Raw genomic sequence first — 257,207 nt, 5'->3', positions numbered from 1 at the left:
AGTCTTCTGCCCATTTTTTAATTGGATTGTTTGTTTTGGGTGTTAACTCATATGAGTTCTTATATATTTTGTCAGATGTATCAGATGTATCCTTTATCAGATGTATCCTTGGCGATTATCTTCTCCCATTCAGTAGACTGTCTTTTCATTTTGTTAATGGCTTTCTTCGCTATGCAAAACTTTCAGTTTGATGTAGTTCCATTCATTTATTTTTTGTTGCCCTTGCCCAAGGAGAAAATTTCCAAAAACATGTTGCTAAGAATGATGTCAAAGTTTACTACCTGTGGTCTCTTCTAGAAGTTTTGTGATTTCAGCTCTTACATTTAAATCTTTAATTCATTTTGAGTTTATTTTTATATATGGTATAAGAAAGTGATTCAATTTCTTTTGTTCTTTTTTTTTTTTTTTTTTGCATATATCTGTCCAGTTTTCTAGCACCACTTGTTAAAGAGACTGTCTTTCCTCCATTATATATCTTTGCCTCATTTGTTGTAGATTAATCACCCATATAAGTATATATTTCTGGGCTCTCTGTTCTAGTCCATTGATCTATACATCTGTTTTTATGACAGTACCATACTATTTTGATTATTGTAGTTTTGTATAGGATAGTTTGATATCAGAGAATGTGATTTCTACCCCTCTACACTTTGTTCTTTCTCAGGATCTCTTAGGCTCTTCAGGGTCCTTTGTGGTTCCATATAAATTTTAGAATTTGTTGTTCCATTTTCATTTGTTTTGAAATAATCTCTGATTTCCTGTTTGAATTCCATTTGACCCATTGATTGTTTTGTAGAATGTTTATTTTCCATATATCTGTGGGTTTTCCAGTTTTTTCCCTGTAGTTGATTTTTAGTTTCATGCCATTGTGGTTGGAAGAGATGCTTAATATGATTTCAATCTACTTGAATTTATTGAGGCTTGTTTTGTGGCCTAATATGTGATCTATCTTGGAGAATGTTCCATGTGCACTTGTAAAAAATTATATTCTCCAGTTTTTGGACAAAATGTTCTAAAAATGTCTATTAAGTAAATCTGGTCTAATGTGACATTTAAGACCATAATTTCCTTTTTAAGTTTGTCTAGATGATCTATCCATTGATGTGAGTAGGGTATTAAAATTTTCTACTATTATTGTATCACTGTGGATTTCTCCTTTTATATAATTGCTTCTCCTTTTATATAATTACTTTAGGTGTTCCTATGTTAGATATATATGATTGTTATATCCTCTGCTTGTATAAACCTTTTATAATTATATAGTGTCCTTCTTTGTCTTTTTAACATTTTTTTGTTTTAAAGACTATTTTTTCACATATGTGTATTGCTATCCCAGCTTTCTTTTAATTTCTATTGGCATGGAATATTTTTTTCCATTCCTTACTTTCAGCCTAGATTGTCTTTTAATTTGAAATGAGTCACTTGTAAGCAGCATATAGATGGGTCATGTTTTCTGAATTTGTTAAATTTATTCAGCTACCTTATGTCTTTTTTTTTTGAAGCATTTAGTCCATGGACATTTAAATTATTGAAAAACAATTTTGTTAATTGTTTTTTGGTTGTTTTTATAGTTCTCTGTTCTTTTCTTCTATTGATGTCTTCTCTTGTGGTTTACTGGCTTTCTTTAATGTTTTGTTTGGGTTACTTTCTCTTTATTCTTTGGATATTTTTTGTAAGTTTTGTTTGTGGTTACTATGATGTTTATGTATATCATTCTATATCTATAGCAGTCTATTTTTAACTGATAGGTGTTTCAGTTTGAATGTTTTCTTTAAGAACTACATTTTTACCCTCCCCTCCATACTTTGTTATTGATGTCATGTTTTAGATTTTTTTGAGTTGTGTATCTCCTAACTACTTATTGTAGTTGAAATTGAGTTTCATACTTTTTTCTTTTGACCTTCATAGTAGCTTTTTAAATGTCTGATTTGCTATGTTGATTAAATATTTGTGTTTATCCGTGCGATTTTTTTCTTTTCTCATATTTTCTTACTTCTGGTTATGGTTTTTACTATTCTGCTTAAAGAAAATGCTTTTACATTTCTTGTAAAGTTAGTTTAAGAATGATGAACTCCTTTGATTTTTGCTTGTCCAGAAAACTATTTAACCTTTAAATCTGAATGATAACTTTGCTGGATAAATTACTCTAGAATGTAGGTTCCTTTTTTTTCAGCATTCCAAAGAAGTCCTACCATTATTCCCTTTTGGCCAAAATGTTGCTGAGAAATCAGCTGATAGCCTTATGAGGTTTCCTTTGTATGTAACCTCTTTGTATGTTTTTCTCTTGCTTCCTTCAAGGTTGCCTCTTTAAGTTTTGCCATTTTAATTACAATATGTCTTGCATCCTTATGACTGTTTCTTTGAATTCTTTATCAGGCAAATTACTTGTCTTTATTTCCTTAGGGTTTTACCCTGGGGATTTTTCTCATTCCTTCATTTAAGAGAGATATTCTATTGTCTTTCATTTTGTCTGATTTTCTATGTTTATATGAATTAGACAAAATACTATCTCTCTTAGTCTTGAAAATGTGGCCTTATGTAGAAGCAGCCTCTGTGTAGGCTGTGGTTTGGGCAGGCCAGTAGGAGCTGAGCAAGTGCCTAAGGCATCCACAGCACTGGCCTACCAAGCCAGAGTGGCTCCAGGTGGGGAGGCCAGGTGCATGTAATATAATGCTCTGTGATCACGCCTGCTTCCTTAGTTTGGATCTGAGATGGCTTTAGGTGACGTGTCCAGAATGTGCTGCAGTGACCTTACAGGTAGGCCAGAACACCGAGAGCCCTCATCACCCTATGGGGGTGTAAAGGGATGTAAACATGGTTTTTACCAGTATCTCTGACCCTGGAGAATATCCGCAGTCCTCAGAGAGCTCCTGCAGCCCTCTAGTCTTTTCTATACAGCCTCTCTCTTGTTTGTTGTAGAGAAATTGATTCCATGTAGAAGCAACCTCTGTTTAGGTTTTATGTGCTGGATAGGTTTGAGAAGCCATTTGGAGTTGAGCAGGCACTTACGGCACCTGGGGCCTGCAGGGCTGGAGCAGGCGGGACCAGGGGTGTGGTGACGCCTTGTTATTCCTCCTTGATCCCTTTGTTCGGAGGCAAAGGCTCCAAGGAATGTAGCTGGAAATACATGGCGATCTTGCAGGTAGGCCAAAGCACCCAAATAGAGGTCCCATCCATGCTACTGGAGTGGAAAGGGACATAATCAATTATGCTGACTGGCTCCTCCTGCCAGGAGACTTCCCGCAGCTCCTGGAGGGCTACCATAGCTTCTCAGCCTTCCCTAGTCCATCTCTTTCTCTTGTTTGTTGTTCAGAAGCTGTTCATTCAGCCCTCAATTGTCTCATAGGAATAACTGCTCTCTATATACAGGTATATTTGAGCGGGCAAGTTCAGTGTCCTTTTCTGTTGCCGCCATCTTGGGGCTCCTGCCTTCTTTATTCAGTGAGGCCACTGATAAGCTGAACTGCAAGGGAACTTTGAGAATGAACAATGATACTCCTGTAAAATAATGAGGGCAAGATTTAGGCATGTGACAGTGTTCTTATTTACATATGCACATAAACTACTACTTGCAACGCAAAAACGGTTTCTAAAAAATGCTGTTCTATCAAAAAAGTCAGTGAGTTTTTAAGAGAAAAACATTTTTCCAGTTGATATTCTTGCTTGGTACTTGCTCAAAAGCTAACTGCTTATGTATTCATGAACCATTTCTCATATGTTTTTGGAAGCAGAGGTACCCTGGGAAATCAATTCTACCCCTAGCCTACTCTCTCTCTAGTTGAACTACACTTTTGCTAGGTGTGAACCGTTGGGAAACTTCCTTGATTTTTCAAGCTCTGGGTTCTCATAAAATATGTATCAATAACCTACCTGTGGGCAACATCAATGTTTATAAAGCAAGGGACTTTAAAGTACAATCTAGTTAGAAGGTGGGGAGTTGGGGGTGGGGCGTGGAAGGTGGAGACTTGTCTTGAAACTGGGTTTTCAGAGCCTGTACAACTGAATATTATAGATAAAAATATAGTTTTCTCAAGATGCCTTTATTACTTCGACAAATATTTCAGAGCACTTGCTACCTGGCAGACATTCTTCCAGATGCTTGAAATACATAAGTGAACAGATAACAAACCCTGCCCTTGCGGAGCTTACATTCACGTTTCACATAAAGTTGAGAAAATGGCAAATGTCTATATCCAGGAAGAGAAGTATTTTGTATGGGATGATGGAAACTATGAGCATGTTGACACTCATTCATGTTACTTACCAGTCACTGTGCTAAAGGCTGGAAATAGAACACCTAGCAAAAACATGCTTGGCATGGCACCTGGCCTCAGGAAGTTTACAGAACAGGAGGGAGTTGCTCAGGAATGAATGGCCATCCACTTATAGAGATCAGGGCTTTGAAGGAAAGAAACCCAAGAGCCCTTGGCTAAAGGAAATGGAGCAAGGTTGGGCAGAGAAAGAGCCAGGGCTTCCAGAGGAAGTGATGACTCAGATGAGGGCTGAAGGACAAAGAGATAAAGGAGGTAACAGAGTGAAGGCAATGGAAGAGCTTTTGAGACACAGGGAACAGTATGGACTGTCCCGGGGGTCCAAAGAGAGCCAGGGAAGAATAAATGAGATGAGACTGGGGAAGAGGGCAGGGTTGCACACCTCTGACAACACTCAAACTGCAGTATTTACTAAAAAATAAATCCTTAGATCATCAAATCATGTGGTAAGACAGACTATGCTCTCTAATTAATTTAATACAATTTTACTGTAAATCTACACATAGAAAACAATTCTTTGTTTTTGGTTGGGGATTATAGTAAAGGAAATTTGGTTTGGGATTAGAATAAAGACGATTTCAACTCGACAAACAGTTCTCGAGCACCAACTATATGCCCAGCAAGTAGGTGAAAAGAGACATTAAGACCCAGTCACTTGATCCTCACAGTCTGTTCATACACACCGAGCTATACAAATTCGTCTAGAATATTCGGGACATGACCAAAGAGAGAGGTGCATCTGTGGGACAACCTTCTCCTGACCATTTGCATCTAGCTGAGCTGAGGACTTCAAATTGTGAATGTCTCCAAGGCAGGCGGTACTTTACTCATTGCTGAGTGCCTCACAGCATAAAGTAGCATTACAAATGTAGGATCTGGAGTCAAATAAAAGCAGATTCCAGTCCCTGCTTTGTCACCTTATTACCTATATAACTTTGGGCAAATTACTTAACTACTTTCTGCCTCAGTTTCTCCACCTGAAAAACAGGATTTATTAGTTTCCTACTATATGTAATGGTTGGAAAATTACCAAAAAAAAAAAAAAAAAAGTATAAAGTGCTTCACATAGTGTCTAATACATATTAAGCACTCAATAAATGTCCACTACCATTGTCAGTCCACCGTCTTAGGGAAGTAGGGGTTCAAAGTATCTGCCAAATTACCTGGCAGGAAGCCACTATAAAGATCAGGGTTTTATCCTTAGATCTGTTCTAAGCCTTCAGAAAATTTCAATTTTTCCCCCCAGGAAAGAATTTATTAATAGTAGTTTCCTATGAAGCCACAATAAAGGATAAATTTATTTGAAATGTATATATGAGAATAGAAATGGATGTAGAGCTAGCACCAAAAGAACAGATGTAATCCACAAAAAATGAGCAAAAAGTTTAGGATAATGCCTCACAGGGGAGAAAATTTCAATGGCTACTAAAATGAACCCTTCCACACACCTAGAACAGAGTTTACTGTCCAAGAGAAACCCTCTGACCCAAGATAAGGAATAACACATGCAGAATGCCTAATATTAACAAACTGCATTTGGTCTCCTCAAAGCTATGTAAACTGAAAAGTACTACACAGAAATGTTTATCACCATTGCTGTTAATAATTACTATTTCACCTTTTATTCATCACTTAAATGTGGCAGGATAACTCAGATCCCACAATTCATACAAGCACAGCAAGGTAGAGACAGAAGACCTGAACTGAATTCTCAGAACATGCTTCTAAACAAAGATATAGTCTCTGCCAAATAAATAAGATTCAAAGCTTAGGAACCAACAATACCATAAAAACAATTTCTTCATTGCAAGGGAAAACATCCTCTTATGGATTTGTTTTATAGTTTCAGAATTTTCAATTTGGAAGGAACCTTATAAGCCCCTGCCAGATCTACCTCCAACTTACAGAAGCACTATCCTAGTCATTGCAGTAAAAAGAGGAAAGGAAGGGAAGAGGGAAAGAGGCAGGAAAGAAGGGAGGGAGGAAGAAAAAGAGAAAAAGGGAATGTGAAGAATTAAAACAGTACAGGGATGAAATCAGAAACCAGCACTTACCTAATAAGTAGCTCAGCATTTACCTAATCCTGTGTCTCTCCTCCCAGTCCTCAACAATAATGCCACAGCACTACACTGAGGCCTTTGTGGGGAATTCAGACCCACCCTCAGGGCTCTGACCTATACAGCCTTCTTACCAGTGACCTGGATGAGTCCATATACTATGAAATGAACATCTTCGTAAAATTTTACTAGAGGGCCCGGTATGTAACCTACTTTGTTATAATGTTTAAAATTAGGATAAAGGCTATTCCAATGTGTGGCACTGAGGAAGGGTGTTAAGTGAAAAACTAGGTATTCGCTTCTGTAACTAGTTTCTATGCTGCTAAATTTCTCTAATGAGTTCTCCCTCGGAGTTTCCTTTCTTCCCTTTCTCACTCCTCCCTTCTACAGATTTCAGTTGATCTTTGAACAGTGCAGGGTTAGGGTCACTGACCTCTGGGATAAAACCACAGTTGGCCATCTGCATATGTGGATTCCCAACCCAGGAGTTGACTCTCAAACAACACAGGTTTGAACTCTGTGGGTCAATGGAATAAAAATCTCATATAAGTGGATTTGCACAGTTCAAACCTGTGTTGTTCAGGAGTCGACTATATAAAATATGTCTAATACTCTATAAGGATTCACAGGCTAAGGGGTGAAAGAAGACATTTATTCCTTCTGGGAGGTTTGAAATACCACAGCATTTCCAGTAGCACAAATAGTTTGGGAGACTGGAAGACTAGGTGGAGACCAGCCATATTGTACCCAGGTCACCGTAAAACACTTTAAATATTTTTATGAGTATTTCAATATATTTGGTTTCCTTGGTAATTCTGTATACATAATTTTATGCATGAAAAACATTCTGAGAAAGTGTCCATCAGCTTCACAGACTGCCAAATAAATTCCATTGAATGAAAACTGTTAAGAACCCTTAAAGTAGAAGGAGTCTGGACAACAAAAACTCAGAGCAAAGCCTAATAGATGAGAAAATACGGAGCAGGGCAAGTATTCCATTTTGACTGAAATGTGAGGAAACAATGAAGAGAAAAAAAGGCCGAACTTGATTAATAGAACTGAATGTTTTTCAGCAGATTCTGAGGAGCCACGTAATCAGGTTTTGTGAAAGGGGGGTAGGAACAGACCAAGAGAAACCCAATTAAATCAGGATTTTAAGATAATTTCCTGGTAAAGGTAAGAAGAATGGATTGGAATACAAAGAAACAGAAGAGGAAAACTAAATTTCTAATCCAGTCTTGACTAATAAACAAAGTGACAAGGACAATGAAAGAAAGAGTTGAATAGGAGATTGAACACTGAGTATGACAGAGAGAAAAATCAAAGATGACTGCGAAGTTTTAAGTGAGGGTCTCTGGAACAGGAGTCTTCCCAAGAAAACAACCGAGCAGCCGAGTAGAGCAAGGAAAGTGCTGAGCTGCCTACAGGACATCAAGGTGAAAACACTCAGTATTGATTTCTGGTGTGGTACTAACCTTCAAGAGTTACTACATCTCCTGAATAGCCTATTTGGACTTCAGCAAGATCTATTCTGCAACAGAGATTTTTATCCTGGAGGCACATGGACCCACAGCAGTTTCCATGAACCCTTGAAATTATGAAAGCAAATTTTGTTTGTGGTCATAAACATTTTTCTGGAAGTACGTACTTTCAATACAAACACAGAGGGTACGTGACCCTCTTTTTCCCTCCAAGGATGTTAAGGAGTACTCTCAATTCATCCTTCTAAACACTCCAGCAAGGTAACCCTTCTTTGTCTGATCATTTTGAGAGTGGGCATGAGTCTCAGAACAAACCAAAAAGTTCTCAGTAACAAAACAGCAGTCAGATTACAGTCATTTGTGAATGGTTCTGAGTCAGGAGAAGCTCACTGCACACTCACCAGATGAGGAAAGAGTTTGGAATTTCTTGGTCAAAATTCAGTGCAGATGACAGTAGTTTCTGACTCATCTCTTGAACCAAATCTTGCCTGAATACCTGTCTCTACAAGAGTAGTCATTAAAGCCCCAAATTTTCACTAAAAATGGTCATTTTTATAACTTCCGCACTGCTCAGCTTTACACTGTCCAGAGAAGTCTGCCAGGACAGAAATGAAGCCACAGCTCAGGAGCTATATTTGCTTTAGTATTGCCCTCTACTGGCAAATTTCAAATTACTCTCATTTCCAATCTTTTTACTGCCAAATGAAAGATTTTGCAATTATGCTGCTTTTGATAGAGCCTCTCTGGAGAGTTCAGGCCCCAAAGATATCCAAAAAAAATTTTAACAGAAACCTACCAGCTCCAAAAGCAAAATAAAACAATACTAAAGTCATTAGGAAACTATAGCATTGTCTAATGTAGTGCATTTTTGATGCTCACTAAATATTTAACTCTAGATAATTAAGACAAAGGACGCTTTCAATATGATGCATATGAAATGGTAACAAACAGAATAGGCAGAGGTATTAGAAAACTTAAAAGTTACCCCCGCAGAATGAAAGTGAAAAATAAAAGCTTGGAAAATAGGTTGTTTTCCCCATTAAAATTATTTTTATTAGGTAGTATATACAAAGTGATTTTTACAGTAAGCTAATAAACATATATCTATTTGTCAAATACACCTAAATAAAGCTAGAAAATAATAGAAGATTGATTACATTTAGCCTTCCTTTCCATTATCACCTTCCTACATAATCGGTATTTGGATGATCACCATCACCATCTGATGAGTCAGCAAGCCCTGATCAGATAGATATACAATTAAAGAAATCTTTGTTGATCATGAAAGGACATGGTATGGTTCCTCTCTTCGTGTAACTTAAGGAACAGAAAGAAGAAGAAAGAAAATATTGTTCACAATAACACATAACTTAGCTGTCAACTGTCTTTTTCCCCTTGTTTGAAGTTCTCCTCTTCCCTAACCCCTCACAAAACCTACTCAAGAAGTTACTAAAGGTTTCACAAGGAAGAGAGGAGAGGTTTCCACTGAAAGCTCTCAACTAATATCCTAAAAGACCTCTCCTTAGGCATTTTTCTCTTGCTTTGCCATAAAAACAAAGGTTTATTCAATTCTATTAAGCAAGGCACAGTCTCTTAGCTCCTCTATCAGTGGATCTCTTCTCTCCCTTCCCCCACCCACCCCAAGTCTTCCTCCAGAGAAGCAAAAGGAAAACCCTGTAAGTAACCAGACCAATTCTGTTCCAAGTATCTTCTCCAAAGTATTCCAAAGATTTAATGTGTTGCTCAAGGAGAATTTTATTATTGGCTGCTACATGGTTGACAATTTTTCAATATTGTTACAGTTCTCACTTGTAGGTAGGTAGTAGAAGTCTGACAAATCTATATAATTTTTTTGAAGCTAGGTATCTCTTTAGCTGCTTGCTATAGGCTCCAGTTCATTGGAAGTTACTTCCCTGAGAACACACAAGAAACTTCTCTTTCTTTCCTTAATATCTTCTCTCTCTTTAAAAAGTAAGCAAGACCGTAGAGGTTCAACCTTGATAAAATGAAACATTGCTGCTGGAAATGTGTGCTGCTTTAAAACTAAAAATAACATTTAAAAAATACCTAAAGAATCACCTCAAGGTTTCCAAGGACAACTGTCCTTGCTAAGCTAGATGGTTACAAATACATCTCTCAGGAACTGGCCTTGTTATTGAAAAGCAAAGTTGAAAAAATTATGCAAATAAGTCATCGTGTCTTCATTAATGACTTACTGTGGAATCATATGATTCCACATCAGGTTAGCCATATACAATTTGGTCAAAAAGTTTAGCTGGCATATTTATACCTTGCCAAGGGGAGTGTAAAATGAGGTCACATGTATTTATTAACATCCATTTTAAGAAAACTCCAACTCCCCCATCCTGCTGAATTTCAAGAATTCCAGGGTCTTGACAAATTCCTCTCCTCACTCTTTCTGGAAATCAGGATGTCACCCCAGTTGTCTGCTCTTCTCAGCAATCCATGCTCCCTATGCAGAGGCTGCCCACCTCTCTGCTGCAAACCGCCTCTTGCAATTCTTGGATTCAGTCTTCCTCCAGCTACTGCTGTTCTGCTTCTACCCAAGCAAAGGCAGAGACCCTTCTTTTAATTACCTGATGTCATTGTTCAGCCTGACTGCAACTGTTAGCAAGGACCTCTCTCAAAGTTCAAAAAAAGTGGAGGCATAAGACCAAGAAAACGCCAAAGCGTACTGGATGTGGCCACTTGCAACCCATATGCACCTCCAGGTCTCTTATAATAGTGATCTTCAGATTACGGTTCTAGTATCTGGGGTATGTTCATATTTCCCAGAGGTATGAGAATAGGGACCATTTTAATTGATTTTAGACCCTCAACTTCTGTATCAACTCTTTCCCAAAGATGAATCTCTGTGAAGGTGACTTTAGCAGGTTAAGCTACTTCTTTCTACCTTCTCCTTTCATATCTACTCTTCTGCCACATGAAAGCAAACTCACTTCTCACCTATAAGTTTACATGGTATGTTAGGAGACAATTTTCTAAGGGGTTCTCATGTTTCTTCAGGTCTTAAGAGCGAGGCACCGAATGACCTTAGTTCCAGACTGTTTTTCAAGGATGTTTGTATCCTCGTAAGCATCCTTGGAGCACAGTGTCTCCCTCTATCTGGAGCAAAGAGCAGACATGTTTACTGTTATGAGTTGATACATCTCCTCACCCACAAAAAGATGTTGAAGTCCTAATCCCCAGTACTGTGACTTTATTTGGAAATAGGGTTGTTGCACATTACTTAGTTAATATGACTGGTGTCCTTATAAGATAGCCATGTGAAGACAGACACAGAGAGAGAACACCATGTGATGACAAAGGCAGAGAGTGGAGTTATAAAGCTGTAAGCCAAAGAATGCCAAACATTCTCAGCAAACCACCAGAAACTAGGAAGATTCTCCTACATGTTTCAGAAAGAAAATGGCCCTGCCAACACTATGATTTCATACTTCTAGACTCCAGAACTGAGAGACAATAAATTTCTGTTGTTTTAAGTACTCAATTTGTGATACTTTGTTAGGGCAGCCCTAGGAAAGTTACTGTCCAGAATAATAATATCTCCCATGAGCAAACGGAAGGCATGCTTACTCACCATTATAAAACATTTGGGTTTTCCAAGATCAGAATTCCTCTCCTGGAATACAATCTATTGCATGGGCAGACAGTCATCTGCACCCATCCCATTGGCCTGCAGGGAATTGGGGCTCAGGAAACCAGTGCAAAAATGATGATATTCTGGCTACTGCTAGTGCCATGATAACTGTCTTGCGTTTTCTGATAGCATCCATCTAACTGTGGCAGACTAACTTTTACAATCTCAGACCCTTCACAGTTCTTAACATGAGGTATTACTGCTGAGCATTAAAATCTCTGCCCATCAAAGAAACATTTAGACAATCAGTTTCTTTAACCAAGTCATTGTAAACACTGCACCTATTCATTTCGTTAAAAAAGGTATTTCAAATAAGATGTTCAAGTAAAATTTCAAATATATATGCCATTTGGTCACTAAACTCTTAGAGCCCTATGGTACAGAAAGAACATATAGTGTGTGTGTGTGTGTGTGTGTGTGTATATATATATATATATATATATATATATACACTGCTGAGAAGTGTTTGATAGGGTGATCAATAAGACTTTTAAGCAAAACAAATAGCATTAGGATAAAATTCTGTGGGATAAGTAGAGCAAAAGTAGTGATAAAATATGTGTTAAAAAGCTCGTTATTTTTAAATATGGAAAATGGTGGCTATCAAGTCTGTATTGTACCTAGATTTCACTAGATACATTTAAAAGAACAATTATTTTAATTTTAAATGTTAACATTTTTAATACATGATAAAAGGTATCTTTTGAAACTATTTATATGTAATGGTGATGATTTCATATATATATTTTCAAAAAGTCCATCAAGCTATCATGAGTTTTCCAAAACTGGTAGGGAAGCATGCACATAAAACAAGTTTGTAGAGCATTCATTGCCTTTCTGCTTGTAGCTCTCCTAGCTCCTGGCCTGCCCAGGTGCTTGGAGCCAGCTCACCTCACTCACTACCAGCACCAACTAAGCAGGCCCTACCTACATTTTCTTTGTTGACTATTGTATCACCACCCTTAGGATAGCTGATGTTTAATTGTTAAATGAATGAATGTTGAATACAAGAAGGGGTCATTCATATACTCTATCTGATTCTGCTTTGGGGACTTCTCTAACACTGGCTACCCTGGAGTTACTGAGACTAGGCTCAAGGGGTTAAGGGGTGTCCTGCTACCATAGCTTATCAAACCAAAAATGAGTCTATGCCTAATGTAGAAGTTTGATCAGCTGAGTCATTAAAAATCTGAGATCGAATGAGGCATCAGATTCTCAAATACAGCTGTATTCTGAAATTACCCTACAGTTTCTAAGACTAGCAAAAGCAGAATTCACTCTGTAGGAACAAAGTTAGCCAAAGTCCCAATGATCATCTTCTTCTTGTAGATCAATGTCAAGTGCCAGCCTACATTTTCTGGAAATTGCCACTGCATGGCTAAGCGGTCCTCTTTCATAATTCACCCCAACAGAGCTGCCTCTCCTGACCCTCCCTGAGTTAAGCTATCACTCAGAACCCTATCCCCAGGTTAGGTAGGGGGCCATAGAAACGGGAACCCATTTGCATCTCTCCATGTTCTAGCATCAATATCTTACATGTATCATATGGTTTTAATTTCAAAGTATCCCAGACCAACATTATCATCAAAACCAGACTGAAAAAAATACACAGACAAATCAAAATACTTGCATTAATGAAACCTTATGGATTTACACAATATCAAGAGAAGTCTCTGAAGGCAGAAGTGTGCATCAAGCTATTCTGACTCATTCCCTCGGGGCTTTCTTGGAGAGTCACACCTGGCATGTTTTTCCTTTCTCACTTAGATGGGGAAAAATATGTATTTCGTTAAACTTTTACTTGAAGGAAAAACAAAATCGGAAGTTAGTGTAATATTTTTATACAGAGGAATTACAGCAAATAGACTAAGAATCATCTTTTACTTAGTAATAAAAAATTATAGTAAAAGTACAATTGGAAAGATCTTCGTTCTGAGTAGGTTTTCTTGCCAAATAATCTCCTAAAGACATATAGCACTGCTTGGCCGTAGCTGGCTAAATGTCTTGGGTGATCGTGAGGTGGCTGAGCTTAATTGTGGCCACCCCATTAATGTCAATACTGAACTTTTGCCTTTTGTGTATTCCTCTGTCACTGCCTGAAGAAGACTAACTTGTTGTAAAACCATCAAAACGAATACTTTCAGATGCTGCCTTCCAAAACTGGATCAGAGACCACTGGGGTATGTCCTGAATCCCTGAAGCATGGGAAAGTGACTGAAGTGAAATTGGTGGGGAAGATATTAGAAACTAAAGAAGGGAAGGAAGGAGAGGGGGAAGAAAGGGGGAACGGGAGGAAAAAAGTAGAGGAAAACAGTAATTGAGAGAAAGTTAACATTGAGTTAAGAAATAAGGGAAGGTCATAATATTTACACAAAAGTGTCTTGTGGCAAGATACCTGTGGCGAGGAGGTGGGGGATGGCTGCTTTATTTCAAATTTAGGGTTCAATCTAAGAGGCAGAAAGCCCCATAAATTCATACACTTAAAAAAAAAAAAAAAAAAAAACCCCAACAACTAACTCCTTGGTGTCTCTGGAAGATGCCATAAGAACTGATTATTTTAAGAATTAAAATAAGAATTAAGCATTATCCAGCCACTCCTATATGAACTGTTCTTCAAGGTAACCAAAGAGAGGTGAAGTTTCTCTGTTTTACTATTTCGATCCAGGTAATACCAAATTTAGCTGCCTCCTAATAAAATATACAGTACTACTACTACTACAAAATGAAACTAAATCTGATCAGACCTCTTGACATAACTCTGAATATGTAGGGGGAGATAAAAATAAATGTTTAATGATGGTTTGAGGATACCATCAGCAAAATCCTGACGAAAAAAAACTACAGGAGAAATAAACTAAACACTTCAATCAAAGGACAGAGATTGTCAGTTTGGAGAACAGAGTTTGTTATTGCTCTTTTTAATCAGTCTTCTCTCTTTAGTTCTTACTAGATACTTTAAAAATATAGAAATAGATGAAAAATGAGAGGATAGAAAAAAGACATACCATGCAAACAGTCAAGAATAAGCAAGCTGGAATGATCATAAAAATATCAGGCAAAATGGACTTCAAAGCAAGGATGGAGAAAAAGCAAGAAACTTCATGATATCAAATGGTTAATATACGATAAAGAAAAATTATAAATATATATCAGCCTAATGAAAGGGCTTTGAAATATGAAATGCAAAAAACTGACAGAAATTAACAAAAATCTACAATCACAGTTGGAGATTTTAAAATACCTCTCTCAGTAACTGATAGAGCAACCAGACTACTTACTCCCTGATGCACACACACACAGAGAAAAGTCAGTTTGAATATAGAACTGAAATGATGTTATCAACTAACCAGAACAATTTGGGAATGAAGAACCATGAAGATTCTACATTTATGAGTGGGTGGGTTGGTTAGGTATTGCCTGCCTTCTCTTCTAAACTAGTTCTTTAAGTACTGTTCATACTGAATGACTAAGCACAGGTTTGCCACAGACCTGAAGTGAAAGACAAGAATAGGAGAGGCATTGGGTTTAAGGAAAGAGTGGTCCATCTTTTATTTATATAGCTTTCAAACCCAAGTGAGTTTCAAAGCCTTCTTTCATGCACGATCTCATCTCATTCTTACATATTCTTTGAAAACGAGCCCACATTTCCTTAGCCCCATTATACAGATAAGGAAGTCAGGTTCATAGGCTGACTTGCCAAAGAAACAAAACTGCAATTTTGCGGCTAGATCAAAGGGTGGACATGTTTTAAAGATCACCTAAGTGACTCTACTGGGAGTGCAATGAAGTACCAACTATTTTCTTTCTTGAAAGTAAGTTTTCTCCAATATGTCCAAATGTACAAGTGATTATATAAAGGATATTGGCACCTCAGTTAAGTATAGTTAGGTACCAGGTTGGACCCAAGAGAGGACAAAGTGATAAACATTCACCCTGTGTCTAAATGACATCCTAACATGAAACACTCCTTGATGGACTCTTTGGCAAACTTGTAAGTGTTGATTACACTCCCAGTTACCCCCAAAATTGATCAAGTGTGGTATGGAAAGAAATTTCAAAATAAGCAGTCTGTGGAAAATATGCACATTTACTCTTCCAATTAGCAAAACATAGACTTTACAGATCATTACTGAATTTAGAGGACAATCTCAGAGTAAAATGACCTTGTTTCTTAACTTGAACCAAAATGTTTAAAAATAAATATACAATTCAAATATGTTCTAGGCAAGGACTGGTTATTTAAGTATTGTATATATGTTTTATTCACACTCTTCTCCGTATTACACCGAAGTATATTTTCTTTCAGGTACATAGAACATATTATTAAGGCTAATGGTGTTTTATTTAGGAAAAAAAAATACAAGCACACCAAGAAATATTTTTCAGCTGCTTAGCAAAACACAAAAGGGAGGAAAAGTAATTTGACTTTTTAGTTCCAATAGTTTTCAATTTTTTATGTAAGGTCAAAGTTGTACAATCTGTTCAGATTTTATAGAACCTGAGTGAATAAAATGCAGAGGTAAATGAGTACTTTCTATTTAAAACAAACTGGCTTTTTACAAATCATGACTTTTATTTAAAAAAAAAAAAGGAAAAAAAAGAAAAAAGAAAAACCTCACATGTTCTCCCCAGAAAATAGGCCTGTGGGTTCTTCCACCAAGTGGTCCCAACAGGTGGGCAGGCCTCCTCCTGGACTCAAAGGGGCGCCTCTTCTCTCTACCGATGCCACAGCCTTGTTTGCTTTGGTTGCTCGTTAAAACAATGTCTCTGTGCAATCATGAGAAATAGGGCTGAACTGATTATCACATTGCACACAAGCTTTGTAGGAACTATCAAACAGTAGCAACTCAATTACTCTTTGTGGCTTATTTTTATTCTGAATCAATAAGCAAGAAGTAAAGGTCTCCACAGCCCATTATGCCTTCTTCCCCATGAACACCTACTGAAGGAAAGTGTTAAGGCAGCATGTGTTAAGGTGTATCACTATTTCTAAAAATATTTGGAGGAGGCAGGCATGCACTCCAAGTTTAGATGCTTTTAAATACTGAGTTGATTACTCAACTATGAAGCTGTCTTTTGAATGCACAATTGATTTTTAGCAAGTATAGTGAGTCCATTTTGATTTTATAAAAGAAGGCTAAGTTGCATGAATGTCTAAGAGTGGCTGAAAAACCAAGACTGCATGCTTTTTCAGCCTAAAAATAACCAGGGAGTAGAGCCAAACATGAACATACATTTCAGCAAAAAGGTGATAAACAGAAAGCCAAGCAGATAATATGTTGAAGAGAAGAAATCTCACATCATGGTTATGCTGACTATAAAACAGAGTGAAAAAAATCAGACTTTGTAAGGGTCAAAACAAAGCTAGGTGCGTGGATTACCCCAAGAGAACTCATGACTAATAAAGCTGCCATAGAGTCTTTTGAACTGTTAAAACCTGATCTTATTATCCTACCACTCTGATTCACCTTCAGTTTCAATAACCGATAGAAATTTCTCACTAAAACTCTAATTTAGGCATCAAAAATATTATTTTTAGATTAGAATAATAAAACTAATAGCTCTATTTTAATTGGCTAATTTATGAGATAGAAAACATACAGTCCTTAATTCTAAAAAGACCATTTAATTTCTTATCCCAATTACTCATCCAGGTAGGAGGGGAAGGGAGAGGGTGTTTGGAATTGCATTAGAATACAACGTTTAGAGTAATATAAAACATCAAGAAAGAAACATCTGGAAAGAAACATCAAAGGCCAATAAATATTCAGTCTACATGAAATACAGGAAAACAGGAGAAAATACTGAGAGTACTTTGCTGTACTATGGAGAAACACAGTAGCCATGATCACTTCCTCGATTACTCTTTGGATACTTAATTCAATTGGCCTTAATTGCATATAAAGTGTGAGACACAATTAAGGAGGACTTGTCTTTAATTTAGCTCTGAAAGAAGCATGAATAGATCGAAACTGTAATCACAGACCACTGTGGATCATTAGAGCAATTAAGAACACAATCACCCATCTTGAAGACCTTTCACACAAATAACTTGCTAACCTTTGGATCCAGGTTTCAGACTTGCAAAAACTTTGGGGTTCTTAAGGGCATGTGAGAGCTCATTGAGGAAGGAAATAAAGTGGGAGTCTCTTTCAGATTTCTTTGATTCAAAAATGACGACAATGGTAAAGTGAGGTTCTGGGCGGGTTAAGAAATAGGTGCTCTGAACTTTGTCATCATAGAAGTGAACCACTTTCTCCAAGCTGTTAAGGTCAGAAGTGCGGTCCGTCATGATCATGATGACATTGGGCCAGTGCATTACAGGCCTGTCGCTGGGCAGAGACACCACGGCTGGATACTGGTCCACACCCTTAGGGGCCTCTCTGTAGGAATGAGGGTGGTGGTAGCCATGACCCTGGAAGCTCTCTGACCCTCGGTTGTCAAAGATTAAGGACACGTTGGCAGCATCATATTTCCTGATGAAGCTGGAAATCTTTCCAAAAAGGTCTGGGTTGGCTTTTGCAGTCAACGTTTTCATTTCTGAAGCAGTTGTTTGCCGGCTCAGTGCTTCGTGAAAGTAAAAGCTAAATTTGGCAAGAAGCATGTTTTTGAGTTTCATCAGCCAAAGGAAAAGGTGTGGGGGCTGTACGGCCTTCTGAGACTGCCCTCCAAACAGATGTTTCTTGGTCTCCCGCTGCTTTTCAAAGATCTGGCCCCAGGTCTGCAACTTGGTATGAGCATTGTGCAAATTAACCAGAGATGGGAGGAACTTCCACTCTGAGACCTGAGCCTGGGCCTTCAGAAGATGACTCAGGACATCGACTTCCAGCTGGAAACTGCTTTCCAAAGGACTGAGGATTGGGTGATGAAATCTGAAGGAGGAAGAGAAATTAACAGAAATAAGTGGAATTATTACTCCGTGTTGACATTTCTACCCTCAAAAAAAATCAAAAAACAAAAAACAATGTGGTCAAATAATATTACATTTAGGGGCAGTGGAAGGAAAAATGGAAAGATTCCATGTTGATTTATTTAAAAAGTCATTCTGATATAACTTCACCATTTCAGGATTATGTCAGCATCATATTCTCCTGTGGAAATAGTTGACGTTTAAAAAAAAAAAAATGAAAGTAGTGGCTACCTTCTTTTCAAATACAGAGAGATTAAATTAGCTACAATTCTTTCCTAACTTATTTTATTCTGGGAATTGTATGACTAACAGTATCATCAAAACAAGGCATCTTATTCTCAGGGTGTGGTCCTAAAGAGGCAGAGATTAAAAAAAAAAAAACTAACACTTCAATCACTTTCCATTTGTATTAGGATAGAATCCAAAATCCTTAAAAAGGTGTACAAGGCCTTGAATAATATGGTTCCGTCTTAGCTTGAGCCACATACCCATTCTTCTCACTTTCTCCAGACATTAAATAAGTAATTTGAAATGCAATGATATCACAAAGGTTAAGATAGTAGTGTGATTTCATTTCTACTTGTTCTAGACAAAATATTTACAAATTTTGTTATATTTTTTTAAATGTTTAAAAAATGTTTTTAAAAATCTAGTTAGAAGTATACTTTATATTGTGACTAAGTACACATATGTATATAAATAAAAGTTTCAACTTCTTATTTACCCTTACTATGTACAATATACTTGATAGTTAATAATATGTATTTTTTAATTGGATTACTATTCACTAAATTAATTTTGCGACTCAGGAATTGCTACCTGTTGTTTGTAAAACATATTCTACTTTACTTGTAATAGTAATATTGAGGGGTAAGGAGACAGGATGTGGGAGTATCCTCCCTTCCAGGCAAAGGGAGAAAAGGGTTAGTTGCAAAGACCCTGAGGCCAGTGAAAGCATGACCCTTGTCATCAACACTTCTTTCTGATGCTTTAAGTCTCCTCTTCAGAGTCACCTCCTTAGAAATGTCTTCTGTGTCCAGCCCCAGACCAGGTCAGGCCTTCTAAGTGTATCCTCTAGTTTCTTAATACCTGTCTTCCCCTTTTGTAACTTAATCATACTTTATCAGACAAACTGGAATATGCAGTTACCTTTACTTTGAGTGTCTTCCTGAGAGGAAGTAAAACCTGCCTTCTTCCTTCACTCCTTTATTTCTACAACACATGGCACATAGCAGGAATTCAGTAACGATGTTAAAATTCGGTGGTAACTATGTTAAGATTTGAATCCTAGTTTCTGTCTCATTGATTCTGCCTGTGGTTTATGATCTAAACGACTTTCTGTAACAGTGGAATAGAATGGCTAAGGAGCAGCCTCTCTGTATTGACCACTTAGAGCTTTCTTCCTCAGTCTTTTCTTCTGAGAAATGCCTAGGCAGTTTCAGTGTCTGCTGAGCCTCGTACATGCTCCTTTTCAAGGCCTATATTAAGCCGTTACACGGTTCCTAAAGATCCAAAGCATCTGCATAGGTTTCAGGAATTATCTTAGCAAATGACCCCATTTTAAAGATGTGGGCAAGATCTAGCATTTACTGAGCATATCTTATGCCCAGGGACCACAGGAGATGATTTACAGGCCTGAGCCCATGCAATTTAATTGCCTCACTGTCAATGAGACAGAAGCTTCTCACACAGGTCTGTTTTTACCACAGTTGAAGGTTAAAATACTGGTCATCAACTAAACAATGAGGGAAAAAATCATCACAAGTATAGCTAGAGGTTTGAAAAATGTAGTTAAACACTAATTAAAAGGATTATGATTAAGAGAGCCCATACTAGGTTGGACTTTATAAGATAGAAACTGATTATCATGTGATAAATAGGATGCAGTTATTTACAATACCATATTTTTTTCAATTATTTGCATTTTACCCTCAGACAACACCACATTTTTTCTATTTGCATTTTACTCTCAACATCCTTCAAGATAGGAAGTTACAACATGGGTGGAGCGTCTAGTCTAGTAATATACTCAAAGAATCAGAAAGATAAAACAAAGCTCACATTCTCTAACTCAAGTGCTTAATTAACTAACTTGAACTCTTCAAACACTACATGCTTTGGAATAAACATTAAAAAAGTTTAACACACACAATAGCATGTCTCAAAATCACTGAATTTTAAGAAATGTTCCTGCTTCCTTAGCCTAAAGGCTAAGGTCCCTTGACACTTAATGAGTATCAAGTATCACAAGATTATATAAGCATGGATATCATGAAATATACCAAAGGACTATAAACACAGTAAGATTGTTAATGACAGAAAATGGTGTGAGATTGGAGAAAATTCTACCACAAATAACAATAAGTTATTTTTCTGCTTCCAGTTGGAAATTATCATTGATATCCAACATTCTCCTTGAAAGACCGTGAATTCTCTGTACAAAACTTCAGAAAGAATTCTGAACAAGCTTGTCCATAAACATATATTAAAAGTATTTAAATGCTCAGAATTTATTAGGATGAATGTGAATGTCGAAGCTATTTTTCATTCTTAAAAGCTAAAAATATGTGTTAATATTATCCTGCCAAGACTTTGAGATTAGTATTATGATGTATCATTTCCCCATTTCCACTCTGCTGTGTGCCTCATACCTATTCACAATTCATATAGGGGATCTGTTAAATTGTTGTAATCCAAAAATATACACCTCAGCTATGGCAGCAAGCTTAAACAAGTCTGAATACGGAATAAATTGACAATTATTTGCAGAGAACATCTGCTCTTTAAAAAGCCAAAAAAAAAAAAAAAAAAGCCAGAAGAATAGAAAGAGCACGCATGTGCAAATGCACACCCTCCTTTACAAATCCATAGCGAGTTCTTTCCAAAAGAAGTATGCAGGTCTCATGCATGTGAGAAGTCAGAAGCCCCGTTAAAAATAAATCTGTAGCACAACACTGTGAATGTACTAAATGCCACAGAATGGTACGCTTAAAAATGGCTAAACTGTAAACTTTATATTATGTATATTTTACCACACTAAAAAGAAATTGTACTTTTCTCATTTAAAACAATTACTTTACTAGTTTTTAGATACAAATAGTTGAAAATACAAAATGAATTAGCCAGAAATTTGCCCTGCAGTACCGCCTATGTAAGAAGGAGGTGTTTATAATGGATATGAATAGAAAATAATACATCTCTAATGAGGAGTACAAATAAAATAACAGTTCAGAAGGAATAATTTCTTTTTGTTGAAAGATTGTGCAAGTCACACCGACAGGATCTGAATTGAGCCATAAAGCTTAAAGGGCAGGTAGGATCAATTTTTTTAAAAAGCAGCAAGTAGAATTCAGCCATGTGAAAATGAGGGCTTAAATTTTTGGTCCCGATTCATAACCATCCCTGATGCTACATCCCTTGCCATTTGATTCTGTAGCTTCCCCCACCCAAGGAGGAGTGTATTTTCTCACCCCTGGACTATAGACTAAGCCATGTGACTTGCATTGGCCATAGGGATGTTAACAAATCTGATGCAAGCAAAGGCTTAAAGTGAGCTTAGCTGAGCTTGTTCTTTTGCACTTTGGGTAGCTGCTTCCCCTCTAACTTTGGGCTCAGAATGAACACATATAGAGCAGACTAAGCCCAAAGCTCACAACAATAAGCCAAGCCCAGCAAGACCAACAGTGTCAAGCAGAGCTACCCAGCTAAGCTTAGCTCAGGTCAGTCAACTCCCTGCAAGACTATAAGTGTGAATTTGGGGGTGTTCTGTTATACAGAATGACTGTTGTAATAGGTAACTGATACATAATAGAACAATGTGATGTGGTTCAGAACATGCTGCTCCAAAATATGGTACATGCCAATGAGTTAATTCCAACTCCTGGTGACCCTATGAATGAGTAATGTCCACAATGTCCTGTCCTTCTCAGCTCCTATAGGCTCAGGCCTATGGCTTCTATTATGGAGTCAATCCACCTCACATTTGGGCTTCCTCTTTTCCTGCTGCCTTCTATTTTTCCCTGCATTATTGTCTTTTCCAAAGAACCCTGCCTTTTCATGATGTGCCTGAAATAGGACAGCTTCAGTTTTGTCATTTTTGCCTCCAGTGATGTTTCAGGCTTAATTTGCCCCAGGATCCATTTGTTTGTCTTCCTGGTGGTTCAGGTTATCCATAGAGCTCACCTCCGACACTGTATTTCAAATGAATCATTTTTTTTTCCTTCCAGCCTTCTTCACTGTCCATCTTTTACATCTGTGCATAGTAATTGGGAATATGAGGGTGTGGATGATCTTTGACTTAGACTTTAATAACCCATCTTTGCTCTTGATGATCTTTTTTGATTCTTCCATTGCTGCCCTTCCTTCTCTCTGCCTTCTCTTGATTTCTTGGCTACGATCCCCATTTGAATTGATGACTGAACCTAATTAAGCAAAATCTTTAACAATTTCAATACTAAATATTTTAAGCTGAAGGAAATTGAGAAACAACATCACCCTCCCTTGAATTAGGTCATAAAACCCTCAAGTGAGAGGAGCCCTCCCCATACCCCCAGGAAAAGAGCAGCATCCTTATCTCCAAAGACTAAGGGACACAGAGAAGAATCTGAACTAACAGGACTTGCTGTTTCCCTCAGTTTACTACACTTAACTTAAACCCTTTTCATTCTATGTTTTCCCACAACTCTCCATTCTTCATCAAATATAGCATAAAAGCACAGGTTATGACTTGTCACGTAAAATTATATTAAATATACTTGAATGCTTTTCTCTTGTTAATTTGTCTTTTGTTTAAAGGGACCCCAATTTTTGCCTCCAGTGGCTGCAATTTAAGACATTTGATAGATCTTTGATGAATTTGAAAAGGTAGGCTGGGGCAAGATCACAGAAGGCTTTAAATCTGAACTGTTAAGATCTAGGTATGTCAAGTGTCTAGAATAGAATGCATCCCACAGAAACTGCACTATTGTTGGTTTTGCTTATAAAATTCTCAGTGGGTATTTTTTAAAATAATTAACCTTGTTTAACTATACATACAACTGTTTCATTAAGTCTTATTATCATGAATCTTTTTTTAAAGGAAAAAAAGGACATAAAGCCTAAATAAATCATAGTTCTGTCTTTGGTGAGAATTCTGTCATTTTGAAGGATTTAGATAAAAAACAAACAAACTACGTTTCCTAAAATGCAGATAAATTTTATGTAACTAAAAAAAACATTATATAAATTCTGGCTAAAATGTATGATTAAAAAATAAAAGTCATTGAATGGTATTATTCCTATGCCAGAGAGATTTTAAAAAGCTGTCTAGAATGCATTAATAATTGCTAACTTCTTTAAAAGCATTACTTCTTAAAATTATATTCTTGATTCAGGAGAGTAAATATTGACTTGCATTATATCTATCTTCTAGTTTTATTTTAACCACAAAACAGAAAGATGAGCCAGAATTTTCTTTTATGTTCACTGTATAAAACAGTAAGGTAAATAAAGTCAAAACAAACTCTATAAAATAAAAAAAGGTTACATTGATGCTTCCTTGGAAAAAAAACCCAAGTTCTACCTCTCCTCAAGAGTATTCAAGGAGTAGCAGACACTGTGATCCTGTAGGATCTAAATTCATTTTTTCTTCTAATGGGCACATAATAAAAACTCATATCCACAATGTTAATTACTCAGTTTGAAATGCAGCATTATAAATGACTGTGATTCTTAAATAAGAATTTAAATTTGCTTAATGATGTAATAAGGTTACCAAAAGAGGAAACCTTTGACTTCGTCCTACTCTGAATACAACTGGCATCCAGAGAAAAAAACAAAATATGCTCTCTCTTCATCTCTGAAAGTAGACTGGACATTACAATGACACACAGGATCTGCCATCTCAAATCAGGGCCAGAGGTTTAGACTCCATGCTATATATCATGCTTGTTAATTTTTTAATATAAAAAGCATTTCATGGTTTGAAAGATGAAAGATTGACACAATTTTTTATAAGTGTTTTGACATGGATCATATATATTGAGACAAATAAGCATTCCTTGAAAGATAAATTGAGTCTTTTGGGAAGAAGATTAACTCAATACAAGAGAATATCGAAATATGAATTATTTCTCTAGAATACTGGAACCATGAAAGGATGTATTAGGTGTGTTATCCTGGCAAAAGGCAAATCACATTCATTTATACCTAAAATAATCCCACTTCCCAAAGAAAAATCAATATATCATACATAATTTCTATCTTAACTATCTCAAAAATTCTTAACGAAAGAATTTTTGTTGTTAAAATTAACCCATAGCCTAAATTTGATAATTTTCAGGCTAAGATGTACCTGTGATCAGTAATTCCCTATTAATAAGAGAAAGTTAGAATGGGTAGAAGATGGAAACTGTAGGTGAAAACTATTGACCATATGTGATGTTGCAACTCAGCTCCATCAGATTCCATCAGCATCCAATCAGAAGACTAATGGGTACAGCCAAGTACTGTCCTAAGAGTTTCAAGAATGAAATTGAGGCTTTGGCAGGAAATGGAGAAATTCTCAAGCCTCTAGGAAGTGGGATGTTTCAAAGAAGGTTCAAAGATGATAGATCACAAACCTAATAAAATAAAAATGAAATTAAATAGTAATAATTCCCAGGAGAGACATACACGTACATATACAAACACATGCACACACATCTGCAAGGTTCAACATTCGGTGTATTCTAATGTTGGCATCTTTTATTTATCCAAACAATTTTTTTCATGCAGACTATGTATCAGTAGCACAAGGAACTTTAAAACATACAAATTTGTGGGCACCCAATCCAGAACTACTAAATTTTACCTTATTGGGGGAAAAGAGGAGGAGCCCAGTATTTTCTTAAGCTTCCGAGATGGTTCAGCAAACCACTTCCACATTAGCATTTGGCAATCACCAAGATGCGATCTCTTCCTTTTGAGAATCATATCGCCAATTGTACTTTAGTTTTTGGTTTTCAAAAGATTACTTTATTAAAAAATATATACATAGTAATGAGATTTGAGAAAGAAAATAATATTTACAAACAGAAAATCTACGCATGTAAAATATGTTTAAAAAAACGTGAATACCCATATGCATTGACTCTCTTGGGAATGATAAGAAGAACTTGCTGACATTCGCTGCTTCTTAGGAAGGGAATTAAGCAGCTAAGACAGGGCAGCAGGCAGACTTTTCACTACGTATTCTTTTGTACTTTATAAATTTTGAGCCATGTAAACAATAAAAGAAAATTTAGATTATAAAAGAAGATCAAAAATACATGACAATAAAAAATAACTATAGAGGACGTTTTGGGGACAACTGAGGAAATCTGAATATGGACTATATATTAGATGATGGTGGAAAATCAGTGTTAAATTTCCTGTGTGTAAACTATGTTCTAGGTTTGCATGGTTCTTAGAAGACACGACCTGAATATTTCGGAGTGAAGTGTCATGATGTTTTGCACTTGAGTTCCAAACAACTCAGGGAAATAAAATTATATACAGAGAGAGAGAAAACAAGCATGGAAAAATTTTAATAGTGAATCTAGGTAAAAGATACCTGTGTGCTCATTGTACAGTTTTTTTTTTTAAGTAACAGTTCTACTGGTATTTAATTCACACATGTAACATACACACTTTTAATGTATACAATTTAACAGTTTAAATATATTCAGAATTGTATAACCATCACCACTATCTAATTTTAGGACAGTCCCATTACCCCCCAAAAGAAACCCTATACACATTAACAGTCACTCTCCATTCTCCCTCCCCACCCCACCAACCCTAAACTACCATTTTCTGTGTCTATGAATTTGTAATCTACTTTCTGTGTCCATGACTTTGCCTAGTCTGGACATTTCATATAAATGATTGGCTTATTACATGTAACATAATTTTATAAGGTTCATCTATGTTATAGCATGTATCAGTACTCCTTCCTTTTTATTGCTGAATAATCTCTTGTATGAATATATCATATTTATCTATTCATCCATCAGTCGATGGACATGTGGACTGTTTCCACCTCTTGGCAGTTATCAATAATGCTGCTATGAACATTCATGTAAAAGTTTTCATGTGTAAGACATATGTTTTCATTTTGTATTTTTCATTGGGTATTAGGAGTGAAATTACTGGTCATATTGTAACTCTATATTCATTATACTATTCTTGCAACTTTACTGTAGGAGTAAAAATTTCAAAATGAAAAATTAGGGGAAACCTTTATAAAGGAAGAATAAAAACATAATAATACATTTACCAAACTATCTTGTGCTCAGAGAGAATGTGCACATTACATGATTTTATATAGTACACAATTCTTATTCCTTGCAAGGGAATGCAGTAAGTGCTTACAATGTTTTTTGTCTTACTCTGACAGAAGACTATTTCATAGTCTTACTATGTCTTATTATTTATTCAATAAATAAGAATCAATCTTATTTATTGACTTGTAAAATAATCAACAGAGATAAATTATCTGGACTGGATGAAAAGCATCTCACTATTTGATACAAGCAATGATGCATACAAAATATGGACTCTGGAGTCATAGAGAAGTGGGTTCAAAGATAATTTGCATGACCCTGGGCATGCTTAACTTCCCTGAGACTCCATAAAAGTAGCACTAACTCACCTATACCTCAAATCAGATATATAAGAGGGTCTTGCATACTGCCTGGCACACAGTAGTTGCTCAGTATGTGCTAGTTTCCTTCAAAATAGCTATATATAAATATTCCCCCTTCTTTCCTGCAAGCTTAAAAATCAATTGTTGCTTTATTAAAGAAACAGGATATGTTTTGAAACCAAAAAACAAGATAAGTCTACTTCTCTATACAGATGACCTTTAATTATTTTCTCTGTTTCTGGCTTCATGTGAGCTCTGTACCCCCATTTCTAGCTGCCTACTGAACCTCTACTTGAAGATCTGTTAGCAACTCAAGCCCGAATTATTCCAAATTTTGCTCACTACTTTCTAAGCCAGCCCCTCTTAACTTCTCAATCCTGTAAATGACATTATCATTGAAAGTGCAAAACTTCTAAATCATCTTTGACAGAAATCTCTCATTACTCCCACAATCCTATTGCCAAAACTTGTAGACTTTCCTTGTCTTCATCTCTTTTCCCGCTGTCTTGCAACCAGGAAGCCCTACTATCACCAATCGGATTACCTTAAGAGCCTGCTAAACTGCCTTTCCTCATATAACCACTCCCTTCACCATTTCAACCACACACCAGGACCATGGTAATCAGTCTAAAACAAAGATGAAAACAGACACTCCCCTATTCAAAAGCCATTCATGGTTCTCCACTATTTAGCAACTATTCATTTATTCATTCAACAAATACCTATTGAACACCTACTATGCACTGGGCTCTGTTCAAGGTGATGAAGACACAGAAGCTGTCATGGAGCTCACATTCTAGTTGTGAGAGAAAAAAAAAACACCCTAAGCAAATAATAGTAATTTCAGATGGCAATAAGGAATTTGAAGAAAATAAATCAGGGGAGCAGGATAGTGCCTAAGGGAATGATAGTTTTGGTAGGATGAAGAGAGAAGGTCTCTGTGACATTTGAACAGAGACTTAAATCATGAGTAGACAAGTAGGACAAGAATGTTTCAGGAAGAGAGAACAGCAGGTACCAAAACTCTGAGGCCTTTTAGTATTCTGAAATTGCCTTTTTGTCTCAAAGCATCTGCTCTCTTCTTCCCAAGCTTTGCTTTCAAAACTTTATCTACCCTTAAAAGTAATCTTAGATTCTATATCCTCCATAATAATGTCTCTCTTAATCTCCTCATTTTGTCCCCTTTGCCTAGTCCATTAATCAGATGAATATTATCTTTCATTTGGGAATATAAGTTAACATATCTACCTTTCTCTTTTAAGCAAACATGTATGAACTCCCATATTCAAGGGAGTGGTATCCTTCAAGGTAATTACTTTCCATTTAGTCCATCATGAAATTACTGAGCACCTACTATGTGCAAGACACTATGTCAGGCTCCAGGGATGCAAAAATAAAACTGGGTCATTCCCATCATCAACCCAAAAAACCTTGAGTATGCCCTCCTCAGAAGCATAGACGCCTGCCTCCACTATGAGGAAATTTAAAACAAAACCAAAAGTGGGCCACAGGTGCCAAAAGCAATTATACAGGAGCTTCCAACACATGTAAGTACTGACTGCATTAGAGGAATAAGTGAATAGTGGTTTGTTAAAAAAGTCACATATCTTATACACAATTCTCTTATGGCTATATGAACTCCTTCATAAATACCAAAATCAGTTATAATACATCTGTTAAGGATTATTTCATTATTGGCCTTTTGCTATTGCTTAGGGAAGTAAGTATCCATCTAGTATGTTGTTAACTGAGCCCAAAGAAGGTGCCTAATGTATACCTGTTGGTTAATTAATATGTACAAAATGTAACACAGCTATTCTCTTGTGTTACTTCGTCATAAGAGTGTGGGGGAAAACTGAGGGTCTGTGTGGGATCAAGAAGCTGCTGTGTTTTATCCCTCCCTCCCTCCTCATCTACACTGACCTTGAGCTGTATTTCTTGAGAATGGTGTCCAAAAGGCCAACGAGCTCTTCAGCATTGATGAACTTCTGTGTGCTGAGAGTATACATCTTCTCATAGAAGTCTGCAATCTCCATCCGAGCCTGAACGAAGAAGCAGAGCTGCTCTGACAGGTGGGAAAGGAGTTCTTCCACATGAGGAGTGGCCCCGCCCAGGGCACCACGGCCAGTCACCACCTTCTTCAGCTCATTATGCAGGGAAGTATAGATGGTGCGGATGGAGTCCTTCCTGCTGAAGAAAGACTGGCCCCCTGGTAGGTAAATGACATAAGCACATGGCAAGCAGGTAAGGAAGAGAAACCAGAAGTACAAAACACCTCCCAGCATCCAAAAGGAAAGACTCTGAACTTGCTGAGCTCATCTACCATAATCTCTGACTCCTGTCACTGGGATGTAAATGTTTTGTGGTTGATAATTTCACTGAGGAATAGGTTAAATAAATGGCTGGTACGACTCATTAATGTAACAGCAGACCTGTGTTTCGTTTCCTTAGCCATGCACTAATTCTCCCCTATCCAACTTCAATGAGGATTAAGATTTATTTCAGAGAATAACTAACCAGGAACTAAAAAGCCCTCCTTCCACAAAAACGTATTTAAAATAAATGAGAACACCCAATTATGAAACACTGTTGTTATTCCTGGTAAATCAGAAAATTTTATTTCTGTGTTAGAGTTGCATTTTCCTTTGAATCTTATCTTTTAAGCCATCTTTTAATCTTATCTTTTAAACCAGAAAATAGACAACACACACATATTTCTCCCTTACACAAGAACACAGACTTCTGGGGTCTCTGGGAAAAAAAGGAAATCTTGGTACTCTTGACAAGGCTGACAATATAGGCTATAACATAATAAGCAGCACATTGTGAATTATTAAGAGCAACAAACAATTCTAAATAACTGCTGCTGTGATACAGGGGTTCCAAAATAAATCATCTTTTTCAATAGTCAAAAAGAATCAAATGGCATAGACATCATTTCTGTATTAATACATGATCAACTATATTTCTAATAATTATAGAGCCAGCTTTATAGATTTTTTTAAAGCATTTATGCACCCCACCAAAGGGTCAGAGGCAAGACATTAGGAGAGAGAAAAGAAACTGGACAGGTTTAAAACAGTAATTCTTAAGAATATATAAAAACCTCAAATATAGATAACAATTTTTCTATTAATATATACAGAATGATTTAATGAATGACTGTTCTAAACATATTAGGAATTAAAATCATTTATCAAAGCATTTGTAAAATATCCTCTTATAGAATGAAACATTTCATAACATCATTTTTAGTTCACTTCCCAGCTTATGTTTCAAGAAATGAATCTCGTATCTCTTACAACTATAATGACTACCTTGTCCTAGTTTACCCACGACTTTCCAGTTTTAGCACTGAAAACCTCACTTCTTGGGAAACTCTCCCTTAGTCCCATATCCTGGAAACCCTTTCAGCCCTGGGCAAACCTAAAAGGTTGGTTACTCTACTTATTACTGCTTCCACAGCCAAACTACTAATACTTGAGAATAGTTTTCTCCAGTATACTGCTTAAACAGATTGACTAGCACTTACATCATTTCTCCTACTAATAGCAGCAAAATCCATATGGTACAGGTAGACTGACCCTAACATAAACATCCTATATAGGAATGTACCTTGGGATTGCCTTCTTTCCATGCCCATATTCATTCTAGCTTTGCAGATTGTATAAAAAGACCTCTGCGCCCAGGTCTAGGACAAAATCTCTTAGGTTAGGAGGGTAGTCAGTGTAATATGTGAAACCTAAAAGCTCTGAAATTCTGCCAGACTTGGTTCCAAATCCCAGCTTTCGAATTCACAAACTGTGTGATGTGCAAATGACTTAGCCATTTTGAACCTTAGTTATTTTTAACACAAAACTAGTAATAGAGCTGCTAAGAAGACAAAAATGAAATAACATTTGGTGTGTAATGTATCTGGAGCAAAGCAAAGCACACGCTCGATAATGCTAATCCTCTTTCCCTTCCATTTATAACTGATATAAGAAAATACTCAGTGCTACATAACTGAGCTTCTGAAACTCTATGGTAAATTGAGAGCGTCAATTCCTGTAAAAATAGCAATCTATTTGACAGAACTAGGTGACCTCAACTATGTACTCACTTCCACTGTTTGAACAGGATGGCCTTGGTGAAAATTTTTAAATCTGGGTGAAAAATGGATACTTTCCTTCATCAGATTACCCTCATCTGGGGGAGTGGAAATACCACATAAATACAAAGAATACCTAAGTTTATCAATAAACATCAATCGTTATGATGTGAAACCAAGTAAAGTGACACTATGAGGAAGGGAGAGACAACCAATGCATTTCTTTATATGGGTCTCTTTTCTCAAAGCTCTCAGGAGTATAATCCTATTTGTTAACTACCCTAGTTTGGAATATCCAGTGGGGACTGGCCTTCCTTCATGCTGGGAAACAAGAAATCAGAGATGCAAGACTTCTTTCTCTTTTCAATTTCTTGAATTTACAAAATATGATTATTCTGAATTATTACCAGAGGGCTCTATTTATACATGTTCATTTCTCAATATTTCAACAGTCTATCTTACAAGACAAAATTTCAAGAAATAAGTATATTAAAGGATCATGCAAAACATCTAATTAGGAATTTTAAACTACAACTTCTTGCAAATAATTTTTAAACATTGGTTCTCAAGTTAAGTCATTTTCTACTATGCTAAATTCTAGCAACCAGATATTAAGGAAACTCTCCAGTAATGAAACAAAGGGGAGAAAAGTATGAGTTTCTGAAATCCTTCACAGGCATTGAGTTACTGATTCTTCCCCAAACAGGTATATTCTCCCCTCCAAAGAAAGAGAAGCCTCCAAGAAAAGGGCCCCACCCAAAGTTTTTCACAAGTGAGCCAAGACAGGAACAGAAGGCTCCCTGTCAGGTCTGTTCTCTGTCTAAAAGACAGCTATAGTCAGGATTCACTGCTAAGGTCTCCAATAAACACCAGTCAGAAGTGAGGTCAAAAAGACACTTTCTTGAACCAGGTTTTAAATGTTTAAAAATACATATAAACTTTTTGTATTGCTTTTTAAAGAAAACCATATAAATGTTCTAATTAGTAAAGTCGTTGAAGAACATGGGAATGTTTTAAATGGCGACACAAAAAATTTTTCCCAAGTTTTTAAGAAAATGAAGTCAACCCAGTGATCATAAAGTCACTAAGCACATGGATATCACAAATGTTCCAATACGAAAAAAAAAAAAATAAGAAATTTCAAAGTTAAAATTTTAAATCTGGAATCTACATTTACTATATATGTGAATAAGTTAAGAGGCATTAAAATGAAACATACCATTTTCAGAACATTTACTCAGAAGTGACAGGTCACCTGGGAGCCTGAACAGTGAGTACCTGTGTATGTTTCACAGTGTAAAATGTTCTGTGAGTCAATTTCAAGGTGAAGCTCTCAGGCTCACTGATGTAAGGCAGGGTTCATGGAGAACCAATCACTTTATATGAGGCCCGCTTCACAGAAACCAAGTTAGAGGCAATGATAGTCTTACATACGTTCTCATACATAGGGCAGCCAATTCTGTTTACCTAAAACCAGGTACATACAATTTAAATTAGATTTTTTTTTTTTTTTACTGGGGTCCACAAATAAGGCTTTAGGAAATCCAACTGAGTCCTCTGATTATATGCAAAAATGTATTGTATTACATATATATTTTTCTGGAGAGTAAGTCTACAGGTTTAATCAAATTCTCATAGATAAGCTAAAAAAATTAAGAATGATAGCACTGGGGTCAATTACCATTCTTCACAAGGTGGGGGAATCCAAAAATTAAAACTGCCAGAAAATTCCTCACCTTCAATTTTATAGTTGGACTCCTCCCCATTTACATATATATGTAAATTATAATACATGTACGAATTTTTAATAAATCATATGGATACAAACACAATCTGACAATTCAAAGGCAGGTATTCTGGTTTGGGGTCTGGCACTCAACAATACACAATTTGCCAATCTATAGAAAAGGGAAAAATATCACTGCAATAGCAATTGCAGATTTGTGAGAAGTGCCACTGTAAAAAGGACAGGAAAAAAACGCAAGGTGAAACTGACCATCTTTTGCCAGTAAGTTAACATGCTAAACAAGTTATTTGACTGAGGTAAAACTTAAGATCTCAAAAAGCCTTTCCCCTAGTGTTTACTGAAAGCAAGATGTACATACATGGTCACCTTAAGGCAATATCAAGAAACTGGGGATGGAGGAATCGAAATGGAATCTGCACTCAATTTTACATTTCTATTCTATATGTGTCCTTCATTCATACTAGACTGGGTGCCTCTGATAATTAAAGTTTCTAAAATAGGCCAAAGTACTAACACAACTCTAAAAGCTCTGGGATTTGTAATACTATTAGTAATTATAAGTAGTACTACTACCTTGTATGCATAGCCCTTGGCTTTCACAAGTATTTCCTTCTGATCTACTTATACTAATTGTTTCTACTAGTGAAAATCAGTTGACTCTGCCCTTGCCTCGAATTTTTAGAGACAAGATTTATCATGGGATAAGAGTGTTTACATTTTTCCCTTAAGCCCTCTTGCTAGTGTTAGGCAGGCATATTTCTTGCCTTTCCTGTCCAGTATTCATTTATTTCATTCACTAAATATTTATTGAGAGCCTACAAAAAGGGGTAGGACTCCATCTGTAACTCTCCAGGGCCTTAACCTTAAGAAGCCAGACAGTAGTGTACATTAACTCGAACTAGGTTGTATTGCCAAGTTTTGCTCTTCTGGCCGCAGTGTCACTGGTTATAAGAGCGAAGACATAGAGTTTGCTTAACTTGTCATTTATGGCACCAATCCATGCACTGGGCAAAATGGATACATCCATCCGTTTGGGGAACAGACCTGCAAAGAGCATCCACCCCATCTGCCAATCTATCTGCTGCTGAGGCCGGTGGGCGGGGTTTGTGGAAGCCTAGGGAAGGAAGGGAACGGTGGGAGGAGAGCTGGGAGTCCAATTGAGCCTGCATTAGGAGCGACAGAAACAGGGAACCCAAGCCACTGCCGACCGGGGAATATACCCCCTTTCCTTCCTCCTCAAGGGGCACGGGGGGGCGGGGCGGAGGTACCTAGTTTCTGCCCCAGGTAGGTGAGGCTGTGATAGACCTTCTCGGCCGCGGCCAGGTGGGCCAAGGCCGCCAGCAGCGACAGCCAGCTGCCCCCCGCGCTCTTGTTGGCCTCTCGTTCCTTCTCCACATTGTCCTTGGCCTTGTCGTAAGAGAAGATACCCAGATGAGAGAAGAACGTCTCCAGCACCGCCTGTTCCACCGGGACCGGGGCGGCAAGCGGGATAGACTCCCCCATGCGAGCTGCGCTCCAGCTCCACCCACGTGGCTCTCCTCTCCCTCGCACTTCCGGGTTCTCAGGGAACATACGCACAAGCGTGCGTGCGCGTGACCGCTACAAGCGGCGGGCTCGTGAGCGCGCTGCCGCCTGGGCCGGCTTAAGCCTTGCAGAGGACGCGAGTAAAAGCCAAGGGAAGAGGGAGGTGGCAGCTCCTCGGTTCCTGAGCAGCTTCGGCACTTCGGTTACCGTAGCTCTGACTATGCGGAGCCACAGGACAGAACGCGAGGCGGCCAACTCTCTGCTCCGTGGAGCTGACCGTGTTCTGAGGTGAGCTGAGAGGCCCCGCCCTGTCTGTCTGCGTCAGTGCTAGTGACATCATGTTTACATGACGTCAGTAGTTCTTGCTCTAACATTTGGCCTGGGCTCCCGGTGGAGCTGAGGCGGCAGGGCCACGTGGTGAGACTCCAGGCTGGAACTGTGCTCACTCTTGAAAACATGTCAGTCCTCGTAGTTTTTAAGCCAATTCGTATAAGTCGTTTATAGATTACAAGCCCTGACTTAAGTGGAGTTTTATAGTTTATCCTCATGTCTAATTTTCACCCAGTCACACGCTATGGGTTAATTCTCACCCGTGTCCTTTTCCAGTCATCTCAGGTTTGTGCTAATGAAGCAGCTTCCAAGCAGAGCTTCTCTTTAGCTTGCCAGTACTAGCCAAACTGTTAGGCTTCCTTTAAAAGATCTCAGAATGAAGGATAAATTAATGTAACTTTTGTTAAAGGATCTGAATTGATGCAAGTTGTCATTCAGATTAATTACAAATTCTTTTGACATTTGACAAACGCCGTAAACCCAGCTCATGGATACGTTCAATACTCTGGAACACTGTCCACTACTCTCTAAGTTAGTTTTTTCCTTTCTCCTTCCTTGTGCATGCTTATTGTGTGCCACCTAATCATACTATTTAGTCACATATTTTAAAAATTCAATTTATTGGGGTAACTAATTAATAATATAAAATTCAGGTGTACACTATTATAGTACATCATCTGTATATTGCATTGTGTGCTTACCACCCAGGTTCTGGTTTCCTTCTATCTCCGTATATTAGACACCCTTTACCCCTTTCATCCTTCCCCCCACCCTCTTCCCCTTTGGTAACCATCATATTGTTGTTTGCATCTATGAGTTTGTTTTATTTGTTCGTTTGTCACTTTATGTTTTATATCCCCCATATGAGTGAGATCATACAGTTCTTGCCCGTTTCCATATGACTTATTTCACTTAGCATGGTACTCTCAGGATTCATCCATATTGTCACAAATGGCAATATTGCATTATTGTTTATGGCCAAGTAGTATTCCATTGCGCATATGTATATATATCTTTTTTATCCAGTCATCAGTTGTAGGACACTTAAGTTGCTTCCATGTCTTGAATCATGTATATTTTTACATGTCTTTCCTCTACTGAGTGGTGAACTCCCTAAGGGAGAAACTAGGTTTCACTTACCTTTATAATCTTTTCATAATGAATAGCAAGTAATGTTTGTTGAATAAAGGAGGGAATTTCTATTTTTATTTTTTTTGTCAAACTAGAGCTATTCTGCCATTACTACCTTTCAATGCAAATCCCATAGTTTAATTTTAATAAATATAGAATACACTTGTTCCCTGCTCTCAAGAATATAAATGAATAAGAGGAACTCTTAACAATAATACAAGGCAGAATTTTATATGTTATAAAGGCAAAAAAGGAGGCAGCAATCTTTTTTTTTTTTTTTCTTTTGAAGAATCACAGAAGCTTCCTGGAAGGGAATGTGATCATTTGCCATGAATGAGTAGAAGCCAGTAATCAAAAATAAATAAATAAATAAAGTACTAGCACCAAAACTAACAGGCAATGGAAGAGGATTATAAAACAGTAAACGTACTTAAATAATATAAAAATTTCCTAGTAAAGGTGGCATTATAAATCAGCAAGTAAAAGAAAACGTTCAGTTAATAGTGAAGGAGACATGATTATTTTTATTTATTCATTTTAAATGCCTATAGCACCTGGTATTCCTAGGTGGTCTCCCATCCAAGTACTAACCAGGCCCGACCCTGCTTAGCTTCCGAGATCAGATGAGATCGAGCATGTTCAGGGTGGTATGGCCGTAAACGACATAATTTTTTTTTAAAAAAGAACTTTTTCCTATATCCAGCAACAAAACAATAACATGTGTAAAAAACCACAAAATGGAAAAAAATACAAGTGAAAATTTAATTGACTTAGAAATAGAGAACCTTCTAATAATACAAATTGGAAGAAATTACAAATGAAGAGATTGACTCAAATGTATAGAAACAATAAAATACTATATCCATCTGGGAAAAATATTTGTAATCTATGTCAGACAAAGGTTTAATGTGCTTCATATCAAGATCTAGTAATCCTAGAAATGCAGATCAAACGTCTGTTTTCGACCTATCAGATTTTTTTTAAAAACTTTTTTTTTAAGTGCTAGTAAACATACAGTGTGTTCTTATCCATGGCACATGGGAATGTAACTTGGTATGATCTTTCTAGAAATCTTGGAAATACAGTATATATTAAGATTAAATGAGAGTATGTGTACAGTGTCTAGTCTACAAGTGTTCAAAACAAAATATATGCTTAATAAATAATAATACCTATCATTATTGTTACTATTATTATCACTAGCATCATCATACCTTTTAATCAGCTGAGCACTTAGAATAATACTTTAAACTTAATAAATGTTCATTAAATATTTGGCCAATTCTTATGATTTGCACAAGAATTTTATAGGGAAAGATATAGAGTTAATGACATCCAAAGCTGTTAAAACATGAAAGTTAAAAAGCAAGGCGTTACCTTGAATGATCATATGGTTCAACCCAGAAACATGATATTTTATATTGTAGCAATAAATGTTTGTTATTGATAATATGTTAGCTGTCAATTGCTGCATATCAAATAAACCTAAAACTTAGCAACTTTAAAACAATATAAATCATGTATTATCTCACAATTTCTGTGAGTTAGGCATCCAAGAGTGGGTCATTTGGGCTTTTTTGTTTCAGTCTCCCATAATACTGCAGTCAAGTATTGGCTAGGGGTGTAGTCATCTGAAGACACTGTTGGATTGGAGAATGCCCTTCCAAGCTGACTCTCTCACATGTCTAGCAAGTTGGTCCAGACTATTGGCTACATGGGCCTCTACACAGGATGGCTTGAGTGTCCTCACAGCATGCCAACTGGCTTAACATAGATCAAGTGATGAATCTAAGAGACCCAAACAGGAGCCGCAATACCTTTTATGACATAGGCTTGGAAGTCACACATCACCTTGACCACATTCAGGGCCAACCTTGATTGAATTTGGGCAGGAGACTAGGGAAGGACATGAATGCTAGCAAGCAATGATCAATGGAAGCTGTCCTGAGGTCTAGCTAGCACAGTTGTTGATATTTCCAGCATGGAAGATATTTATGTGTCTTCTTAAAAATGTCTAAGGATAGAAGCCCTTAACTGCTTCTATAGTGATATTGCTTAAGAAGTTGTTTCTTAATTTAAGGCATAATCTCTCCTATTCAGTCTGGAAAAATAACTCTGCTCATGACCATTAATTTGATACTGCACTTTATAGGTTCTTTGAAAATATCTCTAGTAACAATGCCAGTGTCAAAACCGTTTTAGTAGTAACGACCTATTTGGGGGGCAAAAGGACATTAAGGACAGGGCAAAGTGTTCATTCAGCCATCAGTTCTTTCGTTTATTTGATAAACAGTGGACTAAATTTTATGTATGGTCGATATAAACATAAAGCAAAATATACCAAAAATAATTTTATAATTTAGCAATTATGCCAGTTAATTACGATCCAGATTTTATATTCGGGCTTACTTCCCCTTCGTTAGTCTATTTTCTTGATATAATACAATATAATAATAAAACTGCCATTGATTTAGCACTTACTGTGTTTTAGGTGCTTCACTAATCTTCCAACAAATCTTAAGGGTAGGTGAAGTTATCACCATTTGATTACGCATAAATTAAGTAATGTGTCCAAAGTACACACAGCCAGTAATTGAAAAGGGCTGAGATGCAAACCAAGATCTGTGTCTCTTTCCTCCACAAACATGGCTACTGTGAGTTATCCCCACACACATATTCCTCCCACCTCAGAGGTAAGAGACTTACACATTGCTATTCAGGCATTTTCAAATTGTTTCTGCGGTTATCTCCCTTATTATATTGACAGTATGGTTGAAATATATGATTTCAGTGAGTATTCTTTTTGGTTTACCAAAGGGAACTAGATATTTGATATGGAATAATCTCTTTCATTTTCTTTTCCGATTATTTACTAAGAAATATCAGACAATACCATACAATTAGCAACACATTATACAGCCCTTTAGTACTGAACTTGCAACTAAATTACTTTCTCTGTTGTATGTAAACAATTTTGACATCCCTCCCCCCAAACAAAACACATTTTTTTACATTTAATTCTCATTTGTTTTTCTATACATCTAAATACAAAGTGATTTTGAAATCAAGATTAGGGGATTATACCAGATAGCAAGTTGAGAAACTAATTCAAGCTTTAAGAGAGGAAGAATATTTCAGATCTATTCTCTCATTGTTGCCTAGTATTGGTATAGAGCTGCATTGTCCAATAGATAACACTAGCAAGATGTGGCTATTTACGTTTAAGTGCATTGAAGCCAAGTAAAATTTAAAATTTGGTTCTTCATTTGCACTAGGCACATTTCAAATGCTCAGTAACAACATGTGGCTAGTGGCTACTGTATTGGATGGTACAGGTACCAAAATTTCTGTCATTACAAAAAAATTATATTAGGCAATGCTGGGGGAAAAAAATCATAAAGAATTTTACAGATAAAATAAACCAAAATTGACAATAAGGTCTATTATTTTAATTGTTTCTTACTTTTTTCTTGACAATATCCACATGTATGTTTTATCTTTAAAATGTTTTGCATGCGTATACATATATCTAAAAACAAAATAATTATAGCTAAATTTATTGAGTATTTAATAAATTCCAGTAATTGTGCTAAGTGCTTTATATAAATTAACTCATTTAATCTTTAGGACAATGCCACGTTCAGTGTGGAAAATTTAGAAAGTATCTTTATTAAAAAAAGAGAGAAGACAAATCTTAATCCCTAAACCCAGAGATAATCACTGTTGACATTACTACTAGTGGACGCTATGGTTTGCTGCCCAGATCCCAACATACAACTGCCAGGAATGTTGGCTACTGATTGCTCATAATTAAATTCCTCTTCAAAATTGCCGTCTGTGAAGGACAGTGTCTCACCCTAGGTTATATCCTCTCCTTGGGGGCAGCCTAAATCCAATGACTGGCCAATCGTGGAGGTACAAAGACACAGTCCCTCAGTTGGGACAATCTGAGACATCCAGCTTTAGAACTTCCATGGGACTGGTTAAAACCTCTGTGGCAACTGCCCTGCAGTTCACCTTCTTCCTCTGCTCTTTCCTGCCTGCGTACACGTGCTGGTCCTGAGAGCACTCTCTAGTAGAATTTGCACCTGCATGCAAATTCCCGTCTCAGAGTCTTTTTCTTAAAAAACCCAAACTTTGTCAACATTTTCAGAGTGTAAGTTATAGATTCTTCTTTTTGAATATATCTTTAAATTTTAAAAATCTATTTAAACTTATTTCTCCTTAACAAATTTGATATTTTTTTATCGTTTTATGTATTAATTTTTTAGTTGACAACATTTTATGAATAATTTTGCATGGAATTAAGTATTTTTCTATGTCATAATTTTAACAGTCACCTAGGATTTCTTTAGCACATCATACTTAGTCTTCTATTCTTATCTATTTTGCTGTTTCTTGGATTTCACTGTGGCAGACCCTAAAACTCAGTAAACTAACTCCAGTTCCCAACTTCCCTCTCACTTGCCTGCCTCTATGATAGGAAACCAAATATTCCCAGGTATTTCATTTTTCAAACATACTTACAACTAGGGTTGGTGTAAATTCCAGCCATTGGATGGGAAACCAAATATTCCCATGTATTTCATTTTCCTAGCCTTACTTACAACCCCTAGTTGTAAATTCTAGCCATGGAAGTAAGCTAAAGATTTCTGAGGTTGAGGGGGAAGTTGCAGGAAATTTTGCCTTCCAAATAAAATGGGACAGGCCAAACTGGTATCATTTCTTACCTAGTCTCTTTGCTTCATAAGGAATGAGATGTCTAGAGCTATAGTAGCCATCTTTCATCCACGAGGGAAAAATTAAGAAAATTAAAGGCTTCTGGCCCTTAGATTGTTCAACATTTAAACCAATGCCAACAACCATCTATCTCTGGATTCCTTGTTATGATGAGAAAAAATAACTATTGTTTTAACCTATTTGTGTTTGAATTTTCTGTTATTTACAGCTAAAATCATTTATAAATGTCACTGTTCTGACATTCATGATTAGAAGTAATACAGTGATGAACATCATTGTGCATAAATATTTGAATAGCAACAACTTAACATCAAAGTCAGGGAGGAAGAGAATTAGGATCCTGCATTTCCAGTGTTTCTTCTCCTTGACCATATGCAGCCCTGTTTTTAACCTTCCCATTTTCTTTTTCTTGTGGGGACCAGAAAAGTAATGCACATAGGGTTTCCTAAATTTTCTAACAGGCAAGTAGTGGGAATAAGAAATAAATCTTTTATAATCAGAATCTTATCTCTTCACATAGGATATATTTAAAATGTTTTTCAATTACAGTTGACATACAACATTATATTAGTTTCAGGTGTACAACATAGTGATTAGACATTTGCATAACTTACGAAGGGATTACCTGATAAGTCTGGTACTCATCTGACACCTTATGTAGTTATTACAATATTATTATATTCCGTATGCTGTACTTTATATCCCTGTGACTGATTTTATGCTGGCAATTAGTACATCTCAAATAGGCTATTTTAGTTAAATATACCATGTGATGGTGTTCATGTCCACTAATATAGAATCAGCAAGGTTTCTTTTTGGAGCAAGTATTGTGTGAACAGGGTGGCATTTTAGACTATGTCATGAATTAACTCTACATATATTTGACTGGCAATCATTACGGTCTCTAGGGTTAAGATACATTATCACTTCAGAATAAACATGGTGAATCAAAGAAGTTGAACTGAACTACCATTTGTAGTTAAAAGGAGCATAGTTAAATTGAAAAATAGATATTGAAATTGTGTCTGATTTCAGCTTTCTAGTGGCTGGCATTAATAATGCAAAACCTGAATCTGATGAGTCTACCTCCATGACTCTCATTTACTCTCCAGTCTCTAATTCTGCAGCCCCAGAAACCTCACATTGGCCGCTTCTGGTTCAAAGTAAAGGCATAAGTGTGCTTTTCGATATCATAGGAAATCAGAGTCTCTAGGACTTGAAGTGTCCAAGATAAAGATTCTCTGGCTCATTTCTGCTAGTGTATTTAGGTAAGAAGATGGCTCCAGATTTGACCAGACTGCAGGCAAGTTGCTCCAAACTAGACTTTCATTCATGAGCACAAGACTAAACCTTGACTGGCGTAAGCAGCGTAGTAGAAAAGCAACCTAAGGAAATCATATCTGATAAGGGGTTAATATCCAGAATATATAAAGAACTCCTACAACTCAACAACAACAAAAATATAACCTGATTTAAAAATGAGCAAAGAAGGTCTATAAATGGCCAACAAACATATGAAAAGATGCTCAATATCACCAGTCGTTAGGGAGATGCACAAAATCAAAATCACCTCACATTCATTAGGATAATATTTTTTAAAAAAAAAAGTGTTGGTAAAGATGTGGAAAAACTGGAAACCTTGTGCACTGTTGATAGGAATGTAAAATGGTGCAGCTACTGTGGAAAACAGTGTGGTGGTTCCTCAAAAAATTCAAAATGGAATTACCATATGATTCAGCAATTCCACTTCTAAATATATATATATATATATATATATATATATATATCCAAAAGATTTGAAAACAGGATCTTGAAGAGGTATTTGTACACCCATGTTTATAACAGTATTATTTACAATAGCCCAGAGGTGGTAGCAACCCAAATGTCCATAAACAGATGAGTGGATAAAGAATATGTGCTGTATACATACAATGGAATATTATTCAGCCTCACAAGGGAAAGAAGGAAGGAAATCCTGTGACATGCTATACCATGGATGTTGAGGCCATTTTGCTAAGTGAAATAAGCCAGTTACAAATAGACAAGTACTGTATGATTCCACTTATGTGAGATATCTAGAGTAGTCAGATGTATAGATATATATTGGTTGTTGCCAGGGTCCCTGGGAGTGCCGGGAGAGGCAAAAGAGGAATTGTTATTTAAGGAATATAGAGTTTCAGTTTCACAAAATGAAATTGTGAGATTGTTGCACAACAATGTGAATATACTTAACACTGAAGGAAGAGATCAAGATCTTAAGTGGCCCACAACACTTAAAATATTTAATATCTTGACCCATTACAGAAAAGTTTACTGACTCCCTACAAACTATTATTTATGGCACATTTTGCCTTTTTTGCATTCTGGTGGTATATTAGATGTAAGAAGTAGGAATCACTCAAATCATCTTAAGTGAAAAGGGATTTAATGCAAGGCAGCAGGAGCTTATGAAATCATTGAAAAGGCTAAAGGAAGGGTCACATGGTAGGACCTCCAGGAATGAATGATTCCTAAGATAAAATTACTAGACTGGTCAACTGGGGGAGCTGCTCCCTCTGCAATAATCAGAAAGGTGGGGAGTCAGGGGTCTCCACTGGTAGTGCTGAGTTCAAAGACACCACTGTAGTTGCGATCCAAGGATCAGGAAGCCACTGCTACTCCTGCGACTACCTCATGACACCCATGGAGTTAGTACCCAGACACTGAAACAATGCTGCAGAAAAGCCCAATGTGTCCACTCTGAGTTTGCCAGCGGAAACAAAGCAGATAACCCCAGCCTGGGATCCATCTTCCAAGTGCTTCTAATTGGCAGAAGCAGAACCCCGACTTCAGGGAGATGGGGAAGATGTGGTTTTTGTTTCTTTAGCCTCTGCAGGTTAAGAAAGCACTCTAGAGATTTGGAATAGATGCTGGTTTGTGACTTTAGGCTCTTTCCAACTCCTCTCATCTTTGGCCAACTCCTTCCTCCTTATTCTTTTATTTGAGAGATATCTGCTACTCCCCTTGCTCCACACTTACTGGGTGGGATGCGCTTTTGTGAGCTTCCATAGCTCTTAGCTCTGCAATGTGTATATCGCTCCATGTTATAAGAAGCCTGGTTTCTTCCTCTATTAGACTGCAAACTCCTTGACAGCAGAAACTCAGTCTTATTTATCATTGTGTAGGAGGTAATTGGTATATATTTGTTGAGAATAATAAACAGTTCCTATATTATAACATCCCAGATAGCATTTCTTCTCCTATTTTCTTTGTTACATATTCTTGTGTGCTGATGTCTATATACAGTGAAAGCTCAGTAAATGTTAACTTTCTGGCTTTCCTTTTGACATGGCAAAGAGAAATTCCACCAATAAACCATATCTATGTGTGTTCTTGTTTGACACTCTATACCTATATAGGTTAATAGATACTATGCAACAGTTAATATATACATATATGCACACACACACTCAAATGAATGCGTATAAAATCCTCACAGCTATCCTATTAGGTAGACACTATTTTTGTTCACGTTTTATAGATGAAGAAACTGGAGCTAAGAAAAAATAAGTAACTTAACTACTGTTACACAGTAAGTGGCAGAACTGGGACTCACCTTAAATCTGGCTAATACCAAAATTTATACTCCAAACCATGATGATAATGATGATGATGATTGTGATAATGATGACAGCTGATAATTCCAGACATTGCACTAGGCATTTTACATGTGTTATCTCAAGCTGTATACATCCTCATATAGAACTTATGCTTCATAGTTGTTACATGTGGTAAGGTAGACAAAGCTCTGGATATCTGTGGCTCTTCCTGGCTCTGCTACTAATTTCACTGTATAACCTCAGGGAAACTACTTACCTTTCTGAGCTCGTTTTCCCTACAAACCAGTGAATGATCTTTAAATAGTTCTAGTTCTGAATAAATTCTGCTTTGTTTTTCACTCCATAATTCTATGTAATGTAACTTTTCTCACACTTTAAATTCTAAGTTCCTATAGAATCTCAGTTTTATTTTATTGTTTTCTCACATCTTCCATGGTATTAGCTTGGAACTCTGCTGTATAGGTTTATGAGAGGTGTATATGTAGATCGAGATGTGTCCAAGGAGAAATACCCATCTTTATAAGAAGCAGTACTTATCGTCACGTGTTACCTTCTTTTGGGGATGACATTCAGATGTAATTTAGGGCTGCCTAAGAGAAATCAGTAGTCAGCACCTTTGGAAATTTTTCTGTAGTGAGAGGTTAGTTTCTTATCCTTAAAGCAGAGCTGTGATCACTGCCCAAGTATCTACTCCTGTGACTGAATGCAGAAATGTTTCTTTTATGAAAATTGTGCTATGTGTCTGTAAAAGGTTCTTGGCCTGTAGATAATACCAGATACAGTAGGGAGTTTCTACAGGGAACTAGTATTTATTCTGTTCCCTATCTTTATAAAACAATCAGAAAATCACAAATCGTTTTATAGCTTTTCTGAGTCTTTGAGGAATCACTTTTTAGAAAATGAAGTTAAAAAAATGCTCACTTTGGAAGCACATATACAAAAATTGGAATAATGCAGAGAAGATTAGTGTGGCCCATGAGCAAGGATGACATACAAATTCATGAAGCGTTCCATAAAAAAAAAAAAAAAAAGAACTAGAATTTTCCCCAAACATGTGAATGACTTACATGCAAGGTAACTATTTCCAAAACTCTGACTTTATAGGTCAGTTTCAAGGAGAAAGCTACCTTAAATACAGCTCAAATGGAAGAATTAAGCCAAAAGGCATGGGGCTAGGGGAAGAAAATAACTTTTAAAAGTAGCTATTTTTAGCTGCTAGTTTATATTCTGGGAGAATGGCAAAATTTACTTCTGGGGTAAAAGGAACTTTTGTTTGAGGAAAAAAAAAGATGTGCCTTTGGAGTTGGGAGTTAGTTTATGTGTGGGAGGGTTTGACAACAAGTATTACATTGCTTGGAATAATAAAATTACAGAGATCTAGACCTGAAGAACTCAGAAAAGAGATGGAGAAGGAAATCTAAGCAAAATGGCAGCAGGCAGAGCCTGAGGAGAAAATACAGGGAGAAATTTCCTATGTTGAAAATGGCCAAAGAACTTTTGGATGCTTATATTTCCTGTCCTGTGCTATAGTATTATCCCCAGACTTTCGATATAATAGTCCATTGTAAACAACCTCTTGTATATATGGTACTAGGGGAACTAATGAGGAGAGCACAGTCATCACAAGTAGTAACCACAAGAGAGACAAAAGCAAGAATTTAGAGTAAGAGATGGTCAAGAATTCCTTCTTGACCTTGGGGAATCATACCTGCATATTAAAGAATCGGAAGCCTGGAAGTTGGAGGTTATTCCAGACCACACTTGGAGGGTTAAAGCCTGATCCCTGAGCAACGGGAAAAACCCTAAATTGTCCAGGGTCAGCATGGATCAGTCCACATGCTCGTGGTTCCATTTTTTTTAAGGACTTGGATATAGTGTATCCATACAGAAAATTGGAGATTAATATTAAGAATTATTCATCTGACTGGAGAAACTACATATTTAAAAACAAAACAGAACAGAACTGTGTGACCTGTTCATATATAGATCTGTGCATTTCTTAGTAACTGTCACCATGGTAGCAAGACAGTTAGATAGGGGTGCCTTCTTAGTACAGTACATATAAAGGAGAGAAATAACAGCTAATCGGGTACTGTCTTATACCTTTCTTTACTTAACGTGTTGATCCTATATTGCTATTAGCCTCAGACACTTTTCTCCCTAATAGCATCAAGCACAGTGTTAGGACTGTATTACTATATTAGGAACTCAAATATATATACTGATTGACTGAATTAAATAAATGATGTGTCTGCTATGTCTGCTTTCCAAGCTCTAGTCACCTGGCAGACATTTAATTTAAAAAATGGCTCCTACCTTTGTCTAGGAGATCAAAACTAGGCCATTTTCCTGATTGGGCTGGTCCAACGTGCTTTTCAGGTTGAAGGGTTGAAAGGACAGCAGTTAGGTACTCTGAGATGTTATATTATTAGAAGACTAACATGCGAGTGATAATAGAAAAATAAGTGAATTCATTTTCATCAGTGAGGCTATTCAAGGACAGGAAGCTTTGTGTAAGGACTTGTAATGCTGCTCTCTTGGTGCAAAGACAGGTTCAGCAGCAGTTTCTGAAGTGTTTGATGTCAAGCTGGAGTTAAAACCCTGTGAACAGGAAGTTCACAGATTCAGGCTTCAAAGTGAGATAGCTTTTTAAGCCCCTACCCCAACCTTATACACAATTAACACTCAGCTTGGGGAGGCTACTTAAAACTCCTCGAGTTAATGATAATCTTTTATTATAGCCTTTTTCCTAATACATTCTTACATTTCATTTTAATTGTCATCTATATAATTACTCTGCATGTCAGTTACTTCCACTTCTATTTTGTAATGTTTTATTATTTCATATTTCTTTTTCAAAGTGTTTAAATGTAGACACACCCTCTTTATTTTAATAGCCAGCATGCCCATATTTGCCACTTTAAAATATGGGTTCCTATAGTTTCAACAGATCCTCCAAGTGTGCTACCTCCAGCTGATAGATTAGTATTCTAATCATGTGCAATGCTGAAAACAGCTGCAAGAATTTGTCCTTGGAATTCTTTAGCAGTAGCTTCCAGTTGATAAAGCCCAAATTTGGCCAGTCTGATGTATCAGCCACTGGAACATGATTATCATCCTATCACTCTCACTGGGACAAACGGAGCAAGACCAGCCTCTTGTGGAACAAGCTGCAGAAGTCACTATTCCCAGAGGGAACAGGTTACATCTTTCAAAACCTAGTAAGGACTTTGACCTAGTTCCTTGAAACTAGAGTATAACTGGAAAGTATAATTGGTTGCAAATGTGTTTTTTCTTTCTCAACATTACTTTTGAACCCCTGTGAGACAGACCAGGCATCTCTCTTCACATGGATTCAGACCACCACCATTCATAAACTTGACTAATTCAATATGAAATTTGGGGAGCAGACAAATAATGTGACAATTTTATCAAAAGAATGTGTAGGTCTATGTCACAAAAGTCTATGAATACATAGATAATGTGGTTATAGCACTCAATTCTCCTCTGTATATTTTTGCCACTGTGTTTAGCACAATACCAGGTGCTCAGTGAATGTTTGTTGAATGAGTGAATGAATGTGAAAAGCTCCTCACAATTTGATTCCTACCTACTCCTCCAGTTGTATTTCTTACTGCTTCACTTTCAAAAACCTATAATTTCTACTCTGGCAAAAATAGCTACTCAGTTTTCTAAAAACCTCTCCTGCTTTCCCACTTCTATACCTTTGCTGTTGCCATACCAACTGCCTGGAACTCTTCTCTCATAACTATGAACATGCTACTATTTCCTCATCTCAAATGGTACTTCATGAAAGTTTTACTAATTATCTCAGTAGTATGTTAGCTTTTACCCCTTCTAACTCAAAAAATTTGAACATCTCATTTATTAACTACTTTATAATTATTTTTGTGGTTAACTTATTCTCCTTGTCATATAGCACACACACACACATGCATACATACACATATATAGTAAACTTCTTGAAGATAGGCACTGGGTCTTATTAATCTGTACAGTGACTAACACATAGTTGATGCTTGATAATTGCTGAAATAATTACAGTAATTGGTTTTGCTAATGCTATACTATGAACCCCAGCAAATTTTTATCATTTTTCTTAAAATCTAAAAGTTGTTCTCGTATATGAACATTATTCAAACTCCAGAACTAGACTGAAATTGTACTTTTGTCAACATTTTCTTTCTAATTAATTCTGCAGGAAATTAGAGCACTCATTAAGACTCTTCCTTTGTGTTTTAAGTGATCATGGACTTGTTTGGTTCTTTTAGTGACATGATTAGCATCATTATAATATATATCTTGTGCTCCTCAAAGAAAATCTTTTGAATATTTTTTCCTTAAGAATGTATGTATCATTAAATTCTTAATTCCTCTATTCATTGCTGCCATCTTGTCTGCATTTCTAAAAGGTGGCATTTCTATCCATTCATCTATTTACATATGAGGTAGAGGTCTTCATGGAGACCCTTGAGGCTGTGCTTCTGCATATTATTAAACATTTTTTTGTCTGCAAATGACCTCTTCTTGACACATAATGATAAAACCAAAGATCAAAGATTCTCTTCATTTTTTTTTTTTTTTTTTTAATTAACTGTCACCACTTGCTAGGCATAGAGATGAGATGGAGCACAAATTATCCCAGAATTGATCCTGGAAATGAGTTGGGAAACTTTCCTCTTGAAAGCAGAAACAATGCTATGTGCTTTAATACCTAAAATTTCTAGCCCTGCTGAGGAAGTTTGTAATATTTGGGAGATTCTAAGGATTTAAGACAAAAGATACAAAGAGGTGGACAAAATTTTCCTTTACAAAATTTGTGATAATTTTCATTCTGACCAGTGCATGGGCAGCAGTCGTGGATTACAACTTTCCAAGTTTCTGAAAAGCATGATTCCTAAAATAAATGCTCCTCTATTCAATCCCTCACCAGTTTTTATTTTAAAGTTCTCTCTTAATCATGCTCCTTCTCTTACAATGCAGCTGTGATTCTGCCTATTTTCTCTCTCTACCACTCTTTCCCTATCACCTTTTCTCTATTTCCAATCATATTTCAGTCCTTTTTTTATTCTCTTTATTCTAATTTATATCATAGTATTTATTCATAAAATACTTTTCTGTTTTCAAGGTAATTTCATAATCTTAATTGATCTTTTCAAAATACCTTTTTCTTATTGGTACATGCAAATTATCTAAAATTTGAATTTCAGTGTCTGTAAATAAAATTTTACTGGGATATAGCCATACCCATTCATCACATGTTATCTGTGGCCGCTTTTCTCACTATAGCACAGTCGAATAGTTGCAACAGAGACAGTATGGCCTACAAAGCCTAAAATATTACCCTATCTGGCTATTAACAGAAAACGTTTACCAACCCCTTGTCTATAAAATAGTTGAATGAGACCACAAAAGATCTGGGATAAGAAGAAGGGAATATTACTGCCCGGTGAAAAGGGATTTTTTAAAAAATAAAAACAGAATGCAACCAGGCAGAACAAGGTTGCAAATCAGTTTGTTAGGGAGCTTAGGTAGACCACCATATTCTCACCACAGTCATTATTATAAGATCCTCCAAATCTGAGCTCTCCCCATCTTGCAAATTTCTCCCAGAATTTTATTCCTGATCTATTGCTCAGATCATATATTGTTCATCAGAAACCTCCAGGGCTTTCCTATGCTTACAGACATCTTAGGACCACTTAGCCAGGGTCCTGAGTGATCTGACTGCATCTTAATTTTCTGGCCTTATTTTCCAAGACTCAACTTGGGTAGAACCAGACACCCAGCCTGAATTTCAGGTTTCTGTGCTTCTGCTCATACCTTTTCTTCTACTTGGAATGCTCTTCTCTTCTTCAAGTTGGGTGCATACTCACCACTAAGCTTTGTCAAGTCATTATTTTGCCATGTTCTTTAGTTTAAAATAATATTACAAAGTTAGATATTTTAAAAATCTCCTCAAATGCAAAATCTTCTGAGTAGGACTCCTTGGTGCACTCAACCAGAATTAAACTCTTCTTCCTATGATTTCCCATAACATTTTCTTTGTACCTCTGTGATCTGACATATTCTGCTCTTATAAAATATTCTGAGTATTTCTTACTATTTCATTCCCATAGAGTGGTGCAGAGGTTATTTTAGATAGTCCAAGGAAAAACAATAAAAACTTTCAATGGTATTTATTTGAAAATGTACATTAAAAATATGTGTACACAAGTATTTAAAAAACATATATATATATAAAATATCAACTCCATGATTTCTCAGATAATTCTTTAAGACATGGCTAATGTAGATAGAGATATTAGAAAATTGTTGAGTAAATAGTGATGTTAGAAAAGTATTGAGTAAATTAAAATACAGATGATATAGCAAAAATTTTGAAAGTTATACTGAAAATAGCTTAGAGAACTTAACCTATTAGAACAGGAATCCAACTTTATTTACATTTGCATACCCTAAGTATTCAAATAACTCAGAATAGATGCTTATTGAGTTGAATTTATTTTTCTCTGGGACAGCGAGATCCTTGAAAATCATGTGAAACCTGCTAAACCTTCTGACAAACCACTTTTAAGACATTTTTGCCACATTGAATGCCCCTGACACGCATTCCGTGAACAGATGGTACTTTTCTCCCCCTCTCCTTTCCTTGTCTGTTATGACAAGTTGCCCCAGTTGGGGCTTGATAAATATGAAATAATGCTAATAATAGTCATCTTCTGAAGGAATGAGGACTCAAGGTTGTGAGAATGCTCTCATTAGTATCATTTCAATAGACCAATCTCAGCAAATTTCAGTTTGTGGAACACTTTTGTTTCTGGATTTGGTCTAGGACACACACACACACACACACACACACACGTGCTTTCTCTGAGAATATATATTTCTTTGCAAAATATTTCTCAGTCTCCTTAAAAATCACTATTTTGTGGTATCTTTTTATTATTGTTAACTCTGAAGTCATGTTGGCTACTGAATATGGTCTTGAGACTTGGCAGTGAGGAAACATTTTGTTGTGTAGCAACCAATACACGGTGCTAGCCAAATTATGTTTTAGTTACAAAACTGCTGTCCTGTCTTCCAGCTTTTCTGAATAAATGAGACTCTTTCAGAAGTTTCACTCCTCCTGCCCTAAAATTGATACAGGACAAGGCAAATTCCCCAAGGCCGGGGGAGCTCAAGTCTAGCACCAAAAGAGAAAGTTCTTGGCTGAGCTCAAGAAAGAATTCAAACGCATGTCAGAGTTAGAGTCAAAAAGAAAGTTTTTTAGAGAAGGAGTCATGCTCCATAGATGGGAAAATCAAAGACAAGAAGCAAAGACAAAAAAAATAATAAATAAAAGCTGAGACAAGAAGTAGTTCTAGGGAATCCAGTTTATATATCATTCTTAGTTTCTGTGAATTATAGTTTTAAGACTTTGTTTACCCATTTTCCTTTGATGAGTAAGTTATTAGATAAGATAAAACATGTAGCATGATAAGGCCTGCTGGCAATTCCCAGCCTTTGATCCATAGGTTCCCAATAGTTTTAGACATAGGAAACGAATGATTTTATTTTGTGTAAAGTGTCACTTAGGGAATTCTGTTTTCCTGTTTTTTCTTCATGGTGTGGGGAAATGGTTTGTTAGCAATCTCAATAGGCATCTTTCTTTGTTATGCAAGTTTGCACATGGTCTGGCTGTAGGGCTGATCAGCATATCGCAGTTTCTGAATATAGCTTGATTTAACATTTTAGTTTTCTTGCCTCCTCCCTACATGAAAATGACCTTATATGTTCTCAGATATCAGAAGATCCTAATTGTGATGAAATCTTTCACTTTATTTCTTTTCTATAGGCTGTGTTTTGAGGCAGTGTTTTAAGAGTATGGAAATTGAGGGTAACCCCTGAGGCCTCTGAGTCATAAAGGGATATTAGAATATGTCTGAAATTTAGATTAACCCCCAAAGCTTCATTCATATTGGATAGATAAGCATCTGAGAGAAGACTGAGAAACTTTTATAAATGCCTTTAACTTCTTTGTTTCCTAACTCCTACTGCTAAGGCACAGGTCCTTCCTGACCTTAAAACTCCACACCAGTAGGGACTTACAACCAGGGTATATAATCTTATTTTTTATCATCCAAATGAGGACATTTTTGAAAATGAAACCAGGTGCTGGGAAAAAAAGGCATAAACTACATAGAGAAACTATGATGTTAAGTCACCATACTTAAAACATTTTTGAGCCCCTTTTTCCTGTAGCGGAACCTACCAAATTGAGGTCTAGATTTCAACTAGAAAGTCTGAGTTTTCTTAGAAAATTTAAACTTTTTTTCATATCAGTGAAATGCCTGTGTTTGCGTTGTTTGCATTGATCCACTGTTTTCCCTGAGTGGAAGAACTTTAATTGTTCCTTGCCAAAAAGAGAACAGAAGCAGAATTCACACATAGCGAAATGCTTAGCCAAGTGCAAGTCAAACACCAGCATGACCTGTTAAATAAAGACATGTAGTAGTTCTGAAAGAGAAAAGTGAAATATGATAGCACAGGATACTGAACTCAAGAGCATATGTTGTATATTTAACCAAACTCATTTTGCAAGAGATGGAGTTTTAGCAAAACAATATGTATGAAATTAATGATACTAATTTGCACTTAATTTTATAAAATTTTAAATTATAAATTTGTGATTTTATATAGTATAAGGAGCTTTGTTACACCTAGAATTATGTTAGTACACGTTAGAGAATCATGACAACAAAATAATGAAGGTCTATAGGAACTGTAAAAGTTTAAGAATCAATGCACCTGGTTAAGTTTTGTTTTTATTCATCTTCCTAATCCAACTCTGCCCTCTGGTGGTTACATTTGCTAACAGAAGTAAAATACTCCCTTTATATATGTGTCCTTTCCAAATTTATTTTTAGGTCAGGTGTAAGGAAGACAATAATTTCCCTATAGAAAAATGTTACAAATAATGGCAGAAGTTTCAAGGTAGCCCACAAAAACTCATAGTGGCCCTGTGTCACTTAATCCACACCCTTCTTCTCCCTCCTCTGCCCTCCTTGCTGGCAAAACAAACAAGTCACCATATCTAATCACTGCTATCACCACTGCTACTCTGTCCTCCTCACAACCAGGAGTAGAAAAAGGGGGAAAGATCGATAGTGCTTCAGTCAAAGCCAACATCTTTATTTAAAGGCACAGCTTCTACCCTGAAACCCACACCCCTCCTGGGGCCTTCAAAGGAGTGGACCACCTAGAAGGAAACTTAAAGGTCTCTTTGCCTCTCTCAATCTTGGGACAAATATTAAGCAAAGCTTGCTTCCTTTTCTCTTGACCCACCCGTATCACTTCTTAGTTCTCCAGAGTCAAAGTCACCTTCCAAGTAGAAGGAAATAAGAAAAGAAAAAGAGACCAGAAAAAAATAGAAAACTCTTTGATCCAAGGTTTCCCTAAACCCAGAAGCCATTGATCTCTGAGATATATAACCAATAAACTTTCAAAGACTTGTCTCCTCCAAGCTTTACAACTTACTCCACCAGTCCCTTCTTGGGGCTGGCTGGAAGGGGAAGGGTTGAGGAAAGAAGCAATCTCAGTCTAGTTGGTACATCATATACCATCAACACTTAAGTGATCAGGTATTATTTGCACTGTGTGATGCACAGGGCCCCTCCCCAGTAAGGGATAATGACAGTGTGGACAGTGTCAAAACAGATATAAATCCCATTTTAAAGGGACTAGAAGAACCCCTTGGAATATTACTGAATCCACTTAAGGTGACAAAAGGGAAAATTTATGGGATTTTAACAATGGAGAAAAAAATAGCTGGAAGAACACATAGACAAGTAAAACACTAGGCTGATTAGAGTGGCCTGGTTGTGGTAAATTATTTAATATGGAATTACCCTAACAATGATTTAATGTTGCATAATTTTAATTAAATGAAAATGTTCTTGTTTTGTTCATCTATTACTATGTAATAAACCACTCCCAAACTTAGAAGCTTAAAGCAACCCTTTATTTAAAAAAAAAAAATTGAGATCATAGAAACAAAGTAGAAAGTTGTTGCCAGAGGTTCAGGGGTGGGAAAATAGGGAGAGGTTGGTACAGGATAAAAACTTTCAGTTCTAAGATGAATAAGATCTGAGGACCTAATGTATAACATGGTGACTATAGTTGATAACACTGTACTGTATAACTGAAATTCGCTAACAGAGTAGAATTCAAATGTCCTCACAGACACACACAGACACAAAGGTAAATACATGAGGCGATGGATGGATTAATTCGGCAGCGGGAAATTCTTTCACAGTGTGTATGTATATCACATTGGACACTTTAGATATCTTACAAGTTTGTCAACTATACCTCAGTAAAGCTGAAAAACTCAGCCCTGTATTATATCTCACAATCTGTGGATTGGCTGGGCCATTCTCCAGATCTCGCTTGGGGTCTCTCATGAGTTTGCTGTGATATGGCATTTGGGGCTGGTGCTCCTCTCTGTGGTCTCCATCTACACGTTTCTTTAGTCCATTCCTTCACTCAACATAGAAGAGACACTATGTGCCAGGTGCTATTCCTGGTATGGGGTTGTACTATTGACCAAGACAACTGAGGACCAGACCCTCATGGAGCTTACATTCTTAAATACTTAACATTGCAAAGAATAAGCAAGTAAATTTACATGTTATAAGGTGATACAGGTGGCTAGCGGGCTACTTTGGAGCAATCAAAGCAGCTCTCTGTGGCATGACATTTGAAGATCTGAGGAAAAAGCATTTGCTAGTGTACATTTTCAGGGCCTGAAAGAACCTGGCATGGGGTGGGGGAGCGGGGTATTCATCTGAAGGAAAACCATATGTTTGGGGAGTAGTAAGTGAGGAAAGAATGATTAGAGTAGGTCACAATGATAGTCAGAGGCCAGGTCGAGAAGGTCCTTGTAGGCCACGGTAGACTTTAGACTTCATCCTAGCTAATGGGAAGCAATGGAAGAGTTTTAAATCAGAAATTGTATTGATTTTCTTGTTCAAAAAATCACTCCACTCACCTTAAAGAAGAGAGCATAGGTGTCAAGGGTGAAAGCAGGGTCACCATATTGGCCATTGCAGTAGGTGATGGAGGTTTGGATGATGGTAGTAGCAGTAATTATGGGAAGTCAGTAGATTACAAATACATTTTGAAGGAATTTCAAATAAGCACAGCTGGTGGATTACATTTGGGGAATGAAGAGAAAAATAACACAGAGGTTTCCCAAGTTTCTCTTTTGAGCGGTAGAGTGAGTGAAGTATTAGTCACTGAGAAGACTAGTGAAAGAACAGATTTTTATTGGTGGGGAAGGCGGTCAAGAAAATCTCAAGTTCTCTTGTACATGTTTAAGTGTGTTATGCCCACTCAGTAATTTGTAATTGAACTATATTATTTGATTCAAGATTTATCCAAATCTGTGTAGGAATAAGCCATAAGAAAGTGCCATACTATCTGGGAAATTAGAATAAATTATACGTATTTAAAGTTCACTAAGCAAGTTAGTGTTTCTGTTAAGATAATAACTACCACTTACTAAGGGATTTTCATTTGTTTGGACCATATGAAATTGTAGATATTGACAATTTTGAACTTGTAAATGGCAATGCCATATGGTTTGTCCCAGTATATTCTAGCCACAGAAACACTTGTTTATATATAAATGAATATTCACAAAAACCTTCAAAGTAGGCTTTTTATTATCCTATGATTGATGAAATGAAAGTTCTGAAATAGGGTAAATAACCTACCAAAACTGATTATAAGTAAGTAGGCAGGAGTCAAAACAAGGTCTTTCTGACATAGCATCTGTACTCTTAGCCACAAGGTTATACTACCCACTGGTATGCTGAAATGAGTCATGCTGCCTTCTCCAAAATGAGAAAAGTTTCAAATCCAAAAGACACAGCTATACAGACACAAGAACGCTTGGTCTGACTGGATGGAGAATTGCTGTCTCCCTCCTACCGAGAACCAGAACCAGAGCCAAAGCCAAGTGGACCTTAAAGGCTGCTGCTGCATTTTAGAAGTAAATGCAATGAACAAAGAGAAATCAGACAGTGAGTTAACACTATTAAAAGTTACTCAGAAATTCCCATCAAATTCATTCCTTCAAGAAATTTCCAGCTTTTCTTTCATATTTATCACATATATTAAATACAAAACAAATGGTTCTCACCTCAGAAAAAGAAAATATAATACCACAGGTTGAAGCATATCACTGTCACCAAGCTTTGTCAACTTTTATCAAATACCTTCTAGCACATTTATTACTGTACTCTCAAGCATTCCTATATACAATTGAAGATGATACTACCAGTGAGTTCAAATGAAAAAAATGTAAAATACACTATCGATTATAAGAACTTTAAGCTTTTCTGTCTTTACAAAGTATCTAGATTATGTAGATTTCAGTAAAATGAAGAAAGTCTTCATTTATTTCCTCTAACACTACCTATGAATCAATTAGGAATTCTAAGTACAGAAAAGCTACATCAGTTTTATCAGTTAATAATTAGCTATTCAATTTGAAGGCCGAAAAAAGTTTTCATTACTAAAAAGCTTTCTGTCTACCCTTGGGAAGAATATTTCCCATATAGCTTTTGCATTGATAGTGTCAATTAGAGCCAACAGTTCTTCATGGTGTTGAGTAGAAAGAGTCACGTGTCCATTAAATCACACTCTTGTTAATGGAAAACTGAATTTTCAATTTAATAACTCAATTTATCTGTTCTTCAGTGCTGTATAGATTAAGGGTTCTCTGAGTATATTAGTTAGTCCCCAAATCGGTCCAGAAAATAAGGGCAGTATTTACTAATCTCTAATTTGTCATTTTTGGTATTATGTTAATAATGAGTACCATGTATCGATTCCTTCTATATGTCAGATGCCACGATATGGGCTTTACCAACACCTTTTCATTGAAATCTCCTAACAACCCTGTGGGACAGGTTATATTATCTTTGCTTTGACTGAAATTTAGAGATGTTAGTAACTTTCCAAGGTCCAAAACTAGCACAGAGCTTAGATTTAAACTAAATGATTTTGGCCTCAAAACCCATGCTCTTATCCCTTAGTGTGTGTGTGTGTGTGTGTGTGTGTGTGTGTGTGTGTGTGTGTGTACACATATATATGTTTGTTTTTAATGGTAGAGCTGATTACTGTGAATGACTGTACTCTTAGTGGGGGTGTGGTAAATGCTAATGCTTGTATTATAAAGATGGTCAAAGTCCAGAACCTTGAACCCAGCCTGAAAACTGGCTATGTATGCTTGTCTTTTTTGGTGATCCTTTGTTATTTATGTGATTTTCATAGTCAAAATTTTTCTACAGTTAGGTTTCCTGAAAAATAATTGTTTTGTGGTTGAGGTCAATGTTTAGTCAGTCAAATGTGTCTGATCATTAGAAGAGATGGATTACTTAGTGATTTCTTGGCTTTGGCAACAATGCAAAAGACACTCAGTAGAAAAGAATTGTGGCAGGATAACCCTTTAAAGTATTAACTTCTGGTTTTCCCTCCTTTCCCAGACTGTACAAATGAATAGACATGTGCCATAAGAAAATCAAAGTGACAGATATTCGACCAAAAAGGCTACTGACTTAGAAAGATTCAGGTACATTCTGACAGAGCTTTTGCCCCTGGAGATTAGACAAAGTGTGTTCTCAGAGCAAAGAGAGCTGCAGGAGAGAAGAGGTGACATGGACAAGAAGGCAGGCACATGGGAGAGAAATGCCAAGCCCTCTCTAGAGCCTGCACTACTCTTAGCCCAGAGCTAGGGCGCTGCTTAGAAGCTGAGGCAAACCTGAGTTGATTCTCTAATTGTCTTTCTGTAGGTTCCACCATTCACCAGTCGACAGCCCACTGTCCATCATCTGTCCAGTCCAAGTGTTGCTTGTCTGTTTCTCAAGAATCTTTTCATATTCCTCTGATCAACCATCTCTTGAGAATAATCCCCCATCTAACAGCCCAGGACATTCATGAATACCATTTGGCTCCTCTCTCTGCCCCCAAATTGAAGAGTAGAAGACGTGTAGTCCTTGATGAGTGATGGTGGAGAAGGCTTGGACACTATGCAGGGTGATGTTGGTGACAGCTCAAAGGGAAATGTTTAGTCTAAAGAAAGCAGGATTATTTGTAGTCAATGTGCAATCATTCACTGAGCCAGGATAGTAGAGGAATGCACTACTTACTCCATTACAGAGTGTTAAGAAGTGTCTTATCACAGGCAGAGAATGTTAGAGTTGGGAGAGAACTTAAACAACTTCTAGTCCCACCCTTCCATATATGAGAAGGGTGGACCTGACTTGTTAGAGGTCAAATAGCTGGTTAATGGCAAAGGCACAACCAAAAATAAGATGTCCTGAGTGAATCTAATTCTGTCTCCACTGCACAGCACAGGCAGATCTGGCCTGGGAGCTCGCTCTTTGGAGGTGGATTTCTCTTCCCCAAGTCATGCTAAGTCAAGTGGAGGATCCAGTTCCTAAGTTCTTAGAAGCCCAAATTCAATAGCTCACAGTATATCAAAGTTAAGTTTTTTGTTGGATTAAATTAGTTACTGTCATAAGATACAGTGAAAACATTTTTTAAAAATGGTTGGGAGAACATAACTGCATATAGACAATTGCTCTTTTACAGAGATTCTGAGACTACTCATTTTAGCCCACAGGTGTCTGAAACGGAATGGCAAAATGCATTTAATTTTGTTGAAGAAAGTCCAAGCTTCTTTCTCCGTAATAAATGAGGAACTGATTTTCATTACGCATGTGTTCTTCTGCTCATTCTTCCATGAATATTCTGTCACTAAAATTTTTACAGGTGTAGAGTGAGGGTGTTGCCGTATTGCTCAGCATTTCTCTAATGATCACTTTGTAATTTGTACTCCCTACAACAATTTATCTTTAGATATTTTAGTGGCTTCCAGTCACTCACCAACAAACACATCAAGTTGCACTTTTCCATTTGCTCTCCTTGGCTTCTGTTCCCTTCATAGTTTTTATGTCTTCAGAAACTTATTTTTTAGAGAAACACTAGTTTTTAGCACCACTTTATGCATGTCAATGTATTTAAAGTTTTTTTTGTGTGTGACAGATAAAAAACAAAACAAAAAACATTAAAAACTTCTCTCTCAGAGAGGGACTAGTGAAATATTCCAAGAAAATCTTTGTTTATAAGACACAGGGATAGCCAGGTACTGCACAGAGCAAAAAGTGTTTTCATAAATATTAAGTTGACTCCAAATTAACATCTTATACTCAATTATTAACATTTCACACACTGTTTCTGTTCAATCAATTTCAGAACTTCATGAAAAAGTCGAGTAGTAGGCTGGGTAATAGGGTAACACAATGGGAGTCTTTTTTCTAAGGCTGGCATGTGAATAAAGTACCTGCAAATCAGAAAAAGAAACAAAATAGCTTTAAGAACAAGAATTTTCACACTGGTCACATCCGTATGTACACACTCACTGTCATGGGGTTTTTGAGTGTGGGAGTCTCAGCTACGAGACTCATCCAGCATCCTCAGCCCTCCAACCTCCTTCATTTGTGACCTAGAAGATCTCTGATATGAGTGCCTTTCAGCTCACTGAAGCACTTTACTTCAGCCAAGAAAGTGAATTTCATGAATAATGTATTAGCCATCAAAGCATTAATAAGGAAGCCAGGATTGTCCTCACCATGGTATGAGCTGAGGCTCCCACTTCTTGTTCTCTCGGGCAATACGCAGTGGGGAGTTGAAAGGAAAGAATTAAGCTGTGATGACCACCAGGGCCAGGTCAAGAAGGGAGAGCTGAGTTCATCCCCATGGCCTCAAGAAAAGTATATGACAGGCCAGGGGAACAGATAAAAGTGGGAAAATCTTTACCCATCCCATGGGATGGCTTTAAAAATTGGTTTTCAACCCTGGGTGCACATTAGAATTACCTGGAGAGGTTTTTTTTTGCTACTTTGTTTATTTTCTAATGTTGATGCCCAGGCCTCTCCTCAGACAAATTAAAAAGAATTTTTACATATAAGACCTAGTTATCAGTATTTTTTTTTAATAGTTACTCTGGTGATTCTAATGCACAGCAAGTTGAAAATCGCTAGTTTAAAACGAGGATCACAAACCTAAATGCCCATAGGTTACATATTAGGAGTAAGAGTAAGAATAGAGAGAGGATAGAATGGCAAACTATACAGTATATTATAACCTAAGAGGGTAGGTGCTATTGAGCTCTGGTCAACTATATATTGTCACGTAAAAATGTGACACCATTTTTGCCAGTTCTGATTTTTAAATGTGCATAACTAATTTTTAAAAGTTGGGTTATATGATACATGCTACAACATGGATGAATCTTGAAAAGATTATGCCAAGTGAGAAGCTAGATACAAAAGGCCATATATTGTATGATTCCATTGATGTGTAATGTCCAGAATAAGCAAATCCATAGAGACAGAAAGGAGGTTAGTGGTTGTCAGGGGCTGGGGGAGGGGAGAATAGGTTATGACTGCTTAATGAGTGCCAGGTTTCTTTGAGGATGATGAAAAGGTTCTGCAATTAGTGGTGATGAGTGTACAACATTGAGAAATGTATTAAAAGCCACTGAACTGTACACTTTAAAATGTTTTAAATGGTGAATTTTATGATGTATGAATTTTACACCTCAAAAAAAAAAAAAAGTTAAGAAAAAAGATTGAGCTGTGTGGATCAACTTAGAGTAGGCCCAACAAAACCCTTTTTTATAGGAGCCAAAGTGGAACCTATGGTGTAAAACCACATGGAGGAAAAAGAGGATCCACAAATTGAGTTGAAAAATTTTTTAAAGCCAGTCTGAGGCCATAATGTATGCTTCCACATCCTTTTATTTCTCATCCAAACTGGTCGCAAAGCTCTGGCTGCTGCACTCTTTTCATCTTAAGTCAGACACAATCTGTTTTTCTCCTTGATAGGTGATAATGCAAGGCTGTACAGATAAGTGCATTTGGCTTCGCCAGCCTATAAATAGAAGTAGGAACCCCTGAGGTGCTGAACAAGCAGGCTGATGAAACCAAAGCTTGCTGCTACTGCTCTTTCTTGGTGCTTTGTTACTGAGAGTGAGAGGGGTAAATGAAACAAACAAAACCCCTAATAACCTCCTTCATTCATTGTTTCTCTTTTTTCAATTTTTTCCCCCAACGACTCAGTTGAATTCACAACTCATAATTTTTTATCCCCTTCGGTAGAGTTGATTACATAGCATTAAAATCATTACAATGTTTTCGATATGTTGGCTGCAACAGATAATGAGGGAAAAATAGTTCTTCAAAGAGTGTTTGACGTTTCGCTAGTCTTTTCTGGTCTGGGAATATATTTCAAATGGCAATAGTTCTTAGAGCTCCTCAAAGTCCTACCTTACTGCAGATCAAAGTAAAATACTATTAAAAATAAAAATAGAATTTCCCATTGTCACTTCATCTTCTAAATATAAGGCCATGCTTCAATTTCGCATGAAAATCAGAAATGAGTGGATTTTACTGCAGATTAGATTGAGACTTCTTACCTGAATTCTTCTCTGTAGTCACTCCTAATATACTCAGCTAAAGTCTTGCTGTACAGCAGGCAGCTCTTGAGGATGAAAAACTGCTGGTACAACAGAACTGCTTGGCCAGGACTTAGCAGCTGAAATGAAGCCGAAAGCCCCTTCACCACTCGTTTCACAATACTGGCCACAAAAGTAATCTAGACAAGGAAAATGCAGTTAGTTGCATGTAGGCTGCATGTCAACCATAAGAGCACCTATTTCAGCTGGAACCTCAACTAGAAATCTAGGCTGAAGACCTCACCACCCTCACACCCAATAATAACACAAACAAATGTAAACTGCAGAAGTGACCAGTCCTGTGAAGGGAGGGAAGAAGATACCATGCTATGACCATGTGTGCCTACAATGGGAAAATCTAACCTAGTCAGAGGTCAGAGAATCATCCCTACCCTAACCCCAGGAAGGGGCACTGAGGCCTGAAGGCTGAGTAGGAGTTAACTAGGTGGGAAAGGAAAAGCATTTCAGACAGGTGGTAAAGATTGCATGATGGAGGCAGGGCTGTTGGGGTGGGCAATGAGTAAGAGACCCACATAGTATTAGGAGAGATTTAAAGCAAGAGATGACATAATTGGATTTTTATTTTGAACAAACCCCTCTGACTATAGTCTGATGGGAAAATAGGAACAGACCATGTAGATGTGATTGTAGTGTCAAGGAGAGACATGGTAATACTATGGACTAGGATGGAGGCTGCCAGGACAGAGTGCCCAGATGATCCCAAGTGTTATATTCATACTCGCCAACTCATACTTACTGTTAAAGTGTTCATTTTTTCACTTAGTTACTCAGCTGATATTTTAATAATCTGTTTTCTACATGTATCTTAGAGTTTTTCATGAAATGAAGATCCCATTTAAGATGTTATCTCACTGCCTTTAGGCCCCAAGTATAAAAACATTTTAATAATAAAATTATCAGATTTACACTTCTGTTTTATTAAAAAAATGTGTTTTATTAAGCACAAGAGCATCCGTTTAATTAGCCTTGAGTGGTGGATTTGTTTTTACTTCTAGGCACTTACTATGGGGGGACAGCTTTGTAGAAAGGACATCATCCAGCTAATAGCAAACTTTGTTGATCCCAATCCAAGATTTCCCTAAAAGACTCAAGAAAATAAACAAGTTATTTCATGAAGTTCAAGTTGTACCTAAAAGGGCATTCATTCTCGAATCCATTTTATTCTTAATCAAATCTTTAAAATCAGTAGTTAGGAAAATAAGCTAGATGAGCACTTAAGAGCAAAAGTAGTATCATATGAGTAAACTAATTTTGGAGACCATCTCTAATACAAACATTTAAAGAAACATTATCGATCATATATATTATTAATCATAATATATAAGTATGTGATAGTCGTATGATATATATAATAACCACACAATGTGTATAATAAAAATATATATTGTACCTGCTGAAAGACAAGAAGTATCTCATATAAAAGTGCTGTAGCTCTATCTGTATATTCCAGGATAAGCTTCTGTAACTGGAATTTTAAATAATAATCAGTACAATATCATTGGCAGAGCCAGAAAATGGTAATTTCTCCTGGTTCCCTTTAGGTATTTACAAAAGAATTTTTATTAACCGAAAATATAATTAGTGTGGCCAGTTTTCCTATTTCATTTGGTTTAAGTCATTCTCAAAAAAGTGGCTCTCATAAAAAGAGTACACATTTAATAAAGGCTGAGAAAATAGGTTATGGAAAGAAGATACAATGGCCCACAGAATACTAACACACAAAAAAATGCACACTTGATTTACAAAATCATTCAGATCAATAACTCTATTTCCTTTCAAAATACTTCCCAGAATTAAGATGGGGAGATTCTCTGGGAAATTTAGGCTTATGTGCAACTTAAAGTACAACTACTTCTGTAGTATGATTAAATATAGGGCTTAAAGACTTTCTTTTCTTTTCTTTTCTTTTTCTTTTTTCTTTTTTTTTTTTTTTTTGCTCTCAAGAACTCTAACCAGTTGGTGAGGCTGTCTTCTAGCCCTTAGGCCACTTGGTGCATGAGAACTGTGTCTGTGGGCATGCTACAGGCCCTGACACTAGTCTTTGCCAGGAGAAGCTCTAATTTGAAATCTCCCATTCTATTAGACCTTGGAACAAAAGTTTATATGATCTGCTCATGGCTATACTAGTAGCCCAGGTACAAAAGATCAGCAAGTTTAAAAATAGGAAACTCAGACCTATCTATTCTGCCCACTAGATATATTTTTTTCCCATTCGATATTTTCATGTAGAAATACCTTCCGCATATCAAATCAACTAACCCAAAACCAAGCTCATTATTTCCCCCTTTGAACCTACTCTTTTTGTTTTAATTCTTATCTGGCACCCAAACGAGAATCTAAAAGTCATCTAATCTTCACACTTCATTTCCATATCAACCTATCAACTCAGTTCCCTAAGAATTTCTGGAATTTGTCCTCCTGACAACTACTATCCTTTTTCTTCATTTATTTATTCAACAAATATGTATCAAACCAAGTACTAGGTATTGGGGATACAATGGAGAGCCCTCATGGAATACACAGTCTAGTGGGGGAACAGACACCACTGTAATAATCAAATAAATAAATGCATAGTGGCAAACTGAGATAAAGGCTATGAAAGAAAAGTATAGGAAGTTAGGAGAGCTCTAAAATGAAAGCCTCGTCTCATTTGAGGGTCAAAGAAGGCTTCCTTCTGGCCTATATCTTAATAGCTGTGCCTGTCTGAGTCTTACTTCCATCCCCCTCTTTAATCCCTTTTCCACTCACTCTACTGTAGAGAGTGGTATTATAGATGCTCCATATAGAGTCTGTAATAATATATCCATGTTCTAGTTAATTAACATCTGTTGCTCCAACCAGACTATAAACTAATGAGGACAGAGATTGTGTCTATTTTGCTTCTTATTCAGACCCTACAGCACACTGTTTAGCTCATAATCGATTCTCAATAAATATTTATTGAGTGAATAAGTGAATTTAAGAGTTTTCTAACACATAACTCTATGTATAAGAACTATCAAATCATGCTCCATCCTTTAAAAAACAATTCTGCATTGGCCTGCTCAAAATAAACTAATAATAACTTGATTTATTCTCTCAGAATAAGTGTTTTGTAGGTAGTTTGGTATGTAAAAATGTTTTAGTAAACTTAAAAGAACAAGTAACTCTTGCTGAGTTTGCACTGCTTAGATAGGTAAGAAAATGGTAAACTAAGGCTAGAGTTAACCCTAAAATCTCTAAGGCAGTGAGACCCCTACTGTGGAATTACATATACATAGATGTTCTGTAGAGAGACAAACAAATTTATCTAATATATACAGAATACTAATTATCTTCCATAATAAACAATTTACATATGTATACTAAGAAAATAATTTATGTAAAATGGACATATTAATGTTGACAGAATAGCTTTCTAAGTTTTAAAGCTAATGACAAAATATTTATTCTTTGATTTAATTATATTTCTATATTCTAAAATGTTGTGGTCCACATTAGAAGAGAAGCAGCCAGGGACCCTATATATTATATCTAATCTATCCCCAAATTCTCATCTCACCTCAGCATCAAAAGACATCTCAACTAAAGTTGAATCAGCCACCAACTGGATATCAAACACAGGACAAGATTTTGGAATCTGGGGCTTGCTAATTAAAATTACCAAGAGATTAAATAGTGTTCCCCTGAAAAATAAATAAAAGGAAATTAATCAGTAAAGTCTGAAAAGAGAGAGAGCGAAGCCAAGTTTGAATATAATTATACTTAAAAGTAGGAAGCATTGCAGACCATTCTCGACTGAACTTTTGGATCCCTGGACATGCAGACAAATGTCTAGCGATACGACATTTAAATGAAAATATAATTTCTTGATCTTTTGGCTCAGAACAAGTACAGTTCTAGAAGTTCACATAGCTTATGAAGCTTAGAAAACCTGGATTTAAAGAAAATTTGGGTGATTTCAATTATAATAGTATTTCCCAAAGGGCTTTTTATGAATTACTAATTCCTGGCAATATTATAGTCCAAACAGATTCTGTTTTCTAAGAAGAAATACTTATTTAACCAAGTATTTCTAAGAAGAAATACTTATTTAACCAAGTTCACTGGATATCTTTACTATAGGACTTCTCAGAAGCTGAAAATGCTAGTGTGCACTGTATACCTCCAGTACAAAGAAACAGTATGAAGTATTTCTTAAAATGCTTATCCAATTACAAGTTTTTTTTACTTTACACCCCCCCCTTTTTTTTTTTTTGACAAAGCATTTCAGAGGTTTACTATTCTACTGAAAGCCACTAGCTATTAAGTAATAAAACTAGTATTAAACTTCAGGTCTTTTGCTTCCAAATGCAGTGTACTGTCCACTAATGTACACTAGTAACTCACTTAAATTTTACAACAGGTTTGAATAATGTACTGTATTATTTGAAAATAAAAAAGGAAAAAAAATCATAATTCAAACCAAGCATCCTGAGGAGCTGGGTGAGTATACACCATCTTCATATGTGTAGTACAACCCATGTATAGTTGAAAAGGAGCTAAAGGCAAACCACTAGAAATATAGGTGCCTTACCAAAGACAGTATCAGAGTGGCTTTCACAGGTAGCAGTAGTAAAAGAATTTACAGATAGGACTGTATTAAAATTCTCTATAACCATAAACATTCCTTTCATAATGGAATAAAGGAGACTATAAACAATCCTTGTTTAGTAACAGTCGAGGCTTCCTATCTTTTCACAATCATTTAAATCATTACCATGATTAGTTCATGATTAACTAACATTCTAATAAAAATACAATTTCCCTTCTTTATCCAACTCAGAAAGCAAATCTAGTTCTCATATCTGCAAAAGAAGAATTATGTCAGGTAGCACACTTTTCAAAAAAATAAAAGATATGCCCAATAGGATATTTGCTAATGTTTTATTCAGGCTATTTTAAAATGGCCAGTCTTTTAGAAGACCCTTTCAAAATCAACAAAACAGTTCCATTTAGAAACTTTTCCCAATATTAAGTTTGAATTGACATTCCATTCACTGTTATATTTAATTATAGTGCTTTGTTTTCAGCAACTGCTTTTCAAAGTATATATCTCAGTAAAAGGGAAGGAACTCTCAAATTCTGGGTCACTTGCTGTGATAATATATGAATTCAATCATAATACTGAAATATGAAAGGATTATGGCACATTTCAAGAAGAATACAATGAAGTGGGTTGAACTAATCTCTACTTATGAAGAAAATAAAGAGGACAATACAGAAATGAATGAATGGTTTTTATTTGCTCAAATAGAATTTAATTTGTAATCTACCCATTCTGCCAATTCAATTTAAAATCCACAAGGCCTATAATAGAAAAAAGTTTTAATCTAAATGGTAGTTTCATTCTGAAAATAAAGACTTACTGTAGGATTGACATCACAGCCTTAAAAAATGGTGCCAACAGTTTGATACTTTCATTGTTTAAATGGTTATTATTTTCAATGTATTATATTTTAAAATACAGACTTCAAAAGGCAAATTCATAGTCTCATAAATCAATCTATGTTGTTATGATAGGCAGAATTCTAATGTGGCTTTCAAGATTTCTGCCCCCCTGGTATATACATCCTTTTTAACCCTTCCCCTTAAACTTGGGCAGGACTTGTAAATATGTTAGGGTATCACTCTTATGGTTATGTTATGTTAGATGAGAAAGATGAAGGGATTTTGCATATTTAATTGAGGTTCCCAGTTAGTTGACTTTTGAGTTAATCACGGAGATTATCTTGGATGTAACTGATCTATTCAGGTGAGCCCTTTAAAAGACAACTTAGGAACAAATGAACAGGACAAATAGAGACTCATAGACATGGTCAATAGACTAGTGGTTACCAGAGGGAGGATGTCGGGGGAGGTAGACAGGGTAAAGGGGGTCAAATATATGGTGACAGAAAGAAATCTAATTATGGGAGGTGAACATACAATGTAAATTGTATACTATAAAGCATAGTATGACCATAGTCCCTGGCACATAGTAAGTTGCTTAAGAAATGTTAATGAATATTATCATTAAAATTTATTTGTAAAGGTCTATAATCAATAGCCTGGACAAATATTACTACAAGTTCTTATTCTTCCCCTAGTTCAAATATTTAAGAGCCCATGGCCCTCGTCTTTTTTCTACCCTCTAACATAGGAAGCTTAGATAAACAGTTGATGAAGATAGAAAAAATAAATAAGATTTCAGCCAGAACGTTGCCCAAGGATGTAATTCAGAGTCTATAATAATCATATAAAAAGGTCAAGCCAATAACATGCAAAACATGCAAACAACATACCTCTGTGGCAAAGAATGTTATTGTCCCCCTATTATATATGCATACATTTTTCCTTTTAATTACAGATGTCCCCATCACCACCCAAAGTTTAGTTTGGTACATAACCATGCAACTACAGACACATTTTCTAGTCTCTCTTACAGCTAGTTATGGCCACGTGCCTAAAGTTCTTATTGATAGAACATGAGCAGAAGTTCTATATACCTTGCTTAAAAAGGAAATTTTCTTGCCCTCTACTTCTCTTACTCCTTCCTACAGGGTATAATGAAATCACACCAGCTTTAACCATAAGAACCAAGATATAATGGAAGAAGGCAGAGCAACAAAAGGAAGGGACCTAGGTCTCTGGCCGACCTTGTGGAGGAAAGGTTGACAACCTGCTCTGGACTGTTATGTGAGAAAGATGTAAATCTCTGTCTTCTTTGGGGCATGTATTTTAGAGTATCTTTATTATAGCAACTTACCCTATAGGTTAATAAACCTTCTAACTTCGTTCACTTCGAGATCACTTAATTATATATTAAATGAAGCTACTGTAACTTCTACCTTTGCAATGTAATTTTTCAGTTGTGTGGATCTAAGGGTACTTTGGAAAATTTTAAGAGGGATCCCCAGCTTTTAATATACAATGGGTCATTTCTCAAGTTTACCAGACAATGATAAAAGATAAAATTATGCTACAAAAATCTTTGTGCCCTTAATCAGAGAGACAGAACTCAGTTATGTACCAATTAATCTGTTCATCACAGAAGGAAGTGGAGGGAAAATGAGTTTAATGTACTTAGAAGGCAACTGAACAGAGAAGTTAGAGAGCTATGAGTTTTGGAAGACAATCAACATAATTAATGGGTGTCAACTACAAAGTCCCAGTATTTTCTAAGAGAACTTACTTCTTAGCTGCCAATGTGTTCAGACGTGATGATTCAGTTTCTGTTTCTCTGAACATCAGTCCTAGAGTCTGTATGATTTCAATGCACACCCTAGAAAACAGAAAAAAGCACAAATGGCCTGATTTCCATACAAGTTCAGAATTCCACAAAGTTAGTAATTCTTGATAGAACTACACTCAGGTAGCCATGTAAAAAAAAGTACAGGAAGGAAATTCTGTATATCAAATTGCCAACATTGATTGAGTGCCTACTCTGTGATCGCTACATAGTAAGTACTCAAAAATATTTGTTGAATGAATGAATTAATAGCTGGATATCAGGATTAAAAGTCATTTTCATATTTTTTGTACTTATATTTTTCCAAGGTTTTTATGATAACCATGTACTACTTTATTTTTAATAACTTTAACTTTTTCAAGTAGATAACATTTGGCTCAAATTTCAAAGGTAAAAACAATGAAAGTGTCTTTCCTCAGATAGCCATTTTTTTCCCCTTTAGGACAGCTAATATTACTAGTTTCTTGTGTAGTCTTTCTTTAAAAATTAGAACAAAACAAATGCTATTTTAAAAAATCCATGTGAAGCAAAATTTGTAGCATCATTAATCATTAAAACAGTATTTATTTCATCTAGTGCCTTCCATTTATCTTTAATACCCCAGGGGGGCAAAATGTCTATGATGATCCAGTTAGTACTTACACCAGCTCATCAGCTCTTTGGCTTTTATTTTGAAGTGCATTTTTATCCCTAGACTCTGGCAAGTACTCATGAAGTTTGTTCACTAGGAAATAGAAAAGGTCACTGGTCTGTGAAAGCAAGCAGGAAAGAAGATGAAATTAAGGTATCTGTTGGTAAAACTCTATGCTTACATAATAAAAATAAGAAGAAATGATTTGTTCTTTGACCAGGAAGTGATTTACAATATCTCTCATTATTACTAGCATAACCCAAAGTGAAAACATACTTTTTCTTGCAATCAGGAGACCATGGTCCTGGTAAACAGAGCAAGAGCTAAAGTCTAGAGGGTGATGCTGGTGATGTCTTCTATATTCAACCAGACTGTTAATATTTAAGATCATCAGAAGTAGGTGTATAATCTCAGGCAAGTCATTTGGTCATCTTGGAATAACATATTAAATGGGGGCTACTCTAATTCCTGCCTTGCTAAAGTAACTTGGGCTTTGTTAAGATACAATGAAATCATAATCAATAAGCTCTCGTTTTAATATGTTTACTATTATGAAAACAGATGTAGAGCACTACGATAGCCTTTAAAGATGGTGCAGAATGATAGTAATACTTCTAAGTATTAATATTCTATAATGATTTAATACAGTGGAAATGTAGATTGCCATTTTTGCCAAAGTAAACACTGACTTAAGAGTGGGGGAACCAATTTTTTTGCGTTCCTATCCAGTTTCGTAAGATAAATCAAGCATGAAAATAAGCACTGGCCCATAAAATCAGGCTAGTTGGTACTAATGAGAAATATGTAATTGCTTCTCTTTTCTTTTCCTCTTTTGTTCATCCACCCCCTCACCCTGGCCTTCTTTTTTTATTAGTGGCAACTTAGATTCTTTTTTTGGTAGGGATATGTGTGCCCTTATTTAGGTGATACGGCATGAGAAGAGGCTGAGGATGGCAGGTAGAGAGAGGGAAAAAGGAGTAGGATGTACACCAGGCCCTCTCAGAAGTGCTTGGGCTTGCACTAATAAATTAGCATAGTGTGGTGGTTTTACACACTGACTCTGGTGTCAGGTTCTTGAGTTCAAATACCAGCTCTGACACTGTTAGCTAGCCGTATGACATCTGGCAAATTATACACTCTGTAACTCAGTTTTTTCATCTCTACAATGGGCTTAATAAGACAGTATTTGTAAAGTTTGAATAGTGCTTACTTAGCACATTATAAGTGCTAATAAATATCAGTTATCATTATTATGATCTCCCACCTGATCATTGGTTCAGGAATTTTAACTCATAAAATATCTTCTACCTACCTGAAACAACGTGAAAGAGTCTCAAAAATGTTTTGCCAAAAGAAGCCATACATTGGAGTACATAATATACAATTCCATGTAAGTGGAATCCTAGGACGGGCAAAACTAATCTATAGTGACAGAAAGCACAGTAGTTACCAGGCACGGGCAGAAACTGACTGCTAAAGGGCACAAGGTAACCTTTTGAGGTGATGGAAATGTGCTAAATCTTGGGTGGGGTGATCAACTGAGACAGGAAATGGCCAGGGCTGTCTTGTATGATTAGGGAGACTCTGTACTTCATAACTGCTCGATAAAATGGTGGCAACTATGTATGACACCACTGGCCAGAATTAGCCTCATTAACTGCAGCACCAGTACTAACCTGGGCTTCTCAGTACCTTCACGTGAAACTGAAAATCAAACTACAGAAGTCTTATAGGGTAAGTCTATAACTTGCTGAGTGAGAGCTAGGTTGTTTTGACTCCCCAGGAGTTATCATTTTAGAAATACCAGTGCTCCATGGAAAAGTGATTTTTTTAAAGTATATTTTTCTTGTAGGGGAACCTGCATGTAAAACTTCTTCAAATCTCCTTTCTCATCTGTCTGTACTGAACACATCTCGCATACCAGAATCTTCCCCTCTTAATTACTTACCTCTTTTCTTTGACTCTGCAAACCCAACCCATGTAAACTACTATCTTTTTGTACCACTCTCTCCTCTCTTCCCACTGACCCCACCACGCCAACACACACAGATACAATATCGATGACATCACATTTCAAGTGTTAAGACATGATTGCATTAACTTTAATCAACATTGTAAAATACGGCATCAAAATATAAGATGACATTTATTTATACAGCATTTTACTTTATGCTTGAATATGCTGTGTTCGGTGAACAGGTGAAACAAGTTTTAAAGATTAAATATAAGACAAAACACCTACTTTCCAGAAAAGCCTTTTCAGAATGAAGTTTTTCTGGGCTGCTACTTTAAGTTCCGTAATTAAACAAAGTATCTTCCTTAATGTATTGTCTTTGAGAAAAAGTTCAGATTTAAGTTGACTGAAGTGCTTAATTTTCTCCTCAGATCTACAGAAACGGAAGAAAACTTTCCATGTAAAAAATAAGAAACAGCGGTTGAGGAATATCAACAATTAATTGACAGGTTTATAAAACTTTTTATCAATGGAATTTTAATATAGTTTTGTACTTGATCGCTTTATTACTTATCAGTAATGAAACTTGTTCCCCACAAATTAAACCATTTATTACTCTCCAGACATACTTTTTGCTCACACTTCTTTACTCAAGCTGTACCTATATGAGGTATACTCTCACTGTCCCTAGTACACGTCTGTCCCTCTTTTACAGTCTAACTCAGAGTGTGTTCACATGCCATTTACCATAATCCATGAACCATATGTAATATTATTTGCTTAATATTTTTTCTTTAAATCGACTCACTTTTTTTTTTTTTTACTAAGAGATGCTTATTTCAAAAGAAAACTTTGTATCACGACTTTACAGAGAAAACCAGTGAGTGACTGTAAAAATAGCATGAAAGCAACACGAATTCTGAGCAGATGCTCCATATTCGAAGCCTGAGGCCTGCTGTCCTTAACAGAAAAACAGATGAGCATGTGCTAGAGAGCTGCCACTACTGGCACCAAGCCAAGAGCTTCTCTCTAATGAGATCACACTAGTTGGAAAAAGGAATTCGCCATGGAATTCCAAGTTCTTTCATGCCATGTCAGAGTCCACATGAAATCATCTCTCATCACTGATCCACATGTGTTCCACACTTCAAGAAAAGCTGGCTTAGCTGAAATGAGTAACACCTTCTCTTTAGAGTTTTCCCTAATTCCACCAACAAATGGGGACCCTCTCTCATAGCACTTTTTTCTACTTCTCATATCACACTAATCCTGTTTTACCCCTTTGGAGTTATTTCTGTACTTATGCTAGACGCTTGGCTGATTTTCAGCAACTTGAAAAAACATTATCGGGTTAAGTGTTGTTTCCATCTCCACTGTGCTCAGTAATAGCAACCTGCACTTAATTGAACACTGACTCTGTGGCAGGCTCTGGCCTGGGTACCTTTCATGTACTAGCTCATTTAGTCCTAGTAAGGGAGCTGAGCTGGGAATTACTATTGCATTTATAGGATGTAAAAGAGGCTAAGTAACCTGGCCAAGCTCACACAACCAGTGATTCAGAAAAGCAGGGTGCAAAGTAATGGTAGGAGAGATGTTTCATGTTCTGTGTAGGTTGATGGAAACTTCTTAGAATTTCTGACTTGAAATAAAAATATTTTTACCACCTACTCCACAAACCTTGATGCCAGCCACTTATCTAGTACTACTACGTGGAATCTTGCCCACTACCTCCCCCTGTACTTAAAAAAATCTAAGATGTTATCCCTTATCCAATCAATGAGCCTCTTTTATTAAAACAAAAATTAAGACTTCCTTTTAAAAGTCTCTTTTTTTTATGGAGATATGGGAAGAAAAATAATCATTAAAAATTCAGTGAGAGCAATCATAAAGGAAGAAGAACATGATTATGAGCCTGGGGGATGGGGCAGGATCAGACAGGCTAATTGGAATCCTAGATCTGCCCTTGTTCAGCTGGGTGATAATAACCATGGGCAAGTTACCTAGTCTATCTCTACCTTAATTTCCTCATCTGTAAAATGGGTATGATGATAGCACCTATCCCATTTTAGTTATTACATATGCTTAGCATGCAGTAAATGTTTAATAAATGGAATCTAAATAAAGTAGGAATGAGCTTTGAGGTCCTGCTTTCCTATATATCCACTTCTATTTACTACCATGTTTCATTTTTAAAATAGCTATACAACCCCTTTTCTCTCTGAGACCTCCAAAAACAGCAGAAATGTGGTTTTCACAAACAAATGATCTTAGAAAAGCAAAAGCTAGAAAAAAATACAATATCAGCAGAATTATTTTGAAATTTGTTTTCCAATTTTTCCTAGTAAGAGTCAGCAATTTGCTAGTTTCCTTAGAAACTGTTTTTATCCTTTGACACCTATAATAGATTATAATACCAAAAAGACCAAAATGAATTTCATAAGAAAAAGCACAGTAATATCTATCTTCATACTAAAAATCAATGTATATATAAATTGAAGTTTTATATACATCATAAATTCAAATTAGATACAGAAGTCTATATTTCTACAGAAAAGATATGCATAGTCACAGTTTCTTTGAACATTCAAAGAATATTTGCTTTTACACAGATGACAAACTTCCTTTCGCTAATTTAAATAAGAAAAAATCTAGTGCCAGAAGATTCCATTTTTCAATTGAAGAATAAAGGGAAATTTTATATTCATCTTAATAGATATTCTATATTTTCATCAGCTAGAAAACATAAATTTAGCCAAATACTGCAGCAAGAAGGATTCTTGACCTAATGATAAGCCCTGTTTTTCCTGTACTTTTTTCATTTTTCTATACATTTAATATAACTAATTATTTGTATGCCTTACAGCTGGAAAAGGGCTTTTTGTACATTATCTCAGAAGCGCTGTGAATATGTTCACAAGAGTCAGGTTACAGAACTCACATTTGTAAGAGTTCTAATTTGAAGACCAAAATAATATTTACTCCTTTTAAACTGAAGGTGCCTGGCAGGTAAAGACCATTTATTGATATCTTGTACATCTGTCAGAGTGCATTTTAAATCACTGCATTTTAAATATGTGCCTTCAAGAATTAACTTTGCAAGAAATACGCTCCTTTTGAGTCAAGATAGTGGCAGAACTCTCCTTGCTTTCAGGAATAAGTTTCAAGCCACACAGATACAAAATTAGAGCTCATTTTATTATACAATTAGCTTTAAAAATAACTTTAAATAAACACCAAAATTAAAACTGATACTTTTTAAGGATAATATATGAAAACATAGACGTTCTAAACTATCTATATTACCATCTTTTTAAAAAGAAATCACAAGCATTATTTTATTTAACCCCTATATACCTAAGAACATATCTCGAAACAAACAATTCCTTGCAAAATCATCATTATCACACCCGAAAAAATTACCAATATTTCTTTGGTACTGTCTAATACCCAGTCTATATTCAAATATCCTCTATTGCCTTAAAAATGTTCTTCTATATTTGATTTGTTAAAATAAAAATTTATAAAAATACTTGTTGTATTTGCTTATATTTCTTAAGCCTTTTAAAAACTTTCGCTATGAAAATTTTCAACATACTCAGAAAAGAAGAAAATTGTGTAAGTGTAAGAAACCCCACTACCTAATCACCTGGCTTCAATAATTTTCAATATTTTGCTAACTTTGTTTTATCTTTTCCCTTACACACACGCCCTTACCTTTTTTAAAATCAAAATAAAATATATACAACATAAAATTTACCATTGTAATCATTTTTAGGTGTAGAATTCAATGGCATTAAGAGCATTAACAATTGTGCAACCATCACTACTATCCATTGACAGAACCTTTTCATTTCCTAAACAGATACTCTGTACCCATTAAACAATGGCTCCATTCCCCTCTCCCTCAGCCCTGGTAACCTCTATTCTACTTGTTGTTTCCTATTTTGTTTGCCTATTCTAGGTGCCTCATTAAGTGGAATCATACAGTATTTGTCCTTTTATGTCTGGCTTATTTCACTTACCATAATTTCTTCAAGGTTCATCCATGTTGTTACATGTGTCAGAATTGCATTCCTTTTTAAGGCTGACATACCCACACTTTAAAGTCGGATTCAGGCTTAATTGTTTTAACAAAGATACTTCATAAGTGGGGCTGTGTGTTTCATAGTGCATCAAATAATAGAGCAAAAAAATATGGTTGTCCCACTTGAGTGATGTTAAAACTAATCAATGGGTTTAATCATTTACAAAGTAATCCCTCCTTTTGAAGTTCCACTTCACCTTTCTATTTAATGGTGTTATCCATTGAGGATTGTTGCATGAATCTATTATTTCATTAGGAGTTGCAAAAACAGTAATTTTCAATTCCGTTAAACCTGCCACATTTATTAGCTAGAATTCTGTAAAATGGAATTTTGCCTTATCAACTTGGGTCACAGTTCACACAGGAAAGGCCGGATAAATGCTTAATTCTTACCATTCAGTTGCTGATTTGCAGAGTATAGAATTGGTGCCCTATTTACTTCATTAGAGTTCAGTATGTTTTTATTTCTGTATGGGGGTGGGAGGAGGCCTTTCTATCAATGATGCATCATTATATACTTATGAATTTTTACATATTCATTGTTTCAACAATATCATGGGGTTTTTTGTTTGTTTGTTGTTGTTGTTTCCTGATGCTCAAATTCTCGTATCTTTGGCTATTAGGAGCCTCATATGTGGAATCCTATGTTCTTTAGTTAGGGCACTGTTACTCTGCATTCTGGCACAAGCTGTTTCAGATGCATTTTGTGTATTTCCTTCCCCAGACCTAGAACCTAGGAACTTTAGTTCCTTTTAGTGAGGACTGAATATGCTTCTTTTAAAATTAACTCACTCTTACCTCATTTACATGACCCCCAATATACATCACTATTGTAAACCTTTCAAAACTTGGCCATGACTTACTACTTATCATTAAAATTGTTGATGCCATCAATTCACTGTTTTCTATGTGCAAAGCATTGTTTTAAGTATGAAAATACAAAAATTAATAAGACATACTCCTTGGCTTCTAGGGGCTTACAATCTACTGGAAGAGATAGTTGCATCATAAGTAACTACAATATAAGGCTGACGGTGACAAAAACATGATAAAAATATGAAATCTAAATAAAACCTAAACTCCTTAGCCTCAAATATAAGGCCCTTTGTGACCTAGCTCTAGCCTCTATCATATCCCATTCACTCATTCATATTCATTCCGTAAAGGCTTCTTGGCAGCCTACTCTGTGCCAGGGACCAAGGCACAGTCCCTGCCCTTTACGAGAACACTGCATAATAGGACAGCACATACTCAGACAGGCAATCACACAACAGACTGGTAAGTGCTATAAAATGTACAAGCACAGGATGTTATGGAAGAACCCCTCTTAAATTAGTTACGAGAAATGTTTTGTTTTGTTTTGTTTTTTAAAAAAAGGACTAGTAAGCTAATATTTGATGAGTTGAAGTTATTCATGAAGGGAAAGAAAAGCAGATAGAGAGTAGGGTTCCAGAATAGAGGCCATCATGGCAGGGCCCAGAGAGGAAATAAACAGGGAGCTTTCTGAGAACTATGAGTTCATTTGAGTCAGGCTTAAGGCAGGGGTGGGGAGGACACAATAGTTAAGGATGGAAAAAAATGAAGACAGACATGAAGAAGATCTCTGTAAGCTGCTATAAAATTCAGAACCTTCTAAGGGGAGCCATTCAAAGGCTTTAAGGGAGGAGTTACTTGATCAGATTTGTGCTTCAGAAAGAATCTTCTGTTGTAATGGGGTATGGTATAGGGAAGGGCCAAGAGTGAAGGCAGAGGCCAGCTAGAAAAATACTGTAGCAGCCCAGAACAGAGATGATCAGCTTGAGCATCCAGCCATCAAAAGCCGTAGATATTATCCAGATATGTTAAAGAAACAAAATAAATCGTGCAATTGGCTGAATGTTACAGGATGGTAAGGGGAGGAAGAAAGCGAAGATGACATCCAGGACTCCGGCTTAGGTGATTTAGGGATAATAACATCATGCCCTATGTTAGAAAACACAAGAGGAAGGTCAGGTCCCAGAAGAAAGATGCTGGTTCTGTTTTGAATATGCTGACTTTAAGGTTCCTGTGAGACCTACAAGAGGTGATGTCCAGTGGATAATTGTGTTTATAGACTTAAAAGTCGGGGCAGAGTGTTGAGGCAGAGGTATAAATGTGATGGCAGCAACACATAGAATTAGGAGAGGCACAGAGGAGAAAACAGTCCCCTGTGGAACTCTGTCATATCATCACTCCTTACCTGTATGGCTTCTGACCTCCAGTAGCAGGACTGAGCTCACTAACATACAGGGGATCTTGTAAGAGAGTAGCTTTCTGAAAGAGGAAAAAAGTGGGACTACTTAGAATTTTTGTTTATTGAAAATTAGTTCTCCCTACTTTTAGTCAATATATACTTATTCTTTAATCCCTTCTGTAGTCTCTGACTTGTTTATGTAACTCATTCCAATGTTTGATAATACCACAGGGAATTTTTCCTTATGTAGTTTTTTAAAAGTTTTAAACATGTTTGCTCATTGTAAAATAAAATTATCTATCAAAATCAAACAGTACAGAAATGCATAAAGTTCCCTCCCCCTACCCCTTCCATCCCACTATTCAGAGTACCTTACATCATCAGTTTGGTTTATATATCCTTATAGGCATATAAAAACATATAATTATAACATATACATTTAGAACATTTACATATTAGATGATATATTTTTAATGAATACTTAATATTAACTAAATTATAGCACATTTATTATCTGAGCTTTTTTTCCTACTTAATACATGGTAAACAGTTTTTCATGTCTGTGTGCATAGACTTACTTCAATCTTTTTAATGATTGCCAGTATTCTATAGCATAGATATACAATAATTTAACTATTCCCTCATTAAAGAGGTTATTTTTTCCCTCAAATCTTTAGTGTCGTTGTTTTCCATTCATTCTGGGTCCTCAAAACAAAATGGCCATGTAGTATTCAGCAAGTTCTTTAAATAATCTTTTATTTATGTTGAAGCTTAACAGACAGATCAGAAGGAATTTCTGAAATATTGCTGATTTATAACTCCAAACAAGCTTACCCCTACCTTAGTCTTAATAACAGAGTAGGGTGGTGGGTGAGTGGGTAGTGAGTGAAGTATGTGCTTTTTCTTACTACTTTGTCATTAAGTTAAAAAAAAAAAAAAAAGGCTGCCTTTTTCCCTCCTTTCCCAATGTTTATGTTTGCCTTAAATCTAGAATTTTAATTTGGGGATATCTCTTAGTTCTTTAGCTTTCTATTAGCTATCTTCACGAGAATGACAAAGAACTACTGCATTTCATCTCTGTAGAATTTGAGATACTGAACAACCCATATGTAATCACTTTTTGTCAGAGTTACAAATAAAATGGGTTACTGAAAGAGACACAACTCCGGAAACTCTTAAAATCCAAATGAGTATTAATTTCTAATTGGATGGTTTAGGTTAATTTTAACTAAAAATATAGAATTAAGATGTCCAATTCCTTTCTCCGGGGGCACTTCCCTGCTTCAACATGAAAGATCTTTCTAGATCTCAAGGTACAAAAAGTCAGTTAACCAAGATAAATCTGACTGATTTAAGAGATGATTTTTCTTTCAATTTCCTAAAACTCATGAAGACATCACTAAGACTAACCAAAGGAGACAAAGCTGATGAAAGAATTCAACAATGTAACAAGAAGTCACAACTCTTAAATGCTTACATTGAATTAATATCTTATTCTTATAAAAATGAATGCTAATCTGATTTGACATATATGTATGAAATATTTGCTTACTCATTTTCCATCTTTGAAGAGATAGAACATTATTTTTAACGATAATATCTACCAACTCATAGAGATAACCCCCCTTCACCTGCATTTGTTTCAGTAATCATAGAAATCAGATGATCTGGGTTCAAATCCCAGCTCTACTAGACTAGTTGTACAAACTTGTATATATCATTTAATTTCTCGATGCCTTAATTTCCTAATCTATAAAATAAGAATACCAACCCTACCTCATAGGGTTGTTCTGCATATTAAACAAGTTAATACACAGCATCAGAACAGTTCCTACTGGCTAATAACAATCCATATTAGTTATTGTTATTGTTTTTATTTTCAGGAGGACTGTGACTTGGCCTATCTGACTTACCCCAGCCATGCCTCTGCTTCAAAATTAAAAAGCAGTATTTAAAACTGAGAATTAGTTTTAATATTAGAAATATTTAGGTGGATTTTCCAAAGCCAAGTAAGTTTTGGTTTTTCTAGAACATCTATCTGAACATAGACCTTCTTTTTAATAGACCAGATTTTTGCCTCTATTTACATTCTTAATTTCTAAGTCCGATTCATTTACATTCTTAATTTTGAGAAAGCTGTTTAAAATTTTAGAGGAAAATAAAAATATTTAATTTAAACATTTAATTTAAACATTAAATATTCTGTGCTATGAGAAAAAAAGAGTTACCTTGCAATCTTTCACAATTTTTAGCCATATATAAAACCCCCTGCTTCCTAGCTTCTTTTGAGTGAAGAGTCTTTCATATTTCTCAATATTTTTATGTTAAAAGATCAATAATAAAAATTATATATCACTGAAGATAACTGAAAAGGATCATATTTCTCTTTGAATAAATTACTTATTTTTAAACTGATCCTGGTATAATAAAAAGATCCTTAAATGAGAGTTCTGACTCTGCCCCTAAACTTACTATGTAATCTTGAGTAAGTCATTTAAAATGGTTGTGTTTCAGTTTCCTCATTTATAAAATAAGGAATTTAGACGAGATGATTTCTATAAAATATCTGATCCTATGACAGACTCCCATCAACCTACTTTCAATTGTGCAGTTAAGAAACATACTGACCGTGCTGAACTTTATCTGAGCTCTGTGTTCTCTGAAAGCAGAAATGACTGAAATCACCCAAGCTAACTGCAAAAGACCACCCTGCTCACAAGAACCCCAAGCTAAGACCTGTCGCCATCCTTCCTCATGATTCTCATGAGATTCACTGATACGCCTTTGTTTGCCTGCCTCTGTAAAACCCAGATCTATGTCTTTTTCTTTACAACACTCCTCATTAATGTGCATTTTCCCTATTGTAACAGTCTGAAAAAAATCATTTCCTTAATTGTCCAGCACGTTTTTGTCTTCTAAAATATTATTAATCCAAGGCTAACTTTCCAAAATGGGGAGGTAGAACAGGGAAAGGCTACCCTAAAGAAGTAATACTCAAAAAGTTAACTTATGAGGATACTTACTATAACATAATTGTTCCATGAACTTTTTAAGTGGAGAAATATGGATGAGGTTGTAGAAATAATATACAAATGAAGTTCTGACTCCTTTTTATCTAGGTTTAGATGGCTCTGTAAAGGGGAGGTCAGGGAGGAATTTCCTAAGTAGAACTCATTTATGTTCTCATTGCACTTGAAAGGGATTGCACTTAGGGAGACTTTGTGATCTGGAAGTCCCTCAGGTTCTTTTGTGTTTGTTGTGCAAGATGGCGTGCTGACAGCCTGGCCAGTGGTTGATGTGGATTGACAGCTCCTCCTGGAGGGCGTAGGTAAGGGTCGAAGGAACAGCTTCTTGAGGTCTGAAGGAGGACAGAGAGTTGAGTCCTTGGATGGTGTGTTGCTCTCTTGGTGGTACCTGTCAGGTCAAATTTAGCATTAAAATGTTATTCAGAATTTAATAGTAAGGAACAAAGAGAAATCAGTGGCCCAATGGCAGCAGTTTAAGCTTCTGAAAGTAATCGGGGTGTGGGCGGGTCACTTTATAAATTATATAAATGTCTAACCGCTATACTGTACACCTGAAACTAATATAAAATAAGATTGAATGTCAACTCTAATTGAAAAAAAGAGAAACAAAAAAGGTTTAAAAAAAACAAAGACAACAACAAAAAAGACTCCTCTTATTAAGAGAAGGAAATGATTTAATCTCACTTTTGTACCCACTGACCTAGGGGAGATTTGGCACAATTCTTCAGTATATTTTCCTGCTTTCAGAAATAAAATTGCATTTAAAGAAGCACTTTTTATGTCTATAGCATTGTGCCTGTCTTTCTCAGAACCCCAATATTTCCATTGAAAGGACTTTTCATTGTTGTTTGAAGACTGATTGTTCTTTTATTGTGCATTTTTAATATATCCTATAAAGAAAAAACAATTAATATAGGATATGAAGGGAGAAGTTTTTAAATGGTGTTTTGATTCATCTCTTGCTAATACTCTTCTGATTTTTTCAATAGCATCCAATAGTGTGAGTACTTTTTTCAGAATCAATCCTGTGTCCTTTATCTCCCTGTTTTCTCCACTCACTATGACCCATTTCTACTTTGCCACACAAGGGAGCAAGTTGTACAGGCCAAGGAAGTTGCAGAGTGTTACTGTGCCACTCAAGTGGTTGGTTATATGACTTTGATTGACCTGAGAGTCAATTTCCTAATTTTGAAATAGGAACAATAATAGCACCAAGCACATAGAGTATCTGAGGATTAAAAAAGAAAATTCATGCAGTGTGTTTAGAACACTGGAAACACTCAACAGGTGCTAACTATTGATATTATCCTGTATTCCCTTAAATTGCTGGTTTATCATTTTATATTAAAGTATCTTTATCTCCCTTACGTGATTGGAACTGCTATGAAACTAGAAAGCCACTTTGCTTTTATTAGTTCCTAAATTAATTTTAAACAGGTATAAAATTCATTTGTTATCTGTCCAGTGCTGTGAACTGTGCTGAGTTCCAACCCTCAGCTCCCTTCCCCACTGACTTTATATGTGTATGCATGCATGCGTGTGCACGTGTGTGTGCACGTGCGCACACACACACACACAAAGTGGTCACCCCAGTTTGCTCATCCAAGTTACACTCCCTTTAAAAGCCCAAATTATCTTACATTACTCAATTTCTTAATAGGATTCTACTAATATATGACAGTGTTATCAAAGTGTCTAAGAATATAAGATGCTTACACTACTATTTTCAGGTAAATAAGTATGTCTAGCCCTGAAATGGATGATACATACTCCAATCCTCTTTAAAGTGGCAGCTTTTTTTTATTCATGCAGATAATATTTTCTAAATTTTTCTTTATGGAAATCGAAGAGTGTTAAATAACTAGGATGTAGATTATGTTAGATAATATTATGAAATTATTTTAGGCACAATATGTTTCATGTGCAAGTTCAGCAAAATGATTTCAGGTAGTTATAGAAGATCTCACTTGAATCAACTTATTTACTCAGTTGTATGAAAAATCTGTTATTTTAAAGAGTTTAAAAGGGTTTCTGAAAAGGATTACCTTTTTGGCAGCATATGTGAAAATGCCATGGTCATTATAGCTTCACCAGTTAAGCAAGCCAACTCATAAAACTAAACTGTAGCCTTCATTTGATATTCAATAATACCCTCCACTACTAGTCTGATTAAAGAGTAGTTGATTACTAAGCAAGAGTTCTAGAACCTTGAATTTGCATGTGTCAACTTCACATTCTATAAAACTAAGTTGTTAAAAGTCAAGTGTTTTCTTAATAAGCTGATTATGTATCTATAGGGAGAAACCAGCCACAAAGGAGAAAGGGATGAGAGAAGTAGGAAAAAGAACTCTAAAACCTAAAGTATGCACAAATAATTTTTCTCCTTTTTCCTTCTGCATCAAAGACAGATAAACTCATTGAGGCTGGAAAAAAATCACAGTCCAAAAAGTCCAAATAACAACAGGCAGAATTGCACAGCTTCAGAAAAACCTGTTAGGTTCAAATTCAACCAAGAGTAAAAAGTACATATATGCTAGCATATTGAATCTATCAAGAAAATTAGAAAAAATGATTTAAGAAACTCTTTAAAAGGATAAGAAGGAAGTTTAATATGAAATGAAGAGTTTAGTTTTCATGAAGAACTAAAAACATCAGGTTGAAATGGACAGATTAATATGCTAAAATATAAGTAATAAGCAGAACAATGATTTATCCATAATAAGTCATACAGACTTAGATCTTAAGATCTAGAATTTGAGCTTTCCTAAATAAAAAATTTTCCATGAAGAAGCTACGAAAGCAGAATTGGTGAAACATGATACAGAAGCAACATGATACGGAAGAATTCAAAGTGAAAAAATAATTCTCAGATATCTAAACATAACTGAATGCCTGACAGAGACCAGTCCCAAATTCTTCATGGTTATGTGACCCTGAATCACATAACATAATATTCAAAATGTCCCAGATGCAATCTAAATTTGCTTGACATTTGAAGAGCCAGGAAGATCTCAATATCTTATGAAGAAAAAGATAATTAATAAATATCACTTCTGAGATGACAAAGATGATTGAGATTATCAAAGACTTTAAGCTAACCATTATAACCACGCTCCAATAAATAAGGGTGAGCTTCTCTGAAACAAATGGAAAGATAGAAAGTCTCAGAAGAGAAATAGAAGATATAAAAAGGGACCAAATAGAGATTTTAGAAGGAAAAAATACAGTAATGGAAAAATTTTAAGTTCACAAAATGTGCTCAGTAAGCAGAATGAAGATGACAGGGGAAACAGTCATTGAATTTTAAGACTGATGAATAGAAACTATCTTATATGAGCAACCTAGAGAATAAAGATTGAAGAAAAAAATGAAAAGGATAATAGGAGACTGTGTGACAATATGAAAAGTTCTAATATTCATGTTTCAGAGTCCCAGAAAGATAGGAAAGAGTGTATAGTGCATAAAAAATATTTGAAGGATTCATTTGTGTAACTCGATATCAATGTGTCATAATATTCTTTATTTTGGGAAATTAGTGTATTTTATAAAAATTTTAAAAAGTGAAAAGACTACTACAGGTTAAGATAATTTTTTACCCATCTTTTCTCCATATTTTAAGCTATGTGATTAAAGTACTTGTGTTAATAGTTTCCTGGTACGAAGTTGGTTAAAATTTCACCTGTTAATAGATCACTTAGATAATATAACGTATGGGTTTCCTATTGGTTTTTCGGAAACTGTAGGTGGAGATTTTGTAACAAGGGCTTGTTACACAGATAAATTGCAATTTATCGTCCCTCTTCATGTTAATGATTTGAAGACTGAAGAAAAGGTTCAAGATTAAAATTTGATCTTCATCCTTTAAAAAAATATTTAAAGTAATAATGACTGAAAATCCTCCAAATTTGACAAAAGACATAAACTTACAGATTCTAGAAACTCAGTGAATCCCAAACAAGATAAACTCAAAGAATTCCATACCAGACACATCATAATCAAACTGCTGAAAATAATAAGAACAATTAAGAGGTACTTAGAACTGAATGTAAAAAATACGTGTAAAAATACATGTGACTCAGCTAAAGCATATTTTAGAGGAAAATTTATAGCTCTTTTTGACTCTGGGCCTTTTTTAAATTCTATGGAGAACATTGATTTTTTTTTTTTTTTTAATCAAGTAATCAACTGCTGTATGCATTCTGTTCAGGATTTTTACTTATATTCAGAAGAAGAGGTGGGGTAAAGTATGCTTACTCCATCTTGACAAGAATCAAAACCTTAATTTTATCACATAAAAATTAAAATTCTATTTGGTAAAAGATACCACAGAGACAAAGTTAATAGATAGCTGACAAAATTGGAGTAGTTATTTTAATGTCTAAAACCAGTAAGTAGATTAATATATAAAATGTACAAAGCAGGTCTGCTTCAGCATTTATATCCCAGAGAAATTATCACACAGGTCCATAAAGGGAGGAAAGAAAGAAGAAAAAGGAAGAGGAAAGTAAGAATAAAAGGATAGGAGAGAGAGGAGGAAAAGAATGAATATTGATTCTACCCTAATGCTCAATAAATATTTTTTTGTATTTTTATAAATGTATAATTGAGCAATGAATATTGGTTAATAATGATAAGCTATGAGCAAGAGACTGTTTAATGTTTTCAGAGTCAATTTTGAGAACTATCAACAACAGCTTATTATACAAACAGCTGTTGGAGGCCTTGAATCCTTTTTCTTAAGTTTCTAACTTGCGGGTTTGTATACTTACACATATAGCATATTTACATAACACAGGGCCTAGTCCTCTCATAGAACTACAATAACCTATTACATAAGAAATTCTTAGAAAATAATTACAAACAGTACTTCATTTCAAGTTATTGTACAACAGCATTAAATATTTACTATACAGTTATTAGTGAGAGTAGAAAAGAGGAAAGTTATTCTGTCCCAAGGCTTGATCAAAAAGACTAAGGATGCTGAATAGATTATTGCTTAGTGACTGACTTACTGATAACCAACAGTAACAAAAGAGCTAATTTTTTAAGAACTAAGAGCCACATACTTTAAGCACTTTTTATGTACATGATTTAGCCCTTACATATAATCTGTGTGGGATAGGTACTATTATGAGTCCCACCCCATCCATTAGGAGCAAAGACTGGGAAGATTAAGTAACCCAAGGCAGGGTCAGGATTTGCAGTCAGCCAGTGTGGCTACAGGGCCTGCATACTTACTTATCTACTATGCAGAGAGGAATAACACAACTCTTTTTTTCTACTTTCTGCCAAGAAATGCTGCTTCTTAGAGAAAAATATAAGGTTCACCCTCTTGGGTTTTTTTTTTCCTTCCGTTTTGCTAATGATCTACAATTAAGTGCAGCATATTCTTGTTTCATCAGGAGGCCAAGCTGATCAGCTCTGAATCTTTTTAGTAAACAATTTAGTTTCTCAAGAAGCTCATCTTTCTCCTTGCCATGCACTGTAGTTAGAAAATATGCTAGACTTCTTTCCTACCATACAGACTGAAAATTGAGCTGCCAGATTAACTTCTCCAGCAGATGAGGCCCACTAGGTTCACCCATCTAAACCAGTATTGGCTCGATGTTTCCTGACATCCTTATTTCTCTGAAAGGCATCACCTTGCAGTTACCTCAGCTTGAAACACAGTGGTCTGTCTGTCTGTCCATTTGTCTCTCTCTCTCTCTCTCTCTCTTCCGCCCCCCTCCTTCTCTCCCTCCTTCTCTCTGTCTCTCTCTCTCCCTCTCTCATATTCAATCAGTTGACAGTTCTGTAGATTCTCCCACTGAAATATCTCCCCCATCCATCCCTTTGTCTCCATTACCACTAGCCCAATTCAGATTCTCATTACTTCCCACTATTATTTGATCTCTTCCTGCTTCAGTCCACTTTAAGCACAACTATCAGATTATTTTCTATAATAGAATTTTTATCATATCATTCTCCTGCTCAAAGCTTTCAATAGTTTTCTCATACCCTATGAAATTACATATAAAATCTTCATCGGGATATTTAAGACTTTCTAAAATATGGGCCCAGTTTTACTTTTGTACCTTATATCTAGTAATCGTGTTAAATTTTTAAATTACACTAGACCGTTTACCTTTCCTAATATATATTCCATTTTTTCATGCCTCAGTCGTAGCTTCTGCTGTTCCCTCTAACTGCAATCTCTATCTCTATGTGCAATATTCCTTTACCAACTGTCACCTGGCATCTTTATTTCTCCTCACAACTGAATATAATCCTTCCCCTCTTTAAATCTCCTTGACAATTTGCTCATTCTCACTTATGACACATAGCATGTGTACTTTGTATTATCTTTATTTATGCAAATATGTCCTGGTTGGAATTAGCTTTTCAAAGATAGGAACTATGCTATATACTTTGTCTTGATGACGCAGAATCAGAGCTCGATAAATATTTTTGAATTTAATTTTAATTATTTTGTGACATTGATATATTCAGTTGAAATGAGAAAATTATACTTTACTATTTAACTAACTGGATTTGAATTTAAAGTGAGTTTCCTCAAAATATTTTCTTCATTATTACATATATGATATAAGCAGAGCTTGGTCCAAAGCCATTAGTTGAGAAAAAGCATTTAAAAAATCAACAAATTGAAATGTAATATAAGTTTTAGTCAGCAAGTTGAAAACACACTCCAAACAACAATCTCACCTGAGAGAAGATTCATTCGGACTTCTAGGCTCTTTGTCTGTCCAAAACAAAGGGCCATTATTATCTTCCTTGACTAAAAAAACAGAAAAAAAAGTTGTTCATTAATTACATAATTTGAGCTTATGAAGAAGATGTTGTCACATGTACTGATTTGGTGAGTGTTCATACATTTTCATAAAAACTTAAAACAAGTACAAAATTACAAGCTGGACAGCACAGTGAACCTAAAGAACCTTGGCTTTGACATTAAAACACGTGCTCAAGTTCAGACTCCTGTATATACTTTACAAGTTAGTTTATTGTTCTGGCCTCAGTGTTTTCATATGTAAAAATGAGGATGATAATTCTGTGAATGAAAATGAGATAACATGTATAAAAATGACTCACATGATGCCTGGAAGAGGAGGTATGCAACAAACAGCTGAAGTTAAAGTAGAACTCAAAGAACCAATGATAATGTTAAGAAAACTGTCATGTCCTCCCCATTATGTGAATGTATTTTGTTTATTTGGAGGCATAAATAATAATAGTATCTAATATATATTCTGAACTACAACCAAATTCACATTTTCTTAAGCTACTACAAGAGGTCAGCATTAGCTACACATTCTTACCTCCAGTGGAAACTCAGTGCACCCTGTCTAACCACCTCCCCATCCTTGTGGAAGAACTTATGAGTCAGGGATGTACGAGCCATCCATAGAGCCAGGGAGGGAAAAAGGGAAAGCTCTTGCTGCCACACAATTCCTTTGGGGTAGTTCCCTGGCTTCTTTCTTAGCTGCTTCCTTTCCTGGCTTGCTTGCTTCCCTTTCCTCTTCCTTCCCCCATTTTTTTTTTAAGTTTATTTTTTTTGTGGTTAAATGCAAAATCTGAAGTGTACTTTCACTGAGTTTGACCTATTTCCTTTTTAACTGCTCTGTGCAACTCCTCTCTCAGACTTCCATAGATCTGAGAAAAGCTCAAGGCACCTGCATGCTTGGCAGAAAGAGCCCTCTCACATTAGAGAACCAGGTGGCATCTGTAGAAAGAGGGAGAGTGTGGGCTGTTAAAACTTGCTCTGGTCTAGGCATAAGTGGTCAACACACCCTCTTGAAGTCCAGCATAACTCATCAGAATTGGAAACCACCTGGGGATTTGAGGAAAAGACTCAATGGTAAAAAGTGTTCGTTTTTCAGGAAACTGCAGCTATACAAAATGACTGTTGGAAGGGTCAGGGTGTACTGGTCATCTGTCAAGGTGTACTGGTCATCTGTCAGTCATTTTGTCTTCCCAGCACCTTCCTTCTTTATGAAACTTTTCTCTTCCTGTTACCACAGTGCCCCATCCTTACAAAGAAGAGACTGCTTCCGTGAAACTGGTGATGATTAAGCTTCAGTCCCCTCACTTGCAGGAGTTCCTTCCAAAGTCTTAGGAGAAGCCCTAACCACGTGCTCACATGGCCAAATGTTTTTATAAAATATGCAAAAGACCTTTCAGCTACCATAATTTAAGACCGTAGGCTATTCCCACATCAGTTTTTCTTTGGTTTCGCTTCCCCTCATGGGAGTGGCCGTAGGCACTTAATATTTGTGATTTCTTCTGCCCAGGTTTCTTCAGAGTGCTGCAGTCATTGTAGTTGGTGTTTTAACTCTTTTCTCAAAGAGCGCTCTGCAGATTATATGTAGTCCCCACAAAACCTAGACGCCACCCCTGCCCTAGCCAGAGCTGACTAATCTAGGGGTAGACTTCTGATCCAAGTCGGGCCAATCGGTGTCTCCCCCTAGACTAGTGACATTTGGACCTGAGAGGCAGAGGTAGGAGTCTTTGGAGCTGGCTGGACCCTAGAAGAAGGTCCCTCACAGGCTCTTAAGGTCCTAGAACAGGCCCCTGGTTTCTGGTCTCCACTATTTGGTTCTTCTGTGCCCCTATTGATTCCCTAAGAGATTCCAAAACCCTTCCAGTGACCTTCCTTTGGCATTAAGATAGGCAGAATCAGTTTTTTTTACTTGCAAGCTATGAACCTTTACTAATACATAAATATTTAAGACCCTAGTCATCATAAATACTTCTAATAGTAGTCATTTCACAAATATAGGTACTAAATATTATAGAAATAGTGCCTTATATTACTGTAGGAATTAAATAGAACATAGTATTTGTGGCCCAGAGGTCAGACAGCTTTGAGCTATCTCTTGCTTCAGGACCACATATTACAAAATATCTAGGAGGTGAACCACAGGGGTTCTGGGTATACAGCAATACCTAACCCAAGGAACAGGCAGCTTGGAAGAGAACTGGCAACACAGAGCACATCACTGTGGGTGTGCTGAAAGGAGGAGATAGATCACTGAGGTTTCTCTGTTAGGAAGCAGTATTACCTAAACAACAGCCTCTACCTAGGTTTAAGTTGTCTGAAACCCGATTTCATCCAAATTCACTAACAAAACTTGAATTTGCGTTTTTGTGTGTGAGGTCCTTAACAGATAATGACAAAACAGTTGTAGTGTCAATGTCCCTGCCTCTTTTTATGCTAGCTTTAAATTTTAATTTGTAACAATGGTGTGGAGAATCTTAGGATCATTGGTGCTCTCCACGGAGAATTAAAGTGTGGCTTGAGCTGTGTTTCTAAACTTGGTGAACTGTTTGGCCTCCTGGACACCAATGACCAGAATCTGGCAGGTATAAGGCAATACTGACAAGGAAGCCTGAATCCACATAATAGATAACAGAGCCATCTGCCAGTGTATTGTTTAGTGTGCATGCAGCAGTTTACACTCTTCTTCAGTAGCTTGTATATAAAGCCCTTCAGCCATTTAGCACAATGTGTATCTATCTATGTGATGGCATGATCAGCAGTGCTCGTCAGTTGAGGGACACTTTTAAAAAGCAACATTGCAAAAAGAATGTATCTGTTTTCTTAACTGCAAGAAATTCGATAATATTTGTCAGATCCTATCTTAGTGGGAAAGACTGCTAAGCTTATGTAAAAATTATCTACAAAACCTGAGAGACTTATTGGTGTCTTGTTGTTTTAGTTTTATCCCACATCATTGGTTTTGGAAAAAGTCTATATTTTAGGTTTAAAATAAAAATTGTATATATGTATATATAAACTTTGGTTCAGTTTATGTTTCATTCTGGTTTGGAAATTAGTCTTCACTTTACACCAATTTTTCATAATATGACACTAAAGCCTATAAGGTCTTTTTTATTATTCTAGAGCTGCAGTGACTAATTTGGTGTAGCCAGTTGTGGCTATTTAAATTAAAATTTAAAAAAATTAATTAATTAAAAATCACTTGTAACATGAGTCACATCTCAGGTGTTTGTGGCCACAGGTAACTGCTTGCTACTGTGTTAAACATAATTAGACTAGTTATAGAACAATGCTATCACTGCAGAAAGTTCTATTGGATAGTGCTGTTCTAGAATGTACCTGAAACTAAGGAACTGATAATAACCCGATTCATTTTAGAGCTTTAGCTACTAATACAGTTCACCACTGTCACTCTGCTCCCGTTAGCACTGTTCATTTAGAGTTTGATAACCTTCCTCTTTCATCTAAATGTAAAAAGTACAATTCAAAGTGCTAACTGTGGCCCGTATAAGCACACATGTATAGTATTGAGAAAAGCCTCTTTCCCTCTGTATCTCCAGAAAAGTTGGGCCTAATTAGGAACCCTGTTCAAAATGTGATGCTTAAACTAAGAATTTTTATTATAAATGATTTGCAATTTTGAGCTTTCTTTGTTAAGATGATCCAGTTGATTGGAGTGTAAGCACCTTTGCCACATGACACAAATATTCCCTAGGCTTTCACCCAAGAGGTTCAGCATCAGCCCTAATAATTATCTTCATTTAAATGCTCCATAGTTAACATGTGCTGCTTCTCCAGGCATGACATCATCATTAAGATTAAGGACTTTAGTAATGACTCTTGTCAGATAGATGGTCAGACAGCTTTGAGCCTGTCTCTTGCTTCAGGACTACATATTACAGAATGTCTAGGAGGGAACTATGGGAGTCTGAACCCAAGGAACAAGCAGCTTGGAGAACCGGAAGCATCACTGTTAGCATGCTGGAAAGGAGGACTGTTTTCTATCCTCTGTGTGCTACGTATGACCCCTGTGACAGTGGCAGTTTTGTTTTCAAAAGTCCTTGCATAAAAGTGCCAGATGGTACCTTCAGAGATGAAAGTAAAACTCAAGTATGGAGAGATGAAATTCTTTGAGTAGCCATGCACATGGACACAAGGTTGTTTTTAAAAAAACTCTTCATTGCTTTTAACATAATTTGCAAAGTTTCTAAGAATTTAAATTTCATAAAATTTCTACCTGTAATTGGCCTCTTTAATATGTGTTTTTGTCTTCTTGAGAGAATTAAAAAAGTCAAGAATAATTATGCCTGTGGACAAGGATAAATATGTATTTAAGGCAACCAGCACCAGTTAGATATCCTAATTAGTGTGCCCAGAGACCGGGAGAGCACCCAGGGATTTAACAAGTCTGCTAATTACAATAACTTCTACAAACTGTTGCCATGCCATAGAGCGTTAGTGTGAAAAAGTGCTCGTCCATGAGAGTGTACAAACACTGAGTCTGACTTGGAGTGAAATCTAGTGATGAGTGAATGGGCTGGTACAGCCCAATCTAGCTACACTGGACAGTGACAAGTAGAAGGTCCTCTCCAGGAGCCACCTTGGACCACATTCTACCCTTCTCCTAGGCTACAGATGCAGTCTTCAGAGCTAACTGCTTTCCTGCTGTGTGCCCAGCCCTGCTCACATTATTTCATGTTAATAAAAGGACGCTGTGAAGCTAATAACAGAGATGAGGAAATTGAGGCTCATGAAGGTTAAGTGACTTGCAGAGGTCACACAGCCAGGAAAGGTAAGAGCCAGGATTCAAACCTGAGCTTAGCTGAGTTCAAAGTCCATGTTCTTTTTCACTGTTTTTTACCAACTCCCAATCATAGGATCAATATCCTAAAGGGCTCCTTCATATACATGTACATGTCACATTCATGTACATATATATATACGACCATGAAAGTAAACAGTGTAATACTAAATTATATATTCTATTTTATTTTTATCCATTCATCCTTTGATTTTTTAAACTAATTCATAAGAAACGTTTAAGTAAAGCCCAAAATGTGAAACATAAAAGCCGGGAAGCTTTGCTGGAGGCAGGTGAGTGCTGGGCGCCCAGACTTCTCACCCTTCCCTTCTCTCCCCACTCGACTGTGGATTTTCCAGATCTCCTTGGGCACAGCAGGAAAATCCCCTGCACCAATCACTGAGCTCCCTGAAAACAAAATCTAAAGGTGATTTTTCATCTTTTTATCTAGGTATGTGTCATAATTCTTAAGTGAAAAGATTCCCAATAAATATTTTTGAATAAAGAATATTATTATAATTGTAATAAACCATAATTATCAGGGCAGGACCTTGTCGCTTCCCTTGCTGGTGAGAGGGTTTCACAGAGATGACTATCAGAAATTTTCCTTAAGCTAGGATCACAGTCTTTCTGGTTACCCTGCACTTTTTCACCAGGTTTTTCATTAAAATCTGTGGTATTAGTAAGATTATTAAAGTCAAACAAGAACTAACCAAATGGAATCCAGATTCTAACCCATTCTTTTTTTAAAACCAATATTTAGCATCTTTTTCTGTCTTTTCTTTTTGCTCCTTCCTTCCTTCCCTTCCTCATTTCTTTCTATTCTTTCCTTCTTTTCTATATATCCTTCCTTATTCCTTGGCATTGTGCCGCTAATAATAGACTGGTCAGCTCATCCTCAATGTAAAGAACATTATCTTATCAGTATCTCAGTAATCACCAGGATTTTACAAATCAAAACTACAATGTAAAAACACTTTATACTTATAGGACAACTGCGTGTTATATAAAAAGTCTAAAGATAGCAAGTATTGGCAAGGATGTACACTGTTGATGGGAATGTAAATTGTTACAGTCATTCTGGAAACCAGTATGGAGGTTACTCAAAAATTAAAAAACTAAAAAATATATATATTTTAAAATTAAACTACCATGTGATTCAGCAATCCAAATTGTGGGTATATATCTAATGGAAATAAAACCATTATCTCAGATATCTACACTCCCATGTTCATAGCAGCATTATTTACAGTAGCCAAGACATGGAAACAACTTAGTGTCTGGCAACAGATGAACAGATAAAGAAAATGTGTGCATGTGTGTGCACACACACACTGCAATATTATTCAGCCTTGAAGAATAAGGAAATTCTGCCATTCGAACAACATAGATGAACCTGGAGGACATTGTGTAAGTGAACTAAACCAGGCACAGAAAGACAAATACAGCATAAATTCACTTACATGGAATCTAAAAAAGGGGAATTCATAGTAACAGAGAGTAGAATGGTGGTTATCAGAGCCTGGGGGTTAAGGGAAGAGGTAGATGTTGGTCAAAGGGAACAAACTTTCAGTTATAAGATAAATAAGTTCTGGAGAGCCAAATGTACACCATGGTGACCATAGTTAATAATAATGTAGTGTTTACTTGAAATCTACAAAGAAAGTAGATCTTAAGTGTTCTCACCACACAGAAACACACACACACACACACAAAGGTAACTAACTATGTGAGGTGATGGATAATATCCTATTTAGCCTGATTGTGGTAATCATTTTACAAAATACACAGATATCAAAACATCACACTGTATAACTTAAATATATACAAATTTTATTTGTCAGTCATACTTCAGTAAAGCTGGGGAGGAAAAAAGAACATTATCTTCTTTGTCTTATAAAGAAACACGTCTTTTCATGTGTCACTTTAAGAAATATATTACATACCTTTTTTGTTGTTAGCATTGGCATGATGAAATGGAAATAAGAATTTCCTGACACCTTTTGATCTTTCATACTCTTTTTTCAAAACAGTTGAATAGATGATACGAATGTGTTGGTTGGTTTCTCTATCTTGTGGACTCAAAAATTCTGGGTAATCATCAATCTGAAAAAAAATTGAATTGACTGAAGACAAATACAACTGCGTATATATTCTAGTATAAGAAACCCCCCAAAGCTTAGGGTAAGTTCAAACTGCATTCTTTCTGTTTTTTCCCCTGGGAAATCACTCTTCTTGTTGTTATGTTTCCCAATTCCTCCTCTATTTGTTTTAGTCTTGACTAAAAATGTGCTCAGCAACAGAACACAAGAAACTATTTACACTATAGGATTGCTAAATAAATAGTAACAGTGTTTTTGTTAAAATATATTCCTCCTCACTTCCATTTTGAAAAAAGATTATTTAAAATGTCTCAAAAATGTAAAATTAATTGGGTTTAAACTAGGATTTTTCTATGCTGGAGACAGTGTTCATTTGCAGGAACAGCCTATAAAGATTCCATGAATACAGACATCTAAGTTGAATTATTGGAAATTTCCTGCTCCTGAATAGCTTCCTCTTTCCTCCAAAGTACTCCATTTTCCATTCTTGATTAAATAGGGAAAAGATCTCAATAAATACTTTTTCCAACAGGTCCCTAAAAAAATTCACAAAGATTTGTTCTTTTTACCTTATAAAAAGAGAAATGCTTGAATAAGGTTTATTTGATCTATTTATTACTTTAAATTTCATAGGAAGAGTTGTCCAATCAAAAGTGATGCTTGGCCTTCCTTAGGGTAAATATGCATAGATAAAATAGTATAAATATTTCAGAAATTGTACGGTTTATGGGAAGTCTCTGGAAATTTACCAGTGCCCTTCCTATCCATGATATGCATTTATTATCAGAGTTTTGGCGGTGCTTGGCCTGATCATAGCAGGCAATAGCAGTATATTGTTATCAGTCATAATTTCAGCCCTTATGTAAAATGTTGACTTGTGACAGCCTGTTTTTAATTAATTTACTACCTTCTAGACTACTAGACTGCTAAATTTTTAGTGGGGAATTATGTCAGTCTTACCTATGCAGTTTGTAAAAACTACAGATATCTAGGCCCTCTTCAGACTTACTGAATCTCTTTATTTGACATTCTTGGTTTGTAGTTGGTATATTCTTGGCATATTATTTATATATGTATATTTATACACACAATATCTCAGTATTGTTATATTCAAGACTCTATATAAATTATGTTCATTGAGTTTTATGAATCAGAGTAACTTTTACTGATTTTGAGAATTGGCTTCATCACTTTTTTTTTGCAGTGGTTTTATTATCTTTCTTTTGCATGACATAGGGACAACCAAATTATTTTGTCAGTTGCCTGTTCTTAATATGAAAACTTTCCAGACCTTTCACATTTGAAAGTTCTCAATAATAAACTAACCACAGCCATTCAAAGTCTCTACCATAAGATGGTTTTTTATTGTAATGCTTGCTTGAAGATTCTACTCTATGCTAAAGGTCAGCCTTTGTGTTTTCAACAAAGGGAAATCTCAGAGCCTCCTGGAAAAAGGATTGAACTAGGTTCTTCAAACTATTAACACTTCATAGCTGAGCTGACATTACTTAGACAACTCTCAGATTCTCAGACTACACCAGTAGACTGAGTCAGGATTTCCAGGACTCCAGAAGAAATTTCAGGACCTCAAAATTCACTCAAATTTATAGGTACTTCAGGATAAACTGGTGCTGAGAGTTTCTCGGGCTTGATTTCCTAGCCTTCGGAAGGCAAATAATAAGTTTTTTGAAAGTCTAATCTTACATATATTATGAAAACGTCCAGACAGAAGTTAAAATATGGCTGCAATAGTTGTTCAATACCCTAAATTTTCAAATATATGGTAAATTAACATTTTTGCCATACCTATGTAAATAATCAGGATAATCTAAAAGAGCCTTATTTTATGTTTAAGAACAATCTTTTCTTTGAGATTATTGTGATGGTGGTTGTGGGACAGACTGTCAGGAAAATTTGTGAAGGACTTCAAAATGGGGAAATAAAAGATTAGTAGATGTTCTGTTTCGCTTACCCATCCAGGTTTTTTATGCCTTTCATTGTCATTGAGTTATTTTACAATGCTGTGATTTGTAGAAAACTTTTTTATTTGTTTTTTTTTTTTAATAAAAACATATAGAAACTTAAAATTTCTAAGTGGTAAATCCATCAACTTCTGTCCTTTTCATTTCTTCCCTTTATTTATACTTCGAAATGCCTTTTATACCTTGAAATCAGATAAATATTCGCCTATGCTTTCCATTTCCTTTCCAGTTTCCTCTTTTCCAATTAGTTCTCTAATCTTTCTGGAGTCTATAGGGAGAGTGTTCCTTAAGACTTTGGTCTAACTGGCTGTGATTCCAAGACTATTTAGTATTGATTTGATGAAAAGTATGCTTTAAGTAGAAACTGAATGTAAACGAATATGTAAATATTTCTGAGTCAGGTTGCTGATTAACAGTTTTGGAGGAAGACAGAGTTTTTAATCATTTGAATAATAATTAGTTTATAGAATACAGCACATACCATCTTATATGATAATACAACAAATCTGTGAATAGTTATTATTAACTCCATTTTGTAATGAAGAAACAGGTTCAGAGAGTTAACTTCACAAAACTAGTAAATGGTGGAACCAGAATTACAAGACAAAGCAATCTGTTTCCAAAGCCAATTTTTCAAAGACAACTAAGGTTTAGGAACACGGCCCTACTAGTGGTCAGTGATAGGGATTTTTTTCATAAAGAGATAGATGTGTTTTTTTTCTGAAAACAAGACTGGAATCCAAATAGTAATTAAACAGCTGGATTCATTATATCAGAGTTTCAGTCAAATTATGCTAATTCCTTTTTGTGGGAGGAAGTAGAACCAGATCTCTTTTTAGCTGCTGTAATCATCAAATTTGGTTAGCTATGTCACTCAAGACATAATCTCTTCCTTAAATACACTATACATACATATAAAATCTTTATGTAAACTTCTTCTGTATTCATTGGCATGGAAATGTCCACGTTAGGCTGTAAAGTAAAAGAGATTACACAACAGTGTGTGGAGCATGGCCCCATGTGTGTTAATGCATAGAACACAGTTTGAAATATTGTACAACAAATTTTCTTGTTTGTATGGTTAACTGTTGTTACCTCTGGATGGTGAAATTTGTTAAAAGATAAACTGAGTTTATTTGAGCAAAAATTGATTTAGGTCTAACAGGATCCAATCTAGCAGAGAGAAAGGAGATCTGAGGAGCTGTACAAAATAAAAGACTTGTATAGGCAGTGGAAGTGAGAAGAAGGAAGTTATACTAGGCAAAAAAAAGTAGGTTGGTTATTGCAAGGTTACTTTCCTTTAGGAATGACCAGGGTCTTTCAAGAAGATAGTATCTAACTAGTGCTGATCCAGTTGTGACTGAGTGAAATGCTAGTCTCTCTTTGACTCCATCCTGTTCAAGCCTGCTTTGTTCCCAAAGCCTCAGGCTAATAGCTTCTAAGCATTAGAAGAATTCTGCTTGCAGCTTGAGCTTTACAAAGGCAGCTCCTCCCATTTCCTTTTCTCTTGACATAAAAGAAGCCTGAAACTCTGTGCTTATGTAAAATGGATTTGAGGAACCACTAGGGCTCCCATCTTAGTTGGCGCCTTCTCGATCAATAAAACTTTCCTTACTCTAAACTCTGATGTTTTGAGTTTGGCCTTTCAAAGCATCAGGCACACAGACTTTGGACTAGTAACAAGGTGATTCTTGACTGACTGGTTTAAGATTCCATTTCTGGGAGAGCCGAAACTGTAATTAAGTCGCAGTTTGGCAGTGTAGAGCTTAGCATAAGTGACTTCATTTAGAGCCTGTTGTCTTATTTTTAACAGATTATAAGTATATAATTTTTATTTATTTTAATTCTAAGAATCATCTGCATATTATGTTAAAGATAACTATTTGGCTGATTTTTATTATTAAAAAAATATTTTCATTGGTAGTCCTGACATCTCATAGTCATAAAGACAAATGTGTACATTCTTTGAAAATTTACACCAAAGAACTAAAGGGGGCAGAGGGGAGATACAAAGGACAATATGATTCATGAAGACAGTTTGCTTACAGCAACCTAACTTCTGAAAAGGCATTTCTATGCACACTGTAAGGCCTCCATCATTGTAAGGGAGGTGGTAGATGATTACACTGATGACAGCCACACAGCTAAGGGGATGCATCTGAGTCTGTAAAAGAAGGGATGATGATGCATAAACAGAGTAACTGAATGGTAGTAGTAGCAAATCACTTTTACTTCCCCCATTCTCTCTTATTGGCTCATCTAACAATCGTAACTTTAGTAGCAAAACCAGACACATTTATTTCAATTTGGACTTGACTTACAAAGACAAAGTGTTAAAATAAGGAAAGTGATTTCTCTCTCTCAGTTTCTCTCAGCTCAACCCCCCTCCACCCTTCACCACCACCTAGGAGCTAAGGGGGCTAAATTTATGCATCTAAAGGGTGTAAAGAGTTTTCTGACTAGAAGGTTTCTCTGTCAGGAATGAGCAGGGCAAGGACACTTAGTCCAATGAATATGCTGAAGGAAGAAAAGAAAGCTCTTAAAAGGGACAGAGCTGAACTCAGTCCCTTGCTAGCAATGTATTTTAGACATGGTGTTTGTTATCAGGAAGAAATTTTTTCCATTTACATCAGAGACATCTTTAGGAAATTCAAAAGCTAGATCTTCCATATTTCAGCCAAAAGCAGAGATGATAGGTAGGTAGGTAGGAAGATAGATAGATAGATAGATAGATAGATAGATAGATAGATAGATAGATAGATAGATGATATTGTAATGGTCATATAGAACTACTTTGTTTAAAAATTTTTAACTTTATGTCTTAAAATAAGCTTAAATACTGTGAGTTTAATTCTACTTTGTAACTGAATTCTTAGTTTTTTAGGTTGGAAATAAATTAAGATTATTCATTGTTTCACATAACACTGATTTTGCGTTTTTAGGTTTACTTATAAAGTTGAAAAACTGCTTTTACCCAGACACTTTCTAGCGTAGATAATAAGTAAAGCTATCTACATGAAAATAATTTTAGAATGCCAAATCAGGACACATGATAAGATTTCTTTCTATGACTTGCTGACATTAAAAATTCTTATATTACAATTAAATCACACTATTTGTATGTATCTGATAAATCATCTCGTTTAAATGTAATTTCATGAAATTATTGACCCAGTGCTGTATGTGTACTGCTCCATTAATATAAATGGTAACTTTAGCTGTCTTTTTTCATTAAAAACTGAGGTTGGGGAAGTTGGAGTTATTTGCAAATAGTCCTCCCTCCTAGTCAATATTATAAAAACTCTAAGGCCATGCATAAATTATAACACTTTCTAATATTTTACTTGACCTCCTTTGCCTCTGAGAAAGGTGTGTACTATAAAACCCTATCACTCGTAGTTTGGAGCCAAGTGGTACACCAGTTGCTATTCTCTCACTAAAATTTGGGTATTGGGAAAAATCTTAACCAAGTTACCTGTGTGTAGGGGGAAAAAAAGAAACGATGCTGCCTCATCAGCCAGGTATACCCTTTCTCAATCTGTGAAGTTAAAAGTTTAGGTTGACGTGCAGGAAAGGGTTAACTCCACAGACCTGTTCAAGGCCTGCTTATACCTTGAACTCCAAAGAAAGGCCTATCTTCAGGACTGGCCCTTGGCCTGATCTTGGGAGATAACCTCTGAGCCTTGGGCTATTCTGTCTGATAGAAGTGTTTTTCTATGCCTGACACCTTGGGCCATGCTATACTGGTTTGATCAGATAAATTTACTCTGACAATGTAATTTATGGTAAACACTGTTTTTGTAGAGGTTGCGGGTGAGGAGGTGGAAGGGGGACTGGAGTCTGAGTAATATATCACTCCTGCAGGGCCTGCATGCCTACATGACTGACCCCCAATAAAAACTCAACATTTAGGTGAACTTACTTCCCTGGTTAGTAACACTTTGCACATGTTGTGTAACACATTGCTGGAAAAATTAAGCACATCATGCTACTCCACTGAGAGAGGACACCTGGAAACTTGTACCTGGTTTCTCCTGGATTTCATCCCATGCACCTTTTTCTTTTGCTGAATTTAATATGTGTCCTCTCAGTATTATAAACCATTTCTGACTCCTATGAGTCTTTCTAGTGAATCATCAAGCAAGAGGGTAGTCTTTGGGTCTCCCTACACAGTAGGAACTATACCCAGGCATAAGGCCATCAGCTGCCTAGACAACTTGTTCTGCCTCCTTTGGACACCACAGTTTTGTGTTTTCCCAGGCTACAAGTCAGAGAGGGGTCAGCCCACCTTCCCCTCCTTCCTTTTCAAGGGATTCATTAGGATTCTGATCCTTGCAGTTGGATTCTCTCTAGTGTGAAGATGGGGAAAAGGAAGAAGTTAAATGTTCAAACAGTATCACACAAATATAATATAAGTTAATGTTTCTCGAGCACTTATTGCATGTTATTTTAAGTGTTTTATATTTATTATCTCACTGAATCCTCAAACAACCCCATATATCAGTAGAACTATTCCTATTTTACAAGGGAATATGAGGAACCTAAGGCTCAGAGAATTAAGTGGCCTGCCCAAGGATCCACTGCTAGTAAGTAGCCAACCAAAGGTTCAAAATGAAGCCTGTGCTCTTAACTTACGTCATACAAAATGACACACAAAGTAGAAAACATACATATACCAAGAAACTAACATACTGTGGGTTTAAAAATAAAATTACTTCCATTATGAGACAGGACAATGTTATGACAAGGTAGACTTTTGTATCTTCACTGTGAGACAATTTTAAGGAGACTCTACTATATAAACATCTTAGCAAATATTACACAACCCTCAAAAATTCCAAATTTTCTAATTACTAAATTGACCCACTTTCCTCAGGTGGCTTTCATTTCTTATGCATTCTCATGTACTGTCCGCCTACAGAGTTGCTATCAAAAGCTTGACATCAAAAAGGGATTGGAACATGAAAGAGAAACTCAGACTAAGAAAGCTTAAAAAATGAAGTTAACATAAATTGATGTACAAAGGTCAAGATTAAAATCACTTGGAAATCAGATTTCTGAGTTGAAAAGTATTAAGAGTATCCTAAAGGAAAGCCATCAGGCAGACAGCAATCTAACTAGTATAAGTTAATTAGATTATTACAGACCAAATTATTTTATGCCCTAATTATCAAGCACATCATGACCAAACTAGGTAATCACAGTCAACATCCCGACAGAAGTTTGGAATGCTGGGGAAACACTATGATCTAGCAGTCAGAAAATCTGATCCCCAGTCTGGCCTCCACTATTAACTAGTAGTGTGACATTGGTCAAGTTACTTAATCTCTTTGACTTTGGTTTCCTTATATGTAAAATGAATTTGTTATAGTCTCTTTCAGCTTGAACAATATATATATTTTTAAATACAAAACTATATTATAACTGTAAAATATTAAAACAACTTTGCTAATGACTGTATTTCAGAAAATATATTTACGTGATCAGGAAAAACAAGGTGGGCTTTTCTGCAAAGATTCAGGCAAAGAGCATCTGCAGAGTCCTGTTCTTTAGGAAGGACAGTATATTTAAGTAAATATATAATTTACCTATACTTTTTGTTAAGAATATTCCTTATGAAGAATTCAATATATATATCCCAAAGAATCTATACTTTCTAAAAGGTACTGGTACGAGCAGACCTAAAAGAAACACTAAATTGAGTTCTTCAGGCCGAAATGAAAGGACACTGGCCAGTAACTTGCATCCACATGAACAAAAAACACTGATAAAGATAAAAGGTAAAAATAAAAGATGGTTAAATGTATTTTTTGTTTGTAACTCTTTTCTCCAATCTAATTTAAAAGACAACTGCAGAGAGCAATAATTATAAATCTGTGTCGATGGGTCCATAATATATAATTTGTAATTTGTATGAAAACAGCACAAAGGAGGGAGGAATGGAACTATAGCAAAACACAATTTATATATACTACTGAAATTAAGTTAAACTGAACTGATAGTTATAAATTAGAATGTTAATTGTAATCCCCAGGACAAACACTAATTTAAAAACTCCAAAATATATACTAAATCACAAGAGAATTAAAATTGTATACTAAAAAATATCTATTTAATACAAAGGAAGGCAGTAATGGAGGAATAGAGCAACAAACAAAAAAGATAAAAGAAATATAGAAAATAGCAAAACGATAGATGTACATACCCTGTCTTACCAGTAAGTACAATTCTGTAACTAAGTTAAACACTCCAACTAAAGTCAGAGACTGTAAGGATAGATTTTTAAAAATGATTTAACTATATCCTATTACAAGAGTCCCACTTTAGATTCAAAGATACAAATAGGTTGAAAGTAAAAGAGTGGAAAACATACCATGCAAATAGTAACCAAAAGAGAGCTAAAGTGGCTATCCTATAAGACAAAATAAGATTTTAATGCAAAATATCTTACTAAAGACAAAAGGACAATTTATAATAAAAAGAGGTCAATCCATCAAGAAGTTACAATTACAAACATATATGTACGTAAGAACAGAACCCAAAAATCATGAAGCAAACACTGAAAGAATTGAAAGGAGAAATAAACTCAACGATAATACTTGGAGCTTCATTACCCCACATAAAGATTAGAGCAGAAATTCATTACCCCACATAAAGATTAGAGCAGAAATTAATGAAATAGTGAAAAGAAAAGAAAGAAAGCCTACAAAACCAAAAGTTGGTTCTTTGAAAAGATCAGCATAATTGACAATCCTTTAACAAGATTGACTAAGAAAGAAGGTGACAAGACTCAAATTACTATAATCAGGAATGAAAGAGGGGACATTACTACCAACCTTAACAGAAATAAAAGGGAGTATAAGGGAATGCTAAAAATAATTGGTTATCAACAAATTAGACTGCTTAGATAAAATGAACAAATTCCTAAGACATGAACTACCAAAACTAACTCAAAAGAAATAGAAAATATTAATACATCTATAACAGCAGTATGAAAAGAGTTATAAAAGATTGAATTAGTAACCAAAACAAACGTCCTACAAAGAAAGGTACAGGATCACATGGTTTCACTGGGGAATTCTATGAAATATTTAAAGAATTAACACCAATCCTTCAAAACTCTTTCAGAATGTACAGTTATTATCCTGATTCCAAAACCAGACAAAGACATCATAAGAAAAGAAAACTACAGACCAATATTTCTTGTGAATATACAGGAAAATTCCTCAAAAAAAAAAAATGCTTATAAACCAAGTCCAGAACATACAAAAAAAGATTAAAATGTACTACAGTTTGAGAGTTATAACAAACAACCTCAGCATAAGCATTTACCCATTCAGTTACCTCCCTTTTTAAAGAAAACTCTAAATGAAATATTGATGAAGGCATGATGAAACCTGACTTTCGGGATGTCAGTTTTTTCCTATTTAGGAAATGTGAGTTTGAGAGATTATTATTAGAATTGCTCTGACCCCTTCATTTAGCACCTAGCCCATTCCATATTCAGTTGCGAAGTTGGATTTTTTTGTTTGTTTTAATTTACAAAGTTAGCAGTTTTTCTGTTAAGAAGCATTGCCAACAAGGGAGAACTTGGTTATGATAAAATCTCATTAAAATATGTATTCTCAACTTCCATATATAAAGTCATGCAGATATAGTATACAGTATAGTGACTATAATCAACAATAAGATATTGCATATTTGAAAGTTGCTAAGAAAGTAAATCTTAAAAGTTCTCAACACAAAAAGAAGTTGTAATTTTGTATGGGGATGGATGGTACCTAGACTTATTGTGGTGATTATTTTGCAGTATATACAAATGTTGAATCTTTATGTTATATACCTGAAAATAATATAATGTTGTATGTCAATTACACTTTAAAAAAGAAAAATGTATTCTCAAGTAAAAAGGCACCAGGAAGAAACAATAAAAAATCCAAAGGAAAGACATTACAAAACATGTGGGCCATCTCTTTGACAAATCATATAAAAAGAAGGTGAAGAAGAGGGGTGATAGTTTTCATTTAAAAAGGGAGCTAACCAAAACCATACAGTGGAGAAAGGAAAGCCTCTTCAATAAATGGTGCTGGGAAAATTGGAAGGCCACCTGCAAAAGATTGAAACTAGACTGTTGTCTATCATGACATACCAAAATTAACTCAAAATGGATTAAAGACCTGAATGTAAGACCTGAAACAATAAAATGCATAGAAGAAAACATAGGAATTAAATTCAAAGACCTTGAGCTGAAAAAGGATTTTATGAATTTGACCTCAAAGGCAAGGGAAGTAAGAGCAAGGATAAATGAATGGGACTACATCAAACTAAAAAGCTTCTGCTCAGCAAAAGAAACCGTCAACAAGGTAATGAGACAACCATCTGAATGGGAAAATATATTTGCAAGCAATGCCTCCGATAAGGGCCTAATATCTGAAATATACAAAGAACTCATATGACGCAATAAAAACAAAAAAACAATCCAATCAAAAAATGGGCAGAGGACCTGAACAGACACTTCTCCCTAGAGGACATACAAATGGCCAACAAATATATGAAAAGATGCTCAACATCGCTAGCTGTTAGGGAAATGCAAATCAAAACCACAAAGAGATGCCATCTCACACCTGTTAGAAGAGCTGTAATCAACAGAACAAGTAATAAATGTTGGAGAGGATGCAGAGAAATAGAAACTCTTATACACTGCTGGTGGGACTGCAAATTGGTACAGCCACTATGGAAAGCAGTATGGAGGTTCCTCAAAAAACTAAGAATTGACCTACCATATGATCCAGCAATCCCTCTACTGGGTATTTACCCCAAAGACTTGAATACTCATATTCGAAAAGATATTTGCACACCAATGTTCACAGAAACATTATTCACAGTGGCCAGGACATGGAAGCAATAGAAGTGTCCTACGATAGGTGATTGGCTAAAGAAGCTGTGGTACATATATACAATGGAATATTACTCAGCCATAAGAAGAGATGAAATACTGACATTTGCATCAACATGGATGGACCTTGAAATAATCATACTAAGCAAAATAAGCCAAACAGAAAAGGTTGAAAATCACATGATATCTCATATGTGGGATATAAACCTAACAGCAACAAATGAACAGGACAAACAAACAGACTCATGGACATGGACAATGGACTAGTGGTTACCAGAAAGGAAGGGGAAAATAAAAAAATAAAATGTTTTTTAAAAAAAGGGAGCTAAAATACAATAATCCACAGATCTAACTATCACAAAAAGAGAGACAAAAAGATAGTATGTGACTACTAGCGGGATGTAACAGGAAGTAGTACACAGCACCAAGAAACTGAACAAGAGTAGTCTTGCCAAGAAACCGAATCTGCATCCTACCATCCCAGTTTATAGGAAATATTAGGGTTAGAGTAACTAATGTGTTAAAGGACTCCAGAGACACAGTCAGGCAGATCGAGAATGTGAGAGATTCTCCTGAACAAGTGACATGATTTCTACAGCAAACAAGTGACAGAAAAAATGAAGAGGAAGGAAGCACTGTCATATATTAAAAAGGGATTTAAGAGACAGATAAACACAATATGTGGACTTTATTTGGATCCTAACCTAAACACATCTACTATAAAAAGACATTTTTGAGCAAGTGGGAAAATTTGAACATTGACAAGAATCTGAATAATTCTTTGGTCACATACTTAAAGTTACCAAGGAATTATTGTTAATTTTTTAGGTATGATATGGCATTATGGCTACTTTTTAAAAACTGTCCTTATTTCTTAGAGATAGATACTGAAATGTCTACGGATGAAATAATATATTTGAGAATTGCTTTAAATAATCCTTCAGGGGAAAACCTGAATGGAGTATAGATAAAACAGGATCAGCAAGATGTTGATAATTACTGAAGCTGGCAATGAGTATTTGGTGAGTCATTATACTTGCTGTTCTAGTTTGTTTATACTTGAAATTTTCAGTGAGAAAAAGTTAGCAGAAGAAAGCGATGACAACCAAATGCAATGTGTGATTCTAGATAGGATCCTAGTTTTAAAAAACTGTCTGTAGACGATAGCTAAAAAACAAAAAAGCTATGTAGCATTCACCGAAACAGGGTTCTACTTGCTTTCACTGATTTGGGTTTAGACATATTGTGGAAAAGTGATCAAGCATATGCCATTCCCTTCTTTTGAAATACACTTACCTCCCCCCCTTTTTTTTCTAAAAACCACTGTTCTTCCTTCAAGACCTATCTCAAAAGTTACATCCTCAGTGAAACTACCTGTTCATCCCCCCAACAGAATGTTACTTCCTCTTCTGGGTTCTCACCATATTCTTTTATTATATCTATTTTCACATTTCATTATAATTATCTGCTTACAACTGTTTTTCTTTTTTCCCATCTGCTTGCATTCTTCTCTCAATTATGAGATACTCAAAAATAGGTACTATTTTTTATACATTTATATATTTATCGTCTCTGGTAATTCAAAATATAGGTAGAATGCGCCATAAAGAGCTAACATCTGTTTAATAGAACTGTACACTGTAGAAAGAAGAAAAAAATAAACCAGAGGAAAAGAGAAAAGAGAAAAATTGAAGGCAGACATCATGTACTGAGCTACAGTTGAGATCACTTTACTTAATGGAACATCAAATAGTAGAAGTAAGGCCCAAAAAGAGCTGAATATTGAGATATCTTTCAACTTCCATGGTTCTTTCAAGACCTAACTTTTTGTTTGTATTGCTAGCTCTAACTCTACAGTCTTCAAAAAAAAAAAAAAAAAAGGAGAGCAAGTAATAAATTAATTCGGTCAAACTGCAATTTAATAAAGTACCTGTTCCAAGTACATTGCAGAGAGGATCTGGAGGAGGACCAATGGTAAACTCAAAGGATTCAATCTAATGATAAAGTGGCCAATGATTATATGGAGATATCTTGAATGGATTTTCCTCAAAGTAAACCACATTAGTAATTACCTAAATCACAGTATATAAGCTTACTCCTAAATAGAAGTTATTTTTACATTTAGCATTTAGCAAATCCTTCCACTGTCATAATTAAAAAACTCATTGCCATCTCCACTAGGTCTTTTTTTTTTTTTTCCTCATTAGAGTCTACCTGGGCTATGGCATGCCAATCCCTAGGGAAGTCTGAGTAGATGAGCTGTTTTGTAGTCTATGAATATTGCTGGCATGAATGATTCACTAACATATTCCAAAAGGAATTAGCAGTTTGGAGAATTAGGCACTACCTCATCATAATATTGGAGACTCCCTAGGCTATTTCAATGTTAGGCTTGAAAAATCATTGCCTCAGGGCCAAGAGCCACAGCTAAGACTACAAGAAAAAAAGCCTTCAAGGCTTGGCCCTGTGAAAAAGATTCTATATCCCACGTGGATCTTTTCAGCCAAACCTGTCCTTGAACCTCATCAGCAAAAGCAGTGATACCAGTCTCAGCTTTGAAGGACAACAACCTTGAATACAGAAAGATGATATTAAAGCAGCGGTCCCCAACCTTTTTAGCATGAGGGACCAGTTTCATAAAAAACAGTTTTTCCACAGCTCTTGTTGGTGGCGGGGAGGGGGTTCAGGATGATTCAAGTGCATTACATTTATTGTGCACTTTATTTCTATCATTATTACATTATAATATATAATGAAATAATTATACAACTCACTGTAATGCAGAATCAGATGCCACCAGATGCAGCTGTATAATTGACGTGCATCATCTTATTTGCCATTATAAAACCTGCCACCAGATGCAACTTAATTGTCTTGCCATTCACTGATAGGGTTTTGATATGAGTCTGCGAGCAATTGATTTATTATGGTCTCTGTGCAGTTAAGCCTTTTTATCTGTATTTGCAGCTGCTCGCCAGCCCTAGCATCACTGCCTCAGCTCCACCTCAGATCATCAGGCATTAGATTCTTATAGGAGCATGAACCCCATTGTGAACTGTGCATGTGAGGGATCTAGGTTGCACGCTCCTCATGGGAATCTAATGCCTGATGATCTGAGGTGGAGCTGAGGCGGTGATGCTAGTGCTGGGGAGCAGCTGCAAATACAGATGAAGCTCTGCTTGCTTGCCCACCCACACCCACTCACCTTCTGTGGTGTGGCCTGGTTCCTAGCAGGCCACAGACTAGTATCGGTCTGTGGCCCAGGGGTTGGGGACCCCTGTATTAGAGAATGGAAAAAGTGTTTATAACTTCATCTCCTCCTCCTGACAACCAATGCTCAGGAATCATGCAATCCGCATACTGAGCTAATTATGTTGCCATTGCAGAACCTAAAAACTTTTAAAGAAATACCACAAATTTGCAGAACAACTGTGTTACTATGTGCATAGTGGTTAAAGAATGCTTGCTCTGATTTTAAAAGACCTAAGTTTACATTCCAGCTCAGCTGTTCTCTGAATACATGACCTCCTTCAAGTATTTACCTTTTCTCTGCCACAGTTTTCCCATCTGTAAAAAAAAAAGAGATCACTTTTCTTATAGAATAAGATTAAATAAGGTAATCTATTTATTATTTGTCACAGGCCGGCACAGAGTACATACCTAATAGATATCTATTATAATTAATGATCTTTGATTGTTCATAGGAACCTCAGTAATGCACCTCAGTAATACAATACTGAGCCAGATTCACGGTACACTCAGTCTAGTATTTGTCTGTGGTGGTAGCAGCAAGGGGCATTTTGGGAAAGAAGAGAATGCTCTTTTTTGTTATTATCTCAAATGAATAAGGCTTTATCTGAAAATATCCCTAACTACTTTAACAAAATCTCTAAAAATAAGATGTCATCATGAATTTATCTATGTCAATTTTATCCATATTTATATTTGCAACTGGAACTGATTTACTCTTATATGAAAATACTACTTTCAGAATGCAAAGGGATGTTTCTTGTTTTCCAATATTTTGTTAGCAATTCCATATTTGCCTTATCCCTTAGTCTTGGTTTCAGAATTTTGATTCAGATTTTTTTCTATCGGCTTTAATTTCAGAGAATAATAGAGCCCTGAGCTTTCAGCAGTTGATTATCTAGTTTAAATTTTATTCAGTTCAATTCATCATGGATATTTTTGAGTTGCTACTGCAAAGTACAGAACTGAAACACAAAATATTAGATAGAGTTTGTCTTCAAAGAGCTTCAATTCTTCTGGATAATCACTCAAGCCAGACTACTTGGGTTCAAATTCTGGTTCTGCCATTAATGGATGATCTTGGGCAAATTGCTTAAATTCTCTTTATTTCAAGTTCCTTATCTGTAAAACAGTTAACATTACTATCTGGGATTGTTATAAGGAGAAAGAACTTAATTTAAGGACTTAGAATAGTAGCTGGGTGGCATATAATAAGCACTCAATAAAATGTCAGCAATTTGAAGTAGGCATTAGAACTGTTCACGATATTCCTATTCTCTTCCAGGCACGTGGAATGCACACATGATAAGATCACATTTTCCCACCCCCTTTTAAGTTAGGCGTAGCCATGTGCCTGACTCTGGCTAATGAAATATGAGAAGTGACATGTGTTACTTCTAGTTTGAAGCTTAAAACTCAGCATCTAATTTGCCAACTAAATTTCCTTCACCATGGTGATTAAGCAAGCATATGTTGAGAGGTTTCTGATACTAAGATGTGTGACTGATATTAAGATGTATGACTAAGTATCACATATTTTGTGACTAAGATGAATAGAACTCCTCACCAATCAATAATAGACAAGCATCTTGAATAAGATGTAGACTCTGTATTGTGTTAAAGCACTGAGACTGGAATTGTTTGTTAGTGCAGCTTAACCTAAGCTATCCTGACCAATACACTATCATTCTAGTCACAGGGGATATAGCAATGAGTCAGACTGATAAAATGCCTGTCCTCATGAAGTTTCTCAAGACTCAAATGCAACATCCAAACTATTCTATGCAAACAAACTATTATGAAGAAGCCAGAATGACTGTTAACAGTTTATCACCTCTTTCTGCCTCCTATGGTGAGAGCTTTAAAATATTACAAATGAGTCAAAATAGAGAAAGGAAGCTAAAGAGGAAAAGAAGTATCTATAATATAGTCTCATCTTACATAACTCCAGCACCTCTCAAAATGCATCACACAGATAAACACAGGGATCATATAATACAAACACAAAATGAGTGTGGAGAGAGCTATACCTGAGCATCAGGAGACCTGTGAGAATTTGCTCTGCCACATGTGGTTATGTAACTCTAGCCAGTGTGATGAGTTGTTAGTCTCTTGAGTCCCTTAAGACTTGGAAATAAGGAAATATGATCTCCCTTTCTAAGAGGTAAAACTGTATGATGGACCTGAGCATCCATTCACTTGGATGCACATTCATTCATTTCCTGAATGAATGAGCATTCATTCATTTATTAATTCTTCCAATTGACAAATAATTATTAACTATCTACTATGTGTCAGGAAATATAGTGTACATTGACACAGAGATGAACAAGACAGACAAGGTCATGTTCTCATGAAGCCTACATTTACTATGAAAGACATACAATAAATCATTAAAAAGGTTAATCTTATAATACGGATGATGATAAGTGTTTTGAAACAAACAGATTAAGTTTGAAGGAGGAAAGGTACTTTAGATTGGGTGGTCACAGTAGGCATTCCCGTGCAGGTGATGCTGAATTTGGAAACACAACTGACAAGAAGTAATCAAGTCTCTGAAAATCTGGAGGAAGAAGTTCCAGGTAGGATGGCAAGTGCAAAGGCTCTGAGACAATAGTTGAAGAGCATAAAGAGCTCAGAGAAGAGTAGTAGGAAGTCAGTCAGAGACAGAGGGGTCAAATCATGGAGGCTCTTACAGGCAATAAGGAGTTTGCCAGCTTATGGTGACTTTGAATCAGAAGAGTGACATAATTTAATTTATAATTTATGTTTAAAAAATGTCATCCCGACTGCTATATGAAGAAGAATCCGTTTGGAGTCAATTTTTTCAAAAGCCTATATAAGGGAATGGACAAGTAGCATCAAAAAAAGCCATAAAAATGGTTATAGCTGTATATATTTTAGAAGATAGTGACAGGGTTCAGAACGTGCTACCCCAAAATATGGCACCTTGGCATACTGACTATTTTAAGCTGAAGGAATTTGAGAGAAGGGCAGATGCAGGAAAGTATCTCTGACTTTTCCTCACCCACCTCCCCTGAAGCATGGGAGAAGTGCCCTCCCTATACCCAAAGGAAAGAAACATCCTGTATATGAGGCAGGGATGCCCAGAGGAATCCAAACAACAGACCTTGCTAAGTTTATTCCCTTAGTTCATATTCCTTTTTGTCCTATCACATTTTCCCACGACTCCCCATTCTTCGTCAAACCTAGTATTAAAAATGCACAGGTTTAACCATTTCTTCGGGTCTTCTTCTCTTTATAAAGGCTCCCATGTCATGTAAAATCTATATTAAATAAATTATCCTGTTAATCTGTGTTTGTCTGTTTAATTTTCAGACCCAGCCAGGGGCCCTAAGAGGGTCAAGGAAAACATGTTCCTCCTCTACACAAGTCAAGAGGATATACTAACATGGAGGTACCTTAAAAATTTAAGAATAGAACCACTATATGATCCAGCAATTCCTCTTCTGGGTATTCAACAAAAAAAAATATGAAAACACTAATTTGTAAAGATATATGTACCCCTATGTTCACTGCAGCTTTATTTATACTAGTCAAGACACAGAAATAGCCTAAGTGTTTGTTTTCTTAATGGCTAAAGAAAGTGTGGTACATATATACAACAGGACGCTACTCAGCCATTAAAAAGATGAAATACTGCTATTCGTGACAACAGGAGGATATTTGACAACATGATGGACTTGAGGGTATTATACCAAGTGAAGTAAGTCAGATGGAAAAGGACAAAAACTATGATTGCATTCATACATGGAATGTGAAACAAAAAAGTAACAAATGAAATAACAAAACAAACAGCTTTATAGATACAGACAACAGAATGGTAGTTACCAGAGGGGAAGAGGGTGGGAGGAAGGTGAATTGGGTAAAGGGGCACAAAGATATGGTTATGGAAGGAAATGAGACTTTGGGTGGTGAGCAGGCAATAGAGTATACAGATATTGAATAATAATATTATTCCCCTGTAATTTATATAATGTTATTAACCAATGTTACCTCAACAAATTTAATTTTAAAAATTTTTAAAAAGAGGATATTTAGATATCTTGGATGTGGGAAGCAAGAGAAAGGCAGAATTAAGGATAAGGGAAGATGTTATTTCCTAAAATAAAGAAAGCTAAGGGATAAATAAGTTTGAGGTGGAGATCAGGAGTTGTTTTTGAACGTATAAAACTTGTCAAACCTACTGGGCAGATTTTCAAGAATAAATGAGATGATATATTTTAAAACACTTAATACATAATAAATGCTCAAAAAGTATTTTCTTTCCCAATTTCCTAAATCTCCTAAAGCTAACTGCCCTGATTTGAAAAGGGAGATAATAATATCTACCTTACAGATTCATGGTGAGCCTTAATAGATGTAATAGACATGAGTAAAGGTTATTAATAATAACTAACATCTGCGTAGCTCTTATCATAAGCTGTTTTAAGTGTGTTACATTTATTAATGAATTTACTTCTTCCAGAAACTCCATAAGGACGGTGCTGTTATCTCTATTTTACAGGTTAGGAGGTGGACGCACCGGAGTAGAGGTTAAAAAATTTAACCAGATCTACACAGGTAGAAAGCAAAAGCTGAATAAAAATGTATATAAAACACCCAAATGTATACTACAGATGATAATTTAGGAAGAGAAGAAGCAGACTGTCTTGAATATTTAACAAGTATTTACTAACCATCCCATCTGTGCCAGGCAGTGTTCTAGGAACCAGATATAACAATTAACAAAATAGACCAAAAGGCCTGCCTTCAAGGGCTCAGTCAAGGAGAATTTATTTGGAGAATGATTTCGGTTTAACCTAGAAAAAGTGAAGGATTTGAATATGAAAGGAGGAAAGCAGGGATCAGTCTGCAAACTACAGGTGGCCCCTTCAGCACAGCTTATGACTTGTTTCTGTCTGATCTAGGAATGGTTTTTACATTTCTAAAAGGAGAAAGAGAAGGAGAAGATGAGGAAGGAGGAAGGGGAGGTGAATTATAAAAATGATGATATGAACAACCTTGGAGGAGTACATGTACACTATAAGCAAAGAAGTCAGGCTGTAAAAGGTATATTTTGTGCCAGTTCAAGAGGCCACATGGAGCTTAGGATGGCTGGAGAGCAGATATTCAGTGAGGGGGTAGTGGTAAAAGGATGAAGGAAAAGAGAGGCAAGAGGTAGATTTGCTGGAGTTGATAGATGTTTTCTTTTTTATAGGCGTTGGGAGGAAGTGAATCTATAGAAAATTCAGAGATTGTTCTAGATATCTGGTTCACACATTTTAGCAATACGTGTCTAATCTTAGAAGGACTTAAAGAATAGTGTTTTGATGCATACAACAGAGCAGAACTCTAGAGAATAATTTCAAAAGTAACTTTTAAAGAAAACATCAGCCTTTATAAAAGCTCTGCCCAAGCAATCTTAGAAACTCTTTCTTTTAGGAGATGAACTGTATCAAACACCTACTGAGATCTCCAAAAGCACTTTACCCTGGTCTTTGATGGAAAGGAAATTTTGCCTGTACCCAATCAGTTCTGGTCTTTTTGTTGCTGTTAACTTTTAATTTTTTTTTTCTTTAGGGGAGAGAATAGAATTTTATGTGTATATTTGCAAATTTTTTTCTGAAGTAAAACTGTGACATGGGATATGAACTAAATAGACTAATCTTGCCTAATATGGAGCAAGGGGGGGCCCAGGGGCATAAAGGACTGGTTTGCTTATAAGTTTTATAGACATGAAAGTAAGAAAAAAGGTAACATGAGAAACTTGAGCCAACTGAAAGTTAAATAACAAGAAGACAAACTTGCATTGTAAAATGAGAATTGAAAAGACTACCTAAACAGGCAGCCCAAGAAAGAAGAAAGCACCCTAGTAGGAAGATTAAACAGTTTATCTTTCAAGGAAGGAGGAACTGGTTGTAAAAAACGAAGCTATCTGACACTGAAAAATGTAATCGAAGTGACTGATTTAGTCTGGATAGGAGGACAGATACATGTGATATAACACAGAAATCAGGAAAATTCTACACATTGTGGTAGTAAGTGAGGACATAGTGTTCATAGGAGGATGACAGTCAACTACATTGTGGTTATTAATTGGTACACCGATTTTTCACACATTCAGTGGAGCTTAATACAAGTACCAAAATATAATAACCCTAGAACTATTTTATAAAAACTCAGAGAAAGAGATTGTTAAATAATTTGTGCTTGGCATGATTGTATTTATTTATCACTGAAGCAATATTTTTTAAAACAATTACCCATTTTAAAACACCATAATGGAGAATATTTCAGTATTCATTTCCTATGGCTACTATAATACATTACCACATTACCACAAATTTGATGGCATTAAACAACACAAATTTATTCTATTACAGTTCTGGAGGTCAGAAGTCTAAAACTGGACTCAGTGGGCTAAAATCAAGGTGTCAGCAAGAGTGCATTTCCTCTGGAGGTTCAAACCTGATTCCTTGCCTTTTCCAGCTTCTAAAGCAGGGGTCCCCAATCCCCGGGCTGCAGATTGGTACCAGTCTGTGGCCTGTTAGGAACTGGGCTGCACAGCAGGAGGTGAGCAGCTGGCAAGCCAACGAAACTTCACCTGTATTTGCAGCTGCTCCTCAGCACTAGCATCACCTCCTCAGCTCCACTTCAGATCATCAGGCATTAGATTCTCATAGGAGCACCAGTTCCTAGTACCAAAAAGTTTGACATTAGGGGACTGCTGTTCTAGAGACTGCCCACATTTCTGAGGCCTGAGCCTCTTTCCATCTTCAAAATTAACGTCTTTCTCATGCTGCATCACTCTACCACTGACTTTTCTGCCTCCCTTTACCAGTTTTAAGGATGCTGTGATTATTTTAGGCCTACCCAGATAATGCAAAACAGGCTCCCTATTTTAAAGTCAGCTAATTAGCAAACAACCTTAACTCTATCTGCAACTTTAATTCCACTTTGCCATGTCATATATTCACAGGTTCTAAGGATATCTTTTGGGGGCCATTAATCTGCCTACCACAACTTTAACCAAAGTTAAACTATATTGTACAAGACGGACATTTAGTCTATCGACAATGCTGAAATCCTAGATTTGTTTAGCACCTTTATAGACATTATACATTCTTCTATGTCCCTGAAAGGTAAATTTTCTATATAAAGCATGACCAAATAAATTGGTATGCCTTTTTGTAAGGTTCTTGGCTGGGGGCCTAGGGCGTTTTACTATACTTTTCAGATTTTGACAGCTCAAAAAGAAAGATATATATCAACTGCCGAAATATGTATACTATCTCTTTTATTATTTTTAAAAAATTTTTATTCAATTACAGTTGACATTTAATGTTATTTATATTAGTTTCGGGTGTACAGTATTGTGTTTAGGCATTTAGATAATTTACAAAGTGATCCCCAGATTAGTCTAGTACCCACCAGGCGCGATACATACTTATTACAGTATTGTTGACTATATTCCCTATGCTGTACTTGATATCCTCGTGACTATTTTGTAACTGCCAATTTGTACTTCTTGATCACTTCACCTTTTTCACCTGTACCGCAACCCCTCTCCTACATGGCAACCATCAGTTTGTTCTATCTACAAGTCTGTTTGTTTTCTTTGTTTATTTTACTCTTTAGAGTACACATATAAGTGAAATCATAGTATTTGTCTTTCTCTGTCTGACTTATTTCACTTAGCATAATACCCTCTAGGTCCATCCATGTTGTTTCAAATGGTAAAATGTCATTCTTCTTTATGGTTTTATAGTCTATTGTATATATGTATTTGTTCTTTATCCAGTTATCTATAGATGGGCACTTAGTCGCTTCCATTTCTTGGCTATCGTAAATAGTGCTGCAGTGAACATGTACACACACACACACACACACACACACACACACATATATATTTTTGAATTAGTGTTTGGCTTTCTTCAGATAACTACCTAGAAGTAGAATTGCTGGGTCATAAGGTAGTTCTATGTATACATTGTCTTGTTGGGAAGAGTAAAAATAGCTCAGATCATTACTTTGTCAAAACTGTGTTTACTAGATTCTAGAAAAAAAGCTGAGCATTTAATGTTTTTTTAAAACATTTGGTAAAGGAATTTTTTTCAGTTTTAGTTTAAAATTTATTCAAGATAATGGAAATGGTGACAGTGAAGAAAACGGCAGTTTTACTTCCAACTTTTACTCTAAACAAAAAAAAGGCAAATAAATTTGCACAGCGATATCCCACAGAGGTATTTTAAGTAGGGGAAAAATACCATTTTTTTCCATTTAATTTTATTCTTTTCATACAGATATGTTCCAAACAAGCTATGATTCTCTTTGCAAACAGCTCCGTCAAGAGTCCCGCCAACCTCTCCCTTGGGGGATTCAGAGACTCAGACAAGGGAAAAAGAAAAGAGGCTAGACACCTGTCCCCAATGGAAAAAGGAAGAACACACCTGGAGAGCAGCTCAGACAAAGGGAGCCAAAGAGGGGCAAAACAGTAATTAGAGAGGAGACTGCATGCAATCTGATGCTGGTTTACAAAGTAAATCTATTTTTGGAGGAAAGGGATACAGTAGCAACACACTAAAAACTGGGATGAGGCATGGCTGTGCCAGATTGCATGTCCTTCAAGGCTCAGCTCTGATGACAGTCCTTCCAGGAAGGTTTTCCAGCATAGCCTGAGCCCAGTTTCCATCAAGAGACCTGCCAGAGATTGCCAGACATCCTCTGTGCATCTTATTAATGCATTCATGAATTCACTTGTTCAGATTAGAGCACCTAATATGTTCTAAGCGCTGGAGGTAAAAAAGTAAACAAAGCATAATAGCCCATATCACATGGCATTTATTTGCACTGGTGTTGGTATTCTGTCAGCGCCCACAGCAGCTTCCAGGAGGGAGCCCTATTTCATTTTTGCATTGTCAGTGTCTAGCACAGTGCCTGGCACTGCCTAGGCGCTTAATGAACGAAGGAATGACTTTAAAATATACTATTGATAGGATTTGAGGGGATGGGGGATGACCGGTAGGTACACACGGTGAGAACCGGCAAGGCATCGTTATTCTGAGTGCATACAGCCATCCATGGTTTCCCTAAGTGGGTGCTAATACTGAAGTAAATTAGAGAGTACGAGAGTCCAGGCAGGGAAGGAGAAGGTCTTCCTCCTCCTTCCCGCGTGCAGGATGGCTGAGATTGGGGTGCCCAAGAAGGGAGTTCTCGCGAGCCCACCTGCCCGCCCGCGCTCCTCACCAGGTCAATGGCCAGGACATCCCGCAGCGCCACGACTCGCCGGATGGACTTGGGCGGGATCTCGGTCAGGTAGATGAGCCGGTCGCTGAGGACCACGTACTTTAAGGTGTGTTTCTCGGAGTCGGATACCACGATGCACGACTCGTAGGCGCGGATGGCGTCGTAGACATCCGGCGCCAGATGCCTCCGCAAGAACGCGTCCAGGCGGCTGTTCGTGCGCGCGGGGAAGCCCGATCCCGCAGGGCTGGCCATGCGGGGCGCCGGCGGCTGGGCCGAGTGCCGGGGGCGATGGGCGCCTCTGTCCGGCCCCGCCTCCGCGCCGCCCTTAGTGGAACCCGCGCGCGCCACAAAGCTGCCCGCCCCTCCGCTGCCACCTCCCGCGGGCGCGGGGAGCCGGGCCACCAACTTCGGAGCCCAGCAGAATTCTCGGAGCTGGCTCCCTGAAGTACCCACGCCGGGCCCTGCCCCGCAATCCTCGTCCCAACCTTCAACAACAGTGGGCGGGGCGAGACGCTGGTCCTTCAGGGTAATCACCGTCAGGCACACCAGAGCTTCGTGGCTGCTACTGAGGGGTTTTCCTGGTCCACCGCCCAGCTTGCTCCCACTCCGGCGTACCGCGCCATTCCTTACAAACTGTATTGGAGCCGCAGTTTTAATCTGGTTTCCCGTTAGAAACTTAAACGAGATGGAATTTACCGATTTACTTTTTAGGGGTAGAACAATCCTAGAACTCTATTAAGACCATCACAAAGATTTGGCATTTGATGATAACATTGCCTGGAATAGCCAATTTTAATGAACATAAACGTAGGTCATCTTTCTCCAACTAGTTAAAAGCTCTGAGAGAAGGGTCTTTTATCATAAATTGATTTGGGCACACCCAAGCCTACCTAATGGCTATGCTTGTGGGCCCAATGCCCAGGACAAGGCCTTGCAGACAGAGGGTAATCTGTGTAGGACAAGTTAGTGGGTGAGACCTGCATCTGGAAAAATTGAAGCTTATAAGTTGAGTAAGGCTGGTTGTGCATTCTTGAGGCTGCAGGATAGTAAAAATACTGCCTAGATTTGACAGAGCAAGAATAACTTACTATAAATTAGGTTAGGTGAGAAGAGTACAACGGAAACTTAGGTGAGAATTTTCATTTTAATTTCAAATCCTGGAAAAAATATGACATTCTTCCTTCCCATTCATCCAAAGACCTTGTAATGAAAAGAAAATTATATATATATAAATAAAATTATTTATATATATAAAATTTATATATATATAAAATTATATATATAATTTTCTATATATATTCATATATATATAGAAAATTATATATATAAATAAAATTATTTATATATATAAATTTATATATATAAAATTATAATTTATATATATATAAAATTATATATATATATTCATTCTAGTTACCTGCAACTCGGAATCAAATTATAATATTCTTTATTGAAAGTTATATTCTTTTTCTTCATATTTTACTATTGTATACTGCATGTTGTAAGCAATTTCAAATTTTTTGTGGAAAGAGTATAAACAAATTAAAAGGCATAAACAGATATCGTAGACAAAAGGACACTGAGGAGAAATGTTTGAGTGTGGTAAACAAGTCTGAAGAACTCAATAGCCAAGAAACAGGAATAGTATTCTTTTCTTGGAGAGCCTGTTTGGTAAGGAGAGCAGTGCCACCTGCTGACAAAATCTTAAATGACCTACCATTTAAAGTTTCAGAATCTGATCAAGCAACTGACTCTTCAAAACTTCATAACTGGATGAAAAGTAAGCCCCAGAGGTATGGTTTCTCCTCCAAAACAAAGACTATTCCCTATCTAAGCCACTTTAGACCAAGTTTGTTGCCTCAAATTAACAGAAGACAACGGCCCTTTACCTTTACCAAATAGCTACACCTCACAAGAGCTCTTCAGAGGCAAATAGCTCTATCAGAGGTGGAGTGTGAGGCCCAAGTACTAGAAACGTATCACTCCGGGCTGCTATTAGGTGTCTCTCAGGCTTCCTGCTCCATACCCAGGACTAAGAGAAACAGAATGACTGGACATTCTGGACATTCCAGAAAAGACAGATACCTGATCTACCTTCCAAGAAGACCCCATAAATGAGCTTTTGGTGACAAGGGCACTAGGTTTAAAAAATGTTAAGATGAAGCACACAAAGAAGGGAATTCGACAAAGGGATTGATGGCTAAAGTGACCCCATTTACACTTTTAACTTTGTGGTACACAGAGAAGGTAGTATCATGGTTTCCAGGCACTCACTATTCTGTACTGTTGCCAAGGTAACAGCCAAGTTCAAATTGCAGGAAAAGGGTTTAATATTGGAGAAAGGTCACTAAATTTGAAGTTAGGAGAACTGAATTAGAGTGCTTACCCGGTTGCTCACTATCTGCGATTTTTAGAAAGTCACTTAACATTTTTGAGCCTTTTCTAAAATGAAACTTCTAATATTTGCCCTGCCAACAAAGAGTTGGTATATGGAGCAAAGACAATGAATTATGAATTCTAAAAGCACTATAGACATGTAAAGTATCCATATTTCCCTATCTTTCTGTTCACTTTTTATGGATAGTTAACATAAATACACCTGAGATAAGTCTTTCTTATTTTCTAAGTCTCCTTATTTTCTAAGTCTACCCTAACTCAAGAGGCATTTGGTATAGATCCTTTGTAACCAAGCACTTAATAGGTGTTTCTTGATAAAACTATCAAAAGAAATAGAACATTACTTAGTTGGAACTACTCTCAAAAGTCACTCTCCTTAACCAGAACTTTCACCAGAACAATAGAGTAGCCTTAGATTGAAAGATGGTCAATTCATTTAGTTTGAAAGGACAGGCGTTATGAGCATAGGAGTATAGAATCAAATGACCTGGGTTCAAATTCCATTTCTCACACTTAGCAGCTAAATGACCTTGGATGATATTACTTTAATCTCAGTGCCTCAGTTTCCCTATCTGTGAAATGGGGATATAGTACCAACCCCATAGAGTTATTATGAGAATTAACAGTGTTTCTAAAGTACTTATAAAAGGTACCTGAGTATAGAATATACCTGAGTATAAATACATTTAAAAATACAATGAACAAATATATGATTTCTGATACATATATAGTCATTTGGTTCCTTGTATACAAAGTAATATAGTAATATCAAATTCTTCTTTGTTGCATGCTAGCCTAACTTTTTTTTCCTGGGCTCCCACATTTTCATTTTATTTTTTATTAGTTTCAGATATACAATACATTGGTTAGACATTTATGCAGCTTATAAAATGATCCCTTTGATTACTCTATCACCCACTTGGCTCTACACATAGCCATTGCAGTACTATTATTGACTGTATTCCCTATTCTGTCCTCTAAATCCCTGTGACTATTGTGTAACTACTAATTTGTATCACTTTTTTTCTCTCAGTTCCCAAACCCCCCTTCCCTCTGGCCATCACCAGATTGTACTCTGTATCTGTGAGTCTGTTTTCATTTAGTTTCACGTAGTTTCCTTAGATTCCAGATATAAGTGAAATTATATGGTATTTATCTTTCTATGTCTGACTTATTCATAATAACCTCTAGGTCCATCCATGTCCTTACAAATGATAAGAGATCTTCTTTTTTTTAATAGCTGAGTAGTAGTCCATTGTACATAGGAACCATAACTTCTTTATCGAGTCATCTGTTGATGGACATTTAGATTGCTTCCATGTCTTAGCTGTTGTGAATAGTGCTGCCATGAACATAGGAATGCATAGATCTTTACGAACTAGTGTTTTGGTTTTCCTTGGATAAATACCCAGAAGTGCAATTGCTGAGCCAAAAAGTAGATTCATTTTTAATTATTTGAGGAGTCTCCAGATTACTTTCCATAGTGGCTGTGCCAATTTGCAATCCCACCAACAAGGTAAGAGAGTTCTCTTTTTTCCATATCCTCACCAATACTTGTTTTTATTGATTTATTGATGATAGCCATTCTGACAGGAGTAAGGGGATATCTCATTGTGGTTTTAATTTGCTTTTCTTTGATGATTAGTGATCTTAAGCCTCTTTTCCTGTGTCTGTTGGACATCTGTATTTCCTCTTTGGAGGTCTTCTGCCCATATTTTAATTGGACTGTTTTGTTGTGGAGTCTTGTGAGTTCTTTATAAATTTTGGATATTAACTCCTTATCAGATGTATCATAAGCAAATCTCTTCTCTCATTCAGTAGGTTGTCTTTTCATTTTGTCGATGGTTTCCTTTGCTGTAAAGAAACTTTTTAGTTTGATATAGTTTCTTTTTTGTTTGTTTTTTTTGTTTGTTTGTTTCCCTTGCCTGAGGATAGCCTAACTTTTTAAACTTCAGATTAAGGCTCAAGACAAAAATCTAATCTACATGTACACACATACAGACAAAAGAATGGTATTTGTAATTTTTTTAGTTGTGTTTTTTGTTAGAGAAGTGATCAGTGGGCCCTAGGTCATAAGAACCCTGTGACGATTTCAAACCAGAAGTAACCTTCAATGGACCTAATGGACCTCAAGTGTCCCATCTCTGAACTTGAAACTAATGCAGTACAGGGCAAATTTCCCCAAGTTGGTGGGGGGAGACCAAGCCCTGCACTGAGAGAAGAGGGTCCTTTGGTGGAGAGCATAGAAAGAATTCAACACACACGCCAAAGTTAAAGTCAAAAGGAAAATTTATTAGAAAAGAGATAATACTCCACAGACAGAGTGTATGTAGTCTCCTCTCAGAGGCAGAGAGTGAGAGAGACAGTGAGAGAGAGTAAAGGCACCGGGAGGGACTCAGAGGGACAGACACAATGTAGATGAGGACAGTGAGAGAGACAGAATAAAGGCACTGAGGACCCAAAGTGTTCAGGGAATTCAGTTTATAGGTCATTCTTTTGTTCCCATTTCCTTTGATATGGACATATAGTGAGGAAGGGGAAGAGTAAGTAGCATGAAAAGGTAAGACTACATAGAGTGAAAGGCCTGCTGGCAGTTCCCAGCCTTTAATTCAGAGGTTCCCCATGGTTTTAGCCATAGGGAATGACTCTTGGTTCCCGTTTCCTCTTCATAGGTGTGGAGAATGGGTTGTTAGCAATCCCAGCAGAAATATTCCTTTGTTCTGAAGGTGTCCTCCTGGCCTGGCTGCAGGGCTCATCAGAATATTGCAGTCTCTGATTGTGGCTTGATTAACTTTTTCTATTCTCTTGCCTCTTCCCTATATTTAAACTAAAGATAGAAAGATACCTGAAATCTATATTAAGTAAATAGAACCTGAATTTTTAAAGGTGTCTGATATAGGAGTCTTTTGGTGTTTCTACTTTATATTAATCTATACTGACCATTTAAATATCTACAGTTAGCAATCTGACATTTAGAGGAGAAATGTCATTATAATGAAGTCAAAGAGACCAAACAAATGCTTTGGATTAAGAAAAAAAAACTTTCTTTTACTAAATAATGCTCTAGGTCTTTATTTTGCCTCAGGCTTCCTGCTTCACACCCACTTCCTCTGAGAGAAACCAATGATTGAACTAGAGCCAATAAAGTCAGTTTACCTGATCTATTTTTCAATTTCTTTCCCCTCCAAGAAACCTATCATGAAGGAGCTTTTGATAACAATGGCACTAGGCTTAACAAACATTGAGATGAAGCATAAGAAGTGAATTTGACACAAGACTCAGTAGTTATCAGCTCGCAATTATATTATTTTTGGTTCAATTTAATACATATCACAAATATTTACCCAGAAGTTATTATCCATAAACAGAATCAGGATAAGATTTATTTTCACTCTTCAAGAATTGACTAATAGATGAATAAGACAACCATACAAATTTAATACAAAAGCATATTAAAATATATTAACGACATAAGAGAGGTTAAAAAAAAAAACAAGCAACATCAAAGAAATGACTAAATAAGCCTTGTTGAGGAAATTTGGAAATGCTTGATGAGGGAGGCTGAATTCAATAAATGCTCGAAGAATGAATGAAACTCTTTTTTCTTGTTGTTATAGTCAACTTTTTAAAATGTATTGTTTTAAAAATTTCACCCATCCTCTATCCCCTCCCCTTTGGCAGCCATTATTGTTCTATATGTATGGGTCTGTTTCAGTTTTGTTTTTTCATTTATTTTGTTTTCTTAGATTCCACATATAGGTAAAATCATATGGTACCTGTCTGTCTTTGTCTAATTTCACTTAGCATAATGCCTTCTAGGTGCATTCATGTTGTCACAATGGCAGAAGTTAATTCGTTTTTATTGCTGAGTAATTTTCCTGTGTGTGTCTGTGTGTGTATCACATCTTTATTTATCTATCGATAGACACCTAGGTTGCTTCCGTATCTTGGCTGTTATAAATAATGCTGCAATGAATATAGGAGTGCATGTATCTTTTTGAATTAGTGTTTTTGCTTTATTTGGATCAATACTATTCATGGAATTGCTGGGTCATGCAGCAGCTCTGTTTTTAATTTTTTGAGGAATCTTCATACTGTTTTCCATAATGGCTACATTCATTCACCAAAATGGTGGAAGTCATCACCTTAAATATCATCTTCAGCTAAAGACAAAAGATGTTGGGGATTGGGAGAATCGGTTATGGGAGATTACCAGGAAAAGCACAGTAAATAAGACTAAGGTTATGCAGATTTAAATATCGCCTTCCTCTTTATTAAGAGTTTCTAGAGATTGAGTCATCCCCCTCTTTCTGGTATACCCTCATAAATGGAAATTTCACTTATAAATGTCAATGTCCTTTATAAAGGATAACTTCTGCTTGGTTTTCAGAGCTTCTCCAATGTCTATGTTTTCTTAAAAATAACCAGATTAAAATAATTCTTATGCCAAAGAGACACATTTTGGGATGACGAACTCTGCTCCCCTTCACAGCTTTGGGGAAGACATGTTAAGAAAGCAAAAGTAGGAAGGAGTGAGGTGAAGAAAACGAAAAGAAGTAGTCAAAAAAGCAAAAGGAGGTTGACTGTAACATAAGGTCAGAAGTCAAGAGAGGAGAGAATTTCGAGGAGGAATGTGGACTCTAAGAAGAAAGATTCATATGATGTGAATCCCAAAAAGGAATTTGTCTACTGAAATGTATTCTTTATGGTCAACTGAGGACCCAAATTTTATAAATAATAACAGCCAAGTGGCCATTTGCTGATAGGGGCCTCTCACATACTCTGCATACTAGGAAGACCATCAAAATGAACTCTAGGCTTTCCCAGCTGAGTCAACAATTATAAGAGAGTTCATGGTTTCAGTCTTTCAATTTATAGACTAAGATTTGCTCCCTCCAATCGGAACTACTCCATAACAACCAATCATAAAACATAATGCTTACCAATCAGGACTGTGCATTTCAGACCAATCAAATGTACATATTTGGTTACTATCATTTGCATAAAATGGACATAATTGGGAACCTCGTCAGGAACTTTTATTATAAAAGGCAGCCTGCCATTTGTCTCAGCAAAACACAACTTAGGTTGCTCTTTAAATCTATGTCTCATGGGCTACAGATCCTTTCACTTAAATACATGTTTTTATTCTTTATTAGTCTAAAATTAATTTTGCTTTATACTGAGAATCAAGAGTATAAGTGTTCTAACTTACTATTTACTAGCTATGTAACTTAGGATAAGTTACTTAAAATATCTACCTTGGTTTCCGTATCTATAAATTAAAAATGATGATGACGATGATGATGATGATGATGATGATGATGATGATGATACCTGCTCTATCCATATAAGTTTAAGAGGAACAAATTAGAAAATATATATGAAGATATATTGTAAACCATAATGAAATATATGAATGTTATCTGTTATAATTATTTCAAGTATTCTGGCAATTGAAAGAAAGGAAATATATGAGACAGGAACAAGGTGTTATTGTTCTAAAGAAGGGGCCTCAGCATATTTATAGGAAGAACTGACTTAGTCGTATAGTTTTACACTGTCATCATTTCAGAGACAAAGATTAGGAGCACAGACTCTAGGTAGAGTCAGATTAGGTAAGTTTGAAGACTAGCTCTGCTACCTAACTTTTATGCACTTCTGTTTCCTCATCTATAAAATGGGGATGATGATAGTACCTACTTCATAGAGTTGTGAGGATTAATGTCTGAACATTTAGAACTATTTCTGGCACATAATAAATGCTCAAAAATGTTAGCAATCAATACATAAAAATATTACCAAATGTAAACATGTATGTTTTAAGTTAAACTAATGATAGTGTTATTCATCAACATTTTGATAACTGGCATTTTTTATTAGTCCGAGATGAGAAACTGTCATCCCTTCATGGAGAACCAGAATATGGAAAGGTCAAATTTAATATCCCTCTCTGGTCCTCTTAATTGGATTCCAAGTTCTTATTTGTTCCATAATGCTGTTAGTTTATGAAATTTAAAGAGATTTTTACAATCCTAGGTATTTGAACTACTATAAAGGGTCAATGTTAAGCTGTATTTAAGCTGTAGAGACTAGATAGGTTGTAAATAATGAAATTTAACATATGAAATATCCACAAAATGATTTTACAAATGAAAAGAACAGAGACAGTAACAATACAATAGACTGTATTTTTGATGTTCTTTAGGATCAGACGGTGCAACATACTGAACATATTTAATATTAAAGACTTTGGAGACACTCAGACCAAGATTAATGTTGGGCTTCCATAGTCCATAGTTGACCTACACAGCTAATGTAAGAATCCATGCAATTATTCACTTATTGAATTTTAACTCCAGGCTGGCAGTGGTACTATACTAGATGCTGGGGATACACTGAAATAAATAGAGACAGGAATCCTAGCCTGACATTCTGAACAAGTAAATTACAAACGTCTACACAAAAGTGATTCAGTATACTTTATATATGAAATGGCTGGTGCCGTGTCTTGTACTTTGTGGGTCACTAAATAAATGTAGCTGTTAAACTGTCATATTAATTTTATTCTACTTCTCTTCTCATTCCCTCTTCCAAGTTTTGTTCTTCACTGTAGTCCCAGTGACTGTAACCTAATCTGTATTCAGCACGTATTGAATAATCAAGTGAAACCTAAGTGTTAAGGGTTTATAGTGTCCCAAACACCTGTATTAACTCAACCTCACAACCACCTTTTGAGGTCAGTACTTTAATCATCTCCATTTTATAGACGAGTAAACTGAAGTACAGACAGATTATGTAACATGCCCGAAACTGAGGTCACCTAGTGAACGGTGTGGTCTGGGATTCAAACCCAAGCAGCTTCAGCCTATTCTGCCTCTATGCATTAATAAATTAATAAATCGGTAAATGAATAGACGAAGTAACCATAGCATAGAAGGAACCTACGAATAGGATTTCCTAAGAATGTTCTTCTTTTTATGAATGACAAACTATTAGTATGTTTAAAGTGAAATTTAAAATTTTCAGCCCTCATGGAGTAACATGTGGGACCACAGAAGAGCAATTAAACAACTGCCTCGCACGTGGTTTTGACCACGTCATCCAGATCTGGGTAATCTAATCTACCAACCATTTACCGAAGCCTTTATGGAACGTGCTGCGCAAACCCGACCCGCGGCTCAGACAGGCGCAGAAGGTACAGGGTAGTCAACGCCCCGGGAGCAATTCAGGTAGGACGCTCCATCCCAGCATGCACCACAGGCCCTGCCGACCACGCCTCTCCGAGAGCGCCCGGGAGTGCGTGTGCGCCCCGCCTTCCGGAAGCGCCGCCTGCACGCTGCATGCTGGGAGCTGTAGGCTCCCGACACGGCCCGCGGGCTGCTGTCCGCTCTCTCCATGAGGCTGCTGGCGCCGGCCCGCGCGGCACCGACGCTGGGAACGCGCTTCGCGCTGACTCAGCGGCGACGGCGGCGGCGTTAGCCGGGCCCTCGCGCTCTTTCCCTTCCTGGGGCGCGGATCCTGCCCGCCTCCTTTTCCTAGCTTGCCGGCCCGGCGCCACGCAAGAGAAGGAGTCAGGGGACGCGGAGCGGCTAGAGGCGCTTAGCCTCGGCCAGCTCGGTCTCCGGCGTTAGCGCTGCGGCTGTTGCGGAGTACCACGGCGACGAGAACGAGGGCCGCTCTCCTCGATCCCTGCGTGCAGCCCTGCTCCGCTCCGCTGACCGGCCCCCGGGAGTGCAGGCAGGGAGGCGGGATGGACTGATAGGGAAGGTGACTCAGGGCTTGGGGGCGGCGGGGCTCGGACCCGGCTCGGTCCGCACATGGCTGCGTGGAAGTTGGCTGGGAGGACCGGCCCGGGGAGCCCCCACGCTGAGGAGGGGTGCGGGCCGGGGGCCCTCCGTGGCGGTGTGCCGGGAGGCTTGGTGGAGTGGGTGGGGGTGGGTACTCGCTGTGGCCGCCGTGGAGCAGGTCCCCAGTGCGTGGCTGCCCGTTGCCGAGTGTTTCATCACCCAAATTGCCACGAGGCTTTCTTTAGGGGAGGGATCCGGGGGGAAGGAAAGGGACGAGGCTAGCCGAGGAGGGTCGAGATCGCTTGTGGCCCCCAGTTTAAAAAAGTGGCCAAGTCCATTTGTGATAGTTATTGCGTGTCTCACCAGTTTCAACTGCAGAGGGCTTAAACCCCTCCGCCCCAGGACAAAAAAGCGCAAAGCGTTATTTTTGTGTAGTAATTTGCCAGCAGAGAGACTCGCCATTTCTTTTCGTCCATTTCTCACAATTCTGCACGAGTGATGTCTCCTGTAACCAGAAAAAAAAAAAAAGTACTTTTTGAAAGTACTAATTAGTTTTTACTGGGGGAAGTTACGTTTTATTAAAGCGACTTGTCAGCGTGATGTTAAAAGGCTGGTAAGATTCAGTCATGGTCTTGAACTGCCTTCAGTAGGTGCGGATGGATTTTGTCTAAATTGTTTTATTCCTGATTTAATGGCTATCCAAGAAAAGTTAGGGCTTAGAATTTTAAATATGTTGCCCTCCCCCCAGAACATTTGCTGAATGCATTATCGCGTTTTAACAAATGTTTAAACCTGCAGGGCTGTGTCTTCTTAGAACATTATGTGTTCATGCACAGCCTTTAATGGGAAAATTGTCATCTCGCACAGGTTGTAACTTTTCAGGTGTTCGTGCACACCTAGGTAATTTACATTGTTCCATTGCATAGCGATTATCATCTAAGTAAGTGCCTTCTCTGTGAAGGATTCTTTCTGTACTGAGGACTGTAACAAGTTTGTTTCCTTAAGTAGTTTTATTTGCCATGTTTTATCTTAGGACCACTTGCTGTTTCCCCTATGGAATCAAAATGACTTGACCAAGCTTGAACAGTTTTCCCTAAAGCCATGCCAAATTCAAGGAATCTTTTATAGGACTTCTCAAGCTGGGTTTTCTAGAAACTCAATTTGTCTTTTCTCTGTGTGTGCATTTTATAGAGGAATTGTCATCACATTTTCTGGTCATTTTTAGCTGGTGGGGTGGATGGAGGAAAACCATTGCCTTTGTGTTTTCTCATCTGTTCAGAATGTCAGTTTACTAGTACATGATAAATCTGGAATGCTCATAGTTCCCATCCCCCATGTCTCTAGCTCTGAATTACAAATAACCTATCGAGGGCCCACTGTGTGCCAGGCATACTTTATATATTTCATCTCATTGAAGTTTTTACAACTTTATGAGCAGATACTCTTTTTCCCATTTTGTAGAAAGGGCTCTCTCTCTCAGATTTCATAGTTGTTCAGATGGCCCCAGTTTGAAAATGACAGAATTGGACTACAAATCCAGATCTTTCCAAATCGAAAACCTATGTTCTGTTGTATCCTAGGGATGTAGAAGTGAGTATTCAAGACAGTCAGCCCTTGCCCTTTAAAGTTAATGAGAGAAAACTATTAAGCAGGCAGTGACTTTCAGCATTTAGGAGGGGCATCTAATCCAGTTTGGGAGAGTTGGATAATAGGGGTCAAAGAATCCTTGAAAGAGGTGACCTCTAAGCTGAATTCTGAAGGGCAGGCAAGGGTTAACCAAGGAACAAGAAAAGAGAAGTGTAAGTAGATAAAAGGCAGAATACCATTGGCCTTGCTGAGTTGGGGTGCAGAATGGTGACTAGTCATTCACAGTGTTAGGAGCTTAATCCTGAGGGCGGTGGGAAGGTACACTGCTATACCGTAGTCTGCAAGTATGACAGTAGCAGTAAGAAAGGGCAGAGCTTTGTTCTCCAAGGTTCTCTGCACATACCCTAATTTATCATTTGGTTCAAGCAGGCCCAGGGGAAGACAGAAAAGCACGTGGTAGTTGTGGTCCTTTAACCCTGGGTCTTATTCTGGACTCACCATTCTGAAAAGGCTGTATCTCCCACCCCCCATCTACTTAGTCTCCTGACCTCTTTAGGCTCTGATCTCGCTTTGATGATGATAATTAAACAAAAACTCCACAGCCTCTTAGCCGGAGTAGTAAGGCCTGGTCTCCCTACCTACCTTTTTATTCTCTCTCCTTACCTTGAGAGAATAAATGTGATTTTCATATTATTTAGGGGTAGTTTCTTCTTGTTTCCTCAAATAAATATACATTTTCATGTATACAATTAAGTTGTCTCTTGAGGCCTGTATTCTTATTTGAGAACATTAAGACTATTGTAAAAAAGTGCATTACTTTCTAGAGACAAAAAAATGTACTTAAATAAGGTCAGTATTATTTGTCACTTTGTATAGCTACTATTATGAAACATTTCTTGAAATACACTTCTAGAATTGGCTGGCAAGAGTAACAGTCTGTAAAAGGCAGAGTTAGCCCATTGTTCAAAAGCTAAATTACTGGTTTTCACTCATATTCATTCCTCTTTCATTTGACTTCTCTTGAAGTACTGGTAGATGCTCCAATAAGGGTCTTGAACTCTGAGGTCACTATTTAGCTGGCCATTCTGTTTTTTAAGACAGGTTTGTGACAATTGAGAAATGAAAGGCAAATTAGAATTAGCAGAATCTGGATTTGTCATTTTTTGAAAATAGTTGTACAAGTGCCATTTAAATACTTACTAGAAATAGTACGGAAAAACATTCTGTAAATTAGATGCTTCCATTTAAAGTATGAAATAATTATTTTCTATACTTTATTAATTATCTTGACGAATGAAAAAATTTGAGAACTTTAATGGCATACTTTAGATTTTTAGAAATTACACGTTTCTGGAGTATTTAGCAGGCCCATTCTTCTGAGACTTAGACTCCTTTAATTCTAATATGGATAGTTTCAAAAGGAGTTCTTATACCATTTAAACTTCTTTTACTTAATGTTATCCACTTGTTATGATTTTCTGGATGAGCATCTTTTGTTTATCAACTATTCTTTCCAATTTTTGTGTGTGTGCAGATGTTTGTGGATTCTTCTGTGGGATCAGAGGGCACGTCTGTTGTAATCAGAAAACTCCAAGTATAGCAGCAGGGATGGATGAACAGGCTCTTTTAGGGCTAAATCCAAATGCTGATTCAGACTTCAGACAAAGGGTAAGTTAAGTTGGCTTAATAATTTTTTTAAAGCACATTACCGCAGATTTGCATTAGAGGACGAATAAAAAATAGGTCTAATGATAAAGGTTTAATTTGGGTAGAAATGAATAAAGTTAAGTAAATATAAGTAAGGTATTTGAATATATCCCGAACATAGAATTAAGGTGGTGGTTTATTTTCTGTTGGCTCAACAGAAGTTAAATTCATGTGCTTCAAGGTAGGTCTTTATATGTCACATTAATCATTGATAATTAAAAGTTGTAATACCAAGGATTGTTCAAGGGACTTTTCACAGTAGCAGACATGTATATTTTATTTTCCCATTGCACAAGTTGGTCTTCACAAGTTGTTTAACCCTTGCATTAGTGATATTTAACAACCTTATTATTTGGTCCAGGCAGACATGTATATAAGCAGTTATGATATGCCATGTCTTAAGTTACTTAAAATGATCACATGACAAGGAATCCAATATGAGGTGATGGGATATTTGGGTAAATATAAATAATTAAATATAATGTAGCCTACACCTGTAATCATGACTATAGCTGGATGATAAAAGAAGAATCTAAAGAACCAGCCTATAATTAAGTTTTTTAAAGACATTGTGGGCAGTTTGAAGTATAGGATATGTGAAAGGAGAGGCATTTTCTTTTGACTTCTAATGGCAAAGGATATTTTTTATAAATGAATAAATGAGGTTAACAGTCGGACTAAAATTAATAGCACTTTTTGTTGTGTTTTTGAGCAGGAATTTTTTTAAGTAGTAAAAAAAATCTCAAGTACTTTGTAACATAGTACCGTGTGCATACTTCTGATGTTAAATAAGTAACCAGCCCTACAGAAAGAGGGAAATAACAAGAATTAAGAATTAAATATATAGCTAATAATAAGATACCTTCAAATTGGTTTGACATCAAAAGACGTTAAAATTAAAAGTTCATGTCTTCTGTGTGTAGACAAAAATTTCTTTTCATAGGAGTTTAAGTTACCAACCTTCAAACCCTTACTTACATAGTTGAAACGTCCTACATCTTTAGCTTTAGTCTGGATTAGTATTGCTTGGCTTTTATAACTAAAAGCCTTTGACAGTTTGTTTAGTTATTAGATGGTTTTCTGTGTTATTTTTTATGTTCTTTTTAAGAAATCTTTTATTTCCACTATCTGACACATTTTTTTAATGTGTCATGATTTTCTTTTTCAGACAAGTAAAACCAATAAATTTTTAGTGTTTTTAATACAGAGGCTATTCTTGTCAATAAAAATGGGTTCTGTCAGTCACAGGCATGTATAAACATCTTGATCCTGGCTTGATTTGATATCCCATTAAAGCCAACTTGGATAACAATTAGGATGAAAAAGAAGGAGTCTTAAGGAAAAGTGAGTACTGATAGTCCTGATGTTGGAGTTCATTAGTGGGAACTTAAATTCAGCTTGGTGGTAAGATAAATGAATACCACCCCAATGCTCAATTGTCTGTCTATAGTTCCTTGTTTTCTACATGGGCAGTAAAAGTAGCTGAACTGACTTGCCACTTCGAAACAGTAGACCATTAGAAGGTATGAGATAGAAGAACAAGGTGATAAAAGCTTTAACTAGTTCATCATTGCCAGAACAAAAGTTTTTTTAATGGTAGTATAGTAATACATGGATTTAGAGTGCAAAGACTAGTTAAAAACTGAAAATTTTTAAGCTATTACATCACTTGTTGTTGTTGTTGTTAAATGGAATACCTGTCTTCGGTTTAAAACTTGCTATTATTGAAAGAAAATGGTATGTCAATGACAATTCTAGCAGCTGAATTCCCCACACTCCTTTTTTTGATAAGTGAATCATTAGGTGGTGATACAACATGATTTGCACCATATCATCTGCCCAGGCCCCTGAGGTATTGCTAAAGGAAATCCTAGGCTTTATAGAATACTGTTAAACAATAACTAAATTAGATTCTTTTGCAGCTGCTTGGGTTCCTGTATTCTTATTTTCTAAAGATAGCTATTTACACTCTAGATAACACTTGGTGATCTCCGTCTACTCACCTTCATTTATCTTGTCCTCCATCAGTGGGAGCAGCCATTGAGACCGTGAATGAAAACCATTCCCTCATTTATACAATTACATAATATCGGAAACTATCACCTTAATATGGAGGCTTTTGTGCTTTTATTTTTAACCTTTAATTCAAAGGAAAAAATAATTTTACATGATGACCCAGTATATTATATACATAAATGTATAAATACAAATAAGTATATACATATGCATGTAACTACAAGTTACACAAAGTAATAGTTATTCTTGCTAAGTGCAATGCATTCTGATATTTTCTGTTTCATTTTTTTTAATTGCTATTTGAGACCAGTAAAATCGATTTAATCATTAATGGGGTGCAAACCACATTTTCAAAAAATGTTGACTAAGGTTTGTATTAGTACATAATTAATTGCTTTAAAATCATCTAGCAGTATTTCTAATTTATGTGTCATTTTCTTGGCTATTTGAGTTATTTCCACAAGTTATTGAGATTACTATTTGTCCACTGTCATATGTGAAACCTACATCTGTCATTGATGCCAGTTGCAGAATGCAAAATGAAAAGAGTAGTAGAAGTCACTTCCTATTTCCCAACAGTCTGGCAGAGCGCGTGTGGACTTAATGCTGCATTCATTCTAAAGTACACCTGCTCTTATAACAAGTCCCTGAATTCAAGGAAACACGTTACCTGTAGCTTTGACCTTTTCAGTTATTTGGTACTTTCTCAAAATTCATGCCATGCACTTGTTCTCCGATTTTAATCTTACATTTTAGGCAACTTATCTAATATAGTTGAATCGTAATAGTAGACCAAATGGTATACAGAATATATTTTTGTCTTTTATAATAACCTCTTTAATAGCATATTGCTATTACATAGGGAAAATACCCTTTATATACTGTTTTATAATTGTGTTTGAGAAGTACTTGTATGTTTTCTCTCTCAATCCTCCTAATAATTCCACTTAGGTGTGAAGGGCATTTTTGTGATGTCTCCTTTGCTGTAAGGAAGTAGATTTGAGTATCTAACTGATGGAATTTGATTTTTACTTACCCTTTTTTCTAGGAATGATTTCTAAATTACACTTATTCAGAAGCCTGAATTGAGTGTTTTAGCTATTTTCCTTTAGGTTCACTGATCTGTTACTGGTTTGTGACTTCCATAGTGTTGACAGGGCATTGAAATTGGACATTCTAAATGGGTTTCCTGCTTTGCAATCTTACAGGCCCTGGCCTATTTTGAGCAATTAAAGATCTCCCCAAACGCCTGGCAGGCATGTGCAGAAGCGCTAGCCCAGAGGACATACAGGTAATTAAAATGAAATTCATGTGATTCTTAGAATTTAAATTTCTATGAACTTGACAAGACTGTTGAATTTACCTGTATTTGGAGAATGTTTTTATGAAAGCATTTTATAACTGTGTTTTGAAAAACCATTCAGTAGAAATGATAAAAATAGTAAACTAATAATTTGGCCTTTTTAAGATAGTAAAACTATCCTCTGTTTTATGCTGTATACCTCACAGCAGATCTCAACTGGAATATAGTACAGTAAAAATTTCCTTGTCTTATGATACTAGTGATAGTTGTTTTCTTAAAAACTTGGTAAAAGAAGTAATCATGAATTATATATATCTTAATTTTTAAATTTTTAAATTTAATTTAAAGTATATAAACATTCAAATACCAATCTTGGTATTTGACCAAGGTCTTTTCTTTATGTATATGCCACTAGCATTCATTTTGTCATTCTTATGTTGATCAAACCCATAATCCACTTGGACCTCTAGTGGATTGAGGTACAAGGAATGCAAATTCCTGTACTTTCCTCTTCAATTCTTCTGGTTATCTAGCCTATATCACACATGTACAAGGTTTCCCCCAGCCCTGCAATGTGACTTTCTATGAAGTCTTTCTAAAGCCTTCAATATAATTTTTACAAAAATAAGAACTCTCATCATACTCATTTCATTTGTTTATAATAAAATTAAGTTACTTAATCACAAAAAAGGTACACTTGGCATAGTGAAGCCTAGAGACACAACTGATGAGCTGTAAGCAAACAACTCGCTGGTGGAAGTAGAAGTTCCTGGGAGTTAGTGATGGCTCCTAGTGGAGTTCTCGGCATGCCGTGGTTATCAGTCACTATGTTTTTACAGCTGAAACCAAGTGCTCCAGTTTAGTGAAGAAGTTGGTTTTGAGAACATCTATATGTCTTAGCATAAATGAGGGCTAGCTTTTATTTAAAGGCTTCTTCTCATTTTTTTGTTTTTTTGTTGTTTGTTTGTTTGTTTGTTTTTTGTTTTTGAGAGAAAGACCTAAGTCTTGTATAAGTATTTAAGGCTTCAATGTCATCTGTGATAAGGATAGAAACCCTAAGGTCTTAGAAGAGATGCTAATTAAACCTAACTTAAAAAAACTTTTGCAAGATTAAGTTTTATGTGTGAAAATATTTGGTTTGGTTAATTTGTGTTGTCTAAATGAAGATAACATCTCTTGTCTTGTATTGACCATTTAGCTTTATGTATTTAAAATTTGTTCCTTGACAAAACCTGGCTCAAACCAGTGATCTTAGATGAATAGATTATTGTTCAGTAAAGGGACTTTGTCAGAGTTCGTAGCTGGCTCACTGCAACTTTGTATCACCCCTAGAGAAATAGTCCAAAGTGGATAATTGCCAGATACTGGGTCTGACTCCCATTTTATAGGGGCAATATATTTTTAACTTGGTTCTCTGCATGAATTTTGAGGCTAGACTGCCAGTTCAGGTGACTCTGCTTGTTTTAGATTGGCTGCAATAGAATTGTCTAGGGTTGAATTTTAAGTATAACTTTGATGACCATCTCTGATTTAACTCAGTCTCTGGTTCTTTTACCATTTGTCATTTTAACATCTAGCCTTTCTATTTTAAAATGTAGGAGTTTTTCCAGGAATCCTAACAGCTAGAATTTAGGGGGACTGTTTTGTATTTGCAAAGCAGCAAAGCAGCATACTTAAGGTGCATCTTAAATTTTTTTGTTGTTCTGCTTGCCATAATTTAGTGGAAATATTGAATATTGTATATTTAAATTTTTCTTAGCTTTTTAAACAAATGAATGTGAGTGTAATAAATGAGATCAATAAGTAGAAAGCAAGCCAACAGTCTAATTTGAGAAACTTTTCAACTGTTATTCATTAATATTATACCTTTGATTTGTTTTCCCCAATTCATATTCTGTTCATCTAATTTTCTTTTTTTCCCTCAGTGATGATCACATAAAGTTTTTCTGCTTTCAAGTATTAGAACATCAAATTAAATATAAGTAAGTCTTTTCTCAATGTTTGACTCTGAGATTTGTGAAAAGAGGCCATTCTTTTAAAATTAGTTTCTCTTTCTTTAAGGAAACCATAATACATATTGTCAATTAACAATGTATGTCACATCTAGTTTATAGATGTGTTTCGATTTATCCCTAAGTGTTTTAAAAATATTGAGTTTATTGGTTACATGTAAAAATCCAACCATTTCACAGGAAAAAAATAGATTTCTAGCTTCTCTGGAAACATCGGACCTGGCAACACCAAGCCTCCATGACAGCTCTGTCAGTGTCAGTATGGAGTCTTGTATTTAGAGCCCTGCCTTAATTAAGTAAAAACTGCTCAGAAGACCCTTAGTTTGCCTATTTATTTATTCTGTAAACCACAGACCTCAGAACATGGACGCATTTCTGTTTGAAAAATTGTGTAGCTGCCATTTTTTCAACATCAACTGAACCACAAATTAAACTAATATCAATATTGATACCCCACCTCTATTCCCATCCCTGTCTCTTCCTTAGAGCAGTGATGAGAGGCATTATCATTTTAGGTAGTTTTAGATAATTGAGTGCTATACAATTTTTATTTTTCAAATATATAAGAGGCTCTTTTTAAAACTGCAGACACCAAGTATAGCCGTTATTAATTTTCTTCTCTATTTTGAACAGATATTCGGAACTAACTACTGTTCAACAACAACTAATTAGGGAGACGCTCGTATCTTGGCTTCAAGCTCAGGTAAAATAATGATTTCATTCAAATCCTCAAATTTCCGGATATTTAAATTTTTATTTTTGCAAGAGTTTGAAACTTTGCCTCAAAAATGTTGATCATTTACCCTCTGTTTAATCTTGTAACTTTTTAAGAAAGTGCTGGGTAGAAGAAAACTTAGCAATAATTTTAAATTATATTAGGTACTGAAACTGTCATGCTTTCCATGACACATGGAAATTTTTGTTTTAAAATATAATTTTTTTTAACTGCTTGAGAAAAGCAGCTTTTCTGCCCACTCTTAAAGGTGAGCCCTCTTGAACAGCCTCTTCAACAAAGAGCCCTTTTCAAAGGGGCCAGTAGAGTTTCTGTATTCACAATATGTTCTTTTTTTATTAATTTTAGATAATCTTAACATATGTATAAAGCAGTTGTGCAGCTAGAAATTTTGTTTTCCTATAAAGAGTAAGCAGCTAGAAGAAAACAAGTTTTTTCTTCTTAGAAAAATTATAAGAACTGGTAAAACTCTGCACATAAAACTTCTCTAAAAGTGTGAGAATGAGAAGTAACCATTAGCACCTTTGTTCATTGATTGTTCCTCACTGCTCAGTTGCTTAAATGGTTTGGTAATTTTCAAGCAGATTTGTTGTACAGCTTAACTAGACCATTTTGAAGTTTAGTGTTTAAATCTTTTCAATTTACATTTAATTTTATGGACTGTTTCTCTGTTTGTCAGATGCTGACTCCCCAACCAGAGAAGACGTTTATACGAAATAAAGCAGCCCAAGTCTTCGCCTTGCTTTTTGTTACAGAATATCTCACTAAATGGCCTAAGTTTTTTTTTGACATTCTCTCAGTAGTGGACCTAAATCCAAGGGGAGTAGATCTGTACCTCCGAATCCTCATGGCTATTGATTCAGAGTTGGTGGATCGTGATGTGGTGCATACATCAGAGGCAAGTAACTTCCCATTAATTTTTAGTTTCTAGTGTATTTTGTAGGACATAATGGGCACAAAATGAAAGGAGCAAAGTCTTATTTTTGAGATGAACTTTCTTAATAATCACAGAGCTATTTAACATTTTGAATTCTATTTTACAAAGGAACTTAAACTTGGGTTTGTTTTTATTTTCCAGGTAGGTGTAGGTTGAAATTAGAATATTACTTAAATTTTTTTTTTAACTAAGTGAGTACTTTTTCTGGTAAAATATACAAATTGATTTTCTCCTATGAATTTGTAGGGATATGTGGTCTATTTACTTCTACTATATAGTCACTGAATGAGAAAGAAGTATTAGGAGTCAGTGCTGGGTTCTTCTGTATTCTAAGTGACATAGCCTATCACCTTAGTCTTTATTTCTTAATTACCCAATATAAACTTCTCCTTATTAAAGAACACAGTAGGAATGGGTTAATCCAAGTTATTTTAAGGTCATTATATATCAAACATACTTATACATATTTATAAAGGGTATTATCCATTTAAATTATTACCATTCTCTTTAAGTATCCTGTTTGCATAATATTGAGAAATAACTTTTATCACAGTACTTAAGAATTCTATGTAATGCTTATTTATAGTTTATATTTAATAAGAGATTAAGCCTGGCACTGAAGAGTAAAACGGAAAGAGGAAATAGAATCACAGGATGTTTTTAGAGTTAATCAATAGGAAACAGTGTCAGGGAATGTGTTAACAAGTCTGGAAGTTCAGAGGTAAGATAATTACTGTGCAGTTATTTCGATGTCACATATTGTGAGGTGGTCTACTTTGATTGCATATAAGGTGTTTTGTTTTTTTAGGAGGCTCGTAGAAATACTCTAATTAAAGATACCATGAGGGAACAGTGCATTCCAAACCTGGTGGAATCATGGTACCAAATCCTACAAAATTATCAGTATAGTAATTCAGAAGTGACATGTCAGTGCCTTGAAGTAGTTGGAGCTTATGTCTCGTGGATAGACTTATCCCTTATAGCCAATGATAGGTGAGTGAGCATATGTATATTTTTTAAATATAAACCTGCAAAAAACAGTATGTAAAACTCATGAATTTGAAAATATTATAACAATTATATTCCCTATTCCCCCATTTCCAGGTTTATAAATATGCTGCTAGGTCATATGTCAATAGAAGTTCTACGAGAAGAAGCATGTGACTGTTTATTTGAAATTGTAAATAAAGGAATGGATCCTGTTGATAAAATGAAACTAGTAGAATCTTTGTGTCAAGTGTTACAGTCTGCTGGGTTTTTCAGCATTGACCAGGTCAGTGGATTTGTATATGAAGTTTTGAAAATTGTTAGTACACACTAGGATAGGTAGTAATTCAAATATGCTTTGTTTTCCTTTCCTTTCCTTTTTTTTTTAAATGTTGGAAACTTTCCTTGAGATTATACTAATGAAACACTGTATCCAGAAAGTCATGTTATGTGTAGCATTTGCCTCAGACAATATATTATGCCAGTTCTTAAACTTGAATATCTGGGATGGTAACTGCAGCTGTGTGTTTTTAACAAACCCCAGGTAATGCTGAAACTGCTGCTGGTCCATGGACTGTCCTTTAAGTAGTAAGGAGCTATACTATTTACAACAGTGTAGTTTGACCAGAATTAGACTTAATTATAAATGTCATATTTTCATCGTACGTTTGAATTGTTACTCATTTTAGCTGTTAGAATTAACCCGAACAGAGTAAGGAGTCTGGGTGCAATAAATTAGTAATTTAGAAACAGAATTTGAAGATTTTCATTTTAAGTTCACCAGTGACAGAGATAAAGAATCACTAAGAAATATTTGTATTGCTGATATGTCAGTAATACGACTCTAGTTTTCCTTGCTGACAGATGAATAATAGTGTGTTTTACATTGCTAATAATTTTATCTAGCCCCTGGTAAAAGACCTAAAATGGTGACGGTAAAATCTCTTTCTATAGAAGAACATCATAAGGATAATTAATGAAAAAAAATCTAAGTTTGCATTCTGGCTCTAACACTGATATGACCTTTAGCAGGTAATTGTAATAGAAGTATCTCTGCAGCATAGTTAGGGTCAAATTAAGTAGTATCAGACAGGACTATCGTAAATTGTTGAACATACTAGAATATTGCAGCATTAACTTTATTAGAGCATATCTACTAAATTCAACAGTTTAGGGAGAAGGTTCTCAAACCATTTCTGTTTTTAAGCTTTTATAAAGTCGGAACTGTCTACAGGACTATAATCATTAAAAATAGTTGAGTACTAGTGAATAATAATAGTAGAATCATTCAAATTCTAAAAATTTCTCAGTCACAATGATAGAATTGTTTAAGTAATGTTAGTTTAAAATTGAATCCTAAAATTGAATGGCACTTGATTCATAATAAAGCTTAGGGCTTTCCCTCTTACTCAGGTGGGTGGTTTTAAATTGAGGTCTGTCTTGATTGCTTTTAAGGAGGAAGATGTTGACTTCCTGGCCAGATTTTCTAAACTGGTAAATGGAATGGGACAGTCATTGATAGTTAGCTGGACTAAACTAATTAAGAATGGGGATATTAAGAATGCTCAAGAGGCACTACAAGCTATTGAAACAAAAGTGGAGCTGATGTTGCAGCTACTAATTCATGAGGACGATGATATCTCTTCTAACATTATTGGATTTTGTTATGATTATCTTCATATTTTGAAACAGGTGAGTCCTTGTTTTGATCTTTTTGTTCCATAGATAATATAGAAGAGCCATAGAGAATTGGGAAATAACAGGAAAAATGCAAAATAATTCTACTACCTAATGAATGACATTTGCTGTTAAATATTAGTTTATTTCCTTTTTTTTTTTTTTTTTTTTAAACTTTTAGCCAGAAAACCGAAGTGGCCAGATTCTAACAAGCTTCAGAATTAGTTATAGGTTTAGCTTACTTTTTTCATTCGTGAATTCGTGTTTACTTCTAAGCACGGTAGAAATTTTGTTAAACATGGTTTATTATTTTAATTATATATACATCATTTCTTATAAACAGTTTTTTACAATTAAAAATTTCCTCCTAGAGAATTGCTTCCAATAAGAACTTAAAATTTAGAAGGTATTAATCTCTATATCATAGCATGTTTCCTTTTAAAGAATTAGTAACTTCTCATTATAACATTAGATGAACCATTCCTATTTTATTTATTTTGTTTTAGTTGAATCAAGTCAAGCTTAAAATAATTTTTTTCCAATTAACTTTTGTTTGTTATAAACATAACACATACCCGCATGCATACTTTAAGAAATTTTAGGCAATGTAGGAAGGTATGAAGAAAGTTAAAATCACTATTGGTAATCCCACTGTGCATCTCATTATAGATTCCTAGACTTTTTTTTTGCTTTATTTATAAACAAGGTGATATCATACTTTATTGTCCTGTAACCTGTTTCTTTTCTGAACATGTACGTATCTTTAAAAATCAACTTCATCTATATGTCTTTGCCTACATGTCAAGTTATTTACTAGAAATGGAATTGCTAGAACTTAGGTTAAGTACATTTTAAACATAGAAAGGGGCTGCCAAACTGCCTTCCCAAAAAGTTGTGTGCATTTTTTTAAAGACCTTAATTGATTAGAAAAATATTCTGATAAGTATAACTTTAGGAAACCTAATAAATTATTGCTTTCTTTTTAACAGCTTACAGTGCTCTCGGATCAGCAAAAAGCTAATGTAGAGGTAACTGACTTCTTTTAAATTAATAGTATCTATGTCTGCAATCTTTCTTGAAATTTAGCTTAATTTTTAATTTTATGAAATTAGAGGAAATTGACAAAAGATATTTTATTCCTAATTTTAGGCAATCATGTTGGCCGTTATGAAAAAATTGACTTATGATGAAGAATATAATTTTGAAAATGAGGTAAGAAATTTGCATTGAGGAGAAATCAGTTTTAATTTTATTTACTTACATCAAATTGATCTTTCAAGTTTTGAGCATTTTAGAGTTCTTTAAAACAAAAAATATTTTTAAAATTTGTCATTGATGTCGCTTTAGGTAAAATTAATGAAAGCCTCATAATCCTTTATTTTTGGTCTCTTTTTAAAATACTTAATAGCATCGAACTTTGTAAAATATTGACAATCAATATTATTGGTGATCATATCTCACTTTGTATTTAATAAGAGTGATGAGTTGAGGCCAGGTCAGTGGACTTGAGATCATAAGTGTCTGTGGGAGAGTGGGTGTGAGGCATTTACCTGCCTGGACTTGCTCTGGGCAGAAGTCTTGCTTAGGGTTGCCAGTGAGTTAGCTTTTCACTGAACAGAAGAGTTATCAGGTGCTGTCTAGTAACTAGTGGTATATACTATTTAGCTGTGTGCTAAAGTGTCATATTCCTTACTTTGAGCGTTTAAATACTTTAGACTATAAAAGGATAATGGCAATGATAACCAACACACTGTGCACTTTCAAAGTGCCAGGCTCGTTACATCAGTAGCTTTAGTCAGACAACATTACAGTTTTTACAGTGGCCATAAAGATAAAAGAAGTATAAATAAGGCATGAAAGTTCTCACAAAGTCCCAATATGAACCCATTTTGGCTCTAGACTTTGTCTTTGACCACCTTCCTGTACTGTTTCTGGCTCTAGGTTTTCAAGGTCTAGGACTGTGTCGTGAGCAGAAGGAGAAAGGCTACTAAGTTTTTCTATGTAAATGAATATTGATAAAAAATAAATAAAAGTGATTAATTTGTAAATGTATAAAACTAATGACAATTCACCATTTACATGAATTTTAAGATTTAAGTTTTTAAAATGAGAATTTATAAATACATCATAGGGTGAAGATGAAGCCATGTTTGTAGAATATAGAAAACAACTGAAGTTATTGTTGGACAGGCTTGCTCAAGTTTCACCAGAGTTACTGCTGGCTTCTGTTCGCAGAGTTTTTAGTTCTACACTGCAGTAAGTTTGTTACTGTTTTTGTCATAAGTCACCTCTTTTTTTTCCTCCCTGATGATAATCTACAATGAGTGATTCATTTGACTTATTAATTTATCTGACTTATTAAGATCTTATGTGTAGCTCTGAAATGATGCACTTATTTCCTTTAGTAATCTTGGTCTTTGGAGGGAAACACTGCTTTTTGAAACATAAGCAATAAAATGAATTACATCAGTTATTTCCTCTTTTGTGGTATAAATTATGTTGCCTGGCAAAATTTAACAATTACTATGACTTTTTAATAATTAAAGAAGTTTTTGTTGGTATCTTTATCTTGTGCATCACTAACCATACAGAAAGTGTATGTTCAGATCTCAGTGACATGTTATACCTTGGTAGGAATTGGCAGACTACACGGTTTATGGAAGTTGAAGTAGCAATAAGATTGCTGTATATGTTGGCAGAAGCTCTTCCAGTATCTCATGGTGCTCACTTCTCAGGTGATGTTTCAAAAGCTAGTGCTTTGCAGGATATGATGCGAACTGTAAGTATACTGAAGATAATTTATTTTAAACATAATTTTCTGTTTTCACTATAAGCTAATTGGGAGTTCCTTGTTAGAGCTTAGTATCTGTTAATACTGGGGCATTTTGATGTTGCAATAAATAAGGGTAGATTTCTTAACTTTTTCTGCTTCAGTTGGTAACATCAGGAGTTAGTTCCTATCAGCATACATCTGTGACATTGGAGTTCTTTGAAACTGTTGTTAGATATGAAAAGTTTTTCACAGTTGAACCTCAACACATTCCATGTGTACTAGTAAGTATATATTTTACTCTCAATTTTTATTTTTCATGTACTTCATTTGTTGAGTAGATAATATTCTGTCTTTCATGACTTTTTCCAGAACCAAAGTTCTGAAAAACTCTTGAATGCACTGAAACTAAACCCCCCTCCACTTCTTTAAAATGGACAATTTCTATCTAATCAGTCACCTAGAAAATAAACCTTAAAGAGCCTATTCGTATGTTGTATAGGATTACTTATTAATGTATACTTGATTCCTGCCTTCTAGGAGCTAAGTAAAATTTGGTGTAAATAAAAATGTATCACGACAATATCAAAAGTCTAGAAATAGTAAAAGTGTTTCTGTTTTTTCAGATGGCTTTCTTAGATCACAGGGGTCTGCGACATTCTAGTGCAAAAGTGAGGAGCAGAACCGCTTACCTATTTTCTAGATTTGTCAAATCTCTCAAGTAAGTACAAAATTTCAGCTATTATTTTTAGTTTTTATTTTTAAGGTTATTAAATAAGACATATAAATTATTTTCCATGAGCCTGTGGTAGATTTTTTTTTTTTGTTCTAAGACATTTTTTAAATAAAGTATTTTTTGTATCATATTATGATTTGTTTCATTCTCATTATCCATTTACTTTGTTCATCATTAAAAAGTGATTTATTTGCATACTTTTATATGTAACACTAAGCACTAATGACATTATGTAATTACTTATTTAACCAACACTTTTCTTGCAGTGGCTCAGCAGAGTATTCTTTGGAAATACATTTTTTAGCTTGTTCTGTTTTGCATTGTGTTGTTCTTTAACTAGTACCAGTTTTTGATATGAAAACAACTCATCTTAGGCTTATAAGGTTGTAATTTTTAAAAATCATCACTAGTCTTAATAATCACATGTGTTTAGCTTAGAACTGAACTTTTTCTTAGTTCTGCCTTAAAGTAAGAGTTGGTGTTTTTAGCAGCTTTCAAGCACTGTTATTTATGTGATTAAATGTGATTTTTCTTTTTGTCTTTATTCAGTAAACAAATGAATCCTTTCATTGAGGATATTCTGAATAGAATACAAGATTTATTAGAGCTTTCTCCACCTGTAAGTATCTATTAAATATTGATGAAGTGTTTTATGGAGAAGAAAAAAATTCAATTTCAAATTTTTATTTAGTATCATGGTCATATTATCCATTTACAGTAACTGCTACTATTTGACTGAAGTTTTTCTGTGTTTAACTTTTTAGGCTTGGGGTAAAAATATTTAAATGCTGGTTGATCTGAATGTTTTTGTGTCCATTTCACTAGAAAGATTTAAGTTGAGATACTTTCTAAGCACATTTTGACTGATAGATGTTTTTGTGTAAAGCAAAATACTGACATTGACTCATTCATTTTTTTCCCATTATGATAAGTTACTACTAGAGCTGCCACTCGAAAAGTGTTAAACAAAAAATAACACTTGTTCATTTAAGTGAATATCAGTATTTAGGGTTACAAAGGTTATATAATTTCACTGCACAAAAGGTTACTAGGGAATTATATGGTTAATTTATCTTTGCCTACATACTACAAAAACCTGTATGTTAAGGTACTTCACCTAGCTAATACCAGTTTTCCTTGGCAGTTCACAGTGACCTGTTCTGAGTACTTTATACTTCTATAGCTACTTTAGCTTTGTGTTCTCACTGTTAGAGCAGTTATTGGTCTTGGGGTACTTAATAAGCGCTTTGATTACTTACTAATCGGGACATTTCTTTTTTTAAGAGATTAGAGATTTTCTTTTTTTTTTAAATTAATTTATTTTTTTATGGTGACATTGGTTAACTAAATCCAATAAGTTTCAGGTATATACTTTAACAGTATGGCATTCATATATATTTACACTGTGTGTTCACCTCCCATAGTTAGATTTTTTTCTGTCACCACATATTTGACTCCTTTTATACCCCGTCTTCCCCCGCTCCTTCCCCACCCGCTACCCTCTGGTAACCACTAGTCAGTAGTCCACATCCGTGAGTCCCTGTTTGTCCTGTTCATCTGTTACTTTTAGGTTTATTTCTCACATATAAGTGATATCATGTGATTTTTAACTTTTTCAGTCTGGCTTATCTCACTTAGCATGATTATCTTGAGGTCCATCCAGGTTGTCCCAAATGACAGTATTTCATCTCTTATGGCTGAGTAATATTCCATTGTATATTTGTACCACAGCTTCTTTAGCCAGGATGCTTTGGTCGCTTCCATGTCTTGGCCACTGTGAATAGTGCTGCTGTGAACATCACTGTGCAAATATCATTTCAGATATGGGTTTTAAAGTCTTTGGGGTAAATACCCAGTAGAGGGATTGCTGGATCATATGGTAGATCAATTCTTAGTTTTTTGAGGAACTTCCATACTATTTTCCATAGTGGCTGTACCAATTTGCAGTCCCACCAACAGTGTATGAGGGTTCCTTTTTCTCTGCATCCTCTCCAACACTTGTTATTATTTGTTCCAATAATAACAGCTATTCTAACAGGTGTGAGATGATATCTCATTGTGTTACTTGATGTACTGTTTAATAACGAGTTGATGTGACAGATTACATCTCCCCTCCTTTTGCACTGAACTCTGCTTAAATGAGAGGAACTAAAAGAAACTTCAGCACAACTAAATTTCATTTTAGGAGAATGGTTACCAGTCTTTGTTGAGCAGCGATGATCAACTATTTATTTATGAGACAGCTGGAGTGCTGATTGTTAATAGTGAATACCCAGCAGAACGGAAGCAAGCATTAATGAGGAATCTGTTGGCTCCACTAATGGAAAAGTTTAAAATTCTATTAGAAAAATTGATGTTGGCACAAGATGAAGAAAGGCAGGCATCTCTAGCAGACTGTCTCAACCATGCGGTTGGATTTGCCAGGTGAGTGTGATTACAATTGAACTTTTAAAATGAATGTGTCTACACGAACAGCACCATTTATTAGAATTGGGCAGACATATCCATGTTTCTAAAACTAGATTATCCAGAGAATTGTCTAAACCTTTTTTAAATCTAGTGAATTTAGCCAAAGAACATTCTGCATTTTGCCTTGACAACAATCTAAATCCTTAACTCTGAATTCTTTGGATAAATTGATCCTGTATTTAAGGGGATTAGCTAAGTACTTGTCTATCAATGACATATGGGACATCTTAGATCGGTCTTGATGCCTTAAAGAGAAAGTCCTGAGGCTTCTTTTTAGCTATTGCTTTGTGTCCTGAAGACCACTAAAAATGCTGTTTCTTTCTACCCATACTTTTTGTTGGCAAAGAATAACAGCATGAACATTATAGTGATTGCTAATTAGAAGCTATACAGAGAAATTATAGACTACTTCAATACAAAAGGTCGTAAGTACTAGGTTGATTCTAAAGACTATTTTCTAAATGGAATTGGGTAGTTTGTAGATTGTCTAGCAGGACAGCCTAGTCATAGTAAGTAGATTTTTTCCCTGGAAAAAACAGGAAGCAATAGTTAACAAATAACCATATTAAATTAAAGATAGATGTAATCGTGACATGGGAAATAAAGAATTAACTTTTATCAATTTTGTACTTTGTCGTGCATTATTTTTGATTACTCCATAAACTTTTAAAGAATAAAGTTAAAAATAGTTGCCTGATTTTGCTTTATATAGTCGAACCAGCAAAGCTTTCAGCAACAAGCAGACTGTGAAACAATGTGGCTGTTCCGAAGTTTATCTGGACTGTTTACAGACATTCCTGCCAGCCCTCAGTTGTCCATTACAAAAGGATATTCTCAGAAGTGGAGTTCGCACTTTCCTCCATCGCATGATAATTTGCCTAGAGGAAGAAGTTCTTCCCTTCATCCCATCTGCCTCAGAGCACATGCTCAAAGATTGTGAAGCAAAAGACCTTCAGGAGTTTATTCCTCTTATCAACCAGATTACAGCCAAATTTAAGGTACCACAAGCATCTCCTACCTTAAAGATAAAGGTTAGATGTATTTATCTTTAGATATATTTTGGCATTTGCCTCCTTGGCTTTTTCTTTTTAATATGAGTTACTCGAGGGCATGGAATATATGTATTTTTACCATCCCCAGTGTCTAGCACGCTGCCTGACACATAGGACATGCTTAATAAATGTTTTAATAAAAACAGACATCTGCTCTGTGTAGCAAAAGAAAACTATTAGACTGCTATTTTAGAAGAAAACTATTAGTCTGCTATTTTAGAAGAGCAGTTAAAAACAGAATTAGGGCTAAAAGAGGTAAATAGGAAGCATTTTAATTTGGGTGCCCACACAGGAGTCCGAAAGTAATTCAGTGCTAAAGTCAGTTTTATGCACAAGGAAATCTAATTTAAGTATAAGCTGGCTATTAAGAATGGCTAACACTTACATAGTGCTTTCTGTGTTCAAAATCTGTTCTAAGCATTTTCTTGTATACTGATTCATTTGATTTTTGTAACAATTCTAGGAGATAAGTATTATATTTTATAAATGAAGAAATCAAGACAGAGAGAAGTTAAGGAATTTGCCCAATAACACATAAAGCCTAAGAGCCCAATCATATAAATTCGTTAATAATTTAGCAGTAGAATTAATTTCTTGAGAATTTAAATTTCAGAATATTCCACAGTCAGGAATACTTGATTGTGAAATATTTCGGACTCCTGTTATTTTGACCTCTATCTTGAGCTGTAGGAAATGGGTTGAACTTAATGATCTTGAAGCTTTCAATAACATATCCTCTGTAGATTTTGTTTAAACATTGATATTTGCTAACTTAATTATGTAAGTATATATTCTAAATAGAAACTCTAGAGAAAGGTTTTTGTAAAACATGTTTTTTTCTAAGTTTCATTTATCTTTTTAATTGAGGTATACTTGGCATACAACATTATATTAGTTTCAGGTGTACAGCATAATCAGTATTTGTATATATTGCGAAACGATCACCCCAATAAGTCTCGTTTACATCTGTCACCACACATATTTACACATTGTTACAGAATTTTCTTCTTGTGATGAGAACTTTTTTTGAGAACGTCTTTAGAGATTGCTCTTAGCAACTTTCAAATATGCAAGAGGATTATTACTAGGTTTCATAATAATGTTCTTACTCATTTCTAAAGTAGTAATAGTTGTTTTTTATCTTCAGATACAAGTATCCCCATTTTTACAACAAATGTTCATGCCTCTGCTTCATGCAATTTTTGAAGTGTTGCTCCGACCAGCCGAAGAAAACGACCAGTCTGCTGCTTTAGAGAAGCAAATGTTGCGGAGGAGTTATTTTGCTTTTTTGCAAACGGTCACAGGCAGTGGAATGAGCGAAGTCATAGCAAATCAAGGTGGGGATGCATGTGATACCAAATTGTATGCTTAAGTCTTTGTCACAGTTATATATTTATATGAGCAAGAGGTAGTTGAGGCATACACTGCCTTTGGAGTGGTTGTATGTTGGCCCCTGGAATGACAGCTCATTATTATCACGGTGGAAATTACATCATGTAGAGGACCTTAAAATTAATTTGTATTTATTCCCTTTTTCCTAAGGCACTATTCTTTAATTGGTTCTTTAGTAGCATAAATAGCATGGTGGCTACTTGCCAGAATTGACTGGACACAGGAGTCTTACTGAGCAATGTGATGTTTTGAAATTAAAAATAAATGGGACTGTATAGATCAACATAGAGAATTTTGCAATAGAGGAAATCCAGAGGGTAAGATAACAAGGAAATAGTGATTTTTCAATGTTTTATTCTTAAAATTAAGGAGCCCAATTAATAAAACTTGAGGGATCCTAACAACTTTGTAAATCTTTTTATCTTGTTACTTTATGTGGATTGAGAGCTTTAGGTTGCCTTCTAGTTCTTTTAGAAATTAAACTCAAGATTTTTTTCATTGTAGGTGCAGAGAATGTAGAACGAGTTCTGGTTACTGTTATTCAAGGAGCAGTCGAATATCCAGATCCAATCGCACAGAAAACATGTTTTATCATCCTCTCTAAGCTGGTAGAACTCTGGGGTAAGATGATTTTTTTAAAAAAACTTCATTCCCCAACCCATTTCCTAAGACTCAAGTGATTAAATGGAACCCTAACTCTCATGTCAGCAGAGGCTGGGAGTTGATGTTCCCTAGTGATAAGTTAATTGACTCTTTTTTTACAAGATGAAAATCCGAATTCTCTTGACAGGTGGTAAAGATGGACCAGTGGGATTTGCTGATTTTGTTTATAAGCACATTGTCCCCGCATGTTTCCTAGCACCTTTAAAGCAAACCTTTGACCTGGCAGATGCACAAACAGTATTGGTAAGCACCTAGGAATCTTTGTTTAGCTTGTGTAGAGCTCACGATTTCTTCTTCAGTGTCATATTGATTATACTGTTTCATAACTTCTTAAAATTAATTTCAAATTAGGGTTCATTTTTTAAAGGTTGTTGAAACCTTTTTAAACTTTTATGGAGTCTTACTAAATCTTGATGCTAAAGCTGAATATATAAAATCCACCTCCTACAACTTTAACAATCAGGACTCTTTTTCTAGGACCATAAAAGGGTACATGATACCAACATTCTTTAAAGCTGGGTTGAGTTTAGCTTCCTCCTACTACTTTCATTATAAAACTTCTGCTTAATATTATTTTCTAACTATTAAGAGTAACTTTCTCTTCCTTATATGATAGTTTCCCCAAGTATCATCTTCAGAATACTTAATGTCAAGTAGTTGCCTTTTAGTCACTTCCTCACAACCTAGTAAAAGCTAGATTTCATAATTATAATTCACCACACTTATTTTCCTTCCTCCTTTCCTTCATCCCTTCTTGGAGGTTAATGAGCAGTGGCCAGGGAAATAAAGAGAAAAGTTGGATCAGTAACCAAGAATTGACTATATTAAAAATTCTTAAACTTGTTTTACACAGGCTTTATCAGAATGTGCAGTGACACTGAAAACAATTCATCTCAAACGGGTAAGCTTTGTACTCCATGCCCATTCATTTTCAGTTGACATGTATATATTTGTTATGGTTTTAATTGTGTTTGACTCGTCCTGTTCTTAAAAGCTATATCTTTCATAAAAGTTAATTAACTTCAGTTCCAAACATTTGGGATTTGAAGGAGTATCAGTATACATTATTGTCCTTTATGTTTTGGATAACAAGAAAGGTTAAAATGTTATGTTTTCGTTTGACAAAGAATGTGAAAAATCTTAACCAGAATGTCAGGTTAACGTCACTATCTAGTAGGCTCTGTACAGCTAGATTTCTCCAACTTCTTAGTATTAAAAATGGTTAGATCACTTTACTACTTCAGAATATCCTCTTCTTTCATGTTAGTCTAATCATTAGTGATTCAGGTTGAATCTAGCTGGTGTGTTGTTTGTCTTATACAGTATTTTTCAATAACTTGAATTGATTGCCAACATTTAGAACCCAGTTACCTTTTTTTAAGCAAAAATTGCCATCTTCAACTCCTCTCAAAGCCAGTAAGTATGCCATTGTAAGACTGACATTCCCACATTTAGTCAGCTAATGAGCAGCAACTCTCCTCACCCCCTAAAAAAGCCACAAGTTCTCATTCATAAGTCTCCATTCAGCCCATTCCTCATTAGAAGTTGAATTTTTGATTCTGGTAGGGATTTGAAGGATTTTCAACTCAGTAGCATTTTCTTTATGTCTACTATGTGCTAGAGTGAGGGCTGTGGGTTTTAGGGCTGTTGGGCAACAAGGGAGCCATATGAAGATGAACAAAAAGTCCTCCAAAATTTGTAGAGCTTAGACTCAGAGGAGACCAATACATAAATATGGTAACAAAGTGGGTTAAGTAAGTGCTTTAATAGAGATATATTAATAGATCTGTATTAAATGTAATATTGTGGGACTAAAGATGAACAGATTTGCCTATGAAGACAATCTAAGAAAGCCATTAGAAGAGGTGATTTTTTGTTGTTGTTGATAGTCCTTAAAACATGTGGATTCATTCATTGGACTCCTCAAAACATGTAGATTCATTGGACTGACGAGCAGAATTAAGAGGTGTATGAAGACAGATCAGATGTTGCATGGTAAATTTGGTAGAAAGTAGTGTCACCATGTTTAGCTAAAGTATGGGGACAGAAGTTATAGCTAAAAACTGAAATGAGACTAGTTGTGTATATGTGAAAGTAAAATGGGACTAGGTATGTTCTATATGAAAAGTTGGGAAGTCAATAGGCAGTAGGGTTATAATTTAGGATAGCTAGGTGGGAAAAAAATGTTCAGAGACCAGTTTGAACTAAATGCTAATTTTGGAATCCAGAGTATGTAGTTAATCAAGGTGAAGTGGTCAGAATGAGACTTTTTAAGACCAGGACAGAAAGAACCTTGGCTAAAGCAAGAGTCAAGGAAAAGCTAGAAGTGGAACCAAGGGTATGAAAGCTAAGGGAAGAGAGTCACAAGAAAGGAGCTGGGTTGACATTATTGGATGCTAGACAGTCAAGGAGGATGAGGAATGACAAGAAACAGAATGGTATTTATAGTTCAGAAGTATTTGTCTTATCCTTGGAAGCTCTCAGACATACATAGAATTGAATCAAATAGAATATTATATTTGAAAATGTTTGGCTTCATTCTGTTTTTTCATTTACTCACTTGACTGACTTCCTCTTGAGGTAAGGCTTTCCAAATTAGAAAAAAACCAAACTATACTTCATTTTTAAGTGATAACAGTGGGGTTATATGAGATAATGAGCAGTATATGGGCAGTAAGTATAGGGAGAGTAGACTAAAGAAAAAGGTGAGAAAGAAAGTTGAAGGGGTCTGAGAAACTTTCACAATGAAACATTACCTCCTCTCAGCTAGGAACCGGCTTCCTTTGAAGGGTCATTAAATTGTGACCTAGATCCATTGGGTTAGAGGGCCTGTGAGTCAGGGTAGAGGAGGAAACATAAAAAAATCCTTTGATTCAAGAGCCAGTAGTATTAAACAGGAAATCAGATGTTAATGCAGAGAGAAGTGTATTGAGGAGAGATGGATTAATTTCATTTTGATAACTTATTTTAAGTTGGACCCGGTTGGGGTCACCAATATATTAAAGTCTTTAAGTCAGATTCAAGTTTAAAAGTGAAATTAGCTTGTCTTTGTTTTAGTTTTTTTAAGTATTGTATTTGTTACATTTGCTTGAGGCCACTCTCTCAGAATTACATTGCTATAAGAAAACGATTTTCAAATTGTATCCTAAGTTCCATTGTAGTTGCTGAGACAGGGTGGGGGGTTAAGGGTTAGTTTGTGGAATTATTCTCTCTTCCTTCCATCAAAAAATGCCCCAGAAAACTATTGTTATAGTTTTTAGCATCCAGAAGTACTAAAAGATGGGAATGGAGATCCGTGGTTTTAGAAGTTGACATTTTTAGTACAGATTTCATCAACAGCAGACTGGGTATGAATAATCAATCCTGTGTTTCTGGGTCTCAGTTTCCTCACCTGGCTACTAAATTTCTGTTCCCTAGTATGTGAGCAGAAAAGGGAAATGTGCTTTTATTGCTGTTATCTGTTAACATATTTTGTTCTTTCTTGCTTGTACTTTAGTTTCTAAAGGTGGTCATTACCCTGGCTCTGCCCTAGGGCTTCACTTCATGCACCCACAAACACCCCTCCACCCACCCAGTGTAGACTGAACAGGAGCACTTCTTCACTGTCTCCCTTCAGTGTGTGGAAGTCTCCAGCATTGTGACCCCTGCATTTGGGAGAATATTTGTTTAAGCTATAGAAATACATAACTCTGAGTAATATTAAAATGTAGTAAATACTAAGTGGTATTCTAAAAGCTTTACATTTCTTCACTCATCCAGTCCTCACCATAATTCCACTTTATAGATGGGGAAACTGAGGCTCAGAGAAGTTATTTGCTCAGGTTACCAGAAATTTGCCAGAGCCAGGTTTCAAAACATGGCAGTCCAGCTCCAAAGTCTGTGTACTTAAATCACAATACCTTATTGTGTTTAAAGTATATATATGTTATTTCAGTTTCTTTTTAAACCTTATTAATATCAAGGAAGAAAATAATTTAGTTATAATCATCTTTTAATTTTCAGGGCCCAGAATGTGTTCAGTATCTTCAACAAGAATACCTGCCTTCCTTACAAGTAGCTCCAGAGATAATTCAGGTAAGAGCTGTCCTAGCAGATTTTTTTTCCAGATTTTTTTTCCTCTTAATTTAAAGAACTGTGACTGTAATTTCATCTAAATTTTGATTCAAGTAAGCCAAACTGTGTTCGACTTGATATTTTACTGTATATAAGATAGCAAGAGTTCAAACTTCAGGGGGTCTGTGAAATCGAATGGGAAAATTTGTACCTTTATTTTCACTAAACTTTAACCAAATTTTCATGATTCCACTTATATGAAGTATCTAAAGTAGACATACTCTTAGAAACACAAAGTAGAATGGTGATGGCCAGGGACTTTGGGTTGGGGAGAGGGAGGGAAGTGGGAGTTTTTCAATGGATATTTGCAAGATGGAAAAGTTCTAGAGATCTGTTGCATAACGTGTGCATATAGTAAACACTATTGTACTGTACACATAAAAATGGTTAAGCTGGTCAATATTATGTTTTTATCACAATTTTAAAATAATGCTGTGGATTTGAGTTAGGATCAATCATAATCACTCTCTTCTTTCCTCTTGGTCTCCCAGGAGTTTTGTCAAGCACTTCAGCAACCTGATGCTAAAGTTTTTAAAAACTACTTAAAGGTAGGTATTTGGAAGATTTACATATCTTCATATAGTTAGGCAACATTTCAGAGCCAAGAGAGAATATATATTACAGGATACTGTGTCATACTGTAGTTTCACCAACTGTCACTTATTTTGGGATCTCTTTGCTCAAAAATCTGCTTCTAAGAATCTTCAGTTATAGATGTTACATTTTGGAGTCTTCTGTGAAACCCCTTTCAGCTGAACAAAAGATCATAGAAAGTTAGGTAAGAACACTGAGTGTGTGTGTGCCTGACCATATCTGTATGAAATGCCAGTTTTCTTTTACAGTTTCATGATGTAATTAAATAGAAACTAGAGCATCGGCAGAACAAATAATGTTTAAGAACAGTTGGCTATATTTAGTTGAAGGGAAGGAGCTAAAAATATAAAAACAAGTATAAGTTATTTGGTTATATCCCATTTTGAAACTTTTGAATTGTAAAATGGACAAAAAGTAGAGTCCTCAAATTTGGCCATCAAGGCTCTTTTCACATTTGTAAAATCACTGAATTAAAAAAAATAAATGCTCCAAGTTGGCAAGAAGTATCAAATGTGTATTTGGTGTTCATATTTACAGTTGAATCCACGAGGTAGTACTATCTTGCTTTCACCTAAATAGTCGTTCAATACTATTGTTTTTTACATAACAAGTACTATGGTAACTGCTGCAAATACCGATATGGATGACTTTCCTTGCTCATAAGGAGCTCGTGTTCTGCAAATAAAATTATAGTATGACTGGATGAGTAACTCTTCTTTATTTTTATTTATTATCTTCATTCAACAAATTTGAGGGCAAAGCTAAATGTCTGGTAGCAGATAATTTAATGAATGGCTACCTGGTTCTTCTGCCCAAGGCTTTCAGCAGAATTTATAAGTCAAGGGGGCTTTGCTGAATAAATAAATGTGCCATCCTTTGACTTTGGTTCTAATCTCTTCCCTTGTCAGTTTTTTTCCCCAGTAGTAGTAGCTTGTCAGCTTAAACTGACAAAAGAGTTTGTGAGAAGAATGTTGAGAATTACTGTTTATTATTGGGAACCCTCCCACTCCCATATCAGTATAAAAGCAAAGTGCCTATAGAGGTAACCTCTGCTGAATAACCGATGAATCAAACTGGACTAAAGGCCTCAAGGAATTGTAACTATTAGAAGTATCCGTAACAATAGATCTGGGTACATTGTAGCAGACTTGTGCTCTAAACTGCATTTATAAAAAGTCTTTATCCCAAGCCCAACTTCTCTTTAGTGATAGCATTATCTCAATGATAACATTATTCTTCTGGTTGGAGAAATGAAATTCCTTCTTTTGTGCCTACTCTTCATATATGATTGATTCTCAGATCTTGCTGGTTCTTCTTCCTTACTCATTTGCTGTCCCTTTCTGTCTGGTGTGGGCTTGTTATCTTACTGCTCTCTCTTCCCTTGTTCTAGCCAACCAGATCTGTTTGAAAATATTGAATAGTCCTCCGAAATTCATTCCCCTCTTTCATAACCTTCATAAGCTTGTTGTTGACTGAAAACAAGTTCATGTTTCTTAGTTTGGCATTTAGGGTTTTTTTCATATACTGATCTCAGACTACTTTTCTAGTTCTTCTTGCAGGAATGGTTTTTGCCATTCTTGATGGTCTCCAAATATTCCGCCTTATTAGCACCCCTGTTCCATTCTTTTAGGCTTACCTGAACCATGGCCTCCTTATAATAAGGCTTTCTTTTGCTCATTTAGTGATCATTTTTTTCTCTTAGTAGATGATTTGTTGTTAAATGAATGTCCAGTCTGCTGGTACTAGTGATACAGTGGTTAATACAGTCTTCCTTAATGAGCTTACTCCTACCATTTACTCTTTCTGGTGCTCACTTAACATGCACCTAACTATGGAAGGTAGCATGTAATGTTCGGCCAGTGCCTATCACAGTCTCTAGTCTCATAGTCTTAAATGTTGAATTGAAAGTGCTTTTTTATAATGGAATAAATATTGAATTCCTTAAGGGGTAACAACTGCTATCTGTAGCTTTGACTTTTGTTTCTTCCTCAAAATTTAATCTTTCTCAAAATTTGATTTCTCAGCATTAACTTCGACAGTATTGCTATCAGCAAAGAGCATGTGTTTCCTCTGACCATTTGAATCTCATAGGATTAGTGGTGACACCATATATACACTAGTTACCCTTCTGAGTAATGTCAGTAAGTTATCTCTAGACTTTATCAGATTATCCAGAAGAGAAAGTTCTTAATTTGTATTATGTGTAGATTTATGAAGTACATGAAATGTTTTATTTCTGTTGAGTATCTGTTGAATTTTACAAGAGTGGCTAGCACTTGGTAACTCATAGCCATTCTTCAAGTAAAAGGTGGTGTCTTCAGACATCAGTACTAACTGTACTAATATTTTATTTGTAGGTGTTCTTCCAGAGAGCCAAGCCCTAGGGACTGGATCTCCCTGTGCCTACTTCATGATCTGGATTTATGAACAGGAATTCCAGTTAATAATTTGTAAAGAAGCAATTTTTGTGTGCCATTCATTCATATTGGTCTTTTTAACTTTGCTTTGAGCTTATTGCAGTGTATGTATTGGGATGTTTCTGTAAAATAGGTGTAATTTTCCCTAAATACAGGTATGTGACGACAGAAGTTGCTTGCATGCCAATTCAAATTGTTCTATATAAAAATGCTGTTAGAAGATACAGCAGGGTTATTCTAGTCCTTTTTTTTTTTTTCACTTGAAACTTTAAGTCCTTTATAAAGACCATAGCAGGAAAACAGTGTACTTTTTTTTAATTGCTGAATATAAAATGTTTAAGAGATTCAATTTTCTTTTATGTGTGCAGGCTCAAAGTATGGGGGAATACAACAGATTAAAACTAACTTTTTGTAGATAGCCATTACATTTCTTTAAACTGTTTCGATGCCAATATGTATTCTACAAAAGAGAATGGTTTCATAAATTAACTGATTTAAGAGTAGGTGCCGGTGTTATACCTTTTTTATAAAAAATAAAATAAATTTTACATAGTGAATCTACCAAGTCTTTTTTGGATTATTACGAATACTGTAGCCTTATTTTCTCATCTCTCCCTGATTTCCCATTTAAAGGATTGGAGATATAAGCTTACAGGTGATTTATTTTATTTTATTATGTTCCTAAAAGGTTACATGCAACTTAGTTCATAGAATCTTTTAAAAATTCCCTAGAAAAAGCCCGTGTGAATCTGTTGATAAAACTAAAAATCCTTTTTCTCTCTCTTTTATTGGGTCTACTTAGGGTGCAGTATATACCTATGTATTAATGACACTTATAAGTAGTTGCTGCCCATTTAGTTCCTGGAACTACCCTCCCCTGTCTTCTCTCATTTTTATTCTCAACTATGCAAAAAAGCAAGAAGAAAAACAATAGTATCAGTAGTAGCACTGGAAAATTAAGAAAGGGACAAAACTGAGTAGCAGAATTACTATATTCATTTAAATTTAAATTCTAGAAGTCTAAGTAAGATTTTAGGAGAGGGTTGGCTCTTTTTTTTTTTTTTAAACCTTTTGCCTATATGGTCCCTAGGGATTTTATGGACGGCCTTTAGTGGTCTATAAATTCCCTAAAATTATATTCTAAATAAGTGAAATTTGAGTATTTTCTTGATAAGCTCCCAATACTATGGGAGAAATAATTGCACCTAATGGAATAGTACTAATTGTTCAAAGTATACTAATGAGTAGCATAGCACAGTGGTTAAGGTACAGGCTCTAGATCCAGATTAAGTAGGTTCAAATAACAGTTCTGCCACTAACTGGTTTTAGAACCTTGAGCAAGTTAAATAACCTCCCTGCACAGTTTCCCCATCAAAATGGGAGAAATAATGGTAGCTATCTCATAACTAAGAATTTAATAAACATGAAAAGAGCTTATTATAGTACTTGCACATGAAGGCTTGATATTAACTTTGGTTATTGTACTATTAATTCCAAATATGTAAAGGTGATACCTCCTCCCTCCTCCCTTCCCCCTGGCTCTTTAAAGCCTTTCAAAAGATTCAGATGTATTCAGAGCTTAAGAGAAATCAAAACATGGGAATTAAGAGTAATAAAAATTAAATTTCATGTTATATATAATAATTCCTATCTTCATTCTCTCAAGTTGCCAAGAGCACTTCACTTAATACCACAGCAATCAGGAAACTTCCATAATCAATCACCTTATTTGTATTATAGTTTCCAAAAGAAAACATCCAAATAATTGTTGGAAGGGTGAATCTGTTAACAAGTGACATAACATTGAGGCAAAGACTTAGAGATTTGTGTGACTTAACTATGGAAACAAGGGTTTTATGATGGCTGGTTTAGTTCTGTGCCTATGTTTTAAGTCCTAAAATAAATGGTAACACTAATTGGTTCACAACCAGCTTGACCTATAAGAAGACACTGGTATCCAATGTGTATCAATTATTACGTGGTAATATGTGAATTGAGACCTTGGATTCAGCTAATCACTTCTTCCATTTAACTCTGAGCTGTGGGTTTTACTGCAATAAGGAAATTTGACAGGTCCTCTTGGTATTAGAAATGGGAGAACAGAAACCGGAATTGTAAATTGAATAGATTTGTTGTTAGAATGATTCCATCACTTAAACATTGTTTAAAAGTCTAATAAAGTAACTGCCTTTGTAACAATGTATTACAGTGACCTTTGTTACTTCTACCATGCCTATAACAGACTTAGGTAAACAAAAAGCAACTACCAAAAACTTCTTTAAAGTTCAGTATTTGGCAGGGAGAGCTGGAACTGTAACCCCAGGTCTGTTCTATTCAAAAGCCTGTGCTCTCAACCACTCTACCATGGTTTCCCATTTCACTGCCTTTGGCTGTAGTTGTCATTTGGGAAGAAATCTCTCCCTCTTAGAAATTTAGCCCTAGATCCGCAGTAGTCTCTGCGGCCCCTTACGTTGAAAAGGTTGCAGTGCTTGTCAGTGGGCAGAAGGGATCAATCACCCTCTAGGGAATAGCTGCCTGAGATCTTGTTAGGACGAATGTTACTGGAACTGACTTTAAGTCCTTAAGCTCTCCACAACTGCCATTTCCCCAAATGCTGTTTAAAAGGAAATTAAGTGAGCGTATTTACATTAAGATCTACACGGCTAAATTATTCAGAGGCGACTACCTGCTCCACTGCAGCCAGCGAGGTCTTTAAATAGATAAATATCCCTTCAGACTCTGACATTTCCTCAGTGATAGCCCCTCACGTGCCCAGCAGTCTGCACGTCTGTTATTTGAATGTCTGTAATCTCAAGTTCAGTGTCTGCCTTCCCCACTATCGCCACGCTCCGCACTCAACCTCTGGCTCTCCCGGGATTTGCAGTTGTGGCAATCGGAATCATTGTGCTCGCTGCGCAGGGTTCCCTAGCTTTACTCTCAGTAAGGAGAAAGCAGGCAAGGGGTGCGGGCCGAGTCGGCGTCTAGACGCTTCCTAACCGCTCGGTCCCTCGCTACAAAGGCTCGGCGAGCCCGCCGCCGCAGCGGAACCCGCGGCCGTGGCCGGACCCGCACCCGCCGGCGTGCGCACGCGCACCCCCTCGCGCCGGCCGTCGGTCACGTGGCTCTGAACAGGGCTCGCGAAGCCGGAAGTGTCCTGAGGCGCACGGAGGCCGCGGGAGCCCGCTGGCGGTGGCGCGGCGGAGATCGGGCGCGGTGAGTGGGGTGGGCGCGGGCGCGGGGATCGGAGCGACGCCGGGCAGGGGCAGCTGAGGCCGGTACGGGCCCGCGCGGAGCGCTGCCGCCCCCTGTGGGAAACTGAGCTAAGATGCTGAGTCAGAGCGGGGGCGGGGCGGGCGACCCGTAAAGCCCCGCACCACCGGAGACCGACCCCTTCCCAGACCCTGGCTGGGCGGACACCGCTGCTGGTGTCTGGGGCGGCCGGAATCCGGTGGAATGGTGGCGACAGCTCTGTCCCCAACATCTCTACTCCCGGCCCTCTGACCCGGGCCCTCCCAGGTCTAGCGACGTTGGGCACCAAGAAAGAAGGTATATTCGTGACCGAGTCTGGGCCCTGGCCGCCCCGAAGCGGCGCGATGCTTCTTTATCTTGGAGTTAGGCTGGCCACATTCTATCCCTTTCCGCGCGTTAACAAGATCGGCGGTTTTTAACGGGTTACTCTTTTTCAGACGATTAAAATTGAGACGTTCCATTAAGGTTTTAGTGCTAACAAGCGGGGGTTGACTCACCGAAAGCTAGAAGCTGAAGACGTCTTTAATATACGTGCATATAATGCAAGTTCCCAAACGTGTCCTCTGGGGAAATGGCTTATAGGCTTGTTTCCCAATCCGCTTCCCAGCTATTTTGCATAAGTGGCTTCAGACCATGTTTAACCCAGTAATTGTCAAACGCATAACTAGAGACTGACGGTTTTCACTCTAGAACGCAGAATATATGTTTAACAAATGAATCACCTAGTAGTGGGATTTGGAAGTATTGAAACTTTGTTTATTTGCCGTCTCACTAAACCTGTTTTCATCTGTGGACAAATAGTATCTTTCATTTTGGACAGTATAGGGAAGTACACTTAAGGCAGGGTCACCAGTAACATACTTGTTGAGTGCCTGCCTATACTATGTCAAAATTTGGGGAAAATTTATATAGCAAGCACCTCGTGGATGGGTTGAGTCATATTTTAACGTGCTGTTATTGTGGGGTTATTGGAAGATAGCTTCGAAAGACGCTAACCCTTGATCAGTGTGAAACCGTAGTTTTATATTTGCCTATAGAGAGCAGATATCTTAGCTGATAAAGGTGTTTTATAGTATCCACTGCCTACACATATGTACCTAGTGGATGCTATTTGTCATTTGCATTTATCTCAAACAGCAGATAACAGTAATCAGGGATAGTTTTTCATTACTGAAGAATATTCGACAATATTATTGAAAGATATTTGAGAAATTTATAATTGTTACCTCAGTAGCTGACTAGACGTGTTACTTGTTTCCAATAAATTGCTGTATGTAACATTCCTTATCTGAATTAGATGGCTGGTAAAATTATATAAATATATCTTAGTATATCAAAGATTGCTGAAATTTAGACCCCTGGCCATTTAAGTTCCTAATCCTTCTTGGAATATTGGCAGTTATTAATTCATGACTGAATACTTAGTATGTTCTAACTTACTGCAAAGGAATATTAAGATCTGTTTTGATTTGACATTACAGCAGATTTAAGGTGGCTCAGTGAGACTAGTGTTTATGCTGTTTAGCATACCTAATTTTTATTCCAATATGGAACTCAAATATCTTTAATATTTTTATAGTTATATAGCTTTTCAGTGTTAAAGAACAGTATTAAAAAGAGGTGGTGCTTTTTTTAATATTGACAGGGGATGATGCTTTTTCTTTGATTAGACTCTATTTTTTAGCGCAGTTTTAGGTTCACAGTAAGATTGAGCTGAAGAAACAGATTTTCCATATATCTCCTGAGTCCCTAAACACGAGTAGGCTCCCCTTGCTTATTTTTTAAGACTTGGTAATATATACTTGGTTTGTCTATAGTTACATACTTGGAGGTTGAGGAAACAGTCCTTAATTTCAAAAGAGTTAGTAACCTTTCAGGAATAATAATTTTTATACCTTTCCATTATGATTATCTGGCTCTGTAGATGAATTTTAAGTTATGGAAGTGTCATGCACTGACAACAGTTGTTTTCATTAGCATTGCCCTGCCCTTGAAGGAAACAAAAGTAATTTTTTACTGTATTCCTATTGTATTTTACATTATTACTTTATTTCGAAGTATAATTTCAAAATATATTTCAAATATAATTTATTGCTGATTAATCTTTCAAAACATTTGAAGAAGTGGCCAATATCACTCTTGACAAAGACAAAATTGACAAAGACAAAATTAGAAGGGAGATAGATGATTTTATCAGCCTTTTGATAAGTGAATTAAATTGAAAATATAAGATGTCACTGGTTAATGTTTTTTCAGAGCCCACAGAGCGTTTTAGCCTTTATAAATCTGGGAACTTAGATTTTTACATTGGATCGTTTATATACTTCAATTTAGCTATAAATAATGGGTGATCTTACTTGAGACTAAAAATAGACATTTATGTCTTAAATGTCTTAGTTTCTTAAAACAAACATGCAAATTTTTTCTTTTCTCCTAGTATAACAAGGGGATCGCCTGACCAAGCCGAGATGCAGAGCACTTCTAATCATCTGTGGCTTTTATCTGATATTTTAGGCCAAGGAGCTACTGCGAATGTCTTTCGTGGAAGACATAAGGTTGGTCACAGAAAACCGAAGGCTTCTATCATTATATATGTACTTTTCTGAGAAGTACACTGGTACTAAAATGTGAAACTTGGTATCTTTGATTTACTGCCTAAAGAGAATACCTGTTTTTGTGGTTATTTTAAGGCATAGCTTATGTCAGAGGCAGTGATATCTATCTACTCAGTAGTGGCAGAGCGTGTTGGGGAGCGGAGAAAAACAGAGGTTCGTTGAAAAAGGAGACTTGAGAAGATGTGTTGTGCCTTTTGATTCTTTACCCAAACTAGCCCTCCTGTGGTAATGAGTGATCTCACTAACAGAAGTTCAGTGTGGGAGTCATTTGGTGGGGCTGGTGAGGGGAGGGTTAGTAGGAGGAGGCAAATGCGTAGTTTGGAGGGGACCCCACACACAATTCTGATGTGCTGTACTAAGGCTTCATGCCACCAGTAACACAGCGTCCTACAAGATAGATTGGAATAAAATTAGATGATCTACAGGGAGCTCAGGTTTAAAAGGCTCTATCTTGATGTGAAGTAATCCAAAATTGTTAATTGGAAGTGAGAATAAAATAAAAGGGCTGATGTTGGAGGCACTTCAAGAACCCAAAAGATTTTGTGTCAGATTCTGTATTGGAGGATAAAATTAAAGATAATTAAAACAATTTAAAATGAAGACATTTAAGATTGCTAAAGTTTCTAATCTGGGAAGGAAGCTAGAAAAATAACGGAGTGAAAAATTATTTTATAATGCAAATAACCATCCATTAATTTTTCAGCACTATGAATTTATTTTCAGTAAATGATATTTAGAGCCTGCTAAATGCTTATTTTCAGAAACAGGAACTCTAAATATTTTAATAAGACGTTTCTTCATATTTTCCTGTAGCCTTGAGATTACCAGTTAGTTCCAGTCAGTGACAGTGAGATAAGCATTCATAGGGGAGTGGCTATTTCCTCTCCTGGGGAGAGAATTGACTACAAACAAGCCTTTATGGTTGATAGAGAATGAATCAGAAGTATCATACAAATATTTTGAACTTTTTTCCCTCCAATTCCAGAATTGTCCACATGTTCTAGGTCAAGTCCATTGTGATCAACCTTGGATGATCTTGTCCTAAAAACTGTTTTTGTTTTGTGCCCTGTACCAAGAAGAGAAAGCAGGTGGTGACACAGGATTTAAGTGAAACAAGTATAACTTGTTTCACTTAGAGTCACAGAACCTGTCAACAACGTTAAATGATTTACTGTATATACGTACACATAGATCTCTAAATATTCAGGTATGTTTTAACTTAGGGATAGTGAATGCTAAATGCGCAGTTGAATAAAGGGAAATGGTACGTTCCCACATGTATTCCAGTAATGTCACAGGTATGACGTAGACTACAAAAGTTTGGAAAATACTGGCCTTGATCACAGTGGCCTTGATCATGGTTATGCAGTGCAGCATTGTATTGTTCCCTGCTCACACCTCTATTAGGATTCTAATGATTTTAGACTAAGTTTGAGACACGTATCCTTAAGAAAAATCTCTCAGTTGGGTGGTATAGATTTGGCAGTGTCCTTACTCTGGCCGAACAAATGGGAAAACAGTATAATCAACCTGTCATTCAATGTTCAATTTTCATATTGTCTGAAAATGGTCAGTTGCCCTTTTCCTCTGGAAAAAATATATATTTGTATTTGGGGCAAGGGGAGGTGGAAATGACAGAGGAGTGATCACATCATATAGATGATGGTCTCTGAATAGGGTCTTGAAGAGTGAGATTGTGAAGTAGTTAAATGGTTTAAGAAAAATATGAGTTTCAGGGGTGAGGGGAGGATGGCGATGGCTGTAAGAGGAGACTCTGTGTGGAAAGCTGGGCAGAGGCTTCAAAGCAGGAACAGCACAGCAACCCTGACAGAGAGCCATGAAATACCTTTAGGAAGCAGATGCTTGAACCCCAAGGTCAAAGAGGAAATGATTTTTCACTGGCTCCAGGGAAGTTCAACCTTGGATTATGAGAAAAGTAAGATTAAACTCAAAGAATCGGGACTGCCCATGGAGGAGAGGCTTGTAGATTAGAGTGAGTGAAAGGAAGTGGGAGGGTCTGGAAGAGAGCCTTAAAGTAAGACTAATGTGAAGAACTTAAGAATGGGATATTTACCTGAACTTCAGCATCTATTTTGTACCTCTAAGATTCCCTCTCAGCTGTGCGTTGTAATTCTGTGTGTGATCTACAGTGTGCCATGAGATCTCGAGAGGGGTGCTGCAGATATAGCAGAATGAAAAAGAAACGCCTTCGATACTCTAGAAATGGTCTGTGGGCCATCAGTCTGCCCCAATCATCTAGGCAAAGTTGTTGCAAGTTGCCCAGGACAGTGGTGCCGCCAATGACGATAGCCTACTTTAACTTTACTTTCGAGCTCCTACTTCTGTACACACATATACACAGACACATTATTGCAACTAGGGAATATTTCTTAAAAGTTAATTGTATGTCTTTGAGATTCTTACTAAAAATTTCATGTGGAATATAGTTTTCATTTTCTCTTTACTGGTTTTGATTTAAATTTATTAGGACCTGAAGAAACTCGTAAATTTCACTTTCTGTTTCTCATCTAAAATATACTTTCACATTTGCTACTATTAATAGAGCTCTTCTGACTTGTAAATGCCTATCTTTGCCACTTGTATCATAATGGAATCTTTATAATATGAAAGAAACTAGTTTTTTCTATATTCCAAAGCATACAATTCAAAAGGAATATTGAACAATTGATTAATTGATTTTAGCTTTAAAAAAAGTCAGGAGCCCTAGTACAAATTACCTATGCTTAAAAATATTTGGGGTGTTCTATAAGAAAGATAAATTGCTATAACTAGTTCTAGTAATACCTTTTAATCTTCTGTATATTATAGATAAATAAAACCTTTCTCTCTCATTTTTTTAGAAAACTGGTGACTTATTTGCTATCAAAGTATTTAATAACATAAGCTTCCTTCGCCCAGTAGATGTTCAAATGAGAGAATTTGAAGTGTTAAAAAAACTCAATCACAAAAATATTGTCAAATTATTTGCTATTGAAGAGGAGGTAAGTAGTCAAGTTTTAATTAATCTTGTTATGTTTGTTGTAGTTATTACAGTTCGGGAGAAATAATTTTTAAAAATGTTTTATAAATAATGGGTTTTAAAAAATGGTGAAATTTAGAACTTATACAACCAAATAATCAATTCTCAAAGATTCTTGAATAGCTATAACAATGAAAATACAGTATCATGGAATCGGAAAAAAGTAAAATGAAAAATAAAAGAAGGCTGACTTAAGATTGATGCCATTTTTATTTATTTTGAGCCCTCTTTTTTAATGTAATACTTAAAGTTATAAATTCCATTTTCAGGACAATTTTAGGTAAAATAGTACATCACAAGCCTTAGTATGTAATATTTTTATTATAATTTAGTTCCAAAATGTTTAATATCCATTATGATGTGTTTATGTATTTTTATGTTTCCAAGCATGGTGTTCTTCTAGTTCTATTTCTGTTATTAACGTCTAACAATTGTACTGTGGTCAGGGACTGTGGTATATGTAATAACAACTTCTGAAATTTGTTGAAGCTTGTTTTATATACTACAAAATTATAGGCAGTTTTATAAGTACACTTATTTGAAAAGAATTTGAATTCTGTAACTGCTGGGTGTAGTGTTCTATACATGCTTAATGGATCAAACTTGTTTTATTCAAATCCATTATATCCTTACTGCCTTTTTTTTTTTGTCTGCTTAATTTATCAATTACAGAGATAATTGTGTTAAAAATCTTTCAGTTTGATGGTAGATTGTGAATATCTCTTTGTAATTCTGTCATTTTTGTTTCATATATTTTAAGGTTATATTATATGAACATACAGAGTTTGACTTTTCATATCTTCCTGGCAAATTAAAACTTTCAGCCACACATTAAGGATCTTCTTTATCACTAGCTTAAAAAAATAAAAATAAATTAAAAAGTATAGAATATAGTTGCCAGTATTACTTTAAAAAAACAAATGGAATTAAATTGACAATTATTAAAGGTGCAAGGAGAAAGTGAAATAATTGAAAGAAGACTTTGTTAAAGAATAAAAATCTTAGGAACCCATAGATTAATATATAAAGTCCAGTTGTAAAAGATAGCATTGACTTTTGGAAGAAATGGTGAAAATAAAATTGTCATTAGATAATTATCTAGAAATAATGGACATAGAAATCTATGTTAATCCCTTTACATGAGTAATCAGTAATATCACACCTTTTGAAAAACAATTTGGCAGTTTTTACTTTTTATAATAGGGATTTTACATTTAGTGATTACTTAAGATGTATTTAGAAATGTAAATCATAATTTTATGCACCAAGGTGTTCATTGCTGCCCTGTTTATAATAAAGAATTTGTTAAATAAGTTAGAATGTGTGACGGATAGTTACCTGGAGTTAGCTACCCTGGAGATTAAGAGCACAGCCTTCCAGAATGTCAGGTTTGTTCAAGAATACTGATACCAGCTCAGAGAGAACAGTTACCACAAAACTGTGCTCATTCATACACAAGGTGCAAGTTTAGGAGTACCAAGGGCCACCTTCACTTCTTGCTGGCTACAGATTGGGGGCTTTGCATGACTACCCTCAGATTTGATAGTTCGCTAGACTTTTGAATGACTCACAGAACTCAGTGAAGCACTATAATTAAAATTACAGTTTTATTATAGCAAAAAGATACAAATTAGAATAAGCCAAAGGAAGAGACCCCATAGAGCAGAATGTGAGAAGATTCAAAACATGAATTTTCCTCGTCCTCAGGGACACGTAACCTTCCTGGCACAAGATGTTGCCAACCTTGGAAGCTCACCTAAGCCTTTGGTGTCGAGAGTTTTTATTGGGGCTCAATCACATACTGCCCACATGGCTGACCTTAATCTCCAGCCTTTCCTAGAGGTTCGGGCTAATGCCTTTAGTCTCCATTTACTCCAGAAGTTGGAACAAATCTTCATGTCCTAAAACCCCATCATAAATCACGTTATTAAGCTGTCATGTGACTAAAGTCCCCAGAGAAAGACACTTCTAGTAGACAGGACATTCCTGAGGCCTAGTGATCACCTCCCAGTAGCCAAGGGCAAAAGCCAAACCTTTCCGTGGATAAAATTAATCCTTTTCTACACAGTGGTTAACAGTAATAAAGGAGATATTTACCAAAAATTAATCACCTGAGAACATGCTTATATGTAATTTATGTGAGAAAATCAGGATTAAAAATATATATGCAGTATGATATATAGGTAGTTAGATACCTATGATGCGATTTGATATATAGAAAAAAGACTGAAAGAAAGTATACCAAAATATTAGCGTAACTATCTCTGGGGGATGGAACTATGAGTAGTTCCCAAATTTTCCATCATCAACATATTTCATTATTTAAAAACAAGCTTTTTAAAAAATTATTTTTTTTATAACTGCAGAATAGTAGAGAAATTCAAAATATTTTATAAAAGCATTTTGGGGCTATGTTATGAAAGGAAGAATGGATAAAAAGTTGGAGATGAACACTGGACTGTAAAACACATTTATATTTTTAGATTTCTGAAATGGCATGTGTCTTATAATCAATATATATAGGAAATTTGATAACATTTCTTTTCATCTATAAAGCTGTTATTAAATTGACATATCTTAAAATCAACTGTACATTAAAATCAAGGTTTAAAACAAATCAGCCACTCAGATGCGAAGGAGCAGACTAGAACTTTGCTGTGAGAGGGACCACTCAGTTGTTCTGCCACCTCTTTGTTTTGAAGGCTGGAACTCCATTTCTTGAATTAAAAATACTCTTTATGAGAAAAACTTCAAGTGTTCTAAGAGATTCGTTAGAAGAGCTAATGTCCTAAATGTACTATTAGGCATTAGAAAATAAAAATAATTTTTAAAGAGCCATTCTAACAGTGTAACAATGATTTTCTAGTTCAGATTTAGCCAGCTTTCACTGTGGCTTCATTGTCTTCGAATGTAAATCCAATTTTAACAGGAATTTAGAAGCTGTTAATTCTTATAGGTGTGCAGTCAGCAATTATTTAACAAATCCCAGGTAAAGAAATTCAAAGTGCCTTCATCATTTTAGCAAATTCTACATTTAAATGAAGTCAGATAAATAATGGTAGATAAAAACTTATTTTTATATTGAGTCCCATTCACTGATTTTTTTTTTTTTAGACAACAACAAGACATAAAGTCCTTATTATGGAATTTTGTCCATGTGGGAGTTTATACACTGTTTTAGAAGAGCCATCTAATGCCTATGGACTACCAGAGTCTGAATTTTTAATTGTTTTGCGAGATGTGGGTACGTTTGTTTATTTATATGATTTTATGTTTATGTGTATATGTAATGACATAAGAATTTTTAAATAAATTTTTTACCTTCAAGATCAGAGAGCTTTATGCAATACTTTCTTAGATATAATGCCAAAAGCATGGTACAAAAGGAAAAATTAGATAAATTGGACTTCATTAACATAAAAAGTTTTGCATTTCAAAGGACAACATCAAGTAAGTGAAAAGACAACCCATAGAATGAGAGAAAATATTTGCAAATCATATATCTGATAAGGAATTTTTATTCTGACAACTCAACAGAAAAAAGATAAATAATCCAATTTAAAAATGGGCAAATTATTCGATAGACATCTTTCTAGAAAAGGTATACAACAAGCACATAAAAAGAGCCTCAAAATATTTAGGCATTAGGGAAATAAAAATCAAAAACCACAAAGAGATAGCACTTTATACCCACTATGATGACTAAAATCAAAAAGACAAAAAACAAGTTTTGCTGAGATGTGGAGAAATTGGCACCCTCATATACTGCAAGTGGGATTGTAAAATGATATAGCCACTTGGGAAAATAGTCTGGCAGTTCCTCAAAGGTTAAACATAGAATGAACATATGATTTAGCAGTTTCGTTACTAGGTATTTACCTAAAAGAATTAAAAACATTCCTCACAAGAACTTATACACCAATATTCATAATAGCCAAAAAATGGAAACAGCCCAAGTGTCCATCAACTGATGAATAAACAAAATGTGGTATATCTATACAATAGAATATTTTTTAATCTTAAAAGGAAAAATAGTGATACATGTGTAATATGGAGGCACCTTGAAAAATTGTGCTAAGAAGCCAGACACAGTAGGGTAAGTATTTATATGACTTTATAAAATGTTCAGAATAGCAAGTCCACAGAGACAAAGCAGATGAGTGGTTGCCAGGGTCTTGAGGGGAGGGCAGAGTTGAGGAGTGACTGCTAATGGTTCGGGGATTTCTTTTTGACATAAGGAAAATGTAAAATAAGTGGCAATGGTTATACACTCTGTGACTGTAACTATATTAAAAACTACTGAATTGCATACTTTAAAAGGAAGAATTTTATGATATGTGAATTTCATCTCAATAAAGCTATTATTTTTTAAAAAAAGAATATGATATACGAACATGATATACAAAATATAATTACTACCTATTCTTTGATTAAAATGACTTTAGACCAATTTATTGAAAAGCATATTGAGTAAATATTGAATGAATTAGATCAATGAATTTGACACACAGATACACACAAAGATACCTACATTATGATTTCCTTTGTTTTATATTCCTTAACCAAAGGGAATACTATCTTGGAAAAAATGATTACTATTTGAGGAATGGGAAAAGTCTAGTGATGAAGAAGGTATGAGGTTAATTGGAATTCTTGAACTTGACACTGGAAGCAGTGTGGAGACCATTTAGATGAGGATAAAATGTGAAACAATATACTGTAGCCTCTTTAGTCAAACAAATGTTTCAAACAATATACTGTAACCTCTTTAGTCAGATAGAAGTTATAGATAATTGAAGCCTACTCAAGTGTACTGGTAGCCTTAAGTTTTCATAATTAAATATTGACACCCCTAAACTTATTTTCATATGTTATATTTGAACATTCATGTATCAGCTGTCAAACAAATGTTTCAAACTATCACTCAGTGACACTACATGTCAGTTAACCAGAACAGCTTCATTTCAGCCACCTTCACTCATTTAAAAAAAAAAAAAGGAAAATGGCCTTTTTAGAAAGGCGTATGAGAAATATATTTTTATGGAAACAAGTCTGACACATCTTTCTGTTACCTTTTTATTTATGTATTGAGTCCAATTTACTTTTTTGTAGGATTTTTTCTCCCAAGGTAAATATGAAACTGTGGTGAAAGATTGATGATATCTTTCTTGGGAATCTTTATTCTTAAGTTCAGGCAGATTGCCCACATGTATGTAACCAAAAGTATTTCAAGAAGTCATATGTTTAAGACCATTTCGTATTAAAGAGAGATTGGACTCCTTAAATCAAATTGGCCTTATTCGAAAACTCCTTATGATTCGAACATGATATACAAAATATAATTACTACCTATTCTTTGATTAAAATGACTTTAGACCAATTTATTGAAAAACATATTGAGTAAATATTGAATGAATTAGATCAATGAATTTGACACACAGATACACACAAAGATACCTACATTATGATTTCCTTTGTGTTATATTCCTTATCCAAGTGGGTGGAATGAATCATCTCCGAGAGAACGGCATAGTGCATCGTGATATCAAGCCAGGAAATATCATGCGTGTTATAGGGGAAGATGGACAGTCTGTGTACAAACTCACAGATTTTGGTGCAGCTAGAGAATTAGAAGATGATGAGCAGTTTGTTTCTCTGTATGGCACAGAAGAATATTTGGTAAGTCATCTATCACTAATATTATTTAAAGAAGCTGGATATATTGTAAATATGGGTAATTGGTCAACCAAGTAACTTTTCAGTGTGTTATGTAACTTTTTTTACAGAGATAAAGTTTGCTGTTTTAATGAATATGATGTGTGATAAGGAATTAGAAATGTTTTTAAGGATGCTGTTATTTTTCTGTTAAAAGTTCTTATGTAAGTTTTATGACACTCTTAAATTCTTTAATTTTACAAATGCTGCAGATCTATATTAAAAGAAAAAGCTGTCCGTTTACTCCGGAAGCCTCTAGGCTCCCTTTTTTGGATCAAAGTAGCTAATATATTATAAGCTTGTTCTAATAGTTTTCTCTATGGAGCAAAATTCATTATAATTCTGAAGCAGAAGGTTCTATTCAGGGAGGTCAGTTATTGAAAGACAGAAAAGATCATTGTTAGAAACATGAAACATGAAATGCCTTGAAAAGATCTAACTGAAATGTTAGAAAGCTAGAAAAGCTCTGTGGTTGAAACAGTGTATGTAGGTGTGTTTGTGTGAAGTTAGTAAACATTTGAAACACTTAAGAAAATAGATTTAAAAGTAAGTACCTTTAACGTGTAATCAGAAAGTTTACGATATATAGCTATCAGTAATTGTTCATGGCTCTGGGTTTTGTCTTAAAAGTCTTAGATTCTGTGATTTTTTTCCCCCAAATTAGATTCTGCCACTGTAATCTGATAAAATGAATAAAATCTAGCCAACTCTGTGGCTTTTCTCAGATTATTCTAAGTCTGGCATGAATTAAAATGTCTTAAATTGTTTTCCTGTCAATATATAACCCCACATTAATCTGTAGTTATATTCAAGAATCTTTTAATAGAAGTACCTAAAATGGATTAAACTTATTTATCCAACAAATATTTATGGAGTGCCTACTATATTCCAGGCACAGTTCCAGCCACTGAGACTTCAATAGTGAACTCAATGTACATGTTTCCTCTAATTAGGGAACCCACATTCTAGAGGGGAAAATTGACAGTTAATAAGTAAACAAGTAAATTCAGATGATCGAAGTGTTGGGAAGACAGTAAAGTAAGATAAAGAGTGACTTACAGAAGAAAGATAGCTAAGGAAAGCCTTTCAAACCTAAATGAACTGACACTCAAATAATAAAAAGAAGCAAGCCATACAAAGATTTGGTGGAAGAGAATTACAGGTAGAGGGAACAGCAACTGTGAAGGCCTAGAAATAAGAGTGACTTTGCATGTTTGAAAAATAGAAGAGATGGCAGTTTGGCTGTCATTTAGTGAGTGAAGGGGCAGGTGGTAGAAATTGGAGAAGTGAGCAGGGAACAGCCAGATCACACAGGCCAGTGGTTGCAACCCTGTATGATCACCCCCCTTTTTTATAATAAATGTTTTATAACGTTCCTTTCAGCATCTCGAAATCAAATTCTTAGATAATATAATCAACGTGCATACCTAATTAAAAGAATAGCATAATATCTTAATAATAATATAAAGGAAAATATTTATAATAAAATCATAAGTATTTAATATGTAGAAGTTTAGGAACCACTTCAATGGCAAACATTATCAGAAGCTCACCTCTATATGTAATATCACTTCCAATGCAAGTACAGTGATAACTTTCATGTCGTATTAGTGAGACACATCACAAGTGGTGGTGGTGTCACTGACATGATTTTCCAAAGCAGTTGAATAATTCTTGGTTGTTTCTAACTAACGTGGCTTTAAAGATAGCTGCATTCTTATAGCTACAAAAATACTTCAGGTATATATAAAGTGGAGTTAGATCATTATAAACAGACTTCTCACTTGCACAAATATCAGGCAGGATATTCAGAAGTCATACAGGATGTGAAAAGCTATTTTTCAGAACTGTCCCATATTTAGCAGGATGTCTTTAGTCTCTGCTTACTAAATATCAGTAGCCCTTTCCAATTACTGTGATGACCAGACCAGTGATCCTGTGCTAACTTTCATGAAGTTGATGATCCCCCATTACCAACTATTAATCTTTCATATATCCTCCTAGGATCACAGTTTAGCTTTTGCCTCTAAGAGACTTAACATAGGAAGAACAAAACATTAAATAGATAAACTCTCAACTCCATGCTGTACTCTAGGCTGAAATTTTACTCTAATCTTTTTCCTACTTTAGATGATGCCCAGTGCTGTTTTCACATGCAGTTATAAAATGAGTTAAACAATAGCCTGAAGCTTAGCAATATAGAAATCTTTCCACATTTAAATGAAAACTTTTCTCATTTTGGAATTCTCAGGCTAGATGTTAAATATTCTCCCCTTTGTGTGTTAACGTCCAAAGAAAACACCAACATTCTTTCTTCTGCCATTTTTAATATGGTGGCTATCTTAATTATATAATCTGGGAACTTTGCCGTAGCTTATCCTTATGCTTCTATTTCAGATGCAGAGGCCCAGGCCCAATAATAGCAAGCCCTGGACAAGGACAAGTAGTACATTAAGGAGAGAGCCAGTGGGCACACATATGTCAGACTAGCATGTGTCAAGCCACTATCAGTCAGTCACTTCCTTGGGAATACCTTCTAATTGTACCAGTTAGGTAGTATTGTACCTTTTGAGGTGCAATATCTCCTAGAATCTCTGAATCTCCTTTTCCTAGGCTGGTGGCCTTACATTCTGGAAGATATCAGGCATGTCCAGTCAAGTACTAGCTGTCAGTACTAGCTGTCAAGTCAAAGGTCTGGCTAGCACTTCTTTGGACAATAGTCACTTTATGTGCTATGCCACAAAACCAGCGAAACCACGTAGATGCCATGTATCTGATAGACATGTTTGGACACTCATTTCCAACGCCTCATGCTTATCACCTCTTACTGATTTCTCATTAAAATGTATTTCCCAAGAGTCTCATTCTACCCCCCAGAAACTTCAGGGATTATGACCCTTTTTGGGTGTCAGATTCATAGATGGCATCATCTTTTAGAAGCATTCTCCCAGCAGTGTTACATGCATTGATTCCCAGTATCTCGGGCACAGCCAAAGAGCACAGTGTCATAAGGCATTGTTTTCATTTGGGATCCTTGGGGAATGACTCTTTTGTGCAGAGTATACTCTTATAGCTTTACCTTCCAAGAATTATCAAGTTCCAGTCCATAACTTCTGTAAAGGTAAATATCTGGAGGCTAATAAGCATGTTTGACCCCTGGTTGTTCTCTTCAGAGCTGAATGTCCAACAGAATCCATCTGGATCTGTAAGCTCACAACAATGTCCTTTAACACCCATTTGTTCTCTGCAACTGTAGTACAGTGTCTTCTGTACTTAAAGGACATGTGTTCAACATCAGACCAGCTACTTGTCTGGGTTGCTAGATCTCCATTGAATCCTAGCAGGCTAGTCCTCTGAATTAAGCAACTGGTTAGATGGTGGTACTGTTTATTTAGAGGATAAACATTAGAAGGAAATAAGTTTGAGTGGGGAGACCAAGAGTCTATTTGAATATGTTAGGTTTGAGCTACCTTTTAGACATTTAAGAAAACAGTAGGTTATACGAATTTAGAGCTCAAGGCAGGAGATAGTTTGGGGACTTAAAGAACATACATAATTTCGAATGCCATAGACCTGAGTGGGAGATGAGGAAATAAGGCAGTTATAAGTGTGGACAGCTGTTTTGTAAAGTTGTGCTATAATGGGAAGCAGAAGGGGTTATGGCGTCAAATTAGTTTTTTATTGTTGTTTTGTTTTTTTAAATGGGAGATACTGAAGCATGTGTGTAAGCTGAAAGAAATAATCCAACAGAGAGGAGGGAATTGATGTGTAGAATAAAAGAGGCAATTGCAGGAAATGATTTCTGGAATTGGTGAGACAATATCATGGGCTCCACCACACAGCTGGAAAAGGCTACTTTGATAAGAGCAGTTCCGTTGTAAGTAGGAAGTAGGCCTAGAGTCTGGACACAAATTCAGGTAGTTTAGTGTTTGATAAATGGTGTAAGCGAGACTTGATTTCATTACTTCCACTTCCTCAAAGTATAAAGTCAGGTCATCAAAATTGAGGGTCAAACGAGATAGTGTTGGAGATTTGAAGAGAGAGAGAAAGACATGAAATAGTCTTCTCAGATTGGGAAAGTTTAATTATCAGGAAAATCTGATAGAATTTCCAAGTATTATTGAATACCTATTTCGGGGTAATATATTACTATAGAACACAAATTAGTAGTTTTTTCATCTTTTTTTAAGCATCCTGATATGTATGAGAGAGCAGTACTAAGAAAAGATCACCAGAAGAAATACGGAGCAACAGTTGATCTTTGGAGCATTGGGGTAACGTTTTACCATGCAGCTACCGGATCACTGCCGTTTAGACCATTTGAAGGGCCACGTAGGAATAAGGAAGTGATGTAAGTGGTTTTGCCATCTAAAATTAGAAACAATTTTTAAAATATATCTGTATCTTATTTTGTTTCATCAAATGTTAGAGGTATACCCTAACATTTGATTTAGCCATCATTTCTGATATTTTAAGCTATTTGCTTTTTTAAAAGAATGCAGCCTTATAAAAGTATATAGGCATAATTTTTCATGTTATGTTTAAATATCTTAAATATAAATGGCATCCAGTCTTTAGGCCATCATTAAAAATATACTGCCTTCTGGATTTTATTTCAGCACACTGTTTATTTGTTTTCGTGTATTTATTAGGGTTTTTCCTTTATATAACCAAAAAAAAAAAAAAAAATGTACATCCGTGGAGTACTAGAACCATTACCAGATCTAAAAGAAATACAGTTCTTAGCTTGAACTTTTACCATTTCAAAAATAACATTTAATGCAACTAACTTTTTTCCTAGTGTTGCAGTTATGGTACAAAGACTGAATACATTTACTAGTACATTATACATTTATGTACCACCATAATTATTAGGAAATAATCACTGCACATAAAGCCACTATTGTAATCCAAATAATGGAGAAAAAGAGAGATGGAGTTCTAGATGTGAAATCTATTATAAAATTTATCTATACATTGACCACACACCTTTTTACCTTAAAAGATATTAGAGAATGACCTTGCTTCATGAGAAACAGCCAACCCATGTACACACACATAAAATTATGAGGTTATGAATACTTTTTAGTTTAGTGAATGATTTTGGACACTAATTCATTGACAGCCTAACGTGTCCAACCATTCTTTCAGATCTTAACATTTCTCTCAGACCTTTATATATTTGACTCTGCCTTTTATAGGCGAACATGACTTCATAATCACAACTGTAAAAATATGGTCTTTAATCTCATCTCAGAAAATTGATGGTTTGCTGGTTTGAGGAAGTAAAACCAATTCAGCTGATGCGATGACTTTTGCGAAAACCTGGGTATCTAAATATTTTCCAGCAAGGACAGTATACATGTTCATGAGAAGAAGACATCCATTATTGCACTGATAATCTGTGTGCAGCATCATCTTGAGCCTGCTTTACAGCAGTGCCCTTTTCTATAAAATCTCTTCGTTGATGAAGAATGAGAATCATTTTGTGTTTTCTCGTTAACCATAAATTATACCTAGCAGTTAATCATGCTTTCATTGTCATAGATGTTTTAAAGCAACACTAGTATTTTTTGTTGCACTAAAAAGGGATTAAAGTGGATATTCTCTAATAAAGGAAACATATGACTCATAAGCACCTAGGAATACCTGATGGTTTTGTCTGACCACCATGTGGTCAGCTACATCAGAAGAATTTATTTATTTATTAGTACAGAAACTTAACTTTTTATGAGCACTGATGCTAATGAATGATCAGAGGTGCTTGAAGTAGTAGTAATGTCTTTTTTACTTTACTAATGAATGATGCATTTATCGCACATTATAGCAGCATTGATCCTTTTGCTTCTCATTGACATGTAAAGAATGTGTTTATGTATGAATCTTATCAAAATTAGTTAAGCTTTTTCAAAAATTTGTAAGCATTCCTTTAAGAATTCTGCCATTAATTCTACTCACTTCTCTTCTCTTGCATTAATTTCACATATCTCTCCTTATTCCTCCACAGTCAGATCCTTCTTCTGTGACTGCAACTTATTTTTTACATTGATTTCCTTTTTTTCTGGAAAAAAAAAATTTTAAGGCAGAAATCCTAACTGCCTGTACTGAGGAAGCAGCAAGCAGTCCAAATCAGTTGTACTGGTTTGTTTTACTTTTTAAAAAAAAATATATTGATTTGCTCAGAGCACATTTATGTAGACAGTGAACAAAAAGAAAAATATGCCAGAAATAATATCTATAAACTTATATAAGATTAGACTATGTTGTGCTTTACATTTTCATCAAAGGAAAAGTATTCTTGAAGGCATGAAGCTCTTAATTCTCTCCTACTTTCAGGTTTTGTTTAGGAAAGTGTCAAAACCTAAAAGTCTGTTTTGTTGACTTGTTACATCATTATAGTATTCTCGTAGTATATTTGCTTCTCCATCTAGCTCTTTATTCAGCTCATCTTTGTTTTTATCACCATCAAGAATCTAATTAAATTTGACTTTTAATTTTGATACACACACCTATTCCTGTATGTGTGTGTATTTTTTCAATTAAAGAATCTTTCAGATGCTGTGCTATATGTAGTTTTATCCTTTTTAAAAAAAAAAAAAAGAATGCTGCTGTTCACTTTGCAGTAATTTCATAGTCCAGTTGACCGTGCATTTGGATAATATGGATGAATGGGATTTATTTTTTTCATGGTTTTCATAGAGACATTCTGTAACATAACTTTTTGTGTTTGTTTGATTTTTTCAGATGGAAAAATTAGTATTTTTATTGTGAACATCAAGATGCCGTTGCACTCTGAGATCCCAAATAAAAATTAATTATGGCATATATATAATAATCATACAACCACTATTCTACTTCAGTCAGTCATATTCAAAGTTATGTTGATTGTTTCGTGGATCCTGTGAACATCAATCACAAAGTTTCATCTAGTAGATAATTATGGGTGCACCTGAGGAAATACTTTTGCAAAGCCTATTGATAGGTTATGTAATAATGAACTACTTATTTTGTTCTACATTTATTCCTCCCCAGGTATAAAATAATTACTGGAAAGCCATCTGGTGCAATATCTGGAGTACAGAAAGCAGAAAATGGACCAATCGACTGGAGTGGAGACATGCCTGTTTCTTGTAGTCTTTCTCGGTAAGTGTAGTATACTCAGCTCTCTCCTTTTGCACTTTGGTGTTTGGAATCTTTGTTGACTAAAATCACAAATACTTAAATGTAGTTTTTTGTTTGTTTGCTTGCTTTATTAGATGTTATTAAAGCATATGCTTTGATTTGTGGTTTTTGTCTTTGTAGCAATGTAAAGATTGATTATAAACATAATATAATATATAAATAATTTTCCCAGATCTCTATTAGGACACAGGCATATATGTTTTTGAGATTGCTAATCACTGGTCTTGTAATTCTCTCCAATGTGGAGATCTAGCTTAGGACCTTTGTATCTTTTGTACTGACCTTCATATTGACTGAACACAAATAGTAGTATAGATAGGAATTAACTAGGGTTCTTAAAAACAAATACTCAAGAAGTTTAATATAGCATCATTTAAAAAACTATATTACTCAAAAGGTTATAAATAATAGTTTTCTCCTACATTTCAAGTGTTCATATGGGTCTTATTTAGCAGCCAGAACCCCCCAAAATTTTATTGTCCGATATGATTCCTGTTATCAAAAAGAAAGATTTAAGGTAAATGAAATTAAAAGTAGAGAGTAGATTATTTTAGATTTTAATCTGGAAATAAAGCCAAGACACTCATCAATATTTAGAATTCGTGATTAATGAATTAACTTCCATTTTTCCTGAATATGATAATTGTATAATCTATAAGTACACACTCTCATACAGATTAAGATTTACTGTCTTAATACCTATTACAATTTGTGCTATAATTTGTATGACTTTCAACATATATATAAATATATATATATATTTCAGAAGCTAGTAACATATTACCGATCATTGTTTGTATTGATTTCTGTGAAAACTCATTTACACCAGAAGTTCCACTGCTAAAATTATTTTTGAAAACCACTGTTTTGGTAGTTTCATTTTTGTGCTGTTTATAAAAGTCTCCAAAATAAAATTGTGTCATGCAGCTAGAATTACTAAGAGAAATTCATTTTATTGGAGAACAAAAATTTAGTGTTATAATAGTGATTCATTTTAAATTTTGATTTAGAAAATACTCATCTGGGGATCTCAGGTAAAACAGATAAAATTTAAAGGGGTCAGGAAATGAACATTGTCTGTGTAGTAATTATATTGCTGAAACTCAGAATCAATAATTTGACATTCTGAACTATAGATCACATATTTCAGGAGGGTATCAGACCTTATCTGTCTAATTAGTCTTTAGCACGCCAACTTATAAATTCTTTGATAAAAATTGCTTAGGTACCAGAAAGTATAGTATATAATCTTTTTAAAAAAATAGTAAGGATGTTAAGTACTACTAATCAGTAGTGTTAACAGCTATCAAAAATATAATGACTACAAAAAAAGGTATTCTTTTTTATATATATTAGTCAAGACTGAATAGCAAGTGAGAAAAACCTAACTCAGCTGGTTTGAGTGAAAAAGGAAACAGACTGGCTTTGTAATTAAAAGTTTATATGTGTATGTGACATAAAGCATAGCTAGATCCTCAGTCTCAGATTTGTTGAGACTTGGTCTCTTCAAATCGTCTGATCTGCTTTTCTCTGATTTCTCTTTCCTCTCAGTCGAACTCTTTCCTGGCAGCCATAGGATGGCTACTGGCATTGCTACACTCACATTCTCACAGCTTTGAAAACTCATTGAGAAGAAAGACTTTCCCGATAGTTTTAGCAAAGATTTCTGAGTTGATTCTCATTTAACTAACTTATATGCTACCACCTAGCTACCTATACAACTAATCATAACCAAACCTGGCTCTTATGCCCATCTGTGCACAGGGAGTAGAGTTAGAGAGTGTAGAGGTGCGGATTCCCTTAAAAAAAGGAGGGAGAATAGATACCTGTTAGGCAAAAATTAAAAATGTCCAATATGTATTTTAAAAACTGTTCACAAACAGGGGCTTGTTCCAGTGCCTGTCACATAGTCAAGAATATATTTTTAAGGGTATTTGAGAGTCTATTTGAGTATGTTATAATTCAGTGAAAGCATGAGAAAGAATAAAAGTCTTTCTATTCATTATTTAAAAATATTTAAGCTTATTAGTCAAAAATAATTCCTAGTTGAATCATCACTAATTTATTGCTAGGTGATTATAGTAATTTTACTTCCTAAAGAACTGTCAGTGTGAGAAACATCCAAACCTGTAGAGAATTTGTATGAGTTTATTTGAGCCCAACTGACAACATATGCTGGGAAGCAAGATCTCAAATGCTGCGGAGAATGGCAGCTTTCCAGATCCTATTATATGTTAGCATCAAAGGAAAAGACTTAGGGAACATGCATGAAATCCATTGGTGGTACATTAAAGAGGTGGGAGAAAGCAGGAGAGGGGGAAATCTCTAGGATTGGATAAATGGCAAAATTGAGAAACCCATACTTCACATTGGTGGGTAGAGGACAGTTAATAATTAACATTTACACTACATAGAGTTGGTGTGCAGGGAATAAGATAACAATGAGGGGTTCTATAGTCTTGTGCTCTGGTGCCAGTAATGGTGCCTTCAAGGGATAGAAAAAGAAAATTTCTCTGACATTTCAAAGGTATGTTATTATTAATGCATAAGAACAGTGGACAGAGCTCACTTAAGTAAGATAAAGATTGACCTTTACTAAGGAAGCTGTAGGCATGGGACATGACTACCCACTATTACCTGCCCAATTAGGAATTTGTGATCAGACCGTTCTATGTAGTTACTTTTGGTCACTGAGCTTATCAGGCCTGCCATGTGGCCCCCTGAGCTTGTTGGGTATATTGTGTAGCCTTTTTTTTTGTTCACAGAAATACACTACAAAAGGCATATAAATTCAATATGAAAAATGATATATTGTGCCATAGTAAAAGGACATTAAAGACTGTGAAATTAAACTGTTATCTCATCCTCATGACTATCTGTTTCTAATCAATTGAATGGCTGTGTGTATACAGTGTTAGAATGTGTTTAGAAAAGTGAAGAAACTTAGGAAGGAGAGAGAGAAAATAATCAGTAAAAGATAACATAAAAATACCATAATCCCTGATTTATTGTCAAGTAATAATAAACTAAGGTTACTTGGCTTTCTAAAAAGTCAGCAGACTTTTAAAAACTTGTAAATAGTCTAATAATAGTAATAGCAGTTCCTTTGATTTGTTGGTAAATATTATGATTTTTGTATCTAGACAAAATATAACACGTTCACTCTTCAACTTTTTTCAATACTGCTTTAGGGGTCTTCAAGTTCTACTTACTCCTGTTCTTGCAAACATCCTTGAGGCAGATCAGGAAAAGTGTTGGGGTTTTGACCAGTTTTTTGCAGAAACTAGTGATATACTTCACCGAATGATAATTCATGTTTTTTCGCTGCAACAAATGACAGCTCACAAGATTTATATTCATAGTTATAATACGTAAGTACCTATTTATTTTTTCTTCCTATATTATAATTTTGCATTATATAATAATTATCTTCATATTAAGAGGAGATAGAAAAGATGCCTCAGCATCACCAAAGGCACCCACTTCCTGCTTAGAAAGTTGTATTTGAGTGCTTAGTAAATTCCTTCTCACTTATCTTTGGAATAAAAGGGTTAATTTTTTCATTTTCTAAAATTTGCAAGTAAATTAGCCAGGTCTTAAAGTGCAAGTTTTATAAGACCATTTTCATTTTTATGCCTTCTCTCAAATTACTTAATCATATAACTGAAAATAGCATCTACTAATAAATGGGCCAGGTTTTAGTAAGCGTACTGTCCTGTCATTTAAAAAATATTAAAGCATAAGTCTTAAATATAGTTAGTGTAGTTGTTGTTTGTATATGTGGTATAAAGCCTTTATGGGATGCTAGAGAAATAATCATTTGTTTTAACTAAAGAAAAACACATTATAGCTATGTCGTAAAAATCCATTCATATGTTATAACTGCATATAAATACATTCACACTTACATGTAATACTGGGACAACCTGAATAAGATAGATAGGTAGATCAGTATCAATATCTTAGTTGTACTATTGTACTATATTCATGCAAGATGTTGCCATTGGGTTAACTGGATGAAGGGTATAAAGCATCTCTCTATATTATTTATTACAATTATATATAAATCTCAAAATGTTTTTTAAAATGAAGGGAAAAAGGATTACACGCATTCTCTATGCCTTAATTTTTGTTTCGACAGGATTCAGATAGTAGTTTTGATGCCTCATAAAACTTAAAAAGAGACTTTTACTGATAATTAAGGAATAATATTAATTAGATAAAATAATATTTTAGATATATATAATATCTATGACAAATATGTAAATGTAATAAATAAAATATATTAATATAACATTAGATTCAAATATAATATTCATCTTTATTTTGGTACTTAGTAGCCTTAATAAATATGTATCAGAGTTAGGTGTTGGCCACTATTTCATTTTAAGAGTCGGTTTGAACATAAAAAGCCCGGCCAAGCCTGAGCCAAATCTCAGCAGAGGCTTGTGTTAGAGACAAATCACAACACTGTTGCTGAAACATTTCTTTGATTTCATAGCTCTGTTTAGGAAGAATCTGCCTTTCTCCCCAAACATCATTTCAAAAGTACTTGGTTTTATTAATTTATTTAATAAACATTATATAATCATGTTGCAAATACTATTCTCAGTTCTTTATATATTTATATTTAAGTCATTTAGTCCTCACAACAAATCTGTGAAGTGGGTGCTATTATTGCAATTTTATAGATGAGGAAATTTAGCACAGAGAAGTTTAGTAGCTTAAGGTAATTCAGCAAGTAAGTGGAAGAACTGGAAATTGAACCCATATCATCTGATTACATAATCAATGTTCTAAAGCTCTGCTGTGTTGGCTCCTCATTAAATATCAAGAATCTTATATATTGCACATATCCAATATGGATATCCAAACATAAAAGTATTTTAGAATGGATTGTTGTATAGACAGTTTATGTGGAATTTTTAGTTCAGGAGACTTTTTAGTATCCACATCAACCAAGCAGTGTTTCTGTGGACTGATCATGATCTGAAATAGAAATGGATGTTGTACTTAGTCATTACAAAAGACTTCAGCTCTCTTTTTATCCCAATTATGTTGTCCTTTTGGATTTTTCTAATACAGTGCTACTGTATTTCATGAACTGGTGTATAAACAAACCAAAATTATTTCTTCAAATCAAGAACTTATATATGAAGGACGACGCTTAGTTCTTGAACCTGGAAGACTGGCACAGCATTTCCCTAAAACTACTGAGGAAAACCCTATCTTTGTAGTAAGCCAGGAACCCCTAAATACCATAGGACTGACATATGAAAAAAGTAAGTTGAGATTTTTCTTGTTTTTCCTAGCTATTAAAAATAAAAAAACCTGTAAAAATGATTGTCACCATAAAGTTGATTGATGATGACATTAATATAGCCCTTTCATAAACGTTAAAATTTTGTAAATTAGTTGAATAAGGCTAGTAAAATTTAATAGCCTTGTAGGCAACATAATTTGATATTAACTATTTTATTTCATAAAATGTAAAATAGTTTGTCACATATGTTTCACTGTAGCTCTCTGCTTTTAGTATTTTACTAACATTCAAAATAACCATTTGTATCATTAATTTCAGCAAATATTTATTGTGTCCAGTTTGATTAGGATACTTTTCTGGCCTTTGGAGTCTAAGAAAAATTATATATGCATTTTGGAATCTTTTAAATTATTAATTCTTCTGGCAAAAAAATAAACTATCTGGATTTTGAAATTTCGATTTGGATCTTTGGGATTTGATTTAGATTTAGAGAAGCACTGAGTTTGTTGTGTTGAAATATCTTTAAGAAAAAAATGAAATTCCTTTGAAATATTGCAGGTAACTTGTTAGTAATTTGTTATGTAATGAACATTATTGTTTCAAGTGGTTTTTTTTAACCAGGAAAGAACATTAAAGAATTTTACCACTCATGTTTAATTTAGAGGTAAATTAGAGGTTAATGTTTAAATTAGAGATTGCTATATAAAAGACATACTAATTTATTCAAATTTTTTTATTTCTGATTTTAATGATTTTACTTCACATTTCAGTCTCCCTTCCTAAAGTACATCCACGTTATGATTTAGATGGAGATGCTAGCATGGCTAAGGTTCGTGTTTAATTAAATTATTATGTAAATATCTAAATTAATATTATCCTATCAGTAGTAGAAGCAATAAAATATATTGTGTCTTTCCATATGCCTGTATGACTTAGGAAATTATTCACTTAAATTGTTATCCATTGCAAATAATTTTGTGTTGTTTCTTCTTGACTTTATGTCCTTTCCTGAACTCATAAGAAAGTGTTCTCCATTGAAACAGTGCATGTTTAGCATTATCATGTTAAGGATGATATATTTATTGCAGTTATATCGACCCTTAGCTTTTAGAAATCGGCCTAAATTGTGTTTTTTATTAACCTGATTAAAATACATAAGCTTGAAAATTTTTATATAAAATCTTTTCTTACCTTCTACCATAATTAGCACTAAATATTGACATTTTGTGTTTCTTCATTAGGCAATAACAGGAGTTGTGTGTTATGCCTGTAGAATTGCCAGTACCCTGCTGCTTTATCAGGAATTAATGCGAAAGGGGATACGATGGTTGATGTAAGTAATAAATTAAAATTGAAAACTGATCTTCATGTAGACCTCACTAAATAACTGGTACTCAATCATTGATACTTTTTCTCTTCAGACTAGGTAGGGTCAAGTGCTCGATTTTTATTATGATACATTTGTTTCATATTTAATTTATAAAACATTTAGGAGCTATTTTTTTATTTTTATACAGTAACCTTGTGAGGCAGGACAGTAATACCTAAATTTTAAAACTTATATTATGCTGTACAAGGTGATAGTAAATGAATACCTTTTCTAAGGACTTTGACTTGTTGGTCAGTTTATTATCTTGGAAGATTTTGTCATTTATATAATCCAATACAACCTGTACTTCTTTCTTGGGTTTATGTCCTCAGAATCTTCCTCCATTTCCTGCCGTTTTCCCAAATGAAGTATACACTCAGCTTTTTTTAAAACAGCGTTGAGATATTTATATACTATAAAATTCACCCATTTTTAAATTTAATTTAATTTAATGATTATAATTTAATGATTTTTAGTACACACAGAGTTGTGCTACCATCACCACTAATTTTTCAATATTTTTATCACCCCAGAAAGAAACCCTGCACCCATTAGCAGTCACTTCCCATTTTGGCTATAACTGCCTAGCCTTAGGCAACCACTAATATGCTTTATGTTGGTGTAGATTTTCCTATTCTAGACATTTCATGTAAACAAAACCATACAGTGTGAGTGTACTCACTTTTACAGGCAATTTAAAAGCTAATTTTATTTTATTTTATTTTATTTTATTTGCTAATTACTTAATATAGTTATTCTAAGTCAGAATATTGATTATCTAGTTCAGTATTCTCTTTCTGAAAATGACCCTTGGAAATGCTTTATGTATGAATATGATTTGACCTTTTTTTACCTTTCATGATTTGTAGGTGTTATCTTTCCATCTGATAGAAATGGAGAATAAATGGTCTCTTGAGAATCATGCCTATAGTTCTATACAACATCATTTTAAGTTTTTGAATTTTATACACACATAGTAATGGCCTCATGTTCTCTAAATTCATAGTGCTCTTCAGCTTTAATGATTGTGACAATTTCTGTGTACCTACTACACACCTATCTTTCCCTTCTTGCAAAAACACATATGAAGCTTTTCATCATTCTTCTGCTGCTGCTTCTAAGAAGAAAAAAGAATAAGTTTTTTTTTCCCTGTCACCTTTATGTTAAACCCATTAATGTATGCTTATAATTTTTTGATGTGTTCACACATCTAGTTTGTAAGCGTATGCTTTTTTCTTTCCCTTGTCTCTATGTTTTTACTAGTAATTTCTGAAGAAATTTAAGTGTTGGCTTCAATTTATTTTCAAAGTGTTGTTACTCACAGCTCTCATTTTCTTTTGTTATCTACCCCATGAAGCTTTTATTCCTTCTCCTTACTAGCTTTTAGTTTAATAAGAGAAAATAGTTTTTAGTAAGAGAAAAAGTTGGCAAACTTTTTCTTTTTCAGCTAGTAAATGTTTTAGACTTTGTGGGCCACATAAGGTCTCTTTTTTGTTTTTATTTTGTTTTTGCAGTCTTTCAAAATGTGAATACCATTCTCAGCAAAAATAAGCATCAGGCCTTAGTTTGTTGACCCTTGATATAGAACAAAAGCCCATCAGTTATATTATTTACTATGTCATCCTGCTTCTTCAGAGATCATATTAATTGACTTAAAGTATAAATCAGTCTACCATGAGTAGTAAAAATTAATTCTAGTGGTATAAAATGTAATGCTGTTCAGCTTATTTATGTGGTTGTAGATTAGTTTTTATTTTTAATATAATCTCAAAGCCTTAGATTTCTAAACTGTTAACCTAATAAGTAGTAATGGTTTATGTCCTAGATATATATAAGTCTCACAGAGATGCTTTTAATAATAAAAAGTGAATCAGCTTTCATAATATATCAAGACTGTTAAGAAATTTGAACAGAACAGTAGTGTAATTAGTGAAAGACAAGAGAAAACAAATAATTCCTTAGATAAACTAATGAGAATATTATTTTTTAGAGAATTAGTTAAAGATGATCATAATGAAACTGTTCACAAAAAGACAGAAGTTGTGATCACATTGGATTTCTGCATCAGAAACATTGAAAAAACTGTGAAAGTGTGAGTAGATTACTTCCTTATTAATAGCGGTTGAAATGTTAAATATTGTTATCTTTCCGTTTAATTTGTTTAGTTATCCACATATAGCAGGCTATGCAAGTGTTTGTATTAAGACACAACTGTAGTTTGAATTACTTCCTCACAAAGGGAAAAATATCCAGTCATCTAAGTAAGAAATGAACACCGTCCTTTTGGTGGCATTTTCTCCTTCCCTTTGCAAAGGAAAAGGTCATGTCAAATAGAAAAGTCTCATTTTTTACATTGCAAAGCAGGCACTCTGAATAGGAAAATAAAAGACCTGTAATCAACAAAGAAAGTAAAAAGAAGTATTCTAGAAGTGTATTTTGGTAGTCTATTTAGAATTTTGGGATTATTCTTAGTTTACTTTTACTTATTAATTTGATCCCTGAGAATGGCTTTTGAAACAGAATGATATTTTAAACTGCCCTCTTCCTAGGCTATACTATTTGTACTGCACAGGATATATAATTAATGGAATCAGTATTTATTTACTATTGACCTCCATTAATTCTGAAATCTAGTATTTCGACTATTATCCTGGCATAAGACTATTTGAAATTAAGTCGTCTTTTATATTTTATCTCTTAATCTGCAAATTTATAAGTAGAAGCATATAAAAGTCTTTTACAAAGACATAAAGTTTTCTTGGAGTCTGTTGCTTTGTTAGGCTTGGCATTCAGTATTTTATTCTTAAACAGTTGTGATAAACACTCTAATTTATAAAACGTCTTTTTAAATCTATATATTCATTATGCTTATTTGATTTTTCCATACTTGTTTTTCATACAGATATGAAAAGTTGATGAAAATCAACCTAGAAGCAGCAGAGTTAGATGAAATTTCAGACATACACACCAAATTGTTGAGAGTAAGTATTTACAAAACTATGACAATCATAGGCTCATAATCTATTTCTTTGCTGGCAAGTAGACGTCTAGTAAACTTTTCTAGAGAGATGATATACCTAAAGGTCTCCAGAGAAAGAGTAGCCTTTCCCCATTTGGTGGAACTATTTACAATATTTACAGTATTTAAATACCCTTACTGCTATGCATTTCTTTATGACGGATCTAGAGGCCTGCTTTACTTTAAGTTCATTTATTGTCTCTCCCTCTCTCCTTGTCTCTCTTTACAATCCATAATGCTCTGGTGTGCTGCTGTGGCAATTAAAGCAAGTAATTTAACATGCAGAGTGCTTAAACTTGCTTAGAAGTAGATGCAAGTTAGGAAAATATCAAATCTTCCCTGAAATAAAAAATAAGGAAAGAAAGTTTTGGGTTCCTCAAGGAAATGAATCACTTCTATAACTGAAAAAAGAAATTAGGACAAAATCTCTACTCTGCTGAAAAATACAGTAGCATTCCAGGCAGTTTCTGGATCTCTTTTTAAAATGTGTTATAGAAGAGCATGAAATTATGTATTGTGAGAGCTGATGACTAATCCCAGATTCGCCCCTATTAACCTAGCTGTTCCTACCTGACTTATGCAAGACCTTTAATTCTTTGTATCCTTAGTTTCTTTTTCTTTGAAATGAGTGGTTTCTTACCCTGCTTATCTCACAGGTTGTTGTACCAATTAAATGAGATAAAAAAGCTTTACTCCTTCAAGTGTTTAGTCTTTGAAATATTCTTTCATGAAATGGATGTTAAGTGAAAAGTGAAAAAGAAACTTGTTATGATATCCCTTTTCTCTTTCCCAGCTTAGGCTGATTTTTAGGTATTTCTTTTCCTCAGTCTTAGATCTAGAACAGTAGTTATTTATGAGTCATAAATAACCAGCAGGCATAAAGTTTAGTGTATTGAAATCAGCAATGTTTTTAAATAAAAGAAAGTTGAAAATGTCAGAATTCATCACATATAATAAATTACTGTTCCATGAAACTTCTGGTTCAGATATATATATATATACTTTTAAATGATACTGAGTTAGAACAAAGTGAATTTCTTACTACAAGTCATGATCAAAAAGTTTTTTAAATATTGCTATAGAATAAAGCAGTTAAAATTAAGAAAAACAATAGTCTTCGCCAATATTTGTTTATTTTTTTAACATGGGCAGTCAAATTATAAATATTTCCTATTTCTGCTATTGTTTTAGAACTTGATTTACCAACTCATAGTCCTGATAGACCCTTCTTCCCAATACCAGCATCATTTGAGCACTTTGAATTCAAATTATGTATGTTTTCTTTTGAGGAGCCCAAAGTATTTCTCATTTTTATGACATTTTTGTGAAGATTTAGATTCCCCATGAGAATCGAAGCATGGGTGATAGCTTAAATTCACAGAGTCTTGTGAAGTCTGTGCTTTAACTCCAGGCCAGTTATTTTTCACTAAGTTGCATTGTTTGCTCATAACCTGTTTAGTTTTTGACTCTTTTCCTAATGGAGATCTTAAAATATTTCCTGCCATAAAACTATTGATAAGTAGAAATAATACCATGTATGCTCATCACCTAAAAAATTATTGTTACAGATTCTGTTTTGTGTCCTGCAGCAACAGCCTCAGCCTCACATGGGAACTTGTTAGAAATGTATATTTTGGGTACACCCACCATGCCCTCCCCACCATTGAATCAGAAACTCTGATGGTAGGGCCCACCAATCAATGTTTTAATGAAACCTCCAGAAGATTCTGATACTGTTAACATTTTGACAACCACTCTTTTAGTCCTCTCTTTTTATATACATTATTAAATGATTGTTATCTTACAAACATACAATTATTATTTTTATTTTTTTTTACTAATGTTATAGTAAAAACATTTTCCAGTTTGGTTGTGTTGGTATTTTTTTTTCCTTTGGTAACACCATTTTTATATATTTAATATTGTAGGCAGTAGATTTATTAATAGTTTTACTTATTATCTCCCTATTGTTGGTCCTTGAGGTCGTTTGTTGTTTTTCACACTTCTTTGTAATGTTGTGAAAAATAACCTTATCTATAAATATTTTTTTATATTTTGGAAGTATAAGATACTTAACATATATACTTAATACATTCTTTACATTAATGTTAAAGAAGATATAAAATGTGAAAAGCAAGGTATATATTTGACTATATAAAAATTTAAGGTCTCTGTTAAAAAATAATGTAAAAAAGCAAATTGAGAAAGTGTGACAAAGGTTTTTTTAATAAAAATAGCTCATACAAATTAATAAAACATTAAATCTGTAGTAAATAGACAAAGAACACTTAAAAATGATTTAAAAGTGAATAGATCTAATGAAACTCCTAGAAAAAAGTTCACAATAGTAATAGAAAATTGCATATTACAATAACAGTAAGATACTATTTTTCCTTTCAAATTAGCAAGGCTGAATCATAGTTCTGATTCAACAGGTAGGGACCCGAAATGTGCATGTCTAACAAGTTCCCATGTGAGGCTGAGGCTGCTGGTCCAGTGCTGGCAAGAGTGTAATGCTAAGGGCACCCTGGTTTGTTGCTAGTAGCATTGTAAACCACCACTTAAAACTTTAATTGACAACTAATAGTGTATCAGGACCCTTAAAATATTTAGACATTTATCCTTTAAGTCTAACCTTATCCTTTCTTTAAAAGTTTTACAGCTACTTAGTTCTGTGGTAGATAAATGATAAATTTACTAAACTTAAAATGAACAGGATCTTAGATGAGGTTTCATTTTCTGTTTTAAGAGGAATTACTTTTCTTTGGCCTCTGAACAAATTGAACACAATCTTGCACACCTACATTTTATAAATGAAACTATGCTAATGGTTCTCCTATTTGATTTTTACAACTCTATGAAATAGAATATTAACCATATTTTACAGGTAAAAAACAGAAGTTTAATATTTAAAAACAAGATTAAAAGGATTTTGTATGTTTTTTTAAAAGGATATCTAATGTAAGAAATTTTTTTTAAATGTATTAATAGTAGTTAGTCTCATATTTTATTGTCATACCATACTCTTGGTGGAAATCAACCTAAGAAACTATCCTTTCATTTAAAGATTAAAGTAATTATTCTAACTTTGAATTGTAATCTGTGAGAGAAATTGATTCAGACTTTAGACTCTCTTGGCATTGTGATTATCATTTCTGATTTTTGGTAATCTGGATCTGAACCCATTGGTTTTATTTAGCTTTCCAGTTCTCAGGGAACAATAGAAACCAATCTTCAGGATATCGAAAGCAGATTATCTCCAGGTGGATTGCTGGCTGATACATGGGCCCATCAAGAAGGCACTCATCCCAAAGATAGGCAGTAAGTTAAAACTTTATTGGTAGTTTCTGCTCTTATTATTAAATGTTCTTTTTCACATTGATTCAGTTAATTTATTTGGGTTTTTCTTCCTTAAATAGTGTGGAAAAGCTACAGGTCCTGTTAAATTACATCACAGAGATTTACTATCAGTTCAAAAAAGACAAAGCAGAACGTAGTAAGTAAAATTTGCCATTTGTTATTCTAATGAATCAGCCATAGTTGTAATTCAGTTGAATTAATTTAGTATATTCGTAGGGGTGGTTGCTTAAGTTATTTATTTCAGAGATTTAATATTGTCAGGAAAGAGGTTAGTGTTATTTTTAAAACCAACCTTTTGAATATTTTAAATCAGGGGTAATGAACTCCAAAACCTCTAGAGGCCAGGCACATACAGGAATGAGATTGACCAGTGCAGTTGAGGAGAACTGGAGAAGGGATGGATATCCCATCTAATTTATGGCCCAGATATTAGAAATGTTTGATTTTAAATGTTGGCAGTTAATTTCTTTTTAACATTAACACTGTACAGACCAAATAAAAGCATTTGGGAGCTATATCTAACCTATGGGTCACAAGTTTGTGATATCTGCTTTAAACTCTTAGACTTTCTGAAGTAATAATCTCAGAAGAAAAAAAATATTGTGCACAATTTTATAATTCCACATTTACAAAAGTAATATATATTCTTATTTTTAGGACTGGCTTATAATGAAGAACAAATCCACAAATTTGATAAGTAAGTGTCGAGGTTATGTTTAATAATTATTTTTGGTTATGTTATGATTCTTAAAAGTTGAAATTAATTACAGTTAAAAATACATTTTAATCTTGGCTTTATGCAATTATTATTATGTGTGTACACATTTGAGGCTTACTCATCTGACCTCTGGTTGAGAGGTTACTGAGACGGGAGAAGGAGGGAGCAGGCTTCTTCTGCCTCATGTGCTTCTATTGGAGGACAGAAAATAGAGAACATAGACAAGAACACACTTAACCACCTTCTTAATCTCATTCAATAAATATTTTTTGACTATTCTTCCTTCTCATTCTCTTCTCACTGCTATGTCTGTCTTAGAAACCTTTGGCTTCCTGCCGTAAATATTCTTCAGTCACAACAGTCATTACAGGAAACAGATTTCATATATTTGAAATTTTTTAAATATTGGAAATAGAAACAGTGACATTGGTTTAATCCTCTGATTATTTCTAAATTACAGGCAAAAACTCTATTACCATGCAACAAAAGCTATGACCCACTTTACAGATGAATGTGTTAAAAAGTATGAGGCATTTTTGATTAAGTCAGAAGAATGGGTGAGGTAGGTCACCTTTTGGGGGGGGGATGATTTAGTGATTGCACAATATGCAATTTAGTGTGTATTGTATATATTAAGTACGAATACTTTGTTAGACAGCTTATTAATCAACTCTTTTTGATTTTCAGAAAGATGCTTCATCTTAGGAAACAGTTATTATCCCTAGCTAATCAGTGTTTGGATATTGAAGAAGAAGTATCAAAGTATCAAGACTATACTAATGAGGTACATCTATCAAAAGTATCTAGAAAAAAAATTTCTTCCTATTAAGTAAAATTGAAATAAAAGTCTTCTCAGTTTATATTTGCATATGATTGAGAAGGGAGAAATAGGACATAATATGCCTATATGAGCTCTACTTGCCCATCTGTGATATGTATGTATTTTAAGCTAAATTTTAAGAAATTAGATGTTTTACAATTGAAAACATCTGATAGACTATTCTTTTGTTATCTATAAGAAAAGTTTTTTTCAAAAGAGTATTGTTTTAACTATTTTATCATTGATAGCTTTGAAATTAAAACTTAAAGCTGTAAAAGGTTTCTGTAACATCTGATTTAAGATCTGTAGTAGGTACTTCGTTCTGTGATTAATGTGAGTTCTTTTGATATTTTAGTTACAAGAAACTTTGCCTCAGAAAATGATTGCAGCCTCCAGTGGAATCAAACATGCCATGACTCCAATTTATCCATGTTCCAACACATTAGTAGAAATGACTCTTGGGTAAGAAATTTATTTGGTAACTATGATGTTTCTATTTGTTTGTATTTTAGTTTGTGATCTTGATCCTTTATATTGAAATTTTTGATATTTGTTGTGAATATGTTTGCTAATATTATTTAGTAACTTAATTCAATCCAGAGAACTAAAACAATATAAATATAATTCTAAGACATTTACATACTTTTTTGAGCAGAGATGCTTATTTTTCTTTAATTTTTATGTATAGTATGAAGAAATTAAAGGAAGAAATGGAAGGGGTTGTTAAAGAACTTGCTGAAAATAACCATATTTTAGAAAGGTGAGTTAATGCAGATATCATTCTTCCTTGTGATTTTATATGTAGTCAAGTACATATATATCTACATTTGTATCTCTCTGTCTTCCTGTGTCAATAGATTAAGCAGTGGGAAGGGATATAAAGTCACAAAATATAAGGGTTCTTTATATCTCTTACAATTTGTAACTTCCTTAGTGTCTTTTAATATGTTTGGGATCATTGGATAAAGACAAGTCAACTATGATTGATTCCATTTTATAGAAACACTGGTTAATAAAATTATTTGCTTATTTTCAGTTAGTTTGTGAAAATTAAAATCTCGTGCATATTTTTCATAACATTTTCTCATTAAAATTATAATTTTTCAGTTTTGGAATTGAGTTGCTTATAAGATCCCTGCACTCTGATTGGTGCTAGTTATCTTACAGAGCCCTCTGCAAACTGCTTTGCACGTGAGTGCCATCTGTAAATGCAGTTCTTTGAGAAGCTGGGTGTCTGCTCATCTACAGAATCTTAATAAATCAGGGAAACTCCAGTAAAACCACTTTGAGATGGCCGTTGCCTCCCCCTGCTTCTTCAGAGACGTTAAATCATGTTTGGCTCTCTAATAGACTAGAACCCTTCACTTTCAAGCCCCTAGGTGTTCCACTGTGGGTTCTCTAACCCCTAAAATACTAATAAAAATATTTCACATTTTTATGATGTTTTGCACACTTGCAGGGCACTTTCACACTGCATTATCTCACTTAACGTGCATTCTAGCCTTATACAGTAGCAGAGTAGAGAGTCTTTATCAATGGTCTACAAGTATAGAAGTTCATACCCTGAGAAAATGAGTTGGCTCTAGAATCCATCCTTCTATCTCTTCATAAAATCTTTCTCCCACTATACCTGTTATCTAAAGCTTGGAAAGATTCACTGTCAGAAAGTCCTGATACGATTTTTGAGCTATGTACGGAAAGTTCTAAAGTATGAGACTTCTAAAGTATTACATATTTTTAATTTAACGAATTATAAAAAAACTTGAAACAATATATAATTATAAATATTTGGAATTAAAGACTTTGCCTGCCCTTTCTCTTGCCTCTCCCTCACCCTGCAGAAGTAGTCACTATTAATAGTTTCTTGTACATGTGTGTTTTATAAGAATGGAATCATTCTGTTCATACCGGTTTAGTCTCAAGGCTATATATGTCAAGGGTACTTTTTAAAGTCCATACATATAGCTCTGTTTTTCTTATTTTTAACAGTTACCTAATATTCCAACATATGGGTCCACCATATCTATTTAATACATCCCTATTTGTTGGGCATTTAAGTTGTTTCTAATTTTTCATAATTATATACTTGTATGTATATCTTCATGTACTTGTGTAAGAATTTTTGAGGACATTGAGGGTCAAAGGGTATGCACATTTAAATTTCGATAGGTGTTGTTAATTCTTTAAAAGGTGTGTATTGCCGTAGTCCCAAACAGAAAAAGACTATGCCTTTGTTACTGCCAAATGTTACCAGTTTTTTAAATGTTTACTGATTTATTTAGTGAGAACTGATAATCTTGTTTTAATTTGAATTTCTTTAGTTAATAATGATGTCAAGCATCTTTTTATATGTTCATTCAATTTTTTTTCCTCTATTAGGTTTTAAAATCTTTTTTCTTATTGGTTTTTATAGCAATGTCATCATAATTTATCTTTTTTATAGTATCCAATTTATAGTTCTTTCACAGCTAAATCCTAAGTAAGACTGAAGATTAGCAAGTAGAAGAGACTATTAAAATATGCTTTAACAAACTTTTATACTGAATTACTTATGCCTTATGGAATAAAATCCTGACTTCCCAAAGCATGTCCAATAAGTCAGTTCCTCCTATTTTATGTGTAGGTTTATTTGACAATATATAGGTGATATAACATGGCATGATCATAACTGAAATGTTAAATGACTACTTAAGGATCTGTGCCAGGACTAGTAACAGAAGCCAGGTCTTGTGCATTCTTTCCATGTGGATATCTCACTATCTCTTCAGGTTTTTTTCTGTCAAAAATCACTTAATATCATCCTTCCCAACTCATTTTCCCTTCTAATTTTCTTATCCTCTTCAGTGAGACAACCTTTCTCCCACTCCCTTGAACATAAATTATTTTAGACAGTTATTTTACTCCCTTTCACCAAGTTTTGTAATCTTTCAAAATGTTTCCATATTTCACTTAATCAGTCTCATTCAGCTCTCCGTCCCCCCTCACATGTAAGCTATGGTAATAAACCACCACCTATTTCCTTAACTCCAGGCTCTTCCCTCTGGTTATTGCAGCCAAAATAATATTCTTAAATACTGGTCATATCATGCCACTCCCTCGGCTCAAAAACATATACACTCCTGCTATCTAAAAGGTCAAGTCTAAATTCATACTTGAATTCAAAGAATATAATGGTCCGCCCAGGCCTGTTCACCCAACTTTATTTTCCATTACTCCCTAAAATAGTAAACTATTCTAGCAAGGTTTCATTCCTTATTATCCCTTTAGTATGTCACACTTACTCCCAAATCCACATCTTTTCTTGTAAATCCCGTCCCACCAAAAGGAAATTACCAATTCTTCCTAACACTTTCTGGATTATATCACTCCTCACATTCTCTTAAATAGTCTTCCCAAGCCACCAAATTGTATTTTTTTCATATATTTATACCATCGTGTTTGTTTCAGTAAGAAATAGTAAATACATAGTTGCTTAAACTCTTTAAAAATAACAGCTTATTCCTCTGAAAAATATTCTATAGTCGTCTTTAAAATGTTGGGGGCTAAATAAAAATCTTTTGAGATTCCTTTTTTCTTCTATGTTTTTAGGTTTGGCTCCTTAACCATGGATGGTGGCCTTCACAATGTTGACTGCCTTTAGCTCTCTAAAAAGTTTGAGAAAAGTTTCAGTTTGCACAAGAAAATAGTACTGAGGCATTAAATGAATGCCTATAAGTGATCTCTTGTTTCTACAATTCAGTATTTGTGTGGTCTTGTAAATATGTATAATATTGTAAATACATAAAAATATATAAATTTTTGGCTGCTGTTAAGATGGAATTTTACCTTTTAACATTTATAATTATATGAGGACATTTGACCTCAGTGAGCACTAGAAGAAAGCCATGATTGTTATGTTGAGATATACTGATCCTATTTCTCTGACTGCCTACTGGAAACATTTTTAAATGGAACCAAAATTGGCATCCTTACAAACTGGAAGACCGTGTGGATACGTTTGTAAGTGGTAGAATGGAGAGGTGGCTTCTGTGGGTGGGAAGCAGAACCGAACCACTGTTTTACTAGGATCACAATTTTTTTTAGAAGGATAAAGTGGCATTATTTCATTTTACAAGGTGCCCAGATCCCAGTTACCCTCATATCTGTTTACTTTCAGATAAATTATTGAGCAAAAATTTTAAAGTGATTTAATTATTTAAAACTATTCACTTTTACTTCGGCCATAAGTCTAAAATGGTCATAAAAATTTTAGGATCATTTCGACTGTTTAAGCTGTATATTTCTTCTTTAGTTCTGCCTACTTCATGAAAAAATATCAATAAATTTCTCAATTTTAATGTAAAGATTTGTATTTTTCCGTGTACAACAATTTGAAGAATAAGAGTTAACTTTTGAAAGAAACAATATAGGTGTGATGGTAAATTACTCTCAGGATATTGGATGTAAGAACAATTTTTATCTCTTCTAAACCCATTAATCGCAAGTTTAGTAGAAATTCTTTCATAAATTTATGCTATACAAATCCAAAGACAACATTCTCTGAAAACCCTACCCAGACTTCTAGACTAAAGGATTATGCTCAGCAAGAAATTATTTCATCCAAAGGAATTGTTTTGGTTTTGGTTTTATGACTTATCAGATTATCGATGTGTGGTTATATAAATCTGTATATCATAAAGTTATCATGTCCTAAAGAGTAAGTAAATTTGACTATCACGAACATTGGAAAACTAAAAATGAATTAAGATTTTATTTGAAATCTCAAATTGATGCATTATTGTGATGAGAAATTTTAAGTGTCACATATACACATTATAGAAATAAATTAATGGGTTGAATGACATATAAATAAAATTATTCTCTTTTCTAAATACCTGTTTAGTCTGAGAGCATGTGACACAAGGAGGTGTTTAACCTCTCTCAATTTTAATTTTCTGTTTGTCCAACATACATGTCTTTAATTGTATCATTTAAATGTTTATATCCCTGAATATTGGGTAAAATTTTACTTAAATCATGTGATAAGTTACTATATTTGCAGATTTAGTTTTTATTTCAGTGCCCCTAGAAAAGAACACCAATAAGCAAACCTTTGCTGTGGGGATTGTAGTTTTATAAGTTATATTGGTAAAAACAATTCTATTCCACATTTAAATTGGTCAAGACTTACTGTTTTATTCCTCATGTTAGAAAACAAAATTTAACTGAGTAAATTTGAAGATTTAATTGGCTTTATTAATTCATGAATTGGGCAGCATTTCATCTAGCAAGCAGAGAGATACTCTGAGTAGTTATACAAAATGTAAACCAGGGGAGTCATTAGCAAAAAAAAAAAAGTGAAAGTTCATTGGAGGAAAAAAAAGTATTCGGGTTGACAGTGGCTTCTCATTGGCTGAGCTGTGGTGTTTTCTGTTAGCTGAATTTGTTGCTGGCCAAGAAGGAAACCTTCCTTCTGCTGGGTTAGTAAAGTAGATAATACTTCCTGTTGGAGAAGCAAGGTAGGTCTCTGCCTGTTTGGAATAATTAATGAATGAGTAATAGGGCATGAGAGCTCACTCTACAGACCTTCCCAACTCCAATTTTTATTAATTTTTATGCCCATTATAATAACATGGAAACCAGGCAATTTCGATTTTGGTATTTTACCCTCAAAAATGCATCCTCATTTAAAACATCTTAAGTCAATAAACACATGGTGAAATCAATATGCTAACCTAATTATCAGAATGACGATTTAAGTGAAACTAGCTTTAAAATAAGTTTCATCTTTAGTTTCGTAGCTTTTTTCTTAATATTGAGATATATTGCCAAAAGATGGGGATTAATGGTATAAAAAATGGTATACATAACACATTGAAAAATTAGCAGAGTTAACGCAATATGAAAGAGATTATAGTTCTAACAGTGGAAGAAATAAAAAATAAGTGCGAAGTATGTGAAAAAATAAAGTGTTTTCAAGGAAATAAAAAAAGAATTAGAGGTTAGAGAAGAAATGTGAAAAATAATCCCATAACATCTTTTAAAGTTCTGGCTTCAATTTTTTTTTGAAATTACCAAATACAATATAAGTGGCTTATAGACTTCATTCCACTGTATCAATCAGAGTGTCTCTTAGGTATAATTTTTTCCTTAAAGTGTTTCCTTAAAAATAGAATATCTTCATTAGTAAATAATCCAGAAAAAATTACAATAATCCTGAATTTCTTTTGTTTTCCCATTAATTTTTAAAGCAATAAACACTACTACTTGTGCTCTGTGCTAAAAATTAGTATGTTGTTTGGAATTAAGAAGGGGACCATCAGTAGACATAAGCAATCTCAACTAAAATATCAAAAGTGTATCCTCCCCTCAGAATCACAGCCATAACCAGAGCTAGTCACTTTTGATTTCACCCCATTCAGAAATGCATTTTACACATTGTGCTTTGTCTTTGAGGAGGATTACAGTTAAACTCAAATTTTAAAAACCGAGAAGTTCTGGGGCAATACCATTGCAAAGAAAACAGGTATTAACATTTGTTTTAGCGCACAAAAGTACCTTAAAAAGTCTTATACTGTTGTTTTACTTGGACTTCCTCCTCACTTGTCACTTATAAGAAGACTTGAAGTCCAGATTCCTCAGAAATACTGAAAATGAAATAGAAAACAAAAGCATTGAACCTAGATATTATAACTGGTAATGATATCCTTTGGGCTTTTTTAGAGTATAAATTGGTTCTAAAAATTTAATATGACATGTAAAAGCCCAGCACAAATATTTACATCAGGCTTAAGCGGGCTACGAATAAGTTTATTTCTTTTAACATAAAGAGAATGCACAAGGAACCAATTGTTGGACATAGTTTCAGGGATGATGATGAGAACCTCAGTTCCATTTGCATAGCAGGCAACTAAACATTAGTGTCTGCCCAGATAATTTACAATAATGTTAAAGTCTAGGTAAATGTTCAACAAGGGTTAAAGACCAAACCAGGATCTGGAAAAAATCGTGTTCTTTTATACATTTCTCAACTTAAAAGAATCAGTTGAATTGGGAAGAGGGGTTGGTAAAGTACTGCTAAGGTTTAAAATATATATCATTTTCCAGTGAAAAATGTACAAAGCAAATGGAATCAAGAAGCTTGTTAATCACCACTACATCCTTCGAATTGCTATTGATAATTCTGTTGGATGCTGAGTTAGTGGAAACTGGTTACTTTGCTCCTCTGAAAGTAACTGCGTTTTTATGAAGAAGGATGGTGGGGCAGGAGGTTATCTGTGCTTAAAAATTATCAAGTGTTGCATGAGGTTAGATTTTTTGAAGCTTAAAAACTCTTTCTTTAGAAAGAACATCTATTAATACAGTTTCTAGTTATAAGGGCTAAGGTCTAAAGGACAAACCAAAGGAGTGACAGGGAAAGGGGATTTAGGGCTAACAGGTGGTCCCCAGACATACTGGCTGAAAACAAGTTCACAGCTAAAGTGTCACATGTGGGTGTTACTGTGTTTTTCTCACACATGCATTCTGTCATTCCGGAACACTCATAATTCTAGCTATGGCCATAAGAAGTGACTTTAACAAGACCTTCAGAAGAATAGCCCGACTCTTTTACTGGTTTCCCAAATCACTGACCTCTAAGAATTGGAAATCCAAGTTGCTCTGGAGGCAAGTGGGAGGTAAGCTATCTCAGGCTAATGCTTCATTTCAAATACTTTTTTTTTCTGTTACTAAAATGGAGTCTCCTCAAGTAGGAGGAAAAAAAATTCTCAAAGCCTTTAAAAAGTGTTATTTAATGTAGTTGTCTGAGGGAAAATCAAGAGAAAATTTGAAGATATGGTATTCAAAGCCATGAACACTTTTTATCCAATTTTATGCTTTTTTAGGCATTTAGGTTCAGAGAAGTTTTCTTGGGAGAGATGGAAATGTCTAGCTTTAAAAACACGTAACAAATCAGCTTTTATTTTCAATGAACCTTAATTTGTAGAAATAAAACACCTCAAAATAAACAAAAAAAAAATAAGTTAATTACTGCGTGTCCTCCTCCTTTTCCTAGAAAACCAAAAAGGTTAGTGGACGTTACATGCCTTTTGTTTGGGCCAGTTCATGCAGTATATTTTAGTCAGAGATCAGTGTAAGATTTTAAGCACCTTAAATATGCTACCGCATAAAGCCCTGCAGTTTCTATCCAGTCCTGCCTGACTGGAATGTGAAAGGGTGAGAGGAGAGGGAACTAAAGAGAGCAAATGCCCTCTCCAAGTCAGTATCTGAAGCACCTTCTGCAGAGCCCGGCTTTCACCATTGTCCTCTGCAGGTGGGAGGAGTGTTGGGCATCCCACCTAGACTAAGGTAAGCCCATTCTTTCATTGTACGGTGTTTCATCTTGCAGCTGGATTATAATTATGTTTCTTTGACATCCATGTAGATCTACATTTTACATAAATGCTTGATATGTACCCCTTGTTTTAAGAGATTATCAAACATGGTCTGATGATATGATAGATAATCCTGCACTAGATCCTCCTTTAATTAACACAGAAATGTTTATGATCCATAATCACCAAAGAAGGTATCTGATTAGGAAATTCATAAAATATAAGGTCTAATACATACTAATAATCTATTTTTTTCTTGAATCAATATTTTTTTTTCACTATCAAAATATAGGGAATCTAATGTAACATTTTAAAAGTCCCTCTGTTTATGTATATAATATAATAGTGTAATTTGGATGTTAGAGCCCCAAGGGAACTTAGAAAAATCACCTTCAATCCCTTCACTTTAAAGATGAGTAAACTCTCCAGAAGGTTAAGATGAGTAAACTCTCTTAACCTTCCACAATGATTACATGGGAAGAAACAGAACTTTATCTTGGATCATCTAATTATTGGTCCATTGCTCTTTTTACCTCACACAATGCAATGGTGTATAACTATCAGGAAATGTAATCATAGAAACCCTCACTGAATATTTTATAGATAGCCCTCATCAGTGGATAATCTATACCTAAAAGTTTGATCATATATTTTTCTAAAGCAAAGCTTACTAGTATTCTTATTAGTTTGGAGATTAATAACCTGTTTCCAGCAATTATTTTACTTACAATCTGATGAAATGCAGGCTCTTTTTGAGATAGTATTCCATTCCAATGAGGTTATTTAAATATATGCCTTACAGAATTATATCCCCTCAAGAGCAATAACTATCTTTTATTCTATCTCCACTATTTAACAAAGTATTTTGTGTAGTAAGGAGTTAGCTATTTGTCTTACTGAATTAATTTATGAAGATAGCTATATGGGATTTGAATTGGGTAAGTTGAAAGAATGAATTTACTCTTAGTAATCTGCTAATTCCTGGCCTTCTGTATTGATTGGTGGATTGTGGCCACTTATAAAAACACAGCTCAGCATTAGGTCATCTCCTCAAGATTAAACTCTGTTACTCGCAGTAACCTATAGTCAATTAAAAGTTGCTACAGAAATATAATAAGGTGTCCTTAAGTACCTCTATCCCAATTGACCCCACTCAAAAATTTAAAAGATCTCTATGCAAGATCAATGGTTGATTTTAATAATGATTGAGTGAAGACTCTCAAATATCTTTATTATGTAACTTTACACAACTTTAGCTCACTCTCCTTCATTTCTTCACAATTTCCCCATCTCCGCCTTAGAGGACAGTATACCAAGATGTGAATTAGGAAGAAATATATAAAGTCAACAAATCTGAATTCAGTACCTATTTGAAGCACCTCACGAACCTATAGTCTTAGGAAAAGAATGGGGAGACATGTATGAGGAAATCTATATTTGATGGCCCGAAGCCATTTCTAGTCGAGTCAAGGGTTTGAACCTCAGCTGTACATGAACAATCAGAACTTCAGAGCATTGTAGACCGCTGTAAAGAGTACGGGACTTCAGCATGAGACCTTGTGTCTGCTACCGAGAGTTGCTTGACTCTGAACAAGTCACTAAACTCCTTGACTTTCTCTTCTGTAAAATGTAGAGATTGGACTTGTCTTACAGATTGCTTCCAGTTTTGTAAATGCCATGACACTAAGATATAATAACATAGACAAAGCAGCTGTATAGTTGCTGAAGAGAGCAAAGCGAGGAAGGTTTTTTGAAATTAAATAGCATGTCACCATGTTTTTCATCTACAGAAATAGGACTGGCATTTGTTAATTGTCATTATATCTGATAACATGTTCAATCTGGTTTAAGGAGCTTACATATCAAATGCACACATGCTCTTTTTAAAAAATATGAGATCTAAACTCTCCATTTGTAGGGATAAGCCCTAAATTTTAAGCTCCTACATATTAAAATTAACTTGTTTTATGTATAACTTGCTCTAGGGCACTTTGGAGTTCCCAGTAATCATCCTGATCCTTTAATTTTGGTGACAGAAGCCGTCTGTTTCACAGCCCAGCTTTTCATTTCTTTTTCCAAATAATTACTAATTTTCAATTGAACATTGCTCCCAGGACACCTACTTGGAGACAAAAGCTTATCCTATTAATTTGTAAAAAATATTTTTTCTTTCACTCCTTTTCATCATGGCTTATAAGATAACCAAATTCTCAGGATGGTCAGAAAATCAGAACTGGAAAATCAATGGTTATCTGGCAAGAAGTGAGGAGGACCAGCTATGAAAGGCCACAAGGGATAATGAAAATGTTTTATATTTTCATTGACGTGGTGGGTACGTCAAAACTCATCCTACTGAAATTATCCATGTTTTATTGTATGTAAGCTAAACATACAATGAAATATGTATTGTATGTAGAGTATGCTGGGAAGTTCAAAAATATATATATACACACATACACTCTGAAGAGATTTAAGACCAGGGCAACATTGTGGTGAAAGCACAGGCATTAGAACCAACTGCTTAGGTTCCCAATCCCAGCCCCAAGCTCTCTTTGAAATGGGGATAATAAACTTCCCCTGTAGGATTATTCGTGAGGATTGAGTGAGTTGATAGAAATAAGGCATTTACATCAGAACCTGGCACATAATAAGTACATAATAGATTTTAGCTTCTATTTCTAGTCATAATGGTGCATTCAAGTAAGCTGCTAAAAAAAAAAGAAGAAGAAGAAAAGAGCTGCTATTTTTTTTATCATTTTAAGTAAAGAAGAAAAATGTAGGGTTCCAGACCAGGAGCCTAGATATATGTATTAAATATGATTGTGCTGTTTCAGTTCTCTGGATTTCTATTACTATTCCTGCTAGCTAAAAATATTGAGGTCATTACTGAAAAGAACACTATAAAAAAAAAAAAAGTGACTGATTGAAATTGTAGGTGTTGGTATAGCCTCAGCAGAGTCCACATTAAAGTCTTAGAATAGATGGACTTTAAATGTCTGCACCCAGCAACAAAAGCAAAAATTGACAAGTGGGACATCAAACTTAAGCTTCTGCACAGTAAAGGAAACAATAGAGTAAAAAGGCAATCTACTGAGTGGGAGAAAATATTGACAAACCATAGATCAGGGTTAATTTCCTATAAGGGATTAATTTCCAAAATATATAAGGAACTCTTGTAACTTGATAGCAAAAAAACACAAAAAACTAATAGACTGTTTTTAAAATGGGTAAAGGACTTGAACAGGTATTTCTCCGAAGAAGAAATGCAGATGACTAACAGATAGATGAAAAGATACTCAACATCACTAATCAGCAGAGAAATGCAAATCAAAACCACGATGAGATATTACCTCACCTCTGTCAGGATGGCTGTTATCAAAAAAAACAAAAGACAACAAGTGGTGGAGAAACTGAAACACATGTACTCTTTTAGTGAGAATTCAAAATGGTGTAGCCACTATAGAAAACAGTATGGAGGTTTCTCAAAACATCAAATGATCCAGTAATCTCACTTCTGGGTATTTGTCCAAAGGAATTGAAATCACTATCTCAAAGGGATATTAGCACTTCCATATTCATTTCAGCATTATTCACAATAATTAAGATGTGTAAGCAACATAAGTGTTCATCAACAGATGACTGGATTTTTTTAAATGTGGTATATCCATACAATAGAATATTCTTTGGCCTTTCAAAAGGAGATCCTACAATATGCGACGATACAGATGAACCTTAAGGATATTATGCTGAGTGAAATAATCAGTCACAGAAAGACAAATATTCTGTGATTCCAGTTGTGTGGGGCATCTAAAACAGCTGAACTCCCAGCAGCAAAGAACAGCATGGTGGTTGCCAGGGGCAGGGGGAGAGGAGAGAAGCAGAGTTGTTAATCAACAAGTACAAAATTTCAGTCATGCAAGATGAATAAATTCTAGAAATCTGTTCTACATCATCGTTCCTATTGGTAACAATACTGAATTGTACACTTTAAAATATGTTAAGAGGGTAGATCTCATGTTATATTTTCTTAACACAATAGAATAAAAAATTCATTAAATGTTTGGGAGCCCAAGGGAGCTAGAGATGGTCATTCTTTAGAATAAGTGAAGGTGATGTTGACTGGCTAGATAGTATCCCCACGGTCTCTAGATGTATCCTGCTGATGAAAGAGGTCTGTGAACAGGGAGAAGGTGAGTGGACTAAGCCACTTTTACTCCCTTCAGCTGGACATAGTTTTCAAAGTCAAGGAAGTCTCTTAATTTTGAAAGCCCTAACCTGATAATCTGACACAGAAAAATTACATGTGGGTCAGATAATATGCACAAAGGAAGAAAGAATAGTGTCCACAGATATCAGGATTGGGGGGAATATTTTTCTCCCTTCTACATGTCTATGCTTCTGTTTTCCAAAGTTTCATCATGGTAATCACCATTTCTTGGGTGATGACTATGAGTCTGTAGCCCATCCTGCAACACTGCAAGTGTTATTATTCCTCACTCTACTTTATTTTGACCGAAGAAGGAATCAAAGAGCTCCAAAGGCTTGCAGGCTCGAAGAGGCTTACTAACTTGCCCAGGTCGTGCAGCTGAGAAGTGGCTTAGTCAGGGGAAGTGAGTTTTAGTTTCAGCTATGCTCGAGTTCGAGCTTCCCGCCCACCTTCAGAACCCTCTTGGGTCTCTTCCCTGAAATAGTGGGAACACAGCCATTCCACTTGCCAGTTGATTCATTCCTAGAAGAAAGGGGGAGTCTGAAATTCCACAAAACTCAGCTTATAAAGCTTCAACACTTTAATTCCACACTTATAAATTCTTTAGAACACCAGGAGGCATGAAAGCAAATGCCGTTAGAAATGCGTTGTGTATCCTATGACATGGTTTTCCAGACTGATCTGGAAAGTTCAGTCAAAGTAGAACACCTTCGAAAATACCAAGAAGTCTGTTTATGGGATGGATTTTCTCCAGGCTCAAACTATTATTTTATTTTATTTTGAGAGGATATAAAATAAAAAAACAGAAATTGCAACAGAACTTCTGTTCTCCAGATGGCAAGTCTATTATTTTCATCTCAGCTCCTGCCAGGGGACCCAGGGAGATACTGACAGGGATTTGCCTTCGGCTTCTTTTAGTCACCAAGGCACCAGCACGGTGGTAGGGCTGTGGTAGGATGTACTCAGAGCTTTTGTTGAAATACGTGGTTAGAATTTTTTAATCCCCTGTCCTAGTCTTCCTCCTCCTCCCACCCAGCCCAGCATGCACACAAAAGAGTACAAACATGTATGCACACATACACACAGCATCTATTCAAATCTCTTGTCAAGAACAATTTTAGGACTGGCCACGATAAGATGGTTTAGGTGATCTGCCTTCTCAGATTTTTTGCCAAGAGAATTAAGAACTCATTTGTGATAATAACTGTGAAAGTTGTATACTAAAAGTGCCAACCCAAGAAATTAAGAGACTGGCAGTCTCCCCCACTTCGACCCCCAAAATTACCTCCTTGTCTGTGATTTCCACAGCCATCCACCTAATTGATTTAGCTAAAGAGGTTGGGGATACAGAAGTTTTCTGTCCCAAGAGGGATTTAAGATGCAACAAAACACTTAGAAAACTAATCCTGGTAATCTGGTTCCCTGGGAAGGAAGGCAGGGAAACGATATCCTCACATTCATTCCCCTCCCCACTACTTTGGGCTGTGAGCCCCTCTGAGAATCCAGAAATAGTGTTTCTTCTAGACCAGTGACATTCCCCAAATCTAGGCTGTCAGACCCGTGGGTGGGGAGTGAGAAGTGAGGGTGGAGGGATGGGGGAGCAGTACTGATCATTCCAGGGCAAAGGAAGATGCCCACTTTTTTTTAAAAAAAAAAAAACTGCTGCCCTGTTCTTTCTCTGAAAATCCTTCTCTGTTCATTTGCTTGCAAGAATGAGCTTCCTTGTTCAGGCATTGCCTTATGGATAAAGCTGTCGCCAGAGGTTCCAAAAAGCTTCCTCCTTGCCTGCTCCCTCCTTGTACCAGCCAGCTGTCTACAGGAGCTCTCTGTGAAGACCAGCTCCCTACTTTGCATATGAGCCAGAGTCACTTGTAGACTAAGACCAAAGACCATGAACTAGGGATGATGAAGAAGGAAAAACAAACACTGCACAAGGACAAATGTTTTTAACAAAGTAGGCTTCGGCACCTCAGGCTGATCTCCTGCCCCATGTATACCCCAGTGCCTGAGCTGATCAGTTGACCAGTTCAGGAAGAAATGGAAAAGCTGGTAGGGGGAGGTAGGTCCCAAGTCCCACCTGGACTACTGTTGTAACTTTCTAGCCGTACTTATTTTCAATCATCCTTCCTTCCTTCATGCTCCCGGCTTCTCCTAGAGTAATGTCTACAAATGTGCTCATGTCCTACCCAAGCCACCACTGTTTTGTGGTTCCCTGTTGCTTACAACTTTGGTTTTCAGCTGTTCTACAGCCATTCTGCAGCATGAGAATGGTCCTCAGCCACTCTCATGCACAGCACACTCCCAGAAGAACAACTCTCACCACTCCCAGTGATGTCACGATGCAAGGTGTAGAGAGGGCGCCAGCACTCCAGTGAGAACCATGACTTCTAAGGTGCAAACTCCTTTGTGTGGCATTCAAAGCCCACGCCAATCCAGCCTGCATGGCCAGTCTCATCTCCACCCACTTCCTGCTCCGCATCCTCTGCTATAGCTACATTGGCATCCACATCATAGTGATGTGCACAGTCGGACACCAGTAAGAATTCAGGCATGACTTAAATGAACAAAAGGGGTCAAGTGTAAGGAAAATGGGAAATGGAGAGGACTCTGAAAAACTGGAGAGCTCCTGTTCCCGTCTCATCCTCTTCATGCAGTTGTTGGGCATCCAGTCTTAGAATTCTGAAATATTTTCATTCATTTGCTCATCAAACTTGCTCCATACCTGTTTGAAATGATTTGCACTTCTCTTACAGTACTTGTTACCATTTCATACTTTGAATTGAAGTTATTTGTGTCATTTTTTAATCTATTTTCTAAAGTGTAAGTTCGAGGGAACTATAGCCAAAGGTTATCTCCTTCTTTTCAGAAGCTCCGAAAGCATCTTTGCTTCTTTCTTCCTCCACACAACCCCCCCATCCCCACCCCACTCCCTGACCCCCATCAGACTTTTTAGCAAGCCTAACTAGCACAGACCAGGCCTGGGGCACAAGCATTCCTTTTCCTCATGCCTCTTTGGAAGAGTCATACGCATCCTTCCACTTCTTTTTCAGCCTTTTAAAAGCCCCATGTACTCAGCCGGCTTGTGATCATAATGAGCCTTGGCTGCAGAAGGGGAAAACGGGATGGCAGGTGGCTGTGGTGAGCATGGGTGAGATTGTACAGACCCAGAACTTGTTTGGCCTGACGCTGAATTTTTTTAAAGTCTATTTGCCTACTGTTTTCTGCTTTGGATTTTCTTTTATTACTGGTAGAGAGGTGAAGAACATAGAGCTCTACTTTCAGAACAGACTTGAGAATAAAGATCATTCGGTTCCTACTGCCACTGTGATGCGTGTATACAGAACAGTTGAAAAGAGACATGACATCAGCTAGTTACTGCTGTCCCCTAGGCTGCAAAAAGCCTCAGATGTGAGTGAAAGCCAGGTGAACAAGGGAGAAGAGTCTATCGTGGATTCACCTCCCAACAGCTTCTTATTCTAATTAGTTATGGAATGGCAGCCATTTCTCATGTGAGACCACAGGTCCACCCGCTTCAGAATTACCTGGTGCGATTGCTGAAATTTTGCATTTCCTCATGTCTCCAATCTAAGGATCAGGATTTCTGGAGGAGGGGCTGTGAACCTGCAGTTTTAGCAAGCTCCCCAGGTAATGCTCACGTTGTCTATCTGAGGTCTGCTGAATTACAGAATCCTGTCTTTGGGGCTCAGCAAGTCCTTCATACTCCACCAAGACTGCCAGCAGAGCACAAGGCCTAAGAACGTGGCTTGAGGTCAGACCCTGGCTCTGCCATATATTGGCAGGTAAGTGTAAAAAAGGAACTTAACCTCTCTGTGCCCTAGGGTCCTCTGCTATAAAACAAAGATGATAATGACAGTACCTATTGCTTAGGATTGTTTTAAATATTAAATAAGGTAACACATATAAAATGCAAGATTCTGGGCACAAAATAAGTGATCGGTGAACGGGGAGCTCTCATTTCCCAAACATCAGTCATTCAAAGGCCATCGTCATAATTTTTGCCATATTTGTACATAACCCTCTATTACTATTTACTTGATTTTTTTTAGTAAATAACTTCCTCTTTTTATTTAGTGTCATCCTAAGAAGTGATATCTGAGAAATAATTGATTTGATGTACAATTATATTTTTTACACATTAAAATGAATACATAACTACTGAAAATTTAAAACGCTCATTTTAGGAACCACTATGGCATATTTACCACCACTGGAAAATGCCGATGTAATCCAACTTCAGTTATGGAAACTGAGACCCAGAGAGGTTAAATGGATTTCAAAGGTCACATGGGAAATGCTGGAAAAACCAGAAATAGAGGAATTCAGGTCTCCTTCTAACTAGGCCGGTGCGTTTTGCTCCACACCAGCCTCTGGCTTTACAGTGTTCTTGAAAGGTACACTGAAATGTACTGAAAAGGGAACATTGCTTTGTTCAGCTGACGTTAGGAAACTGAAATAACCCTTCTAGATTAAACTGACTACAAAGCAAATCTCCCGTTAGCATTAACAGAAGAGCAAGTTTAAAGTGTAGCTTCACCTCCTTTCATTCCTAACAGACCTTGAGTGGGTGCTGGATATCCGTGCACAGGACAGGACCTGCAAGGCTGAGGAGCGTAACCCTGGAGTCTCCCTGTGACCGCCCCTCTACAGCTGCGACTCCCAGTGACTGGTTAAAGCTGCAGACAGAAGTGTCCCTGCGGGGACAGCAGCTAAGAGCACGAGCTTTAGCATCATGTGGGCCGGGTTCACCACTCGCAGGCTTGACCTTTGGACATGTTACTTTTCTGAACATCAGTCCCCTTATCTGTAACTTTCTTAAAGGAGTGCTGGAAGAATAAGTACTATCTAGAGAAAATGCATGGCACAGCAGGGGTAGCTTTTATTTTTACTTCATCGTGCATTTTCCTAGACTGAATTCAAGATTACACGCAGTAAAATACAATTAGCTTTTAAGCCACAGCTTAAAAGAAGTAGAGATTAGAAAATCTGCATCACTGAGTGGTTAGAACTTAAATGTCCCTAATCACGGGCGCCCATAATCCTATGTATCTTTGATACAAAATATAATTACTTTCCAATTTTCAGGAAATAAAATAAGTACCACATTAAGTTAACTGTTAGTTTTTTTCAGGGATTAAAGTTGAAGGTTTAGTGAATATCCAATTTTCTTTGGATAGGGAAACCTTTCCCTATTCCCTAAAGAATAGGGAAAACTATTCTTTCCCTATTTGCATTTTATCATTGGATGGGCACATGATGTAAACCTTGAAAATCAGCATTTTCTAATACCTAGATAGAAATATAAGTCCATCCAACCAGAGTCAATCCTGGATCTGTCAATGGAATTCTTAGGGAAAAGCACTCTGTCTTCTAGGCGTAGGCCCGGAGCTGCTGGCCCCTCATTGTGCCACCATGAGAGACCTTCCCAAGGGCAGAGCCATCAAGGAGAGAAGGAGAGCAGAGAGATGGAGATAGATCAAGAACCAATGATCTCATTTGAGCTCCTGGATCCAGCCATACCTGGATGTAGTGTATCTCTGTACTTATCAGTATGTGCGTCAATAAATTCCCTTATTGGCTTAAGTCACTTTGAGATAGGTTTCTTACTACTGTAATCAAAATATTCTCATCAATAAAATAGGCAATATGGTTTGTTTGGAAAAATACAGAGAAACCTAACCAACAAATTGTTCACCCCAAACATTACTACGATAAGCAAAGAGACGAGAGAGATCTCAATACGTTCAACCTTCAAATCTTGTGGCAATCCAGCTTGGTGAAGTTTTTGCATTTACCCTGTCACCTAAGACCCTGCGAACACTTCTCCCGGGCTCAGAAGAGCTTGACACCATAACCTGGGAATCACCACAGTCAAGATAATGAACATGTCTATCACCCAAAACTTCCTCATGCCCCTTTGTCATCCTTCCCTGTCACCCCTTTTGCTCACACCTCTAAGTAACCCCTGGCCTGCTTTCTGTGGCTCTGGATTAGTTTGCAGTTTCAGGAATATTATGTAAACGGAATCATACAATATGGACTCTTTTTTTTTGGTCTGGTTTCTTTGTGTGTGTGTGTGTGTGTGTGTGTGTGTGTGTGTGTGTGTGTGTTAAAATATACATAATATTTATCATGTTGATCATTCATAGGTTTACAATTCAGTAACATTAAATACTTTCACAATGCCGTGTAACCACCACCACTATCTCGACCCAAAACTCTTCCATCATTACAACAAAAACTCTGTACCCATTAAATAATAACTCCCTCTCCTCCTAATTCCTGGTAACCTCTATTCTACTTCCTGTGTCTATGAATTTGACTATTCAAGAAACTACATTTTGCAAACCATATCTTCTAATTTTTCAGGTCTTTCCATAATTTGCCCACAATCTGTTTACCCTCATCTCTTCATATCTTCTAATACACTTTCTCTAATCTGTTTTTTTGACACTCCATTCTCTCAACTACTATAATTATCTACACTCAATACCCACAGTTTTAGCCTTTTTAACCATTGAATGTTAAGAGTTGAATTGAATCTTATGCGTTTGCTAGTCCACTCTCATTTTACAGGCTAGAGAGTTTAATAACTTGCTTGAAGCCACAAACAGTTGGTGGAAGAGATGGGATTTGAATACAGAATCCAAGTCTTTTAAAACAATTTAAAATGATTGGTCTCAGACACAGTACTGAGCATTTGACATTGTATTCCTAAACAAGTCCTGGGCAGACTTTACCATTATCATCGTTATAATTTTCTATCCTACAGATGAGGAAAACCCAAATTCTGAGAAACAATTTGCTTACTCTCTTCAGGTGTTTGTTTGCCTTCTCTTTCTTTTTTGAATTCATTTATTTGTTAAATTTTAATTAGTTTCAAGTATACAGTACATTGGTTAGACATCTGTATAGTTAGTAAAATGATCCCCCCAGTTGCTCCTTCCCTCCCCTGGCCCTCCACCTAGACAATATATTAATGCTGACTGCATTCCCTATGCCGTGCTCCCCATCCCCATGACCATCCATCAGCTACTAATTTGTACTTCTTTAACCCTTCAGCCCACTCTCCCAGCCCCTTAACCCCGCTCCCCTCTGTCCATCACCAAATTTTCCACAATATTTGTGAGTCTATTTTTGATTAGTTTGTTATTTTTATTCCTTAAATTCTGCATATAAGTGAAATCATAGTGTTTATCTTTCTCCGTCTGAGTTAAATACCTTGTACGTCCATCAAAGCAATATCTTTTTCCATCCTCTTCCTTTTCATATGTAGGAGTCTTGTTTCTTATCCTTTCAGCCACTCTATCTTTTGGTTGGAGCACTTAATTCTTTTCCATTTAAGGTACTTATTGATAGGAATGTAGTTGTTACCATTCTTTATTCCTGTTTTTGATACATGTCTTTTCTTCTTAAAGAAGTCTCTCCAATATTTCCTGTAATACTGGCTGAGTGGTGATAAATTCCTTCAGCTTATTTTTGTCTGGGAAGCTTTTTATCTGTCCTTCAACTCTAAATGATAGCTTTGCTGGATAAATTATTCTTGGTTGTAGATCCTGGGTCTTCAATCCGTCGAATATTTTTTGCCAAGCCCTTCTGTCCTGCATAGTTTCTTTTGAGAAATCAGGTGCCAGTCTTATGGGTGTTCCTTTATTAGTAATTATTTATTTTTCTCTTGCTGCTTTTAATATTCTTTCTTTGTATTTAACCTTTGGCATTTTAATTATGATATGTCTTGGTGTGGGCCTCTTTGGATCCCTGGTTTTTGGAATCCTCTGAGCTTCCTGGGGTTTTATGTCCATTTTCTTCCCTAGGTTAGGGAAGTTTGTCATCATTATTTCTTCAAACAGCTGTTCAAGATCTTGATATTCTTCTGTTATGACAATCAGATGAATATTTAGAGACTTAATACTGTCCTATATCCTCCTTAAATCATTTTTGTAGTTTTGGCATCTTTTTTTCTTGCCATTCTGATTGAGTGTCCTGATTGGCTTTCTCATCCTATAGATAGAGCATTTGATCCTCTTCTTTATTCACTGTTTATTCCATTTAATATACTTCTCATCTCAGATAATGTGTTCTCCATTTCAGACTGGTTCCCTTTTATAATTTCCATTTCCATTTTTTTCTCTTTGTTCGAGTCCTCTACATTTCCCAAAAGTTTATTGAGCATCTTTATAACTAAGGTTTTGAACTCTGCGTCTGTTAGATTACTTGACTCCATTATATCCTGTTCTATTCTGTCATATGGTTTCTGCTTCTTTGTCTTCCCATTTTGGCTGCCTTTCTGTGTCTGTTTCTATGTACTAAGCAAGCTCTAAGTCTCCCAGTCTTATTAGTGTGGATTTGTGAAGTAAGCGTCCACTGGGACAGTCCTGAAAAGAGTTCAGCTGCAGACCAAACTTAGCCCAAGCCTCTGCCCCTCTGGGGCCACCTGTCAAGATTCAGCAAGCAATCCACAGGTGCTGTGCTTATAGTTGCCTCAAAAGGCCACACACCAGAAATTGAGGCCAGCTGCCTCCACCAGTGTGAGTCACGGCAAGGAGCACCTGACTCACTGAGGATACACCTGGATGTGGCTCGGGTGGGGCCCGAGTTGGGGGAGATAGGGTTTCAGGGAATCCTCTGGGTGGAGCAACTTTTGTTATCCAGTTTGATGACATCAGGGCTACAGCAGCGCTGTGTCCAGCACACTGGTAGCAGGGAGGGCTCAATAGGGAACAATGGAGATCGCTGGCACTTCTGTACCCAACAAATCTCCCCTTGGCCCTCTCTCCAACAATGTCTCCCTGTAAGTCCCTGGTGTCCCCTGTGTACAGCCAAATGGGCACTGGTGCTCAGTGCAAGCAGGTCTGTTACCACGAAAATCCGCTCTCAAACACGGCCCCTTTAAGAGGCGTCTGCCACGGTCACTGCCTTTGTCTCACTCAGCCACTTGGGATGGGGCAGCCCCGCGTCCTCGCCCCATCCTACCTCCCGCTGCTGCAGGGTGCTTTCTTGGATTCCTCCGTAGTTGTATGGCTTGTTCATCTAGATCCCAGGTGATTTTTTCTTGCTGCTGCTCCTTGTTTCCATGACAACTTTGATTTGCTCGCCAGAGGGATGAACAGAACCTGTATCATCTACGCCACTTTTTTTTTTTTTAATCTCTTGTCTGGTTTCTTTTATGCAATGTAATTATTTTGAAATTCATCCATAATGTATCTATCAAAATAGTTCATTTTTAAAAATTGTCGAATAGTGCATGTTTCACTGTATCAAAATTTATCCATTTCCCTGTTGATGGACATTTGAATTGTTTCCAGTTTGAAACTATTCAAACTAAAGCTACTATGATCTTCCCACCATCCCGGAGCCTGCGGAGGCCTGCTGGGAACAGGACATCTAAAACAGCAAATACGTCTGGAAGGCGGTAGTCCAAGGCCAGTTTTGCTGGCTATTAGCAGGGTCTCAGAAAACAGAGCACACAGCTCTTTTTAAAATTGAAGGTGTTTATGCTCCAGATGAAGCTGAATTCTGTCTAGGCAAGAGACATGCTTATGTGTACAAGGCAAAGAATGACATAGTGACTCCTGGTGGCAAAAGGAACAAAACTAGGGTAATCTGGGGAAAGGTAACTCTTGCCCACGGAAATAGCAGCATGGTTTGTGCCAAATTCCAAAGCAACCTTCCTCCTAAGGCCACTGGATGCAGACTCTGTGTAATGCTGTACCCCTCACGGATTTAAACTTATTGAAAATAAATAAATAAAAGTAGATTTGTTCTCTTGTATTTTTTTTTTTTTTAAAAAGGTGCTGTGAAAAAAAGAAAAAAGAAACTGCACAAACATGGGGGGGAAAATTACAATACTAATTTTTAAAAATTTAAAAATAAAAATAAAGCTACTATGAGTGTTTGTGTTCAGGTCTTCATATGGACATTTGTTTTCCTTTCTCTTGGGTAAATACATAGGAGTGGAGCAGCTGGGTCATATGGTGGCTGTATATTTAACCTTTTAAAAACTGTTTAACTATTTTCCAAAGAAGTCCTGCCACTGTATCCCTACCAGCAGCATGTAAGAAAGAGTTCCAGTTTCTCCTCTCTAATTCTTGATTAGGTCGCTCTTTCATTTTAGCCATTCTGATAGGTGTGTAGCAGTACTGCATTGTGGTTTTAATTTGCATTTTTCTAATGACTAATAATATTGAGCATCTTTTCATGTACTTATTTACTATTTATATATCTTTTTTTTTTTTTTTTTGTAAAGTTTGTTCAAACCTTTTGCCCATTGATTGGGTTCTCGGCTTTCTAGTTATTAAGTTTTAAGATTCATCATATGTTCCTTTATCAGATATAAGATTTGCAAATATCTGTGGTTCATCTTTTCATTCTCTTAACAGTGTCTTTTGAAGAGAAGTTCTTAATTTTGATGAACTCCAACTTATCAGTTCTTCCTTTTATTAATTATGCTTTTGGCATCTTACCTAAGATATCTTTGCTTAACTCAATATCACAAAAATTTACTCCTATGTTTTCTTCTAGAAATTTTATAACTTTAGGTTTTACATTTAGAATGAATTCTTGTATATAGTGAGAGGTGTGAATTGATGTTTATTTTAAAATGTGCAAAAAGCATAAAAATATCCAACTGTCCTAGCACAATTTGTTAAAAAGATTACCTTTCTCCACTAAACTGCCTTTTTACCTTTGTTGAAAATCAGTTGATCAAGTATGTGTGAGCTTATTTCTGGACTGTCTAGCTCAACTAAACATTGTTTTTCAAATTTTTCATTGTAGTAAAAATAAATATAACAGAAAAGTTGCTATTTAAACCATCTTTAAATATTAAATTTAGTGGCATTCATTACATTCACAATGTTGTTCAACCATTGTCACTTTTTTCCTTAAAAAAATGGAAATTTTAAATTGCATTCCATCACGCTGCCTGTTTTGTTTTAATATATATTTTAAAAAATAATGTTAGTGCTCCAGAAAGATGAACCATATTTAGCCTGTAGCTTTGTATGGATTCCATACCACCCCTTCCTTCCTAGGTTGTACAAACTCCAATTTGAGAATCTCAGAGGACATCAGAATTTACAGAGACCTTAGAGGTCAGCTGGAAGTGCCCTTTGCTATACAAATGTGAAAACTGAGAACCTAGAAGACACGCTGGTCAGTGACAGAGCCAGCTGAAAAATAAGAAATGCTATTTTTGTGCTGCTGAGGGCTTTGCACCAACTCCTGACCGCCCCCCTCTCTAAGGTCTCACTCTCTGCCTCAGAAAAGTAAAGCAATGCCGCCTTCCCCAGAAGACTGACTTGCGTTTAACCAAGGGATAGAAATGCTTCAAAGTCGACGAAATGGGGGCAATCAGGGACAGAAAAGCTCAGCTTCAAGAAGGATTCCTAACCCCCAGAAGTGCGCCCACTGTGAAGAGGATGCTTAGAAGGAGTCTTCGCAAGGATGACACTAGGCAGCAATTTGTACCCTCAGGATGGAGTGCAGCTTGCCAGTACTAATAAAAACAGTGCCGTTTATGGACCTGTTTAAAGAATGCTAATGAGCAGCCCTCCCTCCCTTCTCTTAATGCCTGTCGGTTGCCCCAGTCCCTTTCCCCCAAACGGTGGGAATCCTGATTCAATTTATCACACGAAGTGGGGTTTCCTAGTCTTCTTGGAAGTACAGTAGTTCCCGGCACTCTGCGTTTTCACTTTCCATGTTTTCTGTTACCGTGGTCAACCATGGTCCAAAAATATTAAACGCGTAATTCTAGAAGTAAACAATTCATAAGCTGTAAGTTGCCCAGTGTTCTGCATAGTGTGTTGAAATTGTGCGCCCACCACTCTGTCCCACCCTGGATGTGAATCACCCCCTTGTCCAGCGATTCCACACTGGTCGTGCTCCCCACCCATCGGTCACTTAGCAACTGTCTGTTATCTGATCGACTGTCACAGTATTGCATTGATACCTAGAGGTCTGCAGTGCTGGTAGACTCCACTCTGAAAATGTTTTCTTTTTTCTCAAGTTCAAATAATCCCCATTTTACTTAATAATGGCCCCAAAACACTGGAATAATGATAATGGCAATTCATACATTCCAGAGAGAAGCTGTAAAATGCTTACTTAAATGAAAAGTTGAGTGCCATAAGATATTTTGAGAGACCACATTTACATCACTTTTATTATAGTATATTGTTATAATTGTTCTGTTTTATTATTAGTGTTGTTAATCTTTTATTGTGCCTAATTTATAAATTAAACTTTATAATAGGTTTGCACGTATAGAAAAAAACATAGTTTATATGGGGTTTTGTACTATCCACGGTTTCAGGCATTCACTGGGGGTTTTGGAGAGATCCCCATGGATAAGGCAACTGTATTTTACAGAAAAAAAATGGAGGCACAGAGAGGTTAAATAACTTGTGAAGGTCACACAGCTTGCCTAGACTGTGTCCAGAGGCCTTAATGAGCACCTTACAGGTGTCTCCCATTGACCCTGTTGACTGCTCCCTTAACCTCTTCCAACCTAATTTACAGACACGGCTGTGAAAGCTGAACAGCCCTGACGAGCAGAGCCACTGAGCACGCAGGTGGCCAGTTGGAAAAACACGTGAAGCCAGGCTGTGGAGGGAGGCCCGGCCTCCTGGTGGGCTCTGAGTCACACAGGTCAGCCGGGGCTGGCCCGCTCAGCCTGTCACCCTCAGCTGTCTCTCTGTGTAGCACAGCAGAGCCGGACTCAGAGATGGGAACTGCAATTTACAAGCTCTCAGGCAAAATCAACTTTCAGGTGAAGAAAACCCACATACCCGGTAGGTTACATTTGCTTCTGACAGTCTGATGGCACCTGGCCTGCTGGGAGGATGAGAGTCTCCATGTTGATTCATTCAGTCGTTTGTGCCTTTGATATTCTAGAAAGACCCTGCTGCCGTGCAGGGCTGGGGAAAAATGCTTCAGCTGGGCCTGCCGTTTGGGTTTCTCGTCAGCTGAGTTCGTTTAGAAGCCAGTCACAAGGACGCCTTATTTCTCGCAGGCAAACGTGCCTTCGAATTTTGCATGAGTTAAATGGAAGATGGAGACCACAGCCCCCTGCAGTTCCTTCCTATCACAGGGCAGCTCAGTAGGTCGGATTTTCCATAACAGATGTAACATTAACTCCAGCATTATTTTGACTGGTTATAAATATCAAAGACATGTGTTTTGCAATTCAGATTCTTCCTAAAAGGACTCGAGGATTTCCAGGCTGTAGGCCACGGCTCCGAGTCTTTCTTGAGAAGAAACAGAAAATGCCTTCAGGCTCGCTGTGCTGGAAGGAGTGTGGGAGGTGTCCCAGGATAGCCACACACCTGCAAGCGCGTGCGGGAGCCTGGGGGTTCCTAAACCTTCGAAAAGTGGGTGGTTCTTTGTTGTCAACAAAATCTAAATGGAGGTTTAGCAGAAGTTAAATATTGAGTAAAAGAGAGGGATCTCCACTTTTGCCAGTGGCTGATAGATTTCCCTTCCCGAGGCTAATAAAAAGCTGTGTAAGTTAAAAAGTGAGAAGGTGGCTCATAAAGGGGGGTGTGTGTGTGTGCGCATGCGCGCCCGTGTGTTTAGGGAGAGAAGGGCTGGAATGGACTTAAAGAGGAATGTTACTTAGTTTTAAGCCATGGCTTGCTTGTCTTGTTTCTTGGTGTGAGCAGCCTGCCTTCATGCTCATTTGTGGAAAATGTTTTCAGGGCAGAGGATCTGCCACATCACCGATTATCTTATTACTATTATCTAGAGGCTCTCACAGAACCAATAAGTAGTTTCATTTCTAGAATAGCTTGTCTGGTAGTAAGACAAAGCATTACCATGTCTCATCGTATCTAAGACAGCAACAATTGTGACATAATTTTTTGCACTGTTAAGAAAGGAAAATACTGTCCATTACACCGTGCCATGCCATTCATTGTAAGACACATGCCCATTTCAGAGATGTTTACATGCAAAAAAAACAAAACAAAAAGTGCCTTTCAGCATAGGAAAAATTTGGTAGATAGCCTTGCAAAGCTCCTTTTAGTCTTATAATTCAATGCTTCCCCATAGGAGTATTGCCATTCTATTGAAACTCCATTTACAATAAAGGGATAAAACTTTGCTGATGCTTAAGTTTTGCTCTCCCTTTTTTTAGGTAGGCTTTTAACAGCAGGAAATGGTGGGCCTGCTGTAGGCTTGACATTGTAAAATTAATTATGAATGAAAACAAAAATGCATCAAAAGATAAAATGTTTCCTAATGGCATTAGCGAATTCCCTCTTAGAATAGCACAAAGCTCTCTAATTCAATTTGTGTTTAGGTTTATTACCATGTAGGCACACGTAAATAATAACAGTGTCAATCTAGTTCCCAGATAAGGGAGAGCCATGAGGATTCACAAAAATTAAATTTTAAAAAGATGCTGCACAATCTTGAAAGGGGAAAAATATAGGATAAGGAATTGAAATGTATATCTCATTCTATTTTGACTGAAATAAGGACTTCTGTAGGATTTCAGTGCCAGTTCCCTTTGGGGGCAGACAAGAACAGAAGGCGAGCACACAGGCGAAGAATGCAGTGCCCTTTTTCCTCTTAGTATCATGTCTTTATTTCGTTGAATAATCAAATACATAGCTGGTGTTCATGTATATGCTCTTTGTAGACAGGACCTAGTCCTATTTTACCTTGGACTCTTCCCACTGCCTGGCAGAATGTAGTTCAACTTCTGGAAAGAATGGTCTATACCAGGGGTCCCCAATGCCCTAGCCACAGACCTGGCTCCGTTCTGTCAGGAGCCAGACCGCACAGCTGGAGGGGAGCAGCGGGAGCCAGTGAAGCTTCATCTGTATTTGCAGAAGCTCTGGAGCACTGGCATCACCACCTCAGCTCCACCTCAGATCAGCAGGAATTAGATTCTCATAGGAACACCGGTCCCTGCTTTATACTCTATGTCTCCACTCCCGTATCTCACTTACTTCAGGGCAATCTCTCTTTACTCCAGTTTGCTAACAGCCAAATCTCTGCACTCTGTTCCATACTTGTCTAATCGACTTCTCTGTGACACCTGACACTGCTGACCCAATTGTTTTCTTGGGATTTTCTCCAGTTTTAAACTTCTTCCCCACATTCTTGCTTACTTCTCCTCTTAGGTCTCTGCATCTTACTTCTAGAACTGTCCTTCAGATGCTCACTTTCCTCTGAGCATCACTTCAACATCAGTGATCTTTCCTTGTCCTACTTCTTGCTACACAAGAGTAGCTGCCACTTTGTATGAGTTCCTCTTTTAGAACGTAACATTCTAGGATGTAACATGTTACATCATTTATGGTTCACAGAGCCCAGCAAGGCTCCATTATCCCATCTGCTCACAGGTGGGGATACTCAAGGTACAGATTGAGCTAGTAGCTTGTGCAAAGCCTCACAGCCAGTAAGAGATAGAGGCAGAATTCAAAGTCACACTGTCTGACCAACAAACATGCTGTTTCCAAACAGCCACTCTTGCAGAGTGCCCTCAGTCACACTCAAGTCTTCCCATACAACCTAACAGGTTAAATGACTCCCAAACTCCAGCCCCTCCTCAGTAATCCCTGCTCAACTCCAGACTCACATACCCACCTGGACATCTTCTCTCATAGTTTCACTGGCACCTAAATTTCAAACCTCCCTGAGCTCAGTCCTTTTCTATCAGTGTCTTTACCTTCTGGAAGGCATCACCTGGGAGTCACCTTAGAGTCTTCTCCCCTCATATCAAAATCCTGACAATAGTGCTCGTGTTATTTTGCTGGGGCTGCCATAGCAAAACAGCACCAACTGAGTGGCTTAAACAACAGAAATTAATTTTCTCCTAGTTCTGGAATCTAAAGATCCAAGATCAAGTGCAAGAGAGTTGGTTTCTTCTGAGACCTCTCTCATTGGCCAGTAGATATCTGCCTTCTCACTGTGTCCTCGCATGGCTGCCCTTTGGTCTGTGTGTTATCCATGTCCTAATATCCTCTTCTAATTAGGGCCCACCTATACAAACTCATTTTATCTTAATTACCTTTTTAAAGACGCTACCTCGAAATGTAGTCACATTGTGAGGTCCTGGAGGTTAGGATTTCAACATATGAACTTAAAGGTGACAAACTTCATCACATAACCCAGCTCTTACGCAGCTCCCAAATTTGACTTTCCATCTTCATCTACACATGTTTTAGATACATGCTCAATTTTTCCCTTTTTCACTGATAGCAGTGTGGTTCCAAAATAGAGACTTCAAGGTAGAGACTATATTGATCATAGTGAAGAGGGGTAAATGATTTTTTTAATTAATCTCCCTTAAATCTTGCCTGTTCCCCCATCACCTCAAGATAATGGTGTCAACATAGACACTTTATCCTTGGTTAGAATAAGATCTTCATGTGGAACCCCCACTCTAAATTTTCCTCCAAGGTTTTTCTTGCCCAGACACCACTTTAATAGTAAAGTTATTTCATAATAAGGCCCTTTAAGTATTTCATAATCTAAGATCCCTCTTGAACGGGTTCTTCTACTAGATTACTGTTTAGAGAATTCTGTTTGCTGTTGAATAGAGTTATAGAAGTTTTTATGTGTTGTGATGTGGCTGTAAGAGCTCTTTTAAAAATGTGACACTTTCAGGCAATCGACTATTATTCGAAAGGAGTGAAATCTAATACATGATACAACATGGGTGAACCTTAAAAACATTATGCTAAGTGAAAGAAGCCAGACATAAAAGGCCATATATTCCATTTCTATGAAATGTCCAGAATAGGCAAATCCATAGAAACAGAAAGTAGATTGGTGGTTGACAGGAGACAGAGGAAGAAAATGGGGAGTGACTGCCAACTTGTCAGGGATTTGGTCTTGTGGTGAGGGAATTTGATGTTGGTGATGGCTAGACAACATTATGAATGTAGTAAAAAGCACTGAATTTTATTTTTTAAAATGGCAGCTTTTGTATCATGTGAATTTTATCTCCACTTGAAAATTGCAAAAATAAAAATTGTAGTAGCCTAATTTATTGTGAATATATATTGTGAAATATATTCACTGATATTATGTTTGGATCTCAGAGAAGACCAAGGCAGTCTGGGTTTAAATGATTCAGAACACTGTTGTGAACAAACGAGCCTTTCAAAAACACATTTTGATACTCCAGGTCAGATGCTGGCTTTGAGACCTCACATTCCCTCTTCCTGGGGGATGGAGACAGATCCATATACATCTAATCAGGAACCTCATGCACTTTCTTTTTCAGAGGGTAAATATATATGTCATTCTTACTGCCGGGACCTGGTACATCTGGATTACCCGCAGAATGGGAAATTACCAAACTGTGGGCCCACTTGTGAAGTAAGACACTCAAGCAAAAAGAACATTCAGGTAGGCACTCTCTGGTACTTGTAAAGTTCTGGGTTTCGAGCAATGCCATCACTCAGGTGCTCATGAATGGTCTTCCACCCTCATAGCTTACCTGTGCATCTTCAGAGGCTCGTGTTCTTTCTTTGCCATCACTCCGTCCATCGGAAGCTTAACTATGGGTTGTGATTTTAGAAATAACATCATAGAACGTATGAATAGTTTATCCAACAGATTTGGGATAAAATACGAGGCTTTGATCTGCGCAATTACCCATCCATGTTCAGGATGTGGTCTTGTTGACAAGTGTACTCATGGCTGCTGAAAATAGAACATGAAATTTGAATGCATGTGTTGGCTCTTTTTTCATCTGATAAAGAACCTCAGCATGAACACCCTGCTAGGGAACCCATCCATTTTCACTGGTGTCATTAAAGAAAGGATCTCCAACTCGTAGGTTATCTACTTCCATTATCTCTTCAGTCTGGTTTCTGCCAGCGACCCCATCCTCATTGTTTTCCCCATTTTGCTGAGATTTCCAGAAGGAAAAGGGGTACAACGGGCAATAATACCCACTTCTCTGCAAACTCGACCATTTCTAGCATCTTCACTCCCAACACATCAAGAATTTTCTTTAAAAGTCTGTTGTTGTTTTCCAGAAGGTTGGGGACACTTGCATTAAATGATCTGTGGTGTCTTGTTAATTTCTGAGAGCTCATTGAAGTGTCTGAATAGGATTACTGAAATGAGGCACCAATATCTATCTTTCCTTCATAGGTGAATGAAACTATTATTCAATTAGAGGCCAAGAGGCTGCATCCCACTAACCAACAACACTGAGTACAAAAGACCAGATCCATGATTTTGCCACTTGTTCTTCCCCTAATGAAGTTAATTCTTCTTCAAGATAGTAATAGCAGTTGTGCAGAGGGTATTCGGTGTAGGTGGTTCACATCTGCTAAATTCCCAATTGATTTAGTTACACTTGGCAGAGGCATTGGGAGTGAACTGAGAATCTGTAAAGGGCATGAAAAATAGCTTTTCTGATGGCTTCATTTTAAGTAGTGACTGATGTGAATTTTTCGACTGGAGCCTGTTGAAGTTCCTGCAAAGTTGTACATGCCTTAAAACCAACTTCAGAAAAATGCCTTCATCTCCGGAAGAAAAGCTCAGATTAGAGATGCAGTTTGAAATTTAATAGGATGACTTTGGAATGAACGGAGAAGAGAATAGAGGTATTATCAGAAGCTCTAGGGAGGACAAATACATGCTTGTTTGGCTTGCACAAATATAGAGATCAAGTGTAAGGTTTACACAAATGTTTTAGAAAGTCTCTCAGAAGGTATCTGAACTACCAGTGCTTGAATAATTTACATTATTTTTATAGATTTTTAAAAAAATAATACCGAGCTCTCCTATGTGACTCTAAAGTTTTAGAAAATAATAAAGCAATTTAATATTTAATTTATTTTAGTCCAATTATTTTTAAATTGTAGAATTTCAGATTTAAAAGTTGATATTTTAGGGAGTCCCAGATTTGGTTTGCTAGACAGAGCCATGCAGAATGTGTAAAAAAAAAGTCTTCCCAACAGGCCGAACATAAACTTCTATCTGAGGGTAAGAATATCCCCAGCTGGGAATGCCACCCTAGCATATAATGTCCTGTATGTACATCTAGAAGTTAATGATGTGTACCTCACAGGGGGTGCTGAGAATTGAATTAGATCTTGAGTACTTTCTTGTCATGAGGCATCCCCCAAATGTGCTATACTGCAGTGTTTTAATATTCTACCTCATCGATCTACTCTTGTGGACTGGGATTTGATACTGTGCTCTTCCGTTACTGGCTTTAAAGGTATAAAATGATAAATGCAATGGTTCTAATGTCGTTAATAAGCTTCTGAGTCTTGGCAATATTTCAGGACTCAGGATATTGATGTTTTGGAGGTATCAGCTGATTATATTATGAGAGCTCTCTATAATCCCCAATGTTACTGGCTTCGGCCGCTGATAAAAGGATAAATTTCAGAATGGTTTCAATTCAGTGGAGAACCTTGAAAAGAACATTCAAACAGAATTTCCTTGAAGCTGCAGAATGTGGCTAAGAACCAAGAAAACAATTCTCTGACTTCTATTTTGCTGCTGCGTTTTGATATGGTGAGGACTTTGAGAGATTGCTGGAAAGCAGTTTTCAACTATAAGACATATTTTAAAACATATTTAGTTATTTATCAACTTTAGATTTTTATGAAACCTGGTATCCAATTTCTAATTTCAATACCATAAAGACTATAAAATTCAAATTTGAATGACTTTTTAAATTAAATTGTATTGCTTATATTTTGTATTGCTTATATTTTTGTAATCATGAAAGTAAAGTATAGTTATTACATAAGCTTTGGAGAATGTAAAAGAATGTTTAAGGAAAATTGCCTACAATCCACCACTCAGAGATAATCACTCTTAATATTTTAATGTCCTTCATTCCTCTTTTTTCAGTGTCTATTGTAGCTATATTTCTTTGTAAAATTGTAATTATTTCTTTGTAAAATTGTAATCATTAGCTACACACACACACACACACACACACACACATCTTCACTCTTTATCACAATGTGCCCATTTTCCCTGTCACTCTATATTCTTTGAAATCATGATCTCTAAGGTATAATAGTTCACCTTAAGGATGCTTCATACTTGATTTAAAAATTCTGTTTCTTTTGGTGCTGTTTTTTACTGTTTTATGTAATGCCACAGTAACATCTTCATAAGAAAATCTTTCCCCACATGTTTGTTTATTTCCTTAGTTCAGATTCCTGAAGAATTACTTAAGAGCTTTAATGGCTCTTGGCACATACTGCCAAATTCTTTAACAGAAAGTTTGTACCAGTTTACACCCTTACCAGCAGTTTTTAAACAGGCTTATCTCAGTATAAATACACCTGTAGTCTCTTGCGTAATATATTCCATTTAAAAATTGTGTGTGTGTGTGTGTGTGTGTGTGTGTGTGTGTGTGTGTGTGTGTTTAAGGCTTAGTTCTTTCAGACTTGATGGGTGAGGTGGGAAAATGATTGAGCAGTTTGGTCCATTTCAGTGTTTCAAATTCTAATAGCGAAGTTAGGACTCAGAGACAGTGATTTTGTGACCCCAGGGTGTAGGCTTCACCATCGATTGTCCTCTTGAGATTCAGAGTAGATCTTTTTCCAAAGCATGGAAGGAACTGGCAAGCGAACTAGCAGAAAAGGGGAGTGCAAAAGCCCACCACCACCAGTGTTTCTGATTGAGGTAAAGATGGAATGTAAGGGTGAAAGGTGTTAGAAGAGATATAGGAAATTAGAAAAACAGCCCGGATTATTAAAATCCCTGAGGGGTTTGACAAAATGTGAGGAACGATTGTCTGTTCTTCCCCCAGCTTTAGATCCCAAAGCCACCAAGTCATTCCTATAGCCATCGTGTGTTTTATTTCTTTTGTTTTAGCACTTTTAAACTACACACTCAGATTTTTAATTATTTCCCATACAGCAGCAATGATTAAGGTCCACCACATGAAATGGGCTTTTTTTGTAGGTCAAAGGTGAATAAATACCAGCTAATTTTATAATGCTCAAACTCAAACATATTTAGGGAATTACTCTTAATCATTACGAGCTATCATTAATGTTTTATGATGATAGGATCTGCAGCATGACCTACACCTGGCTCCTCAACTTTGAGTGGGCAGACTGGTCCTTCAACTTCTGGGCTCATGGAGAGAAAGGTCAGGATAGTTGGTTTTGTTTGTGACAGCATGGCCACCAGAGGGCGCTCTAGTATTGACTACCGTGTATTTGCACATTAGCCACATATTCCAACGGTAAAAGTAAATATATAGATTGCTAGTATTTACTGAGCACTTACTGGACAGAACTAAGGTTTAGATATATAATCATATTGTTATCATTTTTCTTGTTAACATTAATTAAGCTTCTATGTGCTTTCCACATATTATTTTATTTCATACTTACATGGTAGTTCTATCAGCAAGATATTATTATTATTTTTTTTTTACAGATGAGGAGATTGAGGCTTACAGAGGTTAAATGATTTTACAAATGAGGAAAATAAAAGAGGGATTATCTCTATAGGCCTAGCCCCCCATTACAATTGTCTTTCCTTCCCTCCTTTTTTCTCTGAGAATCTAAAGGAGATGTAGCTTTTCTTAAGAAGAAAAAAAGCTGAAGCTAATGGCCATACAGTCAGTAACCTTTCCAGTCCTGCCTGCCCAATGCTAAGGCACCACGGTGTCCTGCCACCCCCAGTCCTGCTCCCACACATTTCTCAGGCTACTATGACTCCTTTCCCCCCTCAAGCTTGCCCTAGATGACTTGGTTTCACCCATATTCAAATTCAGAGGGGGAGAAGCAGACAAGAGGAGAGTGTTGGGATTCTCCACAACCCTCAAAGATGGCATCTATACTTACTTCTGCAGCACTTTACAACATATGCACAAACTACCTACACACAGACTAAGAGCAAGGAGATATAGGAATACAGCCACCTCTAGCTGGGTGGCCTTAGGTAAGTCATTTAACCTCATTCATAAATGTACATACTCCATGTAATAATATCTCATTATTAGAGTTGTGATGGAGATTTAATTAGATAACACATAGAAAAGTACTTAGCCCAGTGCTTGACATGAAACTACTCAGTTAATGTTAGCTAATGTTACTATTTTCTTTACTTCTCCCAACAACCCTATTAGGTAGGCATTTAGCACAGAATCTGACTTAGACCACAATTTGTTGCACGCTCGTGGTTAACAGAAGAGGAAATTGGAGTTGCCTAGAGGCCCAGAGACTTGCCAAGGCCCACATCTAGTGTTACCACTACAAAATATTTTCAAAAATATTTTCAGAGTTCTGGTAGGTGAAGCTAAGAGCTATTATTTTCAAATGGATTCTAAGGCACAAACAGCACTGCAAGCCCGCCTCACATGAGTGCTAAAGACCTTCCAACAGCCATCAGAAAATATTTGGTATTGGTCTGCTGGGAGGCCAACAGCGCTGTCAAGCCCTCGCCCTGTGTTTAGGGGAGCCTTCAAGTTGATTTCATTTAAATATGTAAATGTGACTCTGTGAAAAGTTAACATTTTATGTTTTGATCGTGTTTAAAAGAATACGGGAGACTATAACTTGGGGGGAGGGTTGGCATCAGGGGGGAGGGAGAACAAGAAATAAAGCACAGTAGGAATGCTGAGAACTGAGGCTCGGGGGACCTCAGGCAAGAGATTTGAACCCTGGGCTGCATGGTACTTGTTTCCATAATGAGCAACTCGAATTCTGCTTTTAAATTCCTATGATTCTATGATTCTTTCTACTCTTCTGCCAGTTCTTCCACATTCTCTTAGGTATCACACAATGAGTTATAGTCTCAGTATCAACTTTAAACGTCTGAAAGTTTTCAGCTTTTTTTTTTCTAGTAATTTTATTCATATGCTCTTAAGAAGCTGGCTCGGTAAGTATACTAGGTCTGGTCATTAATTAAAGAGAAGAGGTAAAGTCCTTTTGTAGATTTAAACTGATTTAACAGTAAATGAGAAGCAAAGAGCTCTCTAAGCACTTCTTTTTCCTGGGCACAGAACTGCTGGGCAGCATGGATGCCCCTGGATGGCTAAATGTCCTGACATCGGGCCATGGAGAGCTGAAAGGGCCCTGTTTGTGAAAATGGTTCTGCTATGTCTTCTAGCTAAATTACTGCTAAGAAATTTGAAATTTTTATTAAGAATTATAGGAAAATAGATGGGTCGGGGTAATATGTCCTTCACAAGGAGAAATACAACACGTGGGGTCAAAAAATATTTGATGTTCTATCCAGGCCACAGAATCACAAAATCTCTAAAGGAGACAGGACCTTAGGTGTCAGTTGGGTTGGACCCCTTTCCCAGTCAGGCTTATAACTTGAGACAAGTGACCATCAGTCTGCACTTAACACATCTCCCCTGAAGGCGAGCTTGTCGATTTAAGAAGTAAGTACAGTGGTCTTCGACATGGTTAGGACTACCAACCCTCAATACTGAACATGGCACGTCTCTCTGCAGTTTTAGCCCTTGGTGCAATCTTTGATCCAAGGAACGAGAATATATCCTTCTTCTCTGTTCAGACTCCTGACTACCTCCCTCTTCTGAGGATTCCACATAAAATGTGACAAAAACAGAGATTCAGGGTCAATGCTGTCAGATGCAAAGGGATCTGGTGCAAAGCCTTAAGTACAGAATTCTGGCAAATAAAAAAATGGAAGTGAGCAGGTTCTGGGAGGTGTCAAGACCAAGGGAGCGTTAAGGATAGCCAATAAACTGACAGTGCCTTTAGAACCATCCTAAGGCAATGTCTGGTCCCACCTCCGGCTCTCAACCAATGAGTTTCAACAAGAATTCATTGCATTCCAACCCTGTGTAGGTCACTGAGGATTACTACCCAGCCCTGTCCTCAAGGAGCTCATAGTCCAAGGAGCAATTTTTTCTAAAGTAACCCCGTTCCAAGTCACTCTCTAATACATCTTCAAGGCACTTCATTCAGGAAATATTCGTTGAATGCCAGCCATGTGAACGAAACAGACAAAATCCTTCCCTCTGTGGTGCTTACATTCTGGTTGGTGTAAACAGACCACAAACAATAAATTAAACACATAATTAATTTAAATAGTATAATAAGTGCTGATAAGTGTTCTGGGAAAAGGGGAAAAAGTATAAAAAGAGTAAGGGACTCTGGATTGCCAAGTGACTCAAATTTTTAGTATGGTCAGGGTAGGTCTCCTTGAGAAAGTGACAGTTAAAGACTCGAAGAAGGTGGGGAGTGGGCCATCAGATACCTGGGGGAAGAGCATTTCAGACAGGAAAGCAGCTGATATAAAGGCCCAGGGGACAGCGTGCCTGGCATTTTGGAAGCCAGTGTAGCTGGAGCAGAGTGAGCGAGGAAGAAAGAAAGGAAGAGGTGTGGGGCGATCATGGGGTGACCATGTAGCCCACTATACAGATTTCGACTTTGGGTGAAATGCAGAGTCATCACTTGATTTTGAATGGAGAGTGACATGTTCTAACTTTTCTTTTTAAAAAGATCACCGGGGTTACTGGTTTGAGAATAAGCTATTACGAGGCCAGGGTATAATCAATTATTGTAGAAACCCAAGCAGGAGATTACAGTGGCTCAGACTCGAGTGGAAGCAGCAGAGGAGGAGAGATGGAGTCTGGCTCTGGATATCTTTTGACGATATGTTAACAACGAGCCACTGGAAAGACAGGCTTTCCGCTAGTTGAGATGGGGGGAGCTGAGGCTGAACCAGATTCTGTGGGAGGAGATAAGGAGTACAGTTTTGCACATGTTGACTCTGAGGTGTTTAGAGTTAGACACACAAATGAGGTATAAAGAGTCGAATATAAGAGTCTGTCTCCTTCCACTAGAGTATAAGCTCCTTAGTTTTTCCTCCACCATTTTCAGGGCAACTCAAGCGTTTCCAGTTCACACAGCATTGGCCACCATGTCTCTGGGCTTCCAAGAGCTACCTCAGCAGTTCATCTCATCCTCCGAGGCCATTACCACAGTGTTAAGTCCTGTGTCCTGAGAAAATGCCCCCAAGTCAATGAATTCTCGCTTTTCTAGTCTTACACCCTTGCTTCCTTGATCAAATGCTCTTAAATTATAATCCAGGGTTACTCCCAGGTTTCTGCTGGTACATCCTCACCAGTTCTTACAGCCCTTCTGATATACAATCTTTTTGCCCCTCTGTTAAGCCCAGACTCTTTCCTTCTAGGTTATTCTGTGGTTTAATCCTAGTTACTGGCTTGGTATCCAGTAGAGGGGGTAGAGGCTGCTCTTGAGAGTGAACATGCTACCTTGCAGGAAAGATCTCTGCTATGTTTTCCAACATCGTGGAAGTGTTAGCTCTTCTTCTGAAACAGTCTGCAAACTCAGAGGTTCAGAGGCCTCTGCCAAGCCAGCGTCCTGAGAGGCCTCTGTTGAGAAGTTCCCATCCCATGTTTCAGAGGGCCGGCTTTCTCCAAACAGGTGCCTGACCGTAGCATGATACACTTGGCCTTTGTGGAGTGTTTAAACCTCTTTAGAGCTTTATGACTTTATCGGATCCTCAGTCTGCTGCTCCACTCTGTCCGTTCCTCTGCTGCAGGAGATAAGGGCCTCCCTGTAAGTTACTGAAGAGGTTCTCTGGCGCTCACGCTTGTATATGTTGTCTGCTAGCCTTTTGCAGAGCATCAGGACAACTTAGCAGTAACCAGCCAACTCCGCTGTTCTTGGAGATATTGTGCCCCTCGTATCTTTCAAATGCCTGGGTCGCTGTACCTGCCACAGCATTTCTCTCCACAGGGATATTCTCCCGGGTCACCACTGGGGAATTCTTCAGCAATCGTGCCGCCACCTTGTTCAAGGGACTGTCCACGCCCAACGTATAGTCAGGACAGCACCCTCTGAGCCGGCTGGACAGTGCGTGAGCCAGTCTCCAAATTCCACCGTGCCTTTTGTTTTTTTCAAACCACAGCTGGCACCACACGAGTTAGTTTGGGTTCTCTGAGAAACAGAAGCCAAGATAGGATTAGATGGGTAAGGGGAACACTAGTGAAGGATGAAGGGGAGGGGGTCAGGCTAGGTAGGGAGAGGCAGGAGGGAGAGCCAGGAGGGAGAGTCTTGGGCTATAGTTGCATGAGCAGTTCAGCCAAGGCAATGGTGAGGTCTGGAGTCAGTCACTCACTGAAGGAGTCCTGCGTCTCGCGGGACTGGGCCTGCCTTAATCTCCCCTCCTTGCTCAGTCACTGGCTGGGAGCTGCCTGTGAAAGTGTGGTCTCCAAGTAAGTGTGGGGGTGGGTCCTGAAGGTCAGCAGCTGGGGCCATCCATCCTTCACACTCACCCACGGCAGCAGATCTGAGTGGTGCATTCTCATGGCCACCGCAAGATCCCACCAGGACCCCTCCAGCCAGCCTACTAATGTCGCCCTTGTTTGTGTATCTTGTGAGTCATAGAATAAGGAGGTTGGATCTAACCTCAGAGATGATTTCATCTAATGTCTTCATTTAAAGATGAAGAGAGACTCAACAAACTTTCCCAAGGTACAGGAATTTTGGATTTGACTTTTGTTCTTGCGGGAAGCCTTTTTTGCACACGTTGCAGCGCATGTCATGTTCCTGGCCCTGGGGACTAGATGCTAGTGGTCTCCCCACCCCCACCCTACCTACTGACAAGAAGAATCTCCCTCTCTTTGTCTAAAAACTCCCTGGAGGCAGTAGAGTCCCAAGTAGTCCCACCGAATAGCTCATTGAACAAAGTCAGAATTATTGTGCAGCTATGACTGACCCCTGTGCAATGCATTTGCACAACACTTAACAAAAAATGCCCCGGGAAGCCCAGCCACTCCTGCTTCAGGGAGCATCTGCATCTTGATAGTACTTATCTCATCTTTGGAAGCTCGGTAGACATCCTGGTGAAGAACACCATCCTAGGCAATTCTGTGATAGATCTACTTGCCTTCTTGGTATCTCCATGTGAGTGGAGGCAAAGTATCTCAAAACAGAGCTGTGATGTTTCCAGCCTTTCCCCATACCACTCCCCTCTACCTGTACCCCCCATCTTTCCAAGCTAAACACCTGGGAATCTTCCTCGATTCTTCTCTTCCTCCTCACCTACAATGAACAAATTCGTCTCCAAAATATAACCAATATCTACCTACCAATGTCTGCTCCATGTCCACGGCTGTCACCCTCGTTCAAGCCGCCATCATCTCTCACTGGCACCACTAGGGTAACCTCCTAGCATCTTTCCTGCCTGTTTTACACACAGCAGCCAGAGAATCTTTAAAAATGTAAATCAGATTACATCACACACCTGTGTAAACCCCTACTGCCTTTAAAATGAAATCCGCATTCTTTTCTCTGCCTTACAAGGCCCTTTGTGATCGGGCCCTTGCCCGCCTCACTGAACTTGGCTCGGACCACTGCTCCATTCAATCATCGTGTGCTCGCTCGGCCGACTCTTACTCTGTTCCTCGAATGTGCAAAGCTCGGTCCTGACCTCCTTTGCTGTTCAGTCATCCAGAAATATTCTCCCCAGATCCGATCTCAACTGGCTGCTTGATTCAGGTCTCAGTTCAAATGTCACATTCTCAAGGAGGTGTCCCCTGACTACCCAAACAAAGTAGCCCCAACCCCACCATTATTCTCTAACATATTATCCTGTTTTATCCTCTTCATACCACTTACAATCATCAGACTTTATTTTGTTTATTTCTTATCTCCGCTATTTATTTATTTATTTTAGGCGAGGTGACTCTTGGTTGACCCCATAGATTGCGAGGACCTTGTCAGCTTACAATCCTTTATTTTTTTAATTTTTTATTTTTTGTGCCTATAGCACCTGGTCTTCCTAGGTGGTCTCCCATCCAAGTACTAACCAAGCCCGACCCTGCTTAGCTTCTGAGATCAGATGGGATCGGGCTTGTTCAAGGTGGCACAGCCCTAGACTGGTCTCTGCTATCTAGAATGTAAGTTTCATCAGAGACGAGGCTGTGTCTGTTTCGTTCACAGCTGCATCCCTAGTGCCTATCCCAGCTTGGCACGGAATGAGTTCACAAAAATATGTGTTGAACATATAAATAGTACCTTCGAGGTACATGGTCTCTGTATATCTAATGCCATTGTAGATTTTGATCATCGACTTAAATCTTTTGGCTTTCAATATACAGCATCTGAAATGCTGGGGTTTGTTGCCTCAAACATTGTCAATTATCAGTATTGACTTCAACTATTTGCTAATAGACAATATTTGCTATTTGACAATGAAACATGTATAATTTCAAAAGAAAAATTTTTTATCAACAAATAAGTGAGGGGCTCCTACTGTCCTAATTTTATTGGATTGGAGGATGATCATTCTTTGTTAGCCCCTAAATTCAGCAAACGCCTTCTGTCCCCCGTCGATAAGCTGCCACCGCCAACAGAGAAGCAATCATGTTCTCTGAGAAAACAATTCAGTTATATCTCAACAATTTGACATAAATTTTTAACAATCTCAAAACTGAATTCTGCATACATAAGTAGTAGACGGTGCACTACAAATACCCTGTGAGCGAGAAACGAAAGGCTGGCAAATTTCATGCTTCAGTTTTGGGTCTGTGCTAGGAGGGCACTGGGCAGGGGTGAGGGGGGCATCTTTTTAAACAAATTATCGTTGCCCAGAGGACTGAAGAGTCTTGCCGATGGAACTCTGTCCAGGATAAGAGACGAGATGAGGAAAACATTTCTAAGAATGCTCACCATCCTAGACATTTCTGCTTTTTTTCCTCCCCAAAGAATGTGAACCATCTTGTTTTACATTTTTTTTTTTATCATTTAATCCATTTGCGTGGCACTGTTGCAAAGCATTTGAAAAACACATTCCAAAGCAGAACTCAATGGAAGAAAGGCCGTTGGCCTCAAAATTCAGTGTCTAGCAGTGCCTTGCACCTAGTGGGCATTCACCAGAATATTAACTAGACCCAGAGGTCCTGATAGGAGACAGGGCCCCAGTTTCCAGTGGCTCCCTCATGAGATTCATTGCCAAAATCACCAAGAGTGAAGGTGAAAAGGCGGGGGACGGGGGGAGGCGTGGGGCACTGAGGTGGTAGAAAATAAATTCTAAAATGGCAATGCTGAGATGAATATGAATTGAGGGTTTCACATGCATTCACTCAAGAATTCTTCAGGGCAGAGACCACAGGTCATTACAGTCAGAAGCTCACAGTGAGACTTTCAAAGATGGCCAGCAGGTTTACGGCAGATAAGACATTTACTTTTCTAACCATTGTGTACTTTGCACCTGCGAAATGGAGGTTATGCATGTCTATCTCTATCTCCCTTGAGGGCTAAGGTTTCTAGACTCTTGAAAGTCTGTGGTGGTGTTTTTGTTGTTGCCAGGTGGGGACCAAGGGCAAAAAGCAGTTGTTAAAGTGATTAGGTCCAGATTAAGTAGAGCCTTGTATGGGCTGGGCCTGAGACCTTGAATCCTATCCTTTGGCAGATCAGCAGACACTGCAATTCACCAAGGGCAGGGATAATTGATTCTCTCTGTAAGGGCTGAGCAGTAAGGGAGCAGCTGGGGTTTGCAACTGTTGGGGGAGATCAATTTCAAGAGGCCTTGTTAGAAGAAGCCTGTTGCAGGAGCTGGGCTGGGGACAAAGGCGGGGGTGCACAGTGATTCCCTGTGGGAGAGCCCTGGGTGACACTGTACCTGAACCCAAGAGGGTGGCAGCCACACCCTGGTTCTCAGTCCTGCCGTTATCAGTCACAGCTACAGCAGCAACTCAAGTGCAGGTACAAAGAAACAGAAGGAAACGCCTCTCCAGTGGCCACGCTAGCACCTCCTCTCTCGGGAGAGGCAGCGACTGGCAGCGCTCACGGTACCATGCTCCCCCCTCCGGCCCAAGCACACAGCTACGGAATGTTTCCCAGCCTCCCTTGCGTTAAGTGTGGCCAGGTGACTGAGTTCCCCCCACTGAAATGTGAGTGGACGTGCTGTAGGCCACTCTGGGGCCTGTCCTGGAAAACCTCCTGTGGACCATCATCGCTCTCCTCATTCACTGGCTGAATGGAGACAACTTTGGGAAGCTGTTTTTCTTCTTCCTAGGGGGCCCTAGGCCTTGGTAAGGATCATTGATCCACATTCGAGTTGGGTTGGGGCCTTCGTCCATAGCTACATTCCCTCACTTTCCCCCAAACATAGCTCCTTCTCCAGTCTTTGTTTCCAGAACAGCCTCCGGACTCTCCCAGAGCTGGAGCTGTAGATGGGCTCCTCCTCAGCTGTTTGGGGTCCCACTCTACAGAAAATTCCAAAAGGTATCTCGCTTTCATTCGCCCACTTGCAGCAGCCCTAAGGCGTAACAAGCCTTTTCGGAGTTGACTGCCTTCCCCTCACTGAAGTTGCCAGACCAATTAGAAGTTTCAAAGTGGAATGTGAGAACAGTTGGTGAGGACCAAGTCCTGCTTTAGAAGAAGTTTTGGTCGGGACATGTTTATACCTATTTGAGTGTTCAGTGATACAGAAATAGAAACGTGTATGTGGATGGCAGCTTCTCTCTTGTCTCTCCCTCAAGAAGGTCCTCTTCTGCCCAAATTACTCCCTGCTCTCTTAGAAAAGCCCTTTTGCAGAAAAGTCATTCCCCTTTCTAGAAAAGCCATCCTTCACTGTTGCTGTTGGAGCCTCTAGAGCTCCTGTAGGGGCATAGCTTTTTAGCACAAAGTAGAAAAAGGCTCCTCCTCTGGCAGCCACAGCCCCATCCCGGATCGCGGCCCGGCCCGGGGAGAGCAGGCTGCATTCAGCCTCCACCTGGCCTCCAGCCTGGTGCTTGCACTGCAGTGCTGGCCCCTTGTATCTGGCTGCCGAAGTCTTCCTCCCTCATGTTGCCATGAGTTCTAAACAGTTCCTCCCTCCTTCAGCTCATTACTATCACTCTAGGACAAGTCTTGGGGACCGTAAGGTAACCTGAGGTGATTTTAGGTACACTGTGCCAAACAGAATTCCGTGGACTGATCTGAAAACACAGCTATCTTAATATCATTGTTGCTATGGGAAAATGTATTCCTAGGTCTTTTTGAAACACCACCTTAAAAATAAGTCTTCGGGAGACTGTCTATTCAAAACTCCAGGCCTGCCTGTGATGTATTTGACTTCCTTCTTCTCGTCCTCAGGCTTGTGAATGTCTGTAGCTTACTCTGACTTTAGTCTTAGCTGGCTCAGATTTGACCCTGGCTCTCTCAGACTTTGCCTTTCAAGTTGCACAAGCTTTGGAGAATAGATTTCTGCATGTAGTATTTTCTTTGAAACTTGAACCCTAAGCCCAGGACATATCTTTGTAAATGACTGATTTAATTAAAAAGTGAACAGATGCTAATGATATGCATTTCTCCTCTCCAAATGCTTATTTTGGTGCCATCTAAAACTGATGTTTAGTGGCTCATGGGTTAGAGCACAGATGCAGCTCAGACTTTTCTGCCTGATAGTTCTCATCTGGGCATCATAATATTATCAAGGGACAAACAAAACTAAACTCAACACCATCACTTGACCTCACTTCTGATTTATAATTCTCCCTGCGACCATGCAATTTGAGCAGAAGGCCTTTTCTGAAGCGTGTTTTTAATTTTAATATATTTTCGTACTGGCCTCTTTCTTTGTCTTCTACCATGTGTGCATCTGGCTTAGCTTGCTGACTAGAATATTGAAATATACTTCTAGCTGGCAGTCAGAAACAAAGGGAAAAATTGTCTAAAGAGCCATTTAGCTGCCTGCTTCCCCCCGCAATACCCGCTTGCTTATATGAACAACCCCCACAAGAATCTAAGCTGCTTTTGTATTGATGTCAGTCATGGCATTTCCCACAGGGTCCTGCTTAGCTTTGAAAAAATGAGGGTTCTGCCATTTCAGTGTGGTTCATCACAGCCCAGTGACGTGTTCTGCCTAGCCACATAGGAGAGACTTGAGGGGCCTCGAGTCATCTGGCAAGCCAGATTCTGGGTTAAGAAGTCTGGAAACCTCACTCAAGGTCATATCCTTTTAACTCTGCCTGCTTTCCAGCTCCTCAGAAGCCAATCAGGATGGTTTCAAGGAATTGGCAGTGACTTCATCTGGAAGCATTTTCCTAAAACATGTAAATATTTGTACCTCATGGGACTCTCTGACTCCAGGAAGGTTTACACAAGTGTGCACTTGGTGGAGGTGAAGCGTAGCTCATGGACAAGCTGAGGAAAGACCAGCAGGAAAGGTCTACAGGAACTGCAAGGCAGGGTGGACGTGAAGCAGGCGGGGCCTGAAAGTCCTGCTTCCAGACGTGAACCCGCATATGGAAGTGGCGCCTGGGAAAACGTCCTTAGGAGTGACGGTTCATCTCTGAGCTTGTCCTGCTCTGTGCTTTACAATGATGCACTGCAGACGCCGGCCCCAGAAATGGCTGCACAGAGACGAGAAGCTGTCAGGTGTTTAAGACAAGGGCTACAGAGGACTGGGCAGCCACTTGGCAACAGCAAATGAGGACAGCCCATTAAACCCAAATACAACCATGAGGCCTCACTATTACCTGGCAACGGAGGGGAAAGTTGGCAATCTGACTGTCTGGAGATGCTCTGCGCTGGGCTGAGCCTTCAGCATTAGTAAGTTTCTCCTCCGCACTTTCTTTTCTTTAAGACACCTGTGTTCTTTGGCTGCCACAGGGGGAGAAAGCCAAGCACTGGCAGTCTCCAGTAATCTTGGCTTTGACAGCGTTGCTCTAGTCATTTTCAGCAATGATCACCCTACCATAGATGTTCTGTGGAGAGATTTGTGACACTTTCTTTGAGCCGTTACAATGCATACATTAAAATCAGGAGATGAATTCTGCTCACATCTTCCGTCCTCTCTTCTCCTCAGATTCCCAAGTGCTTGGCCACGCCCAGCCATATGTGGCTGTAGACACAAACCAAGGCAGGCTGGTGAGGATAGTGGGGTCAAGCAGAGTGATTTTTGAGATTCTTCTGGTGCTAGAATCACTCATGTTAATCTATTCATTCTGATAGCTAGAGGGCAAAGGTCCTTCCACCTAGCTCAGAATGCATAGATTGTGACATTGATAAGCTTCCTCTTACCTTGGATTAGGACCAGTTTCCCCTTTAATTTCTCCCATGGCTCCCTGAATTGTTCTTTCATGACTCATATCACAGTTTATAATTGGAGAATTGTGTGTGATTATTTATTTTATGTCTTCCTCCCATTAGACGGTAAATTTTATGAGAGCCATATCTGTTCTGCTCGTAACTGAATCCCAGCACCAACCACAGAGACTGGCAAATGGTTGGGAACCGATAAATATTTATTAAATGAATGAACACGTGAATGAATGAATGAATGAATGAAGCTTAAAGAAACCATAGAGAATAAATCTAGTGCTTTTACTTAATAGATGAAGATACAGACGTTAAATGACTTGTCCATATCTATGAAGCTTGTATTTTTGTTTTACTTATATGAAGACAGATTGAATTTGTCAATTCATTTTAAAGAATTAATTGAACATCTGTTCTATTGTATTAGGAAATCCAAAAATGAATAAAACTTAGTTCCTACTTTAAAAAAAACAGCAGTTAAACTGATAACAGTGACTGTTCATTGAGTGCTTACTAATGCATTGTTTCATTTAATGCTCACAGCAGTCCTATGAAATAGGTCTTATTGTCCCCATTTAACAGATATGGAAAGGTAAGTAATATTGCTAACTAGGTGCCCAAACTCTTCTACATGTTTTACTTCTATTTATAAATTTATTTAATCTTCAAGGCTTGACTAGAGAAGGATTCATTTCCAAGATCACTGGCGTGACTGTTGGCAGGACTCAGGTCCTTACTCACTGTTGGCCAGAGACAGTTCCTTGCTAAATGGGCCTCTGGATAGCAATAGTCACAACATGGCAGCTTGCATTCCCCAGAGCAGGGGCGGGGAGGGGTCAGGGGAGGGGAGAGAGGGAGGAAAGTGAGGGGGGGAAGGGTAGAGGGGGGGAAGCGGAGAGAGAGCGATTGATTGATTGAGATTGAGATTGAAGTAGATCGAAGTTAAAGTCTTTATAACTTAATCTCAGAAGTGAATTCCTATCACATCATTATTACCATTTTCAAGATTAGTCAAATAATCAAAAATCAATCAGTCTAATTCAACATATTAATAGTACAAAGAAGAAAACTGCCATCAACTGCAATAGATGCCAAAAAAGTATTTGATCAAATGTGACATCTATTGATTATTTAAAAACAAACAAACAATCAAACAAAAAACCTTAACAAGCTAGAAATAGAAGAGATTGTTCTTGTTCCAATAAAGACAGGTGATTGACTGCATTAATGGCCTCACTCTCTCGCCCTCCTGAACCACACCTTTTGCTATCTAACTTTACAGTGCCTTTTCATCATGGTCAAGGTTACTGTTGACTCTGGATTCAGTCATATGACTGACTTTGGCCATATTTGGCCATAATATTTGGGGTATTAGCAGCTGTGACGCCAGTAGAGTTATAAAATGGACTTGCTATTGGAGTTTGTTCTTTCATTTTTCTACCATTTATTGCAAGAAGGACCTATCCACACTAGCCCACTGGCCCCAGGAGAAGAATTAGAAACAAGTAGAACACCATTTCCCAAAATGGTGCGGGTGGGGGGCATATTCTGCTTTGAAAGCAATCCCTTTAGACTAATCAGGACCAGCATTTGGAGCTGGAGGAAGTCCTGCCAAAGCCACAAGACTGTTATGTAATAAAGGAGGGTGGAATGGCTTTGGGGAGAAAACTCACAAAGGCCACTACACACGGATAAAACATTGAGACAGAACAGTTGTCCTGATGTCTGCTCCATCATCTTTCATTACTTGGGGGCGGGGAGCGTATTCAATCTTCTGAGGAGGTAGTGTGTTCAGTTAGTAGAAATACCAATCTAATTGATTTGATCTTGAGAAGAAGGTAAAGGAAAAATAATTGCTGAACTGGTAAGCCTTTCCTTTTTTGCAAGTTAGTATAATATTTTACATGTCCATAAACTTGTTTCTGCTCACACAAAGAAGGGAGTTAATTTGACACATATGCTTTCGTGAGCAATGCCTACTTCCTGAAAACTAATCTAGAGGACAAAAAAAAAAAAAAAAAAGGAATTGTTTTGTAGATGGTAGTACATTCACACAATGCTCTAAGATTCAGCCATTAAAAATGATCTTTACGATGAAGTGTAGAGACGTGTAAAACGATCTATGGTGTTATGCAAGGTGAAGGATGCAGGATGCACAGAGCACACACACCACCCTGGTAGAAGTGTAAAACGCGAGCGGCTTTGAGCAAGGACCGAAAGGTGTTTTGCAAAAAACAAACGAGTTGGTAGTGATCATTTTTTCTTTCTGAGAATTATCCTGGAAATTGTCGCATTGTCTTCCCATGAATAACAAAGTAAAAAAGAATGGAATGGCTTTTTTTCTGTTTAAGAAATCCCATTCTCCCCAGAATGTAGTTTGTTGAGCTCTACTCAGACAATTTCTTTAAAAAGGACTAGCCCACCCCAAAGGGGTTATGGTGTGGGGGATTCTGGCTTCTATTTCCAGCCCTGCTGACAGATCGCTGATGGACCTCATGCATGTCCTTTAACTTTTTCTGTCTTTGAAGCTGAGAACAGTTCCACTTCCTGCTGCCATTTAGATTAATTATGAGGTATTTTTAATGCCCATGAAGTTTATTGTGGCATTTCAGATTATAGTCTTCCTTTGAGAAATAGATGTTTATGAAGGAGAAAGAAACAGTAGGAGAGCTATTGTATTGTTAGCAGTAAATTTCTTCAACAGACATAACTGTACAACATGCGTGTACAAAGCACTGTGTTCAGAGTTACGAGATATATACAAAGATGTCTAAACTATAGTTTCTGCTTTCAAGGAGCTTACAGTTGTATGATGAAAAAAACTAACATTTACTAAAGTGTGACAAGCACAATGTTTTATGTACATTAATTCTATGCTAATTAATTATGCATTATTTATCATCGATATTCTACATTAATTAATATGTAACAAATTTATTTAATCCCAACAACATCCCAGGGAGGTGGGATTATTATCATCATTTTAAGAGGTAGGTAAATTGAATCTAAGAGAGGCTAAAAATAAACAAGTTTGTGAACCTAAATCGACCTGACACTGATGGGCTACCTGACAGAAATTCGATGCTTTGTTACTCCCCTATGGGGTCTCCCTAGCATTTGCCAAGTTGGAAAGCAACGGCTACCCTCAGCCAGCTTGCAATCAATCAGCCTTGCAGGTAGGCTTTGATCTACAAAATAATGCCTTTTTAATGGAGGACTGGTCAAATCTACTAGCCAAATAATCAGGTTGGAAAGTCTATACCCTTACTCAGCATTTGAAATAGGGCTGGAATTGTCAGGCTTTTTTTTTTTTTTTTTTTATGAAGATGTAATTGACATATAACATTGTATAAATTGAAGGTGTACAGCATGTTAATTTGATACACTTATATACTGTTGTGTTAACTAATACCTCCATCACATCACATAATTATCATATTTTTTTTGTGGTGAGAACATTTAAGATGTAGTTTCTTACAATTTTCAAGCAGATAATACAGTATTATTAACTATAATCACAATGAGTCTCAGAACTTATTCATCTTCTAACTACAAGGTGTACACTTTGACCAACATTTCTGGAATTGTCCGGTAATCTAGAATGTTGGGATAAAAGCCATTCCATTTAGGTTGAAATTAGATATTTTATTCTCTGTTATTTGCAGGAAGGGAACTATGACCAATAGCCAAATGTTAAAAAAAGCAATCTTCCTTCCTTCCTTCCTTCCTTCCTTCCTTCCTTCCTTCCTTCCTTCCTTCCTTCCTTCCTTCCTTCTTTCCATCCTTCCTTCTTTCCATCCTTCCTTCCTTCCTTCCTTCCTTCCTTCCTTCCTTCCTTCCTTCCTTCCTTCCTTCCTTCCTCCTTCCTTCCTTCCTTCCTTCTTTCCTTCTTTCTTCTTTCTTCTTTCTTTCTTTCTTTCTTTCTTTCTTTCTTTCTTTCTTCTTTCTATTTTATATTAGTTTCGGGTATACAGGACAGTGGTTAGACATTTATATAGTTTATGGAGCCATCTCCCCCCCCCCCACCCCCTACTCTAGCACCTATCTGTCACTACACACAGCCATTACAATAGTATTAACTATATTCCCTATGCTATCTTCTATGCCTCTGTGACTGTTTTGTAACTACTAATGCTCCTCATTCCTTTACCTTTTTCACTCAGGCCCCCAATCCTCCTCCCCTGTGGCAGTCACCAGTTTATTCTACCTGTGAGTCTCTTTTCATTCAGTTTGTTCCTTTTGTTCCTTAGATTTCGCATGTAAGTGAAGTGAAATCATATGGTATTTATCTTTGTCTGACGAATTTCACTCAGCATAATACCCTCTAGGCCTATCCATGTTGTTGCAAATGGTAAAATTTCATTTTTTATGGCTGAGTAATATTCCTTGTATATATGTACCATAACTTTTTTATCCAATCATCTGTTGAATGGGCATTTAACTTGCTTCCATATTTTGGTCATTGTGAATAGTGCACCATGAATACAGTGGTGAATAGATCTTTATGAATTAGTGTTTTGGTTTCCTTTGGATAAACACCCAGAAGTTCAATTGCTAGGTCAAAAGGTAATTCTATTGAAAAATTTTTGAGGAACCTCCAAACTGTTTTCCATAGTGGCTGTACCAATTTACAATCCCACCAACAGTGTTCAAGAATTCCTTTTTCTCTACATCTTCCCCAACATTTGTTGTTTTTGATTGAAAAAAACATTATTTATTTAATGTTATAACTTCATGTTGTCTAATATTAAAATTTGTCTTTTTCTAGAATCAATATGGGTTTATAGGGTAAAGGTTGGCTATGTTGAGATCAGGGTACAAAACAGTTTTTTTTGTGTGTGTATTCTGGTTCTTTTAATAATTTAAAATTTTTTTTCAATTATACTTGACATACAATATTATATTTGTTTCAGGTGTACAACATAGTGATTAGACATTCATATACCTTATGAAGTGATCACACCGATAGATCTAGTACTCATCTGACACCATACATAGTTATTACAATATTACGGACTATATTCCTATGCAATCCCAGTTCTTCTGATCCACATCCCACTGATGTCCCACAGAGTCACAGACTCTTAACTTTTGAAAGAACATTAAAGAGCATTTCTAATCCAGTATTTTTCATATTGTGGGTCACAATATGCATTTTCAAATAGAATAGACTTGCACAGGGCAAAGTCTGCATCGCTCCAATCTCGGCCTCTGTTTTCACGTGACATCTTCTGTGTGTCCAAATTTCCCTCTTCTCATAAAGACACCAGTCCTGCTGGATTTGGGCCCACCCTACATGACCTCATCTTAACTTGACATCTGCAAAGACCCTCTTTCCAAATTAAGTCATATTCATAAGTACTAGAGGTCAGGACTTCAGCATATCTTTGGGGAGGGACACAATTCAACCCATAACAATTATATATATGCAAAACCTGTATCCACGTCACAATATAAAATGAGTTTAATATTAGTTGTCATTTTTTAAAAAAACTTGGCAAACACTGTTTAATCTAACAATTCAGCCAGTTCTTGACCTTTCTGTAATAATTTGACAGTAGTTAAGTCTGCACTGAGTGGAGCTTCTATCAGAAAAGAGTTCGTTAGGACTGCATACATTGTTCACAAGGGGCCTAACAGAGCACCTTAACCCATCAAGTTAGTTTTTTAATTGCAGCCGTTACAGGTAAAAAGTGCCCTTTTGGAACAAAGTGTAATATGACTTGAAAGTAGTCACACCTGGTTATGGAAAGGATGAGGATTTTAAAAAACTAGTTTGTATTTTAAAGTTAAATTTATTGGGATAACATTAGTTAAAAAGATTAATATTAGTTAATTATGTAAATTTCAAGTGTACCACTTTATACTATGACCTCTGCATATTCTATTGTGTGCTCCCTGCCCATAGCCTAGTCTCCTTCCGTCACCATTTACTTGACCCCCTTTACTTTCTCTGTTCCCTCCGCCCCGCTTCTCCTCTGGTAACCACCATTCTGTTGTCCATATCTATGAGTTTAAAAAAGTCAGTTTTGAAGGCAAGTTTTAAATGTTACACATAACAAAGATCCCATTGCCAAAGGCTAAATAAGTATACATAATCTTTTTTTCATCACGGTGTACTTTATTGTCATTGATTATTGAAAACCAGTGTCATGATATTTTCGGACTCGAATTTTCCAACCGTTTTGTCTCTCAGCAGATTTCAGTATCAAATATGTCTATCCAAAGTTTTTTATCTTTGCAGATCAATTTCTTTTCATCGAAGTTTAATTGACATACAAAATTATGTTATTTACAGGTGCACAACATAGTGATTTGACATTTATGTATCTTACGATGTGAATGCCACACTAAATCTACTAATCATTGGTTACCTTACAAAGCTGCCACACTGTTACTGGCTATATTCCTTCCCCTCCCCCTTTTCGTCTGTCCCCACTCCCCTCCCTTCGGACAGCCATCAGTTTGTTCTTTGTTTCTATGAGTCTGTTTTGTTTGTTCATTTGATTTAAAAACAAACGAACAAACAAAACTTCATATATAAGATCATGTAGTATTTGTCTTTCTCTTGCATATATATATATATATATATATATATATATATATATATGTTTTTAATCTGAAAGTCTTTCGAAAGAGATCAAGACATTTTTATTGTAGAAGACAGAGAAATGAACTAGGGCAAAAATCCCCCAACCAATAGATTAGGGTCTGCTGTAATATCGCGATGGCTCACCTTTCCAGATGGCTTGGCATGTTGCCAGCTCTCTGAGATTTGCCACAGTTACTCAGAAACATTGCTGCAGGCACCAGACTGCTTGCTCACCTAGAGGAAATACCTTTTCCCCAAAAGGTTCCCTAAACGGATCTTTCCTTAGGTAATTTCTAAATAAATTACTATGCCTGTTTCTACATTGAAAAGCTTTATTATTTTATTCATAGAAGATATTTTTAAAGTTTGAAGGACACTTTAGGTAACCATCTTTTCTTGTCTCCAAGACATTGGGGTTTGAAACAGTGCTACCAATGGCAGCTCATTACTCTGCCGAGATTCTCAGAGGGGACTTTGGGGGTTATGGCAAGAGTTCGTCTTAGAGCAAGAGGAAAGAAGGCACCATTTGAAAAGATTGCATCTGGAACAACCTCCCTCATAATACCCACCTTCACACCTGTTTAAGGATCAATATCGCCTCACCTGTGTCTGTGAGGGAACGATCAGACCTGGGGCCTCTGTGGTTCCTGGTTGAGCTTTGGGGCTTCACACTACATGCAAGACACTGAAGGATGAGCCGGAGTTCTGAGTTGGCTTCAATTGTGATTTTCTTAGGATTTTGATGGGCTTTTATGGTCATCTACTTTCTTCCCTCTCATACGAGAAAGCCAAAAGTGTAGGAGCTTTGAGACCCTACTCATTTTGAAGTGCTGGATCAATGCTAGTACACAGTGACATAAACCCTGGGCCTCTAAGTACACATTTCAAAAAGAGCCCTCTACTTTTGGTTCGGTTGTGCTTGCGAAAGAAGCAGTTCTTACCCTTGCAGAGATGTTACCCCGCCTCCACTTTCCTCTCTACCCAAGGTGATGGGAGGTTCTCCCAGGAACTTACACACCTGTGGCACAAAGCATTGAGTCTTCGACCTGGACTGGGAACAAAACGGCCTCCACGCTCTGGCACCATTAATGCAGCTGCTTTGCTTGGGCTCTTTCTGAAATTAAAAAGATCCCCACCCCCTTTTTTTTTTCACTCATTGTTAATGGGGTGAAAAGATCAAGTGCTCCGTGTCAAGTAGGGGAAATCAGGTTTGAGTTTCATACAAAACCGACATCTCAGTCATCCACAGGACTTTGGCTGGCACCAGGCGCGAGTTGTTTGCCACCTCTCTGACTTCCCGCCCCGCCCCAGGCCTTAGTCCTGTCAGTCCTCACTGTACTAGACTAGAAGAAACCAAGGCTCCTGTCAGTGGAGTGTGTGTGACTTCTTGTCTCCAATCACAGCCACTTCCTGTTTTCTTTTGACGCTCACTGGCAAGGTCTTACTTTGCATGAAAAATACGGTGGGTTTTTCTGTGCTCTCAATTTCTGATAAATTTACACTTTACTCTCTGTCTGCCAGTGTTCCAAGGCTCTAACCTTGCCTAAATGCAGCTGCACAGCTCTTTGTCCAGAATGGTGCCATCCAACTAAAATCATACACTCACACAGGCCGCTGATTACAGTGTGAGACATTGACCTTGAGCTACGTTGCTGTGCGGTAATCCAAGCCATCTGCACTTGACAACAATTAAAACCCTCAGATCTCTTAGGCGTTTCCTTCCTCTGATTATAACTTAGAGGTTGCAGCAAAACTCAGAGGGAAACAGAGCAGGTTTTGGTGCCAGCCTGATTTCTTCAGGGCAGTTCTAAGTAGAGAACTCCCCACTTTATGTAACAGCTTTTTTTCTCAGCTGAAATGCAGGTACTTAACTTCTAACAAACTCTGAACTTCTAATTACTCAGATTGCCTCTTTTGCCCAGAGGGGAAGAGGGAGCTTTTGTTTATGGAGCTAGAGTCAAAATTATGAGGTAAAGTCTGTCCTGGAGATCTCATATCTCCCTGTTTTCTCCATCTCCCTTTTGGCCTCTCCTTCCTGCTTTCCATGCAGTGTAGGCCCTGCTGCCTTCTACCAAAGAGGTCCAAACGAATGAACAAAGGGGGAAAAAGTCAATGTCCCATTTCTGACCTCCTTTCCCCTCGAAATTCCCACATCTTCATGGTTGCGACTTTTCCAATGGATTACAGAGAAAATGCCCACGACACATACATTCAACCAAAAGGAGCAAAATGGGCACACTGTTACTCTCAGGAGGTAGAGGTGAGGAGTGGTAAGAAAAAGTCCCGAAAGAGAATTGATTTCTAACAGAAACCATCAAGTTCTTAGCAATCCTTGGAGGTCGGAGGGGAAGTTTGGCTGGCTAAAGCGTGGTAAATCACACTATGCCCACTGTAGTAGTATTCTGCAAGAGCTCTCTGGAAGAACACAAAAGGATTCTTTGAACTCCAGCTCTCCTGCAGGATGAAGGCTGCCAGCCTCAGTATAGGAACACCAATGGGGATTTCTTGGGTGACCACTGAAAAATCCAAGACCATAAAGATTTCTTTTTCTGACTGACCACCAGGCTGAGGAGAGAACTTTGGGGATGTAGTACATTTTCTTAAGCACTAAGATGCGACAGAAGAGCCCCTAACTCAGATGCCAAAAAATGAGGAAGGGGAAAAAATGAGATATTTCTTTCCCTAATGCTCGATCAAGACTCTTACTGAGTTTTGCTAGATGTGTCTTTAACAATAATCAAGGTAGAGGGTTACTGTCTACAAAAACTTATACATTCATTGTCTCACTTGATCATTGTTAGAGCCTTATGAAATAGGCATTTTCATTATCTTAAAAAAAAAATGAAAGTGGAAATCCCCCATAAACTCACTCTCCAGAAAGAATCACTGATATATATTACACATAGTATTATTATCATCCTCATTTCATAAATGAGAAAATTAAGATTCAAGAGAAGTAAAATAATTTACTCAAATCCAAATGTTCTATCTCTAAATTTATATACTTTTTTAAGTCCATGTTCCATATCCCCTTCCCGCCACCCCTTTTTTGTGGTGTGGTAGTGGTTGTGTGTGTTTATCTTTTAGTTTCTGTCTAAGGAAAAGTAAATGGCTAATAGCTTGAGAACAACCCAATGTGGCTGTTTTATCTACAAGACAGCTACGCCGTCTGGCCACGGTATTCACAAATGGAATGTAACATACAAATATAATTTAATTTAAAAGGCCTGGGTTTTTATCATGGGTCACTATCCATAGGATGAATATGTTTGAAGTCCGGGGGTGTCACAGTTCCCCTCCCACCTTCACTTGCTGGGTAATGGACAGACGCTTCTGGTGCAGAGGGTAGTTAGTGTTCTGTTGATATTTGTCAGGCGGCTAAGCTTCCACAGTTGGGGCTTTTATACTAAGATGTGAAGTCCTGGTTGGTTTTTATCATTCGAACCACTTACAACATATAACTGTTTGAAGAAAATGGAAACTGTAACAGTTCTATTTTTGTTCTAGGTAAAAATACGTCAACATAGGCAACATCAACATAGACAACCCAGTTTTTTTCAAGATCATAATATTTGGTTGTTTCACAGTATTATTTAAATGAACACCACCCCCTGGCTGTCTCTTTAGGTTTCTATACTGAGCAAAATCCATTTGCTAAATTAGTACATTGGAAAAGAGCAAGTTATTCCAAGTTTCATTCACATGGTTACTGAGAATAAAGCGAGAAAATAGAGGGAAAACGTGTGGGGGTCTATTTTTTTGTCTTTGGGCTTATGCTGATGGGATGGATGGAAAATTGGAAAAGTAAATTTTTGCACTGTCCAACCAACTGTACATTTTGTAGTCTATTGCCGCATGCCACAAGGCTACTGGGAGCTATGAATAATTGCTAACAAAAATATTCATTCTAAATTATAATCTGGGATAGAAAAGACTCTAAAAGTTCTTTTTTCTTATGATAACAGTAATATATACTTATTAAAGAAAATCCATTATGGGCTTTTGGATAGTCTCCCGCTATCCAAAAACATAGCATTCCTATGAAGCCTTTCTTTCATAATCCAAAACAGCATAAAGTGAAAATAAGTACCAAGGTAGATCTTTGGTAACAGCAAAATGGCATAACTCAAACTTTAGAAAAGTAGGGGATACCTGTAAATGTAGAAAAAACATTACCAAAATTACCCATGATTCCACCAGGCTAAGATAATAATTACGAACATTATGGCATATTTTCTTTTAGCCTTTTTTCTATGCATAAATTATTTTTAGACAAAATTGGGTCATGCTATATATTTAGTTTTGTATCTTACATTTTTGAGTTGAATTAAACCATGAACATTTCACATGATTTTAAATAGGATGGTTTTAATGAAAGAAAGTATTCAAATAACACCAAAGCCCTACATAAATCAAAGAATAAGGGCAACATGGGAATTTAGGTTGTAAATCACCTCTTTTTCACATTAGAAATGTACGAATAATCTAATAGTTAAAGATGACACCCCATTTGTGGCCTTCCTACATGCCAGAATTGCTTCAACAAACATAGTTTAAAAACATTTAAGGGTGCTGTTTTAAGTCAACACTTTTTTTCCAATAAAGAAAAGGTGTTCAAGACTTAGGCTTGCTCTGTGACAATGCATTCTGTGACTATCTGATGAACTTATTAGCTGAATTCTCTACAGGAAGGAATGGGGCCAAGACAACACAAACACATTCAATAACCACTGTGTTCTACCACGATTACTTTGTAGACACAAGCTCATGAACTAGACTTTCAAATAAAAGGAAAAGCTACTGTTGAATTCATAGTAGTGTTAAAAAGGAAGCCAGAAGGACACATGCGCGCGCGCACACACACACACACACACACACACATGCACGCATGCAGCAAGAGCCCAAATACACAGTAACATTTTTAACTAGGTCTAGACTATCTATTACATATGCAATTTAAGGTCTTGAAATCTTGCTTTTGTTAGGTGATCTTTCTAATGTGTATTCTATTTGACTGGAGTGCTGTAGTAAAAGCTAAAATATGGTGAATTCTAATCTCATCTCTTCATGTTAATTTCCTCTGTAGTCTGTACTAAATAGTTGAACCAGCCAATAGGAAACCTAAGTTCCATTGTCAGTTCAACTGTGATCATGGACACATCATTTAACTTCTGCAAGACTCAGTTTCCCATCTGTGAAGTGGCAGTAATTATAGAGCCCTTAGGTGAAGCCGAGATAACCACATGAGAAAGTGCCATGAGCATTTTGAAAACCTTGGCCCGAGATACATCTAGCTTTTATTATTATCCTCCTGTTTTTAATTTCTCTGTGGAGACATGCAGCTATTAACTGAACTACCACTCAATGACACAGCGAAGCTTTATCTTTAAGATTTTTAAAGAGCTTTGAAGATCAAAAGATGCTAAGAGGTTTCTTCATAGGAGTTCGGATCTGGTCCCAGCTTTATAACTATTTGTTTTAAATAGTGGAGAGGGGTGGTGATTATATTCCAGTGAAGTCACAAAAAATAGAGATCTTATGCTTCTTTTACAATTTTTTATTACAAAACGTAAAATGAGAATAAATTGTATAATGAATCCCAATATATCCATCAGTAACATTCAACAGTGGGTTCCGTTCTCTTTTTCTTTTACTCAAGTAATTCCCAGATATGTCCTTTCATCCATATAGACTTCAAAATATATTTCTAAAAATATGAACATAGAAAACAATGTCATAATTGTTACTTACTTTGTCCTACAATTACCTATAATAATAGCAAAATAACAATACCAATATAATACTATTGCAGTTTAAGATTACTTGGTAATTATTTTATACTTAGAATATATACACTAAAAGACATATAGTCAAACCATTATTTTAAAGATATTCAGAACAATTATTTTCTTTGTGTGTCTCCGATACTAAATATTTAGCTCCGTATTTTAATGTGTTTTCAATTTGTAGGGATTGCTTTACCCGCTTTGGATTAAACTTAGATTTTAATTACATAAACATTTGCACAATTTGAAAGCCAAAACTATAGGCCAAGAAATGTTGACATAAGTTATGCTTCTATTCTGTTCCCTCAATTTGTTTCCTCCACTCCCCAGAATAATTCTTATTATCCCTAAGATGATCCTTCTGTTGTTTGTTTAAAAACTATTTTTCAAATACATTGTGTACTATAAATACTTTCTGCACTATTCTTTTTTAATGATTTATCCTAGAGATCATTCCAGATCAGTTTGTTGCAATTACTCTCATTTCTTTTTATGGCTACATAGTATTCCATTTAACCAATTGACCAATTGATGGCTATTTAGGTTATTACCATTTTTAAAATTGTTATAAACAATGGTACAGTCATAACCTTGACTGTGAGGTATTATATTTTTGCCAGTGTGTTTTTAAAATTATTTATCACAGAGGAAATGCATGTGTAATTTTGCTAGATATTGCTAGATTATTCTCCCTGGAGTTGGACCACATCACATTGAAACAACCATATGCAGGAATGCCTGTTTCTCTACAACCTCAATGTCAGAGTTGTATGACTTTTGGATTTTTGCCAATTTGATGAAAAACAATGGTATCTTATAGTTTTAATTTGCATCTCGTGTGTGTGTTTAAGGGCTATTTTCATTTTCATTTATTTTTCTATGAACTATCTGATCTTATGCTCATTTTTCTTTTGAGTTATTGCTCCCCCCCACACCGCCCAGCACCTGTCTTCCTAGGTGGTCTCCCATCCAAGAACTAATCAGGCCTGACCCTCCTTAGCTTCTGAGATCAGATGAGATCGAGAACGTTCAGGGTGGCATGGCCATAGACAGTTATTGCTCTTCTTGAAGTTTAGGAGCACTTTATGGATTATGGATATTTGCTGTTTGTGACAAAATTTACAAATACCTTTTCCTAGTTTTTTTTTTTATTACCTTTACTCTCATTTTAAAAATCAAGAGCTATTTATGTATAGTAGAATTCATCCTTTTTAGAGCATAGTTCGAGTTTTGACAAATGTATACAATTGTGTAATCCACTATGACCGCAATCAAGATTTAGAACAGTTCCTGTCCTTTGCCTTTGATTCTGCCTATTGTATTCTATTTCGCCATGATTTTGTACTTTTTTTAAGCTACTGCAGCCATGACTTAATGTAAACAGATTCTTTCAACAAGGATATGATCATTCTTTTCTGTGTTTTAAACGAACAGATTTATATAGCCTGAATGTACAGTCTACCTGGGGGGGTAAGGACACATAACTAATAAAATACTTTTTTTTTTTTCCTGTTAAAGGAACTTCTAAATTTAGAAGTTAAAAGTTTAGAATTTCCTATAGCAAAACTGTGTAGAATTGCTCTTTTTCATTTGAGGGGTTGTGGGGCAAGCAGTAGGCTGAAGAAGCAAAAAAGAATGTAGCACTCTGTAAAAGCCTTTTCGTAGTTTTGCTGTTTTCAACATTTTACAACCCCAAAATATGCCACTTTGGTGTAAAGATTATTTTGAGCTGAAAGTAACTAAGGAAGAGCTGACTCAGGAGAAGCTCTAAAACCAGAGTATATAAGTTTCCCTTTTATAAAGGAAATTTACTTTTATAAAGGAAAATTTTATTTGTAGAGATGTCTTCTTTTCCTGTGCCAGAAAGGCAAGAATGACTCTGGAGACAGCTCATCTCCTGAGGTGACTTGAGTCTGCTTAACAAACCTTTCAACCCTTATTTACCATGTTTCCTAGTCACCTTCCCCAAACTCACTCCCAAAGTCCAAAACTCCCTTCTCCCCACTTTGATAAAATGACCTATTTGCTTTTTTGAACCTTCACTCCTTCTCTATGAAACTCCCATATGTGTATGTATTAAACCCTTTTCTCCTGGTAATTTGTCTTTTGCCAGATAAATTTGTAGGGTCCCAGATACTGGACCTAAGAAGGTAGAATGAAAAGTTTTTTCCTCCCCTATATTACCTATTTCATTTGAATTTTTTAAGTTTAGTAGGACGTTGCATTGTGCTTGATTGTTTTTGACAGCAGTAGTTAGTGATAATAAATTTCAGGGATTTGCAGTAATGTTTCCTAATGTCCAACCAGCACCCTTGTGCTACACCGAGTCCCTCACAAAACCACAGGAAGTTTCACAAGAGATGGTCAAGCTTGTTTGTCTGCTTCCCTCAGTTGTGTTACAACATAGCCTCCCACCCCCCAACACTCTTTTCTTCATGTTATACCCTGCATGCTAGTTCCCAAATTTCTTGCAGATAAAGGCTTATCTCCTTAGCTTATGTTCTAACAACCTTGGCCTGCACCTCTTTGGTCAGCTGTTCTTCCCAACTTCAAGTGTTTGATTCATCACACAAACAGGCAATGGTTAAGTTTTGCTGGTGAACTTTCCTCTCTTCCCTGAACTTTCTATTCTCTTCCTCTCTGCCTCTCTGCTTTACAACTCACCACATTTTCTGCTCTTTGGTTTATATTTTGACATGATCTTTATAGGTTTGTTAATTGCCTAGTCACAGTCTGTCTTTATTATGTAATTGTTCCATTGGGTTTGTTTTCTCACCAACTATATTAAAAGCTTTTGGAGGGCAGGGGACCTATCTGATATTTCTTTTGTCCCTTTACCCAGTTTCCACGATGCTGTGCACGCAGTGAGATCTCAATTAGTACTTAATGTAATTAAAGACCGAAGGTTGCAAAGCACCAAAGGAAAGCAAGGGAGCTTGAACTCTCCGCCAGAAGTCTCTCCAAGGGCAGTTCTTCTCTTCTTTGATATGGATAATTTATGCAGTTCAGTTTAAGCTGCCCCTAGGACCTTCTCTATAGAAGTTCCGAAGCCACCATTAGGTTTCTATTTTATTTATCAAGAAAAATCCTCATATGAGGAATATAAAACTGAAAGCAGCAAATGAATAAGACAAATAAAAACTCATAGACACAGACAACAGTTTAGTGGTTACCAGAGGGAAATGGGGGAGAGAGGTACAAAAGGGTAAAGAGGGTCAAATACGTGGTGACAGAAGGAGATTTGACTTGTGGTGAACACACAATGCAATATACAGTTGGTGTATTATAGAATTGTATACTTGAAACCTATATAATTTTATTAACCAGTGTCATCCCAATAAATTTAATTAAAAGAAAAAAGAAAGAAAAATCCAAATCTCTCTGGAATGCCTTTCTCAGACAAGAAAGCATTTCTCTTTACCTAAAGCTGTCAGCTTAAGAAAAGATTTCAACGTCAAATACCCTGGACTCTGAGTACCTGTACTAGTTATTGATAAACAATCATCGGATCTCTGCTTTGTGTTTGTGGTTCTCCATTCTTCCCTCCACTTCTCAGTCCCCTGAGATTATTTAAATCTCAAGCAAAAATTTGCAGAAAAATGGCCTTTGATTCTTCACAGATCATAAAATGAACATGTCTGCATGGGGACACAGCTTGATAACGGGGCCTGGTAGTAGGTAGTGACTCTGCACTCAGAGGGCAGCATTAATCTTCCAGTCGTAACTTTGCTTTAGGGGTTCCTGCAAGAGATTACTCGATGTGAATGGGCCAAAATCATGGTGACTGCTTTATGGCAAAATGAGTACAGGTTCTCCCTACCCCCATTCAAAATAAGGAATCGAGAGCTAAAAGCTCTTAGCAGAAGAGTGGGTGTAGAGTGGAGGAGAATGGACTTAAATTAGTCCGAAGGGAGTGATTGGAATAAATATTGGAAAGTTCAATGTCCTGGTCAATTAAATAAAAACAAACTTCTCCAGTTTAAAAACTTCAAATACCAACTCTAACTCACACAAATATACTCTATCATAATACATTTCAAGTCAATTCACTGCATATCATTTCTGACTGTCAGAAGCCTTCTGTTGTTTCTCTGAAGCAGTTTGACTCTACTCTCACCCTAGATTGGTTAAGCTTAAAAGGCAGCACTGTACAATGGTTAGGAGGGTGAATTTAGGAACTAAGCAAGCTTCACCATGAGAGAGCTGTAATGGTTCTTCTGTGCTTCTCCATCAGGGGAAAATAAGGGTTGTCGCCAGGATTAAGTGAGTTAATACAGACTAAGCACTCAGAATAGTACCTGGCACATAGTAAGAGCTCAATAAATGTTCAAAGGATTTATTTTATTTTTTCCTTTTCTGAGGTATTCTCTTTAGGAATAATACCTTGGAAATTAAAAAACACACTAGTTGCTTCAGCTTTTTTTTTTTTTCTATAGGATTTCTTTCACTGGACATGAATAAACTAGTACTTTAATAAAGGCAAACAAAGTGTGTTTACTCAGTAAAATTTCCAACTATTTGAGGAACAACTCACCTAATTAAGCTTTATTTTTGAATGCCCTTTGGAAGTCTTGTATCTTTGCCAAAATGATTCAATGTTTTGTTTTGTCTTGTTTTGTTTTTTTTACTCATTTGAGGGAAGCTAGAATTCTCTACTGTTTTTCCTCACCATGTATACATTCATCTTTTTAGCTTGTCTTATAATATGAATTTTTAACTGACCTATATGAAATTAATAGTATGTGGAAATTACCAAAGAACATCCTAGACTCTAGCAGTTTTGTGTGGTGTTGGATTTTTAAAATTTAGGAAGCTATCGCTTAAATAAAACTTGTATTATTTTTGGTTTCTCAATCTAAAACTGATTTTTGCTCTGAATATTTTTGCTTGTTTCCTGTTTAGATTTCCATAAAAAAACATAAATTTTTAGACATTGAAGTGCTAAGGTGTTTTTCTTCCTGTCTTCACAATCTTCTCTTACTTCTGCTGTAATCACCTCAAAGTACCTGAAGGATCATATTCGATTTTTATTCATCTAGGCCTTAATGAAACTATTCTAGTAGTTATTGCCATTTTAAAAACAGTATGTCCCACAAAATCATCAGTTAGAGAGTCTGTCTTACTATCATGACTTAAGTTTTCAAATATTTTAGGGCTGAGGTCTCCTACTCTTATTCTATAAACTATGAATGAAGTTTCTTGTAGTGTTAAAATGTAATTATTTAAAAAATTGTAGTTATTTTCTACCTTTTAATTTCCTTTTAATTTTATGAAATTAAGAACAATTCCAGGCATACAAAAATACAAAGAACACAATTAAAAAAAATATGTTTCCAATACTCAGATAAGATACACATTAACATTTTGCCATATTTGCTTTAGTTTTTTTCTTAAAAAAAAAAAATGCCACACCTACAGTTAGAGATTGCTTCCCATCCTCTGTCTTCCTTGCACTGTCCCAAATTTGGGATATAGCCTTCCCATCTCTTTTATTTCTTCATCCTTTAAAGGAGACAAGTAATTATCACTTGATGAGAGTTAGTGTTAAT

General features: G+C 36.3%; 4 protein-coding genes, 2 non-coding genes and 2 pseudogenes across 16 annotated transcripts; 4 read left to right on the top strand and 4 right to left on the bottom strand.

Annotated features, from left to right (window-relative positions):
• Positions 1-15,539: 15,539 nt before the first annotated feature.
• CUNH12orf66 (chromosome unknown C12orf66 homolog) lies at positions 15,540-34,458 on the bottom strand. 2 transcript variants are annotated; one of them, XM_036237915.1, is made up of 4 exons: positions 34,130-34,458; positions 28,948-29,233; positions 25,210-25,317; positions 15,540-18,342 (listed from the first exon to the last, which is right to left on the bottom strand). In XM_036237915.1, the coding sequence occupies exons 1-4, from the start codon at positions 34,431-34,433 to the stop codon at positions 17,526-17,528; spliced, it is 1,515 nt and encodes a 504-aa protein (XP_036093808.1). In that variant the 5' UTR covers positions 34,434-34,458; the 3' UTR covers positions 15,540-17,525. The 2 variants fall into 2 exon arrangements, with proteins under 2 accessions (XP_036093808.1, XP_015995387.1); XM_016139901.2 differs by lacking the exon at positions 25,210-25,317.
• A 98-nt stretch (positions 34,459-34,556) lies between these two features.
• XPOT (exportin for tRNA) lies at positions 34,557-157,925 on the top strand. Of its 6 annotated transcripts, none has more exons than XM_036237912.1 (25): positions 34,557-34,673; positions 131,321-131,454; positions 134,718-134,800; positions 136,738-136,794; positions 137,458-137,527; positions 138,237-138,455; positions 139,303-139,487; positions 139,599-139,767; positions 140,937-141,173; positions 142,148-142,186; positions 142,308-142,370; positions 143,290-143,414; positions 143,793-143,937; positions 144,093-144,212; positions 144,555-144,649; positions 145,214-145,283; positions 146,850-147,088; positions 147,846-148,164; positions 149,333-149,522; positions 150,082-150,198; positions 150,368-150,483; positions 151,094-151,141; positions 154,243-154,314; positions 154,845-154,901; positions 157,305-157,925. In XM_036237912.1, exons 2-25 carry the CDS (start codon positions 131,395-131,397, stop codon positions 157,329-157,331), a joined length of 2,922 nt encoding a protein of 973 aa, XP_036093805.1. In that variant the 5' UTR covers positions 34,557-34,673; positions 131,321-131,394; the 3' UTR covers positions 157,332-157,925. The 6 variants fall into 6 exon arrangements, with proteins under 6 accessions (XP_036093805.1, XP_036093804.1, XP_036093803.1 ...); XM_036237911.1 differs by lacking the exon at positions 34,557-34,673 and adding an exon at positions 112,123-112,181; XM_036237910.1 differs by lacking the exon at positions 34,557-34,673 and adding an exon at positions 127,936-128,149.
• Positions 36,389-36,507, bottom strand: LOC118614353. The gene has a single exon (XR_004956022.1). It is a non-coding gene; the product is annotated as a 5S ribosomal RNA (ribosomal RNA).
• Positions 45,099-45,205, top strand: LOC118614475. Its single transcript, XR_004956071.1, has one exon. It is a non-coding gene; the product is annotated as a U6 spliceosomal RNA (small nuclear RNA).
• CUNH12orf56 (chromosome unknown C12orf56 homolog) lies at positions 55,499-118,464 on the bottom strand. 3 transcript variants are annotated; one of them, XM_016139897.2, is made up of 13 exons: positions 118,013-118,463; positions 94,481-94,640; positions 87,658-87,730; positions 80,950-81,340; positions 77,933-78,006; positions 71,919-72,063; positions 69,688-69,794; positions 68,989-69,078; positions 65,338-65,461; positions 63,187-63,261; positions 62,800-62,874; positions 61,737-61,915; positions 55,499-59,600 (listed from the first exon to the last, which is right to left on the bottom strand). In XM_016139897.2, exons 1-13 carry the CDS (start codon positions 118,262-118,264, stop codon positions 59,474-59,476), a joined length of 1,872 nt encoding a protein of 623 aa, XP_015995383.2. In that variant the 5' UTR covers positions 118,265-118,463; the 3' UTR covers positions 55,499-59,473. The 3 variants fall into 3 exon arrangements, with proteins under 3 accessions (XP_015995383.2, XP_036093806.1, XP_036093807.1); XM_036237913.1 differs by lacking the exon at positions 63,187-63,261; XM_036237914.1 differs by lacking the exons at positions 69,688-69,794; positions 71,919-72,063 and having other exon boundaries at positions 118,013-118,464.
• Positions 157,926-160,501: 2,576 nt separating the features above from the next.
• TBK1 (TANK binding kinase 1) lies at positions 160,502-199,050 on the top strand. 3 transcript variants are annotated; one of them, XM_016139902.2, is made up of 21 exons: positions 160,502-160,577; positions 163,051-163,168; positions 166,090-166,230; positions 169,383-169,512; positions 171,766-171,947; positions 176,174-176,334; positions 179,016-179,126; positions 182,357-182,536; positions 184,251-184,447; positions 185,199-185,257; positions 185,670-185,761; positions 187,788-187,889; positions 188,700-188,778; positions 192,016-192,137; positions 192,236-192,312; positions 192,834-192,873; positions 193,355-193,456; positions 193,582-193,678; positions 194,070-194,176; positions 194,403-194,474; positions 197,303-199,050. In XM_016139902.2, exons 2-21 carry the CDS (start codon positions 163,082-163,084, stop codon positions 197,352-197,354), a joined length of 2,190 nt encoding a protein of 729 aa, XP_015995388.1. In that variant the 5' UTR covers positions 160,502-160,577; positions 163,051-163,081; the 3' UTR covers positions 197,355-199,050. The 3 variants fall into 3 exon arrangements, with proteins under 3 accessions (XP_015995388.1, XP_015995389.1, XP_015995390.1); XM_016139903.2 differs by lacking the exon at positions 160,502-160,577 and adding an exon at positions 160,686-160,910 and having other exon boundaries at positions 197,303-197,472; XM_016139904.2 differs by lacking the exon at positions 160,502-160,577 and having other exon boundaries at positions 163,056-163,168; positions 166,151-166,230; positions 197,303-197,472.
• Positions 199,051-215,622: 16,572 nt separating this feature from the next.
• Positions 215,623-216,017, top strand: LOC107508205 (annotated as a pseudogene).
• A 17,996-nt stretch (positions 216,018-234,013) lies between these two features.
• LOC118614401 lies at positions 234,014-234,132 on the bottom strand (annotated as a pseudogene).
• Between the last annotated feature and the right edge of the window lie 23,075 nt (positions 234,133-257,207).

The sequence above is a fragment of the Rousettus aegyptiacus genome, unplaced genomic scaffold, assembly GCF_014176215.1.
Source record: "Rousettus aegyptiacus isolate mRouAeg1 unplaced genomic scaffold, mRouAeg1.p scaffold_m13_p_2, whole genome shotgun sequence".
NCBI lineage: Eukaryota > Metazoa > Chordata > Mammalia > Chiroptera > Pteropodidae > Rousettus > Rousettus aegyptiacus.
This window is presented reverse-complemented; position numbering and strand designations above follow the sequence as displayed.

Bases quoted from the DNA above. Each gene is read 5' to 3' on its own strand.
- CUNH12orf66 (XM_036237915.1), bottom strand. From the start codon at position 34,433: ATGTTCCCTGAGAACCCGGAAGTGCGAGGGAGAGGAGAGCCACGTGGG. The intron at 29,234-34,129 runs GTACCTCCGCCC...TTTACCTACCAG, and splicing joins CTACCTGGGGCAGAAACTAG to GGGGCCAGTCTTTCTTCAGC. The intron at 18,343-25,209 runs GTAAAATTTAGT...TTCCTCCTTCAG, and splicing joins TCCTCTTTTCCCCCAATAAG to ATTTCATCACCCAATCCTCA.
- CUNH12orf56 (XM_016139897.2), bottom strand. From the start codon at position 118,264: ATGGCCAGCCCTGCGGGATCGGGCTTCCCCGCGCGCACGAACAGCCGC. The intron at 69,795-71,918 runs GTAGGTGTTTTG...TTGCTTTCACAG, and splicing joins TGAAAAGGCTTTTCTGGAAA to ACCAGTGACCTTTTCTATTT. The intron at 61,916-62,799 runs GTAAGTGCCTAG...TTCCTTGTCTAG, and splicing joins TACAAAGCTGTCCCCCCATA to ATTACTTTTGTGGCCAGTAT.
- XPOT (XM_036237912.1), top strand. From the start codon at position 131,395: ATGGATGAACAGGCTCTTTTAGGGCTAAATCCAAATGCTGATTCAGAC. The intron at 139,768-140,936 runs GTCAGTGGATTT...ATTGCTTTTAAG, and splicing joins GGTTTTTCAGCATTGACCAG to GAGGAAGATGTTGACTTCCT. The intron at 151,142-154,242 runs GTAAGCTTTGTA...TTTAATTTTCAG, and splicing joins AAACAATTCATCTCAAACGG to GGCCCAGAATGTGTTCAGTA.
- TBK1 (XM_016139902.2), top strand. From the start codon at position 163,082: ATGCAGAGCACTTCTAATCATCTGTGGCTTTTATCTGATATTTTAGGC. The intron at 192,138-192,235 runs GTAAGTTAAAAC...TTCCTTAAATAG, and splicing joins ACTCATCCCAAAGATAGGCA to TGTGGAAAAGCTACAGGTCC. The intron at 194,177-194,402 runs GTAAGAAATTTA...TTTTATGTATAG, and splicing joins TTAGTAGAAATGACTCTTGG to TATGAAGAAATTAAAGGAAG.